Genomic DNA, 256,428 nt, shown 5'->3' with positions numbered 1-256,428 from the left:
AGAGAGAGGGGAGAGAGAGAGAGTGTGTCATGCAAGGGTCAGGGCAGAGGGAGAGAAAGAGAGAGAATATTCAGCAGACTCTCTGCTGAGTGTGGGGCCCCACTCAGGATTCGATCTCATGACCCTGAGATCATGACCTGAGGCGAAACCCAGAGTCGACGCTTAAACCAACTGAACCACCCAGATGCCCGTCAAGGACATAGTTATTCTTAAAGTCCTTTCAAATATGAATACCTTTGAGAATCTAAGGAAGGCTATTAACCTCCAGAGAAAATTGTGTATTCAAATAAAAATGTTCATATACCTGGGTATTTATAGGATCAGTGATTAAAAGCTCCTTGGTAATATCTTTTTATTTTTTTAAGATTTTTTAAAAATTTATTTGACAGAGAGAGACACAGCGAGAGAGGGAACACAAGCAGGGGGAGTGGGAGAGGGAGAAGCAAGCTTCCTGCAGAGCAGGGAGCCCGATGCGGGGCTCGATCCCAGGACCCCGGGATCATGACCTGAGCCGAAGGCAGATGCCTAATGACTGAGCCACCCAGGTGCCCCTCTTTGGTAATATCTTTAAACCACCTGCAAAACGACTGTCCCTTTATGGGGACACAACCTATAGTAATAATTACTAGTATCCATGGAAAGTAGGGGTAGAAGGATCATGAAATGTATATGTAGAAAGTGGTCTTCAAGATGGACTAAAAAATGAGCAGGATTTCAACAGGCTGAAGGAAGAGCAAGAGCTACAGAAACAGCAAAATGTGAAGTGGGAAAACCAGTGGTAGAGGGATTCTACACAACAAGTAAGGAAAGGATACTGACCATTTGTTGAGCTTGCGCTATGTGCCGGGCATTACATGCATTCTCTTATTTGATCTTCACAAGTTAGTTATTGTTAGCCCCATTTTAGAGATGAGGAAACAGAAAATTAGGGTGGTAAATAGTGAGGCAACAGTAGAGGTAGGGACTTACCTTTAAAGTCTCTATTTCCATTCTTTATGTGGTTCTCTTTGATTTGGGGTATTCATGACAATTTTCCTAATAAAACATTTGTAAAGTCTCTTGCTCCTTGCAATTTCTCTACTTAGAAATGGCTTAATGGGAAGAGCATTATCACCGAATACCAGTTATCTGTGCAACTTTGGACATGTTTCTCTCTCCTTCTGAGTTTCAGTATTTGTTCTCATCTGCAAAAGCAGATGAGATTCACCTCATCTGGATGGGATTCATCTAGAATGATCTCCAAGCACTCTTCCAACCTTAGAATTTATGATTTTTTTAGAGTCTATGATTTTTTATTCATTGTTCAATAAATAATTGTCTTTCACATGTTCGTACTCCTATTTTCTCAGTAGCTTTTTTTTTTTTTAAAGAGAGAGAGAGAGGTGAGAGAGGGGTAGAGGGAGAGGGATAGAATCCCAAGTGGACTCTGTGCTGAGCGCAGAGCCTGATGCAGGGCTCAATCTCACCACCCTGAGATTATGACCTGAGCCGAAATCATGAGTCAGACACTTAACCGACTGAGCCACCCAGGTGCCCCAGGTTATTTTATTTTTAAGACAGCTTTATTGAGGTATAATTGACATCCAATAAACTACACAAATTTAATGTGTACAGTCTGATAGGCTTTGACATATGTATGCGCCTCTGAAACCATCACTATAATCAAGATAATGAACATTTCCATCACCCCCAAAAGTTCCTTGTGTCCCTTTGTAATCTCTCCTTGCCCCTCCACTTTGCCCCTGCTCCCTAAGGAAAAACTGAGCTGCTTTCTGTCAGTACATAGGAGTTTGCATTTTCCACAATTTTATGCAAATGAAATTGTACATGATGTACTCATACTTGCCTGGCTTCTTTCACTCAGTGTAATTTTGAGATTCACCCATGTTGCATGTATCATTAGTTGATAAGCCATAATTTGTTTATCCATTCATTCATTAATGGACATATGGTTTGTTTCCAGGTTTTAGCTATTAAAAATAAACATGCTGTGAGCATTCACATACATGTGTTTGTTTAGAAACATGCTTTCATTTCTCTTGGGTACATTTCTAGGAGTGGAATGGCTGGGTCATATGGAAGGTATAAGTCTAATGTTTTAAGACCTTGACAGTTTTCCAAAGTGAACATTCTAGTTGTGCCACATACTTGCCACAACTTGGTAAGGTCGGCCTTTTTAATTTTAACCATTTTCATATATTTTTAGAGGTATCTCACTGGGTTTTAATTTGCATTTCCGTAATAATGATTTTGAGCATCTTTATTTGTTTGTTATCTATATACCTATCTACTTTGGTAAGGTGTCTGTTCAAAACTTTTGCCTGTTTTTTTCAATCATATTATTTGTTTTCTGATTATTGAGTTCTTTATATGTACTGAGCCCATTATATACATAAGTCCATTATCAGATACATGATTTGTAAATATTTTCCCCTAGTCTGTGCCTTGTCTTTTCAATATCTTAATGTCTTGCTGAAAAAAGCTTTTAATTTTGATAAAGTATAATTTATAAATCTTTTTCCCTCTGGATCATGCTTTTGGTATCATATCCAGGAAATCTTTGCTTAACCTAAGTGCTGGCACACTAAAGCCCATATACTGGGTGGCTTAAATAATACACATTTATTTTTCATAATTCCAGAAGCTGGTAAGTCCAAAATCAAGGTGGCAGCAGATTTGGTTCCTGGTGAGGGCCCTCCTCCTGGCTTGCTATGGCTTGTTACTACTTTCTTGCTATGTCCTTACATGGGGGGAAAGAGAAGGGAAGCAAGCTTTCTGGTGTCTTTTCTTATAAGGGCACTGATCCCATTATGAGGGTCCTACCCTCATGATCTCATCCAATCCTAATTACCTCCCAAAGGCCCCCTCTCCAAGTACCATCACATTAAGGGTTAGGGCTTCAATGTGAATTTGGGGGTGGGGCACAAACATTCAGTCCATCAGTCACAATGATTTTTCCCCTGTGTTTTCTCCTAGAGTTTTTAGGTCTATGACCCACATTCAACTGATTGTTATATGTGGCATGAGACATGAATTGAAGTTAAATTTTTTTTACATTTAGATATCCAATTGTTCTAGCATGTTTTGTTAAAAGGACTATTCTTTCTCCACTGATTTATCTTTGCATCTTTGTCAGTTGTCCTGTATGTGTGCATCTATTTCTGCTCTCAATTCTGTTCCATTCCTCTATTTGTTGATCTTCATGCCAATACCACATTGTCTTAATTACTGTAGCTTTAGAAAAAGACTTGAAATCATGTAGTATTAACTCTCTAACCTTGTTATTTTTCAAAGTTGTTTTATAAGGAGCTTGTCAATTTCTACCAGAAACCTTGCTGGGATTTTGACTGGGATTGTGTTGTATCTATAAATGAATTTGAGGAGAATTGATATCTTAAGAATATTGAGTGTTCTACAGCCGCAGCAACTTCTTCCTAGAAACATCGCCAAAGGCAAAGGAAGCAAGGGCAAAAATGAACTATTGGGACTTCATCAAGATAAAAAGCTTTTGCACAGCAAAAGAAACAGTCAACAAAACCAAAAGACAACCGACAGAATGGGAGAAGATATTTGCAAATGACATATCAGATAAAGGGCTAGTATCCAAAATCTATAAAGAACTTATCAAACTCAACACCCAAAGAACAAAGAATCCAATCAAGAAATGGGCAGAAGACATGAACAGACATTTTTCCAAAGAAGACATCCAAACGGCCAACAGACACATGAAAAAGTGCTCAACATCACTCAGCATCAGGGAAATCCAAATCAAAACCTCAATGAGATACCACCTCACACCAGTCAGAATGGCTAAAATTAACAAGTCAGGAAACGACAGATGTTGGCGGGGATGCAGAGAAAGGGGAACCCTCCTACACTGTTTGTGGGAATGCAAGTTGGTGCAACCACTCTGGAAAACAGTATGGAGGTTCCTCCAAAAGTTGAAAATAGAGCTACCATATGACCCAGCAATTGCACTACTGGGTATTTACCCCAAAGATACAAATGTAGTGATCCGAAGGGGTACGTGCACCCTGATGTTTATAGCAGCAATGTCCACAATAGCCAAACTGTGGAAAGAGCCAAGATGTCCATTGACAGATGAATGGATAAAGAAGATGTGGTATATATATACAATGGAATATTATGCAGCCATCAAAAGGAATGATATCTTGCCATTTGCAACAATGTGGATGGAACTGGAGGGTATTATGCTGAGCGAAATAAGTCAATCAGAGAAAGACATGTATCATATGACCTCACTGATATGAGGAATTCTTAATCTCAGGAAACAAACCGAGGGTTGCTGGAGTGGGGGGTGGGGTGGGAGGGATGGGGTGGCTGGGTGATAGACACTGGGGAGAGTATGTGCTATGGTGAGTGCTGTGAATTGTGCAAGACTGTTGAATCACAGATCTGTACCTCTGAAACAAATAATGCAATATATGTTAAGAAAATAAAAAAGAAGAAGATAGCAGGCGGGGAAGAATGAAGGGGGGGAGATCGGAGGGGGAGACGAACCATGAGAGACGATGGACTCTGAAAAACAAACTGAGAGTTCTAGAGGGGAAGGGGGTGGGGGGATGGGTTAGCCTGGTGATGGGTATTAAAGAGGGCACGTTCTGCATGGAGCACTGGGTGTTATGCACAAACAATGAATCATGGAACACTACATCAAAAACTAATGATGTAATGTATGGTGATTAACATAACAATAAAAAATTTTAAAAAAGAATATTGAGTGTTCTGATCTATGAACACAGTATATCTTCTCATTTATATAGTTCTTTGATTTTTCACAATAGTGATTTATTGTTTTCAGTGAATAGTTCTTATCTACCTATTCTCATATTTATGTCTCTGAGTATTTCATAAATTTTTATTTTATTGTAAATGACTTTATGATTGCTTATTCTGATTAATCTGATTATGATTATTCTGACTGCTTATTGCTAATATATAAGAATAAAATTCATTTTGTATATTGATCTTATGTCCTGCAACCTTGCTGAATTGACATTTTAATTCTAGTAGCTTTTTAAAATTAAGATTCCATCAGATTTTCTACACAGGTGATTGTATCATCAAGAGAATAGAGAGTTTTACTTCTTTTCTAATCTGGATGCCTTTTATTTCTTTTCCTTGCTTTGTTACACTGGCTGGAACCAAAAGTATAATACTGAGCAGAAGTGTGAACATAAATGTCTTGCTCTTGATCATAGGGAGGAAATACCCAGTCTTTCACCATAAAATAAGATGTTAACTGTAGGGTTTTTTTTACTTGCCCCTTTATCAGGCTGAGGAAGGTTTCTTCTATTGGTAGTGTGCTGTGAATTTCTATCAGGAATGGCAGTTGGACCTTATCAATTGTTTTTACTTTTCATTTATTAAGATGGTCATATGATTTTTCATTTTTCATTTATTAATATGGTAAATTTCATTGGTTTATTTTCTTGGCTTTTCCGGAAAGTCTGTTTTGCATTCCTGAGAGAAACCCCACTGGGTCATGATACATTATTCTTTTTTCATATTTTTTGATTCATTAGCTGAAATTTTATTAAAATTTTTTCTATCTATGGTTATGAGGGATATTACTCTGAAGATTTCTTGTAATGTTTTTGTCTGGTTTTCTTGCAACATCAGCAAAACATGGCCTCACAGTGAGTTGAAGAGTATTCCCTTTTCTTCAATTTTCTGGAAAAGTTTATGTGGAATTGATATTATTTCTTCGTTAAGTCTTTAGTAGAATTTACCAGTAAGGTGATCGAGGCCTGCCCCCCTCCTTCTCCTTTGTGAGAAGATTTTTAAATACAAATTCAATTTTGTTAATAGATATAGGGCTATTCAGATTATCTATTTCATCTTTAGTAAACTTTGGTAGTTTGTGCTTTTCAGGCATCTATTTTGTCTATGCTGTCAAACATTGGCATAACATTGTTCACAATATTCTCTTATTATGCTTTTAATTTGTAAAATCTCTGGTAATGTCACCTCTCTCATTCCTGAATTTGGTAATTTATATTTTTACTCTTTTTGTCCTAATCAGTCTATATTGAAATTTGTCAATTTTATTGCCTCCTCAAAGAAACTACTTTTGGTTTCATTGATTTTTTTTCCCCATCATATTTCTGTTTATATTTCTTTGATTTCTTCTCTGACCTTTAGTATTTCTTTTATTCTATTTTGAGATTAATTTTGGTTTATCATTAGTACTATAAATTTCCCCCTAAGTACTGCTTTAGTAGCATCCCACAAATATCTCTATGTTGTGTGTTTATTTTCATTCATTTAACATTTTATTTTTTGAATCCTGGTTACAGAGAAATGTGTTATTTAGTTTCAAAATATTTGATGATTTTCTAGAAATCATTCTGTTACCGATTTCAAATTTAATTCCATTTTGGTTAAATAATCTAGTTTGTATGGCTTGAATCATTTTAAATATATTGAGATTATTATAGGTTTTAAATATAGTTTATCTTGGAAAATATTCCATGTGCACTTGAAAGGAATATATATTCTGCTGTGGTTGGGTAGGGTTGTCTTTAAATGTCAGATTGCCTGATCATGTTATTTAAGTGTTCCATACCCTTACTGATTTCTTGTCTGCTTGTTCTTATTAACCGTTTAGGGAGGAGTATTGTAATCACTAACTACAATGGTCATTTTTTTCTACTTCTTCTTGTAGTTACATTAATTTTTGCCTCACATATTTTAAAGCTCTGTTATTAGGTATATAACACTAGGATTGTCATAACCTCTTTATCAATTAATTCTTTTATTTACCATTATGACTTTCTTTATTCCTGGTAATATTCTTGGCTCTGAAATCTACTTTGTCTCATATTAATATAGCCACTCCAGCTTTCTTTCATTTATTTATTTATTTATTTATTTATTTATTTATTTATTTATTTTATTTATTTATATTTTTAAAGTAAGCTCTACACCCAACATGGGACTTGAACTCATGACCCCGAGATCAAGAGTCACACATTCCATACACGGAGACAGCTAGGTACCCAAAATTAAAAGACTGAGATTGTCAGATAAATAAAAAAGCAAGACACAATGATATGCTGCTTATAAGAAACATAAAGATACAAGTAGGTTAAAAGTAAAAAGACAAAGATATAACACAGGAAAAGATATATATATATATATATATCTTTATATTTAGATCATTTACATTTAATGTGATTATTGACATGGTTGAGTTTGTGTGTATCATATCACTTTGGAATTCTATTTGTTCCATCTGTTCTTTGTTTTTTTTTCCTTTCTTTTAGATTTATCTATATTAGAATTAGTATATGGGCTCTAACTTAATTTTATCTCTTTCGTTATTAGCTTATTAGCTATAATTCTTTGTTTTGCTATTTTACTGTCTGCTTTAGGGTTTCACTTATCACAGTTTACCTTCAAGTAATGTACAAATTCATGTGTATTATAAGAAACTTACAATAATATACTTTCATTTTCCTCTTTATGTCACTAGACTGCTGTTGTCAGGAATGTTCCTTACACATATGTTATAAACATCTCAGTACATTAGTATTATTTTATTATTTTATTTTTTAAAAATAATTACATTTTAAATCGATTTAAATAATAGAAGAACCCACCCATATTTTTTTATGTACTTAACCATTTCCAGTGCTCCTCATTCCTTTGTGTAGATCCCTATTTCCATTTGGTATTATTTTCGTTCTGTATGATAGAGTTACTTTAATATTTCTTTTAGTGTGGATCTGCAGGGTGATGAATTCTTTCAAATTTTGTATATCTGGAAAAGTCTTCATTTTGCCCTTGTTTTTATTTATTTATTTAGAGTAGCTGGGGAGGGGCAGAGGGAGAGGGAGAGAGAGAATCCCAAGTAGACTCCCCACTGAGTGCAGAGCTTACCTGAAGTTCTATCCCATGACCCCAGGATCATGACCTGAGCCAAAACCAAGAGTTGGATGCCCTACTGACTCAGCCACCCAGGTGTCCCAATTTTGCCTTTGTTTTTAAAAGATATTTTCACTGGAAGTGGAAGAGCCTATATTCTTTTGTGGGTGAAAACAGGCACAATTAAAATGACAGTTCACATATATCAAGCACTTACTATATGTCACCCCTTAATTTAAGTATTATTATTATCATTAGACACATTTGGAGACTCAAGCTCTGAGAAATTAGGTAAGTTGTCCAATGTCATATGCCTGTCAAGTGACAAAGTGACATTATTCATGTGACTTTGGAATCTCTAATCTTAACCACAACATTCCATTGTCTATCAAGAAAAATAGAAGACCTGTGAATGAGCCAGGACCTACTCCTGGAAATGCCTCATGCTTATATTTCTGAGAAAAGATCAAGTCGTTTAAGAGTCATTCCAGATTCTTTCCAGGACAATGGTCTCAACAGGAAACTCCGGAGCCCTGTGAATCTGAACAACTCCCCAGAGACATGCTTATAGAGAATATGATCAACAAAGCTCCACAACCCAGCTGGTTGGTTAAGACCAGCCCAGAGTAATTCCCAGAGCCTGGGAAATGGTCTATAAAATCAGCTATTCAGGGTGTTGGGAGGGGACTTATGATGTATAAAGGAGCCTTTCCCACAAATTCTCAGAGACATAGCCAAACCAGTTAGTGGGTTTGGGAGCAGAAGATTGGGGTTTTAGTCCTGCCTTTATTACTTTTTCTGGTGGTGTGACTCTTGAGAAATAAACTTACTGTAACTCAGTCTCCCCTCTATAATATGATAATAATAGTAATATGATAATAATAATTTCAGTCCACTCCTTTGGGTTTTCCTGGAGAATCTGGGAGATACAGAGTGAATGTACATGAAAATCCTCTAAATCACTCTCTTATTTGTCATCTGTCCCAGGGAGCCTCCCTGACTGCCCCCGGCCTCACACTGTCTTCAGCTAGAAGTGTCTTCTTTGAACTTTCAGAGCCATTCTACATACCCTCTGAAGTCATGTAGCTCTGTCCATCTTGTGCTTCAGTCATTGATATGTGTATTTTATACTTCCTTTTTTTAAAGGTATATTTATTCATTTGAGAGAGAGAGAAAGCACAAATGGGGGGTGGGGCAGGAGAGGGAGAGACAATCCTAAGCAGATTCTCAGCTAAGCACGGAGCCTGACACAGGGCTCTATCTCATGACCCTGAGATTGTGACCTAAGCCAAAACCAAGAGCTGGACGCTAATTGACTGTGCCATCCAGGCATCCCTATACTTTCTACTATACAGCTAGCTCCTTGAAGAAAATACTTATAACTACATTATTGCTGTATCCCCCAAGGCAACTTGTGCAATGCTTCACATATTTAGGAGTGCTTCACACTCCATAAACATGTGTTTAATTATTAAAAGATTGCCAGAATGAATATTATTAGAAATAATATTGGACTGGACATTTCAGAAAGACCCCAGGAGACCCAGGTGAAGACGTCCACAAGAATGTCTCTGATGGGTTTATATTATTTTCATCCTCCTTGGTTTGAGGAATTAAAAAAAAATTGATCCACATTTATTGGTGTGTTTCACTGTGCCCTGGCTCAAAGCTCTATCTGAAATGTATGGCAAGTCCATTCTATGATGTTCAGGGAAAGGTCATGAATACCCTTAACCAACCTGGTCACAGCTGATAGCTCCTTCCGAGAACAAATACTGTGCACTATGGGAGTTTCCCTGTGGATGGTAGCATATCTTCATGTTAACATCCATGCAAAGTCTCACCAGAGGATAGGGCAGATGCTGAGATAGCTCTACCTCATCATTCCTCTTCCACTGTCCTAGTTCAAGCCCTCACTGTATCATTGGGAAATTTGTGAGCATCTTTGAACTGGCTTTCCTTTTTCCAGACTTTCAATTTCCAATTTACCCTCCACCATGCCCATCAGTGATTCTTCTCGAACACAGATTGAGAGGTAATTTGGGTTCCTGTACCCAATTCCAAAGTGTGGAGGGGGAGGGTCTTCCCCCATGCCACCAAGCAACTCAATTCAACTCAATTCTGAGACAATCTACCTCTAATCAGTCCTATAAGACTGCCCCTCTGTCCTCCAATTCAGATGCCAATCATAAGCCCGGGTTGTCACTTGTGCTCCTGTCTAACCAGCTGTAGATTGGAGGTTCCAACAACCCCCTCCAACTCAGGGTGCCAATTGTCTAGGTTGTTACTTATACTTCTGAACAATTGGCTATAAATCAAAAGTTTCCATGACCCCCTCCTTCAGTTTGATTAATTTTCTATAGGGGCTCACAGAACTCAGAGAAATGTTTTATTTACTAAGGTATCAGTTTATTATAAAACGATATAACTCAGGAACAACTGGGTAGAAGAGATACATAGAACAAGGTAGGGGGAAAGGGCTTGAAATTCTCATGCCCTCTCCAAGCACGCTATTTTCCCCAAATCTCCATGTATTCATCAACCTGAAAACTTTCTAAACCCTATCCTTTTGGATTCTTTATAAAGGTTTCAATACATAGACATGGTTGATTAAATTATTGATCATTGGCAATTGATCCAACCTTAAGACCTTCTCCCCTTCCTGAGGTCAGAGAGTGGGACTAAATGTTCCAACCCTCTCAGGTGCCTGGATGGCTCAGGTGGTTGAGCAACTGACTTGGTTTGGGCTCAGGGTGTGATCTCATGGGTCATGGCTCAATCTTATGGGATTGAGCCCCCCCCCACATTGGGCTCTGCACTCAGCAGGGAGTCTGCTTGAGGATTCTCTCCCTCTGCCCCTCCCCCCACTGTCTCTCTCTCTCAAGTAAATAAATAAATCTTTAAAAAGTTCCAACTCCCCTCCTACACTGTTGGTGGGAATGCAAGCTGGTGTAGCCACTCTGGAAAACAGTATGGAGTTTCCTCAAAAATTGAAAATAGAGCTACCCTATGACCCAGCAATTGCACTACTGGGTATTTACCTCAAAGGTACATATGTAGTGATCCAAAGGGGCATGTGAACCCCAATGTTTATAGCAGCAATGTCCACAATAGCCAAACTATGGAAAGAGCCTAGATATCCATCAACAGATGAATGGATAAAGAAGATGTGGTATATACATACATACACACACACACACACACACACACACACACACACACACACAATGGAATATTATGCAGCCATCAAAAAATGAAATCTTGCCATTTGCAATGACGTGGATGGAACTAGAGGGTATTATGCTAAGTGAAATAATTTAATCAGAGAAAGACAATTATCATATGATCTCACTGATATGAGGAATTTGAGAAATAAGACAGAGGATGATAGGGGAAGGGAGGGAAAAATGAAACAAGACAAAACCAGAGAGGGAGACAAACCATAAGAGACTCTTAATCTCAGGAAACAAACTGAGGGTTGCTGGAGGGGAGGAGGGTGGGAGGGATGGATGAGGTGGCTGGGTGATGGACACTGGGGAGGGTATGTGCTATGGTGAGCGCTGTGAATTGTGTAAGACTGATGAATCACAGACCTGTACCCTGAAACAAATAATGCTTTATATGTTAATAAATTAGAGGATAAATATACAGCAAATGGGAAAAATTAAAAAATTAAAAAAAAATAAAAGCCAAAAAAAAAGTTCCAACCCTCTAATCACCTAGTTGGTTCCCCTGGCAACCAGCCCCCATCCTTAGTTGGGATTCAAAAGTTATCTCATTAACATAACAAAAGACACTTTTATAGTTCATCACCTGGAAAATTCCAAAGGACTTGGGAGCTCTGTGCCAGAAATGGGGACAAAGACCAAATATGTATTTCTTATTATAAATCATAATATTATGAGAGGCAGCCTGACAGACCTCACTGTGAATCCAGACTCTGCCATTTCCTGGATGTTTGACCATGGAGAAGAACCATCCTCCCTTCCCCTTCATTCCTCATTTGTTGTAAGCATTATATGGTATGTTGCATGGACTTCTCTTAGCACTGTGCCTATTGTATAGTTTTAAATTTGAGTAGTTGTTACTAATTCCTATCTTTGTCACAATGAAATGTACGTGGCTTTGAACAAGTCACATTTGGTCTTTGAATTTCAGTACCCCCATTTGAAAAATAAATACATTATTTAGGATCTCATTCAGCTGCAACAGTTGATAATTCTATAAATGGACTATTAATTCAATGACATGTTTGAAAATTTAGTTTTGGGGCTCTCCAGAATAACTGTATAGGTTTTCACATTCTGATGTTCTAGAAGTCCCCTTGAGTGCTTGACAGCTGCCCACTGAGAAATCAGGGTTTGATGGGGATGAATGAGTGAATCCTGGCTCAGCACCCTCTCCTAGCAGGGGTTCTGGGGCTGACTGAAGGGGTAAACACCTCCTCTTCAGATCTCTGTGGACTGAGGGTGGTGGGGGAAGCTCCTAACCCCTTCTGTCAGTGTGACCTTAGGCTGTTCCGACTTCTCAGAACTTTTATTACCTTATGTTAATCCTTACACAATCACCAAGCTCCTTCTAACTCTGACTATGTTAGAAACCATCCACTGGGCATTTCCCAATGGATGGCTAATCCACACTTATATGGAAAAAGAGCTTGTTGTGTGGGCAGATGGGCTGTCGGTATTGGATGACGTGGCATGTTCTTTTCTCAAATATTCTGTGGAACTAGCATGGGACAAAATGAGGAGGTCTGGTCCATACCAACACTACTTGGATGCGTGGACACAGCTCTAAGAACTTGAGCATCCCATGTATTTTGCCTGAGCCTGTTTCCTTGTGGGACAGGAGTCATCATTCAGCCTACCATTTGGCACTGTTAAAAATGAGAAGGACTATTATGGCTGTTGTTATTTTTCTGAACATTCAGGGTTTTGCACAGAGATACAATGAAAACATTGTATACCTCACACTAAAAAATTGAAATATACACAAAAAGCTTTTATACCAAGTTAGAATTTGGAGCAGAAATTATTTATAAAACAGTCATTGCTACTGGGCATGTTTTGGTCGATTAAATTCTTTTTAAACTCTGGCTCCATGGTGTACTGGTTTTGGAATTAGTAATGATGAAACATTAGTTACACTGGTGAATAATGGTTTTACTTACAACAGGATGAAAATGTTAACCCAGTGGTGCCCAGAACCAAACATAAGACCTCCAAGTGGTTACCGTCCTGCATGTCAGAGGTCATGGTCATTAATATTAACCTTTAGTTGGGTGGTTGAGACACACACAACAGCTAACATTTCACTTTGCAGTTTTACCTGGCTGTTCTCTCTGTGCTTCAACCCTTTTGAGAGTACTTGCCATCAACTTTTTTTTTTTTTTTTTTACTGGCAGAGAAACTGGGTCTCAGAAAAATTGATTTGGCCAAATTCAAACAGATCGTAGGGACTGACAAAGCCCAGGAGGTCATGAGGCAGCAAAACAGTAGAGAGAGCAGGGTCTAAAGTCAGGCATCAGCTGGTGTGGGTACCTGAGGAACCTGGGAATAGTTACTATGTGTGAAGGGGGGTAATGACTATTTCATGGAGATAAAATGTGTACAGTGCTTAGCCTAGGGCTGGGCACTTACTTAAATCCTTAATAAAAGTTAGATGCTTCTGTTTCTTTTTCTTTTTTCTTTTTCTTCTTCCTCTCTTTCCTCTTCCTCCTCTTCTCCTTCTCCTTCATCATCCCCCTCACTTGCCACTAGAGCACATGGTTGTTGACAAACACAGCCACAGGCAACCTCCTACTTACACAGTTTCCCAAACCACCCAGGAATATTCCCCCTACAAACCGGTCTGGGGTTGACTAAATTTCCTCTTCCCTTTCTGCTCGTGTGTCCTGGGCTTTGGAGATTTTCCTCCCCTCTTGTCTTTCCCTCCCTCTGCTTTTGCAGTTAGCCCTTCAGCCTGAGGTTTGACCTTACCTGGCTCTGGAGTGAGGGATGCTGGGTGCAGTGCTTTATTTCGGGTGGAAATGGGGGGAGAAAAGGAAAAGCTGGAGCAACTCCTCTCTCTAGCCTTCCTCAGGAAAGATCCCTGCTCTGATCTCCCAGAGCCCATCCCAGCTGTCACCCTCCCCTAGACCTGCATTTCTTTCTCCCTGGCTTAACTCCCTTGCTCCATCCCTTAGGGCCAACCTCCTGGCAAATCTGCTTTTCCTCTGCACCATGGGGTGTGTAGCTATCCTCTGTGTTTGCAAAGAACTCGTGTTAGCGGCAGTATCACTTGAGAACTTGCTGGAGTCCCACAGTCTCTGAAGTCCTGTAGCAGACTTACTGACGGAGAACTCCAGAGAGGGAGCCCAGCCATCTGTATTTTAACAAGCTCCCCCAGGTCATTCGGATGCACCCAAAGTGTGAAAATCACCGTTCTAAGGCAGCTGAGAACCTGTGCGTTCCACCTTGCTTCTTGCTACGCGCAGTGAGAACAGCACAGGTGTTTGTTAAAGGCTGTGTGCTTGCCGCAGGGGCCAGGCATGGGGACTGGAGGCGGAGGGTGGAGGAACTCACGGTGAGTTCTGCTCTGGGGGAAAGGAAGGGGCAAAGGGGCAGGAATCAAATATTTCCTGAGTATTTACTACTTGTCAGGCACTTGGCATCTACTGCTTCCTTTTATCTTTAATTTAACAATTAAAAAAATAAATGTTATTTATCCCTACATTGCAGTTGGGGAATCTGAGCCGCTGGGGCGGGAAAAGGATGAAGAGAGGGGCGAGACTGACATAGACCTGGGCCCACAAACTGGACCACAGTTGGGGCAGGATGTTGTATAAGAAGAGCCCAGTATGGGGCACCTTCATGTTATCGGTGGGGAAACTGAGAGCCAGAGAGAAGAAAGGACCTGCCCAAGGTCACATAGAAAGACAATGTCTAGGGACGCCTGGGTGTCTCAGTCGATTGAGCGTCTGCCTTTGGCTCAGGTCATGATCCCAGGGTCCTGGGATCGAGTCCTGCATTGGGCTCCTTGCTCAGTGGGGAGCTCCTTTTCCTTCTGCCTACCGCTTTCTCTCTCTCTCTCTCTCTCTCTCTCTCTCTCTGACAAATAAAGTCTTAAAAAAAAAAAAGAAAGAAAGAAAGGCAATGTCTAGTAATTTCCCATCCGGTGCTCTGCCCCCCTCCCTATCAATAAACAGTTTCTTGCATTTTTACAAATTGTTTTTAAACTTTTTATTTTGAAGTAATTTCAGATTGACAGAAAAGCTGGAGAAGCAGTCTAGATTTCCATTACATCCCTCACTCTGCTTCCTCTAAAGGTAACACCTTACATATTCATAGCGTAGTTGTCAAGAACTTTTAGGTTTAATTAAACCTTTTATTTTGAGGTCATTGTAGATTTACATTCAGTTCAAAGAAATAATGCAGAGTTCCTGTGTCTCCATCACGCAGTTTTCCCCAATGGGAATATTTTACCCAGAACTTTTATGTTTGTTGATATGTTTTCGTTTTATTTTTCAAGTTCATCCTCACTCAGGAGAAAGTGTTCAGATTTCTTCTGAGGGGCCAAAGAAGACAGAAAATAAAAAGAAATAAGAATGATAGCGGTTTTCTCAGCAGGAAAGATGAGCATTCTGCTTTTTCTGGACCCACTGTTGCTTCTCCAGGGACCTCTCACGCCTTCCAACAAAAACCTCTGGGGCTAAGGTCCTGCAGGTGCCTTTGAAAGAGAATCGTGTGGGCAGGAGGCAGGAAGGAAGCAGGGGCAGTGTTCCAAGAGCTTCAAGCCTCAGGAAGATCGTTCGCCCTTGAGAGGGACCTTGGAGGTCAGCCACCCCATTCTTCATCTGCCCTTTGTGTCTCTATCAACCTCTGACCCAGCACGACCAATGCTGGGAACTCGCCCTTATTCAAAAGCTGTGATAACTTGGGGGTGCTGGAAAGTTCTTTCACTAGACATGGCAGCAGGACAGTGTTTTCTTGTTCCTTCTCATATTCCTACCACCCAGACACAGTGCTCAATAAACACTAGGTGCATGAATGGCTGAATGAATGAAGCAATGAGCAGACATTCTGCCCAGCTTGTGAGGTTGGAGGCACGGTCTTCCTCTGAAAGAGGAGGGTGAGGAGCTGCCTGGGATGCTGGGACCATGACAGAGCCCAGCCTGCCGGGGACAGAGCCAAGTGCCTGTGTCTTGTTGAGGGTAGGATCCCTGGAACTGGAGAGGGATGGAGAGCTCCAGGGTAAGACGTCTCTGGGGCGGAGACAGGACTCTTTCAAGTGTTCCGAGCGCCTGGCTGAGTGGCCGCCTTCCTCCACGGCCCTGACTTATTACATTCCTGGTAAGTTGAGGGAAATTCAATCCATATGTTCCCGGGGATATTTACACGATTCTCAGCAAGATGCTGCCATTGTGTAAGAGCCATTTGACGTCGATGGTGCTGCTGTCTTTTTTCCATTCTGGAAGAAAAGCCAACTCCCCAGTCCCTGGAAAAGGAGGGGCAAGAGGACAGGGAGCAGTCATCTGGGGCTCGACCCACCGGGCAATGCAGTGTCTAGGCAGAAAGCGTTCAGTGGACCTCCAGGGGGAGGCTGAAGAGAGAGGGGAAGACAGGGGCATTGGCAGGTCGCTGCTCCTGGGACTCCTGCCCAGCCTGCACCCATGGGGGCTCTGCCAGGAGGACCTCAGCAAGGTGGTAGAGGTGGGAGCCCCTCAATGACGCACAGAAGATCAGGAAAGAGAGCAGGAAGATGGGGACTTCCAGGAAAGGAACTTAGGTTTGCATAACTGTGGTTAAGTTGCTTCCTCCCCATGGGCCTCAGTTTCCCCTTCTGCAAAGTGTGCAGCTGCACTCTGTTCCACAATCTTTGTAGGTGCCAATAGCCTAGTCTAGAACACTTTTTTGGTCTTATTGTGAGTATTATCTGACACTGCTTAGATAAATAATTTTCAAGAAAATATTTTTACCACAATCCTCAGTAAGAAATACATTTTATACACTAACCCTAGTATATATAAATGAAACAATGTTTTCACAAATCAATGCTTATCCTTCCTACAAGGATGGACATGTAGATCAATGGAACAGAAGAGTCCAGAAATAAACATATATTTATGATCAATGAATTTCCAATAAGGATGCCAAAGCCATTCAATGGGGAAAGATTGCCAATTTATGTTTTTTTTAAGGTTTTATTTATTTGAGAGAGAGAGAGAGCACAAGCTGAGGGGAAGGGCAGAGGGAGAAGTAGATGCCTCGCTGAGCAGGGAGCCTGATGAGGGGCTCGATCCCAGGACCCTGGGATCAAGACCTGAGCCAAAGGCAGATGCTTAACCGACTAAACCACCCAGGAACCCCTAAAGATCACCACTTAAAATGGTGGTGGCAACAATTAGATATGCACATGCCAAAATACATAGACTTAGACTCCTCATGATACAAAAGTATGAATTAAAAAGTGGATCATAGACTGGAATGTAAGGAGCACACTGTGTGTACATGGAATACGAATGATCCTCACAAACGCTATGCTAAGTGAAAGAAGCCAAAACTAAACATTTTGTGTTTCCCTTTATATGAAGTTTCTAGAAAAGGCAAGACATTAGAGACGGAAAGCAGATCCGATGTGCACACAGGCTGTCGGGCTACTCACAGGCCTGAGGGAACTTTCTGGGTGGCAGCATTCTAAACCATGATGATGGTTGCAGAGCTGTGTAAATTTGCTGAAAATGGTCACACTGTACACTTATCAGGGATGAATTTTATGGTATACAAATTATAACTCAAAGAGAATGTCCGTTAATAAGAGTAAATGTAAATGATAAAGATGATAAAGGAGTCGTTCAGTTGTGTTCTTTGGGCGTGATGAGTTCATTCCAAACCACCTCTTACTACTTGACCATCCGTAGCATCATTACCCACGGATATACTGCTCATAAATGAGTAGCCATTTGAAAATATTAGAATAGATATGTAGTGATTTATAAAGAAAACTAAACTCTTTTAAGAAAAGGAGTTTAGGGGCACCTGGGTGGCTTGGTTGGTTAAGCATCTGACTCTTGATTTTGGCTCAGGTCATGATTTCATGGGTTGTGGGATCCAGCCCTGCATCTGGCTCTGTGCTCAGCGGGGAGTCTGTTTGAAGATTTTTCTCCCTCTTCCCCTACCCCCAAATAAGTAAATAAATCTTTAAAGAAAAAGAAAAGGAGTTTATTAATCTAAGTGTCTTCCAACACGTTTATATGTAATACCAACCCATGGCATTGGTATACCAGAATTAGCCATAGTTTCAAGCATGTAAGTTTGTCAAACTCACTAAAGGCACAATCTATTGGTTCTGAATACTTGTGAAACACAAGGAAGAATGTTCTGTGTCTCCTTAGTAGCTTAGGATAGGAACCAGATACCTCCAAAAGTTTCCTACCCAGTTTAGTGGCTTCCAAACCTCATTGTGTTTTATTGACAGCCCCCACCCTCAAGATCTACACAAACAGAATCTCTTCGAGGCCAGAAGCTCTTGGGGATCCTTGCAAAGCTCCCCAGATGGTCAGGGAGATTTGTGAGGTTTGTTTGATGAAATCAGCATCATCAATTTTGAGATAGATCACAAAGAACTGGCTTCCAATTATGGTTAAAATATCAAGGTTTGCAAATGAGCCACTTTATTTTTTTATTTTTTAAAGATTTTATTTATTTATTTGAGAGAGAGAGGGAGAGCGGGGGAGAGAGCACAAGTGGGGAGAGGCAGGGGGAAGGGCAGGGGAGGAACATGGGGAGGGGCAGGGGGAGAGGCAGACTCCACGCTGAGCAGGGCTCAATCCCAGGACCCTGGATCAGGACCTGAGCAGAAGGCAGACACTTAACTGTCTGAGCCACCCAAGCGCCCCAAGTGAGTTACTTTAAAAAACATTTATAAAGCAGAGTATAGACTGAGTTATCTCCACAGTCCTACCACCCACTCTTCCTCACCCTCACATCTTTAGAAAAGGGTGGAGTAACAGTTGGTAGGCTAGAATTTTGCTAAGTCCTGGGATCTCAAGTGGATAACCTCAGATCCTTAGCTTTTAAAAGCCTCATAATTCTTTTCAGTCAAATAGAGAATATCATCAATTAATTTTTTAAATTGTTGGCTGCTGTGAGGCCAAGTCACCTTCCTGTGCTTGCAGAAGCTTATTTTTAACCAAGTGCAGAGTTTATGTTTGCCAGATTAAAGCTGGGTTTTAGTTCTTCACTCTTAACATCTTTTTGAATCTTCATTAAGTTATTTAATGAACTTCACTATTTCTCTCAGATTTATATCAACTCAGATTTTGGCCAAGTGAGTTGATACATTTATGGTATTTCTTTTCTTTGTACCACACTTGAATCAACCTGTGAACCCGTTTTTGAGCATATACCTCCCCTCCCCTCCAAGAGAGGCTCTGGACCTCTCCCCTGCTCCAGCTCCTCTCCAGGACGCTCCCTTCTCCCGCCACCCTCCCTCCTGGACCCTCTGCTGTGATCTCCACCCACTCCACCTCCATAGCAGAGAGAGAGAGTCAAGTTTTCCCGCCTGAACACCCAAATCCTTCTCTGGCACCTACATCCTTCCCCATCCATTTTCTTTCCCAGCTAGGCTTCTGGAGGGAGGAAGAGCCCCTGAGTGTCAGTACATTTCTCCAGTTACTCCAGACCCTCTATTGTCTGGTGCTGTCCCCATTATTCCAACAAAACCACCCACTGGATAGTCATTCAGGACCTCCTCATTGCCCAAAGCCAATCAACACATTTTCTGTTCACACCTAATTTAACTTTCCTGGTGAGTTTGCTTTGGGGGACAATTCTCTCCTCCTTAAAACAATTTTCCTGTGGTCTTACAGGCACATTCCCTTATTCCCTGGTCCCTCCAATTGCTCCCCCCTCAGCAGTCACCACAAGGCATCTTTTTCACAGCCCATCCCTTACTGTGTCGCCTTCTGTCCTTGGTCCCTCGCCTCTTCTCATTCTTCTCCAGAGCTCCCTCCAGTGTGGCCCTTGTCCATTTGTACCAGAAGCACCCAAAGAGCTTAATTTTTGCTGAAAGTGCAAAGTCCTGGGACCGCCAAACCCAGACCTACCGAATCAGAATCTGGGGGGGGGCCTGGGACTCTGCATTGTAAGACCCCCATTTCACTGTTGTCCTTAAAATCCTTTGCAGGGATCTCAGTGCTGGAAATGGAGGCGAAGCTGCCAATGCCCTCACGGGCTGGCCCCTGTGCAGCTCCTGGGCTTGCCTTTGCCACCCACAACTCAGATGCATTCTGTACTCCAGGCATACCCTTAATGCACCTGCTTGTTCACACCTGTTTCTGTTGCCAGATGCCCTCCGCCAGAGCTCACCTGAGTTCACCTTCAAGTCTCAGAAACTACCTTGAGCTTCACAGCCTCACCTCAGTGTCCTCTCTTTGCCCTTAGGACGCCTGTGTTTAGGACTTCCCACATGGCATTGTGACGCATGATTGACCTGGCTGGGCCTCCCCCCGACTGGAGCACCACATGATAGGGACCATGTCTTGCTCTCTCCAGGACCCCGACCTCTACGGGGTCCACAGCACGGAACAGGAAGACAGTGGTCCTGGCGACATGTGCAGCATGCTGTACTGCTCGCCTGGGTGACGGGGGACTTCACTCACCTGTTCATCTGTTCCAGGCTCCAGGCTGGGTCCTGGGATGCAGAGCGTGAACAGTCTTTCCTCTCAAAGTTCTCTTGTTGAGGGAGGGATGCAGAAAAGTCAACAGGAGAACCTGGGTAGAGAAGGCTGTTGCACAGGGAAACTTAGGGAACTGTAGGAGCACAGAGGAGGACAGTCAGCCCAGACATTGGTCCCAGATGGAAAATTCCTGTCCCAGAAGAGCGAAGTGGTAGGAGAAGTTAACATTGCACAGGGAGGGAAAGTGCTCTGGAAGGAGAATGTGAAGGCCTAAGCTTCAAGGTCGGCTCTGCCACTGATAAGCCACCCACCGCATGGCCTATGCAATCCCTGAGCCTCAACTTACATGTAAGTAAAGGGGAGAGTTTGAACTGAGTTCCGTTTTGAAATCTGTGAAAAGATTAAGAAATACAAACAATGCAAGAATGTGTTGTAAAAGGTGCATTAATAAGTCATGACCACCAGATGGCACCAGAGGATCACTTTTAGCACACACTTGGGCTTTGCCTCCATAACTGAAACCTCATGGGGGAGAGCGGGGTCCAGGAGAATTTGAGGCTGATAGATACTACCAGCTGGAGGCTTGGCCTTTCTGTCAGGCTCTTCTGAGACAAATGAGCAGAAATTCTCATTTAAAACTCCTCACTTTGGGGGAACTAGGCATTTGTTACCTGTAAATACACAAAGCCTGTTCCGGCATTGCCCATGCTCCAGCTCTGGTTCTGACCCCACATGCTGGACACACCGAGGGAGAGGTGTTGCTCAGGTCCCAGTGGGACAACCTGCTCACCCCTCACTCTCGGGGAGGGGGCAGGCATTGACCACAGGAAACAGCATGCACTGCCTTGCAGAGGACACGTTCCATTCTTGGGGTTTTAAGCAAAGCTGAGCAGTTGGGAAGTTGACAAGTTTATTCTAGATCCTGATGTGGCTGGATTTGAATCAGAGACCCCTGTTAGGATCGCAATAAAGCCGCGGACCCTCTCCTTCAGAACGCTCACAATATGCATGTTATTTCTACTGCTTCCAGACCTTTGCCTAGGAGGCATTCAGGGTTCCCTTCGACCTTAAGAACTAATGTGTAGTCATTCTCGATGATCAGCTATGCACCTTCTTAGTTTCTTCTTAGAGCTTCTTAATTTCTAGTAAGACTATTTCCTCCTGAGATGGTTATTTCCCTCCAGCGAACAAGTAGTGGCAATGATGGATTCCGAGTCTTAGGATGGCTAATATCTAAACAGTGGACCATGCACAGATCAGTTAGTTCTAACTCTGATGTGTTTGCACCTGGGTTTTCATGTGAGCACTTCAGCTGCCCAGAGAGGCTTCATTCTGAAGCTCGGCTCCAGGGGAGGCTGAAGAGCTGCAAATGTTCCCAGCTGGGCTCTGCCTGCTGGGAACGTACCTTTGCTGTACAAGGAAAACTTGGAGCTTCTCGCCAGCTACTCATCCACATCTCTGTCTTGAGCTTTCTTTGTAAGGCTTTCTCTGTGCTAGAAAACTCCAAGGGTTCTGCCTGCTTTTCTGTGTACAGCTGCTCCACACACTCGTGTCTTTGGGATTCTTTGCTTCCTGAAGCTAACGACCTAGAAGCATCTTAGGACGAAATAACTAGCAATGACCTTGGGATGAGAGTCTCTGTCTGGTCCTAGCTCTGCCATTTATGAACGGCAAGACTCTAGACTTCAAATATAAAATGCGGATAATGGCTTGTCTTTCTTGCTTCATAGGGTTTATTTATTCAGCAAATATGCATGGAGCGCCTGTTACGTGCCACTCACTGCTCCAAGCACTGTGGATACAACGGATGAGACAGACTTGACTTCTCTGTGTCGATGAAGCCGACAGTGTAGGACAGTTTGAGAATCAAATCTGAAAATACATCTGAATACCTTCTGTTGACTCTGTAGTGCTCTGCTGCCCTACACACTTCCTACTCTTTTTGTTTGAATTGTTCTGTGGCCCATTGTGACAGGAAACACAGACTCAGGGTCACAAATGTCCCAAATATGGGAGAGTTACCTCCAAACAAAGTTGATGGCCCTCAACCCCGGTCCATGGGAAATTGCAAAGGGGCTGGCCACGCCTGTCTTCCGTCCTTCCTCATACTCTCTGTCCTGGCAGATAAATTAGTGGGACTGGGACCTCCATTATTTAAACAAGCCATAAAATCCCCCATGGAGATTTGGGCAGGGAAGGGAGATCTTGTGGAGAATGTAGGCGGGCCATCGCTGTCACCCCAGCACCCCAGGACACCCTGGGTTCTACGTCTCTTGAGGGTTTGTCTCTCCGCTCCCACTGCCCTCCCCGTCACTAATGCTGGGTGCCCCACTTCATACCCTCCCCTGCCCTGCACCCTCACCTTTTGCTTTATTTATTTATTTTTTTAGTGTCAATGATTTAGTATGGCATGGGGAAGGAATCCTGTTAAAAATTGAAAGGAACAGCACTGGGTGTTATACGCAAACAATGAATCATGGAACACTACATCAAAAACTAATGATGTGCGGAGCCTGGGTGGCTCAGTCGTTAAGCGTCTGCCTTCGGCTCAGGTCATGATCCCAGGGTCCTGGGATCGAGCCCCGCATCGGGCTCCCTGCTCCGCGGGAAGCCTGCTTCTCCCTCTCCCACTCCCCCTGCTTGTATTCCCTCTCTCACTGTGTCTCTCTCTCTCTGTCAAATAAATAAATAAAATCTTAACAAGAAAACCCAAAACTAATGATGTAATGTATGGTGATTAACATAACATAATAGAATAAAATTTTTAAAAATTGAAAGGAAAGAAAAAAGAAAATACTGAGCTGTACAAAATGAGATATGTTTATGGAGAGTTTTGAGCAAAAGAATCTGCGGCAGGGAGCTCTGAATTCCTGCTTCAGGAATCTCTACTCCCCAGCATCCACTTCACCTGTGCACCCCCAGCTGGCCTAGAACCTTCCACGTGAATGTCCTTACTGACTCTGCTCCATCTTGTTTCCTGGTCACTCAGGCGTGGGACCTATTCAAGGACAAACTCTAAATAACCTGAAACTAAGCCTTTTCTTCATTCTAACCCCGCCTTGCTAGTCCAAGTTTTTGAAATACATTGAGGTCACAGCTGATTTGAAGCCATCTTCCACTTTCTCCCCGGTATCTCTTGTCTCCCTCCTCTCTCCTTAGCCCACCTCTGCAGAGCATCAATTTTCATGCTTCCTTGTATCTGTGCCCTCTGGTGTGTCTCTCACATGGAATTTTGGCTCAGTCAGGACACTTACTTTGGAAAATGGAAGAGTAGCAAACTCAATGCAAGCAGAGGCTTTAAAAAAATGCCTGATTTCTCACTTGGACCTCTGACCCTGCCATGAGAGCATGCTTGGGCTGAGCTGCTGGACAGATGTGACAGACATGTGACAGAGAGCTGACCGGAGAGTCCCCAGCAAACCTGCCAGCTGAGCAACCACAGACATGTGCATTAGCCCAGTCAAGATTGGCCAGGTCAGGTCAAATCAGCGCAACCTCTAAGTGACCTGTAGATTTTGAAAAATAATAGATGGGAAGTTTTAGGATGACTTGTTACTCAGCAAATCCTAGCTGATAATAGCAGTTGCTCAGACCATTATCATGCCTTTCTTAACAGAGCTTATGAAAGGTATTGGTAATTTAATGGTAGCTCATCTCCTGGCCTCCAGACAACATTCTTCCAGTCCAGCCTCCACTCTGATGTCAGAGTGATCCCCTCATGATACATTGGACTGAACCGAATTATTACCTGAAGAGGATGTGAGGATCATCTTGTCCATTTCACAGATGAGGAAACTGAGGCCTAGAGATAGAAAATGAGTTTTTCATGTCACAAAGATGACAGCCCCATCATCCCCAAGACTGGAATCCGAATCTCTGGGCCCCTGATTGAGGCTCTGTCCCTGCCCTGGAAATCTGCTACTTGGTCAGAGTGGCCCATTGCCATCTCCCACTCTGCCGTGTCCATTCCCAGTAGCAAAGGTCTTTCTCTTTTCACTGAGGAGCATTTGGAAGGTCCACATGTCTCTCCTCAAGTGTCAAAGGTGACAGGTGTGTGATGGCCCAATTCCAGTGACACCCCTAGAAGACAACCCCTTCCCTCATCACATCCCACCTGTCCTCTGCTCAGAGGTAGGTCCGGGCCCAGCTCAGACCTTCTTAATGATTCTATACACATGATCTGTGATGTCCCCTTGCCAGATATGCATGGTTCTTCCCAGGGCTACAAACATGCCCAGCTCAAAACTTTAATTCTATTTCATTTTCTCCTTTAAGAAGGCAAATGGGACAGGATAAGGGTGACATTGATGGCACCTTGATTTGGAAAGCAGTGAATCACTGGAAAACTTTGTAACACAACACCTCTGAGCAAGGCCACTGCAGTGCCCTTGACACTGGGGCCGCGTGCAGGGTCCCTCCTGGCTGTAACTGAACCCATTCTCGGCGTCCTGGGCACTGGCAGGAGCCATGCTTTTACATTACATGCGTTCTTCCCCACAGTACCCCAAGCCTCCCAGGCAGGATGATTCCAAATACAACCAGTTCAAGGTTTCCATGTGATCTTACTGCTTTGCGTGGTTCTAAATTCCCACAAACATAGGTTACATATAAAAAGTATGCTAATAATAGTGGTGGGGAGCTGGGAGACCCTGGACTCCCACTTTCCTTTTTCATCTCCAGCAAGGCTTTCCTCTGGGCCCGGCTCGTCTCTGGGCAAGATGTCGGTGGACGGCTAGCACTGAGTAGCAGCAGAAACCCAACAGCCCAGACTCTGGACCAGAAAGCGGGGCACCTCCCTCCCAAGTGTTTAGGAATGTAACATATAATCCCTTCCCTCTCTCCAGGACTCTTTCAGTCATTTGAATACCCACTGCTCTTACTGGGTGGGCTTTCCATCCACACTGGGGCTTGCAGAGGGGACCCCCTAATGTAAAGGGTCTGAGTTCACTCAGGAAGGGGGCAAGGGGTGCCCATCACTAAAACCACATTTTTATTGAAGAATAAAAGACTGGGGCTATTCTGTTCTGTGGAGATTATTCAGGAAACTCATTTTCGTGGGCAGAGCCAAAAAGCAGGGAATGCAGGAAAGAATGATTAGGGGATTCTGAGGATGAACCCTTCTCTCCTGTTTCTGAGAAAGTTGAGGAACTTTTGTCTGTCCTGCTTTAAGGAAAACATATGTGTGTACAAAACAGTTGATTTAATGCAACCTTGTCTCTGCCCCTGTCCCAACTCACACACATATCTTCAGCACCCCGAGAGTGTCCCGTTGAGCATCTGCGAAGCCCCCCTCCTTCCAGGCGCCTGGTCCCCACACCGTACTTCAATCCTGACTCCTTACACTCTCTTTTCAAAATTATAGCCAGGGTGGTCCTGCAAAAACATAAGCCACGTTAAATCAATTCCCTCGCAAACACTTTCATCAAAACAAAACCAAATGAAAACCCATTTGTATTCTCTACTGATGGCTGGGATATCTTGACAGGCTATGCAGCATCTACCCGTGCTTTGTTCACCAGCATTAAGTACTGTCACCTCTTGGGCTTGGGTCTAATTCTCCTATTTCCTCTTAAAGACTGAAAAATCCTGAAAATGAGGGAAGAGCAGAAATAGGCTAGGAATTCTTTGAGGTTATTAATTTTTATTTCCCACTAGCTAAATTGGGCCCGAGGTTCTCCTGAGAAGCACAGAGCTGTGATTTCAGCAGGGCCCTGCCAGGGTAAGGCCAAGGGATCCATCCAAGGCTGGCACAAGAGAGCAATTGGAGGAAAACCAAAAAAGCCCGTGCAAGTCAACTGGAAATAAATGAGGCTTGGATAAGCTTCATTACCCGGTCCCCCCACCCCCCGGCCCAACATCTTCCCTTTAGGGGGCACTCTGCCAGCCAAGTTCCTAGATCTGCATGCTGTGAAATCTGATCGGAATAACAGGAGGTAATATTGATGATGGTTAATAATTATTAAGCACTTTCTTTGTGCCACACACTAGTCTTCTAAACCCTTTCTACTCATCCATTCATTTATTTACTCATTCAACAAATATTTATTGGGCATTTACTACATATATAAATAAACAAAACAGATGAATAAATCCCTGCCCTCCAGAGCTTACATTCTGGTACAGGGAGACAGAACATATACCATAACTATAACGAACGGGTAAATTGCATTGTATATTAGGAAGTGATGGACCTAGGGAAGGAAAAGAGAGTATTTGAAGGCAGGGATAAGTTTTATATAGTTGGTTCAGGCTCTGGAAGTGACATCCGAGTGGGGATGGATGTAGTAAGGAAGGGATCTATGTGGTTATCTGGAGGACCAATGTTCCAGGTAGAGGGAACAGCCAGTGCGAAGACTCTGCAGTGAGAACAACCTGGATGCTCTAGAACCAAGGAGCCCCATGGCTGGAGTGGAGGTGCCAGGGAGGATGGGAGGGATAAGGCCAGAGATGTAAGGGTTGGCAGAGGCCATGGAAGTCTTAGGGGGCCACTGTAAGGGTTTGGCTTTTTCTCTAACCAACTGGGAGGCATGGAGTATTTGACTTACTGTGACTTATGTTTTACAGAATGTCTCTGACTGCTGTGTTGAGAATAGACTGTAGGGTGCAACGAAGAAATAGGGAGACTGGTCAGGTGTCTACTGCAATAATCTTGGTGAGAGATGATGATAGATCAGCAGAGAGGGTGAGAAAGGCTTAGATATATTTTAAATATAGAGTCAATAGGACTTCTTGGATCTGTGGTCAGAAAGGGAGGAATTAAAAATGAATATCAGGTTTCAGCCTGAGCACCTGGAAGAACAGAGTTTCCCTTAGCCATAGAGAATGCTGGTGAGCAGGATTTTGGAGGAAGAACAGGAGGTTATTTTGGGACATGCGGTGTTTACTGGAGTGGGCAGTTGGGTATGTGAGCCTGGAGTTCAGGGGAGAAGGTCAGCTGGAGATATAAATTCAGGGGTTATTTGGCACATAGGTGGTAATTAAAACCTTGAGCTTGGATGAGCTCACCCAGGTAGGATGTGTAGATAGAGGGTGGATGGAGGACAGGGCCCTGGGGTCTCCCACATCCTGGGTCTGCAGGAAGATGAGGAACCCCCTAGAAGAATGAGAAGGAACAGTCAAACGGGAAAGACAAAGAGGGAGTATGTTGTCCCAGAAGCCAAGGGAAAGGAGAGTGTCAAGGAGGTAGCAAAGATCCCCTGTGTCAAATGTCACTGGTGGCTCAGAGGGGAGCAAGACCCAGAACTGGCCTTTGGGTTTAGCCATGTGGAAGTCATTGATGACCTTGACAAGAACCCCTTTCTGTGGAGTAAAGGGCAGGCAAGCCTCGTTTAAGTGTGTTTAAGAGAAAATAGGAGAGGAATTGGACACAATGAGTCCACCAACATGAGAATAAGCAGAGCAGGGGAAGATCAAGGCTATAGGAGAAAAAGGGGAGTACTGTTGGAACAATGCCATTGGGTAGTCTGAATGGGGTAAGAATCCAGTCACTTTAGGTCATGGAAGGGCTGGCTTTTGTCATAATTTCCTAGGGCTGCCATCACAAAGTACCACAAACTGGGTGGCTTAAACAATGGAAATTCACGGCCTCACAGTCTTGGAGGCTAGAAATCCAAGGTCAAGGTGTTGGCAGGGTTGGTTCCCTCTGAGGTCTGTGAAGGAGAATCTGTTCCCAACCTAGTGGTTTGCTGGAAATCTTTGTCATTTCTTGGCTTGCAGGCACATCACCCTGTCCATGCCTTCTTGTTCATATGGTGTTCTTCCTGTGTGCACGACTGTGAATGAATTTCCCCTTTTTAGGAGGACTCTAGTGGTATTGAATTAGGGACCCACCCTACTCCAGTATGACCTCATCTTAACTAATTACATTTACAACGACCCTATTTCTAAATCAGGGCACGTTCTGAGGTGCTGGGGGTTAAGATTTCAACATAGAAATTTTTAGAGGGCACAATGCAACACATAATAGCTTTAGATAGAGGAGGGACAATATATCTTTAGTAACAGGAGAGAAGGTAGAGTACTTGTTTGAAAATGCTGGCAGGTTTAGAGACACATTTGTGAAAGTCCGCGGACGTGCCCTTCTGATTGCGTCCATTTTTTCAGAGATGTGGAAAGCAAGGTCATTAGCTGAGAGTGCTGGCAAAGGCAGGTTGAGGAGAGGGGATGTTGTGACGTTGTTTCCAGCAGGATGAGAGTGAGGGGTCTAAGGAAATAGAGCATGAGAATTGGGCAACTTTATGGGCACACCTGTGGTCTGTGGTCCTCTTTCTAAAGCAGGGCAGTCAGTGTGGTGTTGAATTTTTCTCATGCTCCGCTCAGCAGCATGGGGGCAGCAAGGAGTGTGGGGAGGGTTGGGATTTCCTAGGGCTGTGGTTTTGCAAAGCAAGTTCTGAGTGGGGGAGGAGGAAAGGGAGAAGGGAGTTGACAGCAAACCCAAGGAAGTTGTCCTGATAGACTGTGGAAGCAAAACTGGGTAAGAGGGAAGAGAGGACCCTATGATTAATCCAATTTCACAGATGAGGAAAGTGAGGGATAGAGAAGTGAAGTACTTTTGGGGGTTCAATCAGTGGCAGAATCAGAATCCAAACTCAGCTGTGCAGCTCAGAGGACATGTACTCAGAGGCAGGACCAGAAAGGGGGGAGGACCGAGGCAGGACAGAGGAGGCATCTGATTAGTTTGGGGACTGTTCTTTCCACTGACTCAGCTCATAACCATCCGTAACCATAAGCAAGGCATTCCTGATCCCTGCAACACGACATTCCATGATTCCAGTGGTTTCCTCTCTTTGGAGAAGGATTTTTTCTCCTTTATTCTGACAGATATTCTCTTTTATTTAGAATAGATATCTGTTTCCCTACTAACCTCCCATCCTCACTTCCTTTCCTCTCTTAAATATATATAGTGTTTCATTGTTCCCAAAATACTTTTATATATTCATTTTCACACGTAGTCCATGGCGATCCTACTATGGCAGTTATTGTTATTCCTATTTTCAAGATAAGGAAATGAGGTTTAGAATAATAAAGAGAGAAGCCCAACAGCCAGTTAAGAGTAACCTGAGCTTCAAATCTAAACTTTTGATTTTTTAAATTTTTTATTTATTTATTTTTTTAAAGTAGGCTCCATGCCCAAGGTGGAGCCCAAACCAGGGCTTGAACTCATGACTCTGAGATCAAGACCTGAGCTGAGATCAAGAGTCAGATGCTTAATTGACTGAGCCACCCAGGTGCCCCTCTAAACCTTTAATTTTAAATTCAATTCCCTTTCTGTTTCCTAAGACACTTTCTTTAAAAATAGTGTTTTGCTGATTTTGAAGTAGGGTGAATAGGAGAGCAGGTGTATCGCTGACACGGGAGAAGTTCAGGAACCTAGATTAGCACTCTTCTGGGATTCTGTAGAATACATTCAAGCAATAATTGTGGTGTCAGAGTAAATGACCACTCACATGCCTTCCACCCTTGACTGTGGGGTAAGTCAGGGAATAGATGTCTATGTTACTAGAAGACAGATTGGTTAAATGATTTAGTTATGAAGCACACGATTGTTCACATCATATGTTGTATGGTGGGTGAGGTTGTCTTATTTGTTCTTGGGGCATTCTTTCTGTATCAACAAAAATGCTTCTGAAATATTTGGTAAAGATCCTCAATAAAGTTTATTCATTCAAATATTCAGTCATCCATTCATCAAATGTTTATAGAGTCCTTGCTACACGTCTGGAATTATGCTAGGTATTGGATCCTTGCCTTAGGAAGTTCATAATCCATCAGGTAATACAGACCTGCAAACAAACAAATACTCTATCAGTGAGGTGAAGGGTAAGGTACTGCTAAGGAGCAAAGAGCTGGGATTCACCATCTGGGCAGGGGAAGGAGGGCTTCAAGATGGAGGTGACCCTGCAGTTTCTAGAGGAGTTTTCTAGACTGTGCAGGGGAATAATTGCACAGCCCTCCCCGAGACTGGCTCCTAGCATGGCATCCACACACACCTGTAATGACAGAATACCTACACACTAATACTTTCAGACAAGTGAAGAGCAGAATGATTTTTTTGGCTCTGAGCAGCCATGGAATTCAAGAGGTGGACATTATTGTGACCAACATGATTATGGGCAGGAAGGAGGGCATAAGCAGGCAGAACTGAGGGCTCCTCTGAGCTTCTTGAATGTCACCGTAACTCCACCCAGGCTTGTGGTCAATCTTGAGTTCCTCTAACCAAGAGACAAACCCCAAAGTCTTCCTGTTTCAGAAGGAAGCACAGAGGACTGGTAGGGAGGAGGCTCAGTCCATGCCCTGCTGACCGATGGATGGTTGGCCTACCACTTCTCTTCCCTGAGGCCCACTTCATCAGTTATGGACCTGATATTGCTAATTATAAATTGGTTTATGAATGAATTCTTTTTTTTAATATGATTTTATGTTTTCTGTACTTTCCATATTTTCTACAATGAGAATGTGTTAACTAACTTTAAAATGTTCATGTATTCATTAACCTTAAAAAAAGTGAAAATGAAGGAATTGAAGTAAGTGGCTTCTGAGATCCATTCCAACTCAAAATATGATTTTCGAGTAATAGTAGAGACAGAAAATAAGCATAGAGTTATGGCTTTTGGTGACAGTAACACATTCTCTTAACAATGCTCTTTCATAGTGCATTTGTGTGAAACACTTCACATGCATCTTTTACTATGTATCCTAGATATTTGTTATATATAGACATAGCATATATCTATGTGAATGTCTATGTGGATGTCTCTGTATAGATGGTATAGATATAGAGAGATACATAGATAGATATTGATATATCCCCATAATAAGGAGAAACAATAGAGGGAAGTGCTTAAGGTCCTTCTGACTGTGAGTTAAGTTCTGTCTATATATTCCTCATCTGTCTCTGAGCCCAGTGCTAATAAAATTCAGAGAGGCATATTAACTCTTCATGTGAGCATCAGCAATGTAATTCCCCAGGTCTAGATAGTCTCAGACCCACTGCTAGTGTTGTCCATAGTCATCTTCTCCTTTCACTGAGCCAAGCAGCAAGCTGCATGGGTGAGTGCCCTTAGAACAGTCATGCCTCTGTGTGCTAGGGCCACAAGGCAGGGCAGTCCCTGTGACATCCAGGAGTAGCTGGAAGCCCCCACATCCAGAAGTCTGGCCACAGGCATGACTCATTGCCTAGAGCACATCCCACCCTCCCATCACAGGGCTCCAGTCAGATTTTGGTAAGGAAAAAGCACTCAGGTGTCCTTAAAAGCAATCTCTAATAGAAACTGGGCATGTTACCAAGAATTGCTGAAGATTTTTTTTTTAAGATTTTATTTATTTATTTGACAGCGAGAGAGAGAGAGTGCAAGCAGGGGAGCAGGAGAGGGAGAAGCAGGCCTCCCGCCTAGCAGTGAGCCAGATGCGGGGCTCGATCCCAGGACCCTGGGATCATGACCTGAGCTGAAGGCAGACACTTAATGACTGAGCCACCTAGGCATCCCAAGAATTGCTGAAGATTTAAGGAAAACAAACATTGTATAAGAAAGGAACAAAACTCAACAAACAGAAAAATTATCACCCTGGGAAAGAGAAAATAGAATAAATAAAAATGGGGAAAATGTAATTAATATTTACACTTTATGAAACAAGAATGGAATGTTCTGGAAAAGTACCAATGAGAGACCTTAGAAATGAAAAAAAAAAATGCTTGTTGAAGAAAAAGTCAATAAATGAGGTGGCAGAGCACATTTCTCTTCGTGTTAATGAAGAGAAAATGAGTGTGTTGTGAGCTGTCCCTGAGCAATCCTGCCAACTCTTAGAGCAGAAGGATCAAGAGAGAAAACATCTAGAGAAAGTTCTGATTACTTGGAGGAAATAGTCAGAAGTCCAATATCTCTGTGATAAAAGTTCGAGATGGAGAGACTAGACCAAATGAATGAGAGAAAATCAGAGATTTCATAGAAGAAAGTATCCCAGTGCTGGAGAAAGATACATGTTTAGATTGAAAGGACACTCAGGCTTCTGAGGAGAGTGAAAAAAAAAAAAAAATCAACCCTAGACACATCTTAGTGAAATTCTGGAAAATGAAAGGGAAATAAAAACCAAACACAATCTCAAAGATTCCAGAAAGAAAACAGATGATCTACAAAGAAAAAAGAATCAGATCAACAACAAGCTTGTGATTGTCGATAATGGCTAAGAAATAATGGAATAATAGGAAAGAAAATGATCTTGAGCCTGGAATTCTATACTAACCCAGATGATCATTAAAATGTAAGGTCAAAATAAAAGCATTTTAGACATACAAAGTCTGTACAGCAACTCTCACTATAAGAATTTCTTTTTTTTTTTTTTTTTAATTTTATTTATTTATTTGAGAGAGAGAGAATGAGAGAGAGCACATGAGAGGGGGAAGGGTCAGAGGGAGAAGCAGACTCCCCGCCGAGCAGGGAGCCCGATGCGGGACTCGATCCCGGGACTCCAGGATCATGACCTGAGCTGAAGGCAGACGCTTAACCAACTGAGCCACCCAGGCGCCCCTCACTATAAGAATTTCTGAGAGCTCCAGTCTAGCAAAAGGAAAAAACAACAAAAACAACACAGAAAATTATTGCAGAGAGAAACATTCTTGAGTAAAGAAACAAAGATAATTTAAAAATAAATCTTAATAATTGTTAACTATTAAAAAAAATCAAGATTATGCTAGATCTCAAATCCAAAATGATCCATATGTATAATGTGGGGAAGATGAGGTTAACATTTTTGTTACAAATGGGGGAAATACAGATACGGTTCAATTTTAGATGATAGAAAAACAGATTTATTGTATAGTTTGGACTGCAGCACTAGGGTGAATTGCTTTCAGAGTTTGAAAGGAAAGTCAGCAAGTTACATATAAAAGAAAAAAAAAGACTCTGCCATCAAAATGGAAATAGCAGTCTTAGCTAACACCTCAATCACTGAGTAACTCCTTAATTTCCCTCTAACACCTACTGGTTGACTGTTTAAGAGTAAGGATGGAGCTGTGACCCTCAAGCTTTGCTGCACATTAGGATCAGCTGGGTATTGTTTATGACTCTCAATAGTAGGCTCCCCTCCATATTAATAAGGTCAGAATCTCTGGGGCAGGACTCAGGAGTCAATAGTTTTTAAAACTCCCCAGGATGAGGCGCCTGGGTGGCTCAGTCGGTTAAGCGTCTGCCTTTGCCTCAGGTCATGATCCCAGGATTCTGGGATGGAGGCCTGCTTCGGGCTCCCTGCTCAAGTAGGGAGTCTGCTTTTCCTTCTCTCTCTGCCCCCCCCCCCCCACTCGTATACCCTCTCTCTTTCAAATAAATAAGTAAAATCTTTAAAAAAATAAAACTCCCCAGGTGATCCAGCGTGAGTTTGCTAAAAGGATTAGGTGACCGACTGACGGTGGGGAGGTTCTTGCACCCTCTGACATTCATCTTGTCCATCTCCATGCTGTAGGAGTTGATATGGACAAACACTATGGGTCCTGCCAGAGCTGAGAAACTCCAATTCTAAAGTCCAGTTCAGAAAGAAGAGAATGCATTTACTTCCTTCTGAACTGTACCACATGGGACCCATATGAGTACAGAGCTCATGTCTTCCTGGTCGTCTGAACTGGCACCCATGTTGTTGCTCTCTCTGCATTGTTGTAGACAAACCTGACCGCCTTCTCATTAGAAGCTTGTTATGTGGCTGTCTACAGCCACAGGGCAAAAAGCCTATCAAGACCTTCTTGACCTATAATAATGGTTAGCACCCTTGCTCGGCACTGCTGCTGGTCCCAATGCCAAGCCTAGCCAAGCCTGAAATACCTTCTCCCCTCCTCCCTGACTATTCAGGACATACTCAGCTTCTCTAGGAAGATACTGCTTCTCTCAGCTCACTGTCTTGGCTCCTAGGTAGATGTCAACTTCTTATTTGCCATTTCTTTTTAACATCTTCTAAACACTTGTTTGATTTTAAGTCCAGTATTATGAAGGGACATTTAAGCCTGCAGTCTTTGTTTTTTGTTTTTTTGGGGGTTTTTGTTTGTTTGTTTTTTAAGTAATCTCTGTGCCCAGCATGGGGCTTTAACTCATGACCCCAAGTTCAAGAGTTGCGTGCTCTATTGACTGAGCCAGCCAAGTGCCCCAAGCCTGCAGTCTGTGAATACATTCCCACCATAACCCACCAGTGTGTAGGTAAGTCTTCTGGACATCTTTTCCTCTTTGACATGGTGAAATCCAAATGCCTTTGCATGACATCCATACACTCCTCAATCTAGCACTCATCAACCTCATGACAAGTCACTTTCTCTGCCTTGTGATTAAATTCATTTTCCAGTCATGTCTCCAAGGCTCCATGCCTTCATGGCTGGGAGAGCATGCTACACACACAGGCTCTCCACTAACCTCTTCTGTGAAGCACTCTTGGACGCTGCAGTCAGAATTGAGTTCACCTGCCTTTGTGCTCCCATACTACTGTTTTCCTCTCTCCGTGATGCAAGTCATCACTGCGTATTATAATTGCATCTCTGTATGTCAGTTTCTCTTACTAGACCACAAGGAACTGGAAAACAGTACTGTTCTCTGTCTTCACCCATGACTACTACAGCGCCTAAGGTTTAATACTTACCAGATGAATGAATGAATCGATGAGTGAAATGATTCTAGACCCTAACTCACCTGGCAAAACAAAGATCTTGAGCTTGGTCAAATATCAGGATTAACATGAGAGTTGGTTGAAATGCTTATTCCCAGGCTTCAGTCCATAAAGATTTTGATTAGGACCAGGGTAAGACCTGGCAATCTGCATTTTCAAAAGCCTCCATGGATGAGTCGGATTTGTCAGTTCTGGGGACTTGCCATAGCCTTGGGGATTTTCCTTAGGAAATGATGTGCTTTTGCCATTTTCCCAGTGCCCACAGTCCAGAGCACCAGGGCTAGTGATGCGTCTGTTTGGCCTCTCCCTTCCCAGGAGGGCCCAAGAGGCCAGCTCCCCCTCCAGCATGCTCACCCCAAACAAAGAAGAGTCTTTACAGCTTAAAACTTCCTACGGGCTGTGCCCTGACTGAGGCAGACCTGTACTCACGCAGGTGCGCACGGTCACGGAGCCCACCCAGACAGCAGATTTGCATTTTGGCTAACTTCTAATCCAAGAGGATCTGAGGCAAATAGAGCAACACTTTGCTATCAGGGTCCTGTCATCCTCTTACTTTCTGATGTGATTGACAGTCCGGGTGTGAGCAGTCTGCTTTTCAGCCTCCATCCTCCTCTAAATGAATATTGATGCTGTGTTTACCTTTAATTAATATTCATTGCGATAAAGGAATTACACTCATTCACTTTTAATTATATCCTTCTTGCATAAACAGGCTTTTAATAACAGATTTTCCAGGGTGGAAAAAACAAGCTCTCTGCCCCCAGCGTTGTCTGGTGCCGGAAAAGCCACCTCTGCGATTGATAAAGGGGGTTTCAATTTGTTACTTGGTGCAGTGGGAGGAGCTGTGGGTGAAAAGTTAGCCCCTCGAAGTTCTAGCTCCAGTTCTGCCGTAGCTACTGTGGGTTCTTGGGCTAATTCCTTTCCCCTTGTGCTTCCCTGTCATATCTGAAATGTGGTTACACCAGATCAAGTATTCTTGCCTATGGCTGCATATTGGGATCACCTGGGGGAATTACTGAATGATGCCAAAGCCCAGATCATATTCCAGATGAGTTAAAACAAAGTCTCCATGGGCTGGCCCAGCTGGCCCCAGTATTTTGTTAGAAGATTCTCAGATGGGGCACCTGGGTGGCTCAGTCATTAATCGTCTGCCTTTGGCTCAGGTCATGATCCTGGGGTCCTGGGATCGAGCCCCGCATCGGGCTCCCTGCTCCTCAGGAAGCCTGCTTCTCCTTCTCCCACTCCCCCTGCTTGTGTTCCCTCTCTCGCTGTCTCTCTCTGTCAAATAAATAAATAAAATCTTAAAAAAAAAAAGATTCTCAGATGGAATCCTTTTGATGTTAAGGATTTCAGAACTGCTAACTGCTGCCGCGGGAATCATTCTCACCAGACTTCTAGGTGCTTGTGGCTTCTGCTCAGGGTCCAGAAGGAACCTCAGTGCTGCCCTGGTGCTCCCTTGCGCTGGGGGCTCCCATCTTGGGATTGGCTTCATGGTGGTCCCTAGGAGTGGAAAGGAGAGAATAACACTGACCAGGCACCTGCTCTAAACCAGGCACCTCCAACATCTCATCTGTTGGTCATCGGACATGGCTGGTGTTTACTCTGTGCTAGCACAGGGGATTTAATGTTGGTAAGCAGGGCAGTATCTGCCCTTATGGGCCAGTGATGCCAGGGGATTTTGATACGGTAAACCTGCTCTATGAAGGAAAGTCTAAGATCTAAGGCCTGAGGACAAGTAGGACTTGGTTCACTTAATAGGTGGGGAGAAGCACCTGAGTCAGAGATAATAATGTCCCTCCAAGGCAAATATCCGAATTCCTGACTTACAGATGAGCCAACCGAGGCCCAGTGCTCTTCCGGAAGTCAAAATCAACCACCCTGGTCCTCACTTTTTGGTTGGGAGGAGTATTAGAAACCACTGAAACCACATGGTAGGACAGAAGTGGTCAAAACGACCTTGGCTGCAGTTGGACAGACACACCGGCTTGGTTGTGCGGCAGTCCTGGAAAGGAAGCCACATCACAGTGTCCACACCAATCTCGGAGGGCCTAGCATTCTCTGTGAGGCAGGCAGACGTGTGGCATGACAAAAGGAGGAGTCCAACAGCAGGGGATATTTGGATGATGCAGCAGGTCTCCTCTCCTTAGCCTGGAGTCAGGGTTGGGATCCCAGACTCTAGGAAAAGCAAGACAAATGCCCTGCTCGTCTGGGCTGGACGAGCCCCGCGATGCAGCTTCCTCAGGGAACAAGGTAACAGCACATCTGGACAGCCGGCCAGGGCTCAGAGGTGAGAGTAAAACAGGAGGTCAAAGCCAGGGTGGCACCACAGGACTTGATGCTGAGGTCCAGAGCTTCAGCCTGAAGACAGGGTCGGCGTTGGAGGCTATGGGCAGGCTTACCTGAGGCTGGGACTCAGGTAGTTCCAGGTGTGGAGGGAGCAGGCATGCAGAAATGGGAGGCAGGTGGGGCTCGACTGTCCATTCAAATGGTTCTCAGTGGTTATGAGATTCTCATCTCCCCTAAGAATTTACTTCAATACCTCTGGGGTAGTATGTGGGCACCTGCATTTTTAAGAAGCTTCATAGGCAACTCTAGTGTACATTTCTGGTCAAGAATCACTGATTTAGACCAATCCCTTCAGTTTTTCAGATGAAGAAACTGAGGCCTAGCCAGAAGTGACTTGCCCAAGGTCATACAACGCACTAGCAGAAAGAGGACTTAAACCCCGCTTTCTTTATCCACGGTCCAACGTACCTAAGTGTTCAGGTCAGCCGTTGCCATCACCAGCAGTCACAACAGCTCCTTACATGCACACTCCTAAACCTCTGGTCTCGTCTGATCTGCACTGTCAGGGATTATTTATGCCCCAGGTAACAGATAAGCAAACAGAGGCTGTGAGACATGAAACAGTTCGCTTGCTCAAGGCCCTGTGCTGGGGCTGGGACAAAAAATATTCTTCTTTCCCAGTCCTGAGATCTTTCTCCTGCTTCAGATTCTAAAAGTCAGCTTTTCTCCCAAGAGGCAAGACCTGACCCTTCTCAACCTGGACAGTCTAATGGCCTCCAATCCATTTCCTGTACACGTCGCCAGCAAGCCCCTAATGGAGTGACGCAATAAGGCTAAAGGGGAGCCTGGTAATTAGCGGCCTCGAGGCATAAGTGACATTTGGACAACTGGACAGCTGGCTGCAGTGCATTTGGCACCCCAAGGGTTCCAGCTACCGGAGCGAAAGTGCCAAGTACATCAAACTCAAGTGTCACCAAGGTCTGAGCTCAGCTGCTCCCTTAGCATTTGCAAAATGTCCTGCCCACAGTCGGCCCCTTGCATCCTCCCTGGGCCATTTTCAGGCACAGATGAGCTGAGGTTACATGCAGCTGATCCCAGACCTGCTGGTTAATTATCTTGGCCTGTAATTAGTGTTTCTTATTCCTCGCTCCTTGCCAACTTCCGCAGTTAATGTATCATTTCTCTCTGCAGATTCCCCTTTGGGAGGGCTCCAAAGCCATGGAATGAACATTTCCGGTGGTGGCAGCCTTTAGGAGATATTCTGTCTGCTGACTCTGCCATCACTCCTGGCATCATCCCTGATCCCTTTCTCTTCCTCACAGTCTCTACCAGTCACCAGCTCTTCTGGTCCTTCCTGAACATTTCCCAGCCGCGTCTTCATCTGCCCATCTTCGTGCACTCTGATTTGCTTGGGCCTCATCATCTCTCATTTGGACTTCTGCAGTGTGCTCTTAATGGGCTTCCTGCCTGGTCCTACAAATCTCTCCTATACCATATAGGCAGAATAAGCTTTCTAAATTGTCCATCAGGCTGTGTTACTCTTCTATCTAGAGTGCGACCTTTTGAGTTTGGCATATAATGCCCTGTGCAATGTGGTCTGCCTATTTTTCAATCCTCTCTCACACATGGTTTTTACCCCTCACTAATTCAGAACTGCTGTAATTCTCTCTCCTCCCTCCCCTGCACATCCCAACACATATGTACATATGTGCACACGCACACACATGTGGGAACCACCCATCCACGCTGCTCCATGACCAGGAGGACAGAAGATGGGGCAGGAAAGGAGTCTGATGGTTGTGGGTGCACCCTAAGAACAATCACGAGGAAAGAGAGAAGAGATTCATTCTATATGGCTCTGGGAGATAGGACTAGAAGCTGAAAATTCATTTTAATGTACAAAATAATCATCCAACAGTTGGTATTGTTTGAACACAGGGGTGGGCTCCCTTGGGGAAATAGTAAGTGTGCGACCTGGAGGATACAGGCAGAAGCTGTCTGTCCGAGATGCTGTCGGTGCAGTTCCTGCTGTGGGCACGGTCTGGGAGTCTCTGGCCCTCAGATGGCATTCTAATCCCAAGATTCTGTTAACCTCCGATACAAAATCCCTATCAAGTTTTGCTGTTTCCACGGAAGACTTTCCTGTTTGGGAAAATCTCTCACCTCTCTGCACATTTGTGCCCGACTTCCTGCGTGCACATGCACATACACTTTGCACACATGCCCACATGGACAATCTCTATCTAGGGCTCATGGGAACTTTACCGCACCCTGCCTCAGATTGCTTCGAATATCTGGTGGAGGCACGTCCTACACTCATGCAACTGTGCAAGCTGAGGGGCAAGAAGAGCAGGAGAGTAATTTGAATAATGTGGGCATGCCACCTGGACTCCCACTTGATAGACAGGGGCCCCATGCCGGGCTGAGTGTGGTGGTTGGCGAGAGCCTCCACTCCCTCACTGCATCTCGTTCCCTGTGTGCTGCTAGGGGCGCAAGGCATCCTCAGTGATATGGCTGCTAGCACAAGCTACTTCCTCTGAGGCATCACCAGAAAGCAGACGTCGGTTCTGGCCCGGAAAGGCTGACCAGTGGTGGTGGACTCAATGAGAAACATTAAGCTGGGTCCCATTGTGGGGCTTCCTGAGGGAGTTTAGAGGGAAATTTGGGTGCGGTTTGATTTTCCCTCAGATGTTGACTTGGGAGGGTGTGCAGGTACAACTCCACTGTGTCAGGCCTATGACCACCTCCAGGGCAGACCACGGGATGGGAAGGCGCCAGGACTTCTACTCTTATCCTCCATAGAAGTCTGAGGAAGCATGGTGCTGGACTCCCAGCATCTCCGGAATTAGATACTGAGTAATTGTTTAGAAAAAAGCTACTTTTGGGGCGCCTGGGTGGCTCAGTCGGTTAGGCATCTGACTCTTGGTTTCCACTCAGGTCATGATCTCAGGGCCATGAGACTGAGCCCTGCACTGGGCTCTGTGCTCAGGACAGAGTCTGCTTGTCCCTCTCCCTCATCCTCTCCCCCTCCACTATATAAATAAATAAAATCTTAAAGAAAAAAAAAAAAAGAAAAGAAAACAAGCTACTTTAGTCTTTCAGGATCGGTGTGGTAGAAAGAACGTTAGTCCAGTGGTTAACAGCCCCAGTTATAGTCCCTTACCAGTTTTGTGATTTTAGGTAAATCTCTTTCTTCTGGGGGCTCAGTCTCTTTATCTGTGTGTTGGCGGTGGGGAGGGGAGAAGGGAATAAATGATCTCCATTCTTCCTTCCAAAGTGAATGTGCTAGAATGCTCTGATTTTTCTATTTCAGAGGTCAGCAAACTTTTTCTGTAAAGGGCCGCATATTTTCGGGTCTGCACACCTCACGGTCTCTGTAGCACCTAGTCAGCATTGGCATTATCACATGAGAGTAGCAATGAATTAATGAGATTGGCTTCATTTCAATAAAACATTATTTACTAAAATGGGTAGCAAGCTGAATTTGGTTTGCTGACCCCTGGTTTGTTGACTCTTGTTCTAGTCTATTCTATTTTCCACACAATAGGACTGTCTTCTTCAGTCTGAAGTGAGTGGTGGGATTCTATTCTGTTCTACTAAGTTGACTATTTCATGAAGGGACTTTCCCAAGTCTCCTTCCTCCACCTCTGCCTGAGTCAAGTGGTTCCAGCTTATGTAAGTCTTTCCTTAAATCACGTCGGAGTTCTCTTGAATTCAGAACCAAGAACCATATGGTAAAGAAAATAATGGGAGTTGGCCATTTTCACTCTTTCAAATAAGTCTAGGTTTTCAAGATTTCCCAAACCACTATGATGAGTGGAAAATTTAGTGAATAACAGAGTTATTGAATCTTTCCAATAACAAGATCTAGAGAGACTATCTCAAGAGCTAGACACATTGGTCTCCTCAACTTGGCATCCCATATCCTCTTGATCTAGCATCAGTGGCTTTTACACATCCTCCTATAACCATCACCAGCTATTGTATCAATTTTATCACTTCTAAGCTGTGTGATTTAAGAAATTAATCTCTTTGTGCCCCAGTTTTCTCAATTGAATGAAATAATCTGTTTAAAGAGCTTTGCACAGCACCTGGCATACAGTAAGCACTTGTACGCATCAGCTTCTTTCATGTGAATATTCTCCATACTTACCTGTCTCTGGGCCTTCCCTGCCTTCATCCTCACACATCTCTATTCTTCCCCATTCCTCAAGATTAAGCTCAAATACTGATTGACCAGGAAATGTTTCATAATCTTCCTGGTAAGAAGTAACCTTCTCATGTCCCACTAAACCCCCTCAACTGAAACTCCTACTTAAACCATGGTTATTCTCTACTCTGTCATAGTTTGTTGGCACTTGTTACCATAAACATCTTAGGGACAGAAGACATCACCAGTTCTTTTCTGGATTCTCTCCATGGTACTGAGCCCGGTGCCTCAGCACACAAAGGATTCTTTGTTAGTGTTGGTTGAATTAATGAATTAAGCAAATCGTGAAAAGCCTCACTGGCCAGATTTGACTTTCCCTTTCATTCTGCGTTCTGTATTTAGTTTCACAAGGATGGCGTCTCCTGTCAGTTTCCAGTGGAAACCTAACAAGGCTCATTAGTTTTCAGAGTATATTGGATATGATAACTGACAGAGATGTGATTCTTGCTCAGGATCGTTTGAGGATGGGTGGATGGTTTTTCTTGATAACTTGCAGATATGAATTCATCCATTTATACCACATCTCAGTATAGACTGGAGACTTGGAGTATGGGCCTCGGAGACAGCAGAAGCAGGTGTGCTTGAAGCCTAGAACTCAAGAGAAAATTTGTCAAATTTTCCTAATTAAGTCTGGGGTCCCTCTCTCCCTCAGCCTGTCAGGATGATGACAATGGGCTGCAGCTAGCTATTTTACTAGAGAATTCCCACTGTAATATTTTTTCCCTGTCATTAGTGAAAGAGAAGTCTGTGTGCATAAGCCACATATTGAGGGCATACTTTACCCCAATTTAGAATATAAATTTGCTCCTACTTGACTTCCAATTTATGGAGTTGAGTTTAACTTCAGGGAAATTTTGGTTCCCAGGCCTGTGACACTTCCAAGAGCTGGATGAATCACAGACTTTTAGAAAATTGAAAAGGGACTTGGAGATTAATGATTCTAATGTCCAATGCATCCATCTCTCCAAATATCTCTAAGAGAGGTACTTGCTCATGAATTCGCCTCACGAATGCGCCCAGTGACAAGGAGTTTCATTGCTGTGTGAGACAGTCCATTTCTTTTTTATTATAACTCCAGTTCTTATTGCTATTAATAGTAACATCAGCTTGCATTTTTGTAATGATTTACTTGTAAGAGAGTATGTTCACATTCTTAATATTTGCTTTTCACAGGGTTGCTGGGAAAAGGCGTGGGCCCATTCGGTCAGCAATCTTCACTGATGAGGAATGCAGGCCTGGCTCGCTGCAAGCCGTGAACCCTGACTTCACACGTGAGGTGACTGCCACCGTGCCATGAGTCCCCTTTTAGAAAACAACAGTTATTTTTACCTTCCAAGCTATAAAGAGCAGAGTATATTTTCTCAAATTGTAGAGGGGAAAGGAAAGACTCTAACTTTATGTTTGGAACTCAAATGTCTGTCTCAGTATTCCTTTGAGAAGGCTTCACCATGTGGCCAGAGTTGAGAGAAGAAAGGAAGCCTGGAAGAGGTCCCACCTGCCCAACTGGCCCCTCAGTTACCATGGAGATGACTCAGGCAACCACCTGGGACCTGCTTGCAGCTTGGATCTCAGACAGCCCAGAGCAAAGCCCAGGAGCCGCCAGCCTTGTAGTCAGGGTGGTGTTCTCGGCCCCAGAACAGGCTCGGCCCTGTGGCACCAGCTGTCCTGGGTGAGCCAGGCCTGCCTAGGTGCTCTCCTCTTTTCCAGTGTCCTCTTTTCCCTCTCATGAACCAGGATAAGTTCGTGAACCCAGTGGCCTTCCCCTACCTTAATTCAGGAATCCTAGCCTGTCTAACTATTGCTGAGGATCTACCTGGAGAGGGTCTAAGGCTTTCAAGGCCCCAACACCCAGCCTCATTAGTGTTGAGGGAACTTACACTGGCTGATGGTGCTGACAGGTCTAGGCTGTGTTCATAAGAACGAAAATACAGGGGCACGTGGTGGCTCAGTCAGTTAAGCGTCTGCCTTTGGCTCAGGTCATGATCCCTGGGTCCTGGGATTGAGCCCTGCGTCAGGCTTCCTGCTCAGTGGGGAGTCTGCTTCTCCCCCTCCCTCTGCCTCTCCCCTCCACTTGTGCTCTCTCTCTCAAATAAATAAATAAAATCTTAAAAAATATGAAAAAAAAGAATGAAAACACATCATCATCATCATCATCATCATCATGATGCTGGGAATTTGAGAGAATGAGAAGCCTAATGGGAAAGTTATAACATTGACACATAAAAATAAAACAGAGCCCATTTAAATAGAATGGAGGAGGGCACCTGGGTAGCTCAGTTGGTTAAGCAGCTGCCTTTGGCTCAGGGCATGATCCTGGGGTCCTGGATTGAGCCCCGCATCAGGCTCTCTGCTCAGCGGGAAGCCTGCTTCTCCCTCTCCCACTCCCCCTGCTTGTGTTCCCTCTCTCGCTGTGTCTCTCTCTGTCAAATAAATAAATTAAAAATTAAAAAAAATAGAATGGAGAAAAGAGAGAACAAGAAAGAGAACCCTTTGACACAAATTTTCAATGAGATTCAAGATGTTACAAGAGAAATAATAAGAAATAACAACAATAATAAAAAAAAGCCCTCAAAAATTAGGAGAAATAATTCTTTAAAAATTCCTAAAATTAAAATTCTATAGGAGGAGTGAAAATATATGGAGGACTGAAAACTGGATTATTAATCTAAGAAATAGACCTAAAAATATAGTCCAGAATATAGACTAAAAAAAAAAAAAAAGATAAATCAATGAAAAATTTTAATACAAATAAAAGAGAAATGGAGGATGGACTCAGGAAGTAAAATTGACAAAGACAAACAGCTCCAGAAGAGGAAAAGGAAAGAATGGAGAAACAATAAAATTTTAAAAATGTAATTTCTTGGAGCTGAATAAAGAGAAATACTTTTAGATTTAAAGTCACAGAATTATATACATAATTAATAAAAATAAAACAAACATTTTGTGGTAAAGTTTTAATTTCCAGAAATAGAAAGTACATTTTACAAGTTTTTAAAAAGAGAGAACAGGTTACTTACAAGGGGAAAGAATGATTTTGACATTCACGTTCATATCTGCAACAGTGGGAGCTGGTAGACTTGGGAAGTATTTGAAGAATATCAGTGGCCAAGCAAAATGGTGACTCCTTTGGTGTTCCAATCAAGGGCTGCAAGGGCTCAAAAGAGTATGCACCCATGAACATCTTATGAAGGACTTGAAGAAATATGCCTTCTAAATTAAAATTTAATCAGGAATAAGAGATCAGATTGGGGGAAATAAAATGTATAAGAAAAAATACTGATTTTCACTAAATCCAGTAAATCTCTTTCTCTGTCTCTCTCTTTTTTTTTAAAGATTTTATTTATTTATTTGAGACACAGAAAGAGAGCATGAGCAGGGGGAGGGGCAGAGGGAGGGAGAGAGGCAGATTTCCTGATGAGCAGGGAGCCTGATACTGGGCTCAATCCCAGGACCCTGCGATCATGACCTGAGCCAAAGGCAGATACTTAACTGACGGAGCCACCCAGGCACCCCCAGTAAATCTCGTTTTTAAATATAAATCAAGTTTCTCAAATTAGAAGAAATAAATATTTTCACAACTCAGAGGAAAACTTCCAATCGTGTTTACAATCAGAATGAAGATAGAGAGGGAAAACACACTAATTGTCTCTTCTTGAGGGAATATAAGCACAATTATTATCTAGCTTTTAAAAATTTGCCAATTGAATAGGTTAAAATAAGCAATCCCTGGGAATCTGGCTTTGAATAAATGGAGAAAATAAAAATATAAAGCATTAGGAATGAAAAAAAAACCTTAACTACATGAAAAATCTAAGTGAAATATGTAATTCTTCAGGAAAATTGAAATAACCACAATTGACTCAAGGCAGGGCTCTCTGGCCCTCCCCACCTTGTACGTATGGGCACAGGGGCATCAGTGGGAGAAGACTGTTCCAGTACCTTCCAGGGACTGGCAAGTTCAGTTCAGGAGGACACTGTTTTGACTGCAGAGCTCGCCATGTTCTTTGGGCCAGTTTTGCCAGTACTATAGGGTCTACTATATTTTCATTCCCGCTTAGGCCCAGTGTCTATTTTTCGATGTGTTCTGAATACGAGTGGAAAGAGGTGTGGGTAATTGGCTTTCTAACGTATTCCAGAGTATAAACAGAAAGAATATTTTCCCAAATCTTTTTATGAGGCTGGCACAGACCCGACACCAAGACTTGATAGAGCAAACACACACACACACACACACACAAATATGGACAATTCTAATTTATGAATGTTATATTCATTTCGTCAAATATATTTAAGGGAAAAAAATGGAGCTTACTTGTTCATGTCACTTACAGATATGAGAGTATGTCTTTTGGCATGCTGAAAATAAGCATGTCAAGTTTCCTTTGTGCCGCTTTCCTTCCCAAGCGTGCTTTCACCTGGCTGTGGCAAGGTACTCCCCAGCAGGTGCACGCCGACATTCTATCAGTTGGGAACTGCAACAAAGTAAGAGCATCTCTGTATGAGGATTCCAGTGCACGTCCTGAGAAGGGAACTCCCTGGTCCCATGTGGCTCCCATTCCCATTATTGAATAAGCATGCACTATGGCAGATCTGGCTCTGCAGCAGGCCCGGGGGTAGGGGGAGGCGGGTGGAGGTGGGGTGGGGGTGGGGGAGGTTGACATGCCCACTCCCAGAACAGCGGCAGAGGTGGCCTAACCTGAACCTCATGGGCTTAGAATGAGGAAGTGGTAATTGTCTAGATGAAAATAAGGCCTTTTATGAAGAGAAAGGAGGATGGATTCTGGGTAGACTAAACAAAGATAAGTCAGACATACCCAGACAGCAAACAAACAAACAAAAAACCCCCAAAACAGCAGCATCTAATGTAAGGTTGGTTATGAAAATCTTAGCAAATCAAATGCAGCTGTATGTTCAAGGAATTGTCATACAAAGCCATCCTTGCACACCTGGAATACTCTTCATATTAGTAGTATACTAAGTCCGTGAATGCAAATCAGAATGTAATTATTTAAAAAGAAAAATATATGTAGGGGAGAGGCATTGGACCTGATTCAGCATCTATTTCCAGTTGACTCATTCCTCCAACAAGTATTTCTTGAGCACCAACTATGTGCTAAGCACTTTTCTAGTCACTGGATATTGGGTGAACAAAATGGGCAACCCCCCCTGCCTCATGGTGGTTACATATGAGTGGTTAAAACTCTACACCAAATATTAAGAATGTGAACCATCCTAAATATGGTAAAAAAAAACTATCTTTCAGATGCTAACAGCAAACTTTATATTAAATATTGAAGCACTAAAGATCTTCACATCCTAGAGTTCTTATTTTATTTATCTTTTAGGGAACAATTTTAATAAGGTTCCTGAGAAGTGTAGATACATGTACTATCTGAGTTCTTGCTTGTTAAGAATATCTTTTTACCCCTTTGCAAGTGAAAATAACTTGACATATTTTTCCAGCCTTGAATATTTTCCCTTTAAACTCTCAAAATGTTGCTTCTTTTTCTTCTGGCATTTATTTTTTATTTATTTTTTTTTTTTTTAAGATTTTATTTATTTACTTAGAGAGAGAGAGAGACAGCGAGAGAGGGAACACAAGCAGGGGGAGTGGGAGAGGGAGAAGCAGGCTTCCTGCTGAGCAGGGAGCCCGATGCGGGGCTCGATCCCAGGACCCTGGGATCATGACCCGAGCTGAAGGCAGACGCTTAACGACTGAGCCACCCACGCGCCCCTCTTCTGGCATTTAATATTAATAAGAAATCCTCTGAAGCCAACCTGATTTCTGTTTCTTTGTAGGTAAGCCCTTTCTTCCCAGTCTTGCCTAAATACCTGTAGGTTTTGGGTTTTTTTTTTCTTCCTCTGATATGAAAAAAAAAGCCACCTTACCAGAATACGTGTATGTGTAGGACTCTTAATTAATGATGCTCTTTATGAAATCCTTTCAAACTGAAACATACATCTTTCTTTGACTCAAGCAATGTTTCTTCTTCTTCCTTTTCTTATTTCTCCTCAACTTGCAATTTTCTCTTTCCAGGCTTTATTTTATACCTACATGGGATCTTCTGGATGTGTTCCCTATATCTTTATTTTTCTTCAATTGCTCACCTCCTTCTGCCTTTCCTTTGATTGCGGGGGCACTTTCAAACATGCCCTCTCCTGCTTTGGTTTTCCTTGGTATCCAGCGCCCTCTGTTTGCTTGTACTTTACTGTTGGTTTTCTTTGTTGTCAAATAGTCCTTCCTTTATAAAACTGCATGACTTTGCTAGAAGAAATATCTATTTGAACATTCTCAGGATACAAATTAAATATCCCCTCTTTTCCCTAGCAACTTTATTTACTAGAAAGATGTTGCTCTGATTCTCCAAGTCTGTGTTTTTCCAATGTCAGATGTTGAGCCTGAATCTCTCAAGAATTATTTGTTGACCTTTTAGACATTTAGGTGTAGACAAAGAGAGACTGAAGAAGTTTGGTTTGGGGGAATTTTTATTTGCTAGTTCTGCATTCCTAAAGCCTGGAAAAGAGACACAGAGCCAGAGGCAGTGATGATGGTCTGGATCTCTGCATTCCTTGCCAGGGCTCTTTTCCCTGTGTTTGTGTGATCTGGAAGTTAGCTGGGATAGTGGCCTCATTTCGCCCACCTTCAGGGTTCCCTGGCACCAAGCTCATAATGTCCTTGGACTTGCTCCAATGTACCAGTATAGCCTTCATGTTGCAAGAACCAGGAAACTTAATTCAAACAGGTTCAGACAACAAAGGGGAACAACATGCTCAGTTAACTGAGATAAGGTGAACTCTTCAAGAGTGTTTTGCCACAGTCCAGTGATGTTGTCAAAAACCAAGTTTCTTTTGATCGCCTCTCTCTGCCTCTAAAGTGTCAACCTCACTCTGAGACTGAACTTCCTCAAGGAGACAGAGGAGCTGCAGTAGGACCCAGAGATCCTATCTGCACCCCACATGACCCTGCAAGAGAAGAAGCTCACTGACTCAGAATGGGCACCTGAAATTCTTGTAACTGTTGAAGGGAGGGAAATGCACTTTCACCGATAGGTTTAGACTGAGCCACCCAGGCGCCCCTCTCCTGGCCCTCCTCCTATCCCCAGGGCTGGGATGGGGTCCATTCACTACTATTCCATTCCCCACCATACCACAGCATTAAATGGGTGATGGGGCATCACCCATAATATATTCAGGTTTTTAATGTCCCTTTTATTGTGTCCTCAGAGTTGGAGACAAGTTCCAGAAGTGATCTAAACACTGCAAGGATACATTTACTTAGCCATGTGAGTCTATTATATTAATCACCCAGTTTATGAAAATTGCGAGTGGGAGCGAGAGTTTGGGGAAACCCCTTAGCCATTATTTTGGTTTTATTCCACTTGGATATTCCATGAACCCAAAAATTGATGAGAGGGGAGCAAAGAGACTAGACTAGAAGAATTTCATGGAATAATACTAAATTTTGATATTAAAATATGGAGGTTTGGGTTCATTCATTTATGTAACAATATTTTTTGAGCATCTGCTACTTCCCAAGTATTTCATTCCTAGGGGTGAGGGTACAATGTTGTGCCAGGCAGAAAATGCTCTTGCTCTCAAAGAGTTTAAGTCATAGAAGAGATTAGAACAAAGTCAATAGATTTCTAACTGTGAAAGTGCTATAAAAGGAGAAATAACAGCTGCTCTGGGAGTACATGGGGTGGGCACCAAGTCCAGGCTTGGGGAATTAGTAAATGCTTGTCTATTAGAGAAAAAAGACATCTGAGATAAGACTTCAGGGACAGGTAGTAGTTGGCCAGATGAAGCGATGATGAAGGAGTCTTGTAGCCAGGGGAGCAGCATGTGGAAAAACCTAGAAGTGAGAGGCAGCAGAGCAGGATGTTAGAGCCAGAGCACCTGGTTTCAAATCCTGGCTTGGCCACTTGGCAGCTCTGCGACGGTGAACGAACTAATTTCTTTGTGCTTCCCTCTGTGAAACAGGGATAAGAATGGGAGCTACCTCATGATGTTGTTATGAAGATTGAGCAAGTTAGAACAATGCTTTGTTTGTTACATAAGAAATAAAAGAAATCTTACATAAAAAATAAAACACATCTTTCCACACTGCATCAGCCAACAGTGAGTGAGAAACAATTTACTTTTTGGTGTCTCCCATACAAGATAGCCATGCTTATTCTCTAACCTCCAGAACAATGGGTCCAGTTGCCTCAACAAGACTGCCTGCTTGATCCTTCCCTGGACTAAATCAGCTCACTCAGGATATAGGCTAAAACACAAAACCAGAAGAGGAGTGAGTGGGAAGCACAGTTCAGTCAACTAGTCAATGTGAAGGGGGTTAACGAGGATCCTGGAGAGATGGTCATGTGACATCTAAGATAGAGGTAGGGGCAAGGCAGCAGCCAGCGAGCTATGCCAGTGATCAGAGAGACTGACGACAGATCTCTGTCAAAGCTTCTCTACCCTGTGCAAAGACCAGACTCCATCTCTGGGAAGCCTGACCAGGACCAAGTCAAGCCCCAATCCAAGGAAACCACAATACAAGGCAAGTTATCAAAGCAGTGACTGCTTCCTTTGATTCATTCATTCAAACAAAACATTTATTAAAATGCTTAACATGTGCCAGATATGTCAGGTGCTAGAAGTATTAACAATAATATGCTGTTTTTGTTTCTAGTTGTTTAGACTATTCAGAATAATGAGTAGGATAGATAATACAAAATACAGTGCTTTGATAAAAATAGGCACAGGGCAGTATGGTAACAAGTCCGAAGTTCTGATCTCACCAAGCCCAGTTGCAAGGATGAGGGGAGAGGCAAGGAACGGGCAGGATTAAGTAGTCTTCACTGAAGAGAAACCCTATTATTAATATAAGATCAAGGCCAGCTGGCTTCTAGAGTGGCCTTTTGAGACGACTCTATAACATGACTCTTTCTAGAACTTAGGTTAGAGACTGCAGGTTGCAGTGTGCAAGGACAGAATCATATAACAGAGGTAAGGAGAGTATCTGAATAAAAGAAAAATTGCAGAGTTTCCATAAAATATGAACAGACCTCAAAAATATCAGTGGCTAGAATACTATTCAACAATAAAAAAGAATGAGGTCAGGGATGCTGCTAAATAGCTTGCAATGCACAGGATAGCCCCCCCGCCCCCCCAACAACGAATTATTTGGCCCAAAATATCAATGACTGGGGTTGAGAAATCCTGGTCTGAAGAGGCAAGCAGAGCTCATGAAGGGTTATGGGGTTAAGACGAGGAATTTGGTTTTCCACTTAAGAATAGTAAGGAAACATGGGATTCAATGGGGGGATTGGCATGATGAGATTTGAATTTTAGAGAGATCGCTTTCAGTGTAGCACAGTGAAGGTCCTGTAGAAATCACAGTGGAGATGTTCAGGAGGCAACTGAAAATAAGGTTATGACACTCAGAAGACACTGGAACTATAGGCAGGCAGCAGGGTGCCTCAGGCAGTGTACATGGGAAGGCCTGGGTTATCCTAAGATGAGCAGAGCATCAGACGAGAAGGCAAAGCTCTGAGGGACACTAACAAACACAGGAAACAGAGCTTGCAAGGGAAGCTAAGACAGCGGCTAGAAAGTTGAGGAGAAAAACAAAACAGAACAGGACTCTGTGGTATTACAGAAGTCAAAGTAGATTGTTTCAAAGAGGCCAAAGTTCTGCCCAGAGATCAAGTAATATGAAGACTGGGAGTTACCCAGTGAATTCAGCAACAAGGAAGTTAAGGGAGACAATGGTAAGACCAGGTTCATTGGGGTGTGGGGACAGAAGTGAGAAGAAGTGGGAGGTAAGAAAGTGGAGGCTGAGAGTATAAAAGGACTCATTTGAGAAATGTGGCTGCCACAGGGAGGGAGGAGGTCAGTGATGGCTAGAAGGTGATGTGGGGTCAATGCATTTAAATGCTGAGTGGAAGCATCAGTAGACCAAGATTATCAGAAATATAAAATAGGGGAATGAAAATGTCAAGTTTATCGGGAAGGACTGAAGTCATCGCTCAACTTAGGTGGAAGGACATTTCTGCTAAGAAAGCAGGAGTAAAGGACAAAGGGATGGGTACAAAGGCATTTGTAGGTTTGGTGGCAGAACATTGAGGAGATCCCCAACCTGAAGCTTTCTGCTTTCCTGGTGAACGAGGTAAGCCCATCTCCTCAGAACGAGCTGGTAAAATGGCAGGGTTGGGATTTGGGGGAGAGTGCACACAGTTTGAAATAGCTATAATAGAGTGGAAAAGAAGGAAGCAGAACAATTTATGGACAAGGCAGAAGGCTCTATTGAGACGGGGGACATAAATATGCAATGGCATCAATGTGTGTGTGTTTTCCCATCAGCATCCAGCAGGCTACTTACGTATTTGACTGAAGTGATAAGTAGATTCATCTTCGGTTGAGATTTTTAGCAGTCAGATAGGACAAGTCTCAGTGTAAGGCCACATTGTCTAAACTGGAGAGAGACGGAAGTAAAGGCGACAGGGTGCCGATGGACAGAGAGAGTAGGGAGGTCAGGGGCTAGCAAGGTCTAGCAATAGCTTTGGTGGGAGTGGCTGAAGGAGGGAGCCAGTTGTGGTTGGACAGATGGATAATCTAGAACATGACAAGGTCAAGGATGAGGCTGCGGGACGGGGTAACTAAACAGAGTGGGGGTGAAAGTCATTGAAAATGAATAGAGTCAGGAGTATAAGATGGATTTTCTTCATCAAAGCTGACTTGTCTCAGCAGACTAGAAGCATAGCACACCTCTCAAAGTAAGCACAGATCCTAAGTAATGTTTTGTTTTCAGTTCTCAATTGCGTTTTATCCAGAAATCTAGATCCGCTAGTACTTGCTACACTCAAATCTATCTAGCAGTCGCACTTAAAGGGAATTGTGCAGAGAAGAACGGAAACATTTCTGAAGGCCACAAATGAATACGGACTGTTGTGTGCTCATTGACTTGAGGGTTAGAGCTATGGAGAATGTGGAAGCCGAGACTTTATAATAGTTTTTTGTAAACAAACACCCACTTGGCCCACTTACACCGATACTTTGACTTGCACCAAGCCAAGCAGGGCCATGCCAATTTCTCTATTTTATTTTCAATTCCAGGGAAGGAGGAGATACCCCCGGAGATTTTAATAAATCTGGGAAGAGGCCCGAAGGTCATCTCCTCCAGCTGACCTTTGGTGTGGAACTGTTCAATATCCTCTCTATGTGGTTGTCCTGTCCATTCCTGGAAGAGCTTAGGTTTCAATTCCAGTCTTTAATTCTTAATCTGGCCCTCTATGTGTTACTCCAAATTCCTGGGATGCTCCTAGAGAGAGGGGCTGTCCACCTCTGTCCAGCCTGGAATGACAGTCTTATTCTGCTGTCCCTTACGTTGAATGAAAACTCTCCTTGTAGTTCATCCCCCCACCTGCAGTTCAGCCCTTGGAGTTATCAGGGATAAGCTTGCATCCTTTTGTACACAAAAAAGGTCTTTGGTAATTCCAGAGAGCCCTCTGTCTAGTGCATCTTCCCTTTTTCAAGGCACATAGTCCCTTTTCCTTCACCACTCTTCCCTCTTCTTAGGCACTTGCCTCTGCACGCTGTCTTTCTTCTCTTCCAGCAGGTGCATCTAGATCTCCTCCTCAGCTTTACCTACTCCCCAGTTTTCTCAGAGGGAAAAGTAAGCTCTACCAGGAGATAGGCTTTCGACCTTTGGAGGACTGCCCTCAAGTTCACTACTCTACCACCCACTTGGGACGACCTGATACTGTCGACCACATTAATGTGCATCCCCTAATGTAGATCCAGAGCCCCATTGCCCCCACAGAATGCTAGAACTGGGATTGAACCCAACAGCATCTAAGCCAATGCCTTATTATGCAGAAAGGAATCTGAGGCAGAAGGGTACAGCACCTTGTCCAGATCATGGCAATCGGCTGTGGATTCAAATCTAGGTCCTCTTGCCAGAATCCGATCCTCTTTGTTTATCCAGTTCCCTGAGGGACAGGATCTCGTTTTCTTCTCCCTAAATATCTGTGCCAGAATAATTTTTCAGCTCAGTTCCATGTATTAGTGCTCTGAATATTCATTTTCCAAGCCACGGGAGCTTAACAAGAACAAAAAATGGATCCAAAAATTAATCTGTGGTTGGGTGACATGGATTTTAACAAATACAAACTGGGAGAAAACACACAAAAAGTAAAGCCTTGGAGAGTTTACAGCCTTATGACATTCATCAGGCTGTGACCAAAATTGGACACGACAGCGCATTATAAATCGTGGGGCTGGAAGGGGCGAGCGGGGAGAGAAAGCAGTGAGGCGGCTCTGACGCCTCCAGCCACATTCATCACCTGCAACCTCCCAGCCCGCCTGCCTTCCCAGCGGCTCTGGTGTCCAGCAGGGTGTGTTCGGAAGCAGTCGCTCCCACCGAACTCTCTGCAGATCTGACACATGCTACTGATACTTGGTAATTAAAGGTGCTCACAGGGCCAGCTAAGCCCCTCCTCGCTGAAACAAGGTTATCATGAATCTGGATTTTGAAAAATGAAATGGAAAAAAAATCCCTGAAGAGTTGGCGGGGAGAGAGACAGCATTGACCTCTTTTCCTCCAACAACAATGGGAAACCTAATCCTCAGTATCATGGCCAAGAATGATGAGTGCCCCCACAGAGAGGTACACGAAATAGGCTGTGAAAATGATCTGGGGAATGAACTGGGAAAAATCAATGACTTCATGGAAGATGCTAGGTCAGATTCCTGGACTGCTCCAGCACCAATCTCCTGAACTGTCCTTGGGGGGACAATATTGCAAAACATCAACCTAGAGGTCAAGATCAGGAATCCTTTCATATGCTTACCAAATCACCCCTGGGGGCCTGCTGCTTTGAGCCTGCTTGTCTCCTGCTGCTGGCCAGGGGTCTTGGCTGCTCTCTGCACTTGTTTAAAATTCTCAGTGATACCAGGAGAGTTTCCTGGATCTCCCTGAGGCCCAAGCTGCACTTTTAGGGCCAGCCTCAGGCTGCAGGGGTAAAAAGCCAACTCCCCGCTGACTGGTGTGACTGCCAGCAGGCTGTTCAGTGTCCATTAGCCCCCTCCGCCCCGCCCCCGCAGCTTCGCCTTGTGACGGCCCTAGCTGATCTGCCTCCATTGTCCTTAGCCCTCTTCCCTGGATGTGCACCATCTTTGATTCAATTTGCATGTTATGACTGTGGAGGTCTCCTGGACTCCACCCATCAGAAAGCAAGCTGCTTTCTGGTGCCAGGGCAACTCTGCCATAACGGTGGGACTAATTGAGGCTGACCTTGCCTTCCTGAATCACACAGTGGAGGGAAACACACAAGTGAGACTTAAAGCACCAGGCTTCACCTGCTGTCGCTGCCACTCGGAATGTGAGCTCTTGGCGAGTGGCTCAGACTGCCTGAGCCTCAGATTTTGAATGTATAGTGATTTTTATGCAAGAGTGTATTTCAGTATCATTCTTGGAAATTTTAAAAAATACATGCCCTTTCCACCGCTAGATCTGCAGATTCAGAATATCCAGAGGTAAGCCTGGGCATCTGTATTTTATAAAGCGCCAGTAAGTGTATCCAATCTGAAACATTTCTTATTAAGAGTCCCAAAGCCATTGGGTTACCAGAGAGACAACATAGTTCTGGGGATAAAGGTACATTCTAGCAGATGAAATGCTCTAAAATTTAATTATTCATTTTAATCTTCTGCTTTTCTTCTCCCCAACACACAGACACAGACACTTTCTAAGTTCTTGGTCTAAATATCTCTTTTCTTTTCATAAGTGGGTCCCTGTCTTTTCTTTACTCTTGAATTATTGAGTTCAAATGCTCTAGTCCATCCAAATGCAACTATTTCAAGCCTCTATATAGTCTTCTTTTTTGAAATAATACTATCTGATATTTTGTAGTTATAGTTCATATTTATATCATATTAATGCATACCTCATTAAATAAAGTGGGCTGAGTATTATTCCCATTTCACAGATGAGGACATTGAGGTTCAAGGAGCTTAAGCAACTCAGTAAGTCTTGGAGCGGGAATGTATACCCTTGTCTTCTTATTTGAAGCCTAAACTTCCCCCCCGAGTCAGTCTGAGAATTACATCTAAATTTTTACTTATAATTCAAATGATAACCATTACAAAGTGAGCCGGGAAAGAATGGGGCTTAGAGGACCTTTAAAATCTCTTCCACGGCTTGGTGGGTGAATGATTCTAGTGTATGTTTGGAAATATTGATGACTGACTGAATTCTTTATTTCTCCCCCAGATATTATGAGCTGAGAAGGGGATAAGTCTGCCCTGTGTGGGACCTGGCTCCTCTCCCAGAGAACAGCACAAGGGTAGCTTTGCCCCATTGAACTTATGCCCGGCTCTCCTCTCTCGTCACTGCAAGCTTGGGAGATCTTGTCCTTATACCAGGCAGAACAGAGGTCACACGTGGGAAGGAGTGGAGTCATTCCCATGTGCACAGTGGAGGCCAGCGGGGGTTGGCATTGGGTATTTCCCACCCCACCCCCAGGTCAGTTAGGCTGAAACCCAGGTATGTTATGCTCTGGTGAAATAGTTTTCCTTGGGGCAAGACCTTATTAAGAACAGAGTTCTGGGTATCTTTAAAAAACAGTTATTTTTCATGCAATATATGTTAAGAAAGAAAAAAAGAAGAAGAAGAATGTAGCAGGAGGAGAAGAATGAAGGGAGGGAAATCGGAGGGGGAGAAGAACCATGAGAGACAATGGACTCTGAAAAACAAACTGAGGGTTCTAGAGGGGAGGGGGTTGGGAGGATGGGTTAGCCTGGTGATGGGTATTGAGGAGGGCATGTTCTGCATGGAGCACTGGGTGTTATGCACAAACAATGAATCATGGAACACTATATCTAAAACTAATGATGTAATGTATGGGGATTAACATAACAATAAAAAAATTAAAAAAAAAAACACAGTTATTTTTCTTCTTCCCCTGCTGGAAGCAAAAGAATTTTCTCCACCTTTATAGTGAGACCCTGGTAGGGTTCCTGGAGGTCGAATTCACGGAAGTATGGGAATCTCCCCTAAGACTGGGCCTCCTGGATTTTCAAAGCTGAAGCTAGTCATCATTGAGCCTCCAGCACCTGGCCAGTGACAGTTTCGAGTATTCCTGCTGGTTCCAGCGGGGGCGGCTTCCGCTCCTGGGCTGTTGGCTCTGGTAAGCTGCGATTCTCTGTGTCCACCCATCTGTCTCTGCAGTTTTCAGGGCAGCAGTTTGCCCTGTAACCCATTTTCTCTGATGGATCTAAGAAGAGTTGTTAGTTTTCATCTTGTTCAGTTTTTTTCTTGTGAGGACGCAGTGATAACTTCTTGGCTCCTGGTGTGTCAGATCAGAAAATGCCTTTGTACACAGAGAAGGAAGTAAAGAAAAATTAATTAAGTTGCTCTTGTCTTGGCTGGGGTTCAGAAAGCACAGCCTGAGACAAGAACTTGGTACAGGTGGTTAATGTGAGAGGTGATCCCCGGGGGCGGGAACAGCTGGGTAGAGTGAGTCCGGGAGAGCAGAAAAGCCAGTGAACTGGCCTGCAGTAGGGGGCGGAGGGGTGAGGGACTTAAAGACCCTGCTTTAACACATCTTCACCACAGCCTTGCAACAGAGCCTGCGTGGTTGTGACCCTGGTTTTAAGGCTGCTCGTACTGAAAGAGAGAAAGTACTGTCAAGCGTTCTATTTGTAGGGGCTGCTGGGTGGCCTGGGCTTGGTCACCCTCCTCTCTGGGGCTCAGCCTCCTTCATGCGCACCGAGGGTCTTTCTACCCCAAATATCCAAATGGCTGCCCCCTGGGGCAAACCCCAGCATCCCACATGGACTGCGTGGGGCCTGAAGCCAAGCACGTTTTCACGGAAATTGTGAAACCAGCTGCGTCCTTTAAAACATGTGAGTTTTTGTTCCAAGTCTTCTGACTTTACCCAGTTCCTCTGGCTTATTTATTTATTTTTTGTCCTTTTGGCGTGATCTTTGCTCTCTGGAATGGAGTTCTCAATGGGCATAGCCCTGGGCCTGAGCCGCAGCTGGCTCTGGGCTTCCTACTGTTTCACTTCTGAGCTCACTTTTTACAGGTAGCTGACTCTTGAGATGGGGGCTGAATGTGAGTCCCGGGGGAGCCATGGGCTGGCCCGGGGAGGTGCACAGAGCGGGGCCGGGGGCTACGTAACAGTAGGATGATAGAAATGAGTGTATATCTGGAATATCTAAGAATGTATCTGTGTATCTGAGAATGTACAGTGATAGGAATGTATGTCTCTGCCCAGTCCGAATTCTTAAGTGACTGTTGTGCTCTCCGAGGCCTCATATGCACACTTATTTGTAGGTTTTTTTTACCCTGTACTACTACCTATATATACTTTTATTTTGTTGTATTCCCAACGTGTTTAAGAAAGGCTTTATGGACTATGGAAAGAGCCAAGATGTCCATCGACAGATGAATGGATAAAGATGTGGTATATACATACAATGGAATTTTATGCAGCCATCAAAAGGAATGAAAGCTTGCCATTCGCAACGATGTGGATGGAACTGGAGGGTATTATGCTAAGCGAAATAAGTCAATCAGAGAAAGACATGTATCATATGATCTCACTGATATGAGGAATTCTTAATCTCAGGAAACAAACTGAGTGTTGCTGGAGTGGTGGGGGGTGGGAGGAATGGGGTGGCTGGTGATGGACATTGGGGAGGGTATGTGCTATGGTGAGCGCTGTGAAGTGTGCAAGACTGTTGAATCACAGATCTGTACCTCTGAAACAAATAATGCAATATATGTTAAGAAAAAAAAAAAGATAGCAGGAGGGGAAGAATGAAGGGGGGAAATCAGAGGGGGAGACGAACCATGAGAGACGATGGACTCTGAAAAACAAACTGAGGGTTCTAGAGGGGAGGGGGGTGGGGGGATGAGTTAGCCTGGTGATGGGTATTAAGGAGGGCACATACTGCATGGAGCACTGGGTATAATACGAAAACAATGGATTGTGAATCACCACATCAAAAACTAATGATGTATAGTATGGTGACTAACATAACATAATAAAATTAAATTAAAAAAAGAAAAGAAAGGCTTTATGGTAACTTAACAAAGAAACGTGCAATGCAGCAACAACAACAGGTAGCCAACACTTCTATTTGCTTGCCAAGTGCTGATAACCATTTTTAAACTCATTCAATCCTCAGAACAGCCCTGGGGGGTAAGGTGGTATTATTATCGCCACATTTTAGATGGAGAAACCTAGGTACAGAGCAGTGAAAGGGCTTCCCTGGGCCGCCAAGGTAGAGAGCGGTGGGACTAGGACCCAACCTGGGCAGGCTGGCTCTGCTCTAGGTTCTGAGCTAAAAGGATACGCTGAGAAAAGTGAGACAGGGAAGGTAAAGGTAGATGCTTCTTCACAGATCTTTCTTGCTAGCCTGAGAATAAGGGCGAGCAGATTATAGGTATTTAATAGACGTGTTATTTGCCAATTTAAAGACAACTGTCTTATTCTGCTTTCTGTTGTGGGTAGTTGTGAGTATCCATAATGTGCAGTGTAGGGACAGCAGTGAGGAGAAACTGCCCCTCCCATTACATTCTGGGACAATGTGATTTTTTTTTTTTTTTAAGATTTTATTTATTTGAGAGAGAGAGACAGAGAGAGACAGAGACAGAGCATGAGCGTGGGCGGGGGGGGGGCGGGGGGATGGAGGCAGAGGGAGAGGGAGAAGCAGACTCCCTGATGAGCAGGGAGCCCGACATGGGGCTCCATCCCAGGCCCCCGGGATCATGACCTGAGCCAAAAGCAGATGCTTAACCAACTGAGCCACCCAGGCGCCCCTGGGACAATGTGATCTTAACCACTTTCCTCCCCTCCAGGCTGACCTTTTGCTGAGAAGTAGTCCTAAGTGGAGCAGTAATCCTTCCTGGAATATGCCCAGGAGCCCCAGCCCTGAGAGCACAATGGTTAGAGGAGTAGCATGAAGACCCCCACTCGGATTCCCCCGAATTGCTCCTTCTGCCTTCTGCCTGTTCTTCTACCATTAGCAACCCATTCCTTCTTTACATAAGCCCACGCTTTCATGGGATTTAGCGTGGCCTCAGAGAAGTTGAAGTCCTGGCTCTGCCACTTATTGGACAGGTCATCCTCGGGTCCGGGAGGCGAAGAGGTGTCTGGCATCACCAACCTACAGTGGGCACTCCAATCCTAGTATGCATTTCTCCTTATTGTGAATCCCCAAGGCAGGGAAATGGACTTAGGTTAGGGGTCATCCAGCCTCACTGTTCCCCAGACCAACCACCTTAAACATTTTCTGCATCTGTTCTGCATCTACTTATAGAGTTTCTGCTAGTCGAAGAGATGTTTAAAAGTATAAGTAAAATTATTGCTATGTTAGGGAGGCTACATTTCTTTTCCTCTCTTTCTTTCTTTCTTTTTTTTATTTTAAGTAGGCTCCATGCCCAGCATGGAGCCCAACATGGGGCTTGAACTCATGACCCCGAGCTCAAGACCTGAGCTGAGATCAAGAGTCGGAGGCTTAACCGACTGAGCCACACAGGCGCCCTGGGACTACATTTCTTGTTTCTTATTTCTCTCCTTTAACCAAACCAAATCCCTCCAGCCCCTTCCACCCCCCAAGCTACAGTAAATATGGAAATAAATTATCAAGTGGACGACTGCCATAAAGAGAAAAAGTTTATTCCTAAGGGCTTTCCAGGCTTTTCTTATATCCTGTGGGTTCAATTCCAAGTTCCTATAATTATCTAGATACACAAGAGTTTCCTACATTGTCTGTGTAGACGTAGGTGCCCTCGATGTGTAAAGTTATAAAAGCAGAGCATTTGTATAAAACAGAACATCCTGGGAGGGAGGGAAGAAGGGGAGCATGTGAAAGTCTAGGAAGTCTGAGAAGGCTTGGGCTGCTTCTGTCTGGGACACGGTAACCCTAGTGGGGCTTCCAAGGACATAAGGTCCTGCTTATCTTATCTCCCCCATTTGAGTTTAAACTCCAGAGGGACAGAACTCACCTTCTAGAATCTCAGACTCTAAGTTAGAAGTGACTTAAAGGTCATCTAGCTCCAGTCCCTCACCCCCAGAGTGGGAATTCTCTCTATCCTGTTCCCAAAAGATGGCTCCCACACCTGCTTGCTTCCCAGCCTGCAAGATAATTTACATGGCAAGTGGCCGAGTTAAATAATCCTTTCATTTAGCTTGGTGTCCTGTCCCAGGACCTAGGAGAGCTCACTAGACTAAAGCACCAGGTCAGGTTTCAAGATGCTTCCTTCCACCCTGGCTCCCGGGTGCCAGCCTAGAACCTGAAATACCATCCTCAGCGTCTTCTCAGGGACGGAGGTGGGTAGAGACATCATAGGTTTTGGAGCCCCCCAGGCCTGGGTTCAAGTCTCGCTGCCTACACTTCTCAGTGGCTGTGTGGCTTTGGGCAAGGTAACCCACCTGTCTGTGCTAGCCCCTGCAGAAGACCAGGAATAATCCCTCAGGGGATGTGGGGAGGGGTCAGTGGGTGCATGAGACCAGCATGGGACACAGGCTCCCCCAGCTACCTTCCTGTGTCTGCATGAGAGTGTGAGCATCGCTGGGGGGAGAAACGGCTTCTTAGTGGCATTTATCCCAGCGCCGAGCATAGGGCTTTGCCTGGTGTACCAATAAGAGAAAAATAAAATACCCAAGTCACTTATCGGTGCCTCCAGAATCTAGAACAGAGCTCTGTACTCAGATATCTCTCAGAGGCCTGTTCACAAACTGGCAAAACTCTGCTGCCCTCTGTCTTCAAAACAAAGACCTGTTCTGTGCACTCCACAGTCTGAAACGAAAGTTAAGATAGCTGACGCATTCCACACCGAGAAACTGAAACTGATGCGTTTTTTTACTTTTTTTTTTCTTCCCTTCCCTCTTGCTGGTTGCTGAGGAAGACTGAGTTACTCACTAGGCATGGTTTCCCAGCCTCAGGGGGGAAAAACGGTTTTAGACATCCGGACCTGGGAGCAGACATTTCAAGAGCTGATGCAGCAGGAGAAACCCCGGGCCAGATGGACCCTGAAGCTGGATGAGAAACTGGAGCCGGACTGCCTCGCCGAAGGCTGGAAACAGTACCAGCAGAAAGGATTTGGCAGGTGAGTGAGAGTTGGCCTCTCGGCGGACTTTCTCTGGCAAAGAGGGTCGCTTAGCAGCGACTGACTGATTCCTTTGAGAGCTTGTTAAAGGAACCAGTGTCCCCAGGATCTCCATTCTTTCATGGCCACAGTACTCTTTCCATTTTGCTTAGCCATAACACAAAAAGAAGTTTCTTTTTTTGCTAGGTTTCCTCCCTAAATATTTCTGGAGGTTCTCAAGGAATGCTTCCATATTCCATACATCTGCCCTCCCATTCTCTCACCACCTCCTGTTCCAGACTGCCTCTATCTAGAGACTTCTGCTATTTCTGCCCTCAGTCCTGACTTCCCCAGGCTGCAGCAGCCCTCCTGGCCCAAGCACCAGCCCAGGACCAGGGCCTTCCTTAAAGCCCCAAGAATAGAGGGAGGCCACATAATCACTTTGTTTTGTTTTTTTTTTTTAAAGATTTATTTATTTATTTGTCAGAGAGAGAGGGCAAGCACAAGCAGGAGGAGGAGGGGCAGAGGGAGAAGCAGGCTCCCCACTGAGCAGGGAGCCCGATGCGGGGCTCGATCCCAGGACCCTGGGATCATGACCTGGGCCGAAGGCAGACACCCAACTGACTGAGCCACCCAGGAGTCCCCACACAATCACTTTGAACATGACTTTGTTGAAGGCCTGGGGATAACAGAGGGAATGGTGCAGCAAGAAAGACATCTAAAACCTAGTTCCTGGAGTTGGTAAGTAATGCCCCTCCCCTATTGGCCATCTCCCCTTTTCACCCCTAGAGAGCCTGCACACTGCAGGGAGCAATTTCCTTGCCCGGGTCAGGGCAGGGTAAAGGGGGGCAGGGAGAAATGTTGACCTGGGCAGCCAGGTCTCCTTTTATGGGGCACACCTCACCTGTTGTCCTGCTTCCCTCTCTGCCCCACCCTGACTCCATCTGTCCTCTGCTCCAACCTTATGGATTATAAACCATGCCCGTGCATTTTCAGACTTCTGTTCCCTTATCATGATATTATGCCTGTTGGGCAGGCCCTTTCTTCCCTCCCCTGTACTCATCCTTCAAGGACCAACTCAAGTGCCACCCCGTCCTTAAAGCATTCCCTGATCTTCCTAGGTGGAGTAAGTGTTCCTTCTTCTACATTCCCATAAGATAATGGTTTTAAATATATATATTTAAAAACAAGCTGTGTATCCCTTTATGACTCAGTTTCCTTATCTTGACATTGGGCTCAATAATGCCTCCTTCAGAGGGGAGCTTTAAAGATAAAGTGGGATAATATTGCAGCCCCTATTACAGTGCCTGCCTCAAAGTAGTTGCTTTATACGTTTTCTGCGATCATGAGGAGGACCAAATTTTGCTGGCCGATGGCAGAACTACTTTTCCCTCTGAGACATCCAGAGATGTTTTAGTAGCAGAGAGGCATACTTGGGACCACGTAGGGTGGAAGCTCAGTGGATCACAGGAAAAGGCTTTATTAAAAAACACAATCCCTCTCATTCTTATTTGGCAATTTGTTAATATCATACGTACCTTCTCGTATTGGAAGAAATCTTAGAGACCGAGACCAGGCCCACCTCCTTCAGGTCAATGATCACCTGAAGGCACAACAGCCTTCCTCCTTCTGTCTGCAGGTTCCAGTGTTCCTCATGCCGGCGAAATTGGGCTTCTGCTCAAGTGCATATCCTCTGTCACATGCACCTGGAGCCCCAGAAGTCCCAGGGCCAGGTGATTATGCGGCTCTTTGCTCAGAGGTGCCAGAAGTGTTCCTGGTCTCGATTTGAGAATCCTGAGTTCTCCCCAGAGAGTGCCATGCGAATCCTGAAAAACGTGGTGCGGCGTATTCTGGAGAAATTCTACGGGAACGGCTTTAGGAAGTTTCCGGAGCTACCAATCATCCGGGAGGTGCCTTTGGATGGGTCCCATGACACAAAAAATTGTGAAGCATGCACTCTGGGCTGCTGTTCATGGAGGTCACGAAACAACGTGACAGAGCCATCAATATCCCCATCCTCCTCTATGGATATTAGGAGTTCCTCTTGTCACATTGGTGACATGTCTGGCCAAAACCAGGAGCGTGGGTCTAACTATAACTTTAAGGAGTCAGGGCCCAGCCATACCACTGCTGAGACCCAAGCTCCTGGAGCAGGCACTCAGCCCAAAGGGGAGACTAGTAGACAGCCCACCCCAATGGCAGATAGGCAGGCCACACAGGAAAATTCACAATCCACACAGGAGACAGCACCACAGACCCCCTGGAGGACATACTCTGAGGTTTTAAGGATGGCTCACCAACAGTCTACACAGCAGTCATTCTCACAAGCCACATGGACCATGTCAAGGATAATCTCGAGGTCTACAATAGAGTCATACCCTCAGACTAGAGGAAGAACAGCCCCCTCTACACTAGGGTCACACCTACAGCTTACACGGAGGACAGCTGGGGGGCTCGTGATCCTCAGTAGAACTCAAGCTACCAGGAGACGTTCACCCAGATACTCCGTTCCAAACACCCGTCGCATATACCCTCATTCAGTGCAACGAGATGTATTCTTTGACCTGGATATATTTTTCTACTTCTGGATCTGTATTATTTTGTTCTTTGTCTTTGTAGGCAAATATTCAGAAGCAGAAAAAGGGAAATAAGTTTATCTTCTTTTCTTCTGTCTTAATTCCATGGTAATCAATGAACTGGTTACCATTTATTTTTATTTTTATTTTTTAAAGATTTTATTTATTTATTTGACAGAGAGAGAGACAGTGAGAGAGGGAACACAAGCAGGAGGAGTGGGAGAGGGAGAAGCAGGCCTCCCGCAGAGCAGGGAGCCCAATACGGGGCTCAATCCCAGGACCCTGGGATCATGACCTGAGCCGAAGGCAGACACTTAATGACTGAGCCACCCAGGCACCCCAAGAGCTGGTTACCATTTTAATATGACACAGAATATGCTTTGAGATCAAGTAGGGTCAAGTTCTTAAGAATAAACACTAGTTTCCTAGATCTCCTTAGCAGATAATCTAAAACATAACCTAGAAGATAATGGACCAATAATAAATATTTGTTGAATCACTAAAAGCTCTTCATTCATTCATCCACTCATTCATTTCTCTCTCTCTCTCTTTATCTATATCTTGACATATCTTCACAAGAACTGAGGGTCATGAGTGTTATCAGAGAGTTATTGTGGTAGGCAGAATAATGGCCCCCCAAATATATGCATTCCCTATTTCCCAGAACCTGTGCATATGTTAATTTACATGGAAAAATACTTTACAGATGTGATTAATTTAAGGATCTTGAGATGAGGAGCTTATCCTACATTATCAGGATGGACCCAATGTAATTACAATGGTCCTCATAGGAGGGAGACAAGAATGTCAAAGGGGGAAAAAGGAAATTTAATGATGACAGCAGAGCTTGGAATGATGGGCTTGGAAGATGGAGGAAGTGGCCATGAGCCAAGGAATGCAGACACCTCTTAGAAGCTCATAAAGATAAAGAAACAGATTACCCCTCAGAGCCTCCAGGAGGAACCAGCTCTGCTGACACATGACCTCAGCCCAGTGAGACTGATTTTAGACTTTGGACCTCCAGAACTGTAAGATAATAAATTTGTGTTGTTTTAAGGCACTAAATTTGTGGTTATTTGTTAAACTAAAATAGGAAAGTAATACAGCTATCAATATCACCCCAAGGATCAGGCAATTATGTTTTAGGTATGCTTCAGTTTTAACCAAAAAAGAGAGATTAGAAATATTGATATGCCAGTCCCCTCTTATTCTTCCTTCTCCCCTACTTAGATCTACCCAAATGACCCCGTCCAGAAGAGACTCCTTTTGATTTGGTGACCCCTGGAGCTATCCTATTCTTTCACTTCTTCCAGCACTGGATGAGGAAACATGCAAGAGCTTGCCAATCCTGAAATAGTATGATGCATGGCTGCAATGTTCAGTCCTGCCGGACATTTCTACATGCCTCTCAAACCACAGTCACCATGTTTAAAACCAAGCTCATCAGCATCTCTGATTTCCCAGTCCTAATTTGACTCAGTCACCCAAGCTGATCACCTTAGAGCCATCTTTAATTTCTTCTCCCTGTCACCTACACTTACTGTCCCTTGTGTTGTCAAGTTATCCACTCTCTTCCTCTCAGCCCCTCTCCCCAACCAGTCTAAAAGCTTAAATTATTGAGATAACTAGAGAATTTGGTTTTTACCCCATAGGCAATGCGGAGTCATTGCTAGCATTTGAGATGGGCAATTTGAGTGGAATCATATGTTTAAAACATTATGTATTTCTAGGAAAGAATGGAGTAGAGAATAGAAATAGTAAGGAGTCTGACTTGGGATAGCATAGTGGTAAACACAGAGAGTGGTACTTACAGACGATAAAGGTCTTGAAGGAATTTGAAAACAGTGAAATGTCAGCAGAAAACCCAAGGATAAAAGTATCTCCTTTTCTCTGGCACTATCTTCTCTTTTCCTCTTAGGCCACCCTTACCAGCGTGCTCCTTTTATCAGTACCTCCTCCCCAAACCAACCCCTTGACTCTCTGTGTTCCTCCTGTTTTCACACCTTTTCGGTTCCTTCACAAAGAACATTGGCTTAGGGACTAGACACTTTATTTCTAGCCTGGTTATGCTGTAGGACCTGGGGCAAGTCCTTTTCTTTCCCTGGGTCTCAGTTTCTCTATCTCTAAAATAGGTTAATGTCTTCCAATTAAACATAGTGGATTGAACACATGCATTTCCCTCTGAGCTTCCTTGAAACCTTACTGAGTGACAGTGAAAGGGGGGAAAAAGGCATCAGTACACAAGGGTAAAGAGAATGTGCAGAAGCTAGAAAACTGCTCGACTAGGGTTAAATCACTGACTTAGCAGGGTAGAGAGATCTGGAATAGAAATTAGGCAAGGGAAAACTGAGGAGCAAAGCAATTCATATGGCACAGTTTCAGAAAGTTCAAAAACTGTAGGCAGCAGTGCTTCTGAAGGTGGGTGCTGAGGCTGCTGAAGTGGGAGGACTGGCTGAAAGCCTTTACAGCAAGTTTCTTTCCTCCATTACTCTGTAGCCTGGTGACCACTCTTAACGGGCTCCAGGGAGAAGAATGGAGGTTTATTCTCTGAAGACTTAGAGGGTTCTGGACTCAGGGACATAGGCGATGTGAAGGGAGAGAGGCTACTCAGCAATTAGAAAGATTGTTCAGGTCTACACACTGACCCCTGGGACTCCCTTACTCCACCACGAAACCTAAGAGTCATGCCAGCCTTCGATCTTACCCACCCACTCCTCAAATATCAGGAGAATGGATGGGTCCTCTTTGGGAACACTTATGAGCTCAAGAGAAAAAACAATATATATCTACTTAAAAGGGTAGGGGGGGAGCGTTTCATCCAATGGAATGACTAGCTGAGGTAGCTCCAGAGTGAATCCACCAGATACAAAAACCCTACAGAGCTTCTAGTCAACTCTTTGGTGTCAGACACCTAATTTGGACAGACTGCCAAGGGGTATCAGATATTTGATATATCTCCAAATGTGAAGGCAAAAAAAAGATTAAAAAAAGTGGAGAGTCAAAGAAAACAGAGATAATTCAAAGATAAGAAAATGAACCAAAACATATTTCAACAGTAAAACTATGATTTATGCCTCAGAGAGATAAGAGAAGGTATAGTATTCACCAAACAAATTGGATTCTCTGCAGCAACCTCAGGTGAGGCAGTTATCTTTGGCTGGGGGGGATCTCAGCTACAAGTCTGTAGCAGGCAATGCTCCCAAAAGCTGGGGGAATGAGTGCCCTGGTCCCGAAGGCAGGGATCTGGGCAATGGACCACAGCCTCCACTACGGTTCATATTTTGCACCACTTCAATCCACTTGCTTGGTATAAATGTTCGGCTGGCAAACTGAGCCCCATCACTGCATCTGTCTTGGGGTGGCAACTAGATGTTCACTATCTCCCTTTACTACCCAATCTCCATTGCCCTTACCCAGGCACCTCTGCCGTTCAGGTGGCTTACCTGGTGGGGTTATCCAGACCTTCATCCTTGAGGGGTATGGGCCTTTGGTCACAAGGTCTTTCTCAGTCTGTGGCATCTGCATTTGTCCACCCACTGTCAAAAGTGGACAGAAAAGTACCGAGAGGCCCCGGTGGATCATTTGGGTGCCAAATATATTCTTCCTGCCCCCACTGTGTAACAGGAGTCCTATTTCCCTCCAACGATCAGGAGAGTGACACTTTCTTGCCTGCTGTTTTCTTGGCAAAAAATCTGTGAAACGACCAGCCATAGCTGGTCATGGGGTTCTTGCTGTGTTCCTTAGTGGGAGCAGTCCCCACCCAGCATGGCCAGACCTGCAGAGCCTTGTGTTGTGGTTGGTGGGACACCTTGAAAATGGCACCTGATTTAATGTGGGTGATGGTAAACAGGGTCACCCCTACTTCCACCTCTTGATTTCCAGACCCATACACTCTACCTACTGGGACCACACACATAGTGGTCATTGATTCAGAACGTGTACTATACTCTGGTGGATGGTGACTCACCTTTGCAAAGCAGCATCTCCAAGAGGCACCCCAGCTGCCTCTTTAAGAGGCTATGCCATTGATCTGTCAGGCTGGCAGCTTCTGGGTGGTGCTGTATTTGATGAAACTAGGAAATTCCATGCCCTTATCACCTCTGCTGTAGCTCTTTTGCTACAGATTTGGTCATTGATCTAATGTGATATTATGTGATGTGTTAGTTTGCTAGGGCTGTGAGAAAGAATCTGTTCCAGCCTCTCACCTAGGATCTGGCGGTTTGCTGGCCATGTTTGGAGTTCCTTGGCTTGTAGAGGTGTCACCTTGACCTCTCCCTTCACTTTCATGTGGTGTTCTTCACATGTGCATTTCTGTATCCAAATTTCCCCCTTTTTTTATAAGGACTCCAGTATGACCTTATCTTAACTGATCACTGTCTATTTTCAGCTTTCACCACATAATTGAACTAAACCACTGGTGAACCAAGAGTGGCCTTTTCCCTCCTGTGTTGACCGGTGCTAAGTAACAGCCTCTCCTGAACACGTGATCAGCTGTGAGCTGAAGGAGAGGCACTAGTGCACCAGTGGAGGTCGACCTGGGGGCTGGGCCACCACTTCACCCAGTTCCTTTGTATTCTCTATCCCTGGCTTGTGCTCAATCCCAGGCTGCATCACTTCCATATTCTGATGGATTATACTGAACCTGCATATGACTAAATGGGCCTTTCAGAATCTAGGTCATGGTGGGCATCTCTGGTCCCATCATCTTTTGGTATCTCACCATCGGGAGTTTTACCTTTATGCAGCCAAGTGGCTTGTAGGAGTTGGCTTTTGAATGGCATGTAATTCTCTGATGCAGATGGCATGGCCTTGCTTCAGAACACAAGTGTTATAAATTGTATTTCTCCTTCTGGGGATTGATGTAAACACTGCATGGCATGAGAGCTAACTCTAGTACCAAAGGGTCTGCCAGATCATATGGGCCATGTGGTAGGGCATTGCATTGTGGCCCTGCTGCAGAGCCCTTTCTTATTCTGGGTCCCACTCAAAGTTGGCAGCTTTCTCTATTCCTTGGTAAATGAATCAGAGAAGTATGGACTACCAGGTATTGTGCTTCCTTTCAGTGGTGTGAGGGTCAAGATGCACTAATTTGCCCTTCACTTTGGAAGTGTTGTCCTGGCATGCTGCAAATTACTGTACCCCTAAAACCTTTACTGACTTGGCAGGGAATCTTTGTAGGAGTTTGTAGGTGGGACCTCTGGAGAGTGAGGTCTCCAATGCACTTGGCCACTTCTTACTCCTCTGGTCCAATTAAAATGACATCACTGATGGAGTAAACCAATGTGATGTTCTGCAGAAAGTCCAGATGGTTCAGACTCTGTAGATTATATTATGACAGAGGATGAGAGAATTAACATGGTCCTGGGACAAAAGTGTAAATGTAAGCTGCTATACACTCTATATGAAAAGTACTTCTGAGGGGCGCCTGAGTGTCTCAGTCATTAAGCGTCTGCCTTCGGCTCAGGTCATGATCCCAGGGTCCTGGAATCGAGCCCCACATCGGGCTCCCTGCTCAGCAGGATGCCTACTTCCCTCTCCCACCCGCCCTGCTTGTGTTCCTACTCTCACTATCTCTCTCTCTGACAAATCTTTAAAAAAAAGAAAAATACTTCTGAGAAAGAATGAATCTATCAGATCAATGTCCATATACCATGTCTCTGAAGCTATGTTAATTTGCTCTAGCAAAAATATCACTTCTGGCACAGTGGTTGTAATTGAGACCTCTACTTGGTTGTGTCTCAGATAGTGCAATGTCATCCTCCAGGATTTAATTGGTTTCTCTAGAAGCCAGGCTGGTGAATCAAATGAGGACTGGCTGGAGATCACTACCTCTGTGTCTTTTAGGTCTTAAGGGTGGCTCTAATCTCTGCCATTCCCCCTGAGGCATGATATTTTTGGTTTTTATGATACTGTATCGAGGTTTTGGGAAAGAGAAGTCCTCAGCTTTTTTCATTACAGTAGCTCTTACCCCACAGACTGAAGAACCAATGAAGTGTTCTGGCATCTACCACGTGTCCATTCCAATTATCTATTCAGGGACTGGCAAAATGACCACTGGCTGAGCTACGGATTCGGTGGATCCATCGTGAGCCTGACCTGAGCCAGGACTCAGCGCCCCCACATACTTCTACTCAAATAGCAGTCTGTGATTTATTTCAGATTCCTGAGGATCAATATCAGTTCAGACCCTGAATCTAAAAGCCCTCAAAATGTCTGGTTATTCCCCTTTCCCCAGCATACAGTTACCCAAATAAATATCCATACACCTCTTTGAGGAAGGATAGGGGATTTTTGCAGCATTCTTCCTCCTTGGGAACCACCATCTCTTTCAGCCAATGAATTATGGGTCTGAAAAGTGGCTCAGATCTTCCTGAATAAAGAATTCTGATTTTTTTTTTTAATTGGCTCAGCTGGTCTCAGTCTCCTGATTATCCATTCGTGGTTTCTTTTGATTGTATAAATTGAGAAATACTCTTACTGGTTGTCCACCTATTTGTCCTCTACATAGAGATTAGGAAATAGATAAAACTAGTGGATTGGTCCAGAAGGCCCAATATCCAAACAATAGGAGCTCCAGAAAGAAAAAAACAGAAAATGAAAAGAAAGAAATAATGAAAGGATTACTTTAAAAACCTTTCTTAGAATCAAAGGACATGATTTCCTGATTGAGAGGGTCCACCCCAGGGCCCCCTATACAATGAATGGACAAGGTTCACATCTAGACATATTATTATGAAATTTCTAACACCTGATATAAAAAAGACTCCAAAAGTTGTAGAGAGAAAAACAAGACAAAAACCAAACATATAAAGGACCTAGACTTAAAATGATATTGGTCTTCCAACCTCTCAATATCTCTCTGAGGCATTCATGCTTTTGTTTTTTTGCATGATGAGGGAGCAGAAGGCTAGCTGTAGACAGAACACAAGCTGACACCATGTGATCTCTCCCCCTGCTCCGTGGGATGCGCATGACATTCATCCAGGAAGCTCCCAACTGTCTTTTTTTTTTTTTTTGTAGTTTTATGGTTTTATTAACACAAATATGACATGCACAACAAGCTGTCTATTCATTTTCTTTGCTGCACAACCTGGTGTTGGGATTGGTGACTCTGATTGCCAGCTGGGCTGCTCTTTCCACAATAGCTTTGCGGTTCTTGGAGGAGACATTGTGAGCAATCTCTGCACAGCACTGTCTTAATGCCTTGCCAGAGGAGAAAACAACCTTGACCATGGCGAGGCCTCCAGTATCTTGTTGGTCCTCTTTAGCATATGAAAGTTCTTTTGAAAACCTCCCTTTTTCCTTACCTCCCCCAACTCCCAAGTATATAATCAGCCACCCCTCACAACCCTGTAGCAACAGCTCTCTCTGCCCATGGATCCTGTCCACCAGCTTTAATAAAACCAGCTTTTTCCACCAAAGATGTCTCAAAAATTCTTTCTTGGCCATTGGCTCCAGACCCCACTTCATCTATATTCCAAAACGACATCATATGGTGCCCAAACGTGGGGCTTTGAGTCTTATCTGGACTCTGAGATTCAGCGCAAACTTGGTAAATACTTTTCTCTTCCTTTACTTTCATTCCAGGGGCTTTTCAAGGAGTACGGTCTTACTGGAACACTTCCATGTTGACTGCTCAGGTTCCAATCCTCCAGCCCGTGGCTACTCTAAAGCTGTGATAACGCAGCTTTCAGGACTTCTAGAGCAGGGGGAGAGATCACATGGCGTGATAGTCTTTTGGCTGGAAGTTAGTACCCTGGCTGGAATGGTAATAAGACCCAGAAACTTGATGCCCTCTCTTTATTGCTGTTCTTATACAAAGTTGTCTGTCTTGGGCACAAGACAATTACCTAAATCACCAGGACGGCTGCCAATCTTAAGACTCCCATGTAAGGGTTCCTCTTCATCGGTCTAATGTGATCCCCTCCACATCTCTCCTCTAGCTGCTTCTGGCCACGGGACCTCCACCGGGAGCTGGCCAAAACCAGTACCCGAATGACCTAAAGTCCAACTCGGGACCATTTCCTAGGGAAGTTGGCTGTGATGAAGTTTTAGAATACAAGTGAGGTTTGGTGGTGTGAGGTCCAGAGCCGACGACCAAGAAAGAATTTTTAAGACGTCTCTGGTGCAAAAAGGTGATTTTATTAAAGCCCAGGGACAGGACCCATGGGCAGAAAGAGCTGCTCTGGGTTTGTGAGATGTGGTTGATTATATACTTGGGAGCTGGGGAGGTGAGGACAAAGGGGGTGTTCAGAAGGACTGTCATATGCTAAAGAAGACTCTCAGGATAATGGAGACCTGGTTATTGTGAAGCCAAGGCTGTTTTTCCATCTAATGAGGCACTAACATGAAGACAGTTGGGAGTTTCCTGCAGGAGGGTTACATTCCTCCTATCGCATGTCCTTGTCAATGGACTTTAGGTTTAAAGAAATTCAATTTTATTTACATTTCCTTCTACCTCAGCCTTCCTCAATTTTATGGAGGGGAGGGTGATGTTAGGGCTTCAGGAAACTGAGTTATGGGTCTCTGGAAGTTAGGCCATTGATAAGAAAGCTTCTTTCGTGTAAATCACTAGGACATTTGTAAACTGAGGGAGACTCCTGTCCTGCAGGACGGTGATCTCTATCAGTTAACCATTTGCTTTTCCTTTAGGGCAGCCAGGAGTGCCTGAGGAATGTCACACATATGGGGCGTGAGGAGGGGGGAAGGTGCCAGCTTCAGCTTTGTCCTCAGCTAGGCTTCTGCTCCCTCATCAGCTATAAAGACTACATGTGTTTGAATGTTGCTTAGAACCATGATGGATTTCTATCTTTACTGTTTTCCGTCAATGTCCTCTACTAACTACTTAAATTACAGAATTGGGTAATTTCCCTTTGTAAAACTTTTCTAGTATTCTCCATGGGTTAAAAATGGCAGGGCGATAACGCAGCTTTCAGAACATAGGACAGCTCAGTGCGGTGTTTCAGTCCATTCACCCGGCACCCATCTGTAGTCTAGGATGCACGGGGAAGGGGAGGGACGCCAGCATCCTTTCTGGGCCTTTTATGGCAGGAATGCCTTTGTGATGAGTCACGATGGTGATCAATAGCGATTTTTTGCTTGAGGGATGCTTCTGGTTGCTTTTGACACACGGAACCTCTGACATATCCTGCTTGGGACGCCACCTGGGAGCCAGGGGTGATTTTGGTAATGCACCTTCTCTACTTTTCCAGGAGCATGGCCTCCGTAGGCTTCTGCTTCACTTAACCCACTGGAAACAATTCAGATTGTAAAACTTAGGAAAGGACTGATCTCCTGTAACACTGCATGGCCTCAGTGGGATCTATCAGTTAGATCTCTTCTGCAGGAAACAGGGCAAATAGAGGTACCGTAGGTCCATCCAGGCTTTAGGGGTTCTAAATCAGGACTCAGACCTAAGGGCCTCTTGCAGAACCTGTTTGGCTAGTAAACTCCCCCCCCCCCCCCCCCCCCCCGCAACATATTGGATGATAATTATCTAAATAGGCCTCCTCCCAGTAAACCTAGGTTGCTGGAGGAAATACAGGCCATCCCAGACGAAGGGGACTCCTGACTTTCTCTCTCTCTCTTTCACTGTTTTCCTAATAGATGTGGGAGCTTCTCCCTCACTCATTTCCCAGGTTAATGGTTATAACTGGAGCCAACTGTGGTTAGTCTACCTCAGAATGGGGACTTTAAGGAATATTCCCAAGCAGCTGCCGAAACTCCCTTTGTTTTAGGGATATTCCCTGCCTTCTCCAGCCCGACACAGATTGCCTATTCCCCCTTGTTGGTGGGAAAACATGGCATTTGTGCCTCTTGAAGCAGGAGAGCTAGGTTCTTATCTCATGGAGTCGAAGAATGAATCTTGCGGACAAAGGAGGGTGAGTAAAGTGTCAGAAGTTTATTAGGCAAGGATACAGAAAAAAAGCTCTCTGGAGTGAGAGGGGTCCCAACAGGGTTGCCACTGAGGGCTTTTAGGGTTGGTCTTTTATAGAAAGCAAACCAGGGAACTTAAATCTTTTTGACTTCTCTACTGACAGCAACTTTGTGTAAGGAGGACTAGTGATAACATCTTTAATGGCTTACTTTTTTTTAAGGTCTGTTTATTTTCTGTTGACCACAGGAGACTGTCATAAATAAGATGCCCCCCCTCAGACACCTAGGGCAGGGTGATCTGGAGAGTTCCCTTATCTCTGGTTTCCTTACACCTTCACGTTGTTGGGATTTCTGTGAGCCTAATCATGGAGGCCCCTATCTATCTCTCCCTACCTAGCCCTGCCTGTCCATTTTTCACTCTGTTGGAGCTGATGAGCTCTAGAACCCGGAACCCTTTCTCTGCTTCTGGCAGCACTTCACTTCTGCCTTCCCTCCCCCTCCTCCTGTTTCTGCACCACCTTGGGTGGGCTTCTAGGCCTTCTAGACCATCCTCGGTGGCTCCTCCTCCTCCCCTTGCTGTCAAGGAGCAAAGAAGAGCACCCCCTGACTTAACACCACCCACTCCAGATTTCCCCACCAGTGTCTCAGGTAAAAATTGACAACGGGGAGCAAACTGACTTTTAAAAAAGGATCCAGGTGGAATATAATTCAGTATTTAAACTAATTTAAGTTTGTTGGTTTAATCAAGACAGACATGTCTTTAGAGTTATCAGCATTAAATGTGAAACTTTCATTCTACCGAGGTTTACTAAAGGTCAAATAAGCTCATGTTCTCTCTGTTGCAATTTGTTAGCAAAAAGATGACCTAAAATGATGGTTAATTTTGTCTGTCTCAAAGTTTTCATGGGTAATTGTAAAGATGGCTTTCAAAGTGTTTGGTAACCTGAAACTTTAAAGTTTTGCCTGGATGGGATTAAATTCATTGGACATCTGGGTCTTTTCCAAAATAGGATAAAGTGCTAAAGCATTGAGTACTGGATGTAGGCTTGTGCTTTTGACTACTTACTGCAAAGAACCTAAGGATATTTGAGCCTGTTGGTAAACATGCTTTGTGCTTAATTGATCCACAAATTTGCCGTCTAAAAAGTTTCAGTGCAACAGTTCACAGTTGGTTACTACTTCGTTTTCACTGGAGACTAAGGTTTCTAGGAGGGCAAAATTCTACTAAATGTAATTAAGACTGATGGAAATAAGGGAAGCAACTCTGTATATAGAAAAGCAGGAGGGGGTGCCTGGGTGGCACTGTTGGCACCGTTGGTTAAGCATCTGGTTCTTGATTTCACCTCAGGTCATGATCTCAGGGTCATGGTATAAAGCACCACATTGGGCTCTGCCCCGGGCATGGAGCCTGCTTAAGATTCTCTCTCTCTTTCTATCTCTTTCTATCTCTTCACGCTTGTGCTCTCTCTCTGTCTGAAAAAAAAAAAAAAGAGATATGTAAGAAAGATTTAAGGAATGGGAATACATTTTTATTGAAGGTAAAATAAGGTAATTTTGTCCTAAATAAGATGGTTGTTTGGAGAGAAATGGCTTAGGACAAAATCTGAGTACAAAAGAAAGTTGTAGGTTTGTGAAGGAAATCTTTGGAAAAGAATTTTAGGTGTGGTCAGAACGGACTAAGATTAAAATAAAGGGATTTTAAAAGTACAGCGGTATAAGAATGAAATTCTCTTTCTGTTCAAGAGACAAAATTTTCTTGAATTATTGGTCTGCTCTTGATAAGAAAAGGTAAACAAAGGTTTTTTCTCTTTTGTCTGCCCAGAAAACCAGTTTCTATGTTTTGTCTTTATCAGGTCTTCGATCACTTGGTTAAAACTTCTCAATATTAAAGGAGCTAAGTTGCTAACAACTACAACCCTACCTATTTGCCTTTGGAATCTCTTATTGTCACCTTGGTTAAATAAAAATAATTGAGTTTTGTAATGATCTGTAATCCTATTTAGACATGTGCTTAAAAAAAACTTTCTGATCTTTTTTTAACAAACTTCCCAAGATTTAAATTGTAAATGAAGTCTCCTTGACTCATTAGACCTTTTTATTTGGTATGTTAAGTTACTCCAGAAGTACTGTTAAACAAATGATAAGCCTTAGGTTATATTTGGGTAAAGGCCATAACTATTATAGAGATGATATGCAGTTCCTAAAGTTTATATGTTCTGGTATAAGACCATCACTTAATATTTTGATTATTGAAGTGTCATGTGTCACAGAAATAACATCTTTCCTTGCCAGCTATATCATACCCTCTCATCAGATTTTTAACCATGTCCATTTTTGAGTCTTGTCATTTATAGTTATTGTTCCATCTTTAAGGAGATTCATATAAGGGGCTTTTAGGACAAATAAGAGGTATTCGATATCTTTAAGATTAAAACTGAAATGCGTACGAATTTCCAGAACTAACTAAATCTGCATTCAAACCTAACAAGAATAGCAATACGGGACTAAGTGAATTGGGAAAAATAATTAAATAGCTTTCTTGCAACTTTTGGTTGAAACATTGCTGGTTCTCTAATACATGCTCTTCCAGACTAAGGAGACTTTCTTAAGACATCAGTGATACACAGAAATAATAATAAAACAAATTAAAGCATTTAACTTTTCTCTCTACCTGAACCCTCAAATTCAAAAGGTCTTGGTAAGTATTCTTTCTTCCATGACAATCATAGTCATTTGCATAAGTTCAATAAGAATCTGTTCTCCTGTTAACAGGACACCATTGGAAACATTGGTTATTTTACCAAGGCTTTGGCTGGAATGTCATATTTGAAAGACACGCATAGACTCAGATATGACCAGACAGCTTTAAGGAATTGAGGTCGACTTTATGAAACATAGAACCATAAAGCCCCTTTGAACTGTTGGCCTGATAACTTGCTTACAGAGTTCCCAGTAGCCTCCCCAGGTGAGTAAAGAAGGTCACTTCCTGGCAGGTTGCAGGAACCTCAGGATATATTGGGGACCTCATGAAGAGTGATCCGCCCAAAAATACAGATATTGCAGACATGTCTGATGGCAAGTACTTGACTTGGCTTCTGGCCTGGAGAGGCTACTAAGAGTTCAACCTAGAGATTCCTTATAAAAAGTTCCAGCAAAGCAGATTCTAAAAGATCTATATGATCAACCATTCTCGCTGAGCTTATGTAAATAATTAGGTCAAGTTTGTTAAAAATTGAACTTGTTTTGCAAACAAATTAGTCTGGATTTAGCCATCTCTGGAAATGAGAATTATTTTAGAGAGAAAAATTATGTTTCAATAACCCACCTTCGTGGATGTTAAATCCTAGTTTTGTTCTCAAATGTTGTTTGCTTAAGCTAGACAACTTGAGGTAAACTTAAGAGAAATAGCTTTTCTATTTCTACACAATAGCTCATGTATAGATAATCTTCATGCTTTTTATTCTGTGGGGATAATAACAGGACCCCATGGGCATATGTTTATTTAAACAACTGGAAAATAGGATTAATCCCCCAGTAACTGTATAACTCAACTATCACCTTGACCGACACTGTGTGGCTGGGATGATGAGATTCTTCCTTAAAAGCCAGAATGTACCCCACTCCATGGGGTTAACTATGGGCTTGTGGCGATATTGGATGGCTCCACTGTCTTTACTGTTGGATTGGATCATGCACCAGGGGATGCCCTTATCTCTTAAGACCAGTCTTCTCCCAATTGCCAGTGATTCCTTGTAATTAGAATATTGTTAAGGCTGGACCTCAAACAAAAAGGGCTTCTTGACGGTTTCACCCCTCATAGTTATATTTATCCTAGAAGCTCCCTCTATTGATGTACAATTGCAAACAAAAGTTTTAGCCAAAAGCTTTTTATCTTGATGAAGTCCCAAAAGTGCATTTTTGCTTTTGTTTCCCTTGCCTTTGGAGACGTGTCTTAAAGAAGTTGCTGTGGCCGATGTCAAAGAGGTTACTGCCTATGTTCTCCTCTAGGATTTTGATGGATTCCTGTCTCACATTGAGGTCTTTCATCCATTTAGAGTTTATCTTTTTGTATGGTGTAAGAGAACGGGAAACAGTCAACAAAACAAAGAGACAACCCATGGAATGGGAGAAGATATTTGCAAATGACACTACAGACAAAGCGCTGATTTCCGAGGTCTATAAAGAACTTCTCAAACTCAACACCCAAAAAACAAATAAGTCAAAAAATAGGCAGAAGACATGAACAGACACTTCTCAAAAGAAGACATTCAAATGGCTAACAGACACATGAGAAAATGTTCATCATCATTAGCCATCAGGGAAATTCAAATCAAAACCACCTTGAGATACCACCTTACACCAGTTAGAATGGCAAAAATGGACAAGGCAAGAAACAACAAATGTTGGAGACGTTGTGGAGAAAGGGGAACCCTCTTACACTGTTGGTGGGAATGCAAGTTGGTACAGCCACAGTGTGGAGGTTCCTCAAAAAGTTAAAAATAGAGCTACCCAATGACCCAGCAATTGCACAACTGGGTATTTACCCCAAAGACACAGATGTAGTGAAAAGAAGGGCCATATGCACCCCAATGTTCATAGCAGCAATGTTCACAGTAGCCAAACTGTGGAAAGAGCCCTGATACCCTTCAATGGACGAATGGATAAAGAAGATGTGGTCCATATATACAATGGAATATTACTCAGCCATCAGAAAGGATGAATACTCAACTTTTACATCAACATGGATGGGACTGGAGGAGATTATGCTAAGTGAAATAAGTCAAGCAGAGAAAGTCAATTATCATATGGTTTCACTTATTTGTGGAACAGAAGGAATAGCATGGAGAACATTAGGAGAAGGAAGGGAAATATGAAGGGGGGGATATCGGAGAGAGAGACGAATCATGAGAGACTATGGACCTGAGAAACAAACAGGGTTCTAGAGGGGAGGGGGGAGGGGGGATGGGTTAGCCCGGTGATGGGTATTAAGGAGGGCATGTATTGCATGGAGCACTGGGTGTTATACGCAAACAATGAATCATGGAACACTACACCAAAAACTAATGATGTACTGTATGGTGACTAACATAACATAATAAAAAAAATAAAAATTAAAAATTAAAAAAATTTAAAAAATAGAAGTTTTAGCCAAGCGTATAACAGCCGTCCTGGTAAAAGGAACCTCAAAGCTCACTATGGGACAATCCCTGACTGTAATGACTTCACATCAAGTCCAGAGTGTCTCAGAGACCAAAAGCCACCAATGGATGATGGGAAGCCGACTTATTAAACACCAGGCAATGCTTATAGATATGCGTGAAATAATACTTAAACCCTGTCAAACTTTAAACACAGCTACCCTTATGCCTGGACCTGACCATTGTGTTTCTATAGAACATAACTGTTCAGAGGATATTGATCTTGTTTATTTTAGTTGGTCAGATTTAAAAGATGCCCCTATTAAAAATGCAAATGACAGCTAGTTTACCGATGGCAGTAGTTTCATGCCAAAGAGGGTAAGAAAATCTGGGTATGCTATCGTCAGTCTTAACTCAAGAGTGTTGAGGCCAAAGCCCTGTCAGCAAATAAGTCTGCCCCAAAAGCAGAGTTAATCGCACCCACCTGTGCTTTGCGATTGGCAAAAGCCTTAAAAATTAATCTATATATTGACTCCAAATATGCCTTCCTAGTCCTATATGCCCATGGAGCAATTTAAAGAAAAGGGGATTATTATCAAGCCATAATTCCCCAATCAAATGGGCCTGAAATTATTATACAGATTCAAAGGGTGGCCCTCTAAAACCAAATAGCCCTTGATAATCCTGACTGCACTTCAAGGAGGCCCAGTATTAAATGGCTGGCTCCTGGCTGGGACCCAATGGCTATGTGGCTCTAACTTGTGGCCATGGCCCAGGCTGGATAGGCCGCTATACTCTGGGTTTTGCCTGGATGCACGGACGCATTATTAAAACCATTACCAACCTAACCAACCTTCCAAATTTAAAACAATGGTGGACATGTTTTGTGTCTCATTGGTATGACAACTTAGCATCCATCTTTGTTCCCTCTTTGAGACTGGAGGATGTTTGGCACATGGAAACTCTTAATAAGTACATGGCCAAAGCCCTAAATGACACTCAAAATAACATTTCTCTATTAAATACTAAAGAAATACAAATATGCAAAGCAGCTTTACAAAATAGAATGGCATTAGATGTTTTAACTGTTGCACAAAGTAGAACTTGCGCTAGCATAAAAACAGAATGCTGTGTATACATTCCAGATTGCCACAAAAATATTTCTGGGTTTCTACCCAACACAAATCCAATTGGCGCTTTAAACGATCTCTCTTTCCTTTAATGATTGGTCAAAACTGAACTGGAGGAAAATTATGGTCAACTATCAAAGGTCTTTTATTCAGCCTTCTCTTATAATAATATTAACCTTTCTTGTCATTTCTGGTGTATCCCTGCCTAATCTCCGGCCTCCCTGCAAGATCCCTTCACTACCATAACTTCCGGCTGACAGATGATCCTTTCTACTCAAGGAGGTTTATATATGTTGTCCACGTTGGACTTAGCTGCCTCCCCCCTTCATAACTCCCCTATATGTTCCCCAACTGACCAATATTGACCTATAGATAGGGACATCTCTATGCCCCTATTCAGCAGGAAGAAGTTACAGAAGATGAGAACCTTCTGCCTTCAACAACCTTAAAGATTTAAGGGTCAAGGGGCGCCTGGGTGGCTCAGTTGGTTAAGCGACTGCCTTCAGCTCAGGTCATGATCCTGGAGTCCCGGGATCGAGTCCCGCATCGGGCTCCCTGCTCAGCAGCGAGTCTGCTTCTCCCTCTGACCCTGCCCCTCTCATGCTCTCTCTCTCTCTCTATCTCATTCTCTCTCTCAAATAAATAAAATCTTTAAAAAAAAAAAAAGATTTAAGGGCAAAATTGTTCTAGGGGGAAATGATGAGGGAGCAGAAGGCTAGTGAGGACAAAGCACAAGCTGACCCCCTGCAACCTCCACCCCCACTCCTGGGTGGGATATGCATGACCTTCATCCAGAAGCTCCCAACTGTCTTAAGGCCTTGCCAGAGGGGAAAACAACCTTGACAATGGCAAGGCCTCCTGTAAGGTCCTCCTTAGCATATGAAAGTTCTTTTGAAAACCTCCTTTTCCTTACCTTCCCCAAACTCCCAAGTATACAATCAGCCACCCCTCACAACCCCCTCACAACAGCTCTCTCTGCCCATGGGTCCTGTCCCCAGAGCTTTAATAAACCACCTTTTTGCACCAAAGATGTCTCAAGAATTCTTTCTTGGCCCTTGGCTCCAGACCCCACCTCACCAAACCTCACCTATATTCCAAAACGACTATCATATGGCGCCCAAACGTGGGACTTTGAGTCTTATCTGGACTCTGAGCTTCGGCGCAAACTTGGTAAATACTTTTCACCTATATTCCAAAACCACATCATGCATATATCATTTTCTGATACTTGTACTGGCTATCTCCTCTAACTTATTTTTCTCATGCTTGTTTTGGTCTCTGCCTTTCATGTTAGAGGATTTCCTCAAAAATCTGGTAGCCCTTGGCTCTCTGTCCAATTTCAAATGCAAGACACTAAAAAGCTGAGGTGACTATAGCAAGCTGGAAGACAATGAAACGAAGCCTTCAAAATTCTGAGGGAAAATTATTTCCAACATAGAATCTTATATCCAGCCAAAATTTAGTCAAATGTAGGTACAGAATAAACTTCATTTTCAGTCACACATGAAGTCAAATTTTTACCTCCTTTCCTGTCCTGCATCCATTTTCAGGAAGCTACTAGAGGATATTACCCACCCCCCAAAATGAGGAAGTGAATCAAGTATGGTGAAGACCTGGAGTCCAGTTAGTAGAGGCTTCCACAGAGCAGAGGGACTGAGTGAGTTCTCAGAATGCTGGACAAGCCGGCTACCAGCTGGCCTAAGAAGAGAAATAAATCCACCACGGGAGCTGGCTGACGGAAGGCTCCAGGAGGGAATGCTTGCAAGGGGCAAAAAAAGGCAACAGAGAGGTTCCCTGAGCCATCTGAATGTAAAGGAGAAGACTTCACACTTCCAACAGCGCTTGGAGATGATTTAGACGGGAACACGGAAAAATATGCAGAGAAACAAAATGAAAACCAAGGTGATCATTAACTTCAGGCGTAACAAAACAGTTGTACAATAAAGGCAATGAGACTACTCAACATCGTTTAGCTATGAATACTATTCAAACAGTCATAATAAGTATCACGACTGAATAGTATTTTAACAAAAAAAAATTAGGACTTAACAGCTGAGGGGCTGAGAATGTAAGACAACTAAATCTTTATCTTGATGGGAGGAAATCCGTGGATGGTTTTGGAAATCAAGAAGCAGAAACATGGAGTTTAAATACTAGAGGACAAAACTGAGACAAAGGTTGATTGATTCTGCGGATGAAAACGGAAGTAGAGGGGGCGGGCAGATTTTTGTAATAAACGTTATAGCATACTTTTTTGGAGCTCTGTACACATATGGCTTTCACAAAAATCAAAATGAAACGCCACTTTTAAGGCGTCTGATCAGATTTCCAAGGTTCTCCCAGATCCTCCCGTTTCCCCATCCTGAGCTCCTTACTCTAACAGGCCTCTTCCCTTGGCTCTTTGGCTCTTCTCACGTCCGGGCCCTCCTTTTCTTTTCCCCGGACTCCCCCTGCAGCCACAATGCTCAGACTGTAGGAATGCAGTCGGTAGGGATGATTGCACTGTGCAAGCCAGGAACTAGCACTGCCTCCCCGGTCAGTGGCGGGCGAGGAGGAGGGCGGGGCGGCGGGGGGCTCAGTGCGGACAAATCCGTGATAAAACCGATGAAACGTCTGCTTTTTAACATCCCTTGTTCCGCCAATTCTGAACGAAAATAGTCTTTTGGTGGTCTACATTTTAAACACAATGTTGCGGTTACGGTTTGAGTCTTACTACTATGTATGTGAGCATTGCTGCAGCCCATAAATCACTGCTGACAGACTCCCAGCCTGGAAAGGCCTGCAAGAAATTCCAAAGGTGGGGGGGGCGGCCCTGCTCCGGCCGCGAGCGAGTCTCCTGCGCGTGGGGGCCGAGCATCGGAACTCCGGGGGACCAAGCGGGCGCCAGACCCAATCGGGGCCGCCCGGGTCCCGGCGCCCGCCCGCCAGCTCCCGAGGGACGGCCACGCACCGGGGTGCAGGCCCGCCCCACTCCGCTGTCCCTGACTCGTGCTCGACCCGCGGCGGCCACCGAGACCCAAAGCAGCTCGGGACCAAAGCGCCCGTTGGCGGTGCTGGGGTTGGCTTTGGAGAGAACCGTCCGCGGCGCAGGGGGCACCTGGGCACCCCCGGCCTCAGGGTGGTGTTGGGCTCCGGTGGGTGGAGGCCTGCGGGTGCGGCGATGACTCAGCCGGAGAAAGAGCAATGGGCGGGGGTGGGAGGGTGGCGGGGTGGGATGGCTGCCCCTTCCATCCTGCTTCTCCTTCTGCACTTCTCTCTCCCTGCTTGTGGTTGGGGCGAAATTGGAGTGTCCACCCCGGCCCTTCCTTTGCCTGTTTATTTTCTTGCTCAGGATGTGTTCCTGGAGACAACTGTGTTTCTGAGATTCAAAGCTTCTGTGAAGGGATGTGCGATTGACTTGGAGTTGGTTTTGCTTCTTAGAGAGACTAATTTTCCTTCACCCAAAGTTCTTGGGGAAACTTCTTTTTACACTGGAGCAGAGGATCCTGAAGTTCTTTGTCTTATAAAGGAGGAAGGTGTTTGTTTTTGGTTTTGTTTTTTAAGTAGGCTCCAATCTCAGTGTGGAGCCCAGTAGGGGGGCTTGAACTCAGAATCCTGAGATCAGGACCTGAGCTGAAATCAAGAGTCAGGCTTAACCAACTGAGCCACCCAGGCGCCCAAGGAGGAAGGTGTTTTTACAAAAAAAGACCCATTCAGGGTGTTAAATAGGTACATTGCTTTCAAATTAGATTTCCAGGATAACTATACCCGAGCGCTTGATGATTTTGTTTCTACGGCACCTTGTGTAACCACTCAATATCCAATAAATATTATATGATTTGTTGGCCTTTCCTTCCACCCAAACTTCAGCTACCCCAGCCTTGAACTGTTTTGTCCAGCAATGGTGAGGGTCCAGGGCGTGGCTGTCCTGGACAGAAGCATGACTCTATCCTCATGCTGAGGAATTAACTGGAAGCTTGAAATAATGCATCAGGATGTCACTGGAGGGAAGAAAGGTGTGCAGAGAAATTCAGCAACCCCTCACCCAGCCATGAGCAAGGATTATCAGTCAGGCCAGTCAGCCAAGCTGGGATCAGAAACAAAAATATTTGTTTTATGAATACGATGAGCACTGAGCTGATTCTGAGGCAAACAGAGATCTGACCTGAGGAGGCTCAGCAAAAAAAATCTCCTGTTAACCAAATCAGGCGTTCCCTGAAATGGAAAAGTTTTCCTTTGTGTTGGTTGTTAACTATAGCCCAGGGCCAAAAGCTGTGGATTTCAAGGAATACTAAATGCATCCAGTAGTCTTTTCTTCACCCACCTTTTGTGTTCTCTGCCCCATCTACCCTTCACATCTTCACCCCCATGAAGTCAGGGAGTATGATGGCTAAACATCCTCAGACCAAGAAGGTGGAGGGAGAGAAGGCTCAGGAGGCTTGAAGGGACAGATTCATCAGACGTCAGAGCCGGAAACAGGTTTAGAGAGCGATCCTGATGTGCCCCTTTGCAGCAGTGGGAATGAGGGGTGTAGTGGTTTGACCTCCGTTGCTTCAGTGGCAGCCCAAAGGCACGGATTTCCACTTGAGGCTGCCAAATAGGTGAACACTCAGGGGAAGCTGCCTTGCCATCCTAATTAAACTAAAAGCTTGGGGATGTGGAACCAGGAATTTCTGAGGCTTAGAGTGGCAAGCAGGGACTGGTTGGGGGAGGGAGAAGCAGGGGAATGGGAGTAAATTGGAGAAAACAATGTGGTCTGGTTCCTGGGAACTTCTCAACAACCGCTGAATTGCTGCAGTATGCAGAACAGTGTTCTAGTGTGTCCTGACCACTCTCTGGGAGCTGGGTGGCAGGGAACGTCCTGGCAGGCACTCATGCTCTGCTCTAAGGAGTGAGGGTAGCTCTTTCCCTGGAGACCCTGGGAAGCTGGGAAAGAGGGTTCCAGGTGGGTTAGTGGCTCAGAGACCTTAGACTGGGTCCTTAGACACCTTCTGGTCCTAAAGCATCTTTTAACAGATAAGGAGACCAAATCTTTGGAGGCAGAAGTGAGTTACCTGTTAAACTACAATTTTCAAAAAGATAAAACCATGCCTTTCATTCATATATCAAATGAATACGTTTCACAGATTTTATTGAGCTCCTTAATTAATGTGGAAAGCAGTAAGATTTAAAACTGGCCCAAAGAGTATTTGAGATCCCAGATATGTGTAGGCAATCTAATGGCTTGCAGGTTTACAAACTGTACAAAAACTGGTTTATGTTTAGCAGGATCCATAAACTGTGAACTTTGAGGCTCTTAGTTCCGCTGGGAGAAAATTATTTGCATTTCTATGGAACAAAATTTTCCAAATGAGCTTTTGCCTTATAGTGAAGAAAAATAATCCAGTAAATAGAGAGCAACTCTGGCATTGAAAGAGTACCCGATAGTCTCTTTCACCTATTTCCAAGTTTTAGGTAATTTTTTTAACTTGTCAAAATTACACTGGTAATTGCTAGTAGATGTAGGATAATCGATGAAATCTCATTCTGCTCAAACCAGTCTTTCTGTCCTTGCAACATAGTAGAGAAAGACCATGATGTACAAGCGCCAAATCGTCAATTGGAGAAAGGACTGCTTACGGAAGTGGTGCGCTCCCTACTTCCTGTCTGCCCGGCCCATTTACCCCCATAAGGTGCTGCTCATGCCAACACTGACCTTTGAGGAAGCCTAAACTGGGTTCTTGTTCCCACATTTCCCAAACCCAAGGTGTGGTCTTAATATTCCCTGTCTTCCCTCTAGCAGGATTCCTTAATCATTCCATCACCCACCCTTCCACACTCAATCCTCATATTTCACTATCTCCAGGCTCCTTTTCCACATATTCTCTATTGGAAACTTCATTAGATGTTTTCAAGTGAAGCGAGAAGACACCTACTGGAGATTTAAAAAAGGGATTTAAGTACTGAATGTACTCCATTGGCATCTGTTAAAGACCCTTCTAGTTCTTAAATTCAAACACTTTGTAATAATTTGTTTTCCCATATGGGAGTGAGAACCTGCCTATAAAACCTAGAAAGCCTCAGGTAGGTTTGCAAAGCTAGCGTTGACTTTTTGGCTTTAGAAAAACTCTTAATTTCCTGGCTCTTCATCAGAGTGAATATGGATGCCCTTCCTTCCGGGAGGTCTCCGAGGATAAGTGAGTTACTTATATGTCAAGAAATTTGGTAGCCTGAGGCAAGTGACACTGAGCTGTGACAAGGCATCTGCACAAACACCCATCCTTTTGTTCTTGCCAGGTCTCTGTGGGCGGCAGAGTTTGTAATAACTTCATTGCCAGAGTCCATCAGACTCGCTAGTGTCTAAGGTTGCCTTTGCCATTATCGTTTTATTTGTCTGCAGTGGAATTCAGGTAGATAAGGAATGGGGGTAGTGCAGGGGGAGCTATTAACTACATTCAAAAGATAACATGATGGGAATGAATCATCTACCCCCACGCCCTGATTCTGAGGCTTGTTTTTGCAATCATTTTCTCCTCTAAATAAAAAGAAGAGGAAAATTCTAAGAAAGATAAGTTCTTTATGGCTAAGTGAAGTTCAGAGCCATCATCATGTTTAGATCACAGTTTAGGATGAAATGGGAACGTTTCCGAAGTGCTGCGCCCAAATTTTAATCTTGTTCTCCGACTCACAGTATAATAGGGCCAAGGGCATATGAGAGATGATGAGAGATCAGCATTTTATAGGTTGAGAAATGAAGACCCAGAGAAAGAACTTACGTGCTCAAGTTCACCCCCTTTTTGGGGGCCTGTTTTTGAGATTTATAGGGGATGAGGCAGGGGGAGCAAAGCTCTAAGATGTTGGAGCTAGTCCTTGTCTACGGAACTGTCCCACTGATGAGGGATATTTCTCGGAGGCTGCACTATAAAACATAACAGAGACAGGAAGGAGTGGTTTCAGCCCATTTCCCCTCTCCTCAAATCAAACCTTTCTTCAGATTTTGCCCACAGGGACTACAGGACCAGCTGTTGTCTCTGCCAACCTCACCCCCAACATTTTCCCCATCGACTGTCCTCACTTCTTAGAAATCGTAATAAAATAGCAGTTTTTTTTATCAAATATCCATTAGAAGTTTCAAGCTCAAAGCAGTCCACTTCTAGTATCTCAATTAATCTTCACAACGACACCGAGGTCAGTACTGTTAGCCTCATTTAATCAAAGGGGAAACCAAGGCTCATTTGGGTACTAAGACTGAGTATGCAAGATCCAGCAGCTGGTGACAACAGAGCTGGAAATCTTACTCCTCAACTCTGCTCTTAAGTTCTGTGCTTTGCAGTCTTCCACACTCGACACCATCTCCTCAACACCCTGCTTCTTTCATCTTGCTTCCCTCCTCGGTGAGTAAATTCTACTTCTAGTCAGGTGTGGGCCACGTCATTGGACACCGAAAATCTGAGACAGGTAAGGGCTGAAGCAGTTGAGTGCAGAACCAAAACACCTCCAAATATGAGTTCATGAATACTGTGGGTTGCCTGCCCAGTGCCCATTTTCCACTCTTTCCTTACAAAGCATGAGTTTTTTTTTCTTTTTTTTCCCAGGTATCCATCTTTCTCTCACGCAGCTCACATGCTTCACCCCCCAGCTCCAAGGAAAGTGATTGGTTCATAAACCGGCATCTGACACAAAGGTGGTCACTGAGATGCAAGGAGAAATTTGCAGAGGGTTTCTGGCAAAGTCTTTCCATCCCCTTTGCCTGCTTCTGCACACATTCTTTTCTACTCATGTGGGATTGTGAAGTACCAATTCTGAGAACCAGTTTGATGCCTCCAGGGTTTCCAGCCCACTTTCTCGTCACAGTGGCAGGACTCCTGGCTTTTCATAAGCCAGCTCTAAGACTAGATTTTGGATCTAGACACCCCCTCCTTGTCTTTAGTTGACTGTGGAGCCTTTTTTATGAGGTGGCCCAGAAAATCCTGCCCAGTGTCTTCAAATATTAATAACTTCATTTGTTTCCAAAACTTAGAGAAGGTGTCATGAAAATTAATGAATGTGCTGGTGGAAATCAATTGTCTTCTGCAAAATGTTCTCTGGAGTCATTGTGTAGGAAATTACGTAGATCTTTCTTGCTTGCTTTTTTTGCATCTGGGACAACATGTTTCTAGCCAAAGGGTATGTTTTGATTATACTTAATGCTGCAGCAAGGGGAGACTTGGTAAAAATCTTTTGGGTCTTTGTTTTGAAGAAAGATGAAATTTGGAGAAAAATAATCCCAAAGAATGAAAACCCAAAGGAATCGTTTGAATCAAATGTTTCTCATGACTCTGGGTTGGGTATCTGGACTCCTCTTCAGTCCCTGTGTTTTGACACTCATAGCCAGGCTAAAGTGGATTCTGAGTTGGGGACACAGAGATAGGCTTGGAGAGGAAAAGATTTGCCACGAGTCTCCCAGTGTGGTTAGCAGAAGAGGTCGCTGATCCCCTGCTCACATATTTGCTGTGCTATATATTGCCCACTTTCCTGCTCTCTCTTAAAAAGAAAAAAGCCCCAAAATCAAAACTGGGCATGGGGATAGAAGTTAGCAGTGTATTTGTTTGTTCTTGTAAATTTTCCAAGGTAAAGTATTTTTTAAAATTCTTTATTTAATTTCAATTTAGTTAACATATACTGTATTATTAGTTCAGGGGTAGAATTTAGTGATTCATTAGTTGCATCTAACACCCAGTGCTCATTACTTCAAGTGCCCTCCTTAATGCCCATCCCCCAGTTATCCCTTCCCCCCACCCACTTTCCTTCAAGCAACCCTCAGTTTTTTTCCCAGAGTCCAGTGTCTCTTATGGTTTGCCTCCCTGTTTATTTTCATTTTATTTTATTTTTCCTTCCCTTCCCCTATTTTAATCTGTTTTGTTTCTTAGATTCCACATATGAGTGAAATCATATGGTATTCGTCTTTCTCTGACTGATTTATTTTGCTTAGCATAATACCGTCTAGTTCCATCCACGTTGTTGCAAATGGCAAGATTTTGATGGCTGAGTAATATTGCATTGTGTATAGATAGATAGATAGATAAACCGCATCTTCTTTACCCATTCAACTGTCGATGGACAGATGGGCTCTTTCCATATTTTGGCTATTGTGGACATTACTGCTATAAACATTGGGGTGCGTGTGCCCCTTCAAATCACCATGCTTTTATCCTTTGGACAAATATCTAGTAGTGCAATTGCTGGATGTAGGATAGGCCTATTTTTAACTTTTTGAGGAACCTCCATACTGTTTTCTAGGTTAATGACTTTGAGTTAAAAATCACAATTTTTCCCACTCTGAATCTGCCTTTATCTCAGATTTGCTAGCGTCAAGTAGCATAAGATAGATTGTAGGGTTTTTTGGGGGCAAGGGGGCTCTAGCTATGAGGAAGTTGGAGATATATTTGGTCTGATTTGAGTGGGACACATTTATGTATTTCACATATCTGAACATAAATAAGATGCACAATTTTATGCAGAAAGTTGGTAATGTTCAAATAAACCATTTTAGCTGCCATTTGAAAAGACATCAGAACATTTCAAGTGAGAATTTGTTGCTTTCTGATTTGAACATACATGAAGGATACCTTGTTTTAGCCTTTAAAAATTTATTTTTTGAAGAATTGAAAGACAATTCAGATGAAAATTAGTGGATATTTATTGTACCATTTAACAATTATTTTGCATGTTTAAAACCTTTCATAATAAAAATTCAGGGAGTTTTTAAAAAACTAATGGAACACAGGACAATGGGGATCAACACAAGCGAGGGAATGGATAGAAACTTTCTGATCTTGAGAGGCAAATTGTAACAAAACCAAAAATCACCGAAGACAATAATTCATTAAGAGAAAGAGACAACTTTCTAATAAAATTAGTAAATAACTCTTGGATTGTTTGATAATCCAATCAACAAAGTGATGTGAATCATGTAAACACATTAGAAATTTTTAAAATATTCTGTAGAACTGACCTGGAACGATAATATCAATGAAGGATAATAAAAAACTAATAATATACACCATACCAAGGACATCAACAGCAAGCTCATTAATGAGTGGCTTGATTCAGAGTACTTAAGATGAGTCACTATACAAAGAAACCTGAAATGCCCTGAAAACTCCTGCTCCCACAAGAAAAAAACTTGATAGAAGTTCCCTTGTTTGACAAGAATCCTGAAACTTTGGATGGCATTATTAATAAAGAGTTGTAAGGCATAAAGGAACTTTCCTAACTTGCTTTAAACTATCAATAATGTCTTTAAAAAATTGATTAACCATGGTAGAAGAAAACTGTATTATCTTTCTAGTCCCTCTATAATGAATGATATTACAAAATCAAATAAAAACTTGATCAGATTTTAGGGAAAAGTATGACAGATGTCAGTGTATGTCATTTTTCTGGATTTTGTGGATTTTTCAGCATTTTAAAATGTATTTATTGTGATATTTTTTTCATTCTAGATAAAGATTCACTTGTGCTTCAATTCTGTATTCTCCTTCTTAAAGAGAGCCTGACCATATTGTATAAGCCCAGGCCCCAGCATGGCTCCAGCAGTGAGAGGGAGGGCTGATGTTAAGGTGGGGTGTGTGTGTGGGGGTCGTGTTTACTGGAACCTGAAGTGTAGGTGCCAGTTATGGAGGAAAGTGAAAAGAGGGAGCGTCTAGGTGGACAGAGAGACCAAACTATGAGTGTTGGCTAAGTCAGGTTACATTATAAATAGAAGGAGAGGTAAAGAGTGGATTAGGGGCCTTCTAAAGTCTCTTAATAACAAGGACAATAATAATTTCTACTATTACTGACCACTTATTATATGTTATGAATTGCATCAGAGGTCACAAACTATAGCCCATGGACCAATCTGGCCTCCCCTGTTTTGTAAATAAAACTTTATTAGAAAACAGCTACAACTCTTCATTTAGAATTTGTCTATGACATATTGTCTATGACTACCTTTGTGCTACAAGACCAGAGTTAAGTAATCATGACAGAGACCACATGGCTTATAGAGTCTAATGTATTTACTATCTGGTCCTTACAGTAAAGGCTTGTCAAACCCTGCACTATGTGGTCATTAACTCTGTGGTAGATTGTATTTTCAGTATGTCTATATAGTATCTCCCAATCCATGCACTCAGGTGAAAATGTAACTTTCTGGGGTGTCTGGGTGGCTCAGTCGTTAAGTGTCTGCCTTCGGCTCAGGTCATGATCCCAGCATCCTGGGATTGAGCCCCGCATGGGGCTCCCTGCTCCGCGGGAAACCTACTTCTCCCTCTCCCACTCTCCTGCTTGTGTTCCGGCTCTCACTGTCTCTCTCTTTCTGTCAAATAAATAAATAAATAAATAATAAATCTTTAAAAAAATAAATGTAACTTTCTAACCCACCCCCACCTACCTGTGTCGGGGTGGATGGGTCCTGGGGCTGCTTTGACCAATAACATTCAGTGAAAGTGATGCTCTGCCATTCCAGGTAGTGCCCCAACTTGCCTGGCAGCTTCTGCTTCCTGACTATTGAGAAGTCAGCCATTGTGTAAGCACAACTACCTAAGACCACCATGTTGTGAGAAGCTCAAATCTCATGGAAAGGCCCTAACAGATTAGATGACACATGATCAGGGAGGCACCAAGCATGTGAGTGAAGAAAACATCTTGGCAGTAGATTCCCCCAGCCCAGGTGCCCCCACTAATACCATGTGGATCAGATACAGACCACCCAAACAAACCCTTCCAGAATTTCTGACCCACAGAATCACTAGATGTAATCAAATGATTGTTTTTACCCATTGAGTTTTGGGTAGTTTGTTATGCACCAATTCATATTATCTTCACAACTACCTCATGAGATATGAATTATTAGTCCCAATTTATATGTGAGGGTAATCAAAGATTGGAGAAGCCAAATTATATGCCCAATGTCACACAGCTGATACATGACAGAACCAGAGTTCAAACTCATGTCTGTCCGACTCCAAAGCCCAGGTACCTGCCATGCCTACCAGCGTTGACATTCTGCGTGCTAAAAGCCAGCAAAGGTAAGAACAATGGATCAAGCAGAAGGCTCCTGATAAGGTCAGACTCCAGTCATAGTGGGATTATATTCAAGGAGTGCATTTTGAGTATCCAGCTTCCATAGAGTGGAGCAACTAATGTTACAGCAAACATTGGGTCCTTGGCAATTCTCCTGACAATATTTCCTTTCATCAACACTATATATTTATTCTCTTCTGAGGCACATTGTTTTTCAAAATGCTTTCTTTTTAAACAGATTTATTGAGGTATAAAACACATACCATAAAATTCACCTATTATAAATTCATAGTTAAGTGGTTTCTAGTAAATGTACATAGTTGTGCAACCATCACAGCAATCCATTTTAGAACGTTTCCACATGTTCTAAATGAGGGAGTATTTCCTAAAAAGGTCCTTCATGCCAGATTGTGGTCAATTCCCACTCCCACAGCTAGTCCCTAGCAACCACTGATCTGCTTTTTGTCTCTAGAAGCTTGCCTTTTCTAAAAGTGTCATATAAGTGGAAGCATGTGATATGCGGTTTGTTGTGTCTTGCTTTTTTTGTTTAGTGTGTAATTGCTGAAAAGTATTCCATTGTATGGATGTACCACATTTTCTTACTTATTCAGCAGTTGACAGACATATGGGTTGGTTCCAATTTTGTGTTTATTCAGTGTTTGATTGTTTAAGAGGACTCATAGGACCCAAAATGCCAATGCTTAAAACCTATGGCTTATTGCAGGAAAAGGATACAAGAATAAAACAACACTATTAAAATAAAGACTTCAAGCACTTCCTAGAGTCAAGAAGGTTGCCCAATGTTGGAGAAAAATTGGGACATCTAAAGTGAATATTTTGGGCCCAGTCTCCATCCCCCTGACCTCCCTGGCAGGGTCTAAAAAGTCTCCTGTTTGGTCTCTAGGTGGCAGGATGTGTAAATAACTAAAGACCATTCCAATGAGGAAAAGCAAAGGCTGTTATTTAGAGCTTGCTTTAGCAAAGGAGTCAGCTACCACCACACTTTTGGCAGAGACTCAAAGGCAGGCAACAGAGTCTGAAAGCTTTAGAGTGAGCGAACGGGAGGCTTCAAGTATGCCCCAAATTGGAGATTTTTTGCATGGGGAGCTGAAGGAAGACTAACTAGAACAGGGGCATCCTATGTGATTATTTAGGGGAGCATATTTGGCTTTCTCTGATTAGTTCCAAAGCAGAAGTAGGAGGATTAGGGTGGCTAGCAGTTATTGGGCAGGTCCTGACTGTTTGGGGTCAATTTTGCAGAAGTTGTGGTTTGGCTTCCTGGACTGGTTTTGCAGAGGTTGTGGGTCAGAGTTCTGTTTTCATTTATATGGTCTGGCCTCTGACCGTTGACAGTATTCAGTCTCTCAAGGGTCATTTCTTCTTCTAGAATCCCCTCCATCTAACTTCAGCACATGGGTTCCTAGGCAAATCTTCTGTGGTGCAATAGAAGTGAATGGCATTCGGTGTCAAAAGACCCAGCTCTACTCCATGGAAAAAATCACTTCACTTCTCTGAGATTCAGGTTCTTTGCACATAGAATGAGCATAATGATAGTAATGCTTGCCCTTAAACCACATTGTGTTTATAATAGATTTCACTAAGTTTCCTAATTTTTTTATCTGCTCCCATAACCATGCCTTTTGCCATGTGACCTCCCGCAAAAGGGAAGAGGCTATTTCCCTACACCATGACTCTGAGTGCAGCCATATAATATGCTTGGGCCAATAAAATAAAATAGAAATGACAGCACAACAGTTCTGAGCTTAGCTCTCAAGAGGCCCTTGTGCTTGTACTTGCTTTCTGGTGGGCTTCCTCCATTACCACCAGTAGATCATGCTTAGGCTAGCTCACTGGTCCCAGAAGGTGGAGCAGAGCCAACTTGTCCCAGATGAGTCATCCTACATCACTTGACATCCTACATCGGTTAACTCCTATACCCATGAGCAAACCCAGCTAAGATGAGCAAAACCACCCAAATGAGTCCCACTCTGTGAGAATAATTGATTGTGTTTTTTAAGCCACTAAGATTTGGAGTGGTTTCTTAGGTAGCAAAAGCTAATATAATATAGAGTTGTTATGTCAATCAAATAAAACAATGAGTGTGGAAGTTTTTTAGAAACTGCAACCTACTCTCCAAAATGAATTATCCTTATTTTTTGTTCCCATATGACCTTATTTTCAGCTATTTGTGAATTAATTTCAAGAAAGTATTAGCTGGCAAAGGTTTAAGGTGTGCTCTTCTACGAAGGATTCATCTGTATATTTATTTCTTAAATACTTTTGAACACCAGCTATGTGTTCTGTAGAATACAGAAAGGCTTTTGAAATTCAAAGAAATATCTCTCTAGCAGAGAACTTTCAGGCATGGAATAGATTTGGGGTGAGTAGGGAAAGATATGGACTTCAAAGTAGTAGGTCAGACACTAGCCTGCTGCATTCTATGGACACCTTGTCTATATCTTGGTCTCCTTCAGAAACAAAGAAAGAGCCAAAGCCCTCTCCCTGGGTGATGGGAAGCAGAGAGTTCCTTGGAGAGCAAAACAGGAGTAGAACTTCTTCCATCTGGGAAGGACTAGGGAGGAGGGCCTCACTGCACTTATAGCTCTGGGTCCAGAGAAATTACTGGAGAACCTTCACTCCTTGTCATTTGCATCATCTGAAATCAAAACATTTCTTCAAAGCCCATCTCCAATTCTACCTCCGCCAAGCAGCTTTCTCTCCTGATGCCCTATGGGTAATATCCTTTTCCTTTACTTTGTTATCTCTATTGTAGTCTGTGTATGCCCCACTGCTTTCACAAAGACAGGAACCTAGTCAATTAGCAGGATTTGACCTGGGAATGACTTGTGGCAGCTGAATGTGGCTTGAGGCAGGAAAGCACAGCAAATGGCAAACGTTGGGATGAAGGAAGTAGAACATGGAGCAGCACTTTGGGCTGCATCAGGGTCTTAGAAATAATTTATCTCTGGCTGGGAATTTGAGGGTCACACCTGTTTGGAGGCACTTACCTTCTGCCCTGAGTCTCAGGTTCAGTAAGTGGCCAGGGCCCAGCCAGGCAGAACCCTCAATGACATGTTCCTTAGATGCTCAAATCAGATCTGGATTTTCTTGGAACTAACGCTCCTTTTATTTTATTTTTATTTTATTTTTTATAAAGATTTTATTTATTTATTTAAGAGAGAAAGAGCAAGAGTACAAGCAGGGAGAGGGGCAGAGGGACAAGCAGACTCCCCGCTGAGTGGGGAGTCTGACACGGGGCCCAATCCCAGGACTCCAAGATCATGACCTGAGCCAAAGTCAGACGCTCAACTGACTGAGCATTCCAGGGACCTCCGACTCTCCTTTTAGATGACTAGTGCTTAAGCAATGACACAATTGAGAACATTGGCTTTACTTGACAATTCATTTTAATTACTGAATTTTTAAATAGGGATATCTACAGATCCTCAGAGTCTCGGAAGGCATTATAAATACAGTGGTTTGTGGTTGTGATCATGATTATTAAAGAATTAACTCATGTAGGACGCTTTTGATAGAGAAAAAATATTCAGATATATCCACTTTCACTTAATTATGCACATGATCTTTATCAAGAGTAAAAGAGGAGCTGACAGATCTTTAAAATGCCTGAAAGAAATATTTTGAAATGAGTTGGTTTCTCTTATGGTAAAACAGTAGTTTACCTTCTGCTCCCGAATAGTTATGTATGTGTGTCTCTCATCCAGAGCCTCTTTTTCCCTGAAGGGCAGGCACTATCTCATTTCTACCTGCATCTCTTCTATGGCTAGTACAGTGCCTGGTGCATGATCAGAACTCAGAATGTATATTTGCGGTCTTGAAGTGTTATCACCAGCTGCTTTTACATATGCGATTCATTTACTCCTTGCAACAATTTTGCAAAACATTACCACCCTCGTTTCCACAGAGGTAGGGATTAAGCCTGAGAGAGGATGATTTGCTCAAGATGGTACCATTAGTAAATGGCAAGATTAGGATTAAATTCTGGCCTACTTTCTATGGAGTCCTTCTCTTTAGATAGAGAAACAAGACACAAAAAATGATCAAACACATGAATTTCATTGCTATCCTGCTTTTGTGGATTTCACTCTTCTCTCTCCTTTTCACTCCATTGACTTATCATATTATGCTCTTCAATTACAGCTGTCAGCTTCCTCCTACAATTGCTCTGTATTCTGGGCTGTAATTGCTCCTCACAGAACCTGAGCCCACTTGCCTACAATTTCCCTATCAGCTAAGCAGCCCCCACTATTTCCAAGGGACCATGGCTAATGCAGCCCACAGAGGTATATGTACTTGTGATTACTGCCATTTTCCACTTTAGTTATCCCAGGAGAAGCACTATTTTAGAGTGCCTTTTAAGTAATGTGTAGTGACAATATTCTGATGTGGGTAGGTGGCCAAGTATCATTATCCCCCATATTATTATTTGAGAAATGGTACCTTCAAAGTAGGAGCTGACGTGTTCGCTCGCATGGTTGAGGGAGACACAAAGGTGAGTCCTTCTGGTATTGAGGTTCATTCTGTGTCCTTAACGCTGAGGGCACAGGGCTCTTTCCTAGATAATAAATTAAACCTCCATTTAAGAAAGGTCAAAAGCTTTAGCTAATAAACTATTGACTTGCATTGTCCAAGAAAGATGTAGTTCAGAAAAAGAATTCCTCCAATTTCTTCTGTATAGAAATCCCCAAAATGCATTTCAAAAAAACTCGAACAGGTCACAGAACCTGTGAATTAACAGGCCCTTGCACAGCTGAAAGAACTGGGGTCTAAAGAGCAAATAGCATTTGGTCAAGTCACTCAGCAAGTGGTAGATAGGAGCCAGATTTTAAGACTTCTAGACAAGGGCCTTCTTCACTTTGGTTAAGCTGATGGTTGAAAGGGAGGACTGGTGCCACAGTCTCCTGGGAGCTTCTGACAGGGGAAGCTATAGAAACACCATGTCCCATGTATAGCAGCTCCTGCCATCAGTAACATCTTACTTCCAGGATACTCTAGTCCAGAACTCGGTCAAGAAACTCTGGCCAAGGGGCGCCTGGGTGGCTCAGTCATTAAGCGTCTACCTTCGGCTCAGGTCATGGTCCCAGGGTCCTGGGATCAAGCCCCCATCAGGCTCCCTGCTCGGTGGGAAACCTGCTTCTCCCTCCCCCACTCCCCCTGCTTGTGTTCCCTCTCTCACTGTGTCTTTCTCTGTCAAATAAATAAATAAAATCTTAAAAAAAAAAAAAAAAAAGGAAACCCTGGCCAAGCAAGACAAACATTGCTGAAGAAATAAAAAAAAATAAGAATAATATAAACAAACAAATAAACAAATAAATAAAACACTAAAAGGGCTACTGAATGGACTTGAGATCCAGCCCCTTTTCCACCTCAGGAATGAGAAAGGCTGGTCAAGAAGCTGGTTTTAGGGACCTGAGAAACTTCCTGGAGAGATGAAGAGATCAAGTATAAGGATTTTCCCAACCAACTTGAAGCCCAGGGAACCTAGTCCCTGTCACAAAAGAAGGGATCCCCTTTTCTGGGCATTAACTAAAAGCAGAGAACTGAGGAAAAACTGAGACAGGGTTCTAAGGGGCCGCCATGAGGCAGGGACATTACAGGGTGAGCAGCTCCCTGAGTCACCTGCCTAGCATCGAGCAGAGACAAGGCCCAACTGACAAGCAGCAGCTAAACAACACCAATGGAACAGCAACACGACTAAACTTTGCTGAGCACTTATCATATGCCAGACACTTCTAATTATTCTACATACATTATCTCATTTGATCCTCACAGCAGCTTTATAACAAGAATTAGGAAATGTGGTGGGGCCACTTTCAAAAGCCCTGAGAAAGGACTATTATAAATTAAAAACATTTCATAAGAGTCAGGGCTATTTTAAGATCCCTACAACCTTCTATATATGCATAAATATTGTTTTTAGGGGCGCCTGGGTGGCTCAGTTGGTTGGGCATCTGCCTTTGGATCGGGCCATGATCTTGGGGTCCTGGGATTGGGCTCTGCGTCGGGCTCCCTGCTCAGCGGGGAGCCTACTTCTCCCTCTCCTGCGTGCTATTTCTGTCGCTATCTCTGTCTCTCTCTCTCAAATAAATAAATAAATAAAAATCTTTTAAAAAATACTGTTTTTTATACATTTTAGTTTGAACCAGGGGAAACTGTTAGTTTTGCAGATAAAAAAAAAAGATCAAATAGCAGAAATTTCATATGGTTCAATCTTATATATAAAATACATATTCTTTATGAGAAGTAAGTAAAAATGTAACAGGAAAATACAATAGAATGGGATACATAAAAATAGGAGAAAGTTTGTGCATGCTGAAAAACATACACAAAAGAGAGTTCTAACCAAGTTTCCAGGGGAGGAGGGCAGTCAGGGGAGACTTCTCAGGGGGAATGTTGAGACTTTTGGGATAGTGAGCAGTAAAGGAAGTTAATCATTGTGAGCCAGATTCAGTAAGTCAGGGAGGCTTTGGGTCATCACAAAGTAACAGATGCAGGATGTGTACTGCCACTAGAAATGAGTAGAAAACTGGGAAAAATATATGAAACAAAAAGCACTTTCAGACATTGGACAATAAACATCACAGGATCGTCATCCTTGGGAGCAGGAAAATAAACAAGGTGAATCCTTCAGTTGATTAAAATCAGTAAGTCTTAAGAGACTGAAATCATAGAGTATGTTCTCTATATAGAATTAAATTAGAATTTAAAACAGAAAAGTGTTTAAAAAATAAACAACATAGTTTTAAGTAACTCTTGGGAATAAAAAAAGAAAAGAAATCTTGAAAATATCTTGAACTGAATGAAAATAAAATGACAACATATCAAAATCTGTGGGATGCAGGTAATGCAGTACCTAAAAGAAGTTGTGTAACTTTAAATGATTATGGTAGAAAATATTAAAAATCAAACGAGTGATTTCAGCTTCTGTATTAAAAAGATACAAAAAGAGGTGACAAACCTAAAGTAAGTGAAATAACAAAATAATAGAAATAAGGGCAAAAATTAGTCAAATAGAGAATGCACAAATAATGGAGAAAATCAATGAAAGTAAAAGCTAACTCTGTAAACATTAGGTCCTGAGCTGCAAGCAGACATCTTCGTCTAGAAGCCCGGAGATGAGAGCAACTCACAAAGGAGGTCTGCCCAGGGGAATGTATACCGGCTGTAGAGGCCCGCAGCAATGACCTGCCACTCAGTGTGTCACCATCTTGATTGGCTTCTGTGACCAACATTTCAATAAAACTAGTAACTTCTATCTAACTTCATCAAGAAAAACAAGGGAGAAGACCAAATGATCCATGTGAAGAAGGAAAGAGGGGACATTATTCCAGATTCTACAGTTACTAAAAGGATAATAAGAGTTATTATGAACAACTTTATTCCAAAAAATCCAATGTCTGATATGAAATAAAAGAAGGTTTTGAAAAAAATGTCAAAACTGACTTGAGGAAATAAAAATTCTAAACAGTCCTAAATCTACTTAAAAAAAAAAAATTAGATTTCTTATTAAAAACATTCAACAAAGAAAAATCCCAGCCCAGATAGCTTCTCTGGTGAATTCTTTCAAACATCTAAGGAAGAAATAGTAACAATCCTACACAATGTCTTTCAGAAAATAAAGAAAGCAATAATATATTATTCTGCCACTAGACAACAAAATTAAAAGAACTACTAGCATCACTGTTTGGATCCTGCCTTCCTACAAAAGTCCTACAACATCTACAAATCCAAGAGAAATGAAAACATGTTCTCATAAAAATGCTTGTATGCAAATCTTTATAGAATCTTTATTTATACTAGATACAAACTGGTAACAATCTAGATATACACCAGTCAAAGAAGGGATAAACAAATTGTGATACATACATATGGTAAAATACTACTCAAATGAAAAGGAAAAATTGCAGAGAGATGTAACAACACAGATAAATGTAAAAAACATGACACTGAGTAAAAGGAGCCAGACACAAAAGAGTATAGATGTATGACGTTCCATTCCCGGAAAAGTTTGGAATAGGTAAAACTAATCTATGAGCAGATCAGTGGTTACCTGACGTCAGTTGTGGGGATAATTGGCTATGAAGAAGGATGAAGGAACGGATTTGCTTGTGGAAATAGTCTATATCTTGGGCACCTGGGTGGCTCAGTCGGTTAAGCGTCTGCCTTTGGCTCTGGTCGTGATCCTGGGACCCTCGGCAGGGAGCCTGCTTCTCCCTCTCCCTCTGCAGCTCCCCCCTGCTTGTGTTCTCTCACTCTCTCTCTGTCAAATAAACAAATACAATCTTTAAAAAAAATTTAAAAAAAAGAAATAGTCTCTATTTTGATAGAGATGATGTTTCATATGTATACACAATTGTCAAAAACTCATCAAACTATATAGTTAAAATGGCCACATTTCAGTACATGTAAATTATATCTCAATAGAAATGGATTAAAAAAATAAGTCAGAGAAATGGGTGGAAAAGAAATTAGGGAGAATGATATCCAAGTTGTCCCTAAAGTTTCAACTGAAGAAACTCGGTGGATGGTGGTTTCCCTCACTATTCTGGGAGGAAATGCTGGAACAGAACCAGGTTTGAGATGAGGGAAGAATACTGGTAGAGCAGGACTGAAATGCTAAATTAAAGGTGCCTATGGCAGTGGTGCATGGTAAAACATTTCTCAGGAGGAAAGGAAATGGATGGGGATTTGTAGCATTTCCTGACTTTCATGCTATAGGTGCTTCCATCATATCTGATTTCAAGCTACCAATGGTTTAACAAGCAGCTCCAAAAAATTCTGGAAACTTAGCAACAGGCTCTGGCGATCCAGAAGGAGCTTGCTCTAGCATACCACTCCCTGTGAATCATCACAACAAATATGTGGAGCAAGAAGCTGTATAAATGGAGGGGTTTGCTGGGGGAGGGGGAATGTAGTCATTAATGAATAGAGGGTAATAAAATCCAGGTATGTGGATGCAATTAGGGAAAGAATATTGAGGGAAAGATGCCTAGAACTGTACCTTAGGCATGTTGGTTTTAAAGCTCAACTAGAAGAGAATGAGCAAGTAGAAAAAGGTGAGAAGGAGCAGAGACTCAGGATGACAAACAGGGCAGCATGGTGTCAAAGGAGCTAAAGGACAGAGCCAAGAGGTGGTTAGGAGTGTCAAATTCACCTAAGTTACTTAAAACAAAGACTAACATTTTATGGTATGGAGTTGATGGTGACCTTTAAGAACACAGTTTCAGTGGAGCTTGGAAGTAGAATGGACTGCAGACAGATGCTTTCCTCTAGAAGCCCAGAGGTGGAATAGCTCATCAAGGAGGTCCGCTTAATGGAACATATACAGGTCTTTCTCAACTTACAGTGGGATTACATCCTGACAAACTCATCATTTAGTTGAAAATATTGTAAGTTGAAAATGCATTTAATATATCTAACTTAGCAAACATCATAGCTTAGCCTTGCCTACCTTAAATGTGCTCAGAACACAGCTGGGCAGAATCATCTAACACAAAGAATATTTTATAATAAAATAGTGAATATCTCATGTAATTTATTGAATACAGTACTGAAAGACAGAATGTCTGTATGGGTACAGAATGGTTGTCAGCATATCAGCTGTTTACCATCATGATCCTGTGGCTGACTGGGAGCTGTGGGTTCTTTACCCCTGTCCAGTATTAGAAGAGAGTATCATGCATATCACTAGACTGGGAGAAGATCAAAATTCAAAGTTTGAAGTAGAGTTCCTATTGAACGTGTACAGCTTTTGCACCATTGTAAAGTGGAACCATTCTATGTCCAGGACTGTGTGTACTGGCTACAGAAGCCCATAGCTATGAACTGCCATGTTGGTGTATCACCACTCTGATCGACTGCTGTGACCAACATTAACTACCCTAACCAGAAACAGAAAGTGTCCTGAAACTGAAGCTAACATACCCAGGCCTAAAGTTTTATAGTCAAGCATGTCCCTAGAATCTGGAAGATCTCTGCACCTACTCATGGAAGAACTCCACCATGGACTTGGTTTCTCTGCTCCAAATCCCAACTATCTGCACCACCACCCTATCCTGAAGGAATCTTCCCTTCTCCTGCATGATCCATCAGCTCTAACCCTGGCCCATGTAGTCCTTTTTAAAAGAGGCAGTTCTGAATTTTCCACACTAGCTCTCATCAGTACCTAGCATTTCTAAACAGGGATTCAGTAAATACTTACTGGGTGAATTGATGAACCAGCCCTCTCTTCATCCATACTGACTTCCACATAGACAGGATCACCTGGGTCCTAAAATCGAAGGTCTATTCCTACACAAGTGCCACTGCAGATTTGTCCTGCCAAACCATGTTATCCTCCTCAGAACATCTCCCCAAAGCATGGATTCTTTTCCTGCTAAGACCCTATTCCCAAAGCACTATGATTACCCCAATACCTTGAAGAGCCACAGGTCACTGGAAAGGACCTAAGTTGTCCTAAGTGAGATGTTTGTACCCACTCATGGTGACTTGAAACTATAGGAGAAATATGACATTTATTCTTGGAGTTCTAGTTTTGCTCAAAGCTGCTTTAGTGGGAAAGATTACACACACACACACACACACACACACACACACACACACCCCTAAATAAGTATAAAAAATAAACACTATGATATACTATGAAATATAACAATAATAAATAAAGCATAAAGATAAAGCATGAGATTTCAAAGAAATTATGTTTGCACCATGTTCCTTTACTCTAAATTTTTAGGCCTCTTTCAACTCCTCCCTTCTACTCTACTCATATATCCACTCCTTTGTGCGGTATCCATATTCATTCTCCTTCGCCATCAGGGAGACTTGGATGAATAAGTTTGACAGAATGCTGGCGGCATATGCTGACAGGTGCCAAGGGCGGCATATGCTCACAGGTGCCAAGAACCAGGACATGACTTCCAGTACCAGATGCTCTGGCTTTTCTAAGTACCACCTGTCCCTAAGGAACCTGGAGGACTGTTGCTGGGCTTTTCCCAGAGGAGGAAGTTGTCAACACTGTGGTTTTACACTTTCATTTGCCATTCTTCATCCTTCATATCATCCTATCCATCTTCCACTTCTTCTGACTGCTCCCAGCCTACAAACAGCCCACAGTCCACTGCATACCCAAGAACCCAGACCCGGAAGCCAGAAAGGGAGCACAAGCAAAGAGACAAGGAACTTCCAGGTTTTTGCTGACTCCAGTACCAGCCTCACTCACTGCCTGAGTAACCAGGAGAGAATGGATATATGAGGAACCTTGACAGTATGCTCATGCTTCCATGCAACTCAGACCTTAACAAGGGCTTCTCAGAGCAGTTGGTGGAACACCAGACTGATTTATATAGTCTTATATATATAGACTCTAGGCTATATATAGTTCTTTGGTTTTGTTTGTTGTTTGTTTTTTAAAATATTTTATTTATTTATTTGAGAGAGAGAGAGAGCACGTGCATGCATGCGCGAAAGAGCATGAGTTGGAGGTAACAGCAGAAGGAGAGGGAGAAGCAGGCTCCCCACTGAGCAGAGAGCCCAACACGGGGCTCGATCCCAGGACCCTGAGATCATGACCTGAGCCAAAGGCAGACGCTTAACTGACTGAGAGACCCAGGCGCGCCCATACTTCTTTGTTTTAAGCATCACATGTTACGTCTATGAAAAGATGTAAGTAATAGACCCAGGAATTGAACAGTGCAAAACCTCTGTAGCTATAGGTGCTGGTTCTGGCTCCAACTTTCTAAAACCCTTGCTAGCCAGACCAACGCCCAGGTCTCTTACCAGGTGAAAGGAATTTGGACTGAAAGGACCATGAAAGTTTAGGAGAAAGGTCTTCCCTGCATTCTAGGAAGTTGACTCTGGTGGCCAAGTGGAGGGTAGATGAGAGAGATTAGAAGTTGGAGGAACAACTAGGATTTTATTATAATGAGTCAGTGGTTCTCAGTGGGCGTAATACTGCTTTTAATGCATGTTTTGAAATTTCGAGGGATCTTATAGTTTGCTACTGGTGTTCAGTGAACAAAAAGCTAAGAATGATAGACATCTTGCATTGTACAGGACAGCTACAAACAACCAAGAATTGTCCTGAATTCCACATAAAAATTGAATATCCCTTTTTATAATAGTCAGAACCTGACATTTAACTCTGTTTTATGTATATACACACTAATGATATTTGAATCCTAATCCAATACACCTATACTGGTATGCATTTGTAATTATGGCACTCAAAGTATGCAAACATTTTACTACTTGATTATGTACTCTAGTTTACTGAAATATATTATCATTTTGTTGTAAATTACCTTCCTTTACCTCTCCATGTATTAAATGCAGGACATTATGTTGCTGTTTGTGAAATGATATGTGTTGATAGATTATATTATGCATGATTTTCATTTCCAAATACTAGACAGGGCATAAAAATATTTTATTTTATTTACTTTTTAGAAAAAGAAGCTTTAGATCTAATGGTTTTGAAAATGACTGATTTAGGTGATAAATATCGAGAGCCTCAGCAGAGGACCGTGGAGTAGAAAAGGAAGTCACTGTGGATGTAGAATCAACAGAATTTGGAAAGTGATTAGATTCAGTGGGTTAAAATTAAGCTCTGTTTCAACTTGCCCTTCTGCAGGCTACATAAACCCAGAGCCATCATCTTTCTTGGCTTGCTTCACAAACCTTTCATTATCTTGGTTGGTGTCTCCAGAAGTATTTCTTTGAGTTTCCAAATGGTGTTCAGTAATAGATTCTCACATGGAGCTTAACTGTATTGAAATGAGGAGCCAGGACTCCCAATCACAAACAAATATTCATGCACTAGTCCACAGATCTGACATCTACATGGATACACAGATGTAACAGACATTATCAGTAGCTTGAAAATATCCCCTTACTTTCTATAGATGCTGAGCAACTTGTACCTGCCAACACTTGCATTTCTTACACAGCCTGCTTTGGCCACTGAAAGAAGATGGAAAGGCTGGAGTTAATGAATCTCTCCATCTGCCAAACAGGCCTCAACCAATAATTGACTGGGGTTGGTGTATAAATACCCTTCTCTTACAGTAGGTGGATATAGTCAAAGAGCACAGGCCTGGGAGACAGACCTGGGTTCCAAGCCCAACCTGTACCAACTCACCATCTGACTTTAGGCATGTTTCTCTCTCTCTCTCTCTCTGTCAGCTTCAATTTTCTTACCCTTAAAATAAAGGATTTTGACTATATTAGCATTTTCCAGAATGTGTTCATTGGAAGAACGCTGAAATTTGGGGAATGTTAATAGTTGTCATGGGGAAAAGATGAGAGAAGAAAGTAAGTTCCCGGTCTGTAAACTGTGGTCATGTCTAACTACTTCTCAGGACTGTGATGAAGTAGAAGTGGAGGGCCTCTCCCAGTGCCTGACATCCAGTAGGCTTGCAGTAAATGGTGACTGATTTTTAAATCCAAAGAAGTTAGCTCATACTCCATGCTGAATACATCATCATTAGGCAAGGGTTCTTAACCTGAAGTCCATGCACTCTCTGAAATTGTAATAAAAGTTGGATACGCTGTGCTCCTGTGCCTTTTTCTGGGGTAGATTTCCTAGATTTAATTAGGTTCTTAGACTCCCTAAAAGATTAGCCTTGTCTTAAGCCATTTGTTCTTATCAGTTGTTTTAAAACGTAACAGCAAACCATTATTTTCTGGTTTTAATGATCAATCAACAAACACTTAGTAAGCATCTCATCTCCCTTTTCAGAGACTACTCCAAGTCTTTGTGCAGTGGTCAATTGGGGGAATTCACTGAGAATTTCTGAGACATGAATGCAAAATGTGTAAGTGACATGCAAATGTAAGAATTCAGTTGATATAAGAATAAAAATTGATGGATTAAAAAAATTCTGGGTTTCACAAGGAACTGTATTTTTATTTGGACAGAAATAAAGCTTTTTTTTGTATTATTTATTTATTTATAATGCTGGCAGGTTTGATGGACACATGCTATATGTTAGAATGGGGTGGGATATTCCCTAAATGGATCAGAACAACTGGGCTATCATTGAATATGTTCCCTTTACCCTTCTCTCCCAGAGCAGTAGACAGACTATGGGTCTTGGGTTCAAATGCTTTGCCCCACTGTCAGAACATTAATTGGATCAATGTGTCCTGGTGTTTATTTGGAGAAGATGTTCACTGTATCTGCCTGTGATATCTCAACAGTCTACACAATCCTTTCCCATTTGCAAGGCCTCAACAACAATTCTCCAGGATGTTGGGAGACCTACTGTTATCTCAAACCAGGTGTAACAGAGCTCTCTCCACATGAGTCAACTTCAAGGAGAAGGGAACAACCACTGGGGATGTTTCCAGCTCTGGTTTTCTCAGTCTTTCTCTCTTTGGGAAGCCTAATCTTTGGTTGTTATTGCCAATTGTTGTGACCACATTTGAGAGTGTGTGCAAGGCTCTGTGCGGGGGAAGTATAGGGAGGTAGGAAGGAAAGGGGACAAATTGGCAGAAATGTTTTCAAAAGATGCCTGTTTTCCTAATTACTTAAGCTCACCTGGTTTTGTCAACATCAAGAGAGGCATAATTTTCTTGTTTTTAAAAAGCAAATTATGCCTGGGTAGAAAATAAGTGCATTATCATGAGTAAAAGGAAAATATATTGTCAAGATAATTGCTATGGGGGGCGCCTGGGTGGCTCAGTCGTTAAGCGTCTGCCTTCGGCTCAGGTCATGATCCCAGAGTCCTGGGATCGAGCCCCGCATCGGGCTCCCTGCTCAGCCGAGAGCCTGCTTCTCCCTCTCCCACTCCCCTGCTTGCGTTCCCTCTCTAGCTGTGTCTCTCCGTCAAATAAATAAATAAAATCTTAAAAAAAAAAAAAAAAAAAAAAAAAAAAAGATAATTGCTATGGGAGGTAGAATCCAGTTTCAGGAAACTCTTTTGCACTTCTTACAGGTAGAGAATAGTCTTTTATCAGAACAAACTAACAAATATCATTGGTACAATGGCCTCTGCTATACTTTACCAGTTAAAATTCCTAGTTCAGTAAGTTTTCATATTTTTTTGTGAATATTGGACTCCTTTTAATACCTTTTTAAAAATTGAGGACCTTAAAATGCTAGTCATTTTTTAGTAACCATGAAAGGGAGAAAATATAAAATAGTATTCCAGTTATCTATTGCTGCTTACCAAGCAATCTGGCAGTTTAAATCTTCAAATTTGGTGGTTCAAAACAACACCCTTGGTTTTTCAGGGGTTGGCAAGGACAGTTCATCCCTGCTCCACATAGTGGAGCACAGGTAGCTTGAAAACGGGGAGGCCAGAATCGTTAGTGCTCTCAGACATGCCCATGTCCAGATGTTGGTACCCACTGCAGGACCGCAGCTGGGGCTGTCACCCATTACATCTATACATGGCCTCTCTGTGTGGGCTCTTTGTTTTCTCATGGCATTGCAATTGAGTTATAAGAGAAAATGTCCCAAGAGGACCAGGTATCACCTGTGTTGCCTTTTAAATGTGGCTCAGAAGTCACAGAGCTCCATTTCTGCTCCAGTGACAAGCCCACCCAGAATTAATGGGTACAGTGTCAATGTTGCATAGTAAGAAGAACGTGTGGGATCAGAGTTATTGTTGTGGCCATTTTGAAAAATATGATCTTCCACAAATAGCAAAAAAGCTCACATTAGGTAATGCTTTTAAGTGACTGTATGAATGAGCCTATCATCCCTGGTAATGATACCTCCATGTCTAGGGATTACTAAATGTCAATGAGCATCTCTGCTCTAGAATAAATGCAGGTAAAACACACTCCAACAGAGTCAAAGCAATTGGTCATGGCTTGAGGCCCTGACCATGCCATGCTTCTGCCCCCAGGAGATAGACCTTCTTGGCTTCTATTGAGAGTAACTTCCAGACCACTCCATATTCTGATCTTCTCCAATCCTTCTCCTACATGTAGTTTATCCCTCATTTAGCCAACAGCACTTCTTTTTTTCTGAAAATACATGCCTCTTCACAAAGCACACCACCTCACAAACCAACTCTAGCTCCATATGCCTGTAGAAATAACAAAACATAAGCAGCTATCATGTTTAAGCAATAAATGCCAAACACCGAGCTGAGTGCTTTACAGGCATTAACTACATTAACCATCACCGGGATAATAAGACGGTTTGTGACATTATCCTATTTTAAAAACTAAAAGAACAAAAACCCCTGAGGTTTACAATAAACTTATCCAAAATCTCAGCTAGTAAGTTATGGACAGGGTCTCACGGAGACCTTGCTTTTAATCATTATGATCTATGGGTTCCTGTATAGGATAAACCAATCTATTTAATGTGACATTCATGAGTTAGACCCTATTTTTTAGTTTCACATTGTTAGAGTTTTCCTTCACCCTCATAGAACATATATAACAGTCATCTAGTGTTTCTTATTATACACACACACTTTATTCTTTGTTTGTTTGATTAATGTATCTTTCTACTTTCCAACTAGCAAAATAGAAATTCCCTGCTTAAATGCCATCTCCTCTAGTTAACCTTTCCCGACTTCCTCAGATAGTTAAATATTCCTTCCTCTTATTTTCTATGACACTCAGTACATTCCTCTATGAAAGCTCCTCTGACATCATTGAACTTATTTGTGTAACTGTCTGTTCCACCAGATAATAAGGCCGGGGATGTGCTATTTGTAAAGCCTCGAAGAGTAACACAGTGCTTGGTACCAAATAGTCATATATTCTGTTTGGTGGAATGTCTGTTTCCTGCCATGATGGAGTAACAGATACCACCCTAGCTCTTTTGTAATAAATAACTATAAACCTAGACAAATTATATAAAATAACTCATTTCTGATGTGAACAAAAGGCAGTACAGGACTGTGATCTCTGAGAGATGAGAAACGAACAAGGTCATCCTCATGATTAGTGTTGCTCTCTTTCAGAGGCATGTTTCAGACAGTAGTGCAGAGAAGGGGGGCCCCCCTGCCCCCGACCACAGCTGCCTCACAGAGCTGAAAAGCCAGGGATCAGAACTCAGAGCCACTAAGGCAGCTAGAATTTCTGGGACAGGGTAAGTGGGAGAAAGGAGCTAAGTACAAAAAGAGCTCTAAAAATCTGCTTGGGGACCCCCTTGAGCTTTTAGCTGAATACTAACCTGTGTATGTGCAGAGAAAAATGGCATGAAACTGGACTGAAAACATCTACCAGAGGAAACAACTATGGGGAGCTGGGATCTAAACAAATACCAAAGTTTTCACAGGGCCGGGGGACAGCATTTTAGCCAGCAGAATAGAGAGTCTTTGCATGAACATTCCAGAAATTAAATAAAACCCACAGGAAGGCAGCACCTTAGGAACAGAATTAGTCTAACCTTAAGGTAATAGTCATTCTAGACTGGCCCATTAAAAATTTCTAAACAAACCTTGAAAAAACTATGTTGATAGTTGAGCAATTTAAATGTCTGCTGGAATAAAACACTAAACTCTCTTATGAAAGAAGATAAAATCCTTAAAACTGTAGTATCCTAATGCCAAACATACAATCAAATTTGCTAGACTTGTAAATGAGCATAAATACATGATCTATAATCAAAAGAAAAAAAATCAGAAATAGAGAAACAAGAAATGAGAAAGATGAAATTTGCAAACAAGAACTTTAAGACTGCTATTATAATTCTAATAAATAATTTAAAGGAAAACATTAACGTAATGAATAGGGAATCTTAAGAAAGAAAGAAAAACTTAACATAGAAATGAAAATTCTAGAAATAAAAAATACAATATTTGAAATGAAAAGATCATGGGATTTAACATCAGATTAAATAATGTGTAAGAAAGATTGATGAACTTGAAGGCAGAACAACAGAGAGTATGTAAATGGCAGCACAGAGAGATAAAATGTTGGAAGAAAATGAACAGAATCTCAGAGACAATAGTCTTGTGGTACAATATCAAGGAGTCTAGTGTATGCATAACTTGAGTACCAGGGGGAGACAACAGAGAGACAATATTTACAGAAATAATGATTGAAAAAAATTTAATGACATGGAAAAGATAAGCTCACAGATGGAAGAAGCTCAGTATACTTCAAGCAGGATAAACACATATACAAACACCCCACTCCATACTGTATTCTAATCACATTGTTGTAGGCCAAGATGTGTTAAACAAATGATTAAAAAGAATCTTAAAAACAGCTGAGGTGGGGGAGGCGTGAAGAGAGGAAGACATATTACAGGAAAACAAAAGAATAACTATAAAAATGACCACTGGTTTCTCAATTCACAACAGAGAAAATTGGAACAACATCCTTAATGCACTGAGGAAAAACCTATTCACCTAGAAATCCATATCCAAAGCAAATATTTTAAAAAGGAAGGCAAAATGAAAACCAGTGAAAGCTGAGAGAATGCGTCACTAGCACTCTTGTGCTAGGAGAACTGTTAAGGAAAGCTCTCCAGGCCGGAGGAAAACGATACTAGATAAAATGTGTCTGTACACCAATTAGCTGTGTATATAAATTATACCTTATTACGAAACAAGTCTTGCTTCTCAGGCTGCTCTTCAGATTTCAGTACTTAGTCAACCCTCCTTAAAGAGAACCGTATTTTTCAACAAGAGGGTCCTTAGCTGGCTGGCAAGACCAAGGCCCTATCTGCCTTCTCTACAGGTCTTCCTCAAACTCTATTCCTTTCCAAAAGATAAGACAATAACAAATGCTGGTGAAGATGTGGAGAAAAGGGAGCCCTTGTGCACTGTTGCTGGGAATGTAAACTGATACAGCCACTATGAAAAACAATATGGAGGAGCTTCCTCAAGAAATTAAAAGTAGAGCTACCATATGATCCAGTAATCCCACTTCTGGGTATATTTCCAAAGGAGGCAAAATCATTATCTTGAAGAGATATCTGCACCCATGCTCGATGCATTATTCGTAATAGTGAAGGTATGGAAACTACCTAAGTGTCTGTCAACAGATGAATGAGTGAAGAAAATGTGACATCCACACAATGGAATGTTATTCAGCCTTAAAAAAGAAGGATATTTGGGATAACATGGATGAAAGTGGAGGGCATTATGCTAAGTGGAAAAAGCCAGAGAGAACAAGTTAACTCAATGATAGGGGAACTCTTTCCCAGTGTATATGTATATTGAATCATGACATCGTACACTTTAAATATCTTACAATTGTATTTGTCAATTACACTTCAAAAAAGCTGAAATAAATTCTGCTCCTTTCTCCCTACAAAAACCTCTCACCCCAGGAGAATTAACAGGGTACACGCTCAAAGGCTGGTGGTGAATTCAGCAGTTTGAGGAATTTTTATTTAAAACAAAAGTGTTTTCTTTTGGGTCTCAGGATTGGGTCTGCTGAAGATCTAGAAAGCTATGGCCCAAATCTGCCCTTTAGCTGGGAGTTTCTCAGTAAATCAGTTCCTTTCCCACCCTCCTCACAAAAGATTAGAGGTTTGAAAGCCAGAGCAAATGTGTCTCTGCCAGGCTTTTCAACGTTTCACTTAGTCTGTGCCTTGCCGAGGGCAGTACGCCATTGCCTGAACTTTCTACCCCACCAGCCCAAACGCACCATGTAGGGTAAAGGGTTTTAAATTATTGTTGATAAGGGACGCCTGGGTGGCTCAGTCAGTTAAGTGTCTGCCTTTAGCTCAGTTCATGATCTCAGGGTCCTGGGATCGAGTCCTGCGTCAGGCTCTCTACTCAGCAGGGAGTCTGCTTCTCCCTCTCACTCTCCCTCTATGCTTTCCCTCTCTCTCAAGTAAATAAATAAAATCTTAAAAAAAAATTATTGTTGATAAAGTAATTCCAACAAGAGCCTTTTATCTTTATAGTGAAGATTCTACTTTTGGAGAATGGGGGTTACTGTGTTTGGTGTGTGTGGATTAAGGAGGGAGGCACTCAGAATGAGATTTATTTTGCAAATGGTATTATCAATGTTTGAAATATCATTAGAGGAGTGAACCTAGGAAGGAATCCACCTTGCCTTTTCTTCACAAGTCTTTATGGTCTTGTCAGAAATATTATTTCATATTTTTTAGTTGACCAGGAACTTTCCTACTCATGTTTGCATGTAAGCTTTACAACATTACCCCATGAGAAAAACAAGATTAGGATTATTTTTCTCATTTTACAGGTGTGGAAACTAAGCTCAAAATTTTGTCCAACAGAGCTAGAACTAAACCCTGGGGCTTCGAGGCACCCAGTTCATTATTGTTGCCATGACACTGGTTGGCACACGTCACTTGGGTTGAGCTCTGGCCTGCCTCTCTCTGTGAACTGACACCCTGGGCTTGCCTCCGGACTGGAACAGCCCTTTCCTTCCCAAGCCCCAACTACCAGCTTCCTTCCAGTTCTACGTCACAGCGCTGGACTCTGGAGGAGCCTGATGATCCCATATAGCTTTTCCCAGGTAAGGAACACAAATGTGGAATCACGATGTCTTTTTTTTTAAATTTTTATTTCTTGTTTTTTTAAATTTCAGTATAGTTAACACACAGTGTTATATTAGTGTCAGGTGTACAGTTGAAATCATTATTTCTTAATCATAGCTCAGCTGCCTTCTTGGGTGCTTGATTCTGGGCCACCCTAAGTTATATGTTGCACCTAAATTTGGTGCCTTCTCACTGGGCCATCGTAACGCAACCCTCCTCTCCTGACCCCTAAAGCTTGACCACCCTCTCATTGGTTTCTCATGTCTCTGAATAGCACAGAATAGGAGAGTTCCTTTAAAAGAGTGACAGTCAAGGTACAAACAGCAGATCAGAGTTCAATTCCACACATGTTTTCTGTGTGTTTTCAGCCTCCCTCGTCTGCCCCATCCTCTAAATAGCCCATCTCTAATCTCAAAATGCGATTCATTCACGATGTGTTCCTTTGGATGCTTTGCAAACAGAGTGAAGTTGAGAGGCTGCAGTGCCCAGATTCTACCAATTCATAAATCTGGAAAGATATGAAATGATCCCAGGTTCTGGGAAGGCAAATGGCTTACTGAAGATCACTCAGCAAGCTAGTGGCAGGATTAAGGCCAAGATTCTTTCCATTGCTCCCATAGTGTCTCTTCTTTCCCCGGTAAGTTTCGGAGTCAAGGAGCAATGATTCTGTTGGGAGATTGTCAGTTAAGGTTCAAATTGAAAGAGGAAAGAATGACCTGCCCTCTGGTTGAACAGGCTCTATTTCTCAAGGGAAGACCCTACATGTAGGTATTCCTGAAGTTTCATTCTTTTGAGGATGTTTAAGTACATGTTACTCATCAACCACCCTTTGTTTTCCCTTGGAAATATTTTTGCTGAGTTCCTTTTTCTTTGCTTTGAAATATGGTTCCTGTATGCAGTTAAACCCTAAAGAGTTTGTTGATGGAATTTCTAAATATTGTTTTCCAAGTATTTTCTACTTCTGAGCTCTCCTCCTCCAGTGAGGGTGGAGATGTGGAGTTCAAAACGAGAAAACTCAGTCTTGGGAGCCTCACTGGATTTCTTTAAAAGAGAAAATCAGCACAACCTTTGATGAGCATGTTGCAAGGTTTAATTGCCCCCTTAGAATGTTGGTGAAAGGCACTGTAATGAGTACACATCAATCCTGCAGGCTTTCTTATAAGGAAATTTCAAGAGGGTCCACCTGCTTCTGTAAGGAAGTGGCACTTTCCTATGGGGCCAAACACACCTCTTAGCATTTCATGAACCTTTTCTGAAGGGAAGAGAGAGACAGTTCATCTCAGCAGCAGATCTGTTGCAGGCAGTAAGAGGCCAGTGGGGACTTGAGTGTTGCCCATTACAGTTATTATTATTACTGTTGTCATTATTATGATTATGTTTCAGGTTCACTTAATGGTAACAACAGGGCCAGGCCCCAAAAAGAGACTCAAAAAAGATCTAATCTCTGCCCAGAGGCCTCATTTTTTTTTTTCTTTTTTTTAAAGATTTTATTTATTTATTTGAGAGAGAGAGAGAGTGAGAGAGAGAGAGCGCAAGAGGGGGTAGGGTTAGAGGGAGAAGCAGACTCCCCGCCGAGCAGGGAGCCCGATGTGGGACTCGATCCCGGGACTCCGGGATCATGACCTGAGCCGAAGGCGGTCGCTTAACCAACTGAGCCACCCAGGCGCCCCAGAGGCCTCATTTTGGAGCCAGATGTTTTTCTAGTAACCCATTCTCACTGGTGCCTCTTTTGGGTATGTGTCTGTGTGCTCTGACCAGCCTGGCCACACACACGTCCATAAGCTGCACACACAGAGGAAGTGTCTCACTCACATACACTTTACTGCCGCTCTTGATAAACCAGAGCCTCTTTTCAAGATAACATGACAGATTTATTGACATAACTCTGAATACTCAAGCAGGATTTAGAGAACCTAAGAAATGCCTGGTGTTGGAAGTGACCTCGGAGAGCCAACAACATAGTGCTCCAATCTGCCCTTCAATCACTCCTCTTGCCTGTTCCTGAATACTCCTGATGTTAGAGAACTCAGCACCTAATAAAACAGTCCATTCCGTTCTTAAACAGTTCTGCCAGAAAGTTCTTTCTTTCGTTAGTGCCTTAGGTGTCTGCTCAGTCACTCTCTTTCTCCTTCCAGAGAGCAAGCAGTATTCTCTAATCCATGCAGATGTCTTCTTCTCTTTGCTCATGGCTCTTCCCTTTCTGGAGTGCTCCCTAGCATTGGGGGGCTCTCTTATTGTCTCTGGCTTTTCTGTGGTTGGCCTTCATGTCCCTGAAGTTCTTGCTCCAGTAAATGGGCTGATGCTTAGTAAGTCTCCCCAAAACTTAGTGGCTTAAAACAAAAACAAATCATTATTTGTTATGATTCTGAGTATTGGTTGGGAAGTTGTTCTGCTGGTTTCTCTTGGGCCCCAATGTGCATTTAGCTGGAAAGTTGGGCTGGTAGAAAAGGACAAGGTGACCTTACTCTCATGTCCAGCAATGAATGGTGACAGTTGCCTGGGATTCCTTGGCTTTCCTTCACATGCCCATCCTTTCTTCACTGGGCTAAACTGGTAATGTTCCATGGTGGCCGCCAGGCAGTTTTCCAAGGGGGTGTAAAGGGAGCTTCCAGGGTCTCTTAAGGCCTAACTTTGAAAATAGCTCATTGTTTCTGCCTCATTTCTATTGGCCACAACAAATCACAAAGCCAACCAGCTTCAGGTTGGGGAAATAGACTCCATCTCTTGATGGGGTGTAGCTGGTTCTTCTTTCTAGCAACACCCTGTCTGCCTGATTGCAGAGGAGGTGCATAGAGACAGTAGAAGGTACAGATGGGCACAAGGGAGTCCCCTCCTCTCTTGCCACTGTTTCTGCATTTTCTCAAGACCAGTATCTCTGGATGTATGGTTACACATAACCTTCTTTTTCTAGAGACTTTTGATGATTTTGGTAGAGAATTATACATAGAGAGGAAGAAAGTATAATTATAGCAAATGGGAATATTGCATTAACTCCAAAAAAAAAATAATAATAAAGGGACTTAAAGATGTGAAGATCCTCTGGGCCACTTTTGAGCTTTCAGCCTAGATCCTCTATCTTCAGATTTGACCATTTCCTCCTCTCTCATATCAGGTGTCTCATTGTTCAAAGGTCTTCATCCAAATTTCCACCTCAACCCCACTTCCTTCTAGGAAAAGTTACCTCTTCATGAAGGAAGATTTTTTTCCCCAAGAGCCTTTGCCCTTTCCTGATATAAAATGACTTAAGTCTTAATTACGTGGTCCTAGCACTCCAAGCCCTCATAATGTTGGTCATCAATCAAATTTCATAGACAGGCAGGCACAGGATGGGTGCTGGATCCCCAGGGGAAGCTGAATGTGGAGTTGCCTTTTGAGGGTTCCCTTTCTCTATTCCCTTGTGAATGCTGAGGCTGAAAGTTCCTCTTAACAGGCGCCTATTAAGATAGGATAAGCTCCCAAGGACAAACATCAGTTGTGTGTGTGAGTGTGCATGTGTGTATCTGTGCAGGCATGTGTGAGTTTGTTTGTGAGGGTCCTGGGGATGGTTCAGATAAAATGGGTTTTACCCAACTAAAAATAGAATCAATTACTCATTTTAAAATGGAGTCAATGATCTCACTGATATGAGGAGTTTGAGAAACAAGACAGAGGATCATAGGGGAAGGGAGGAAAAAATGAAACAAGATGAAACCAGAGAGGGAGACAAACCATAAGAGACTCTTAATCTCAGGAAACAAACTGAGGGTTGCTGGAGTGGTGGGGGGTGGGAGGGATGGGGGGCCTGGGTGATGGACATTGGGGAGGGTGTGTGCTATGGTGAGCACTGTGAATTGTGTAAGATAGATGAATCACAGACCTGTATCTCTGAAACAAATAATACATTTTATGTTAAAAAAAAAAAAAGAAGAAGATAGTAGGAAGGGAAAAATGAAGAGGGGGAAATCGGAGGGGGAGATGAACCATGAGAGACTATGGACTCTGAGAAACAAACTGAGGGTTTCAGAGGGGAGGAGGGTGGGGGGATGGGTTAGCCCGGTGATGGGTATTAGGAGGGCACGTATTGCATGGAGCACTGGGTGTTATACGCAATGAGTCATGGAACACTACATCAAAAACTAATAATGTAATGTATGGTGACTAACATAACATAATAAAATAAAATTAATAATAAAAAAATGGAGTCAATGGAACCCCATTATTAAATGAGAAGTATTTTATTTCTCTTCTGCTCAGTCTTGATCCCTGCCAGAATCATGTCAGTCTTGTGCCCCAGACTGTCAATTCAGTGGTTTCCACCCCCAACCCCAACCAAACGAACACACACATAACTCTGAAAGAATATCCACTTGTCAGCAGTGATTTGCCCCTGAGGACACACAGACAAGGTCTAATTCATCTTTTATGAGAGGCTTTTCTCTATTTCAAGATAATTACCATGTCTTTCACAAACCTATTCTCTTAGATAAACATTCAAGCTGGCTTAATAAAATGTTACCTGGGGCTGCCTGGGTGGCTGAGTTGGTTAAGCATCTGACTCTTGGTTTGGCCTCAAGTTGTGATCTCAGGGTTGTGAGATCGAGCCCGGAGTTGGGCTCTGAGCTCAGCCCAGAGTCTGCTTGAGATTCTCTCTCCCTCTCCCTCTGCCCCTCCTGCTTGTGCACACACTCTCTCTCTGAAATAAATAAATAAATCTTAAAAAAAAAAAAATTACCTAACAAATGTCACTTGACCAATGCAAAAAAGATAGAAAAAACATTCATACTCACACCTATTATTTTTATTCTAGATATTTCAGTTTGCACCCAACAGAAATCCAAATGGTTGGACAAAGAATATGGATAACTATGGGATATTGAACATAAAGTGTTTAGTCATTAATCTGCTTCTATTTCTTTTTTTTTTTTTAAGATTTTATTTATTTATTTGACAGAGAGATAGAGAGAGAACACAAGCAGGCAGAGAAGCAGGCAGAGGGAGAGGGAGAAGCAGGCACCCCGCAGAGCAGGGAGCCCGATGCGGGACTCGATCCCAGGACCTTGGGATCATGACCTGAGCCGAAGGCAGCCGCTTAACCAACGGAGCCACCCAGGCGCCCTTCTATTTCTTTTCTTTTGTGTCCAGTACATAGTCAAAAAGGACAAGGAGTAAAGAAGACTGTGGAAACAGGTCCTATTTTAATCTAATAATTATTTTCCTAGCTAGACAAGTCCTACAAAACCACATGATAAATATTTATTAACACCCACTAACATTTAGTAATCATCTACTGTATGTCAGTCACCGTTTATCAGACATCTAGAAAACCCTTGGTAAAAGCCTATTGGGTGAATACTAAGTATTACTTATTACTCTGGAGGTGATTCCTGCACTGAGTAGGAACTGGACTTAAATTTCTAAAATACCTTCCCAACATGGAAATATAAAAACCTGTTTATAAGTATGGGCATCTGAGCATGGGATGGGGCCTTTTACTGGGATTAGACTCAAAAGGAGTAAAAAATGGAAGCGGGGATATATTTTTCTTCCTTCCTCTGGAGGAAAACCAATGTAGGGTGGAGCAAATAGGCCAAGTCCTCTCGGGAGAGCTGAGGAATGTAAAGAATTATCAGAGTTCTTTCACAAAAAAATCACCCTCCAGGTTTAGCCTGATTCCGAAGTCAAGAAAGCATGAGATCGGTTTCCTTTCGCCCCAGGCTTGGCACTTGAACTGACTCAGGCAAGGAGAAAAGTTAGATCAGTTCTTAATCTTAAGAAGTTTGCCATCAGCAGGTTGGTACAAAGATGGATTTGAGGTAATCAGCTTATTTCTTGGCTTAGGCTTGTACTGGCAACATGCAGGTGCACCAGTCCCTCCTCAAAATCTCATGAGATTATTTATGTCAACTCTCTGAGTCTCAGTTTCCCCGTCTGTTTCATGATAATGATGATATTGTTTGCGGGGCACCATAAGGACTAAGTGATACCACTTAGGTAATTTGCCAAATACAGTGCCCGTCACCTGGCTAGAACCCAATACTTGCCTCATACCATCACATCGAGGAGAATTGAGATACATTTTATTATTTAAAGATTTTATGTATTTATTTGAGAGAGAGCAAGAGGAGAGAGAGCACGAGTGGGGTTAGGGGCAGGGGGAGAAGCAGGCTCTCCGCTGGGCAGGGAGCCTGATGCGGGGCTCAATCCTAGGACCCCAGGATCATGACTGAGCCGAAGGGAGACACTTAACAGACTGAGCCACCCAGGCGCCCCTGAAATATTTTTTTAAAAATTACACATTTTGTGAGAGAAGTTTGACAAGAAAGATAGGAAACTATTAGTTATTAACATTTTCTCCAATCAGTTTCTAAGTTCCTTAAGGTATTCATCCCAAAATTGGTGGGAAGAAGCTCAAAGGAGACAGCACATAAGAAAGCCTTTGCAAACTCTTAAGTACCCCCCACATATGAAGGACCATCTTAGGCCTGCTCACTGGCTCTGCAGCAAGGGTGCTGGTCTCCTGAGGCCAGCATCACTGTGTGGAAAAGGCCTTCATTTTCAGCCCTACGTGCCTGTTAATGATGACCACAAGTGAAGCGGAAGTGAGGAGGTTTTCCACCATCGTGCCTTTTTCTAACACCGGTTTGTGAAACCTATGGCTGTTCTGCTTCTGGGAGTTTGGGTCCCAGAGGCTCGTCATAGACAAGGTCACTCCAGTGAACCTCCGCTCATCTCCAGCCGGCGTGACTCTGACTTCCCAAGAGGAGATAAGTGACTGATAAGCCCACAGAGAGGGCAGGGAGACATTTCTCATTGACAACGTGGGGCTGACGACAGAGCACTGGTCAGAAGGGCAGGATGCAAGCGGCCTTGTTGCCCCTTTAGCTGCTGCCATTCTAATTGCTCCCTGGTACTGTCATGGGGCAGGGTGATGATGATCCATCTCACCAAAGACCATTCTGAAGCTTTTTCTAGGGGTGCTTCTGGGAGGAGCAGAGGCAAATCCTGCCAGAGCTTTCTGATACCACCAACTCTATCAAGTGTGCCTTCTTGACCAGAGCCCTCAAGCTGCAGCTCAGCCTCCACTTAAAGGTAAACCTGCAAGAGAAACTGCTTCTAAATGGACTCATTTCAGCTTTTCCTTTCAATAAATAAGTAAATAAATACATAAATAAATACATACATAAATACATAAATAAAATAAAATAAAATAAAAATAAAAAATAAAAAGACACCCCCCCCATATATATATATTTATTTATTTCTAACTATTATGCTTCCAGGGCACTAAGTAATTCTCAAACTTCAACATACATCAAAATCACCTGAAAAATCTATAACTGTGCAGGAACCCCCTCCCTCCACCATCACCACCATCGCACCTCACAGACCCAATGGGCTCAGGGACCTGTGTTTTAACCAGTTTCTCAGGTGATTCCTATGTAGATGATTCTTGCATCACACTTTGAGATACCCTATTCTGGGGGTTAAAAATTCAATACAGGAACTATTTCATAGAGTGTTAAGACCTAAAGAGACTTTAAGGATATCTAGAACAACCTTTCATTTTACAAACAAGACAGTATCATATAGTGGGTAAAAGCACAGACTCTAGCAAACAGTCAGAGTTCAAATCCTCGCTTGGCCTCTTACAAGCTGATTTTGGGCAAGTTACTTAAATTCTCTATGCTTCAGTTTTTCCATCTATGAAATGGAGATAATATGAAATGGGATGATATCTACATCACAAAAAGTTTTGCAAGGCTTAAATAAATTAGTAGGGAAACCATTGAGAAAGTGCCTAGCATGTAATAAGCATTTGAAAAATATTATTTGCATCATTCAGGATTCCAAAAAGCAGAACTGCTTCATGTGGTATAGAAGAAGAAATATATTACAAGGATTGAACTGTACACAATTGTGTGAGCTGATTATGTTGGCTATTTAAGTCTATAATTTCTACATTTGGCGTTGGCCCTGAAGTCAGCAGGATTAGAAATATAGAAGGAAATAGACATAAAGTAGAGATACCAAGAACAGAGTAGAACCTGTAATAATTACCTGGAATAGTCTCTGTCCCTCACCTCCTTCAATCTCAATGATGCTGCTGATGTACAAGATGAGCTGGCTCTTCACACCACAAAGTGCACTTGGCCCACTTAGCCCAAGACTCAGAGAAGTTGAAGAAGGAGATCTTGCAGAAGCTGGAGGATATGAAGGCCCAACTGTAACCCATAACAATCAAGTAAGCTTTTAGACTGGTGACAACAGTGCCTGCCCTCACCGACTTTCAGAGTGCAAAAATATAAAATGATTCTCCTTCATGTCCCTCTTCCAAAGCTCACATGACCCTAATTTGCAACACTGACTTGTGACCAACTCTAACTTGAAACCATATAGAGAAGAGAATTCTAGGATTTGCAGTTCCAGTTTAGCGGAACTGATACAGTACAAGACCACCACATTATCAGTTTCTCTTACTACTCATCACAAAACTGCTACAGAGATGGAAAGTAATTTATTCAAAGTCACACAGCAAATTTGAAGGAGAAGATTTACAAGGGCCTGGACATATTCTTTTCTATATGTGCTATTCAAGCCTCTTGGTTATCACAATGATCTTAAGAAGCTGTCCATTTGAATGGCCTCTGGACCTACAGACAGAAGACCTGAGGGGTGATGGATCTATTTCAATAATACATTAACTGTAGGTCTGCTAGGTGTCAGGTATGCCCCCCTTGGGAGAGGAGTCCTTGCCCTCAAACCGCTCACAGAGAAGACAAGTGCATCAGTTAGTACAATAAAAGCTAGAGAGACACAGCCTTCCAGAGAGAGACAATGGCAATGTTTGGCTACAGCTTGATGAAAAATGGGTTATCAAGATAATGTGGGGACCTTTGGCCTAAGAGGCAAAATTCATCACATCTAATTCTTACCTCTCCATTCTTATCCCTTGGTACTCTGCCCTGGTGAAGCAGGATATACGGTTTTTCTGAAACTGAGGGGTTTCCCAGGCTGCAGGACTTCCAGAGCTGAAACTGGAAAGGGTGTGGCAAACTGGGATAAGTTGTTCACCTCAAGGCCCAACAAAATAGAGGGACTTAATGAAGAGAAACCGCAAGTCAGTAAGCAGAACCAGCTAAATACAGTATAATATTCTTTTGGCTATTATGGTGGACTTAAAAAAAAGGTACCAACCCTGCAGCTCTCAGCCTAACAAGTCCAAGCACCACTCATAAGCAATAAACAAACCAATTAAAGAAGGCATGTGGACTCTCTAGTCACCCTCAACCTTCCTCAAAAGTTTCTGAACTTCTTTTCCACTCAGATTCCCAAATTCTTTTACCTCTTGTTTGTTCTCCTCAGAGGTATCAAAGACCGTTGGACCTGGTTTCTGTTGGGTCTCTGTGGCTTTTACTTTGGGTCTTTCACTGACTTTGGCTTCACTGTTGCCTTCGTGATTCTTTCCAATTAAGAACTATGAGAGGACACTCACACTCAAAGCACCCAGCACCACCAAGATGGAAAGACCTTGAGTAGAAAAGAAAGTACTGGAGTTCATGTTTGGTTGCCAGTGCTGAGATGAGATGGTCACTTAAGAAATTCTCCAGCTCTTTGGATGGAAAGTTTAAAATAAGCAGGAGTGCCTATCAAGACCTTTAGTTTTCACCATACAAACATCATATCAGATGAATCACCTTCCGGATCTACCAACCAGGGTCTTTGTTTGGCTTGCACAACTAAAATTAGCAGCCCATTCATAATCCATAATGGCTGGAGAATTATCTCATACACATAGGACAAAGGAGAGGGATCCGAAGAGGGGCCTCTTCCCTAAGTCTCATCCATGAGATTCTTCTCGTTAAAGGCACTCTCAAGCGTCCAATTTACTGCAATTATAGCAATCAAAAAAGCATTCATCCTCCTTCCGCACCTGACAAGCCAGCTCATGCATTCTCCCCAACAGTGGAGGGGAGGATGTTAATGCAGCTCCCATCCCCCTGGTTCCAGCTATAGCCATCAGTACCACTCCTACTCCCACCCTTACAGCAGGAGTTGGTTCACAGGCCAAGGGGCTCAGTCATGTTGACACCACCTGGTAGACCTGTAGCTGCCCAGACCCACATGGGCTCACTGGCTCTCCAGGGAAAGAGGGCAATTAACTTTTGATACTGGCTTATATATCTGTACCCCCCAAAGGCTGGATGGAAGAGAAGTGATTATAGATAACCTCTTCCATTTTGTAAGTTTCTAAGGCTGATTAAGGAGTTCCTGCTGTGAAAACAGGTGCAGGTGTAGCACCATGGAGAAGCTAGGGCTTGTCTGATTGCTTCATTGTGCTAGCCTTCATGGCATTTGAATGGGCGCTTTGTGAGTACACAGTCTCCCCAGATTGCAGGGAACGGCTGCTGCTGGTGGTGGGTGGGGGTCTGTTGATTAAAGGCCCATTAACAAAGCACAAATAACTTTCAACTTCCTCTTCTCACCTGCTTCTTTGTTTTCCTCTAAAGGCTCTTGGGAGATCTGAAAATGTTATTTAATTATTCCAACCCCCATGCTGCTGCTACTACGACTCTTTCCAGAGCATGCCTTCTCCAGCAGGGCATCTTTTTTTTTTTTTTTTTTAAGATTTTTATTTATTTGCCAGAGAAAGACACAGCGAGAGAAGGGAACACAAGCAGGGGGAATGGGAGAGGGAGAAGCAGGCTTCCTGCCGAGCAGGGAGCCCAAAGCAGGGCTCGATCCCAGGACCCTGGGATCATGACCCGAGCCCAAGGCAGATGCTTAACGTCTGAGCTACCTAGCCGCCCCCGCCCCAGCAAGGCATCTTTAACATTCTTGTGAACTGCTCCAGGCTTACCAATGGATGTAAGAAGTCTGTAGCCGCTCCAGTCAAGCTGGTATTGACTCATCTATAGGCACTACCTCTGTGTTCCTCCCCTGAAGCCTTGACTGCCCCACCTGTGACATGCTTCTGACCGCCTTCAAGGCCACTGACCACAGTCCTTAGGTTATTTATTACTCACCATGTTTCCCTCAGTTCCTGCCAAGGGTATTTGGAAAACAATATGCAGATCTTTGTTTGTTGTTTTAAGGATGATCACTGAGCCCAATGGAACATTCTCGTAACCTTTTCTCAGCCTCCGCATCTTTAAATGGGGATAATGGGGATAATGAGACTTCTAAAGCATTATTATGAGTTCCCAATGAGATAGCATTTGCAGAATACCAAGTGTTCAGTTGAGTGTGTGCTCAATTAAGGTGTATTATTATTTCATGATTGTTTCTGTCATGTCAATTGTCGAGTTATTTTTAATAACTTCCATTATTATTATTTCATGATTGTTTCTGTCATGTAAATTATCGAGTTATTTTTAATAACATTCCAGAGAACATCTTGCTATCTCCCAATCTGACAATATGTTCTCCTAGAGCTGGACACTTCTGGATTTTCTATTTGTCCACACAATTTACCAGGCATCTAGAATCCAGAAAGAGCTGGGAGCATCAGACTGGAGTCTTGACATTGCCAATTATACCACATTCCTCTCTCTGGTTGTCTTTCAATTGTCCTTTTGTCTCCTCTGTGCCATTACTCTTCCTCTCCTCCTTAAATACCTGCCCTCTTACCTTGGCCCCACCTATTGCAATTCCCCTCCTCCTCCAGGCTCAAATCAAATGCCCACCTTCCGTGAATCCCTCCACCGGTTGTCCCAGCCTATACCAGCCTCTTCTCCCAGATTGCTAATCCCTTCATGGTAGCACCACAAAGCCTAGTAAGCTATTGCTTTTTAAAAGCCTCACATTAATATAGAAAACAATGCAACCTTCCTTATCTTTTTGCAACCCTCTTTCCCCTACTGTGCTTCCTACATTTATGTAGCCCTTGAGGGCAGAGGTTGGCAATCAATGGTCCCGTGGCCAAATCTGCCCTGCTTTCTCTTTCTGTCTGGCCTAGAGCTAAGACATTTTTTTTTAAATGGTTGAAAACATCAAAAGAAGAATAATATTTCATGACATATGAAAATTACATGAGGTTTAAATTCCAGCATCTATAAACAAAGCTTTATGAGAACACAGCCATACCCATTTTTTTTTTTTTTAATGTATTGTCTACAATTGCTTTCACACTACAATGGTGGGCTTGAGTGGCTGCAAGAGACTATATGACACACAAAGTTTGAATTATTTACTATCTGACCCTTTACAGAAAGAGGTTGCTGACCCTTGCTTTAAAGCGCAAAAAACCTTCACTTGTGCACGTTCATTTGGTTCCCAGATTATGCCTATGGTAACAACTCCATTTTCAGAAGCTCAGAAAAGTGGAGGCATGCATCCAAGCCTGCACACCTTAGAGGTGGCAGAGCTGGTGGTGTCCAGCCCACTGTCCTGACCATGCCTACACCTGCACTGCTCTTCAAGATAGACATCATGGAGGTACCTCCTTTGCCTGTAATCTATTCTCTATCACATTTCTCACTTAGCATCTCTGAGGAGCTTCCTTAGGAAATCTGGGTGTGTGGAAATGTGAGCTTGCATCAGTGGCTCCCCAGACTCCTTGAAATGGGGTGCAATTATTAGCAAATGAAACTCATCGGTAACCAGTAAATGGCCTCTGTTCTTGGGTGGTGTTGGAGCTGGGTAAGCTGTATCCTACCAACCATAACTCCTTCCTTGGCTGACTCTGGTAAGGTTTAATTAGAGGGAGGCAACATGTTGCTGGTGACCCCTGATTGCCAGCCAAATGTACAAATGAGCAGCAGCTTTGGGGGGGACAGTTGGAGATCCTGGCCCCCATCCAAGCCATTCTCAGGCAGCTGACTGCCTGCCCAACCCCCTTCCCAAATCTCCTGCTGTCCTCTCTCTTCTCTTGAACTCCTGTGGTGGGTGCTCACTGGCTGTCTTTAGTGTCTCCCTCACTGGTCCTTGGTTTGGGGCCACACTCTTTCTTTAGGGATCTGTCTTATGCTTTCCCAGGAGTTGGGTGATTTAAGGTGAGTTACTTGCCCTCACCAAACTCATCTGTTAAATGGGGATAATACCTTTATATTCAGCATCATTGATATGATCACACGTGATAATTTATATAAAGTACACTTAGCACAGTTGCCTGGTTTACTGGCCAGACTCGGTAAGTGATAGCACAATAGTGTTACTGTGTCTTTATTTGGAGTCTCAACAAAGGTGGGCACAAGCCTTTTCTTAGGAGTCTGTTTCTTCTCCCAGGAGCTTTCTGATGTGGGTATAACCCTCCCTCTATCCTTGCCCTCCAGTTCTCAAGTTCCCCCAAATTTTCTCATAGCTCACTTGTCAGGAACGCCAGGAATGTCTGTTGATATGACTCCTGCCCTGGAGAGGGGGTGGTGGTTCTGAATCAGAGCTGAAACCTCCCATTGGGAATGCCAGGTTCCACAGGATGCCCTCCCTGGCCACAGGGGCCACTGACCAGGTCTTGCTCCCTCCCACAGACCAGGATTCCCAGGTTCTCATTGGGAAGTTCTTTCCTGAGGCTTTATGGAGTGCCCATGAGTGGAGTCAAAATGACCCACTACCTCTGTGGAGACTCCCATTTGGGTAATGGGTAATGTGTTAGTCAGAATTCTCCCCCCAAAAAACCCAATAGGACAATATATATATCTATATCTATCTATCTATCTATCTATCTATCTATCTATCTATCTATCATCTATCTATCTATCTATCTATCTATCTATACAGAGAGAGAGAGAGAGAGAGAGAAAGAAAGAAATAGATTTATTACAAGGAGTTGGCTCGCACAGTTATGGAGGCTGGTGAGTCCAAATTCTACAGTGTGGATCAGCAGGTTCAAGACCCAGGAGAGCTGATAGTGCAGATGAACTCTGAAGGTAGTTTGATAGAAAATTCCCTCTTGCTGTAGGAGACTGGTCTTTCTGTGCTACACAGACTTTCAAGTGATTGGGTGAGACCCACCCACATTATGGAGAGCAATCTGCTTACTCAAAGTTCACTGATTAATTGTTCAACTCATCCAAAAACACCTGCCAAGTTGACATAAAATTAACCACCTCAGATAGCGTGCATAAATACTCTTTCCATTGTCTTTCTTGGACAATTCCTATTTTGTTTTTCTTTCTAAACAAGTGTATTTTAGGAGGTAAAGCAGTTGGAGAGCCACATGATGTTATTTCTCTGTTCAGAGTGGTCGGATAAAAGTAATACTCCCTCTTGGGGGGTAAAACTGTCTCAACTGCAGAAAGCATTTTTCCGTCCACACTCTCATTGGCATGGGCCAAAAGTCAACTGGTCTAATGCACTCATTTTTCAGAGAGGGAAACTGAGGCTTGGATAAAAGAGGAAGTTTGGCCAAGGTTATCTCACACAGTACATTTGTTGGCGATCCAGGACAGCTGAGATAGGTATACTGGAGCCCAGCCCAGGGTTTTCCCCCTGCTTATCTAAGGTTTGTACAGTCGGCATGGAATGAAGCCAAAATTTGAGCAGCTACTTTGAGTGGGTTTGGGATTCTTTCAGTCAAGGGTCTCTAAGAAAAAATTGGGAAAGCCTTTAATATTTAATGGTTAGCTCACCCACCTAGGTTATCTCTGACTCTCCTTGTATTTGACCAGGCTATTTGACAGCTCTGTACAGATAGAAATGAAGTTGTAGAATGTGGATAGTAATGCAAATAATTCCTGTCCACAGAAATGCAAATTTAGTCTAATGGGATGCAATTGATTATTGTGAGCACTTTTGCATCTTTTTATAAATTCATTTCAGCTTTCCATGTTTGACTAAAACTATGTGACCCTGTGAGTTTGTTTTTGGATTCACTGCAACATCTACTGGTTTCCTCATTAATTAATGAATTAAATAAAATCTTTGGCATATATTCATTTTCTATCTGTATGAGAATCATGATTACATCCTCTTTTAAGATGTATCCTTTAATAACTCAGTGTAAACCATGCATACACCTTGTTTTCTCACACTGCACGGTGTTCCCACACCTCACTTAAAGAATAAATTGAAGTTCCTGTGAGCTTCAGAGCATTCTGGGGAATAATAACTCACTTTGCAAAATACTTTAGGGTTTACAAAACACCTTCATTTTTATCATCTCCTTTAATTCCTACAGTCTGCCTGGGAAAGCAGATATCATTCCTATTTCACAAATAGGGAAAATGAAGGCCAGAGAAAATAACATGCTTTATAAAACCAAGATCTTACAGCTATTAGAGGCAGAGCCAGGATGTCAGTATAAATTTTCTTAGTCCTACTCTCATCCTCTTCATTAGGCCACATCTTCTTTCTTAATAAAAAATACCATGGACCCCACCTGGCAGCAGGATCCCCGCATGGGAGAGCTGCCGTTTCAGAAAAAAAGGGCCAAGAATTTGGATATAATGAAGTTCTGAGAAGACACATGTCCATCTCCAGGGATGTTATTCAGTTCCCTTTTTCATTTTTCCCCTTGAGAACAAAAGCTAGTTTTACATTTTAATGGATTTAATTACTGCATAGAGATCTGAACAGATAGAAAAGGAACAAGCAGTGAGGACACAGTGATGGTCTATTGAGCGCATTTGAATTAATTTGAAGTTTTCATCCCTGTGATTAGTGTAGTTATTAGTGTTAATACTTGAAGTTCATGTTAACAGGGTGTTATTGTGAATTTGAAGGATCAAAACAGGCCTGATTTCCTAGTATTTGTTTACTTGTTAATCAGTCCATTCATAATGGCTATGGTGCTGACATATAAAACACCCCCTGCATTCAACTTCTCAGCTTGACTTAATAAAGGGTAATATTGGGTCTCATTTGGCCAGTGTTTAATGCTAATAGATTGTCCTTGTCTATTTTGGTGACTTCTCCACTGTGGGCATTCTCTCCTTTGTCCTTAGACCACCGTGGAGAGGCAGATAAAGCCTCAGAGCTTCTGGAAACAGCTGAGTTAGAGTTTGGGATACCAGATTTCTGTTGGCTTGAGCTTCTGGAGTGATCCTGGGAAAGCCATGCCACCTCTCTGGGCCTGTTTCCCCTTAATAAAATAAAAGGTTTAGGTGAGATGATCCCAGATTCCTTTCACCTCTATGATTCAGGGAGCAAATCAAAATGGAGAGAGATGACTGCAGAGTTATGGAAATTTTAAACTTCTTATAATCTCCCTTTAGATGGCTTTATCCTAAATTCTTGATGTGCAAATCCTCCTGTGTTGTGTATGTGTACTCTACTTTTTTTTTTCTTGTGAATTTTGTGATTTTTGAGTGCAAGCACATTTTCAATGACAATATGGGAGTGGCTGGGAATTCAGTGCGCTATGGGCTGGGAATTCAGTGCGATATGGGATGTGGAAATATTGCTCTAGAGAAAGTTTTGCATTTGCTTTTGCTGAGTGCCCCAGAGACATCATGATCCCAGAAACATTTTAATGTAAATCTTGAGGCTTAAGGATTCCTGCAACACATAGATGGCATATTCTTTTACTCTAAATCTCCCCAGGCTGGTGTGGTAGGCTGAATGATGACTGACAAAGATATCCAGGTCCTAATCCCTGCAAATTGTGAATGTTACCTTATGCCAAAAAAGACTCTGTGGATGTGTTTAAATCAGGATCTTGAGATGGGGGAGATTATCCTGGATTATCCAACTGGACCCTGAGTGTGATCACAAGTGTTATTATAAGAGGAGGCAGAAGTAGTTTTGACTACAGAGAGGAGAAGCCCATGTGGCAATGGAAGCAGACATTGGAGTAATGTGCTTTGAAAATAAAGGAAGGGGACAGACAGAGGAAAGCAAGAGATGCAGAACTGGAAGCTAGAAAAAGCAAGGAGACAGATCATTCCCTAGAGCCTCCCGAGGGAGTGCAGTCTTGCCAACACCTTGAATTGAAACTGACTCCAGAAGTGCAAGAGAAAAAATGTGTGTTATTTTAAAGCCACTAAGTTGTGGTAATTTATTATAGCAGTAATGGGAAACATAGCTGGTTAGCAGAGTTTTTCTATTCCTCTTTGACTGAGGGCAGTACTTCAAAGGTTTTTCCAAGAAAACGACTGGATTTTCCACGAAGGCAATGAAGATGTTGTCAATTCCACCAACAGGCCGGGAAGACATGGGATGACAAGATTCCACAACTCTTATGACTGTAAATCAGCCTTCAGAGGGGGTATAAAAAGACATGGGGTTCTTGATTTTTGAGTCTTTTTTACTAGCCAAATCAATGTCTCCAAATGATATAATATAGTTGTCAGGGGAATTGGGATAGACCTTGGTGTTTTGTATTCCATGTATCTTATAATTTGCCATATGGACAGAAAAAACATCTTGGGCAAAATTTTAAGTTCTACACCTCAATTTTCTCAACTGTAAATGAAACTAGTAATAGTGTTTCTCTTACATTGTCATGGTGAGCCTCCCAATTAGATAGGGCATGTCAAATACCTGGGTGTGTATACACCTTAGCCTTGTGTATAGACTCAGGGTCTCTGGAGGAGCTTGGCCCATGATTCTTGTCCAAGAACTATGCAAAGTGAATTGAATGACTCAAAAAGATTCATAAGAAGTTTTGAAAACTCAAAAAGAAATTCAAAATGAAGTTTTGTCATCTCTAAAGCTCTAGAAAACAGAAGATTCTGTTAATTTTGGAAGGAGAAGGGGCTGGTTTAAAATAGAAGATGCTAATGTGATTGCTATGTTATTCATCCAAGAAACATGTGTCTGCAGGGTGGTACCCTAGGTAAAGCTAGATGCCAAGAGCTATGAGGGAGACAGACATCAACAGCAGCCACAATCCTCCCATTTCTAGAACTGCACTGCTGTAACACTTCACAACATTGCAAGAGGATTCTAGAGGCGTCCTCTGAGGTGGAGCATCCAGGAACTACTTACCAGCATTTTACAGATGGGGAAACTGACCTTCAGGTTTAATAAAGTCAAACAAAGTTGGCTCTCAACCCCATGTGCTAATTCAAGGCCACTGATACTTTATCACAGCTAAGATGAGATCCCTGATCTCAAAGGGCTTAGAGACGAGAGGGCAAGAGGAGAGAGCACTACAAGGTAAATGTGACCACCACCAGGTATAAAGGGAGAAACAAATAAGATCTTTGGGAGGTTAGGAAGGCTGTGATATGGAGTAGGGTGGGGGTACCTGATAATCAAAACACAGGAAGACACAGTGGAGGAACATTAAAACATACACATTTCAAAATTCTTCACCTTGAAAAATAAAAACCAATAACCCAACAACAATACAAATGGTTTCTGACCAGGTCAACATGATGCACTACACTTTTCCATTGCACAAGCAATTCTTTTTTTTTTTTTTTAAAGATTTTATTTATTTATTTGACAGAGAGAGACACAGCGAGAGAGGGAACACAAGCAGGGGGAGTGGAAGAGGGAGAAGCAGACTCCCCGCTGAGCAGGGAGCCCGATGCGGGGCTGGATCCCAAGACGCTGGGATCATGACCTGAGCCAAAGACAGATGCTTAACGACTGAGCCACCCAGGCGCCCCTCCACAAGCCATTCTTATGTGCCTACCATATGTGTGGGATTGATCACAGTGAACAGGAAGTGATGACATACCACAGAACCAGCCTGACTTAGGGGAAGGAGACCTGCACTCCAGCCCTCACAACGACTGTGGCCGCCGGTGGTCTGTTTCCTCTTTGGCTTGAGTTTTTTCCTGCATACATCGGGAATCTAAACTTCACTTACTATTCTGACATTCTAAATTTGAATAAGGAGGATGTTTATGTACTCTGTTGTCTTTACTTTCACTAGTCATTCTCTCTTTCGTCTTAAATCATTTGCCTTCTCTCTTTTCCTCATTTCTTTCTCCTCCTTCTTTTGGGATGGCTCCTTCCCTGCCCTCCCTCATGGTTATTCTCCTTCTCACGTTCAGTGTCTGCATATTTTCTTCCTCATTACCTAAGTACATGTAAATTGGCCACATTGCTGATGCGGAAGCAATTTTTAAAATTGGTTAAAATGTGCCAACGTCAAACATGACGAATTCTTCCACTTTTGGACTCCTCATGATTTTAATCATCCCAAATCAGCCATTTAAGAAATGACAGCATAAGGACCAAATTCCCTTAGCATCATTTTTGTTGTTGTGTTTTGTCCTTTGATTGTGTGTGTGTGTGTGTGTGTGTTGTGTTCACCGAAGTTGTTAGTGGGTTTGGACATTATTTAAGTATAACATTGAGCACTTGCTGTGTACAGCACTGGCTCGGTATGTGGATAAGGGGGAGATAAAAAAAGGAACAACATCTAGTCTGCAGTCAAAATGAAACTTAGGGACGTGGTGAACGAGAGCATGGAGGCATATTAGAAGTAAAGAGGGAAGCCTTGGCTCTATTATGCTGGTATTTTGGCCCAAGACCCAGGAATGCCTGACTCTTGTCTTCAGCACAGGGTTCTTGGGTGTTGTTGAGCACACAGTAAACTGCAGCCGCATGGCCACAAAACTGCCACCTTGTTTACCACTGAGGCTATGGCCTGATAATCCCTGATAAGGAGTTTTCTGTTAAACGCTGATTTGGAGGACATCAGTTAGGCCTATTAACTGCCTTTCTAAGCACCAAATCTTTATCCTGGGTCTCATACATTCAGGAACAGCTTTGTTAACAGAAAGAGAGAGAATTGGGCCCAAGAGGGACCTTAAAGACCAACAAAACTGGCCAATCTGGCCTGGGGCCAAAGCTTTACCTGCATTTCAGGCAAAAAAGCAAGAGAGAACACAGCACAAGGTGCTGCTTGTTTAAGGTACAGTAAGCCAGGCCACAAGTAAACTGGACTCATTAAATGTCCTGACTCTGATAATCAGGGTCTCCTGTCTTTGGGAAGGGGAGTAACTAGAGAGGGGGTTTTTCCCACTCCCAAGAGCAGGTAGCATTCCATCAGTGCCGGAGTCACTGATCTGATATAGCCTCAGTAAGGCTAGAGGAGGAAAAAGAATATCCCCCCGCTACAACAGGACCTTGGCTAAGAGACATTGCTAATGAAGTGGACTGATTCAAGAGGAGGAGTGGGCTCAACCCCACTTCAGGCTATATGAGCAAGTTTAGAGAAGTGGGGCAAAGTTGTATCTGGAGAACACGGTGAGTTACATTTTGATTTCTGAGTAAATGCTCCAATGAGCAAAGTGCCTTACCTAAACTATGCTGCAGCACCAAGGTACGAATGGTCTTCTGACTCCAGGTCTGGGTTTCCTCTCATTTCACCACTGCGACAGGGTAATAGGCACCCATCTAGGCAATTGGTAGCAGCAGGAATGAAGCAGGTAGGCAGAGTACCTGGGAACAGTCTGACCATGAAAGATAGAATCCCTGCCCTTGGGGAGAGGGCAAGGCAGAGGAAAATGGAAAAAAGCATAGCAAGGGCTTTGGAGTAAAATGATGGCTTGAAGACTGGGTTTGTCCCCTCACTAGCTCCGTTCTTCTGGGCAAGTTATTTAACTTCCCTGATCCTCAGTTTCCTCATCTGTAAAGCCAAGATAGCAATACCTACTTTAAAGTGTCCGTCTAAGGACAAGATGGAATAATCTACGTAAACAGCATTTGAACACAGTATGTGCTAGTGAAAAGTGCCATTACTCTTGGTGTCATTCGTTAACTGCTACAATATAAAATATACCAATTACCTGCTATACAACAGTGATTTCTAAACCCTCATGTGCATAAAAATCACCTATAGAGTTTACTAAAAAATGCAGATTCTCAGTTCCATCTCCCTTCAAGAGATTCTGACATGGAGCTCTGAAATATGCATTTTTAGCAGGTACCCCCGGTGACTCTGGTGATGTGGTTCAATAGTCACACTTTGAAAAATGTCACATTGGATTGTATTTTAAGTTGAAAATCTGACTTCTCCTGGTTCATGGCTCTCAAAAAAGTCCAGATTATCCTTACACTCTGAAGATTTCCATTTCCTCTTCCTTACCCTCACCTCCAAGCACAGTGGAGGAAGCAGTAAGCTGCTTCTGTTATTAGCACCACCTTTGGGTAATATTCCCTAGAGCAGAGGCTCTTGACTTTGGCAGCATATTTCAATTACATGGAGAGCCCTCAACCATCCTGATGTCCAGGCCACACCCCAGACCAACTAAGTCAGATGTCTGGGTGGTCTTTGGCATGGGGTTTTTGGAAGCTTGCCAGGGGATTTCAGTGTATAGCTAAGTTGAGAACCACTTCTCTAGATCCTCTGTCCCATCTTCCCTTCAAATCTTTTTCACCTAGTTTCCATCCCATGCCTTCTATTTGGATATTTCCCTTCTTTCAAAATTTTTGGCTGGATTCATCAGCAGATTTTCTGGTTTTCTGGTCATTCTTCCTGATCCACTGATGTCTCTTACTTGGCTCTATTTGGCATTAATGTCCAACCCACCACTCTGTCCAAACTTGCAGGACATAACACTGTAGCCCTCAGATAACATTACTTTGTCTTGAGACTGGGGGAAGTAGATAGAATCATGCCACTGACTTTCAAACTTTGCCATTTTCTCCCACTAGAGTGTTTTCCCAACCCCTGCCTATTTATTCTGCCAGAGCTCATGCAAAACCCTCCTCCTCTGGAAGGCCACCTCTGACCTTCCCAGGTCGAGGTAGAAAGATTCCTTATTCTTCACTCCTCTAATAGCATTGATATCATGTATTATAATGTCCTATATATATAAGGAGAGAGGAGGATGTTATAGTGATGATAGTCATCAGAACTTCTTCTGGGAAGGAAACCACTTATTTGGAAAAATTGTGAGTGCTTAGGGCAGAAGTTTATACAGAGAGGGATGTAAAACAGGTCAGAACTACCTTGCTCAAATGTAAGAGCAACTGTTTAATATCCCAGAGAGAAAAGAGGAGGTCATCAACTCTGTGATATGACCCACACCATGATTTCCTTAAAATCCTGAGTAGAATCTATAAGTCATTATGAAATATTTGGTAAGAGTAGATTTCTCAGGGTACTGCTAAAGGGCCTACGTCCAGGGGATTGAGGAAAAGACAGGCTACATACATACATGGCCCTGGCATAGAGACAAGAAATAAGCAGAAGATTCTAATGGAAATTTTAGGAAGAGTTTTGGAATATCACAGGTCATGGAAAATGGGTGGAGGCCAGGTTTGACCAGACTCCAACGGGCACAGTAATCTTATCTGCTATCTGGATTCTATCTGAGCATCCTCTCTGCCCACTAAACTGGGAGTTTTCTCTGATGGCAGGGCCTATCTTCATTGCAGCTGAGTTTCCCTAGTGCCTGGCACAATTCTTGGCCTGTGGGATGCTCTAAATAAGTGTCTGGAGAATGAACAATATGGAAAGCACATTAATATAGACTTTTTCTTAAGGTCAAAGGGAGCACCAAAGAATTTGTCCTATCTGTGGCTATTTTGTGGTTCAGACAGAATTCTCTTTCATTCACCACTTAGATGCTACTGAACTTGTTTCTCCAAATTCGGTTGCTCAAAATTTGATTAATTTGAGCTCAAAATGACATTTCAAAATCCCCTATTCCCAAGCACATAGCTCATCAAAAATGCCTCCCACTATTTACAGTTTTGCTTCATTGAAATATGATGATGCCAGGCAGACAGCGATGTGTATTCAGTGGAATTTAATTTTCCTGATCACTGGCTCCATCGATCAGTCTGTTTACAAAGGGCTGATGCAAGCATCAATTCATCTCTTATGGACGATGGGTAAGCTGCTCCTATTATTTCTTGCATGTGAAAGGGGTTGTTAGACTCTAATGCTGGGATTCTGGAGGATCACTTTATTATTGCTGTTTTAGGCTTTATTGAGTTCCTATCATGGGCCAGGAGTTTTTACTGTTTTCATGTTTAATTTTTACAATTGACATTTTGTGGGTGCAGAATCTGAGACCTGGAGAAGTTGGGAGGAATTGTCTCTGCTTACAGAGCTAGTGATATATAGAGCCAGGATTCAAACACAGTTCTTTTGATTCCAAAAGTGAGTAACATCTGTTTTGTTAGATTTTCTTCTTAAGGGTTGTCTTGGGGCTTAAGCAGGAGAGGTAGAGAGAGGTGATTGAGAAAGGAATCCAAAACAAGCTGAAGGGGATGAAGAGTGACTGTGGTTTATTATTCAACATACTCACTGTTAGTCCCTCCTGTGATCCCAATTGTGCCTGTATAGACATTTGTCACTGCAGCCGGAAGGTCATACTTGGCTATGGATATGTCTCTCCCAGGTGATGTGAGCTCCTGGCAGGTGCATGCCTAGCAAGTATACTTAGTGTGGCACCCAGAACCAGAGGAGCAAGAAGCAAATGCAGTGCTAGAGAGGAAGTCTCTCTCTCTTTTTAAAAAAAGATTTTATTTACTTATTTATTATAGAGAGAGAGAGAATTTGAGCAAGCAAGTGTGTGTGTGGGGAAGTAGCAGAGGAGGAGGCAGAGGGAAGGGGAAAGAATCTCAATCAAACTCCTCTCTGAGTGTGGAGGCCTATGCGGGACTTGATCCCACAACCCTGAGATCATGAACTGAGCTGAAACCAAGAGTCCGACCCTCAACTGGCTGAGCCACCCAGGTGCCCCTAGAGAGAAAGTCTCTTGAGGGTGGTGCTATACGACTGGAAACCCAGGAAAGGAAGCTTTGTGGATCCTGCAGGAAAGTCACTTTTTTTTTTTTTAAGATTTTATTTATTTATTTGACAGAGAGAGAGCACAAGTAGGAAAGGTGTCAGGCAGAGGGAGGGGGAGAAGCAGGCTCTCTGCCCAGCAGGGATCCCAATGCGGGGCTCGATCCCAGGACCCTGGGATCATGACCTGAGCCAAAGGCAGACGCTTAACTGACTGAGCCACCCAGGTGCCCCAGACAGCCACTTTCTTACTGGGTTTTCCAGAGGGAATGAATGACCTGGACATCTGACTCAAAGGGCAGAAAACCACCTGCCACAGCTCTGTCAAAGTCTGGGACAAGGGCTACTATATCTTTCAAGCTTCAGGAAACTTTCCTTGTTGCTCATAATTGTGTCCCCAGAAATCTGTGACCTTGTAGTTATACTCAATGCATGAAATACATGAAAAATTTCAAAGGGAACTATAGTTTTGATTCTCAGGCAAAGTTTGAGAAAAGGTGAAAACATGCTTCTCTTTTCAGGCAATAATTCTATTTGATATCAAGGACCAAACTGATCAATAATTGCCCTCGGAGCGCCTGGGTGGCTCAGTCATTAAGCGTCTGCCTTAGGTTCAGGTTATGATCCTAAGGTCCTGGGATCGAGCCCCACATCTGGCTCCCTGCTCAGCGGGAGGCCTGTTTCTCCCTCTCCCACTCCCCATGCTTGTGTTCCCTCTCTCGCTGTGTCTCTCCTTGTCAAATAAATAAATAAAATCTTAAAAAAATAATTGCCCTCAAATTCTCTGAAAACTGAATTTTACATTATGAATATTCCCCCCACAGGTGATAAAGCCATCACTTTCTTTATTAGAAAGTCCAGGTGTTTTCATAGACCTTTGGGTTTGTCTGCAGGGCCTGGTTAACAAAGGACAGGATCACATATGAGATGCAGAGCAAACCTGAAGTAGGTGGTGCTGATGCTATTTTTTCCATTTCACAGATGAAGGAACTGAAGTTCAGAGAGGCCATGTGACTTCTCCAAGTTCATGCAGCTATGTAGCGGCAGCACCGGGATCGGGCCGGTGTTCCATTGTCCAGTTCAATGTCATGCTGTGTGTTGAAGCTTGACTAGTGTCAACAGCGTGTGATGGCGGTCATACTTTTTTCATCCAACCTTGAATCACATTCATTCCTCCTAGAAAAAGCAACCATGATAGGGGCAAACTGCTGTTCCAAGTACAGTCCGACTCTACTCTAAATAGAGAAACTTGAGGAAGCCATTCTGCTGGGCAGAAGAAGGTCACAGTAGGTTCAGTGTCTGAAAAACCAATACAGACTTCAACATGCAGGTTGTGAAGCAAAGTCTTAGATAATCTTTCTAATCCTGTTAAGGGCTAACTTCTATTCCCAACTCAGCTGATCAAGTCCAGTAACATTGCAGGTCAGAATAAACACTCCTGGTCAGATATTTCAGTGCTCAGACTAAATGTTTGATTCCTTTTGGATGGCAAGTATCAGAGCTTTAAAATGTGTGTGTGTGTGTGTGTGTGTGCACATCTCTACTATTTTCAAACCCTAGTAATTATAAGTTACATTTTAAAGCAAATATTAAAAGGTTGTTTAGAAATTGATTAATCACCCTGATTGATATTTTATGTTCCAACTGCAAGAGGGAGAGAGGGAGAGAGAGAGGAAGGGATAGAAATATTTGAAAAGAAATGAACAGGCGGAACAGCATATCAACATTGACACACACCATGAATAATTTCTAAAATATGTCAAGTATACTACAGTTTATAAAGCACACACACCAACTACCATCTCTACTGTGATTCTCAACACTACCCTATGTATGAAGTAGGCAGGATAAACATAAATATCAGCATTTAAATAATGAGGAAACAGAAATATAAAGCCAGATCTAGAGTCCTGTGTAGGAGCCACAGAACTTTCCAGATAACATTCTGTGTGGTCCAGAACTCTCCCCTATGCTGTCATTTCTACACACCTATCAGCCTTTATTACATAATGCTTACCAGTATAAGAAACCTTTAGAAGTGCTTTGTAAAGCTGACTCAGTTAATATCTAGATGTACGTACCCTGATTCAAAAAGCAACTGAACTTTGTCAGTTTTATACAAACCCTCCAAAAGATATTTCATGGTCTGTGTTGGGCAGGGGTATTAATTCCAAAAATAAAATAAAATAAAATAAAAAAGTAAAATAAAACCAACTATTGGCTACATAAATGGTACAGTTTTAAATAATTTGTGCTGCACTTGTACATTAAACACTCTTCAAAATACTTTCTCCCCCACACTGTCTTTTTATCCTCACTAGAGCCCCATGAAGTGGGAGTTATGATCCCCATCTGAAATAGAGGGGCAGCTGAGGCTCTGTCTCTTGGAACTAAGTCACATTCGGACAAGAAGCCATGCTGTTGATGTTGGTAGGTGGCATATGTTGGCGGGAAGCAGGAAGGGGAAAAGTTGGGGGTGGGGAGTGGGTAAGGGAAAACCCAAGGGATACCTTAGAGAACAAAGTCCTGGAAGGAAGGTGAAGGCTTGCTTTCAGCAGCCCTGGGATCAGCTTTCTTTTGCTCTGTGCCTCAGCTTTTACTGGTGTCTATCCTCCTCACTTTCCAGATTTGTACTCCTTCATTGTGAATCCTTTCTGCGCTCAAGAGCCTGTGCCTGCAGACAGTCTCCTCCCAGGGCCCTCGTCATTCTATCTGCACCTGCACCTCGAGCCTGATAAGGAAAGAAGGTGGGTGGGGTAGGAGCTGGGGGACCGGCAGCCATTGTCTCCTGAGGCAGCCTGATGGGATGGAATAATTCACAGGGTTATTATTATTATTAATTCACAGGCTTAAACATTCATGTGTCTTCTTAATCCATGGTGACCACTCTGCTGCATCCATGGCTGGGTACTGGGGCCATCTCATCCAATCAGCATGCCATGGTGCTCGTGTCTTGGGTCAAGGTGAGGTCACAGATCATAGGCCAGGACTTTAGAGTTCCAACCACCACTTGGCAAAATGCCTAGCCTTGTCATTTAATTTTTCACTTCAACCATCATTTACCAAACACTGAAAATGAGCACCATACCAAGAGCTGGGGATGGAAGTAAACTTTTATTTATTTACTTACATTACATTCACTATATGTTAGACACTGTGTAACTGCTTTGTTAACTAATGTAATTGTCAATGCATCAGTAAGAGGGATCACAGATGAGAACACTGAGACATAGAAAGGGTAAGAAACTTGCCTGACATCACACAGTTAGTGACTGGTAGGGCTGGAATGGGAGTCCATGCTGTAGAGCTCCAGAGTGTATGTTCTTAACTGCTGTCTTTCAGAATCTCTGCCTTAAGTATTTTGTCATCTAGAGAACCAGGCAGATATATAGTCATCGTAGATTATAATGGTTGTTGTAACAGAGATATGTGCGAGATATGTGGGGAGTTTCAACAAGTTGTACTGCTCACCACTTCTCTAGTCTTTGCAGCTGCTATCCTTGACCTTCTTGCACCCTATTCTCACTAGCCCCCTACTGACCTAGTCTCATATCTGAGCCCAAAGGCCAAAATCCTATCACTGAAGGGGGGTGGGAATTTAAGGCTTCCTATGCCAGGAGTGCAGAGCACTTGGCATCAAGACTGCCTGCTTAGGTCCATGCTCCCTAAATGGTCTTTCTGCCTTAATCTTCTGACCAAGCCCCATGCCATATCATTGGTCTGTAAATTTTGCCCCAGGCTTGGCCCCACTTGGCCTCTCTGGAAAGCACACTGAATCTCTCTACTTCAGATGAACAAGTATAGAATCTGGCTATAATGTTTGAGTCCTTATCTAAGACCAAGATTCAATGCACTTTTCTAGCTACTCAAGTAAGTGGTCTTTTTCCCCCTCACTGCTTCAAGGATATTTCTCCAATGCTTGTACATGGAGGATGACCTTCTCTGTGGAAGAGGGCCACTTCTCTGTCAACGGTCATCAGACACTTCCCCACTGGAACTTTTAAACCAACCCTTGAGGTCTTGAACACCTTTAAGACTGAAACTCTGCCTTCTTGCTCTAGTGCCCTCTCCACTTCTGTATCCAAGGTCCAGAGACTGCTGACCGATGTCACCACCATTGCCTGCCTGTGCCAGACACCTCCCTCAGCACTCCCGTTCCCCAATCACATGCCAGGACCACCATCTGTCTCCATATCCTGCACATCCTATGCTTCATTTATCACAGTCCTCTTCTGTCCTCTGTAACTATTCTGCAAGATTATCCTGATGTCTCTTCCAGCAACCTCTGCAATTATCAATAATTTGTCAGCAATCTTCACGCTCAGACTATTTATATTAAAGTCTAGCCATTGGTCTCACCTTCTTTTTTGTTTTTAGATGTTTTGTCTCAAGAAAAACAACATTCTTGACACTTAAGACACTAACATTTTTCACCTAGCTTTTCTCTAGATCCATAAAACAAAATTCCAGTTGTATAATCAAAGGGAGCAGGAGATGGGGGTTTGGTCCCAAAGCACTGTGATCAATATATTTGACATTTATTGAGTGTTTAAGATAGGCTAGGGGCTCCACTACATGCTTATTTTCATTTAATCATCCACCCTTACAAAGCTCTATGAAAATGGTAAAATTATAACCACTTTATAAATGAGGAAATCGAAGCATAAAAAATTGAATAATTTGATTGAGTTGCACAATGAACAAATGGCAGAGCCAGTTCTCGAACCCAAGTATATGTGCGTGCCTCAGTTCTAATCACCAATGTTCTAACTACTTCACTTCTCCTTTCTGAGTCTTGGTTTCCTTACCGTAAAATAAAGGGGTGGAATGGATCATAGTGATGTGGGAAACAAAGGCAGAAGGAGATGTAGGTAAATAAATGTCCTTATAACCTGCAGCGCATTGACAAATACTTGAGGTAGGCAGAGTATAATGTTCCTCCAGGAAGCTCCTATCTTAATGCCTAGCTAGAGGGAAAAACAAGCTTAGTTTGACAATAGCAAGGACTTGGGTATCCTGTGAGTCTTCTTTAACAAATGAGAATCCTTTTGAAACCTCCCTTTTCCTTACCTCCCCCAACTCCCAAGTATATAATCAGCCACCCCTCACAACCCCAACTCCGGTGCAGCAGCTCTTGCCTATGGGTCCTGTCCCTGGGCTTTAATAAAACCACCATTTTGCACCAAAGAGATCTCAAGAATTCTTTCTTGGTTGTCGGCTCTGGACCCCACCCCACCAAACCTCACCTATATTCCAAAACTACATCAATAGGACTTCAAAAGTCTCTTTCATATCAAGAAGAATGTAAACCTATCCGTGCAGATCAGAGTTTAAGATGGAGCTTGTCTCCCTTGCCTTCTGCTTCTTGTGAATCTCCCTGGAGGAGCAATAGCATTGTCTTCAGGTCTGAAGGCTTATTCTGTGAAGGAGGGAGCTGGCTCAATCTCAGGGGGCCCAAAGCAACAGATACTGAAGATAATTATATGGGGCACCTGGGTGGCTCAGTCAGTTAAGCGTCTGCCTTCAGCTCAGGTCATGATCCCAGGGTCCTGGGATCAAGCCCTGCATCAGGCTCCCTGTTCTACCTCTCCCCCTGCTCGTGCTCTCCCTCTCTCTCTCACTCACCCTTTCTATCAAATAAAATCTTTAAAAAAAAAAAGATAATTATATTTAATTCCACAGTAACTTTCTAACAACTGCAACAAATTCAGTGTTATATATATTTGGAGTCGAATAACTTTTATGAAATGAATAAAGAGTTTGGAATTTGAAAGTTTGTCACTGAGAGTAATCTGAAGACATGTCTTTGTTTAACTCAGAGACAACCTGCTTTGGAGTTAAATTGAAATTTAGAAGATGCTCAGTAAGGAAGCCAATAGACTCCCTCAAAAAACTAGAGTGGGAATGACTTAAGAGATATTACCCAATACCTCCATTTTATGTATGAGGGAATTGAGGCTAGGAGAGGGTAATGGTGACTCAATAATGGGACGGTACTCTGAGCTGTTATTATCGTCCCTTGTTATAGTTAGAAAAACTTAATGGCACTAAGCTGAATCATTGATGGGTTTACCTGAAGTATTGCATTTCACACAAAAGAAGGAAGGGCTGAAATCTGAATTGCCACATCACCTGCTCTCCATGAAGATTAAACGCCCACAGGGCACATCATCCACTTGAGCCTCTGCAGGAAAGCCCTTCATCGCAAAGGTATTCATTCAGATGGCACTATGGATCTTTGCAATCACAGCGTAGGCCTTTGTTATCATCAGTACTTTGAAGGACATATTTAAGTGTTAAACTCACTGAAGTTGCTCAGCTCCATCCAATAAAAGGATTGGCCAAGATCAAATTAGCATTCCATTAACTAGTTTAAATATAATGCAAGCTCATTGAACCCTGACAACAGGATGTCTCAGAATTGATAATGTATTGAATTGCCCTTCAAATTCAAATTCTCCCATGCTTATGAGTGAAGTGTAAGACAGATGTGGGTTGACAATACCAAGACACTTCATCTTCATCATAGAAGAGGTGGATATTTAAAGCAGTGAGAATGAGGTGCTTGTGTGTCAAAGTAAGTCAGAGTAAGTTCAAGAAAAAGTTACAGAGAGTCAGAATGATCCCAAAGCCAGATTTTGTGTAAGATCTTTCGAGATCTCACCTCAGGGCCCCCGTGAGAAGCTAGTGGTGGAGAACACACAGCAGGACCAGGACTGTGGGAGCTTCTCTGGCTTGCGAGCTGACTGACCAAGGTGGCTTGGGCTCAAACTGCATCATCTGCAGGAACGTCGAAACTCAGTTCAGGTGAGCGGGTGGATCCAGAACAGAGATCCAGTCTGACAGGCAGGGTGTGAAGCAGGAGCATGGTGGTGAGGCAGTCTCAGGTAAGTGCAGCAGCATGGCGGCGTAGTCCAGGTGAGCTGCTTGTTTTGAGCAGGACCCCAGGATTAGCTGGGGGGAAGGGAGGAGAGACAGGATCTGGTGTCCCAAGAAGAGGGGAATGGCAAGACACAGAGTGTCTAGGCCTAGTTAAAATGGCTATAAGCCTGCAGTTTCAGATGGAAATTGGGGCAGAAAAGTCTATTCATATTGACCGAGCAAGGATAGCAGGAAGCTGGTGGGGACTGTAACTTAGGCTGGGGAGAATGCCAGGCCAGAGCCTACCTCAGCAAGGTACCTCCTAAGCCCAAGGAGGAGAAGTTACCCTTAGCTTCTCCTGGTGGATATGCTTAGTGTACTCCTGGTCTCCAAGCTTGACTCAAGGAACAGAGGTAGGGGCCTCAATGCCCACCATTGCACAAGGGCAAGAAGGCAGGGACTGGAACTTATGCTTTGAAAGTCACTGCTAGCCTACAGGACAGCTGTAGTGTCATAGAAGAGCAAATGACTAACCTCTGGTGGAGAGAGAGAATGCAGATGCCATTCTCCTGACTTGATAGCAGCCTGGGTCTCTTTTTTATCACCTTCTGTTGGGTGACCTGTCAGGTACGCACAAACTCACCTCTGCCAGAGCAGAAGTGGCTGCAATCAAGTCAATGTGTTGTCCCTACCGAGTAATGTATTTGTACTTAATGAAGATATATCCAAAAATAGAGTCACAAAAATGTAGTTCCTAAACCCAAGATCGGTATATTTTCCAGGATGGTATAAATCTTGGGCTTTAATGTTTGACTTATAAGGAAAAAGAGAGAAGGAAATAAATTGGGGGCTGGGCACAAGGATGTTCTGTGTCATGGGCTAGTTATGAGTCAGCAGTACATCCTTCTCAAAGATTGCCCTGATCTAAAATATATCCATTATAAAATCCTCTCACATTTTCTAGCATTCGAGTGTAAGCATTCTTGTTATAAAGCATTATGCAGTTTTATGATCACAACTACTTAGATATATGAGTATATTTTGGTGTCCTCATTTTGCACTTACAAAGTTAAAGCTACAGGCAATGGAGTCCTTTGCCTACAGTTATGTCAGTAGAAGAGTTTGAGGGATGCCTGGGTGGCTCAGTTGTTAAGTGTCTGCCTTTGGCTCAGGTCATGATCCCAGGGTCCTGGGATTGAGTCCTGCGTTGGGCTCCTTGCTCAACAGGGAGCCTGCTTCTCCCTCTACCTCAGCTCTCCCTGCTTGTGCTCTCTCTCCTTTCTCTCTCTCTGACAAATAAATAAATAAATCTTTAAAAAAAAAATAAAATACAAGAGTTTGAGTCCAGACTTTCTCCTGTGTCTTCCAAGTCCCAGAACCCGGGCTTGTGGAAAAGAAAAATTTCACACCAGATACTTGTTAAAAACAGCAAGGCAGATTTTATTGGAGCTAACTGTAGGGGAGAGACTTCAGTGTGTAAATTGAGCTCAACTCCACTGAACAAGAAGCAGGAGGCTTTTAAAATGCTGGGGTGTGCTGCTAGGGAAGTACTGAAGGACACTAGGGCCGGGTGGCCAATGTGCTTAGGCCTCTGTGGCATTTATCAAAGTTAGATTCCTACTCTCCCACAGAGACTGGGAGACCCTGGCTCTATCTTCTTGTTGATCATATTCAAAGGGATGGCACCCAGGTCCTTGGGACAGACATTTCTGGGTTGCAGAAGATACATCTCAAAGGGATAGAGAAAGGACTTAACAATCGCAAGTTTTCTAAAGTAAATGTTCTAAGAAAAGTGAGGTCAGGGGCTTATTAAAGTCAGGTTTTGGATGGAACAAACAGTAAATTCCTTTGTCAGCATTGAGCTTTCTCAGGTGGTCATTTAAAGGGGGTTGGAATTGTCATCCCAGGGATATGGCCTTGAGTTTATAGAAGCCATGCTAAGTTTGTTCAAGTCTCTTAATTGGGGGCGGGGTGAAGGGTTTGGGGGAGATGGTGGATAAAGTCGTATGTGCTGAGAGTTTTGCAGTTTTCACTTGTCATCATTCCCTGTGGTCTCTTCATTTCAGTGCTGGATGGAATGGGTTTAAGGTTTATGGGGATGTCTTCCTTACGCATGAGTGCTAAAGAAACTCAAATCTTAGTTTAGATTCCTGAAAACAGCAAGCCTCATAGAAGATCCACGCTTGCTCTCAATTTCTTACTTTCCTGCTAGGGTCCAAGATGAGGGGTTACTTTCTTTTAGGCTAAAAGACTATATCTACCTGCCTTTCTGCCTCGTGTCTCAGGAGTACCATTTGTCCAGTAGCTGTTAGACAACTGTGACCTACACCCTAAAGGGGGCCAAACTTTCCAGTAAATCTATTCACCATAGGGTTCTGGAAACCTTGCTGAAAGGCTCAGGGGGAAGCAAATATATTATTATTATTTTCCACTGTTTGATTCTCGTAGCATTCATTAGATGATTATAGCTTTGGGATTTGATGGATGGAGCATTCTCTCTTTTCACTGTATTTCTGAGCTGGTCTGTAGCTACTCAATAATTACCATGTAGCAGAGTGGGGTATGCTCAAGAATGCTAATGAATTATCAGTTCTCCTCAAGCCTCATTAGATTTCTTGATAGCAAAACCTCCCATTGACAAGATCTCCTCCAAAATGAATTTCTAACGACCCTTGTTGCTTGTCAGGCACGAGACTATCTCTGCATGCATGAGGTAGTTTGGAAACCACCCTGGTTTCCTGCTCTGCCATTGTCTCACACATTTGTTTTTGTTATAGCTTTGCATGGGCTCATCTGTGATATATGTGTGCTGTGGAGGTGGGAGAGGTGGACTGACCTCTCTGGAGAAAATAAAAGAAAGGCAATACTAAATCCCACTGTAGAATTGAATTTTCTAGTTAGGAATTATTTTAAACTCATCTTGAACTATTGCCTTTCACCCCCAAATCTATTTTTCTTCCATAAGTCAATGGCAAAATGATCCCCTCAGTTCTTCTGGCCAAAAGCCCGGGCATTATCCTTGCTCACCTTTTCTCTCTTAGCCCTCACATTCAATCCACCAGCAAATCTAGTTGGCTCTACCTCCAAAAGATATCCCAAAACTCAGGGTACCTGGGTGGCTCAGTCGGTTAAGATCTGCCTTTGGCTCAGGTCATGATCACAGAGTCCTGGGATCGAGCACCACATTGGGCTCCCTGCTCAGTGGGGAGTCTGCTTCTCCCTCTCCCTCTGCCCCCACCCCCTGCTCATGCTCTCTCTCTCTTTCAAATAAATTTTAAAAATATCTTTAAAAGATATCCCAAAAGATATCCTCTTCTCTGTATCTGTATTACCATATCTCTAGACTAAGCCATCACCTTCTCTCTCCTGATCTACTGAAATCACTTCATCCCTTGGTTTCCTGCTTCCATTCTTACCCCCTTAGGATCAATTATCCCCAAAGTAGCCAGAATGATCTTTATGAAAATAAATCAGATTATATCACTCTCCTGCTTCAAACCTCCCAATAGCATTCTGTAGCAAGTAGAATAAAATTCAGACTCCTTTACCTGGTCTACACCATCCTATAGGAACTGACCCTTGTCTACCCCTCAGACCCCTCCTAGCATTCTCCCCACTCTTCACCACCCTCTAGGAAGGCCTAGCTCACAGCTTTTGCACTTCCTGTCCTCTCTGCCTGGAGCATTCTTTCCTCTGAGCTTCACGTGGATGACTGTCAGAACTTAGGTTTCAGCTCAAATGCCATGGGAGAATAATTTCTCAGAGAACAGCCTCCTATTTTCAGACACTTTCGATAAGATTGCTCTGTTTTATTTGCTTTGAAGAACTTGTCATTGCTTAGGATTTTATTATATTTTTTATGCCTATTTGTTTCTTGCCTGCCTCCCATGACTTGAATGTAAGCAACATGAGGGCAGGGACCTTGTTTTTCTTGGTCACTGCTGTATCCACAGCACCTAGAAGAATTCCTGGCACATAGCAGGGGCTTACGGAAGACTTACTGATTGAATGAAGGAACGAATAAACGAGTGGATGAATGAATGTATTACAGTCCCTTTCTTTTTAAAATGAGGAAACCAAAGTCCCAAATTGAAAGTGACTTGTACAAAACCACAGAGGAGACTTATTCTTCTGATCCTGATTTTTATGATCTTTCCAACATATTAACCTGCATCTTGACGTGGTTCTCAGCCAGGGTGATTTTGCCTACCAGGAGACATTTGACGACGTCTGGAGAGATTTTCAATGGTCTTAACTCTAGTGAGATCGCTACCGGCATCTAGTGAGTACAGGCCAGGGATGCTGCTATACATCCTATAATTCACAGGACAGCATTCCACAACAAAGAATTAGGTGGCCAAAAAGATCAGGAGGGCTGAGGTGGAGCACCCCTAGTAGAGCTTGGGAAGGCAGGATACACCTCCTCCCTTCTTCACTTTTCCTCTGAGCCACGGGAAACCTGCCTCTGTTGCTTTACCTAAATTGAGCAACAGCCCTCATTCAGGAAGGATGTTGTCTTTGACCACTAGATGAATCTTTTCCCTCTCTCAAGTAAATCCTTCAACATCTAATTAGCATAGGACATGCCACCTTCAGTTAATATTGGTTATGAAATTTGTTAAGGAAATTAGTTGCCCAAACTGTCCTTTCTGCTCATTTGTATTCTTCTACCTATCCTTCAGTCATAAATTCTACCACTTTCAGGAAGCCTTTCCTGAGTCCACAGTTCGTATCTCCCTACACCATGTTCTCTTAGCACTCAGTGTATATGAATTAAAATACTAACTTAAGCCCAAGAACTGCTCATTTTCCCACCATCCCTGGTTTATGCATTCCTTGAAGCAGGGACAGAGTCTCAGCAGCGCACTGGGCACAGAGTAGGTGCTCAGTAAGTACCTTCTGGAAGGAAGACACATGTCTCTTGACAGGCTACATATCCATTTAAAGTGACAACAAAGAAAACCTTGCAAAATGAACACAAGAGAAAAGGAAAACCTTCCCTCTTTAACTGCAGCTAAAGGAAGTTGGGAGGCAGGAGCATTAATTGATATATCTTTTCAGAATATTGCTTCTCTTTTGTGCATGAATGTAGCCATTCATGAAGCAGGCAAGCAGAGTCAGCCCCCGACCAACTTGGGAACAGCCTGAATGAGTAATTATCTCTAAGGTAGTGGTGAGGGTCCCTGGCGCTGGAGGAACAGTGTGGTCTCTGCAAATCCCTAAGCCGATGACAGGGACAGGGTAGGCGGCAGGCTGTGTTATCAGTACCCCAAGGGAGATAAGAAAAACAAAGTAGCCATCTTCATACTGCTTTCCCAGGAAGCTGGCTGGCTTGCCTTAAGCCTACGGTGCTATTTAACTCAACACAGCTGCAAACAAACAAGATTAGAAATGAATGTTAGGGGCGCCTGGGTGGCTCAGTCGTTAAGCGTCTGCCTTCGGCTCAGGTCGTGATCCCAGGGCCCTGGGATCGAGCCCCGCATCGGGCTCCCCGCTCAGCGGGAAGCCTGCTTCTCCCTCTCCCACTCCCCCTGCTTGTGTTCCCTCTCTCGCTGTGTCTCTCTCTGTCAAATAAATATAAAATCTTAAAAAAAAAAAAAGGAAATGAATGTTAGATTTCCTTTTAAAATAGAACATGAAACAAAAGCATTTTTTTTTTTTTTTGGTCACCATGGGCAAAGCAAAGGAAGTGCCTGTTTGAGGAAAACAATTCCACATTAGCTTAAATTACCTGTTTAAAACACAAAACTGAACCCTAGAAAGGCCTTTAGAAATATGGCCATGTTCATGGGACACCTGAGTGGCAGTCAGTTAAGCAACTGCTTTTGGCTCAGGTCATGATCCCAGGGTCCTGGGATTGAGTCCTGCATCAGGCTCATTGCTCAGTGGGAAGACTGCCTCTCTCTCTCTCTCTCTCTCTCTGACAAATAAATAAATAAATAAAATCTTTAAACAAAAAATGAAATATGGCCATGTTCCTATTTCATAGATGAGGAAACTGAGATCTAGAGAGCAGAAAGGACTAGCCTGAAATCACACAGCACACCAATGGAAACCAGAATCTTCAACTGAGCTTCCTGTCCCCAGTTCCCATTGTGTATGTGTGATTTGGGGCAGGGGATGGGGTGGGGAAAATCAGTGGACCAGAGAGCCTAAATATCTGGGCTCTAGATTTTATCAAACGACAAACTGTGTGATTTAGGGCAAGCCACTTCTCCTTGCTTCACCTTGCCTATCCATTAAGTAACAGGGTTTGGCCTGAATGACCTATAAGGTGCCTCCCAGTTCCAAAGTTGTATACTATGATTTCAGCACATGCTAATAATAAATAAACAAACAAATAAAAATATATGGAGTATATACTTTATGCCAGACACTGTGCTAAATATTTTTTTTCCACACAATATCTCATTTAGTCTTTATAACCCTGTAAAATAGGCATGTTTATTACTGCCATCTACATAGGAGAAAGCTGGGAGTCAGGTTAAGTACCTGACTCAGAGTCACACAATTGGTGTGTGGTGACAGTAGCATTTGAACATCTACCTATCTGACTACAGGGATGGAAATGACAAGTTCAGAGAATATTCAAATATTAGTTCTGTTCAGTCCAGGGACTGAGACCTCACACCCATCTGCACAGAAATCACCCCCGCTTGGGACACTGGGGGTGTCTGACAAAAACTATCTCTGTAAATTGTACCCATTGATCCAATGATGCTTCTTCAAGACCACCAAGAAGTCTAACACTTATTTTATAAAACAGTTCTTTAGATAAGAGAGAATTGTATTTATGACCCTTATTTTGAGCATCTTCTCTTTTGTAAATTAAGATTTCTAATCACTTCACTGGTTTTTTGTTTGGACCTACTTTCAGCTCCCTTACTACCCCAGCAGAATGCCTCTGTCCACACTCAACATATCTCACACTTTCAACTTAGAGTATTATTACTGATTAAATCCCTAGTGTTTGCAAAAAGGGTGGTAGCAGACATGATGAGTTCAGAGCAAATTTGAATAGAGGATCTTTGGAGCCATGACGGAGTCACAGGACTTAGTCACCCTCCCATCTTAAACAACATTTTTTTTTAAAGGGCAAAATGAGCCAAAGAAAAGAAATAATAAAGATCAAAGTGAAAGCATATGAAATAGAAGACAGAATAATAATAGAGATAATCAATGATTTGAGAAAGTGCTAAAATTGGTAAACCTCTAGCCATACTGATCTGGAAAAAGAAGGAAGGATTGGATGAAAGAAGGAAGGAAGGAAAGAGGGAAGGAAGGAAGGAAGGAAGGAAGGAAGACCATAGTATAGATTTTATTGATATTAAAAGGATACAAAGTAAATATTATAAACAACCATATGCCAGTAAATTCTACACATTATTTGAAATGGACAAATGCCTTAAAAAACACAAACTACCAAAGTTCACTAAAAAAAAAAGATAACCCAAATATGCTCATGTTCATTAAAGAAATTTAGTAAATAATTAATAACCATACAAAAAAAATCACCATGCCCAGATGGTTTCACTGGTGGACTCTACCAAGCATTAAAAGAAAAAATGATGATAATTCTCCATAGTATCTTCCAGAAAATAAAAGTGGAGAGAACACTTCCTAACTCATTCCATGAAGTTGGCATTGTCCTTGATACCCAAACTAGACAAAGATATTACATTAAAAAAAAAAAAAAAAAAACTACAAACCAACATCCTTCCTGACACAGAAATTCTTAACAAAATCTTAGCAAATTCAATTTAGCAGTATAGAAAGAGATTAACACATCATGATTAAGTGAGGTTTATCACAGAAATACAGGTTTCCTTTAACATTTGAAAATCAATCAGTGGAATTTACCATATTAAGAGACTGAAAAAGAAAACCCACATGATTATCTCAATAGACACAGAAAAAGCATTCAATGGAATTCAATGTCTTTTCATGACTAAAAACTCCTAGCAACCTAGAAATAGAAGAAACTTGTTCAAACTGATAAAGAGCCTTTATAAAAAGCTTTTGACTAATATCATATTTATTTATTTATCTATAATTTTTTAAAAAATATTTTATTTATTTATTTGACAGAGAGAGACACACACAGAGAGAGGGGGAACACAAGCAGGGAGAATGGGAGAGGGAGAAGCAGGCTTCCTGCTGAGCGGGGAGCCCAATGCAGGGCTCGATCCCAGACCCTGGGATCATGACCTGAGCTGAAGGCAGATGCTTAACAGCTGAGCCACCCAGGAGCCCTGACTAATATCATATTTAACAGTGAAGATTGAATCTTAAGATTGGAGAAAAAAAGGCAAGAACACCTGTTCTCAATGCTTTTCTTCAGTATTGTACTAGAAGTCCCAGCCAGTGCAATAAAGCAAGAAAAATTTCCATACAAAATGGAAAAGAAGAATAAAATTATCATTATTAGAAGATGGTATACTGTATTTGTAGAAGATCTTAAGGAATCTCTAAAACAGCTATAAGAACTAGGAAGTGAATTTATCAAGTTTGCAGAATACATGTTGAATAAATGAAAATTAATTGCTTAGAAGCAATAAAAATTAATTGTATATAAACAATAAACAATCATAAAATAGAATTAAAAACAACAACTTATAATATCATCAAAATATGAAGTAATTAGGGGTGCCTGGGTGGCTTAGTCGGTTAAGCATCTGCCTTTAGCTCCGGTCATGATCCCAGAGTCCCAGGATGGAGCCCCGCATCAGGCTTCCTGCTCAGTGGGGAGTCTGTTTCTCCCTCTGCCCCTCACTCCACTCATGCTCTCTCTCTCAAATAAATAAATAAAATCTTTAAAAAATATATGAAGTAATTAGTGATAAATTTGACAAAAGATGTGCAAAGCTTATACACTGAAAACTACAAAACATTAATGAGACATATGAAAGAATACCTAAAGAAATGAGATATGCCACACACATGGACTGGTAGGCTCAATGTTTTTAAGAAGTTAATTCTTTCTAAACTAATCTGTAGATTCAATGAAATTCCAGCTAAAAATCCAACAGGCATTTTTTAACACAAATACAAATTTTCAAGATATTTCAAAATTTATATGACAATTCAAAGGACTTACTATGGCCAAAACAACTTTGAAAAACAAGAACAAAATTGCAGTCCTCATACTACCTGATTTCAAAACTTATAAATCTATAATAATCAAGACAGTACAGATTTGGCATAAAGTTAGAGAAACCCTTTAATTCAACAGAATAGAGTATAGAATTAGACCCACATGTACATATTTGGTCAATTTATTTTTCACAAAGATGTAAAGGGAATTAAATAAGGGAAAGGATACATTTTCAACACACTGTGCTGGTACAATTTGATAGCCATTTGTAAAACGAATCAACCTCAACTCTTCTCACAATATTAAAAAGAAGTAACTCACATGAAACACAGACTTAATTGTGAGATAAAACTATACAACAGTTGGAAGGGAAAAGTCTTAGTGACCTTAAGTTGGCAATGACTTCTTAAGTAAGACCCTGAAAGCCTAAGGTATGAAAGAGAAACATAGGTATATTGAATTTCATCAAAATTGCTCTTCAAAGGATATTGTTAAGAAAATAAAAGTGAAGTCACAGATCAAGAGATAACATTTGCATAATATATAACCAACAAAAGGCTTTTATCCAGGAAATAGAAAGCACTGTTACAATTCAAGAATGAGAAGACAACCTAATTTTTTAAAAAATGGGCAAGTAATTTCAACTGGCACTTCACAAAAGAAGATATATAGATGGCATATAAGCCTATGGAAAAAATGCCTAACTTCATTAGTGATTTATGTTTTTAAATTTTTAAAAAAGATTTTACTTATTTATTTGTGAGAGAGAAATAGAGAGTGCACGTATGCATAAGCGGGGAGGGGGAGGCTCAGAGGCAGAGGGAGAAGCAGGCTCCCCACTGAGCAGGGAGCCCAACACGAGGCTCAGTCCTCACCTAAGTTGAAGGCAGACACTTAACTGACTGAGACACCAAAGTGCCCCACTAGTGATTTATTAAATGCAAAATAACACAATGAGTTACAATTACAGGTTGACTAGAATGGCTAAAAATTTAGAAAATAATACAAAAGAAGATAATTCCAAATATTGATATAGATGTGGGGCAACTAGAACTCTCATATACTGCTGGTGGGAATATAAAATGGTAACCACTATGCAAAACAGTTACAATTTCTTAAAAAGTTAAATGTACACCTACCATAAACCCAATCATTCCACTCTTAAGTATTTACTCAAGAGAAATGAAAGTATATGTTCAAAATAAGAGTTGTACATGAATATTCATAACAGTGCTATTCGTATTAGCCAAAAATTGGGCTCCACCTGAATGTCTATTGTCAAGGTAATGCAAACAATTTGTGGCAAATCCAAACAATGGGACAGTATTCAGCAATAAAAGGGAACAGACTATTGATACATGTCACACCATGGATAAGTTTCAAAATAATTATACTGAGTACAAGAAGCCAGACAAAAGAGGAGTACATAGTGCATGATTCCATTTGTATAAAAAAAAAATTTTGAGAGGGAGGGGGAGAGGGGGAGGGGGTGAGGGAGAGAGAGAATCTTAAGCAGGCACCACATGCAGCGTGGAGCCTGACACAGGGCTTGATCCCACAACCCCGAGATCATGACCGGAGCTGAAATTAAGAGTTGACCACTTAACCAATTGAGCCACCCAGGCACCACCATTTGTAAAAAATTCTTAAAAAATGCAAACTAATCTACAGAAAACAAATTAGAGCCTTCCTGCAAATAAGAATAGAGAGAAGGATATGGCATGAGGAAAATTGTTGGAATAATGGAAATATTTGTAATCTTAATTTTGGTATGGTTATAGGATATATACATATGTCAAACCTGTCCAATTGTACACACTAAATGTGTACAATACACATTAAATGTGTACAATTTATTGTACATCTATTATACCTCAATAAAGTGACAATTTTTTAAAGAAGAGAGGCAAGGAAGGAAGACTTAAAATTTTGTAACCGTGACCTTGACAGAATCCTCAATGAGAAAAGCATATAAGAGGGAAAGACATTGAGAAATTGGTGGGAAGAAAATTCAAGACAAAGTCATGATATATTAAGCACAGAGCTTTGAATCCACAGCATTCTATCAACCATATTTTCAGTCTCAGGTTGGTTCAGATTGGTTTGATGGAAGAGATCATTTGAGAAGAAGCTGAAGCAGTGGTTTTAGAGTGCAGGCTGCAATATGATGCATGACACTTGAGCAGAGTATAAGAAAGAATATGAAATCATAGGCTTAAAAGTGTCACTATCACACACTCCACCTCCAAGCAGAGTTTATGCCAGAGATATCTGGAGAAGAAAGCTGTACCCCAACCATTTCTCTAAACTGTGATCATAATATTAGGGAATGTTTAGCCACCCATCAAGGAGGTTTGGATTCATTGACTCCCCTCTCCTTTCACCTCTTGTGGTAGCCATGGAAGAGACCCTTCTAAATCTCCCCTAAGAGACAGCCTACTACAAAGAGTATGGTTCCTGACAGCATCCATCTGCAGTGCCTTTAGATCCGTCTGAGCATTTGAACTGAGCCCCTTTTCTGGCAGTCTGTGGTCAATGAATGAGCGTCACCATTTCTGCCCAAGTGGGATTCCTCAGAGGACAATCCTGGGATCAGAGCTATCCGATGGGTTGGTCAAAATGTTCTTAGAGCCTCACCAAAATCTGAGGTTCTTCCTATGTAATCATCCTTCCTTCCTCCTCTCCTTTCACAGATGTCAGTCCTGCAGTCTGGTCAGAGGCTTTCCCTACCCGCTTTTTCTCCCTCTCTTCCTTGTGTTTCACAGAAATTACCGTCATTGTATCTCTCGCACTTCTAACTCTGTCTTGACATCTGCTTCCTGGAGGACCTGAACTGACACACACAACCTGTCACTCCTTTCCATCAGCTAAGTCCCCAAGTTCACCAACTTTACTGTCATTGCCTTTGGTCAGGCTGCCTTGGTTCTCCTGCCCAGGAACTTATCCTGAAATGGTCAGCCATTGGACTTGAATTCCAATGCTGATGTTATTCTGGGAACAGAGTGGTTGCTGGCATGGTCTGAATATCTGAAGAAGAAGCCTACCCTTCCCTGAGAACAAGATATGATTTAGAATGGGGCTATGAAGCCTGACTGCAAAGCCCTGCTCTGATAATTAATTGGCATCTAATGTTCCATGTTCCAAAGTTACCTTACTTCTTTTCCATCTAAAACAAGAACAGTGTAACCACAGTCTCTGCTTTTCTTTGCAAAGAAGCAGGGAGGCTGGTGAAAATCTTTTTTTTTTTTTTTTTTTAAGATTTTATTTATTCATTTGAGACACAGAGATACAGAGAGAGAGCATGAGCAGGGAGAGAGGCAGAGGCAGAAGGAGAAGCAGGCTCCCCGCTGAGCCAGGAGCCCGATGTGGCGCTCGATCCCAGGACTCTGGGATCATGACCTGAGCCGAAGGCAGATGCTTAACCATCTGAGCTACCTAGGCGCCCCGAGGCTGGTGAAAATCTTGTTGGTAAAGTGCTGTGAACTCCTTAGAAGCTCTGATAATCTTCTATCTATGGATGAAAGTGCTGACCTGCCACTATTCCCATATATGCCTTTCATTTTGGCTCCAAATAAGGCCTGGCTGCCTTTGTCTGGGGCTTATAATTCTTTAATCTTGTCTTTCAGTACCTTTCTCCTCCTACGTATGTTCCAGCCAAATGGAGCCACTCGCTTATCCCCAAGCGCAGTAGGCACTCTCTTGCTTCACTAACCTCACTCATTCTCTCTCCTCTGTCTGCAATCTCCTCGCCTCTCACTCCCAAAGCTGCCTGTCCAAATTCCAGCCATCATTTAAAGTCTATCTGAAACATGATATCCCCTAAGAATCCTGAGTTACCCTCTCCCGCTGCTACAATTCCACAGTAATTTTTTTGTATATTTCTCATAACATTCATTGCTTTCCATCTTGTCTTGTGTTTATCAGGCACATGTCTTAGGCCCCCTACTAGGATATAAGCTCCTTGCCCATCTCTCTGATGCCCATACTTCCTCAGCACCTGACACCTAAGGGGCTGCTCAGTCCCTTGGCTCTAAATGGGTGCATTGTTTTCAAAAGTGGTGATGGCTTCCCTTGTACATTTCCGGAAAGTGCCTCTTTGAGACCCAAGGTCAACACCTAGCAGGGCTGCTAGAGAGGGTTAGGCAGATTTGCCAGGAAATCAAGTGTTTTCCTGGGCAAGGCCTATTGTGCAAGTATGAGTCCTGCATCATTAGCACATTTCTCTGGTCAAACTGGCTAAGAGCGTAAAAAAGCAGAAGGTCTCCAAGCTTCACATGATATGAATGACCATCACTGTTAAAACAGATCACCTTACCCCCAGGGTCTGAGGAAAGGGTTTCAGGAGTTGTTGCAGGTTGCGGGGTAGGGGGGGATGGGGACATCAATAATAGTAATGTCCATCCCATCCCTGAGACCCACTTCATTCTGTGTTTTCTCATTCTATTCTCCAGTCACCATCAGGCCTGACCTCCAGGTATCTACTACTTACTCTATAAAGTCACAGTCAAAACATAGGTGGAGTTCCAATGCATTTTTCTAAGAGCCTTGCAGTGCTCCTGGTCTTGCCAAGGGGTTCTCTCTCTCTGCTATTTTATCCAAAACCAGCTTCCATGAACATGTTTCCAGCTCAGTAAACATTCAACAGGCAACATATGTCGAGGCCTATTGTGCGTCAGTAACAGGTTTGGGCATACACAGATAAACAGGACCCAGATCTTGCAGGCCAGAAACACTCAGTGAGCTAGAACAACCACTGATCTTATGAAATGTATTTTTTTTCTGGTTCAGATTTTTATGACCTCCTTGGATGTTCCTACTCTGTCAATTCTCATTTTAAGGTTCAGTTCTAGAATAGTTTTTAACAGAGCAAAAATAACCTCCTTGATTCAGGCGATCAACTCAGCCAACCACATCTATCTAGTGCAGTGAGGCTCCAAACCATTACCCAAAGAAGTAATTTTATAAAAGCTCTGGGGTAGGTCATCAGCATACTACAGTACAATAATCCTGATGTGTGAGTTAACACACACACAAAAAGAGGAAAGCTGTTCTCTTACATCTTAGTCTTCCATGCAGTGTAGATGTTTTTTGAGTTTTTGAGGTAATAAAGACAGCTAAGAATAAAAAGTTCTGGAAGGCACTTCACAGAGACCTCGGGTAGATCATACTCTTGGAGGGCAATTTTCTCAGGTGTGGATAATTAGCTCTAGCTTAAAAGGCAAGAGTATTTCCCCCAGCAGAGCAGGAACAAACCTGGTGTTTGTCTTAATTTGCAAAAGGTTTCTAACAGTAGTGTTTTTTTTAAGTGGTGTTTTTCTTTTTTTTAAAATTTATTTGACAGAGAGAGACACAGCAAGAGAGGGAACACAAGCAGGGGGAGTGGGAGACAGACAAGCAGGCTTCCCGTGGAGCAGGGAGCCTGATGTGGGGCTTGATCCCAGGACACTGGGATCATGACCTGAGCTGAAGGCAGATGCTTAATGACTGAGCCACCCAGGCATCCCTCTAACAGTAGCATTTTTACTCGACAGACCAAATATCCAACAGCTGCTACTAGCCCAGGTCCTGAGGATGGAATGCAGCCTATTAATTTCCTGAAAGCCCAGCAAAACAAAGTTGGATGCCAGATTCTCAAGAAAAGTCTCCTCTTGGAATAACATCTTCCTCCAGCTTTTTAAACTCTTCCCAAGGTCTCAGCCAAGATAAAAGAAACATAAAAGTGTCACCTTGGATCCTATCTCACCACTGCTGAACCACCTGAGAAACCTATCATGCTTGCCAGCAGAGATCGGGCTTCATCTTGTCAACAGCTTGGCTGCCCTGGGATTTTCTGTTCTTCACATCTGTCATTATAAAGACATGCAGACATCTGTCAGTGCGCTGCGCCTGTTAAAGAGTTGCTCCTGAGACATGCTTCAAAACTTGGAAGCCTGGCTGTGTGGAATGAGCTCTGGGCCAGCATGGTGGACTTTTACCTCCCTGTATCCTTGAGAAAGCTATTCTTTTTGAAACTGCGTATACTTACCCGAAGTCCAGGGAAATAGCACCCATCTTGCCTAGAGGATGTCTGTAATGCTCAAATGAGGTAATGTATATGAATATGAGAGCAGAAGACCCCAATGATTAGACAGTAACCACTGACAGACAAGATGGGCGCCCTATGTCAAGGGAGAGTAACTGAAATTTTTAATCAGGCCAAATGACCAAGAGGAACAAAAAAGGTCAGCAAAGCCTGAGATGATGAGCTTGCACAAAATTCAGCAAAATTTGCAAAAAGAACCCTGCAACACATTCTGTTATGCTCTCCAGCGGTTGTTACATCCTGAAACTGCTACTGGAAATAGTGAGCTGTATCCTGCTTGCCACTCTGCTCCTGAAACTTGCAGTTTGGGACTTGTGCTGACGAGTCTCCGTAAAGGGCATAGAATTTGTGTTTTTGGCTTATTTAACTCTGAGCTTAATCCTTCCCCTTCAGAGCATACTTCTGGTTTGCTATGGGAAGCTTTGTCTCTATTATTTGCAAACTGCTTGGCAATAAAGCTTTTCCTTGCCTCTGACCAAATCTTTGCATTCCAGGAATTTTAATTGACAAATACATTTGATAAAAGGAAAAAAAAATCACTGTATAAGTCTAAAGAAATGATAGAGTTGATGGTAATCTGTTTTTTTCTAAAGATTTTATTTATTTATTTGAGAGAGAGAGCAGAAGTCAGAGAGAGAGAGAGAGAGAGAATACAAGCTGTGGGAGGTGGGGGGCAGAGGGAGAGAGAGAAGCAGACTCCCACTGAGCAGAGAGCTCAACAAGGGGCTACATCCCAGGACCCAGGGATTACAACCTGAGCTGAAGGCAGACACCCCACCGATTGAGCCACCCAGGCGCCCCATGGTTAATCTGTTTAACTTGTATTTGTTTATATAGACCACATGGACATAAATAGTTAGAGATATGGTCTTTGTTAAATAACGAAAGAAAAAAATTATGTTAGGGTTAAGAATTAACATACCTGCAGCCTGGACCATATTTGAGTTTTAGCACGCCGTTAGGTACATGGTAAAATAAATTTGCATTGAATAAAACCTGTGTGCATGAGTGATGGGATGCAATCCAGCTATCAGCTCAAACTCCATCTGTGCTTTAGCCTGTAGCAGGCATCTGTCTCAGGCACCTCCATGCTCCTGGGGGCTGTTGCTAACCCTGGGCATTACTATTAAGGAGGCTTGTGCCAGGACATGGAGCTCAACAGGTCCAGACATGTTTAAGAAGTTTAGTTGTGTATCATTCTGCTTAAAAGTGTTGAGAAAATATAATTAAAAACAAAATCTCTTCCCAGCCCAGAAAACCTCTCCACAAAGGAGGTAGAGAAAGAAGACACTTTAACCATTGAATAACCATTAAGCCACGTGATGAGCATCACAGGGACTCTGGCTAAGTGATTGCAAAGACAGAAAAGACTCTCTCAGCCCCTTATATAGCCAAGTAGGTACATTAGACACGTGTTCTCAAGATAAACAATGACTGGTCCTTAAGTAAGAGGGCTTGAGAGCACCTTTTGTCACACATAGTTCATCTTAACTTTACCTTGGGAACTGGGGAGACCACCTGGGTTAAGCCAGTTGGCTTTATCTGGAAGAGAAACAAATTTTTCATATCTTTATGACAAGAGGTAGCTTTGCAAATTGGAGCAAGGTACTCATTCAAATTAGCCTCTTACCCTCCTATGGGAACCGGGAAATAGAGAGCTATCTCCCTTGATGTTTGCATTTCAAAAAGATAGTTCCCAGGCTCAAGAGAAAGACACTCCTGGGTCATAAAACTGACAATAGATCTATCTAGTCTTCAATGGGGTGCATGTCAAAGAGATGAAAAAGTACTTACAACTACAAGTTTTCTAAGGTAAATGCTCTAAGCAAAAGGAAGGGAGGGAAATCTTTTATTTTCAACAGGGAAAATAGCCTCTTATTTTTAATTTGTATTTGCCCTTACAACAGCCCATAGCTTTTTAAGGAGAGAAATTACATGTGAGAGAACAGAGGGAAGGTATGAATGGTGAATTTTCTGGTGATAGAAAATCTGGATAACTATCTTTCATGGTTGGTTTTGGAGCCCAAAAGAAGCCCCAAATTCCTACTTTTCCTGTGGCAGGTCTCAGACCTTCTCTGATCATAGGATATTTTAGTAACTTAAGGGGGGATGTCAACTCTCACATATTAGTCCTCTGCTAGGGGCCTGCCTGCTGTTCCTCTGGATATTCCTGCTCTGAATGCTGCCCTCTACATGATCTCGGCTATCATCTGTCTGGTGGGCCGGCCTCCTTGCTCAGCACCTCTGCAACTCTGACCTCTCTGGGTCACGAAGCGTTCCTGCTGGTCTGCAGACCAGGGGCTGGAGAGCCGTACCCCTGTCGGTCGCCTGTTGTGGAGCTCAACAGGTCCAGACATGTTTAAGAAGTTTAGTTGTGTATCATTCTGCTTAAAAGTGTTGAGAAAATATAATTAAAAACAAAATCTCAGGACTGTATCAAGTCCTGATGCTGCTCAGGCTTCCCAAAATATTGCCACAGATCATCCCTTAGTGACAAATAATGCTTGAGGAAGCCGCTCCCTTCATCACCACCACCTGCTTATCTTCTTACCTTCCCTGCTTACCTTCCACATCCCAAACTCTCTTCTACAAATAGGGGTACACTTTCTCCTTCCTGTGTCCCACTTGGACCCCCAGCAATAGAATTCTTGATGTTTTCACATGTAGTCTTCTCTCATCTAGTGCATAGGTGCCCTGAAGAAACTAGTTGGGACAGTTGAACATAGTGCCTCTAGGTCAATCAGACTCTCTGCTTCCCAAGACAGTCTGATTTTAGCACTGAAATTCCCCCAAATCAGTCCAGAGCAAATTAGGACAGTTGGTTACCCTATGACAGCATCTCGAACTTTAATGAACATGCAGAGTCCCTGGGGATTTTGTATACATGAAGACCCTTATACAGTAGGTCTGGGGTGTGGCCATATTTTGAGTAGCAAGGGTTTAAAGTGGTTTTTCGTTTGTTTGTTTTCTGTTTTTTGTTTTTTTGAGATATCTAATTCCTTCCCCTTCAAGCTTGCTACTGAAGGTGAGCACCCATATTAGCCTCTATTTAGCAGTGATTTTTCTGTGCTCCATGATCCCATTGTTCTCATTGCAATCTGGCTTTTGCCGGAGGCTCCTCTGATCTACCTGATAGGCTAGTTGCAATCCTGGTAGTAAACATTATTGATCTCCTACTCAACAACCATCCCTCATATTTTCCTTCCTATAGGAACTGAGAAATGAGTAAAAATGGATCTAACAGGATTTAGCAATCATGTTTTCTAGCTCTTATGCCTGTAAATTACTTAAAAGCAGAGACTATTGATTACTCATTCCTGGTCCTTTAAACACAAAGCTTGATTCCTTGCTAAGAGTAGCTTTCCATAAATGCTTGTTGGTTCCCTCTCTAGGCCTGTATCTCATTCTCCAGGACCTAATCAACATTCAGAATCTTCTAGCAAATAGAAAAATGGTAGTAGCAGAGGCATCTTGAGTTGTAAGGACATAGAATTTAGAACTGGATTTAAGAATGGCTGTGGGGGGGCACCTGGGTGGCTCAGTTGGTTAAGCGACTGCCTTCGGCTCAGGTCATGATCCCAGGGTCCTGGGATCGAGCCCCACATCGGGCTCCCTGCTTGGCTGGAAGCCTGCTTCTCCCTCTCCCACTCCCCCTACTTGTGTTCCCTCTCTCGCTGTCTCTCTCTCTGTCAATTAATAAAATAAAATCTTTAAAAAAAAAAAAAAGAATGGCTGTGGGGGCGCCTGGGTGGCTCAGTCGTTGGGCGTCTGCCTTTGGCTCAGGTCGTGATCCCAGGGTCCTGGGATCGAGCCCCGCATCGGGCTCCCTGCTCGGCCAGGAGCCTGCTTCTCCCTCTCCCACTCCACCTGCTTGTGTTCCCTCTCTAGCTGTCTCTCTCTCTCTCTGTCAAATAAATAAAAAAATAAAATCTTTAAAAAAAAAAAAAAGAATGGCTGTGTATATCTCCAGGCTTCACATTTACCATAAAATGCTCTTGTTTTTCTTTAACAGTGATGGGGCTCAGGGAAGGCCACCCCAAAATAGGCCAAAGTGGCATATACATTATTTTGAATTAAAGTTAAGAGATAGCAGGTATAAGAAGACACTCTGATTCTCCTCCCTATTTCCTTGAAAGTGGAAATAAATGTCCCATGTGAAAGCTATTCTCCCTATACCAGGATGTAGAGAGACATTCTTACTGCCAGAGATCGAGAAATTAGGGCCAAGAAAGCTATGTAAGCAAACTCTGATTAGTTACTTCACTAATTAGTACCCAAGCCTAAATTTCTTTGTCAGCTCTTCATAAATTTATTGTTTCTTTGTCTAAAAGGTACATAAACAGCCTACTTTGGTCAATTGTTAGGTCCCATATATATGACACCTCTATACATATGAAATTAAATTTGTGGCGTTTTTTTCTCTTGTTAATCTGTCTTGTGTCAATTTAACTATTGGACCAGCCGAAAGAACCACGAGGGATAAGTGGAAAATTTCCCCTTCCTGACAATAGCCAATGCCTTTTAGGTAAATGGCATTACACTATGAACTCACTTACTGAGGTTAAGCAAAGAAAATAGTTTGCAGGGTAAACACATGTGGACCCTCAAAAAATAGTGTTAGCCTAGGATGGGACATCAACTTAAAAACATCTATAAAGTAGATAATTTCTGTCCAACAAATGGCAAACAAAATAATAGTGTTCTAATAAACACAATTTATTTAATATTTTGTTTTTCCTTTACAGTGGCTTTGTTTGCAGAGAGACAAAAGGAGAAGGCTTTAAGGAAAAGTTTGAGCAGAAAGATGATAAAAGAGAGGCTTAGATAAACCTCTCATTATATAACCAATCTAAAATATAAAAATCATATATTTTGTCAATGCATAGATGAGCTGTGGGGAAAGTTAAGAAACCAGGCAGAAAAGAAAGTATGGCTCCCTGGGGATAGTTTGCTCTTGCAGGAGCTCTGATCTGGGGTGGCCTAATGTCTGGCTTCTAACTGGAGACAAAGTCTGAGCTTGGGTAGAGTGGGGATGCATTACAGACTACCACACAGAACTGGATTCCCCTAAGAAGAAAGTCCCACAACTCACAGAGGAAGAAAATGGACAAATATTTTATTTTACTTTGACTCTGGGTGGAGGAGAAAAAGGAAAGGAAAGGAAAGGAGGAAGGAAGGAAGGGAGAAGGGAGATTGAAAGAACAGAAGAAAGAGGGAAGGAGGGAGGAAGGAAGGGAAAAAAATGAAAGTTTCCTCTGAGAATTCCTAAACCTGTATAGTGTTTATGAATTTTAATCCAAAATTTGCCCTACTTCTATGTCATCAAAAAAACCCAAGCTAAAAATTAAGTTCAAAGTGGTCTTGGGGTGCAATGTCTCTTGATGACTGGAAGGAGCAAATACCATTCTTCTCGGGAGAAAGACACTGTAAAACTCAGACCTCAAAGGATTTCTGCACAGAACATTCAAGGAATAGTAACTCATATACAAAAACCTCTATTCACCAGAGTTAACCTGTGTATGAGAGTCAGCAAAAACCTCGAACTACTGAGTCTCACCCATGAGGATGGCTGATATTGGAATTGCTAGAAATGGAATAGAAAATAAATATAAGTAAAATACCTGAAGTAATAAAAGGGAGCATGGAAATAAGACAAATGAAGATTTTAAAATTTGACCGGGCAGAGTTCAAGGAGAACCCAACTATAGAATTTTTATATATTAAAAGTATAAGTTGGCATTAGAAGATTGTTGGATGGCTTAAACAGTATATTAGGCACAGCAGAAGAGTTATTGAGCTCTAAGATAAATGTGAAGAAATTATATAGAAAATAGAATAGAGAGACAAAAAATGGACATAATAGAAGTTTAGATACAGAGATAATAGAGTATAAGTCTCTAATGTACTCATCAGAATTTCCGAAGGAACGAGAGAAAATACTTGAGGAGGTAATGGCTGAGATTTTCTAGAATTTATGGAAGACACCAGCTCTCAGATTCAGAATGGCTGGTGAACCCCAAGCAGAATAAATGAAAAGAAATTCACACTGAGACACATTGTGGAAACATTACAGCAGTCTGAACACCGAAAAAAAGCCTAGAAGTATCAAGAAAAAAGATTACCTACACAACTGATAATTTACTTCTCAACTGCAATACTCGAAACTAGAAGACATTCTTAAAGTGCTAAAAGAAAATAATTGTCAAAGTAGCACTGTATATGCTGTGCGGTCATCTGTCAAAACAATAGAGAAATAGAGACATTTTCAGACCAACCAAAACTGAGTTTACTTCTGAAAACTCTCACTAAAAAAAAGTGTCAGGGTGAGGTTCTTCAGAAAAGGGAAAGGATTCCAGAAGAACGATCCAAGAAATGAAAGGCTACCAAACAAAGAACAGTGTAGACTTGGGGGTAAAACCAAACTGATAGTGATTGTAAAAGAAATTAACAATATAGTTCAACTTGTGGTGTTGTAAAATTCGAGACAAAATTCATATCCTGAATTAGAAAGATTATTTGACTATTCACAATCTCCCCTTCACAGAGGAAGCAGACGACCAAAATTTCTCTCAGGCCCTCTTACAAATTATCAGTGGAAGGCCAATGTTCGGAGCCTAATAGAAGCCAAGGTTGAACTGTGTAACCAGAAAGAAGGCTTTTGTTAAAATATTTTATACAGTTATATAAGAAGGGGTTCAGGACAGGACCCCTCAGAATGTGCCACTTTGGCATGTGGATTATTTTGAGCTAAAGGTACTTGAGACCCTGTGGGATCATATATCCCTCCTTTAACCACACAGAAAAATTGGGACACCTGGGTGGCTCTGTCGGTTAAGCGTCTGTCTTCAGCTCAGGTCCTGATCTCAGAGTCCCAGGGTCAAACCCTGGATCTGGCTCCTTGCTCATCAGGGAGCCTGCTTCTCCCTCTGCCCCTCCCCCTGCTCATGCTCTCTGTCTCTCTCTCTCTCTCAAATAAATAAATAAATAAAATCTTTAAAAAAAAATTTCATATCCTGGATAACAATGGCACGTAGGATGAAGAAACTGATTACCTCAAGTCATTTGAATTTCCTTCTGTTGTTCAGGAGGGAGATAAATACTTTGGACTTTAGATTTACTTTGGACTTTGAGTTAAATGAGCATGTTAACATTATTAGGGTAGCCAGAAAAGTGGGATGTAAAACTTCTAAACTGGTGGAGGAAAAGAAGATGAATGAGGTAGGAGTAGGGGGCAGAGTCAATCCAATGGATGGAAAAAATGGAATTAAAAAGAAACATTTAAAAAGCAGAACAATGGAAAGTATGAAATAAGATGAAAGAAAAGAATTCAAATATGCCATTTATCTCAGTCAACATGGGTGAGCTGAACTCCAGTTGGAAGACAGGGATTTTTAGATGGAATTTAAAACAAAATCAGCTATGTGGTACATACAAAAGAAACAATGAAACCATAAAGGCATAGGGATTTTTAAATAAGCAGATGGAAAAAGAAATTCTAGGCAAAAGTCAAACATGGTAGACTCTATGTTAAAAATATTACTAGCTGTAAAGAGGTTTATTAAATATTAATAAAATCTTCAATTCTCTATGAAGATAATTCTAAACTTGTAATCACCTGAAACATATATACAGTATCCAGCAATGGGAGAGTGTGCATCATTTTTAAGCCCACACAGAATCTTTGCAGAAATACAGCTTCATGTTAGACCAGAGAAGTCCCAATATAATTTAAGGAGTTTGAGACTACATTGTCTGATCACAGCACCAATAAGTTAGAAATCAATTTTTTTTTTAAAAAAAGATGAAAATAGATCACTGGAAGCAGGAATACTTTCAATGACAATTTTATCTCAGATCTTTCACTTAGGCTTTGCTGATTGACAATTTTGATAAATCCATACCTTGTCATTTTCTAGAAACCACTGTTTTACTTTTTCTTTAATGTACAAAATATTGGGTTGAAGTATGACCAGTTTGTAAGTTGGTTCTCTGGTCACGCAGCACACACACAAGCATGTAAATGTACATGCTCACTCTTTGGTTGGTTGACCTAATTTAATTTTAAAAACAAGCTGAATTTCAAAAATTCAGTTTTCCATGTTAGCGCAGCCATTCAATACTCTATCAGTAATTGAAATTTATTTATTTATTTTTTTAAAAAAACCTCTTTGGTATAATTAAGTTTTAAAGATCAGTGGTGCAAATATTGATTATAGTTGCACTATAAATTAAAAAAAATTCAGTTGTCAATCTTTATGACAGAGTTCTTTTTCATCTGGGCTTGAGATACCCCAAGAGGTTTCAAATGGTTCCAAGTGCATAAATTTCATTTAATTTTATTTTTTATTTAATTTTATTTTTTTATTTTTTTTAAGATTTTATTAATTTATTTGATATAGAGAGAAAGATAGCGAGAGCAGGAACACAAGCAGGGGGAGTGGGAAAGGGAGAAGCAGGCTTCCCGCCGAGCAGGGAGCCCAATGCGGGGCTCGATCCCAGGACCCTGGGATCATGACTTGAGCCGAAGGCAGACACTTAAAGACTGAGCCACCCAGGCGCCCCAAATTTCATTTAATTTTAAAGAATGTTAATACAAATAACAATATATAGAATTAGTTTGGTAAAGATAGTATCCATGAAGCTGATTATGATAAAAATGTATTCAATTATAAACTCCATAAAAGCAAGAACCAAGTCATTTTTCCTCACCATTTTATCTTTAGTGCTTAACATCATATCCAACACATAGTAGATATTCACAATTTTTTTAATAGAAAAAAAGATATTGTAAATGTAGGGTGGTAAGTGGTTGAAGGCCAGAAATAAAAGGACCACATCTAATATGAAGGGAAAAGCAATTATAGTCATTAATTATTTTATTTCTTTCAGCCAATCTCTACTGAGTGGCTTCTCTGTACCAGGATCCACTCTAGGTGTTGTTATGTGATGTGTTGATGAATGATAGGCATGGTTCCTTAGCCAGGGTAGAACTTACAGTCTGGGGAGATACAATTTTTGGAAATATATAGGGTGGTCACAAGAATCAAGTTCTGAGCTTTTGAACAGTGTGGTTAAAGAGTGGGAGAACTCAATTCATCACCTGCTATGCGCATCTTACAATGGAATTTTTATTTTACCCAGAATTTGGCCATTTATGATAATTCTTTAATATTCACAGTTGACACAATACTTTAATATTCATTATCTCATTTGAAGCAGAAAGAGTATTATGACTAATTTACAGATGAGGAAAATAAAGTGGAAATGCAGGTAAATCTCAAGGTTGGAATCCAGATTTCCAGGATCCAAATTATTGGAGATAAAGGCAATGCCACATTTTAAAGATTGGGTTTTGGTTTTGGTGTTTGTTTGCTTTTAGCAAATATTTGAATAAAAAACATAGTCTCCTTTTTGCACTTTTCAAAATATCAAGCTATTTGGCTTTGGCAAATTTCGTTTCTGGATGATTGCCAGAACTTTTCACTTTCTGTCTGAGGATGAGTTATTAGCTATAGAGACACAGTCAGAAAGTCCTCGGTTAGGGCGCCTGGGTGGCTCAGTTGGTTAAGCGACTGCCTTCGGCTCAGGTCATGATCCTGGAGTCCCGGGATCGAGTCCCGCATCGGGCTCCCTGCTCGGCAGGGAGTCTGCTTCTCCCTCTGACCCTCCCCCCTCTCATGTTCTCTCTCTATCTCATTCTCTCTCTCAAATAAATAAATAAAATCTTTAAAAAAAAAAAAAAAAAAAGAAAGTCCTCGGTTATATGAGCAGGAGTCCCTGGAAGCAAGGTTGGTTGGATCAGGCATTAGTCTACTGTGAATTTCTTGAGATGAGACAACTGGATCATGCATCTCTGTGTTCCCAGTGTACCCTATTTGTATGGCTGGCCAAATGAAGATGGGTCAGCAGTGAAGCATGTCACTCCTCCATGCCATTCTGGTGGCCACTGCCAGACCCAGGCCCTTGTGACACTGCAGCTCAAATTATCTTCCCAAATAGCTCTGTTGCACCTTTGCTCAGAAGCCTTAGGTGGCTCTCTCTTGCCTGCTAAATATGTCAGTTTGTCATCCAAAGTTCTCCGTAGTCTTTTTGAGGTTTATTGTGTTCCACTCATTCAACACCTCCTCTCCTTGCACCATTGACATCCTGGTCTCCAGCCACATGGATGTACTCACTGTTGCCACAGAACATCTGATTTTGTACAAGTCTGTGTCTTGGCTCAAGCTGTTTCTTCTGTCTAGAGCATTCTCTGCACACACACGTATATATGAAAGTCTAACACATCCTTAACAATCTCTCCTTCTCCTTGGATCCTTGACTCGTAAGGAATCGCCTTTCCCCATGCTCCCACCATGAGCCCTGAGTTTCTTTGCCTCCATGACCCTTATCCCATTCTACCTTGCATCAGTTACTGAGCTACATGGCAGGAGTTTAGGAGTTAGGTTTGTGTGTAGCACCAATGTTTCATTCACGCTGACTCTGGCTCAGGTTCTGTCACATATTTGATGTTTTAGAAATGTTTCCTGAATTCCCAAAATTAGTCAATTATACCACATAAGGCAACCAGAAATGCCAAACTCACCTCTATAGAGTCAACTTGACCCTGACAGTTTCCTCCTCTCAAAAATGAACCCAGTCACACAGAGGAGGGGCAACATGGTCACACTCGTAAAGAAAGTGACAAATATAACATGTTATCTGACATCTATTTTTAAAAAATGAAGAATACTTAGAAACTCAAGATGGGCACTGGAAATTAAGACTGTCTGTTCAGTATTGCCAGAATGTTACTAATGCAGATTGTCTAGTGATCTCAGAAATTGACACAGCCAAGGAGAAGTTTTCTCACTTCTATGCTTGTTTTCCACATATTACAAAGTTAATTTGTATATAGCTCTTCTAAACTTTTATCTTGCTGACTTTCAGTCTCCCAAATTCAAAAAAATATTGAATTGCTCCTGACATCTAGCTGGCTTGATCTGGAGTGCATGCATAATTTAAGCTGATTGAATATTTTGCCACATTAGAGTGGAAAATATCTGAATCCCCCAAACAGTAAAAGAAAATGACAGGCTCAAATGCCACTTGGCATCACCTTCCGTGACTTCCGCCAGGTAATTAGGGCAGTCTAGGCGGCTGAAATGGAAATTTGCCTTTAGCTACACGATTCACTCATGAGCACTCAAGGCCTAGAAACAGATGACTCTTGTCTTTAGCTGATGCAAAGTCTTCTTTCCTTCCTTGGAAGCAAGATAAAATAAAAACATTCCTTAGATTATGGGCTTTATTTTTCTTTTTTAAAGATGTCTTTTTTGAATTGACTTTCTTTTTAACCAAACAAAATGGGGTTTGGAAGATGCTTTCATTAGTAGAATTTACTTGACTTTGAAATATACAAAAAAAAAAAAAAAAAAAGACATTCCTAAAGCCCTCCAGGTTTGTCAGAAAAAACAACTAACGAAGCACTGAATCACTCAGGGTTATAGCTACTCTTGGTTTCCCCTCCTCACCTGGGCCTCTGCCTCCTCTAACCCTGTGTCACTCTCCTATCCACATGGCACAAAAGTGCTTGTTCTTCTTTTGATCCTCTCCTGAGAGTATGAAGATGCAGAGCCCCCCACAGTCCCAGTCCCAGCTGTGACTGTAGAGTTGACAGCGCCAAGGAGAAAATCCCCCAGGAGAAGGGATGTGGCATTCTGAAGACTTTGGGTGGAGAGGCTGATGAGCCTCCTGTGTAGCTGTTGCTGGGGGAGAGGGGGGCAGTAGCGGGGGTGTGAGGGGCGGGGAGAGAAGCCCAGGATCTGGGAGCGGACAAGTGCTCTTTGTTGTAGAGCAGGGGCATCTCATCAGGCCTCACCCAGCTAGGGTTTACCTTAGGGCTCTCCATTTCTTTTTGTTTTCTTTCCATGCTCATCAATAACAATTCTGATCTTACTTCTGAGAGACCTTGACACTGAGAATGGGTGGAGGACATGAGTATTCTGGTCCCTGGGAAAAGATGGCTCCAGTCAAAAACATGCACTTACTGGTGTGCTTTATTCAGCAAATTTGTGGAACATTTACCAAGTGCCCTGTACTGGCTGAGTTCTGGGGATTGAGTGAGAGACTAAGAAAGGCCATGCCCTCATGGAGTTTATATTCTAGAAGAGGAAGATGGGCAATAAACATATGAACAAGCAAAATAAACCAGATCAATATATATAATAATGATTGTTATAGAGAAAAGTTTACAGGGTGGAAACACAGTGAATATAGGAGTAAACAGTAAAAGGTGGGGTAGGACAAGTTCAAACCTGATTGCCTCTACAGACACTAAGAAAACAGAGTTTGGGAATCTAGAAATGAGGAACCAACCAGACCTCTGACCAAAGATGTTTCCTCTAAGAATTTTTTGCACCAGCCAGTCCTAGACAACAATTCCTCATTCATTATCTTTCTTTTAAAGATGTGAGAACACTCCAGTTCTCTGAACTTCCAAGGCAATTCTCCTAACACATCCTGTTAGTTTATGCCTAGAGTATCTTTCCTCCAGTCTCTGCCTAAAGAAATCTCAAGCCCATCCTTCCAAATTCAACTAAAATATCCTCTCTCCTGTACCTATCCCAAACAAAGGTGAATACTTCCACAGAAGTTTGTATAACTCTATTATAACATATTTCCAATTGTGTTTTGTTGTCTCCCTATTACTGGGCAATTAGGGAAGGGAGAAGAAGGTGACAAACATTCTTTCCTTGACCAAACTCTGATCAGACTTCCCTGAATTCTCCTTTCTACTAGGCTTCTGTGCTCATATTTACATGGTCCAATTTTATCAAGAATCCCATTAAGTTGGTTTAGCCAGAATCCCCTATCCCCCATATCTGACTGCCCTTCATATTTGATTAGCTACTTCCCCCTTCCGCATCCACAGGGTGATCCCCTGGCCTGCCATCAGAGTCCCTCCTACCCCTGATGTTTTCTCTAAGTAATTTTCCATTACTCACCCCAACCTTGCTTCTTGGCTATAAATTCCCACTTTTCCTTGTATTCAGAGTTGAGCCCCATTGCAGTGGTCCCTACAACTATTGTGATAGTTTCCCCTCTTGAATAAAGTCTGCCTTATTGTCTTTAACAAGTGTCATGAAGGGACACGTGGGTGGCTCAGTCGTTAAGCGCCTGCCTTCGGCTCAGGTCATGATCCCAGGGTCCTGGGGTCGAGCCCCGCTCGATCGAGGAGGGCTCCCTGCTTGGCGGGAAACCTGCTTCTCCCTCTCCCACTCCCTCTACTTGTGTTCCTTCTCTTGCTGTCTCTCTCTGTCAAATAAATAAATAAATAAATAAATAAATAAATAAATAAATAAAATCTTTTAAAAAAAGTGTCATGAATAATTTTTTCTTTAACAGAGGAAGGAAGGAGGAAGGGGAGAGGAAGGGAGAAACAGGGAAAGGAGGGAGCTCAAGTACAAGAGATGGAAGGAAGGATGGAAGAATTTAAACTTCAAAATAAAGTAAGTAGTTCATTTCTGGAATATATGTAGCAAAAAAAAAAAAAGGAATCTAAATGCACCACAAAAGATATATATATATTTTTAAGATTTTATTTATTTATTTGACAGAGAGAGACACAGCGAGAGAGGGAATACAAGCAGGGGGAATGGGAGAGGGAGAAGCAGGCTTCCCGCGGAGCAGGGAGCCCGATGTGGGGCTCGATCCCAGGACCCTGGGATCATGACCTGAGCCGAAGGCAGACGCTTAACGACTGAGCCACCCAGGCGCCCCAAAGATATTTTTGTAATAAAATAAAAGTTATACTTTATCTGGGAAATTCTTCTTCTGCCCTGCTAAGACCACCAAGGAATATAAAATCCCTCCCACACTTCTTTTCAAAGGTATTTGCGTATGAGTCATAATTCCTGCCAATCCCAAATTACATAGATCTGCATGCAAGCAATTAGGTGTTTGAAGAGCTAGAGGGGAAGAACAGCAGCTGCTAAACTGCAGTGGAAACAGAAAACCTCTGGTTAGTAATGAAGGGATTGGGAACCTACTAAGCTCTTTCCGGAAGCAATCTTTCCAGTGTGGATCATTAGGGACAAAGAAAAGGACAATGCAGAAATGAGATGATTAAATAAAGGTGAAGCACCCCAGGCTTAGAATGGAGGATACTCCTAACTCTGAGGTTTCTTTGGTGCTGAGAGAGGTAGCAGAAGTGGGAAAGGGGCCAAGACAGGGGACATCTGGTCCAGAGGGTTCCACGAGTTCAAACAGCCCCTGAGCGATGGCATTGTTGTCTATCACAGCGATTCTCAACCTTGGCAGCCCATTAACAATTATATGGGATCTTATAAAAACTACAACGCCTGGACCCCAGACCATTTGAATAGGGATTTCTGCAGATGGGGCCATAGCATCAGGACTTTTAGAAAGCTCTCCAAGCAATTCCGTCGGACACAGATGGTTAAAATTCCTTTCCCCTGCATCATTTGCAAAGCTCTTTCAATGCCTTGGCTTATTGAATCTGGTTTATACAGAGAAGTAAAACCAAAGCTCAGAGACAGAAGGGAACTTGCCCCAGGTCATACAACTAGTGGCAAGGGCCTTCAGACTTCAAGTTCAATATGCACACGGTAGGTCAGGCTGGTTTAGGGAGCAGCTTCTGGGGAATGTCTTGAGGGAGACAAATAGGGCTTGAGTGATTCTTCTCTCCCTTTGACACCCCTTCTTGATTAACATTTCTTTTTTTCTCCCAAGCATTTCCTCCTCCGCCCCTCTCATCCGCAGGTGCCCATTCCTCCTCTCTAGCCTGCTGGGATGCCCTGAGCAGTGACTAACCACTCAGCAGGAATAAGGCTTGGGGGCAGTCTCCCTGCAGGAAAATGTTCTCTTTAAAAGAACATTGGCAAATGAGGTAAAATGCAAACAGTCGATGCATTGGGGTGAACAGTATATGAGAATTTCTTGTACTATTCTTGAAACTTTCCCATAAGTTGAAAATATCAAGATAAAAAGTTACTAGAAGATGAGAAGAGGAGGAGGAGGAAGGAGGGGGGAGAAAGGAGAGGAAGACACTGAGAGCATTTAGTATAGATTCAATGGCCTTGAAGAACCATGGCCTGGAGGTCTGAAGGGCTATCTTTTCTGCTCTGAGACCTTGGCCAAGCCACCCTCTGTCCTAGGATTTTATTTTCCTATTGAGATAATGAGGGGGTTGGAGTAGACTTTCCCTGTTCTGCTTATTCATTGCTATGTAACAAACCACGCCAAATCTTAGTGGCTTAAAACAAAAATTTATTATTACATTTCATGGTTCTTTGGACTGACTAGGCTCATTTGGGTGATTCTCAATGGGGGGACTTTCACAGGGTTACAGATAGAAGTTAGGTTTGGCATTACCTGGCTTGAATGGGCTGGTATCCCAGGTGGTTCACTCACATGGCTTGCTGTTGATCTTGGCTGTTGGCTAGGAACCCAGAGGGGGCTGTTGACCCCAAAAGCCTATATTTTAGCTGTCTTGTTAAATAGAAGCAATGATGTTCCTCTCAATTATGGCAGACATTTTTTTTCTAAGGATGTGAGTTTTTCATAAACTAGAAGTTCTACACTCATGTGAATAGTTGTCATTGCTGTTATTTACATTCTGCTGACTACTGGTTGTCCCAGCCTTGCTAACTGCCATCTGGTTGCATGTCTGGATGCTTCTCCTGAGTAGTCCCTGTCTATGGGTAATCTTTGGTTCCCATCCATTCACCAGAGATGCAGCTATCTAGGAATCCCAGCATAAACAGTAAGGAAAAAATACTCAGAAAAATTGTGTGGGGTTTGCATTTGTAAAAACTGTGATTATTCTTGAACACTGGTCGCTGTAACAGGTTGGTGAGGCAATTTCATTCCCAAACACATTGTCTCTCACATTGTCCCCATGGTGGGTGAGGAAAATACACTGTGTCTTAGCGTGCCCAGAAATCTTTTAGAATCAGAGAAATCCACAGGCAGAGAGCTCATGGCTTATTTGAGAAGCTTTGCTTCTGCTTTTTAGTATGCTTGTGCACTTGTTTTAATCAAAATTACACATTTACATTTAGAGGCGATGATCTCACAAGATTTGTTTCAGAGAGGAATAGTCCCCTTGTTGCCTGCCCTCTAGAGTCTCCTCCCCAGAGGCAACCACTTTCAACTATTTCAGCTAGGTTTGTTTTTTGTTTTGTTTTATTTTATTCCAGATATTTCTACTTCTTGATTTTTCAGTTCCCCCCAATCTTCCATAATTACATATACACATCCACCCAGCCCACTCAAGTCTTCTCATGGCAGTTACATCTGATTTGGGCCAGGCCAGTGTTCTGGGTTTGTTATTACAACTACACACGGTTCCCAGCTGAATCCTGCAGTATTCACCGATCACTTTTCCTTTCTAAATAACGGTTTTCCTTTTTTGCATTTTTCCTTTTTAAGATTTAGTTATTTATCTGAGAGAGAAAGAGAGAGAGGCAGAGGAAGAGGGAGAGAGAATTTCAAGCAGACTCCACACTGAGCAAGGAGCCCAATGCAGAGCTCAAACTCATGACCTTGAGGTTATGACCTGAGCAGAAACCAAGAGTTGGACACTCAACCAACTGAGCCTCCCAGATGCCCCCACTTTTTATTTTCTTTAGAGCTAATAATGGTCTTGTATTTTTTTTAAATTTGCTTATTCTTCTATGTAGGTAACACCAATTCATCCAAATCTCTGCCAAGCATTCCACTCTCATCTCAAAATGTTTAGAAACATCAGTTATTCCATCAATTATATCTTTTTGAAGAATTCCTTCTTAGGCCTTCTGTTGTGCTCCAATCTGCTAATTTTGACCTTTTGACTGAAGGCATAGTAGCACCTTAGGATCTGCCTTTTCAGTCATCATTAAGACTCCTTTCCCACCTTTTGCATGTTGGATCTTCTGTTTCTGTATCCGGATCTTCTATTTTGTTTGTTTTCTTCCTTATTTAAAGGAAGTGCATCCTTATGGTGAGCACTGTGAATTGTGTAAGACTGATGAATCACAGACCTGTACCTCTGAAACAAATAATACATTATATGTTAGAAAAAAAAAAAAAAGAAGAAGAAGATAGTAGGAAGGGAAAAATGAACGGGGGGAATCGGAGGGGGAGACGAACCATGAAAGATTATGGACTCTGAGAAACAAACTGAGGGTTTTAGAGGGGAGGGGGTGGGGGGATGTGTTAGCCCGGTGGTGGGTATTAAGGAGGGCACGTATTGAATGGAGCATTCCATTATACTTTGTACATTATTGCAATTTTTCCTCCCTCTCCTCTCCTCCCCTCCCTTCTCTTCCTTTTCTTCCTTCCTCTTCTTCCTTTCTCTCTATCTCCTTCCCTCCTTTCCTCCCTCTCCCTCTCTTATAATATTTTTATCCGTTGCACTGGGTATTTGGCAGGTCCTCACAATCTAGAAGCTGATGTCATTCAGTTCTGGGAATTTTTCTTGACCTATTTAGTTGGTATTTTTTTCCTCCCATTTCCTCTCTTCTCTTCCTTTGGAAACCCTATTGTTTAGACATTGGACCTCAAGGACTGATCCTTTTATTTTTCACCTTTCCTTCCTATTTTTCTATTTGTCATTTTCTTCTATTTTATAGTACACATCTTCATCCTTAACTTTTGTTTCTTCTATTAAATTTTTATATATCTGTTGTCATATTTTTAATTTCCAAGTTCTCCTTTGTCTCTTAGTATGCTTTCTTTTTTAAGATTTTATTTATTTATTCGAGAGAGACCAAAAGAGGACTAGCAGGGGGAGGGGCAGAGGGAGAGGGAGAAGCAGACTCCCTGCTGAGCAAGGAGCCTGATGCAGGACTCAATCCCAGGACCCCAGGATTATGACCTGAGCCAAAGGCAGATGCTTAACTGACTGAGTCACTCAGGCGTCCCTATTGTGTGTGTTTTATTCTTTGTATTTCAAGTTAGAGATGGATGGTCATTCTTTGGGCACCATACAAATGAACTAGTCTAGGTCACAAGAAAATTTTTTTAGACGCCTTGGACTCATGGGTGTGACTTGTTGCCTGAAGGCTTTAATAGTAAGTTTGAGCCATTTTGTATCAGTATCTGTAAGTTTTTCCTCTTAGGCTGATCATGTTTTGGGGGAAGAATCTTCAGTTTTACACAGAAGGACACAGTGTTTTCTTGGAGCTGGCATTCTTAGAGCTCTGCTGGCAGAGCGGGCTGGAGATGTCACCATCTAGGATATATATATTTTCTTACTATCCCTGATTTCAGAATGGTACCTATTCTCAACTGTGCATAGTATTCTCTAGTCTAGGGTGCATCTGTTGTATCCTATCCAGAGAATACATTTCCAGGTTTCTACCAAAATGGGGGTGGGTATTTGCCTGGCTATAAGGTCTATAAGAGATCTATCTGAGTCATAAACAGACTTTTTAAGCAAGACTGTTCACTCCCGAGTCCTGAGGTACTTGATGTGAATTCATACATTTTTGAGAGGTTCTTCATATAAACAGATTATTTTTCAACTTTTACTAGTGTTGGTTTAAGGCTTAGCTTTTCCTGGGCTACTAAATTAGTACCCATTCATTTGCATTTCACTTTCTAAAATTTTGCTGCTTGCAACTTTGTCTCTTTTCACTTTTTCCACTCTTTGAATGTTTGCCTTTTAAAACATACCACTTTACTGTTGTTTAAATGGGTTTTGAGAATAGAGCAAAACAACACATACATTTCCAACCCACCATTTTTACCCAAGGTCCTTTGAGGAAGGTATCTTGAATCGGGAAGATCAGGGGCAAGAACAGAAAGATTCAGATCATAGTATTTTGAGATCAAATCCACATTTCAGTTTGCTTTCCCAGTTTGTAAACCTTGCAAAAATATCAAGGACACCACATTATTATCACCGCTGCCCCTGTCAAGATGACAATAACTACTATTCACTGAGTGATCACTCCATGCTACTGCCGAGCCAAGCACTTTATAAATCTCATTTAATCCTCATACCAACTGCATACGGAAGGTAAGTTTTATTATTTGCATTTTAAAGGTGTGGAAAATAATGTTTGGAGAAATTAAATAACTTGCCCAAAGTCATAAAGACATAAATTGAAGGCAACAGAATTCAAACACAGGTCTGGCCAGTGTATAGTTGTTGTATTACGCTGCTTCTGCTGGTCACAGGCTTCTGCTGCCCTGGTTGATACAGCCTCCTGCTACCACGTGACACTCCCCCCACCCCCCGCCCTAGCGTTGTTGCTGCATGCCCCCCACAACATCAATTTCACAGAAAGCATTTAATAAGTGTATGAGTATATAAATTTCAGAATGTTGATGCATGGAGATCATTACGTTTAAGACAGCTTTCTAAAATTTTAAGAGGTATACAATGGCAGGGGAGATACCTTCGTGGGGAACATAGTCTATTTTTCTATCTCTACTGGAGTAGAATTTCATAAATCATAATTTCTAGAAAACTATTTCATCAGAGTTTTCAAATGTTTCTGCATAGATTTATGAATTAACAGCTTAAAAATATCTTGTTTTTTAAAATTATTTTTAAGGGGCACCTGGGTAGCTCAGTCGTTAAGTGTCTGCCTTTGGCTCAGGTCATGATCCCAGGGTCTTGGGATCGAGCCCCGCATCGGGCTCCCTGCTCCGCGGGAAGCCTGCTTCTCCCTCTCCCCCACCCCTTACTTGTGTTCCTGTTCTCGCTCTCTCTCTCTCTCTGTCAAATAAATAAAATCTTCTTTAAAAAAATTATTTTTAAATCAATTCTAATTTTATATATTTATAATTTACTCTTTTATGAAACATTGGCTTAGCTAGTGGTTTAAACATCTTGTTGATTTTTTTTTCACAGAGCCAGATTTTACCTTTATTTATTACTTTTACTGGTTTTCCATTTACTGTCAGTGATTTCCGCTTTGACCCGTATTACTTTTTCTTTTGGCTTACTTTCTTATTCTTTTTCTAAACTCTTATTTAATTCATTTCTTTCATTAGTTTCTTTTTTTTAAAGATTTTATTTATTTATTTAACAGAGAGAGAGACGCAGCGAGACAGGGAACACAAGCCCGGGGAGTGGGAGAGGGAGAAGCAGGCTTCCCGCTGAGCAGGGAGCCGGATGTGGGGCTCGATCCCAGGACCCTGGACCATGAGCCTAAGGCAGACGCTTAACCACTGAGCCACCCAGGCGCCCCTGTTTCTTTCATTAGTTTTTATTTAAATGGGCACTTAACATTATAAAATTTCCCTTGCTAGCTGCTTCACCTGTTTTTCATAGATTCTGATTTGTGATGTGGTCATTTCAGTTCTTTCTCAAGGAATTCTGCAATTTTGTTTTGTATCTTTTCTTTGAACCAGTAATTATTTAATAGCATATTTTTAAAATTCTAGGTAGAAGAGTCTTTTTTTTTATTTAATTTTTATTTTTAATGTACTGTGGCTAGAGAATATTGTTTATATTTTTTTCTCGCCTTTGAAATTTACTGAGGATTTCTTTGTAACCTAAGATAGAATCAACGCTCCTGATTTTCCTCCATGCCCTTTATTTACTATATTTACAGACTAAAGACTTGGTACGTTTTCTTCTTTTCTTGTAGCTGATTTTGATTATTAGGTTACCATTTTCCTTTGTTTTGTGAATGTGTCTTTTTGACATAACTTCATTGCCTAAAGCAGGGGTTGGTAAAGTATGGCCAGTAGGCCAAATCCAGCCCCCACCTGTTTTTGTAAAAGTTTTAGTAAAACAGCCACGCCTCTCTTTTGACTTACTGTCTGTGGCTGATTTTGTTCTATACTGGCAGCATTGAATACTTGTATCAGAGATTAGATGGCACATGAAACCAAAATTTTTAAGATCTATGTAAAATATTTATTATCTGTTTTAGGTGGCTATCTTTAGGCAATAAGTTTCTCAATCCTTTTTTTTCTGTAAGTATATTATTTTGCTTATTCTCTTTTTTCTTATAGTAACTTTGAGTGGGATTTGACTACATTCATTCTGGTGACTTATGCTACATCTTAGATGGCCAGCACTGTCCAAGATAATTTTGCAGTGATGGAAATGTCCTGCACTGTGTAATATAGTAACCACAAGTGACTAGTAAGAACTTGGAATATGGCCAGCATGACAGAGAGTTAAATTTTAATTTTATTTAATTTTCATTAGTTAAAAATAAAATAGCCAGATGCAGTTAATGGCTACTGAATTGGAAATCATAGTACCATACTGTTAGAAAGAAAAAGAGGTCAGGAGGGTCTTCTTAGCTTCCTAGCTCCAGAGCACCTTTTTCTTTTGTTTTTAAGAAATGGGAAGTTTGGGTAGAAAATTGCTTCATATTTTCTAAGATCTGCTGACTTCCCGCCCCCTTTCCATTCTATCCAAGGTTCTCATTTCTTTGTCCTCATTGTTCCTGTCCTGCTGGATGTGGATTCTACCCTCAGCAGTTTCTTCTCTATTCTGGGCTTTTTCCTAGAAGGAGTATTTGGTTGGTTAGTTTCAGTAGCTTATAGGTCCCACACTACTCTGGTATATTTGAGCTTCCCGTGAGCTCCCTGTTTTTACTCGTAAATCTGAGCCCACAAAACACCCTCCCAGTTTCAACCACTGTTCTCAAACAACAAGTCAAGCTTTCAGTGAGTGGTTATTGGCTATCTGGAACTCCTCTGGCTCTCCAGGTGTTTACAAGTTCCTTTCTTTTCCCTTCCTGTTGTCCCACAGTTTTTAATATATTCTGCCTGTATATGGGGCTTGTGGGGATTGTATGTGATTTCTGTGAGATTTCAGTTTTGTAGTATTAGTCATTTGCTTTATCTCCCTTATGAGGGGTTTTAACAAAACTGTAAAACTGTACCATCTTCCTCAAATTCCCTTTTATGATTCTTATATGTGATATATTTTATCTACCTCTCCAGCTGAGTCACTGACCTAGTCCCACCCTCTTAATTGATAAGAGGGAGAAATTGTAGCTTAGAGAGGAAATGTGGCTTGCCTCAGGTCACAGAGCCAGCAAATATTAAAGCCAAAGCCAAAACACATATTACAGCTTTTCAGTCTAGTATTTTTTTCTTATATCCTACAAGTAGAAGTTTTTGTGGGCAAAATCATCAGACAGCCTATCTCTGAATATGGCCCAATATTTAGTTCTCTGTTCTGATAACTGCACCCTCTCCATTCTCTCCCTGGCTTGGTACTGCCTCTCATTTGGGAAATATTTGTTTCTAAGAGTTTCAAGGTTGCTAATGGAGATGAGGGAGAGGCAGGCAGAGAGATGACTAACTAGGGCCAGTTCTGCACTTGGGGATCATGGAAAAGAGATGACTTTAAGAGCTTATGGGAATATTCTGGTCTTTTCCCCCTACTGGCCACTTAACTGTTGGAAGAATGATTCCTTCTAGTACTTGGCAAGGAAGATGGATATGAAAGTGCCTAGGATAGTGCTTGGCTCATAGGTATTGTCCGATGACCATTACCTCCTCTTCTTTTTGATTTCCCCAGCTCCTCCAGTGTGAACACAAGACAGGGTGTTTGCAAAGCTGCTCTACTCCATAATAAAGATTGGACAAAAAGCTTGAATTTACCTCATGGCGTATCTGCTGGAATTTTGAGATTGGCAAACTGGAGATGTCAGGACAATCAGAAGGGTGAGGAAACCCAATATCCCCTTTTCCCCAGTTTTCAATTCCAACATTTGGGTCAGGGGCTCTAGCTGGGTCTTTCTTACTTGTACAAGAAATAAAAGCCCCGGTGGCCCCCAGGCTTGGTTACCTAGACAACATTCCCCTTAGTGGCCTCCGTGCCTTCAAGGCCTCCTGGATATGAGGAGGCAGCATCACCACTAGTCCCTGGAATATGGTCAAGTCCTTAAAAGTAATATTCTTGGAAAAGGAAATGGAAATCAGGAAAAATCATGGTTGTACAGAGAAGATGCAATATGGCATAAGCACAGGAAACTCTGTCCATATCGAATTTTTTCTCCCTGAAGTACACTCTCAATTATTTCTATAGTGTACACAACAAATTGATATTTGGCTCTGTGCAGACAGATGCTTCAACTGGGGGTATGCATCCTACTTGGGAAGTCAGCTATTACTATGACAACAAGCTTCTTTTTTTTCTGAATGAATGTTATAATTAACTGTCACATGAAATCAGACACAGCAACTGACATCTTTGTCAGACACTCTAACCCCAGCCATTTAAGATTTCTTGGTGGCAGGAAGCTCCAATGGGAGCTTTGGCAAAGCGGGTTTCTTCAAATCAGGGCAGGCAACTCAAGGATGAGAGTTTTAATGAGAAGCAACTTCTCATTAAGGCAACCTGTTTCTAATTAGATGCTGCCTCACTTCCACACATGTAAGAGAAATCAGGCTCTGCTTACTGAGAGGTGGCTGACTCAGGAAAATATAGTTGGTTTATTTCTCTAGGCATGAGGAACCATCAAAAGTCAGGCACTACACATTTATATACGACAAGTTTGGTATAAGGATGGGTATGTTGTTTCAGAGGTACAGGTCTGTGATTCAACAGTCTTGCACAATTCACAGCACTCACCATAGCGCATACCTCCCCCCGATATCTATCACCCAGCCACCCCATCCCTCCCACCCCCCACCACTCCAGCAACTCTCAGTTTGTTTCCTGAGATTAAGAATTCCTCATATCAGTGAAATCATATGGTACCTCTGAAACAAATAATACATTATATGTTAAAAAAAAAAGAAGAAGATAGCAGGAAGGGAAAAATGAAGGGGGAGGAAATCGGAGGGGGAGACGAACCATGAGAGACTATGGACTCTGAGAAACAAACAGGGTTCTAGAGGGGAGGGGGGTGGGGGGATGGGTTAGCCTGGTGATGGGATTAAAGAGGGCATGTACTGAAGGGAGCACTGGGTGTTATACACAAACAATGAATCATGGAACACTACATCAAAAACTAATGATGTAATGTATGGTGATTAACATAACATAATAAAAAAGAAAAAAAAAAATAAAGGATGGGTATGTTGGTTTTTACTTGATCTGCAACTCACTCCAGAAGAGCAAAAGTAAGGTTGGGAAAGTAACTTCCTACACTCTCTATATTGTGCCAGGCATTCAGTTCAACACTGTTGCAAATGCACTGCCCATTGAAACCTCACCTATAATTTTTTTTTTTGGTTTTTTATTGTTATGTTAATCACCGTACATTACATCATTAGTTTTTGATGTAGTGTTCCATGATTCATTGTTTGTGCATAACACCCAGTGCTCCATGCAGAACGTGCCCTCCTTAATACCCATCACCGGGCTAACCCATCCTCCCACCCCCCTCCCCTCTAGAACTCTCAGTTTGTTTTTCTTTTTTTCTTTTTTGTAGTTTTTAATTTTATTATATTATGTTAGTCACCATACAATACATCATTAGTTTTTGATGTAGTGATCCACGATCCATTGTTTTCGTATAACACCCAGTGCTCCATGCAGTACGTGCCCTCCTTAATACCCATCACCGGGCTAACCAATCCCCCCTCCCCCCTCCCCTCTAGAACCCTGTTTGTTTCTCAGGTCCATAGTCTCTCATGGTTCATCTCTCAGTTTGTTTTTCAGAGTCCATCGTCTCTCATGGTTCGTCTCCCCCTCCGATTTCCCCCCCTTCACTCTTCCCCTCCTGCTATCTTCTTCTTTTTTTTTTCTTAACATATATTGCATTGTTGAATCACAGATCTGTACCTCTGAAACCTCACCTATAATTTAAGGTGAGGCAAAAGAAGCCTGCAATGAAGACTGAGAAGTACATACTATGAATCCCATTTCAAAGGTGGTGAAACTGTGGTTCACTAAAGAACAGGATTGCTCTTCAGCTAGCAACATACTCTCAATATCCATAACAATACCAAAAGGAGTGGAGAGAAATAAATAAGAATAATTAGGATTTTCCTGATTTATATAATTTCCACAAATCTACTACCATCTCCTGGTCATCCAGTGGTCTACACAGCAGTGGTGATAGTGGGAGAAATTTGGAAATCCAGGAGAGAAGGAACCAGAGACAGGTCAGTCTAATGCAATGATAAGATCACTGATCACCCTGAGATCCACAGCAATAGTAATGCTGATGAAACATAGAGGTCAGGTGCTCCCACTCTTCATTTTCTAGAGGAAAAAAGAACACTGCTGGTTGTGTTGCAATAGTCATAGAACAAGTTATCAGCAGAGGGAGAAAGCAGACCTCAAAAGCTGGAATGCTTTTCCTCACAACCTTCTGGGGCCGTTATATTAGGATTTCCCATGTAAACTCTGCTCAAAAGAATGTTTGACTGGATTCCCTCATAGTGAATTTCAAACAATGTTTTAGGTATTTATGAGAAGTATTTATTTGGAGATGCCTTCACTGTCCCTTTCCAACAATATGAGATAAACAGCCACTTAATCCATCTAAACAAAATAATCTGTCTAACTTGACTGTGAAAACATAAACATTCTATATCTTAATCAGGAGACAAAGTCACGATCATCATCCATTTCATCCTTTTTCCAGTCTGTGCACTGATTATAGATCCTGTGATAGTATATCAATTTTCCTTGTCAACTCTCAGGCCCATCAAATGCCTGCAGATAAACATTTGATCATACAAGAACTGTAATTTGCCTCTTCTCAAAATTCACTTCACTTTGATAAACTTCACAGATATTCACTGGAAATGAATGTTCTTTTGTTTCCATAGTGTTAGGCTCCTTTGCTCCTTTCCTTTTCTTTTACTTTTTACTGGGAAAATGTATAACAAAGACATTAAATTATTTTTCTTTAAATAAATCTGATAAAGGGAAGCCTGAACAGAGAGTAAGGAAGTTGCATATTATTCTTTCCCTATTCTTAGACTTTTGTATATTCTTCAACTGGAAATAGAAGCTGAACTGGGAAATCATTATTGACATTAATTTGACCCTGAGAAAGCCATTTAACATTATGGAGTCTTACTTTTCTAATCTTTTAGTTGAGGATAATGAAACATACTTCATGGTGGGAAGGTTGATAGGATTAAATTAAATCACATTTACAAAAGGGCATTGCAATATGTCAGATACATAGTAAATATAAATGTCTGCTTAATGTAGTGAAATGTGCTGAGTAACTAATATGTGTCAGGCACTATGACAGGTGTAGTGGGGTTAGAAGAATTAATAATGACATTAAATCAATAATTAATAGCTACCATTTAGCCAACAAATCTCTTGGAGCACCCAACAATGCATCAGGTACTGCACCAGGCAACGGACAGTTCCTGCCCTCAAGTTGCTCACAATCTCATTTGAGGAGGCAGAAGTAAGCAAGCAATTATAACTTAGTGTGATTAGTACTACCAACGGCTTAGGAACGGGGGGTAGTACCTAATCCAGGCTTGAGATGTTGGAAGGGCTTCATTAAGGAGGTGATGACAGATGACGTGGAAGAAGAGGGACAGCATTTGAGGAAGACAGAACAATCTCAACAAAGTCCTGAAAGCAAAAGAGAACATGGAGCATTCAAGGACTGTCAGTTGTTTAATGGGTGAAATAAAAGTTGCAAGCAGCAAATGATGAAAGATGGTGCTACAGCAATAGGCAAAACTGGATTATTAAAGATCATAGGAAGCGTAAGAGGCTTAGACTTTAAAAGAATGAAAAGACATTAAGCAGGGGAGTGGCATTATCAGATTTGAGCTTCAGATATTCACTCTGGCTTCAGTGTGAACAATGGATTGAGAGAACCCGGAAAAGGGAACCATATGAGGACAGAGGAGTAACCTGTCTATGAGAAAGAGCTAAACAAGTTGACATTGAGGATGGCCTCTGGAGGGTTACATGTATCTGCAGGACTTTAAAGGCAAAACTACCCAGATGCAAGTTATTAATCTTTATTATATTTATTTATATTTATAAACTTTACTTGTTTTTAACCAACCTGACCTTAGGTTAAGTGGCTAGGTCTACAATATATCCTATATTTCATGGCAGAAATAAAATGGAACCATTAAAATAAGACATAGATCAGTGGATCCAGTAGAGGAAACTACAAAATCATACAAACGGAGAAGTGATCCAGGTTGAAGGAGTCATTTTTCGTTTACCTTAATGATTTCTTTAACATTTCTTGTGGTGTGGTCCTGCTGGTGACACAACTTCTCAGCTTCCATTATTCTGAAAATGTTTTTATTTTGTTTTCATTTCTGGGTATAGAAGTCTAGGTTGACCATTTCCCTCCATTCCATTGATTCCTGGCTTGCGTCATTCCCAAAAAGAAGTCTGTCATTCTTATCCTCGTTCTTCTCAGTATAATGTGTCTTTATTCTCTAATTACTAAGATTTTTTTTCTTTTTCTCTAGTATTTACCAATTTGATAATGGTTTGCTGTTGTGTGTGTGTGCATGTGCATGTGTGTGTGTGTTCATGCATGTGTATGTTCAATATTTATTCTGCTTGGAGTTTATCAAATCTCTTGGATCTGTGGGTTTATAGTTTTCATCATATTTGGAAAAATTCTTTTGCTATTCTTTCTTCAAATCTTTTTATTTGTCTTCATCTTTCTCTTCTCTCTCTGAAAGTCCAATTTATGTATGTTAGACGATTTGATATTGTCCCACACTCACTAAGGCACTGTTCACTTGTTTCGGTCTTTTTTTCTATGTGCTATTCATTTTGGATAACATCTATTGCTATGTTTTCAAGTTCACCATTTGTTTTCTTCTGCACTCTCTGATCTTCATAAATCTCATTTAGTATATTTTTAATTTTTGATATATTTTTCATCTCCACAAGTTCCATTTAGGTATTTTTTAATGCCTTCCATTTTTTTCCTTATCATATTTGTGTTTCACTTTACATCTTTGTGAATATTTATAATACCCATTTCAAGTTCCTTATCTATCTCTTTCATAGCTGTCATTTCTGAGTATGTTTCTAGTAGTTTATTTTTTTCCTTATTATGGATCTTATTTTCATATTTCTTTGCATGCCTGGAAAATTTTCATAGGATACCCGATGTTATGTATTGATTCGTTGTTGTATTTAGTTGAATTCATTTAAAGAGTGTTGTGGCATATAGTTAAGTTACTTGCAGATTGATTTATTTTGAGGCTTACTTTTAAGCTTTGTTATAATTAGTCCAGCACAGCCTTTACTGTGGGGCTAATTTAGCCCTGCTACTAGGGCATGACTTTTTTGAAGGTCCTATGAATACTCAATATATTTCAGAGTATCTCCAATGGTTGATGGCAATGCAAAAAAAAAAAAAAAAAATCCCAGCTCTATGTGAACCTTTATAGTTTATGGAAGCTCTTTCTCAAACTTTAAGTGAGTTTTCCTTACATGTTAATAAAAATAATAATGAAAATAGGGAAATGTAAGTCCTGAAAAAGTTAGGGGCAGTACTGTAAAAGTCTTGATTTGGCAGAATGAGAAGTTTATACTTGATCCATAGGAAATAGAGAAATTTTAAAGGATTTCAGGTGAGTATCATTGTTCTCAATGAAATCAACTTCCCCTAATGGGAAAGGAAAATAGGAAAGATCATCTTTATTTTATTTATTTATTTATTTATTTATTTATTTATTTATTTATTTGAGAGAGACAGAGAGTGCACAAGTAGGCAGAGCAGCAGGCAGAGGGAGAAGCAGACTCTCCCCACTGAGTAGGGAGCTTGATGTGGGGCTCGATCCCAGGAGCCTGGGAGCATGACCTGAGTTGAAGGCAGATGCTGAAAAGGATGCCAAAAGATTATCTGAACAAACTTTTTCTTTTTCTTTCTTTCTTTTCCTTTCCTGTCCTTTTCTTTCTTTCTTTTTTTTTTTTAAAGATTTCATTTATTTATTTGACAGAGAGAGACAGCGAGAGAGGGAACACAAGCAGGGGGAGTGGGAGAGGGAGAATCAGGGTTCCTGCCAAGCAGGGAGTCTGATGCGGGGTTTGATCCCAGGACCCCAGGATCAAGATCCGAGCCGAAGGCAGACGCTTAATGACTGAGCCACCCAGCTGCCCGTCTTTTTTTCTTTTAAACTTTTTTTATATTAAAGAGCTTAATATAGTATTTTGAGGATTTCAAATAAAATTTTAAAACTTGGATTTGAAGTTAAGAGCATGGTAAAAATTGAAAACAATATAATTAATGAACCTATTCTGTATCTATTGATGACATAATTGTAGAGACAGACATTATTTCAAATTACTGTAAAACATAAATTTGACTGTACATCCCCAGTGAGGATATAATCTAAGGATAAAAGTAACTGTATAAAATGTTTCAAACTCCTTTCAATAATCATATTATTGGTAGTACTACTGGTATTGTGATTCTAATAGTGCTTTCTTTGTAATGTGGGATAAGGCAAATGAGTCATTATTTGATATTTTAATACTATCATCTTTGGTATCCTTGAGCAGTAAAATTCTCCTTGTGGAGTAAAGAAGATATAGATGTAAGCTTGAAAAAGTTAAGTAAGCTATCCTGTAGGGCAGAATCTGAATTAGAACTATTATTCTGGATCTTTGAGGTGTTTTATCTTTTTTGAAAAAACATATTTCTGTCCACTTAAAAGGCCTACAAACCATGACCAAACCAGTAACAACAAACATCTCTGGGTCCTGGGGTGCTATCTCCAGGTTTGAGACAAGAAATATAAAGATGAGTCTGGAACAACATGCCATAACAGCAAAAAAGATATCAACCTACGAAGGTTGTTTTAAAGGACTCATGTACCAATGTACCTGATCATGCTTCCCTTGGTCAAAAGTGGGACAATTTGACATCAATGAGAATAATAACTGAAATGGGTTGAAACATATCAAATATGCTTAAATCCATACATTCATAGTACTACCAAAAAGGAAAATTCGTTTTTTGTTTTGTTTTTTGTTTTTTTACCATTGGAGGATGCTAGGGAACAAATTCATTATTTTGAAAACTAGTAATGGGAAAATGCAAACATTTGCCTTGTCTTTTCTAAATAACCGTTTCCGCTAGGTAACCAAAGACTAGTTTCTCTTTATAGCAGCATTGCAGATAATAAATAAAGAAGGAATAATAGAGTATTATCATTTTGTAACTGCTAACAAGTTAACTGATTGTCAGCATTGTTAACATCACAGAGAGATAATCAGCATTATATGTCTCCAGATGGAACACAATTCCACCTATGAAATGGTCTTGCTAAGAAAGAAGGAGGAGGAGAGGAAGAAGAAAGAAGAGAAGGAGAGGAGGAGGAAGAGGAAGAAGGGGAGAATTCAAATCTGTTAAAGGATTGAGAGTCCAGCCACCAATTTACAGGAAACAAAGAGACCAGAGGAACATGGTTAACTATACCACAGGAATATGACCAGCAAAATCTAGACAATGCAAACTTTGTAGTAGAAGCAACTTGATTTTTTCAACAAATAAATGGCAAAGATACAAAAAGAGAAATAAAGAATAAATCTACAAAGTAAAAAAGACTTAAAAGAACTATAAATCTGCATACTGTGTAGGCTGAGAAAACATTTATGAAATTTATGAGACAATTGGATAATTGAACTCTGGGCATATGATGACATTAGGAATTATTATTAATATGTTAGGTATGATAATGATACTGTGATAATGTTAAGACACAAAATTCACCTAGTACTCAAGTCTTGATTTCTAAACACTATTTACCAACACTACAAGGAACCAGGGATGCTGGGAGAATTATTTGAAACTAGGATTAGAGCAAGAAAAGTACAAGCTGATCCTGGAACATCTTATTCCAGAGAATCATAAAGTGCCCAGGAATTAGAAAGACACATATATCAGTATGACACAGGAAACTGTTTGATGCAATTTCTGCCGGCCAAACCCAGGACAATATGATCATCCAAACGAATAATGACAAGAATGGATTGTAACACTTTCAGTGAAAAGGAAGTCCATAGAAATAGTCTACAAGTCCATAGAAACACACAAATCACAAAACAAAGAAAGTAACAAATAAATAAAAAGAGGGAGAAGGAAAACATTTTCAAAGTAGGATGCCAATAAATATAGAAGGAATGGAAGAATTGTAAAATCATTGTTTTGTAATCATGATACTAATCATTGGCTCAAGCAGGAATCATCCTTTTACTCATTTCACCAATAAGTAAAATTTTAGTCAGGATAAGAATATATATGCCATTTCAAAGCATCTACTTACACACTACTTGGTAATTACAAAGGAAATAGGTGAGCCTTTACAGTGGGGAAATTTGGCAGATACTGCCATTACCAAGTGACCAAAGTCAACATCACCAATACTAGGATAAACTGACATCAGTTGTCTTCTAAGATGATGCCCTCAGAAGGGCAAAACATCATTTATGTATTATTCTTTCTAAAAAAATCTAATAAAATCAAATCATGAGGTAATAATCAGACAAGCATAAATTGAAGGACATTATACAACAAGCCTGTGTGTTTCAAAATGTTAATGCCATGAACAATAAAGTATAAGAAAGGAACTTCCAAATAAAGGCAACTAAAAAGACATAACTACTGAACGGCATCAGGGAAATACAAATCAAAACCTCAATGAGATACCACCTCACACCAGTCAGAATGGCTAAAATTAACAAGTCAGGAAATGACAGATATTGGCGAGGATGCGGAGAAAAGGGAACCCTCCTACACTGTTGGTAAGAATGCAAGCTGGTGCAGCCACTCTGGAGAATAGTATGGAGGTTCCTCAAAAAGTTGAAAATAGAGCTACCCTATGATCCAGCAATTGCACTACTGGGTATTTACCCCAAAGATATAAATCTGATTGAAGTTTATATGAGAACCTATTATAAAAATTCTTACAACTTTTATGTAGGCCTAAAATTTCTTTGAATTCAGGTATTTTTTAACTAAAAATAGCATTTTTCCAACTTAATCTATAGATTCAATACAATCCAAATCAAAATCCTAGCAAGTTATTCTGTGGATATAAACAAACTGATTATAAAGTTTATGTGGAGAGGCAAAAGACCCAAGATAGCCAACACAGCTTTGAAAGAGAATAAAGTTGGAAGACTGTTGTTACCCAACTTCAAGACTATCAAGCTACAGTGAGGAAGACAGTAAATATTACCAGTACTGGTAAAAGAATAGACAAATGGATCAATGGAACAGAATAGAGAGCCCAGAGATAGATCCATATAAAGATAGTCAACTATTTTTGACTACAATGGAGCAACTTAAGTCTCTTCCAGAGATGGTGCAAAAAACTGAATTTAGACTCAGAACTTACACCCCTCCCAAATTAACTCAAAATGGATCATAGACTTTAAAATAGAAAACTAAGAAACTCCTAGAAGATAATATAGCAGAAAACCTAAAATGATTTCAAGCATAATGACTTTTTAGATGCAACACCAAAGTCATGATCCATAAAAGAAATAATAAGCTGTACTTCATTAAAACTAAAAACTTCTATTTTGTGAAAGACAATGTCAAGAGAATGAGAAGACAAGTCACAGTCTGGGGCAAATATTTGCAAAAAGCATATCTGATAAAAGACTTTTATCCAGAATATACAAGGACATTAACAGATACCTCACTAAAGATGATATACAGATGGAAAATAAGCATATGAAAAGATACTTCACCTCATAAGTTATCAGATGCAAATTATAGGGAAATTCCACTATATACCTATTAGGATGGCCAACATGTGGAACACTAACAGTACCAAATACTGATGAGGATGTGGAGCAACAGGAACTCATTCACTGTTGGTGGGATTGTTCCTTTGTATTTACTCAAAAGAAACTGAAAGCTTAGTCCACAAAAAGAACTGCACATGGATGTTTATAGCAGCTTTATTCATAATTACCAAAACTTGGAAGCAACCAAGATGTCCTATAGAAGAATAAACAGGGGCGCCTGGGTGGCTCAGTCATTAAGGGTCTGCCTTCGGCTCAGGTCGTGATCCCAGGGTCCTGGGATCGAGCCCCACATCAGGCTCCCTGCTGAGGGAAGCCTGTTTCTCCCTCTCCCACTCCCCCTGCTTGTGTTCCCTCTCTCGCTGTGTCTCTCTCTGTCAAATAAATAAATAAAATCTTTAAAAAAAGAAAAAAAAGAAGATGAATGGACAAATAAAGTGCGGTACATCCAGAGGATGGAATATTATTCAGCACTAAAAAATGAGCTATGAAATTATAAAAAGACATAGAGGAAAGTTAAATGTGTATTATTAAGTGAAAGAAGCTAATATGAAAATGCTATGCATACTGTATGATTCCATCTATATGACACTCTGGAAAAGGCATAACTATGGAGACAGTAAAAAGATCAGTGTTTTCAGGGTTTGGGGTGAAAATGGGGGAATGAATAGGCCAAACACAAAAGATTTTTAATGCAATGGAAATACTCTGTGTGATACCATAATAATACCATTGCATATTTGTACAAACCCATAGAAGGTACAACAGCAAGAGCAAACCCTAATGTAAACTATGGACTTTGGGTAAAAACAATGTGTCAATGTAGGTTCATCAATTGTAACAAATGCACCATTCTGGTGGGAGGTGTTGATGATGAAGGAGGCAGTGATCATGTAGGGGTAGGGAGTATATGGAAAATCTCTGTACTTTCTTTCAGTGTTCTTGTGAACCTAAAATTGCTCTTAAAAATAAAATCTTTAAAAAGTACACAAAACAGAAGGGTATGAGGAAAGTTTGGGGTAATGGAAATGTCCTATATCTTGAGAGTAATGATGGTTTCACTAGAGAGCACAGCTGTCAAAACTCATACAATTTATACTTTAAGTGGGTTTCATTTATTGTGGATTTTTTAAAATTTATTCATTTGGTAGAGCACAAGCACGGGGGAGGGAAAGGTCAGAGAGAGAGGGAGAAGCAGACTCCCCACGGAGCAGAGAGCCCAACGTGGGGCTCAATCCCAGGATCAACCTGGAACCATGACCTGAGCCAAAGGCAGATGCTTAACCAGCTGAGCCACCCAGGCTCCCTATATTGTGCTTTAGTTAGACTTCAGTAAAGTTGTTTTTCAAAGTGCACATAAATCCAGAGCAATAAAACAATTCTCTTCTGAACATAATTATGAAGACAGAACAAATTTTGTTGACTCTATATTAATTTATATAATTTCCATTTTAAAAATTCCCATTTTAGCCCAGTTCTTTCCAAACTAAAAGTGCATTGAAAATGCTAAATAATGAAGCCCTTCAGCATATATCATTGTGGTCAGTTCACCACAAATTTAATTTATGAAAAATTATTTTGCAACTCTTTTCTCTGTATGAATATAGTTTAATTATTAACAGGAACTTTGAAAAAAAGTTAAAATATAACATAAGCTACTTCACTTAAATAGCAGATACTTCTTGTAAAGTGTTAAGAATTAAAAATAATGGAATTAATTGTCTATAGTATGAATAAGGAAAGCTTTCCAAATAAATAAGCACAAAATAAGTACAGCACACTGGGTGTTATACACAAACAATGAATTGTGGAACACTACATCAAAAACTAATGATGTAATGTATGGTGACTAACATAACGTAAAAAAAAAAAAAAGAAGAATGAGTACAGCAGTAAAATACTTCAAGCTCAGAGCCTGGAAGGAACATGGAATGCCAAGAAACATGACAGAGTAAAAATCAAGTTTGAGAAATTTAGGAAACAAACAAAATACCCAATGGTAGAGAATGCATTCTATGTATTTACATGTGTGTGTATATAATTATATTGTTAAAAGAAAAAACAAGTTACAATGAACAATGATAAATATAAACTCATTTTAATTTATATACAAGAAAAATGCCTGAAAATTTATACAATGAAATGAAAACAGTAATTGTCTCTTAGTGGTGGGGATATGGGTGATTGTTAGATTCTTATTATTTTTGTTCATCTGATTATTCTGATATGTCTACAGTAAGTATGTGTTTCTTATAAATTCAAAATAGAAATAAAAAAGGAATTTAAATTGCTTTCATACAAATTAAACTATAAAAAATATTGATTTAAGAAAAGAATCCTTATCTCTTAAAGATGTATGCTGAAATATTAATGGGCAAAATATTCTGATGTCTGGAATTCATTTAAAATCACATGGAAGGGCCTCTTACACTGTTGGTGGGGGGATGCAAGCTGGTACTGCCACTGTATAAAAGAGTCTGGAGGTTCCTCAAGAAGTTAAGTATAGAGCTACCCTACAACCCAATAATTGCACTAATGGGTATTTACCCCAAAGATACAGACATAGTGAAAAGAAGGAGCACCTGCACCCCAATGTTCATAGCACCAATGTCCACAATAGCCAAACTGTGGAAGGAGCCAAGATGCCCTTCAACAAAAGAATGGATGAAGAAGATGTGGTCCATATATACAATGGAATATTACTCAGCCATCAGAAAGGATGAATACCCAACTTTTACATCAACATGGATGGGACTGGAGGAGATTATGCTAAGTGAAATAAGTCGAACAGAGAAAGACAATTATCATATGGTTTCACTCATATGTGGAATATAAGAAATAGTGCAGAGGACCATAAGGGAAGGGAGGGAAAACTGAATGGGAAGAAATCAGAGAGGGAGACAATCCATTAGAGACTCTTAACTATGGGAAACAAACGGAGGGTTGCTGAAGGGGAGAGGGGTGGGCGAGAATGGGTAGCTGGGTGATGGGCATTAAGGCGGGCACGTGATGTGATGAGCACTGGGTGTTATACACAACTAATGAATCATTGAACACTACATCAAAAACTAATGATGTACTATATGTTGGCTAATTGAATTTAAATTAAAAAAAAAAAAGACGGCTGTAAAAAAAAAAATCACATGCAAGGGGAAGAAGTGGAACAGTGGTAACAAACACAATTGGCCGTGGGGTGGTAATTGTCCAAGCTGGATGACAGGTACATGAAGGTTCACTGTACTCTTCTGTCTTCTTTTGTATATGTTTAACATTCTCCACAATGAAAGGTTTTAAAAGATAAGCCAACTGAATAAAAAATTTTGTTAAAGCAGTCAGTGTTTACAACACTAAAAGAAGCTAATGCAGACACGTGACATCTCACTGACATCGCTGCTCAGGGCCTTTCCCAGAAGGACCCTCAGGCTATGTCAGGCAGTGTGCAGCACCCTCTCCTGAACCACCTGGGCATCATGCACTCTGGGCCGTGCACTCCAGGCCATGCCCTAGCACCTTCTTCAAGATCCAAGTGTCACTTCCTCTGTGAAGATTTCCTGACTACACCACAGCCCCCAGCTGAAACTAACCATTCCTCCCACTGTGTCTTGACAACAGCATGTAGATCCAGGTTGTGTGGGTTGGTTTATAACACCTGACTTCTCATCCCAGCCATAAACCCTTCACATGGATTACTCATCTCTGTATCCCTAGGACAGAAACTTACAGTTACATAAGCATTTGTGGAATGAACTTTTTCTCTGAGTTTCTTCCTCATTTGTGTGAATGAGTCAAATTTCTCAAGATAAGAAATTTGTTTCAGACCTCTGAAAGACAATCACTTCAGGTTTATCTTGGTTCCCAGCAAAGGGGTGGGTACCCGTCTCATATACCAAACCTCCTGTATAGGCAAACAATAGGAATCTTTGGTCTCGTATAAGAGAGTGGAGCCAAGGAAATTTATCAGACATCCAAGAATAGGGACTGGAGAGTGAATATAAACAGGTAGAAAAATGTAGAACTGTAACCAACTACACAGAAAAAATCCTAACAATTTTAATTTAAGCAGAAAACAAGCCTTCAGAATAAGACTCTTCTGAGTTCTTTTCCACTAAACTTATCTGGAAAGTGAAATTGTCATTTTCCATCAATAAAGTGGTATAACATGCAAGTCTTCGGAGTCTGCTCTATCCACTAGTCCCCAAGCATATTCTCTTCCCCACTACTTTATCTTTATAATGTGCTACTTCGCCTGGTGGGGTTATGGCTTTCTGTCCAAATTCCATGAACCTGAAGGCTCATCAAGTGCCACCTGATGCCTTTAGCCCTAAACAATCTCCATTTTCCAAAACTCTTATTACTTTCTCATTTTATCACTTCTTTTTCTGTGTCATAGTTATTCATGTGTTTCCTATCCTGAAATGCCTCAAAACCTCTCTGAGAGCAGGTGTCATATCTGAGTCCAGGTGAAATATGTCACCATTTCTGTATGTTGTCTTGCACCTAACAGGTGCTCAGAAAATAAATGAATGGAAGGAAGAATCAATAAATAAGTTTGACTAATTAAAATTTTTCATCAAATTACATGTTGATTTTGGTATTGGATAGGCATCTCCCAGGTTGCTTTTAGTTCCTTTATTTCCCCAAATATTTGCTAGTCAAGTTTGTGAGTAGGGTGAAAGTAAGACAGTTTTCCCCAATAGGCCATTAAAATCCAAGCAAAAGCAGAAAAGCTCTTTTAAGAGAGTATCTAGGAAGTCAAATATATGGTAACAACACCCAAAGTGAAGCCATTCTTTTTTTTTTTTTTTTAGGATTTATTTATTTTGAGAGAGAGAAAGGAAGCACACAAACAGGGGGAGGGCAAAGGGAGAGAGAGAAAGAATCCTCAAGCAGACTCCCTGCTGAATGTGGAGCGGGACATGGGGCTCGATCTCAGGACCCCAAGATCATGACTTGAGCCAAAACCAAGAGCTGGCCACTCAACTGACTGGGCCACCCAGGTGCCCCAAAGTGAAGCCGTTCTTGAGAACTGAATGGCAAACAATTCCATAGCTTGTTAAGGTTTAATCGTGGGGCTTTTGAGGTCATGGCAATGGTTTTGCTTCTGTTGGGCATCTGGTGGGACTGTATCTATTAACTGGAAATGATTAGTGTGGTCTGATATATTTTAAAGGTTTGTTTATTTATTTGGGAGAGAGAGAGAGTGTGCAAGCAGAGGGAGGGGCAGAGGGACAAGGAGACTCCCCACTGAGTGTGGAACCCAATGCAGGGCTTGATCTCACGACCCTGAGATCATGACCTGAGCTGAAATCCAGAGTTGGACACTTAAGTGACTGAGCCACACAGGTGTTTTTATATTTTTAATTTTACTTTAAAAAAAGAAGGCATGGGTGCATTATCTTTCTCTCTCTCTTCTCTCCCAATTTTCTCCCCTCTTCTCCCTCACTTTCTCTCATTCTTGTGCCATCACCCCCAATTGCCTCCCCTTCTGCTTCTCTCCACTCGTTCATTTCCTTCTTCTTTATCTCTTCCTTCCTTTCCCACTGTCTCCTCTTCCTTTCCTCTTCCTATACCTTCTCCCTCCCATGTCACTTATTTAAAAATGTGGAACATCAAAGAGTTACCTACCTTGGTCTGAAACCTGAATGTAGATTTATCTACTGGGTGGGACAGACACCAGAAAAGTGGGGAGGAGAGCTCTAGATAATGGAGTTCCATTCAAAAGGTGTGGTACAGAAAGTCTAGTGACAAGTGACAAGTGAGCATCCAGGCAAAAACTGCCATCAAAGACATCTAACATGAGATGGTGGGTTACCCCAAAGGTTGGCTGGGGCATGATGACAAGAGACCAACCTGGGAGCAGGCAATGATCTCCTTCCAGCAGGAGATCTGGAAGGGTAGTAGACTCAGGGAGGCACTTGTAAGGAGGCCTAGCAGAGCCTGAGCCATTTGTCTAGGGTCTGTCATACATGGTGGGATTGACAACAGCAAGCAGACCTCTGAGCATTGCAGGCCTGGTTCCTGGGGAAATAACCCAGGTCCAGCCTCTTACAGGCAGAAAGGAACAGAACATGAGAAGAGAAAGTTCCCCAGGAGGAAATCAATAAAAGTGCTCAGTTATAGGAGCAAGGGAAGTGTCTCATTCCTAAAACAGGCCATCCGTGGGCAAAGCAGGACAAGCCTGGGCTGTTGACCTAGTTCCTCCTTATGTAACTCAAAAAGGAACAAGTCTGGTTCTAGAAACTGGAGAAGGGATTAGCTTCCAAATATGCGTTCAGTAGCTGTGGGTCATTCCAAGAAGAGGCAGTGTTCTTAATGGTTGTGATTGCAGACTACTATTAGATCTGCCCTGGCTGGAATACCAGATAATCTCCTTAGGAGGTGGGACACCTTGGGAAAGTAACTTACCCTCTCTTTGCCTCAGTTTTCTCATCTGTAGAGTGGGGGAAAATAGTATTAATGTCATGAGGCTGTTATGTGGATTAAATGAATCCTTATTCATAAAAGAATTAGAATAGGGCCTACCATATAGTTTTGTTATGAATGAATGAATAAGCAAGATAATTTCTCTCCAGACTTACATATTTTCAACCAAAAGACTTTCTTAAAATCCTTCTGTTTACCCAAATCAACTGCATTACAAGTAATAGAATCATTAGTTTTTCAGGGCAACTGATCCATTTTTCATTCACTAAGCTTAGACCACCTGAGCTTGGTCCCCAATTAACCCAATGCAATAAAAACTGAGTGTGGGGGGCTGCTCCACCTGTGCTTCACATCTTGGGAAGTATACCAAAATTGTTTTCATCCCTTTTCCTTGAAATGTCAGCCTCATCTTCATTCTCCTTCTTCTCACCCCCACATCCCAGGAGGTAGCACAGCATCGCGGTGAAGAGGACGGGCTATAGAATTAGCCATAACTGGATTTCAACGTAAATTCTTTGCTTTTTTTCAGCTTGGCAAAGCTGCCTATGCTTTCTAAGCTTTAATTTTACCATTTTAAGTGAGGATAATAATACCCATATCATAGACTTGTCATGAAGATAAGAGGAGATTTTGCATGCAAAGGGCTTAGCGCCGTGCCTACCCACAGCCGATGTTTAATACATTTTTAGCCTAAAACCGTGGATCATAATCCAGTTCTGTCTATCTTTTCAAATGTCTCCTAACTCTGTCCCCTCTGCCCCATCCTTCCACACTACCCTAAATCTCTGTCAGGAGTATTTGTGTTTATCTCCCTGCTGGACTGTAAGCTCCTCGTGTAGAAACAGGTTCGGTTTATCGTCACTTCTCATCCTACCTTATCTTGGATGCACATAACAGACATTCAGCAAATGTTTGTTGAATAGGCTCTACAGAACTTTATTTTCTCCTTATTCTTGGTGTAATATGTAGAAGACAGAAGGCAAAAACCCTCCAGATTCTCAAGTGTTGTGATCATGCCTAATGGGCATTTGAGTCAAGTCAAGACATCCATGTGAGGACCCCAAGACTATGATCAAGGGTCTGAAAACCCTTCCCACGGGAAAGTCTGACTAGCAATTCTGTTTGGAGGCTGCATGACATGCTCCTTAGATGATAGATGGCAATATTTATCTGCAAGGAATAGAAGAGGTTAAGGGGTTGAGAACTGGAGAACAAAAATGAAGCCACAAGAGGAAACTCCTAGCTTCACATTTATTAGTGTATGTATTTGTGTCATTACTTCTCAGAAATATGTATTTTTAAACACCGCAGCAATTAAGTCTGACAGTTTAATTGACAACCAATGAAAAGCACCATACCGTGGCTCAGTTAAGTCTTATTGATCTTGTTATTTGCTCCCTTTTTCTCCAGTGTTGCCAGTAATTTGCCAGCTTCATTATTGACTATGTAAACTGCTCAAACTTCTATGAGAGACATTCAGGTAGGGAAAGATACGACATTGTGGTCCAAACTGACATGGTTCAAAAAAGACAACAGTTCTTAATTGATAACCAGGAATAGTGCAGTCCATAAAACAAGTCATCACTGTTTATGAAGCAAGGCTTGACCCAGAAATGGTGGCGTTCAAAAGAGGGAATTGCTATATCTTTGATTGTTCTAAGCAAACCCATCTACTTAATTGAATTCATTGGTCCATCCAGTTTGTTGATAGCACTAGAAATCAAGAAGACATCTCATATAGGTGGCCTTATTCGTGAAAACATAAATGTTCTGCTCAAAATTAATGTACTTTTCAGGGCACCTGGGTGGCTCAGTCAGTTAAGCAGCCTACTCTAGGTTTCAGCTCAGGTCATGATCTCATAGTCGGGAGATCGAGCCTCACACTGGGCTCTGCTTTGGGCATGGAGCCTGCTCTCTCCCCCTCTCCCTCTGTCACCACCCCCATGCGTGTGCACACCTTCTCTCTCTCTCTCTCAAATAAATAAATAAAATCGTCAAAATTAATGTACTTTTCAGCTTTTCTGGTGCTTGAAATCCCACCATTACTTTAGGGTTTACTCTTGGTGCTGTATGTAGTATGGGTTTGCACAAATGTATGATGAACATGTATCCTTCATGATAACACCATGTAATGTATTTTCACTGCCCTAAAAATCCTCTGTGCTCCACCTGTTCTTCTGTCTCCTCCCCCAACCCCTGGCAACCACTCGTCTCGTTAAATGTCTCCATAGTTTTGTCTTTTCCAAAATATCATATAGTTGAAATAATACAGTATGTAGTCTTTTCAGATTGGCTTCTTTACTCTTCATAGCTTTTTACCCACACTTTTTCTACTCTCCTCAAAACCTCACTGCTTATGTCCAAAATTAATCCTTCTCCCATGTCCTTGATCCCTCCTTCCAATAATTATTGTTCTCTCATTTCTTTCAGAAGCTCACAGAGGTCAAAAACTGTCTTATGTATCTTTTGTCCTACCTCTTTTATCATCGTGCCCCAATGCAGCCTACATTCCAGACTTACAAAAACGCTTGGCTCCCCAAATACAGCTCATATTGTTTTACATGATGTCATCTTTTTCTAAAAATGCCCATTCCCCACCTTCCCAACCTGGGAAACTCCTTCCTATCTTTCAAGAAGCAGATCAAATAACTTCCCCTTTATGAAGTCTACTCTGATATTCCCAAGTGGACATAGCTCCCTTCTCTGTGCTCCCCCAGCACCCCAAGTATCATTGTGTCATATCTTATTGCATTATTATTATCTCTTTGCAGACCTGTCAGCTCCCTAGACTTTCAGCCTTTGTGAGGGCAAGACCATGTCTGATGGTTTTCTTTCTTTTTAACACTAGGAAAATGCCTCACACAAGCAGTTTGTTAAGTAAGGAAAGCAGGCAATTGAATCTCTTCCTTGGAGAGATGGCTCAAGCATCTTAAGCATTAACAGCTTAGGACTCAGAGTAAATGGAATGGCAGTAGAGACAAAGGAGTCAATCCTGGCATGGGACAGTAAGCTTAGCTCTATTCTGTGATAACAAACTGTAAGCTTAACCTGGCTGAGTGTTCTGTAAACTTAACCTGATGGTCAGTCAGATGTGGTCCACAAGAGACACAAGAGAAACACAGGAAAACAAAGTTACACTTACAGGTCCTAGAGAGACAGAGTTACCATAAACCATGAAGGGCCACACAAGAGGAGTACTAAGAGAGCCAGCTCAATCAGGCAGGTAGGGAGCCAAGAGAGAGTGAGGTCCCTTGGGAAAGTGTCTTCATTGGCATCAAGGTAGAGTACTCAAGAAAAGGTGCAAAGGGGTTTCAATGGTGCATTTGAATGTTACTAGGTCAGAGCTGGGGAGGGCAAGAAGGAGAATTTGTGGAAGGGGCCAACCTTATTACACTGATATACCTGGTCACCTGGATAGAGTGCTCATAGCCTGTTTGCAGGGATGCTGAGGCAGCAGAAAAGAAAGGGGGGGGGGAGTATGAAGCTTTAGAAATTTACAATACACTGTATCTTAGCTATGTCCTAAATGGCCTCAGTAAGCAGAACTATGATGAATAGACGAAAGTCACAAGCAGAGAGATGACCATTTAAGATAAAGAAGGCCTTTCTAACCATCAGAGATGTGCAAAATGGAGGAGGCTACCTTGAAAGGCAGCGAGCCTCATTATTGACAGTATTTAACCAGAGGCCAGGTGGTCACCTGTGGGAAAGTTGCTACACAGATTCATGCAGCATATAAGATTCACATAGTACTGTATGTAATATTCATCAGTGCAGAGGAAGCCAAGGCCCAGCTTGTACAGAGCAATCACATATAAGGTGAACAAGCAAAGGTCAAGCTAAATGGATTTCATATGATCATCCTTTCCAAAGGCTTTTCTTTATGTTTCCAATCGAACAAGATATCCTGGATGTAAAAACATTTCTGGAGTCAGATAAGTTTGATGGAAACTACTTCATCTAGTATTACCCCTACTGCTGATACAAAGCCATTTGCACAAAGACTCTTAGAATTCCTAAAATAAAGGGAATCATGGCACTTGGCTTATCTCAGCATTTCCCAAAAGTTTTGCTCACAAAACTTTTTATTGTGTAATATGTCTGTGAATATTTCATGGAAGAATTCTAATTCTGCTTTCACTTGGGTAAAGGCGTCTCCCTCTGAAAAAAGGCAAATGCAGAATTTTCTTCTTTGCTAATTTCAAATCACAACAGGTCTAAGATATATAGGAAAGCTGTAGGTATAGTGAGGGATTCTTACCCCCAGGGGAAGAAAGGTATTTACCAAACTCATATGTCTTTTTTTTTGTTTAATAATGATCCAACCCTATAAGAAAGATGTTAATAGTCTTCTTTTTACCTATGGAGAACCAGATGCAGCTGGTAAAAAATGATGCAGGATCTTCCCATTTCTCGACTCAGCTAGCCTTGAACTGAGAGCCCAAAGATGGAAGAATTCAAATAAAGACTGTCAAGACTACTCCCAGCTTAACAGTCAATGATTCTTAATTTCATAATTTGAGAATTGACAGTCTCCAGAAGCATAAATGTCACCTTGATAATAACTATTGGAACCCATTAAATCCAGAAATTTACTTTTTCATAGTTGCCACAAGAATGAGGATGCAGGCAAATATGATCATTACTCAATGGCAATATGAAAATCAATAACCCATTACCTCTGTCAGCTGTATCCCCAGACTGGGCCACCTTCTGAAGGAGAAGCTGATGAGTTACGTTGTGAGTGTGAGTCAGAACCTATGTAAGTAGGCTGGAAGTAAATGATTTAGATACTCCCATAGTAACTAAGCCAGACCACAAATGATGATAAATTCTGGATCCTTTCACCTTCAACAATACCTTTTATTGTTCTCACAGGGGCTCATATTTTGTTGCCAAACTATTCATTAAGTAAAAATTAGGTTTTCCCATTTGTGTTCATCAATAGCATGCAGAACTGCCAATCAGAACTTGGGATCCCCATCTGTGTAGATGGTATATCTGTGTTAATTTGATGTAATTCTAGTCAAAAGCAAGGAAATTTGGTATTTCAGACACCTTTTGCATCCTCATTATAGGTAAATGCACAGCTTCTCTGAGGTTATTTAAAAATATGGAAAATAGTTTGAGATTATGGTGAGAATGGGTTGAAAAACATTTTAACCCCTTTCTTCATATATTTTGCATTGTCTCATTGGTATAATTATCTTGTATTGTTTTTGTAATTGAAAGAATTATTAAAGCAGATAATAATCAAAGAGGACAAAAGCCTAAGAATCCTATTATTGCCTTCACAGTCTTGTAAGGGTCCAAAACCATGTAGAAAACTAGCCTAGATATATCTCCATGGACCCTTCTGACTCAAAAATGCCAAGGAAAAAATCCTATGGCTTTATGTTTTGTTTTGTTTTCAGGGAGAAATAATTACCCGCCTTCCAGTATGATCTCCATTAGCTATTGTAACAATTCTGCAGGGCTCTTTAATACTCCTGGTAATGAGGCATCCTTGCATTAGGTTCATTCAGTGTCTTGCTGGGAAGGCAGAGTGGTGTAAAAAATATTAATAAAATAAAAAGCCTTCTTGTTTCCACAACACAAATCATAGCCAGAAGCACAAAAGGGGGGGAAAAATCCCTAAAACGCCACATCCTGCTATGCAAGCATTTAAATAATTAGTTTCCTGAAGATTGGCCACCAGGCTTGTAAACAGCTACAAAGGTCTTAATATTTATTTTACAACATATCCGCAAATTCAACGCAAACAGCCTACAGGTTGGTCATTAGTTGGGTATCATTTATCTGTTTATTTTCTTTGCTTGAAGGAGGGGGTACTGGGGAAAAGAAAAACAGAAAGTCTAACTTTACCATTATTCTTCCACTAAGTTCTCCTTAATGTTCTGTACGGGGAGAGGAAAAATCTCTGGGACTGGGTGTCTCTCCACCAGCCTCTTCCTTGCAAAACTCTTGTTTAAGATGCTACTTTTCACTGCTTCTTTTAATGACTGTATTATTTTGATTTTATTAGTTTGGCTTCATTCTAACTTCCACTAATGGATAAGTTAACACATGACTCACATTTATAGTTATTTATTTTGATGTTTGGGGATTCAGGAATGCTTTTTAAAAATTCCATCTATGTAAGTGTTTGGACTACTTTGCATTGAAGGCCATATTTTATTACCCATAAGAGAAAGCTCTGCACTGAGGAGACCAGTAATATTGGTAAATTGATAGTACTTTTGCCGTCCTACAAGGCTAGAGGACACTGAGTGGATGCGTTGTATCCTCTGCTTAAATTCTTCCCAGGTAGAAGGTGGGGTGCCTGAGAGGCTGCATTTGGGCACTTGGGCCACGGTTTGTTTTAGCCAGAGCAGTATGATAGAACAAATAATTTCCTAAAGATATGGTATTAAGAATAAATGAAAACATATATTCATTAAGGACAAAGGCAGGAAAATTGGAAAGAAATTCAATTTGAACTTTTTAAAGCACATATTATGTGCCAAACTTAGTGCTAGGGTATAGGGATAAACAAATAAGTACTCAGCCACATAAATTCAGAATTTAGCACATAGTACATATATGTAAATAATGGCTGATATAGGAATAAAGGTAATCTTGAAGAAATGAGTTCCAGTTTTGCATAAGATGAAGTAAGCACACATCTCCCTGTCTTTCCCATTGAACATAACTAACGATACTAGACAGTATGCAGGCAACATCTACTGGTGGACTCTGAGAAGTTAATAATAGCAGGCAGTTTGGGAAGCTGGAATTACTACTGATCTGACAATGCCTTTATAGATCCAAAGCCAGAAGTGCATGCCAGGTGAAAGGAGAAAGAGCTCTTAGTGAAACCCTTTCTTTTTGGCCCAAGGAGCAGGAGATTGGGCCCCTAAAGGACAGAGGGAGTTTGTAAATTCCCTTTAGTGGTGGTGGTGGTGGTGGGGGTGCTGGTTTTGTTGTTTTTCTTCCTCTCTTTCCCCAGCCCAAAAGCAAACCCATGGTGGCCACAGTGGCAGTGATAGGGTGCCAGTAACAGAAATGATGGCAGTGCCAATAGCACAGAGGCCTAAAACCCTGAGCCAAGAGCACAGGAGGAATCCTCATTGCTTTTCTTTCCCCTCCCAATCCTCTCACCGCTTGACCGGGGAGTACATAGCAAGGTAAGTAATTCATGTTTTGCTAACCAGAAGACAAGGAGTAGGGATTCTCAGAGCTAGAAACCTCCCGGGACATTGTATAGCAGAGGAAGTTAGGGGAAAATAATCCTATAAAGGTGAGTCTCAACTCCTAGGCTGACCCTTACACTTCATGTGCATACAGACTTTGCGAACTGATGGACAGAAGAGAGCACTGCTCAGACCCCCTACTGGGCACCAGGAGGCACACAGGAGAAATAAAAACAGCACTGCAGTGGTTTAACAACTGAATTGATATTTGAACCGCAGATCCCAGAACACCAGCTGAAACATCTGGCATGAACCCAACTCAATCAATTGCCTGTTTAAAAAAAAAAATCAGCATTCAACAGTTTCCAGAGGACTTAAGACCAAGAGTCTCACAACACGATACTCAATATCTCCAGGACACAATCCAGAATTCCTTAACATAGGAAGGACCAGGAAAATTTCAATGACTTGTAAGGAAAAAGACATTCAACAGATATTAACTTGAATGTTGGAATTTTATCAGACTTTAAAGAGGTTATTTTAACCATGCCCCAAGTAGTGAGGGCCATCACTCTTGAAATAAATGGAAAGAAAAGAAAAAAAAACTGAAGCAGAGAAATAAAAGATATTAAAAAGAACCAAATGGAAATTTGAGAACTAAAAAATACAATAACCAAAATATAAAAATATACTGGATGCGTTCAATAGCAGAATAGATATGACAGAGGAAAAAGTTCATTGAACTTTAAGACAGATCAATAGAAATTGTCCAATCTGAACAACAAAGGAAAAAAGACAGAAAAATAATAAACAGAGCCTCTGGGACCTCTGGGACCTCTGGGACAATACCAAAAAATTTAATAATCATATTGTCAGGGTCCCAAAAGGAGAGAAGAGTGATGCAGACAAAATTTTTGAAGAAATAATGATTGAAAATTTTACAATATTGACAAAAAAAATACACATTCAGTGAGGACCAAGAAGCATACTAGAGCCCAACTAGATAAACTCAAAGATATTCCATGCCCAGATATATCATAATAAAGTTGCTGAAAGCAGCCAGAGGAAGAGACAACACACTATAAATAGAGGACTAATGATTTGAATGACAACAAATTTCTCATCAGAAACAATGGAGGACAGAATGCAGTGAAATGATATTTTTTAAATCCCGAAAGAAATTTACTGTGAACCCACTTTTTTCATACCATAGTATGAACAATTTCCCAATCATTCAATACTATTTAAATACTATAATTTGTAATAAAAAATGTTTGTTTTTAATACTTCATTATTTAATCATTTTCTTATTATGACCATTTGTGTTGTTTCCAAATTTTGCTCATAAATAGTGCTGAGATAAACATCATTGTACATAAATTATTATGCATCCCTCTATTTCTAGTCCCATTACAAATTCCTAGTAATATAGCCATTGGATCAAAGGCTACAGTTAACCTTTAAGTACTTGATATGTATTGTCAAATTGCCCTCCAGAAAGGATTTTATTAAATTATCACCAGCACTATATGAGACTGTATTAGCAGTTTTCAAAATCTTTATCGATACAAAAACTAAAATTGGCATGCTATGGTTTCATTTGGAGTTTTAAAATTATGTGTAATATTAAATATTTTTCAAATGTTTTTCAGCAATTTAAACTTCTTTTCTTATGGATTGATTCATGACATTTGCCTTTTATTGATAAATTTTCTTACTGACTTTATGAACTCATACTCTGAATCAATAGTGTGAATAAAAGCCAAAACAACCAACCCAACAATTCCCTATTGTACACTGTTTTAACTAGCTTAATTTTTCCTTTCTACTTACCACTCTTTCTCTGTGATATATATACTTCTAAAGATTGCATCAGCCACCACCAATTGCCCAAATCCACCTCTGCTGTCTTGCTCCCCTGTCCCACTTGCTTATGCCATGTGCTTAAAAATCATTCCCCAGCTCCATTGCTTTTTAAATTTCTGTCTGTAAATTCATACAGAAAAATACTTACTCTGTGTGTGTGTGATGTGAGAGGCTCTGTCCAGTTCATAAATACATTAAATGATACTTACAAGGTTGTATTAGCAAAATCCAGTGGTGATGGTACATTATGTCTTCCCTTTTTTTTTTTTTTTAAAAGATTTTATTTACTTATTTGACAGAGAGAGCACAGTGAGAGCAGGATCACAAGCAGGGGGAGAGGGAGAGGGAGAAGCAGGCTTCCCGCGGAGCAGGGAGCCCAATGCGGGGCTCGATCCCAGGACGCTGGGATCATGACCTGAGCCGAAGGCAGACCCTTAACGACTGAGCCACCCAGGCGCCCCTTCCCATTTTTTTTATTCCTTTCTTTTTGTTTCAAGTTTTTATTTAAATTCTAGTTAGTTAACATATAGTGTAATATTTGTTTCAGGAGTAGAATTTAGTGATTCATCACTTACATATAACACCCTCTTCCCATTTTTTTTTTTTTTTTAGGAAGAATTTCCCTCATGAGGATGTAACCCAGGTAACTGAGTATACAGCTAAAAGAATCCTAGAAAGATAATAGCACCTCACTTTTCAGTTTTGTGTTTGCCTTTTTCTGTGCATTAGAAGGATTTTTAATGGGAAAATAGAGATGATCTCTCCAGGGGTGCTACCAGATTTTATACTAGAATTGCAGGAGCGGTTTTCTGTGGTAACTTCTCTCCCTCCCTCCCTCCCTACCGCCTCCCTTCTTCCTTCCTTCCTTCCTTCCTTCTTACAGTGGATTTTGAAGCATAAATTGGAGTTTTTCCACATTAACACAGGGAAAATCAATCCAAACAACAACATCCACATATGCAAAGGCATAGAAGCATGATGTCTAGTGTCCTTGGAAAAATATAAGCTGTTCATTATGACTGGAGTATGAGGTTCAAGGTGGACAGACCTTGGGACAGGGCTGAATGGGAACCGCTCATCTCTGAATCCCTTATCTCCTTTTATCAAATCAGGCATACACCTTGGACATTTTTCCCACGGGAATCCTTCTTCAGCCTTTAGTGTGTGCCCCTTGCACTATGAGATAGCCAGAGCATCTGCCCTCATGCACCGCCCAATGGTTACAAGTGCTGTTTCCAGCTGATTCACGACACACCTACCCATGTAGGTCCATCTTTAATCCACATCACCTTCTCCCTTGTTTCTCCAACTTCTTGCCTGCTTCAATCTTTCAAATTTAGCATCCACTTCTGATCTCTCTATCTCATGAATCTCCCACTTCATTCCTCCATAGTTGGCCCCTTTACATGTTGTAGAGCCTATATAACAGTCTACTGGGAGCATGCTTCATGATTCATTTGACTGCTCCCTATGAATGGACTTCTGGGAACAAGGATAATAGCCTCTTTGGCTTGTCCTCCATACCAGCTCAGGAATTATTCTCCTACAGCAGCCTTCTGGGGTAGAATCATCACCCTAGACTCTAAGTACTCCAGATTTAGGGGAATACCAGGACATAGCTTCCTAGTCATTTTCCAACTGCACAGGATATTTGCTTCCCAAATCACTTCAGTCTTCCTCTTACCTCCATTCCTACTAACCTGACTGCCAGACCTGTCATTGAATTGGCCTCTCTACCTCCATCTGCTTCCAGCCCTCTGTCTAATCTGTCCTACAGAGTTCTTTTTCTAAAACCCAACTCTCCTGATGCCACCCCTTAGTCCCTGCACTCCGAAAAGCTCCACCTAACACTAGAACACAGAGTAAACAGAGAAAGGAGTTCAAGATCCTCCACTACCTGGCCTCAGTCTACCTTTCTAGCCTTATATTCTATTATATGTACCACAAACTCGTCAGTCCATGCACTACCTGCTATTCCTCTAATACCCCAGGCACTTTTGTCTCAATGCCTTTGCTTAAGCTGTTCTGTCTGCGGGAGGACCTTACTTGTCCCCTAAACAAGATTTTACCTGTCAAAATCTTTTTTTATGAGTCAAAGCCGAGCTCAAATGATATTTTCATAAAACCTTCCCAAAATTTATTTCTTCTCTCTATTGGATCTCACATGCACATATGCATTTCTTCAGGACCAGATTTTCAAAATATATCGAGTTATAACATGTACTAGCTTTTTGTGTATCTGCTTGAATTCCTCCGTAAATCTCTGACTAGCCTCAGGACCTCATCACTAGAAAATCCGCTTTATAGGAGTAAAGCTGTCTCGGCATGAATACTGCTCTATTTTATTGGCTTAAAAACTCGTTTATAAGGTTTTGGAAAACACAGAGATGAATGAGACAGTCTCACTCTGTCTTGTTCCAATTATAAGACTGGGAAGCCAGACAGGTACACACATAGTCTCAGAATTGTGATAAATGTTTCAAATATGCTCAGAGGGCTAAGGAAACATACAGAGAAACATGCCTGGCTATCTGGGAGGAGAAGGAGATCTGGTCAGGGAAGGCTCCATAGGATGGAGAGTGCCTGGGGTGGCAAAGAGAAACGAGTATTGGAGGCAGAGGAAATAGGATTTGTCCATCAGAGCCCTTCTATTTGGTTACAAATGCAAATAGCAGACAAAGGGTGACTTTTATAATGAGCAATAGAATTTTCGGATGCAAGGATAAACTAGGTCACACAAATAAGCCAGAACCAAGGCATTGAAGGCCACATAGAATCTTCTAACATCTACTTCCCCTTCTCTCTCACTGCAGACTGGCTGTGTCTGTTTCCCAAACCACACAGTAAATAAAACAGGGTCATCTGGAGCTCCTCGGCTTACATGTTTCTGGTCGAAGGTTTTGTTAGTTATTTACTGTGATGTAACAGATTACCTCAACACTTTGTGACTTAAAACAATAAGTTGTTGTTGTTATTATTATTATTATTACTATTATTATTATTAGTTCACAGCTCCTATGTGCCAGGAATCCTGGCATAGCCTAACTGGGTATTTCTGGCTCAAGGTCTCTAATGAGACTACAGCTCAGTTGTTGGCTAAGTACGTGGTCTCATCTGAAGATACAATTGGCTGGGGAGGGAGCACAGAATCTGTTTCAAGTTCACTCACAGGGCTGCTAGTAGGCTTTGGAAAATCCAATTCCATACTCACTCATGTGATTGTCGGCAGGCTTCATTTCTTCATGGGCTGTTGGACTGAGAGTTTCAGTTCCTTGCTAAGCCACACAAACCTCTTTATGGGGCTGCTCACAACATGGTAACTTCTTCCTTCAGCATGAGTGATCAGAGAGAGAAAGAACAAGAATGAGGCCCAGAGCGAGCTCTTATAGTGGAAACCACATTCTTTTTGCAACCTAACCTAGATAGTTACATCCCATAACTTCAGCCATATTCTATCTATTAGAAGTGCCTCCCTAAATCCAGCTCACACTGAAGGTTGGGAGTTACAGAAAGACATGAATAATAGAGGTGGGATCATTAAGGCCCATCTTGGGGGCTGCCTATCCTAACTGGAATCTAAGGCTCAGGGGAAGGTTCTAATGGGCTCTTCTGATGTTAAGTGTCTATCTCTATACCAATCAACTGTGTCCATAGGGTCAGAGCTGCATCACAAGATATACCTGCTGAAAACCTAATCCTGAGGAAAAGGGGAAGTTTTCAGAGAAAAGGTGCTGAACTGCCCATTTTAATCAGGTGGATGTACTCACTGGCCCTTGTGCGTGTGCACACACGTACATAAATGCTCATAGAGAAGCACACACATAAATACACATTCACCTACCTGACCACCCTGCCTTGTATTTGTTGCACATATTAGGATTCTGAAAACATATGTGTCTGAACAAAGTTTTAATTTTGAAAACATATTTGAAGAGACAGGTCCAGAAAGAGCAGGATAGGAGAGCGGATTGGTGCCGGAGCAGAGCAGAAGCTGTGGGCTGGGAGAAGGTTGGTGTTTCATGCTGGGGGCTACACATGATGCCCTGGAGCCTTTGGAGTGGCTTTCAAGGAGGAGAACAATTGAGGACTTACCAGTGATTGGGGTCTACAAGGAAGAATAGTGAGAGAGAACTGATTTGGGTAGAGTAAAATACGGCACCACAGTGCCTCGAATGGGTGGCTGGGTCAAAGGGAAGGTCTGTCTGAAATGGGTGAGACCTGCCATGTTTTTTGGTTGAGGGGGTGGAGTTGGAAGAGATTTGGCATCTGAGGGGGCAGACAATCAAGAGTGGGTGAAGCTGGGGCACCTGGGTCGCTCAGTTAGTTAAGCGTCTGCCTTCGGCTCAGGTCATGATCCCAGGGTCCTGGGACTGAGTCCTGCATCTGGCTCCCTGCTCAGCAGGGAGTTTGCTTCTCCCTCTGCCTGCCGCTCCCCCTGCTTGTACTCTCTCTCTCTCTGTCAAATACATAAATAAAATCTTTTTTTTTTTTTAAGATTTTATTTATGTATTTGACAGAGAGAGAGCACAAGTAGGCAGAGTGACAGGCAGATGGAGAGGGAGAAACAGACTCTCCGCTGAGCAGGGAGCCGGATGTGGGGCTCGATCCCAAGACCCCAGGATCATGACCTGAGCCGAAAGCAGCCGCTTAACGGACTGAGCCACCCAGGCGCCCCATAAATAAAATCTTTAAAAAAGAAAAAAGAGCGGGTGAAGCCAAGGGGGCCAGCGTGGGCCAGGACTATATGGGAAGAGAGATAGGCACTTCTCCATCACAAGGATAAAGTAAAGGAAAAGAACAAGAGGAGAGAATGAGGAAGAGTTCTGAGAGATGTTCCTGAGGGGGAAGGTGAGGAGCCTCAGAACAGAGAGGGGCCACTCCTCAGGTTGAGAGATGAGCATTGTCCTGGGGAGACTGAGGGAAACAGGGCAGACTCTGGAGTTTGGGGGTGGGGGGAGAATTTGCACAGCTGTTATAGGGAATCAGTGGGGCTCAGGACTATAAGACTGGTGATGTGTGGTGAGGTCTCAGCTGAGGCTGGACGATGGGACTTCTCAATGAGTTTACCCATGTCCCTTTACCCAGACTTCTCTAACTTTCCAGAAAGCAGCATCCCTGCCCAGCCCTGTGGGATCCCAGGACACCACAAACTTTACTGCTGCTTTTCCTTAGACCCAGGGAAGCTGAAAAACGTGTCAATGGTGGCCAAATGGAAAATATTATAAAGATGGGGGTCAGTGTTTCTTCCTATGGCCTTCGTTATATGCAGGGACCGAGAAGAAATGGAATTCAGTAAAGCAGAAAAATATTGCCCAGGTAGATTCAGGAAAACTATGATAACTTTGCTCTAGAGGACAACAATTAGATTACAGGATGACATTTAATTCCTCAGTTGGATGTTTCAGTTATATGCTTAAGACTAAATGAGCTTAAGCTTTAGCCTGAGCTATTCAAGCAAATGTCAAGGAACACATTTGTGGGGCTGCTAAAAAGCAGGATGGCATAACGGTTATTATTGTGGGCTGTGGAGCCGTGCTGTCTGGGCTTGAATCTTTGCCTGTGCCACCTCATCATTGCATGACCCTGGGTGAGTTCCCACCTTTTTATATGTCATTTTCTTCATCTCTCAAGAAGTGATGACAACAGTACCTACCTCATGGGATTGTTGTACAAAGCCCTTGGCACAAAGCCTGGTAAACAGCATTCGATAAATAGCGATTAGCAGTTACCATTTTTTAAAAATCAGATTGCTTAGTGAACTTCATAGAAACATTGGTTCTCAGAGTGGAGAACATCCGAGACCAGTTGGTCCTAGGGTTTCAGACTATACTATTTGGAGCACAAGAGTGAAAGAGAGAAAGAGACGTGCTTCTGGGATGCTTTTGTGGGAAAAAGCGGGGGAAAGCAGAGCCACCCTAACCCTGGCCCTTGTTGGTAGGTGTCTGCCTACATCAGGAAAGAAGTTTTCAGTGTCAACAAAAGAAAACTGAACTAACTTTACAAATAAGGAACCTGAGGTTCAGAAAGGGAAATGACTTTTCAAAGTCAAGTGCTGAGATTTCAGTTGAGCGAGATCTACAAGCCAGGCCTCCAGCCTCTAGTCCAGGGCTGTCTCTACTACAGCTTCCTATGTGTCCAGCCTCCATCACAAGAAAGCATATGATTTTCTTTCCCATTAGAACCTAGCTTATTCACCACTTCCTCTGAAGAACCTTTCGTAAATAGCCAGGAAATTGGGTCCGCCCCTCCTAGAGCTTCCCACAGTGCTCCTTCCTGCATCATGTTTTAAACATCCATTGTTCGTGATCCTACTTTCAATTTTGATTTTTGAAATTTATTTGAAATTTAAATCATATCTTAGCCATGTTGGACTCCCCGATGCCAAACTCCATGACTGGCATATAGTAGGTGCTGGGCAAACAATGGATGTGAACGCACGCTTTAAATCATAAGCTGGTGTACCAACATGATGGGTAATCAATGCTGCTCTTATTATTACAGTGAAGGAGCACCAGAATAACTATGTCCCAAATGAGCTCATTACTGAGTTGGCTAAAAACTTTTGCAAAATTTGTTTCTGTTTGAGAATAAAATGTGAGTCCAAAATGCCACATAAGGTTTCATTCTTGTCACATAAAAACGCCTCTGGGGTAGGCGGAGGGGTGCAGGGAGAGTGGGAGGGACTGGTGAAGGACAGGCAGGATCTGTAAGAAGATTTCAAGAAGACCCACTGACCCTGCACACATAGCACGAGGCTTCCCCCTTTCTCACATATGAGCCTGTCTGAGGGTTCAAAGAACCTTCTTTCTGAAAGCACATTCCACAGCTTACTGATTAGGGGAGACCTTTAAAAGAAAGCACTAATAAAAGAAGCCCCAGTGGCAGAGGGGGCTGTACTAATTAGGAAAGTGTCAGTCAGGAGAACGCCCACACAGACAGCTCCCAGTCGTCTCTCCAAAGCGGGATGCCAGGAGCTGCCAGGTGTTGCTGCCCCCCGTGCCCTCTTCCCACACCTGGGGCCCTGTTTGGTCCAATCTGCTGCCTACACAGTCAGCCCCCCTGAGAATGTGTGTGCCCGCCCCGCCAGGGCCAGGACCTGGGGAGGTGGCACCGTCAAACCACCTGGGACACCTTTCTCCTTGCAGAAAGCACTGCAGCTATGCTCATTACTGAGGCAGTTGGAGAGATGGGGTACTGGGCCTTCCCACCCCCAACCCCTCAGCCTTCCTCCGTTCCTTTTCTGTCCTTTATCTTATAATGTTCCAAACTAATCAACTCTCCCATCTATATCACTTAGTGTTTTCCAAAGGAAAAAAAATGTATACATTTACACACATATATATTCTCTAGAAAATAGACTGATAATATATGTATTTATGATCATATATATGATTATTTCAAGGAGATGGCTAATGCAATCGTGGGGACCAGCAAGTCTAAAATTTATCAGGTGGGCCAGCAGGCTGGAAACTCAAGCTGCAATCTTGAGACAGAATTTCTTCTTCTACAGGAAACTTTTGTTTTTGCTTCTAAAGACTTTCAACTGACTTGGTGAGGCCCACCCACGTTATTAAGAGTAATCTTCTCTACTAAATATCAACTGATTGTCGATGTTAGCCCCGTGTACATATTACCTTCACAGCAACATCTAGTTTAGTGTTTGATGAATAACTGAGTATGATAGCCTGCCCGAGTTGGCACACGAAACTAACCACCCCACCATCTTTACCTGTTTGGACCTTTCAGTATTTCTCTCAGCTAAGCAATAAAGTTAGCATGCTGTCTATTCTACAGATTCAAAAACTGAGGCTTCTCTAAGTTGTACCTTACTGCCTTTCACACAGCCAGGAAATGTCATTGCTGGATGTTAAAATTAAAATGCAGCTTTCAGGTGATCAGTCTTCTATTTTATTTATTTATTTATGCATTTATTTATTTATTTATTTTAGAGAGAGAGAGAGAACCAAGAGGAGGGCCAGAGCAAGAGGGAGAGAGAGAATCTTAAGCAAGCTCCATGCCCAGCACAGAACCTGATGCAAGGCTGGATCTCACAGCCCTGAGATCATGACCTGAGCCAAAATCAGGAGTTGGACACTTAACTGAATGAGCCACCCAAGCACCCCCATTGGTCTTCAATTTTTAATATGAGATCATACTGCCTTTCTCACACAACATTCATTCACTCATTCCATAAACACATATTCAGTCCCCACTGTGTGCCATGTGCTGGCTGGAATAGGACAGACGTGGGGTCCTGACATCACGAAGCTGACTCTCTGCTGGGCACAAGTGCTCACAAGGTTGAAAAGGCTTCCCTGAAATGACGACCTCTGGAAGAAACAGGATTGTCATCCATAACAAAGAAGCATGAGACTGAGAAGGCAGTTCAGAAAATGCAGCAATTTTTTTCAGAGACGGAGATAAGCTAAGTAAACCACAGTGTCAACTTGCTCTAGAAGAGTCTGAGCCCCACATCTCTGATGGAAGGGGGCTGAGTCAGGAGCCAGAAAAGAGTGTCTTGATTTTTCCTTTGGCATGGGAGAGGCTATAGGGGTGGGACGTGGGTGGCAAGGAGCCTGAGGCAGAAGTGGACTGGGCTCCACACCACCCCCCAGGCTGGCTGGCCTGGCAGGCCTCCCCTGGCTCCTACCCCTGGGCTCCATGCGCCAACCACGTGCCAAATCTCATGACGGGGAATGAATGAAGGCTCACTTCTCTGGCTGATGAAGACATCTTATTTACTTCATGGAATCACTCAAGTACTTATTTGGTTTCCCAAAAACATAGAATGCAAATCTTAATCCTATATCCAGGCATCCCTTCCCTCTCACCATTACCAAATCGAAAATGAACCCTCCCTCCTCAAAATAATAGTTGTATAACATTTTACGATTTGCAAAACACTTTCAAATATATTATCCCATTCAATCCCTGAGGGGGGAAAATGCAACATAAACACTATGAAATTCCCATTTCACAAAAGAAACTGAGGCCCAGAGAGATTAAATGATTTGCCCCAGGTCTTGAGGCCAGTATTTGTTGAGGGCCTTAGATCTCCCATAGTTCACCGGGTTCTTAACGCCCAGTCCCCCAAACCAAACATCATCAGTCTACTAGCTTGTTCCCCAGCGCTGCCATAACAAAGCCCTACAAACTGGACAACTTCAACTACAGAAATGTATTGTCTCGTGGTTCTGGAGACTAGAAGGCTAAGGTCAAGTGTTGACAGGGTTACTTCCTTCTGGAAGCTATGAGGAAGAGTCCATTCCAGGCCTCTCCTGAAGCTTCTCGTACTTGCTGGTCATCTCGGGCGTCCTTTGGCACATTCTGATCTTGCCTTCTATGATGTTCTCCCTGTGTGCATGTCTGTGTCCAAATGTCCCCTTTTCATAAAAACACCAGTTACATTGGATCAGGGGCTCACCCTACTCCAGTATGACCCCATCTTAATTCATTATATCTGCAACAACCCTGTTTCTAAGTAAGGTCTCGTTCTGAGGCCAGGACTTCAACATAGGAATTTGATGGGTGACACAATTCAATCCATAACAACTAGTGTCCCTTCAATCCATCATCTTACCAACTTAAGAAATGGGGGAAGCTGAGATTATTATTCTCATTTCATGGAAGAGTGTTGGAATCATCAAAGTAAGGTGAGCGACGAGTAACAAATGTGTGCCTGATCTCACACTGTCCCCTCACTGAGCATTACAAGCTGGGCCTTCAAGCTGCATTAGGGCCTTTAAGCTGCATTAGGGACCCCACTGCTATCCAAGGTGGAGGTTCAGTGAGGATAGAACAACAGACCGCAAGCTTCCTGAGAAACTACTGGCTGACAGGAAATAATTGAATTAATGAAATTCTCAGACTGTGAAGCACCATTAGAAGGGATTTTAACCTGCAAAGGGAAGAAAAATATTGCTGGGTCTGTGTGTTGTCGGTCTCCAAATACTGAGGAAACGGCAGCAATAGAGGTCGTAGGAGGTTAACTAGATAATGGAAAGGTTAGCTGTGCTCCTTGGGCGCATTAACATTCCTTTGTTGCCATAACTACATAGAATTATCAGCAAAGTTTTTGTAATCCAAAATAGGATTACAATATTTGAATGAGATTATCTCAGACCAGAAAGCTTCCCAAAATTACCTAGACTTTTCTAAAGGGAACAGAGAATCTTCAGCCTCATTACAAACGCACAAATTATGGCATGCCTGGTAGAGAACTGGTTTGAGTCATGACTTAAGAGTAGGCCTTTCAGATGAGTTCGAGCATGAAGCAGTGTCCGGCCACCCACAGTGCAGTAGGGAAGCTTAGGGTTGCTGGTGGGAAGCATGAATCCCCACCCTGCCTTGCTCTGTCACCGTCTGGTTAGCTGGGAGGCAACATGGGACCCGTTGGGCCTTTTAGACCAGACAGACTTGGGTTTGTGTTGTATGTGTTACTCACTAGCTAGGTCACCTTGGTCCAAAATTTAAGCTTTTTGAGTCTTGGTTTCTTCATTTGTAAAATGGATATAAAAACACCTACCTCAAAAGTTGTTAGGATGAAGTGAGATCATGCTTATAAAATGCCTGTCATGTAAGTGCTCTCCATGTGAGTTCATCTGTTTTTCCTCTTTTTCTCTCCCCCTTACCCACCTAGTTTTTGTGATGATAATGGAGGAAAATAGAAATGACTAGCTCTTGGAGACACCTTAAAGGAGAAACATTTTTTTATGTAAAACAAATGACACCCTCTTCCTGAAACTCTTTTGTTGTTGTTGACTTGCCGAAATTTTTGTGGCTGTTGCATAATTTCAGTAGATGTGGGGTTGGACCAGGCCCCTGGTTGGGGTTGATGGGGTTGCCAAACTGATGTTGGCAAGTGCGAGAAAATGGCATTTCCAGAAAGGGTTTCTAGCGGGTATGTCCTGGTAATCTGACAAAAGATGCTCATAGTAACCATCTGGATCACCATCCCCACACTGACATGCATTGTTTAGGCCACAAAGATTCTGGTAGGGCTTTTTCTCCTTGACCCCACTTCAGTCCTGCCTGTGCCTTGGGGAGTTATTACCAGCCTGGAGTGTCACGAATACACTGAGTCACAAAACAGCTAATGAGTATTGGAGACAGGACCTGGGCTTTTGGCCTCCTAGTCCACCACACCACATTACCCTCTGGCCTGAATTATCAGTCCAAATTCCATCCCAGAACTTTGTGCCAGAGGTGGAGCTAATCCCCAAGTCTAGTTAGTGCCCATATCTGTGAACCTGGGTACCCTGGGAGGAGGGGAACTTAACCTGGATTCTCACCTAACCAGCAGCCAGGTTTTTGTTTTTGTTTTTGTTTTTTATTTGACAGACAGTGAGAGAGTGAACACAAGCAGGGGGAGTGGGAGAGAGAGAAGCAGGCTCCCCGCTGAGCAGGGAGCCCGACGTGGCGCTCGATCCCAGGACCCTGGGATCATGATCTGAGCTGAAGGCAGACGCCTAACAACTGAGCCACCCAGGCGCCCCAACCAACAGCCAGTTTTACCTTTTTTTCCTTTACCAAAAAACAAACAAACCAAATTTTTATCACTGTATTGAATATAGCTATTTTTAAAAAATAATACTGAATGGATAAAGAACATAATTTTATTTAGTCATACATTCACTGAGGCCTATCATGTGTCAGGTCGATTCTGTGGGAACAGAACACTGGTCAGATACAGGACTGCTTCCAAGGAGCCATGGTCTAGCAGGGAGGAAAAGACACACCTGGGGATGGCGGGAAGCAGGGGTGTCCTAAAGGTTGGCACCAGCCAGCCTCATCCAGAACCTGAGGGGCATTGGCATGAGCTGACCTCTTTTTGATCTTCCTCAGCTGAAATGTTCCTTCTGTAGACAAAGGTATCTTACCCAAGTGTCTGGAGTTGCACTGTCCACTAGAATCTTCAGCAATGTTAGGACTGTTCTTTTTTGTTTTTTAAGATTTTATTTATTTACTAAAGAGAGAGAGAAGGCAAGGGGGAGGAGCAGAGGGACAAGCGCACTCTGCCCTGAGTGTGGAGCCCAACGCAGGGCTCAATGCCGGGATCATGACCTGAGCTGAAACCAACAGTCAGATGCTCAACTGACTGAGCGCCCCAGGTGCCCCTAGAATTGTCTATATAGGTACTGTCCAGTACAGTAGCCACCAGCTATGTGTCTAACTAGTGGCTACTGTATCGGACAATGCAGTTCTATAGACAGAGTGGACAGCTCTTTATGACCATGTCATTTTTGGGAGGTAGCTGGAGGTGGTTATGGAAAAAAGCTCTCCCACTGCCCCTCCAGGACATCTGTCATCACTTGGTTCTCCTGGAGTATGTGCCAGGAGGCTGAGCTATGCAGGCCTGGGTCCCCTGAAGTGTTGCTAAGCCAGGCCCTCCCCACACCTACGTGTGTCTACCACCAGCGATGCTACTTCCTCCACTGACTGATAAAATTAATAGAGTCTGGCAAGGCACAGCTTTGGAAAGATGCCAGCCCTCCGTGAAAAAGAGGCAATGAATTGTCCAAAAAGCTCCAGGCCTAGCTATCAGGGACATGTGATGCCCTGGAAATGTGGGCAGGGGACAGGAGGAGATTGGTGATCCAGTCCCAGCCTGCTCTGAACTTACTCTGTGACCCTGAGTAGCTGCTCCCTCTCATTGGGCCTCAGTTTACTTTTCCGTAAACAGTGGTGGCGGTGGGGTGGGGGTTCATTTCCTAATTTGTCAGCCAGCTCAAAGCTTCTGAGAATACTTATTTCCAGAGACAGCAATTTAGATAGTGAAGGAGCATCCAGGGATTTATTTTCCAATGTGAAGTACAAGGCAAAACCAATTTAGCAGTAAATTAAAGAAATGGGAAGAGTTGAAAGTACATGGTGTTGCTGGTAAGCAAGTGCTACCAGTGAACTTAGTAAGGTGAACTTCAAAACAGTAAGGAAAAAGGCCCTGAAGATTACAGAGGAGGAGGGGGAAGCTGACATGGAAACAACAAGAGGAAAAAGCAGAGTGTAAAGATCGCGGGAGCCACGAAGCGTCGGATAAACAAGAGACTGCCCAAGTGCAAGGCAGTGAAGCGTGAAGAAGGCAAGCAATCAGACCTCCATGAACTGGAGAGAGCAATTCGATCCAGGTTGACGAACAGCACATTTTGCCCTTGATGCAGAAAATCCGGATTTCTTCAGTCAGTATCTAAAAGCACAGAGGAGAAAAATGCTTGTGGGAACAGCTTCGTGTCTCTCAGTCAGTCAGCAAATATTTATTGAGCTCTCTACAACAGTGGCTCTCAATCCTAGCTGAAAATCAGAATCACCCAGGGAGCCTACAAAATACAGACCAAAAAACCTGACGTCCAGGCCCTGATTTCCGGAAACCCTCCTTTAATTGGTGTGGACCGTGCTCTGTGCTGGTGGGTAGTTAAAGCTCCCCTCGTGATTCCAGTTTCTGGCCACAGCCAAGAACCTCTTGTTACTTGTCTGCCAAGTTTCGTGCTAACGCCAGGACCTGGGATGGGAACAAGATGGACATGCATGGCCCCTGTCCTCACCAGTGTAGGTATTTTCCAAGGTAGTAAAGACCCAGTGAGGTTTCTGGGGCGAGAATGATCTCTATACTGTGCATGAAGGAAGTGATACTCAGAGAGGTGGTTTATTCCCCAGGTCACACAACTTGGGACTCAAATCCATTAGGTCAAGTTTAAAACCCAGTGCTCCTTCCCTTACACCACATAACCTCAAGCAACAGGACGCTGGGGTGACTTTCCAGTGGTCCCTTCTCTTTAATTTTCAGACACCTGAAATATTCACCAGGCTTTAACCATAACGATAGTTGTCAAACCTCTAAGTGCCTAGGAGCTGCAGGAAGTGGCTAAAGGCAAGGGACCCCTAATGTAGATTATAGTAGGGACACACCTTACTCGAAATACCTGGAAAGGGGGAAAACATTAATTTATGGATACCTAATATTTGCCAAGCAATGTGCTAGGTGCTTACTAAAGGCACAAATACGAAGAGAGTGAGTCTCAATCCTCAAGGATTATATTGCCTGGTGGGAGGAAGTAAGTGCAGTATGACATGATCATGAATGTTTTAGAGCAGGGGTCTGCAAACTTTTTCTGGAAAGGGCCAGATAACAAGTGTTTTCAAATTTACTAGCCATGTGGTCTTTGTCACAGTTTCTCAGTTCTGCCATTGTAATTCGGAAGCAGCAACAGACAGTTCACAGATGAATGAACATGGCAGTGTTCAAATAAAACATGATTTATGGGGGCGCCTGGGTGGCTCAGTCAGTTAAGCGTCTGACTCTTGATTTCAGTTCGGGTCATGATCTCAGGGTCCTGAGATCAAGCCCTGTGTCGGGCTCTGTGCTGGGTGTGGAGCCTGCTTAAGATTCTCTCTCTCCCTCTCCCTCTGCCCACTCCCCACTCCCCCTGTGTTCTCTCTCTCTCTCTCTAATAAATTAAAAAAAACATGATTTATGGACACAGAAATTTGACTTACATATGATTTTCACATGTCACAAAATCTTATTCTTCATTTGATTTGTTCTAATCATTTAAAAATGTAAAAAATCATTCTCAGCTTGCAGGCTGTACACAACAGGTGTTGGGCTGGATTTGGCTCACGGGCCATGGTTTGCCAGCCCCTATTCTAGAAGTATCATGGTGGGGGGTGCCTGGGTGGCTCAGTCGTTAAGCGTCTGCCTTCAGCTCAGGTCATGATCCCAGGGTCCCAGGATCGAGCCCCACATTGGGCTCCCTGCTCAGCGGGAAGCCTGCTTCTCCCTCTCCCACTCCCCCTGCTTGTGTTCCTGCTCTCACTATCTCTCTCTGTCAAATAAATAAAATCTTTAAAAAAAAAAAAAAGAAGTATCATGGTGGGGCATGTGGGAAGGCACAGCCGTGTCATCCAGGTTTGGAAAATCAAGGGAAGCTTCTCAGAGGAGGTGGCGCTTTAACTTCCCCTAATTCACCTGGCTGTCCTTTAGCCAATAATTGTTTTCCTACCTGGAACATAGATTCAAATCACTTATAAACTGATTCCAGTGCTAGCTTGAATTATCAACAAAATCAGACTTAAGAAAAATATTCTCAATATTTTCATGGGATGCCCTCCTTGTGTTGGAATATAGGGCTTCGAGGTTCTTTCAGGGTGAGGGCAAATGATTCCTGTTTTGATAGAAGCTAGGAGAGGATGAGACAAAATATTGACCAAGCATCTTCTATGTGCCAGAGACTGTTGTGAGCATTTTTCTTAAGTTTCCTCACTTAATCCTCACAAGTCCCCTACATGGTATTATTGTCTCCATTTCACAGAAGAGGGAGCTGACCTTCTCAAAGGTGTTGACCTTCTCAAAGTCACAAAATTAGTACGAGGCAGAGCTGAAGTCTGGATCAGATTATCTGATTTTGAGGTACGGTATCCCTCATTTCCTTATAAAATGATCATATCTCTTGAACAAAGACGTTTGCTAACAGAATTGAAATAGCACAAAAATTTCTAGAAAAATTCTAAACTAAGCAAATACCTTGGAAAACTATGTTTGAATTAAAATGCATCTGTAAAATATCTGTCGTCCTCACTTGCTCACCTGCCTGCACCAAAATTTTATCCAATTAATTGATTTAAGACAGGGGTTGGCAGGAAGAGCAATGGCTTTTAGAAAGCCAGTCTTTATGAGGGCTCTGAATATTACTGGAGCCTGAAAGATTTATACCTCCAAGCATAAATCTTGGGGGGGGGCAGTTTAGGGATCCAAACCTTTATATAAAAGAGTTCCATCCAGTAATGAAATTCACTATTACCTTGCTAATACTCTCCTTGCCCTTCTTATGCAGGGAGGGGGCAAGTAATACTGCTTCCTGTTTTGAGGCCAGTTTATTTTTCGTAATTTTTAGAACCAGTCTCTTAATGTTTCTTTCCCAGGAAATCAGGGCCTCTTGATACTCACTAGAAAACTCAGGGGAGAGAAATAAACCCTGAAACAGCACCGGCCCGGCCCCAGACAGGAGCTCTGTACGGACAGGATGTCCAGTTAGCAATCCTTGTTTCCCAGTTACACATGACGACTCACGCTGTTGTGGCTCCTCAGACTCCAGTAAGGAATATTTGTTATGATCCCCAGTCTGCATTTCCAAGTCTTCTGTCAACAGGCTACTCTTCCTCAGGGACCCAGCCCTACCCTACCTCCAGCCCCTGCAACTTCAAATGAGACGCATGACCCAGGCATCCGCCAATCACGGGTGTGTCCCCTGCACGTGGGTGAGAACATGCCCCAGGAGATCCTATACAGAGTGAATCTTGGAAATTTTGCTGGTAATGCCAGTGTGTGTGTAGATAACTTCTTTTCCACTTGATGATTACCTGATGGCCTTATTGAGACTTTGTAGGGAAAATCTACTTGGGAACAGATTTGAAACAAGGAAGGAAAACAGAAATGGAGAAGAAGAAGCCAATATTCATGACATCAGTGAGCCTTGGATCAAGTCACTTTGGTGCATCTATTAGATGAGCCAGAACATTCTATTTTTTGCTTAAATTTGAATTTTTTTCCTCTCACTTAACAACCAAACGAATCCTAGCTAAACTTGAACCTCCCATTTTCTAATCCAATCCCAGTAACAGAGTCCCTGTCTTGATCTCTGTCCCATGTTTCTGGCCTCATCACCCAGGGAGTGTCCTGATCCTTCTGCTGCTGGGACCTACCTCGTTCTGGCTGGTTCCACCTTGTGCCTGCCTCCCCTGGAGACCCAACATTCACCAATGCCTGCTCCAGACTCAGCGCTGAAAAGGCCACCTTTATTCTCTTTTAGTTTTCCATTTATTACATAAGGAAAACATATTAATAATAGAACATTGATTTAATATATGGCTGACCGGAGAGAAATATTTGTTATTTATAACGTCTCTTTACATAAGAAGTGTGGACCCAGGTAGCTAGAGGATCTTTTGTTTGCTAAGGGTAGACAAAAACCTTCATCCTCAGTATACTGGCCATAGACATATTTAAAGATGACAGTAAAGAGTGGGAAAGTATACACAAGCAGGGGATTGCTCTGCCGAAGAAGAGGCCCTGGGAGCTATGGTTCAATGGAAACAGTACAAAGCCAAGGTGTGGATGGAGGAAGAGGCAGGGCTCATGGCAAGTTTCAAGGTGCACTCCTGTGCACTGTGAAATGTCAGTCTTCTCCCTGCCTCCCCCCGTGAATGTGACCATGTTCCGCATTGCTCATTATGCCAGATGAGTGAAGTTAATTTGAAAGGAGCTTGAAAAAAGAGAACAGGGGGCTGGGAGCAACCAGCAAGCATAGCAGACATTTGGGCTGAAAGGAATGGGGACACAGATTCTGTCGGGTAGAGGACTAGACAATCCCCTTTACAATAATTTCGTTTATCTCCCAGCTGAACTGAAGCTCCAGTCTTGATAGAAGTTGGAGTCTGGCAACGCCAAGCTTTGAAACTTTACATCTGCATTAGAGCCTGGAGCTTTCTGGAAGGGAATTGGTCTTTGTCCTTGTGCCTAATTTGCCTAGTGAAAATTTTTTATTGTCATTAAATATACTTCTGCCATATAATTTTTAATAGCTTCATAATATCCACTCTATAGCTGCACAAAAATTTATTTAGCCAATATTTTTGCTTGGCATTTAGACTGTTTATACGATTTATTTAAATAAACCACACTGAGATGTTGTAGATATGCTCTTGTAAATTTTCCTCAGGAGAAATTCCTAGGAGTGGAGTTCATGGGTCAGAAAAAATTAGTATTTTCAGGGATGTTTAAGATATGTTAAGGCAGTGGAAATATTATATTTTATATATATGTATGTTTTATATATATATATATATAATATTTCCCTAGAAGCAAAACCTTGATAGTTGCTTACAAAGTTAACAGCAAGCAGCTCGAACTCACAACCCTGAGATCAAGACCCGGGGTGAGATCAAGAGTTGGACACTTAACCGACTGAGCCACCCATAGGTCCATATTCTTGGGAAAGACTTACAGCCAGGGTGCTAGGGCCCTCATTTCTTCCACAGAAGGTCTCACCTGATTGGAATGAAAATGCAGACTCAAGTAGCTGTCTCCATAGGGAGCTTAAGAGGTGAACAAGTAATATTGGAACTCTGGAATCTTGGGACAAATTCCATAAAAGGCCTATAGCCTCTCCCTGTTCTCCAAATATTTTTGTGCAAAATCTCATTGCTTCTACTTCACTAAAAAGAACTCAACTCCTTGAATCATATCCAAAATCCCCAAACCAACAAATGTAGAAGAGATGATGGAAAATAGAAAATCACCCTTTCTAAAGCTCCCATATAATAATTGATTTAGGCAAGGATCATCAAAGGAAGCTAAAACAGGTGAAAAGTTACAAGGAACAGGATGTTCACACAGTGCCAAAATATCACCATGCAAATTACTAATTTAAATGGGAAAATATATCATTGCAATAAAAAGGTCTGATGGTCAACATGTTGCACCAGTGAGTGAACTCATCCTCACTGATAGTGGGATAACTTAGCATTAGGTTCCTCTCTATGTACTTCAGTGCAGAATTCAAACATCCCCTATGATGTATTTTTGACCCAAAAGGGTTTAATCTGAATGCAATTAAGCCCCTCCAGACCTAACTTCCCGTTTCTAGAAAATATGAGGGGCAGGAGAACAAGATAAATGATACCATGAAAAAGTAATCAGAAAAATCCTGAATGTAGGATGTGGCATAGGACAACCATCGAAACTCTTCAAAGAGTCAGTCACATTTAAAAACAATGTGGGAGAACTGCTTCAGAGTCTAAGCTGAAGGACATAACAACTGTGATGGTTAATTGTATAATTGTATGTGCAACTTGACTAGGCCATGGGGTATCCTGATATTTGGTCAGACATGGTTCTGGATGTTTCTGGAGGAGCTTCACATTTGAATTAGCAGACGGAGAGATTCAGATTGCTCTTCATAATGTAGGTGGGCCTCATCCAGTCAGGTGAAGGACTGGATAGAAAAAAAAGCTGAGTAAGAGGAACTTCCTTCTACCGGACTACCTCCAGTCTGAGACATCATTTTTTTCTTGCCTTCAGACTTGAGCTGAAACTATACCTTTGGCTCTCCTGGGAAGTTTCTACTTGCCAACTGCAGATCTTGAGAATTGTCAGTCTTTAGAATCACATGAGCCCATTTTTTATAATAAATTTATGTATATATCCTATTGGTTTTGTTTCTCTGGAGAACCCTAACTAACAACAGCTAAATCCAACATATGAGCCTAGCTTCAGATCTGCTTGGGAAAAAAATAAAATCAAAATAGCTATATAAAAGACATCCTTGGGGCAATTAGGAACATTTGAATATCAATTCCATATTGGATGATATTGTGAATGATTATTAATTTGGGGGGAAGTGATAATGGCATCGTGGTTAAGTGAAAGATGATTTTCATTCTTAGGAGATGAATGCTGAGATATTTAAAGTAATGTGATTTCGTGTCAAAACCTACCCTGAAATGCTACAGAAAAAACATATATACAGGGATGTCTGGGTGGCTCAGTAGGTTAAGAGTCTGACTCTTGGTTTTGGTCCAAGTCATGATCTCAGGGTCCTGAGATTGAGCCCCATGTGGGGCTCCTAGCTCAGCGGGGAGTCTGCCTGAGATTCTCTCTCTCCTTCCGCCCTCCCCCCAACCCACGCACATGTTCTCTTTCTCTCTCTCAGTCTCTCAAATAAGTAAAATCTTGAAAAAGCATAAACATAGATACAGAGAGAGAAAAGGAAAAGAGACAATATATAACATTAAAATTGTTATCTCAGTGAAGGGTAGTTAAGTAACATTATGTTATTCTTTTGACTTTTTTGGTATGAAAGGAATGTCCTAACCTTGCCTTCTGCAATGTATCTAATGCTGGTCACACTGCATGCACATGCCTGGGCTTCAGGGAGCTCCAGGTGCACATGGCCTTTGTCCTTCCTTCCATGAACCATGCTGACCCGGCGTCCTCCCCTGCTTCTTTGGTTTTCTTTTCTTCTTTAATTTCTTAAGAAATAAGCTTAGTGCATTGAATTTAAGACTTTCTTCTTTTGTGATATTTGTAAGTTCTTTTAAAATTTATAAAAAATTATTCGCCTTCTAAGTTTTAAGGCAAAAATTTCCTTTCTAAATTCTGTTTTAGCTGCATCTCAAAAGTTTTGACACATTTTTGTTCAGTCCATTCTAAGTATTTTCTAAGTGCAACTTTATTTGATCCATGAATTATTTATGTGTGTTCTTTCATTTTTAAATGTATGTGGGTTTTTAATTATCTTTGATAATTAATTTCTAATATATGAACTGTGGTCGGGGAACATGGTCTGGTTTTTATATTTGTTGAAACCCGGTTTGTGGAGGAGTGTGAGGTCAATCTTCATAAATATTTTATGTATGCTTGAAAAGGTGGGTTTTCTCTCATCTGGAGAGGTAGGCCTCTATGTATTTGCTATGTATTTGCACGAGGTCAAGGTTGATAATTATGATATTCAGATGTTTGGTAGCTTACCAAGCTTTTGCCTATTTGATCTGTTAAATCTGAGGGAGGAAGATTAAAATCTTCCATCATAACTGTGGCTTTGCCAGGTTCTTTTTATAATTTGGATGATTTTTCTTGATATATTTTGAGGACATACTTTTAAGTTCATGGGAGGTACAGGGTCAAGATCATCAAACATAAGAAAAGTCTGGGAAACTGTGACAGTCTAGGAGAGCCAAAGAAGATCTGAAGACTGACTGAATGCCATGGGGTATTCTGGTTGGGATCCTGGAACAGAAAGAAGACATTAGTTCAAAACTAAGGTAATCCTGGGGCGTGTGGGTGGCTCAGATGGTTAAACATCTAACTTCAGCTCGGGTCATGATCCCAGGGTCCTGGGATTGAGCCCTGCATCTGGCTCCCTGCTCAGTGGGGAGCCTGCTTTTCCCTCTCCCTCTGCCATTTCCTCTGCTTGTGCTCTCTGGCTCTCTCACTCTCTCTGTCAAATAAATAAATAAAATCTTAAAAAAAAAAAACTAAGGTAATCCTTAGTTAATAACAATGTATCAGTTCATTCCTTATAACAAATGGGTCATACTAATGAAGATGTTCATAATAGGAGAAACTGGGAACAGCATATGGGGACCCTCTGTACAGTATATGGCAACAGCATATGGGAACCCTCATAACAACTTGTCTGTAAATCTAAAACTATGCTCAAATTAAAAATTTATTTTAAATGAAAGTTGCTCAAGTTCATGATGCCTCTCAGAAGAAATGTAAACCCAAATATTTCCACAGATAAAGCCCCACAGACATTGATTGCAAAACCTAAAATTACAAAAACAAAAATAATTAACACTGAGAGAGAGAGGCAGAGACAGAGACTGAGAGACAGAGAATACATAAGAAACAGCAGATTAAGGACTCCCCCAAACTCAAGATAATAGGATTATCTGCTATAGAGTATAAAAATTATTTTAAATAATTAGAGATATCAAAGAAGGAATTAAAAACATGGAGAAATAATTAGATAGTGGTTGCACTATACATTTTGTTCATTTATAGAAAGAGTTGTGAAACCAAAAAGGCAGAAATGACTTTCTTTTAACAGAGAAATAATCAGAATTTTCTTGCTCAGTGGTATAAACAGCTCTAATATGAGTGGTCATTATCAGACACATACAGTCTCAAATACCAGCTTTAGAAACACCTGTTAGCAAAATACTTGGTAGCAAAATTCAGAGCAACCTTAATGAAAAATATGAGAGCATTCCTACTGAATGATCATACCAAAATTTGGGAAAAAGAGGTCATAGAAGATAAGGTTTTCCAACAACATGCAAAACTTCTGTTTTCTCTGTTTCCCTCTTCCTCCCAAACAGGAATGGACTTTCTAAAAAAACAAAATTGCAACTGAGTCATTTAATAAAGAGTTTGAGCAAAAATCACTAAAATTTGTCTGCAATCTTGAGTAAATGATTTCGCAGACTCAAAACCCTTAGAAACAAAAGGGTGACCTGCATGTAATTCTATTTTGCTTTCTAGTGTACCTGAAGTTTTAATTCCACCATCTCTGGAGCCTAAAAGTATCTGCTCACTTGTAGAAAAAGCAGCTGATATCCTCACATGCACTTTTAAGCTTCTTGTCTGCAGCATGAGTCACATCAGAAGACAACAAAGACCCTTTTTAAAGAAAGAAGCGAGAAAACAAAGGGACAGAAGCATCCTTTTGATGTAAAAAATTCTCCTTCGAGTTCTCTGCACGTTCAGTTGTGGTCTACGCAGCTATGACTCCATTAAATGATATTAACTGTCCCAAGCCAAGAATTATTTTATTTTTCCTCCTTTGTCTAAAACGTAACTCACTCACATGGGAGCCAGTTAGTCATCATCATTTTAAAAGGGCAAAGAAATATGCTACAGTCTGATTACATTCAAATGCTCAGGACATATCACTCAGCCAGAAGAGCATCTTGTGTTCCTATTAGAATTTTGTTACAGAGAATATTATCAATTTATCACCCTTCACCAGGTTTCTTAGGTAAGAGTTGGAGGCTATTTTCATTTTCTCACAAAAATTAAAGAGCAAGAAGGATTTTGTCCAGGCAAATGAAATAGCAAACAAGAAAAGAGGAGCCAGTACCCTAAAAAGCTTTCTTCTGGGGATACCTGGGATTGAATAAGAGGATGTATCACATGTAAGAGGCAATTGTAATTCCTCACTTTCTCATTCTTTCCAGAACAAATCCTTTAGCAAGTCTAGACTATAGAACTTCCAAAATACTCACCAGTTCCAGGCTTTATTCATCTCTACTTCTTCCTCCATATTCCAAGCTTACTATCATCTTATCTTGGACCATGACAAAGACCTCCTAAGCATCACCCTTGCCTCTCCTGCCTCCTTCCATCCATTTTGCTCATAACAGCCTGAGGGTACTTAAAAAAACAAAAGGAAGCACGAGTCATTCTCCTGCATCAAGCCCTCTAATTGCTTCCCATTGCTCTTGGAATAAAATTAAAACTCCTTAGCACAGCCTCCAAGATGCTGTGTGATCTGGTTCTGTGCCAACAAGTCTGACCTCAGCTCCTATCATGCCCTCCACTTACCCACAACTTCCCAACCACACTTGCCTTGTTTCTGTCTCATAGTCATGCCCATTGCCATCTCAGGGCACTTGCATTGGCCATTCTTAGAGCCTGAAAGTTTTTAAGATCTCAAAATGCCTACCTCCTTCCAGTCATTCAGGTCTTGGTTCAAATGCCACCTCCTCAAAGAGGACATGTCAAACCCCTGTCCAATTTGCTAACAAGCATTCTTTTTTTTACTACTTGTTATACTTTACTTTTAGTATTAGTGAGTACTCGATATATTTTTAGTCTATTGATTATCTATTCTTTCCTGTCTTCCATTAGAATCTGAGGTTCATGAAAGCAGGAGACTTGTCTGTCTTGCTCATTGATGTATCTCCAACATCTGGTGGAATGGTTAACATTTAAGTGAGTCATAAGTAACTTTTTTTTTTTTTATGTTATGTTAGTCACCATACAATACATCATTGGTTTTTGATGTGGTGATCCATGATCCATTGTTTTCGTATAACACCCAGTGCTCCATGCAGTACGTGCCCTCCTTAATACCCATCACCGGGCTAACCAATCCCCCGTCCCCACTCCCCTCTAAAATCCTCAGAGTCCATAGTCTCTCATGTTTCTCAGAGTCCATAGTCTCTCATGGTTCATCTCTCCCTCCAATTCCCCCCCTTCATTTTTCCCTTCCTTCTCCTAGTGTCCTCCATGCTATTCCTTATGTTCCACAAATAAGTGAAACCATATGATAATTGACTTTCTCTGCTTGACTTATTTCACTTAGCATAATCTCCTCCAGTCCCATCCATGTTGATGTAAAAGTTGGGTATTCATCCTTTCTGATGGCTGAGTAATATTCCATTGTATATATGGACCACATCTTCTTTATCCATTCATCTGTTGAAGGGCATCTCGGCTCTTTCCACAGTTTGGCTATTGCGGACATTGCTGCTATGAACATTGGGGTGCATATGGCCCTTCTTTTCACTACATCTGTGTCTTTGGGGTAAATACCCAGGAGTGCAATTGCTGGGTCATAGGGTAGCTCTATTTTTAATTTTTTGAGGAACCTCCACACTGTTTTCCAAAGTGGCTGTACCAACTTGCATTCTCACCAACAGTGTAAGAGGGTTCCCCTTTCTCCACAACCTCTGCAACATTTGTTGTTTCTTTCCCTGTCCATTTTTGCCATTCTAACTGGTGTAAGGTGGTATCTCAAGGTGGTTTTGATTTGAATTTCCCTGATGGCTAATGATGATGAACATTTTCTCAGGTGTCTGTTAGCCATTTGTATGTCTTCTTCAGAGAAGTGTCTTTTCATATCTTCTGCCCACTTTTTGACTTGATTGTTTGTTTTTTGGGTGTTGAGTTTGAGAAGTTCTTTATAGATCTTGGATACCAGCCCTTTATCTGTAGTGTCATTTGCAAATATCTTCTCCTATTCTGTGGGTTGCCTCTTTGTTTTGTTGACTGTTTCCTTTGAGAAGTTGCTGTGGCCGATGTCAAAGAGGTTACTGCCTATGTTCTCCTCTAGGATTTTGATGGATTCCTGTCTCACATTGAGGTCTTTCATCCACTTTGAGTTTATCTTTGTGAATGGTGTTAGAGAATGGTCGAGTTTCATTCTTCTGCATGTGGCTGTCCAATTTTCCCAGCACCATTTATTGAAGAGACTGTCTTTTTTCCATTGCATGTTTTTTCCTGCTTTGTCAAAGATTATTTGACCATAGAGTTGAGGGTCCATATCTGGGTTCTCTATTCTGTTCCTTTGGTCTATATGTCTGTTTTTGTGCCAGTACCATGCTGTCTTGGTGATCACAGCTTTGTAATATAGCTTGAAATCAAGCAACGTGATGCCCCCAGCTTTGTTTTTCTTTTTCAACATTTCCTTGGCAATTCGGGGTCTTTTCTGATTCCATACAAATTTTATGATTCTTTGTTCCAGCACTTTGAAAAATGTCATTGGAATTTTGATCAGGATGGCATTGAAGGTATAGATTGCTCTGGGTAGCATAGACATTTTAACAATGTTTATTCTTCTGATCCATGAGCATGGAATATTTTTCCATCTTTTTATGTCTTCTTCAATTTCTTTCATGGGTGTTTTGTAGTTCCTAGAGTATAGATCCTTTACGTCTTTGGTTAGGTTTATTCCGAGGTATCTTATGGTTTTTGGTGCTATTGTAAATGGAATCATTTCTCTAATTTCTCTTTCTACAGTTGCGTTGTTAGTGTATAAGAAAGCAACTGATTTCTGTATATTGCTTTTGTATCCTGCTACATTACTGAATTGCTGTATGAGTTCTAGTAATTTAGGGTGGAGTCTTTTGGGTTTTCCACATAAAGTATCATGTCATCTGCGAAAAGAGAGAGTTTGACTTCTTTGCCAATTTGAATACCTTTTATTTCTTTTTGTTGTCTGATTGCTGTTGCTAGGACTTCTAGTACTATGTTGAACAATAGTGGCGAGAGTGGGCATCCTTGACGTGTTCCTGATCTTAAGGGAAAGGCTCTCAGCTTTTCCCCATTGAGGATGATATTCGCTGTGGGTTTTTCATAGATGGATTTTATGAACTTGAGGACTGTTCCCTCTATCCCTATACCCTGAAGAATTTTAATCAGGAAAGGGTGTTGTATTTTGTCAAATGCTTTTTCTGCATCAATTGAGAGGACCATATGGTTCTTCTCCCTCCTCTTATTAATGTGTTCTATCACATTGATTGATTTGCGAATGTTGAACCACCCTTGCATCCCAGAGATAAATCCCACTTGGTCGTGGTGGATGATCCTTTTAATGTATTGTTGGATCCTATTAGCTAGGATTTTGTTGAGGATTTTGGAATCCATATTCATCAGGGATATCGGTCTGAAATTCTCCTTTTTGATGGGGTCTTTGCCTGGTTTGGGGATTAAGGTAATGCTGGCCTCATAGAATGAGTTTGGAAGTTTTCCTTCTGTTTCTATTTTTTGAAACAGCTTCAGTAGAATAGGTATTATTTCTTCTTTGAATGTTTGGTAGAATTCCTCAGGGAATCCATCAGGCCCTGGACTCTGGTTTTTGGGAGGTTTTTGATCACTGCTTCAATCTCGTTACTGGTTATTGGCTTATTCAGGTTGTCAATTTCTTCTTGTTTCAGTCTTGGCAGCTTATAGGTTTCCAGGAAGGCCTCCATTCCATCCAGGTTGCTCAGTTTATTGGCATATAGTTGTTGATAATAATTTCTAATAATTGTTTCTATTTCCTTGGTGTTAGTCGTGATCTCTCCCCTTTCATTCATAATTTTATTAATTTGGGTCCTTTCTCTTTTCTTTTGGATAAGTCTGGCCAGTGGTTTATCGATCTTATTAATTCTTTCAAAGAACCAACTTCTAGTTTCGTTGATCTGATCTACTGTGTTTCTGGTTTCTAATTCATTGATCTCTGCTTTAATTTTAATTATTTCTCTTCTGATGCGTGGCTTAGGCATCATTTTTTGCTTTTTCTCTAGTTCTTTAAGGTGTAGAGTTCGTTGGTGAATTCGGAATTTTTCTATTTTTTTGAGTGAGGCTTGGATGGCTATGTGTTTCCCCCTTAGGACCGCCTTTCTAGTATCCCATAGGTTTTGGACTGATGTGTTTTTGTTCTCATTGATTTCCATGAATTGTTTAAGTTCTTCTTTGATTTCCTGGTTGACCCAAACATTCTTGAGCAGAGTGGTCTTTAGCTTCCAAGTGTTTGAATTTCTGCCAAATTTTTTCTTGTGATTTAGTTCCAATTTTAGAGCATTGTGGTCTGAGAATATGCAGGGAGTAATCTTAATCTTTTGGTGTCGGTTGAGACCTGATTTGTGACCCAGTATGTGGTCTATTCTGGAGAAAGTTCCATGTGCGCTTGAGAAGAATGAGTATTCTGTTGTTTTAGGGTGGAATGTTCTGTAAATAACTATGAGGTCCATCTGGTCCAATGTATCATTCAAAGCTCTTGTTTCCTTGTTGATTTTCTGCTTAGATGATCTGTCCATTTCTGAGAGTGGAGTATTGAGGTCTCTTACAATTAACGTATTGTTATCAATATGACTCTTTATTTTGGTTAACAGTTGGTTTATGTAGATGGCTGCTCCCATGTTGGGGGCATAGATATTTACAATTGTTAGATCTTCTTGTGGGATAGACCCTTTAAGAATGATATAGTGTCCTTCTGTGTCTCTAATTACAGACTTTAGTTTAAAATCTGATTTGTCTGATATAAGAATTGCTACCCCAGCTTTCTTTTGAGGTCCACTGGCATGGAAGATGGATCTCCATCCTTCACTTTCAGTCTGGATGTATCTTTAGGTTCAAAATGAGTCTCTTGTAGACAGCATATGGATGGGTCCTGTCTTTTTATCCAATCTGCAACCCTGTGCCGTTTTATGGGAGCATTTAGGCCATTCATGTTGAGACTGATTATTGAAAGATATGAATTAATTGTTATCATGTTGCCTGTGAAGACACTGCTTTTATAGATTGTCACTGTAAATTTTTGTTGTATATCACTCTTGGGGTCCTTCTCCTTTTTATAGAACTCCCCTTAATATTTCTTGCAGGGCCGGCTTAGTGGTCACATATTCTTTCAGTTTCTGCCGGTCGTGGAAGCTCTGCATCTCTCCATCCATTCTAAATGAAAGCCTTGCCGGATAAAGTATTCTTGGCTGCATGTTCTTCTCATTTAGTACACTGAATATGTCTTGCCAGGCCTTTCTGGCTTGCCAGGTCTCTGTGGATGGGTCTGACATTATTCTGATGTTCCTCCCTCTGTACGTAAGGAATCTCTTCCCCCTAACTGCCCTTAAGATGGTTTCCTTGGTTCTAAGATTTGCAAGGTTTACTATTACATGCCAGGGTGTTGGCCTATTTTCCTTGATCTTGGGAGGGGTCCTCTCTGCCTCTAGGATGTGAATGTTTGTTTCATTCCTCAGATTAGGGAAGTTCTCAGCTATGGTTTGATCAAATACATCTTGTAGTCCTCTCTCTCTCTCCACTCCCTCCGGGATTCCAATTATTCTGACATTGGAATGCTTCATGGTGTCACTTATTTCTCTGATTCTATTTTCATGGATTCTGAGTTGTTTTTCCTTGGCCTCCTCTTTTCCCTTTTTATCTATTATATTGTCTTCCAGGTCGCTTATTCGTTCTTCTGCCTCAGTTACCCTAGCTGTTAGATGATCTAGATTGGATTGGATCTCATTGATAGCATTTGTAAGTTCTGCCAATTCACCTTTCATTTCTGCCCTTAGAGACTCTATGTTGCCCTTAATTGATTTCTCCATTCTAGCCATTGTCTTCACAATTGCTAGCCTGAATTCCATATCTTGGTTATATCTGCATCCATTTGTAAATCTGCAGCGTAAGTCATAATCTCTGAGTCTTTTCTATTTTGGGGGCTCCTCCTCCTAGTCATTCTGTTGATGGGTGTTTGAAGGAATGTATAGAGTCCAAATTATTGACCAGAACCCAAGCAAGATGCACCTGTTTTCTTGGGACCTTAGGGTTGCTGGCCTCTTGTTTTCCCAGCCTGTCTTCTGCAGGAGGGGCGTGCTGTGCTGTTACTCAGGCAACCCTGTTTGGGCAGAGTTGCCCTGCCCCCCTGTGGCGGGGGATGGGCTCAGCGGGAATCAGTTTTTGGGGCTTTTGTTCTCTAGCGGCTTTCCCTGGCGGCTTTCCACGTCTCTTCCGCGAGTCAGAGCAGAAAAGACCGTTTCCAACCCTCTGCCTCAGAGCAGAGAGATCACAGTCTGTTCTTCAGTGAGCTCTCCAGGCCACACCGTCTCCGTTTCTGTCCGTGCTGCTGTAAACTGCAGCGTCCTGGGTTGTGCGCCCCTCCGCAGCGCTCCCAGTCCTGCCTCCAGGTCGGGGCATGTCTCTGCCCTTTGTGCTTCTAAAACCACCAGCCGCTCCCAGTTCACCCGTGCGACCCCGCTGCTCCGGGTTTCCACCCCGGGGGCTGCCCTAAAGTCCTTTCCCCGCCGCTACCGGTCTGTAAGTCTGTGTCCCGTCCCCAGCGCGCGAGGCTGTCACTCACCAGCGGTGTAGGATCCCCACGTCCAGGCACCCTCCCGCTGCCGTTTATCCTCCGATATCTGCCCGCGGAATCACGGCTCCCCGCTTCCTACCTCAAAACCAACCGCCTGCGATATTCTGTTTGTAGAGATCCAGATCTTCTTACATCTCAGACTGGTTTCGTGGGTGCTCAGAGTGGTCTGGTAGATACCCAGCTCAATTCCGGGGACCAGTTGAAATAGGGTCCCCTACTCCTCCGCCATCTTTTCCTCTCCAAGTAACTGGTTTTTTAAATAAGTTAATGACTGAAAAAAATAGTGGATGCAATTATTTTCAAGACAGAAGCCACATAAAAGTTGACCAAATATATAGTATTGTAGCTATTTGCTTATAAGAATAGAATGAACTAAAATTGTTTAAGTAAAATGACACAACAATTGAGACATTGTATTTTACTTTGATTCATGTCCAAAGATATTGACAAAATACCCATTTGACAATGAAGGTTGGCTGTCCACCCAACCTTATGACACCCCCCCTTCCTTTTTGTAGAATTAATGCTGGAAATTGACTGCCCAACCAGGGGCTATGTTTTCCAATCTCTTCCCACCCACCACTCTCAAGCCTGCAGTTCAGTATGGTTATTTTGATGAGTTCCAGCCTGTAAAGTGTTAAGGGAAATGATGTGTGTCTGTTCCAGGCCTGGCCCCTAGAGCCCTTCCATGCAGTCCCCCTCCACACTTTTGTCCACATCTGACTGACAGGAATGGAGGTGAGGCTCAGGACAGGAAGCACTGTGTTAAAGATGGCAGACCTTCTTGAGTCTGAGAATGGCTGCATGGAGAAAGCCATCCTGCTAAAGTTTTCGCCTACGGGTACTGCTTCCTGAGTAAGAAATAATTTTATATTGCTTTTGAGCAATTACACATTGTAGGGTTTATATATTACTGCAGCTGGCCTAGTGACTAATATTCTCTAGGTTTGGGGTAAATCGAAAATATCACAAGAGCATGTTTGGCCCATTAAAATTCTTCTGCTTGGCTCTTGGAAAATTTAAAGTGAATATTTTTACACTAAAATTAGGAGGTTAAAAAAGAAGGAAGGATTGCAGAGCATGAGGATACATGCTACACATGAGAAGGTGAAGGGTTCAGAGTCACATAATAACAAATGATTTCCAGCTGGCCACCCCCCTGCACAAAGACAATGAAAAGACTTCCATTTCCAGGAGGGAGAAAAGTATATAGAAAGAAGTTCTTCCATGGAGATGGCAGTATTTCCATGGTCAGTGTGAGCTCATAGTTAAGTTATAAAGGAGGAAAATTGTATCTGTGGTTTTCTTCTTGGTTCCTCACCCTCTGGCCAATGCACATGCCTTCTTCTTTCACCTATCCCCTCAAAAGGGTACTGTCCTGGCAATCAGGAAGTCTAGCTTCTAGCTTGGTTTGTCCATCACTTTCCTTGAGCTAGTTACCTCGCCTCACTGGATCTAAACACCTTCTTTTCTAGAAGGAGGTAGGGTCACGATGGCTAGCTGTTAGGTTGAGAATTGTTTCCTGTTCTGATAAACATTGAGCAGAATGGATTAGTTATTGACGATTCAGTGTCTTGGGCCTTACTACCCTAGCGAAACAAATCTCCAAGAGCACACTGAGGCCTTTGGGAGAGTGTTGGGCTAGGATTGAGGGTAAGAAAAGCTCATCCCTTGGTGTTCTCTGAAAAAGAAGAATAGATTTTTGGCCATATGAATGATATTAATTCTGCCTGAAGGAGGAGAGTCACAGCCAGGATCACTGAGGCCCTCCTGCCAGTCTGTGAGAGTTGTTTTTCTGTTACCCCCTGCTAGCCAAAGCTCATTCTCAATTTCCGTCTGAATGACCTCTCTTTGAAGATAATAGAGCAGCCTTGGTTCTTCTTTATTGTGAGACTCTCATAATGTGGGAATTCTGTGCAGCAGCAAGCACAAAGACCATGTAATCTCATACGTTAACTTCCTCTGCCCCCACCATAGCAGCATCAGGTGGCTCCAGCTGATACCAGTGTGGCCACATTGACTGCATGGACCTTTAAGAGCACTTGGGGTACAACTTTACATCTTCCTCCGATGAAGTTCAGAGATATTTTAAAGGTGTGTCACAGCACTTTGAGAGACATCTTGACCAGCTCACAGAGTGGTGAAGAGATTCAACCAGCGTGACTCATGGCTCTCATCAAGGAAATTTTTGGGATATTCTGAGGAAGAGGGACTGAGCTTGGTCTGGTGGCCACAGTGAATTGATAGATCAGGGATGGGTGGATGGAAGCCACAGGGAGACTGATTTCACTCCAGAGGAAGAATGGCTGTCCTTGGGAGGAAATGAGCACCCTGTCCTTAGGGTGCTCATGCAGACCTAAAGAACCTCTCAGAGGACATGAGGCAGAGAGAAGGCCAAGGTGGACATGGAAGAGAGGGAATTTTGGCTCAGTATCAAAAATGACTCTGAGAAAAGTATTTAAAGAGATCTGAAGTTCCTGAGGTATTCAGAAAAAAATTCCTCAGTTTGATCAAATATTGGACGATATGACTTCTAAGTTTCATTTTACTCAAAAAGCCTTTAATTCCTTTAATTCTTTTTAAGTGGGATTACTTTTTCAATTATCTTTAAATTTTAAAATCAACACATGCTTCTGATTGAAGTCAAATATCACCCAGAAGCTATAAAGATAGAAATGTCTTACTCTACCTCTTCCAACCTGCCATGCCCACACTCTTATCTCTTATATGTGGTTACCTAGCATTTACAACCCTGAAGGGATTGGAAGGAAGGTGGGGCAGCTTTGCAGCAGCAAAAGCAGTAGTTTTGCTTGTCTCCTGGTTGAGGATAGAAGTCATAGTTGAAAATCATTTTCCTTCAGAATTTTTAAAGCATTAACTTTTTTTTTGCCTTTACACTTCTGGTGTCCTACTTGGGAAGACCACTGCCATGTTGACTCCTAGTCCAGTTTCTTCATTTATCAGTTTTTACTTTTCCTTGGCATTTTAAAATTCCTGATAATGTGTATTGGCAAGGATCTTGTTTGATTCACTGAGTTGAACACTTCGTGATACCTTTCAATCTGAAAAGTTGTAGCTTTCAGTTGTGAATTCTATCCATCATTTCCTTCCCTCATTTTTTCTGTTCATTTTCTGGAACCCCCAATAGTCATTCGAGACTATACTTTTCTCTAATTTCCTTATCTATTATTTCCTATTTTTCACGTCTCTGGGTGGTTTTTTTTTTTTTTTTTTTTTGGTTGCTATTCTATTTTTGATAAATTCTTTTGATTTCTCCTTCAGATTCTTTTACTGAGTTTTTATTTCAGATATGACTTTTTTTTTCATTTCCAAGAGTTCTTTCTGGTCTTAAGAGTATTCCTTTTTATTCTTCCTCTTCTTGTTTCAGCCCTTGGGAGATGTTAATTATAAGCTATTCTATTTTGATCTTTTACTCTTTATTGCCTCTGTGCCCTCCAAATTAGTTTTATTATTATTATTATTTTAACAGCAAAGTTTTTTTTTTTAATTTATTTATTTGACAGAGAGAGACACAGTGAGAGAGGGAACACACGCAGGGGGAGCAGGAGAGGGAGAAGCAGGCTCCCCGCCGAGCAGGGAGCCTGGTGCAGGGAACCTGAAGTGGGGCTCAATCCCAGGACCCTGGGACCATGACCCGAGCTGAAGGCAGACGCCGAAGGACTGAGCCACCCAGGTGCCCCTATTATTATTATTATTACTTGTTTGTTGCAATCTCTCTCTTACTCATGTTTGAAGCCTTTTTAGATGTCTGGTGTCTTCAGTTACACATTCATAATTTTCTGCAAGTGTGGATGAGTAAGATGTCGACTCTGTCTTTCCTGGGGAGTTCCCAAGCATCAAGCCAGCCTTGCATCCAGAGAGCCCAGATATCAAAATCCATAAGTCTTTCCTCTAAATCCCTTCAGTTTCCTCATAAAAGAAGATGTTCTGCCTCAAGGCTGGGACCCAGCATGAGCTCTGGGAGTGGGGTTTAGAAAGGTGGATGGGAATTCTTGGGTTCAGTTTTCAGATTTTACCCTTAACCGTCTTTGGGGCCACACTTCTCACAATAGCCCTGCACTGAGCCTAGTGTCTCCAGCTCAGGAATTAAATGATTCTGGTTTTCAAGGGAACAAATCTCAGGTCTCCTGTATTGTGGAACACAGATAATTTTCTGGTGGTCTGGAGTAAAGAAGGGAATTGGAGCTCCAGCTATTCTCTTTCTGACTTCCAACCAATCTTTCTTTCACCCCCAGCAATTCTGTTCCTGCTTTCTGGCCCAGGGCTGACTCTTGAGCGGGTTTGTAGGTAGGTTGGCTGGCTTCCTATAGCAACCCATTCCACAGGCCCTGAAGTTATAACTGTCCTTACCCTCCTTTCAGACCTCCCCAAACAAGCTAACATCTCTTATTTTCTGTGGACTTCTTCTCCATGCTCCTTGTCCTCAAGACAAGGCATGTCTGTGCCCAGTCTATTATTTTTAAGGGAAGTCCAGTTTTTTTTTTAAGGCATCCTTTGAAACTGTAATTGCCTTCCAGGACTTTGTTTTGGAAAGTTTTGGAAATGTCTGCATTTCTTAGTAGAGGCTATTTCCACAATGCCCCCGAGTCTTTGTGGAATCACAAGCCACTAGAAGAATCCTATACAGAAAAGTTGCCTCAGTAGAGAAGTAGAAACAATTAGAAGCTTCTCTTGAAATGCAAACTGCCAATTGTTTGAAAAATCCAAAGAGTGAAGAATCATCTTAAGGTAGCTGTAAACATCAAGCTGATAGAAGGGCCTCTTGAACTTCCCACCTCACCCAGGGAATTATTCCACGTGTTGTTTTTCTTATTGTCTGGAGGAGTTGTAGGAGTGCTTCTCTGTTTTCTGGTTTCATCTTTTAAAGTCTAATCAGACTTTGAAGCACTGCCATCCGTCTCTTCCTCAAGGAGGTGCTGAAGAGCCTCAGATGACCAGAAAATCTTCCACGTGTGCTGCACACACTTGTGCCCTCATACACACTTCTAATTATCTAAACTTCCAAGGGCTCTGAAATTAAACAAGTTCTTCCTGGAGAAAATTGGCTTTGCCCTCTCTTACCTACCCTCTCTTCCAACCTCAGCACCTGTACAGGAATGTTAAGGGCACTTCCATAAACTGGGCTGACATCAAAAACTTCCTCCACCTAAAACTGACAGAGAACCACTAATGCTGGGAAGCTTTTCTCCTGTGCGGCTGTGAATCTCTGCTTCTTTCTCATTAATAAGAGAATTTTACTTCCTTGGGCAAAATGGAACACAGCTGTCAGTTATCCATGACAGAAAAATCATAATATTATTCTAGTTTATCTTCAGCACCCCTCTAACTTTTACTGAGTTATTTTGGGTGCAAAGCAAGTTATTTTTGGCTCTTCAAATGTATTAATCTTCATGAAGAGGAAGCAGAATAGCAGAGTGCTTAGGATCTCAGTGTCAGGCACAACTGGATTGAAATCCTGGCTCCTCCATTAACTAGCTACGGCATTTTGAGCATATTACTTAACCTATAATATTTATGCATTATCTATGAAATACATAACAATGGTGCTTTTTCAATAGAACACTGAGGAGGATTAAATGAAAATATGCTTATAAATATCTGAGCATATAGTTTAGCATGTAGTAAATGCTCAATAAACTTAAGTGATTATTGGTATTGGAAAGTTAAAGGAAGTGCATGCACACGTGTGTGTGTGTAACTATGTTGGGTGTATGATACTGAACTGCAGAGGTCTTTTTTTGTTTTGTTTTGTTTTGTTTTTAAGATTTTATTTATTTATTTGGGGGGGAAGCACAGACGGAGAGTGACAGGGAGAAGCAGACTCCCCACTGAGCAGAGAGGCTGGCATGTGGCTCGATCCCAGGACCCTGAGATCATGACCTGAGCCAAAGGCAGATGCTTAACCAACTGAACCACCCAGGTGCCCCAAATCGCAGAGGTTTAAGAGATTTAAACCAAGGAATAGTGCAGCTGTGCTGGAATAGACTTCCTGATGATTCCACTCCAACATCCATCAGAATTCCTTCACAACTCCCTGCTAAGGAGTGGTCACATGGCCTTCCAGAACAGAACTCACTATGTCCAGAGGTTTCCCATGTCATCTTCAGAAAGCTCAGCTGTTCGTAAACTATTTTGATCATAAGCCAAAAATATGGTTCCCTATCATTTTCAACTGTTGGCTTCTCATTTTCATCTGAGCAGCCCTTTGAAGGCACGTGATACAACTCTAATCTGATCTCCACTTCATGGTCCTTCAGGAATTTGAACACAGCTATCAAGTACCTGTATGAGCTTTTTCTTGGCTGAGGCCCTGAGCAAAACATGTTTATTTCTTTCCGGGATTTGTCTCATGCCTTGGTCTCAGGCCCCCCTCCATCCTGGACACTTTTCTCTGTTATCATGAGGGGTACCCAGTACTGAATCTACAGTTGCAGAAATGTTTTCACCAAGGCAAAGCTCATCTCTTTCTTAAAGATTTTTAAATCTCCCAAACTCCATGAATATTCTAAAAAGGCCATGTGAAAGGAATCTGTATGCCAGACAAAATTTTTTTAAAAAATCAGAAATCTAGGATCCAGTAAATTTGAGCTCATTAAAACTTCTTTAAATTATTCTAAGAACTGACTAATTTAACAGTGGGTCCTGTGCCTTTGTTTATCGTGGTGTCTGTTGAGAAACTGTGAGGCAGTCTGGAGTCTTGAGGAAACTGGGGTTCCTAGATTCTCTTTTTAACTCTACTTTGAGAAACAACCCTATGATTCAAGTTCAAGTTCAGATTCAAGTTCAAGTTCAGTCTCTACCCTTCATCAAAAGCAAATGTTGTAAGTTGTGTGAACTTATTTACCTCCCTGAATTTTAGTTCCTCACATCTTTGAGATGGAGCCAAAATCCCTACCTTCCATGACAACAGTGAGAAGCTCAGGGGATCAGTGCTATAACACACTCCATACAGGGTCTGTAACGGGAAGTCTTCTGAGGTACTGCCCCCTAACCACTTCTATTCAATATAGCCTCAAGATTACCCATGTTGCAAGGACTCTTTCTGCTTTCCATTTTTAAAGCAGTCTGTTAGAAAGTTAAAGACTATTAGGAGACCTGACTCTTTGAGTAAAATAACTGTGGAATGGAGTTAGGAGTCTTGGAATCTATTTCCACTCAGCTCATGTGACCATGGGCAAGTCCCTGCCTTAGCCAGGATCTCAGTTTCCTTATTTGTAAATGAGGATCCTGGTTATGATTGGAAGTGTGTGTGTAGCTATGTTGGGTGTGTGATATTGATATCTCAAATCTGATATTCTGTGATTCTAATTTACTCTTTCCCTTTCCAATTTACATCATTGTTTGATACTTCCTAGAAGTATACTTCAGAAAGCTAAATTTTGTTTTGACTCTAGAAACGTGTTGAATCAGAGAGAATAGAATTCCTGGAAGCATTCAAGCTAATGCCCTAAACAGTAATTTAAATGATTTCTTCTTACTCCATTTTATGACCAGAAGAACTTCAGAGCTACACAGTATGTCAGGATGTGCATCATTTCTACTTCCCAGTGAGGAGTTATTTTAAGAAGGATAAAGGGACAGGTCATTTATCAGTTGACAGTTGCTGAGAAAGAGAGGTACCCTATACAGCTGCATGGCAGGTATCAGGGGGCCAGCTCCCCTAACTAGCAAGCTTACCTTGCAAGTTTGCTTGAGTGATGATGAACCCCACAGTAATATCCACATATCCAGACAAAATGACACATGATAAGCACAGGAAAAAAAACAAGAACCCAACATTTCTATAACGCCATATACTTTTCATTGTGTTTACATCTATTGTAACAATATTCCCTAATAGCTCTGTGGTGTGCAAAACAATTTTACTTCCAGTAGTTCACAGTAACAATAATTCTGCAAAATAATGGGGCATGGCAGGAAAGAGCAGGGCTGAGACTAGTATCAATTTGTCTTGGTAGAAAAAAAATGAACTTGAGTGAAGATATAGTATTTTGCAAGGTTTTGTATACAGGTAAAGGTGGAAAAAAGAGGCAAAATCAAGACTTGAATTTAGGTCAATTGACTCCAATCCCTTGTTCAATTCAGTAGAACACTTGCCTCTCACTATCTGCATCTTGGCTTTCACAGAGGTGTTGAATGCAGAGGACTAGTGGAAAAGGATATCACCATGAAAAGGACATCATGGCGAGAACTGGTAATTCCAATAACAAAGGGGAAATCTGGATGTCAGAACAATGGGGCAGTGGTCACTTACAAAGGAGTAAGACTTAGAGTAATAGCAGACTTCCTATCAACACTTCTTGGGTATTAGGAGACAATGAAAATTCTTCAAATTTCAGATAAAAAAGGATTTCAACATAGACCTCTGTACCAAAACCATCAAGCAAATATAAAAACAAAGACACTTAAGACACGTCAGGATGTGCAAAAACTTAAGAAGTTCACTGTCTTTATACTATGATTGAAAAACAATACTTGAGCTATGGTTCTCCACCAAAATAGAACAGAAATGTGATAAAGAGGACCAAATAGGACACTGAATTAGTGGCAGCAGAGAATTAAGGGCAAAGGAGACTAGAATCAAGTAAGGGAAGCTGCATTAGATGGGACATTTGGAGGATTCTCCTTTACCCTGAAATATGTTCATGGCTATGTGACTTAATCCCTGGTTCTATATTGAATCCCTTACTCTCTGGTTCTATAGTGCATAATATTTACGTAATTATAATATTGTACGTTCTGTTCATTCATTTTCTTTTTTATAATCCATCTATTATATAATCACATAAGATGTATTTACAATTATGGAAGAGAATGTAAATGTAATGTAAACTCTAGCTAATGTAAATGTAATGTAAACTCTAGATAGTATAAAAATACAGAGGAGAGATAAATTAGGAGATGAAGGGGAATGCTATTGTCATTTTCTTTATGGTGGAGTTTATAGCTGTCTAAAGTTAAGTGATAAGATAGCATTAAGTTATTCATGAAGACAACATATAGAATGCCCCAAAATAATAATCAAGCTAACAAAAATTAGAAAGTGGACAGGGAAGAAAAAGTGGAGAATAATGTCAGTGAATAAACTCTTCACACATTATATGTAGGAAATAATAGCTCTATCTAGAGTTAAGACATCAAAAAGTAGGTCTCTGTGTATGTTATATAAAGTTATAATAATAATTACTGGTAAAACTAAAAAGAAGGAATACTGACAGTGACTGTCTCTGGGGAGAGGGGTTGGTGATAAAGTGGAGGATGATTTTACTTTATATTTTTGTTCTTCCTCACTGTTTGAATATCTTAAAACTCTGTGCATGTATTAATTCTATATTTAAACAAAGGAAAACTCAGCTATTTGAATATCTCATAACAGGTGGATGAAAATCTAGATGTTGGCTTGACTTGGTGCTGGCACATACTTAAATCCAGACAAAGAAAATAAAGTGAAGACTGAAAAATCTGGTTTATCTCCTTTATTTTAAAAATGAAGTATTGTGAGCCAAGAGAAAGAAAGTGATACTTTACAGCGCTGACCATAAAAGTCAGATAAATATTCTGTTCAAGAATTAAGTTAAAGAATTATTCTCTTTTTTTTTTAAGATTTTATTTATTTATTTGTCAGAGAGAGAAAGAGAGAGAGAGCGCAAGCAGGGCAGCAGCAGAGGGAGAGGGAGAAGCAGGCCTCCACTGAGCAGGGAGCCCGATGTGGGACTCAAACCCAGGACCCTGGGATCATGACCTGAGCCAAAGGCAGACACTTAATGACTGAGCCACCCAGGCGCCCCAAGAATTATTCTTAAGTAGCCAACATTGTACGAATTTTGAAGTACTGTGATTATCAAAATTTGGTAACTTTTGACATAATTAACTACTTGGTCTCAAAAGGAGACCAGAGCTTGACTTCCTTCTCCACCTGTTTCATTTCCTTGGTTATTTAGTTATAAAATGGATGATATCAATACCTGCTTTACTAAGCAATAGATCTCCAGGAACTGTAAACCACCAAGTCTTAGATTAATGCTATTAACACCATTTTTATGCTTTGCTCATCTGTCATAGTATAGGGAAAAGTCAACACAGACTTTGGACAGATTTACGCATGAACAAATATATTTTGTCTCTCATGAAGCCTGCCAAAGTGACTTGGGCAGAAATTCCAGGACTTTGTGACCCACTAGGCCTTTGAATCAGATTGTTTCTGTGACAGGTTCTAATCCTCTTAAAGGACATTTTCCCCTTTGCTTATTGACTGACCATGCTGACCGTCATGAACAGGGACATAATCATGCCCCAAACTATTTAGCTTTTCTTCTTCCTTTTTTTCTTCTCTTTCTCCTCTAACAACTCTCCCTGCTACCCTCCTCCTGTTCTTCCTCTTTCCCTCCCCCTCTTTCCCTCCTCCTTCTCTTCCCCTCTTCTCCCCCTCCCTCTTCTCCTTCTTCTTCTTGTTCCCCTCTAGATAACCTCAACAGATAACTTAGCTTTTTAAACCCTTCTTTCTATTAAGTTCAATACCTGCTTAACCCCAGATTTCTCTACCTGCTCTACTACCCATCTATACCACTGCATGTGCCAGGTTAACAGACACTTCACTTGTCAGGCTCCACAGAACCAAGTGCTTCACCACCTCAGTGGGCTTGATCACATGGTTCACTCTGCCAATACCCCCTTCCCCATCCACCATGTCCAAATCCTATCCCCTGTTTAAATTCTAGCTCATCAATCAACCCTTTCCATTAAACCTTCCTTGATCTCCCTGAACCTAAGCAACTTCTCCCTCCTCTGCTTGCTAGATCTTTTTATCTAGTCCTGTCTTTCAGCACAGGTCTTGTGTACCTCACCCTGGAGTTGTTAATGCATGTGCCTCAAAACCTGACCATTCTGTGGGATCTGTGTCTATGTTCTCTCTCTGCTCGCCTGTTACACAAGGCCTGGCACATAGTAGGTGCACAATAAATATCTGTTGATTTCTACTCATTTGTCAAGGTTTGCATCGCTAGTAAGTGTAAAGTTAGGATGGGAACCCAGGTTTTTGCCTGCCGGACTTAGTGTACTTTCCATCACACCACATGGCCTCACACATTATGCCACACATTTAAGAAGCTGATCTGAGCATTTTGAACTATGATAGGGAATCAGGGGGCAGCCACGACCTGTCCCAGCTTGATAGCAATTCAGGCTGACAAGGTAAAGCATAAGGTATGAAAGTGTCCTTGGATGAAGCAAATGTTAGGATTTGCCATTTTGATATTTCAAACATAGCGAAAACATGTCAGATTCCATTAGGCACCTTCAACATCTCTTAAAGGGAGGACAGAAGATGTTTGGTGAAGTCTCATGGCTGCTACCTATTTTTTAATCTATTGTCCTCAGGTGAAGAAAATAAACTGTCTTCCAGAAGTAACTTGCACTAGAGAAAACCTTCAGAAAGCATTAGGCTTGACATGTGTACTTTGTGATTTAAGAAGTGATTTAGGGAGTTAAAAACTGAGAGGCTAACAATTAATAAATTTGTTTTCCTGGACCAGATTAGAAAAGAGAAGCAAAATTTTGTTTTATTATAAGTAATCATTATTTAACCAAGAAATTCTGGCATCATTTTCATCCTTTAAAAACATTGAAACCATAATCCCTATTCTAAGTTGTTGTTGGGCTTTTTTTGTTTCATCCTAAGTAAGTAATAAACAACAATCCAGAAACCTACATACAATGTGAACCACTAAAGACAGTTTAGCTGAATTTAATTTTGTCTTCTATATTCCGAGTCAAGGAAAACATCTATAGCAACTGTACAATAACATGAAATGCTCCCAATCAAACCTGGATTGTCTGAATCTCTCTACTCTTTCCCAGCACCCAAACAAGCTCATACCCTCATCACTTGTCTTCCTCATTATGCACAACCCACTCACATGAGATCTCTATTATCCAATATAATTCAAGTGCCCCTGTTCTATTTGGAAAATTGAGGCTTGAAGGAACACACTGCCTGAAGTACATAGTGATTTGCACAAAGAAATTTTTTTATCTAACACTTAAGTGAAATAAGTCCAGGTACTTGATATGAGAAGAAACCTGAGTTTTTGCATCATAGGTAATATTTAGACACTTGTAATCACACCACTCTTCTAGGGGTGCAGAGCACTTTATACCCAAGGGAAGGACCCACAGGAGAATCCTTTCTACCGTTCATCACTCTCCTTATTTATTCAACTAAGACAATTTTCTCTTCATTTATTTGGAGTCTCATCCTCTTTGAAATGAGTGTCACTGCTACAAGCAATACAAACATTCATTGGAAAGCAAGGATGAAGGAGCAAGGTCTCATTTAGACACTGTAGTGGATGGAATAATGTTACCAGCCCTAACCCCTGTACATGTGGATGTGACCTTATTTGGAAATAGGGTCCTTGTAGATGTAATTGAGTAAAGGATCTCAGGATGAGATCATCCTGGATTTAGAATGAACCATAAATCCAATGATGGGTGTCCTTAGAAGAGGAAGGAGAGGAATATTTAAGACACCAGACACAGAGGGGAAGGCAGTGTGAAGAAGGACAGAGATTGGAGTGGGGCAACCACAAACCAAGGAAGGCTAAGGACTGCTGGCAACCACCAGAGCTCCAAGAGCTGCAGGGAACTGATTCTTTCTTAGGCTTCCAGAAGGAACCGACCCTGCCAATATACCTGGATTTCAGACTTCTTGCCTCCAGAACTATGAAAGAGTAAGTTTGTGGTACTTTGCTATGGCAGCCCCAGGAAACTAATACAGACACAGTGCCGGGTAATTAAACAGAAATTACTGGCTTGGCTGGAGTAGAAAAGTATGTGTGTGCGTGTGCAGATGTGTATACACACACACACCTATATAAATTGGAATCGACACAATGATCACAAACCTCCTACTCCATCATGATAGTGGTGACTAAGAGGCATGTCCAGCAAATACTTGTTCCTTGAGTGAATAAAGCACTTCATCAGAAAATTAGTAGGAAAAAAAAAGAAAATTAATAGTGCATGTGTTGTATAGATATGGATCAGCTACATATCTTCCTGAGGTTGGAAGAAGAGAACACTCATTTTTTTTCCCAATCTCTACTGGGGATATCAAGAAGAAAAAGCCAACAAGCTCTCCTCCCCAAAGACTCACCTGATCCTTCCCCTTAGCCAGTGGAAAGAGATCTCCTTTACCTCTGAACCCCCCACCGTTCCCTCTAACTGCCTTGTGTTACAGTCAGTTATATATATAAGGTCTCTCTCATAGTAAGCCTGGGAAGTAAAAGGCAAATCTATACAGTGGAAAGTGGCTGGCTTAAAAATCAGGGGACATAAACCTTGTTCCCGCTATGACCTAGAACAAACTACATTCTCTCTGTGCCTCAGGCTTTTTTTTTTTTTTTTGTAAAACAGGAGCAAAAATCCCTGTCAGACATCCCTTATAGTCTTTCTGGGAGTTGTGAATATAATAATTGGAATAAAATTATAACCAGAAAGAACATGCCAGAAAGTATAGCCAAAAAGAGTCTAAACAAGAAAAACCAGTCCACATTAAAAACAAACAGGAAAGATCCCTCATAACATAGCTTACCACAGAGCACAGCACATGGGGGGCTGAGTATATGTTTGTGGCCTGAACAAGGAGTGTCCAGGAGCGTTATCCTCAGATTGGAACCATGAAGCCTCAGAGCACAGTTTGTTGAAAGCCTTTGGAAACAGACAAATGAGACAACCACACAACTGTACTCTTCCTAACTCCACCAAGGTCACCTTGGGGAATAACATAACCCAGCACTTTATTTGCAAAGGGGATTGAGCAGCTCCCAGCAGCTTTATCCTTGTGCAAATGGAGTCCCATTGGTCAAGGTCAGCCTGACCAGAAGGCCAAGAGACACTCCTTCTCTGAGTTTCAAACTCTAAAAACGATTAGCATGTCACATTTGGCATTTTCTCATTTTGTAGAATCATAATGAGGCACTTTATTTATTTTTGAATAACTGCTAACTGGATTCTGAGTTAATGTAGAATTTGAGACTTATTATTTCTCCCATCAAAGTTCCTAGTCCTACTCTATTTCAGGCCCCTGCCAGAGAGTCTTTTTCTTGCAACAGTATGATTCAGTTCATTTATGGAACGTCTAGATTGTGCTTCTCTAGTTGTCAGGCAAGCTTAGGAAATTTTACTGAATCACTATTAAAACAGGAAGGAGACTTATAGAGATATTCTTCAGGGGTTTTTATTCAGGAATCTATGGATCCCCTAAGGTCCATGTATAAGTTTCAGGAATGTTATAAGCCCCTCAAACTGTTTACACATTTGTCTGTGTACGTGTTTTTGGGTTGGGCAGTCACTTCCAGCAGATCTAGACAGGTTAGGAACCAGTGAGCTACTCCAACTTCTCATTTAAAGTATTTTTACTAATATGCTACTATTATGATCACTGTATGGAATACTTACCATGGACCAGGCTTGTGTAGGTGTTTTACCTACATAATCTAATTCAATCCTCAAAGCAACCTTCCAACCTCTGTCTTTGTATTATTACTGTTAGCGAAACAATTGAGATTAACCTGACTTAATTTGGCTTAACTTCACTAGGCCAAGGTCACTCAGCTAGTAAGATAGAATAGGATTCCAATTTACCACAGTCTAAAGAGTATTTAAAACAGGATTTTTTCCTCTTAACTCAGTGAATGTTTCTCACAGTGAACACCCCCTCTTAGAGTCACTGATTTCTGCCAGGAATTAAAGGTCACCACTCGGTTTTAGTTTGTCTCCCATAAGCGGGGTGAGTGTTCTGCCCCCTTGTATTGCCCATGGCCATAGGTGTTGGATGCTAGAATGGTGGTCTGATAGGGAGAGGAGAAAAGCTCTGCTCCTCTGAGGAGCATGGCACACACATGGGATTTGTCTGACTATGGCTCTGTGAAGAAAAGCCACAGCAGGCTGCTGGTCCAGTCCCCCTTGCAAATGAGAATTAAAACCCAGTGAGTGGAAGTGACTTGCCTAAGACACTAATTAGACTAGAGCATAAAGTAACAGAAGTTGTAAAGACTGGGGGGCAGAACGCCCAGGTTCTAGTCCAGGTTTTGCCTTGTTGCCTCGTTGGCCAGTTCAGTACAGACCCCCTGCTTCTCTGTTCCTCCATTTCCTCATCTGAAAAGTAAGGAGATTGAATTGTAGGATTTCAAATTCACTTCCACCTCACCAGGCGAGGGACGAACTAAGCTCCACTTTTTAATGTGTTTTAAACATGTGCAGCCAAAGTGTGAAGTACTAGAATAATAAATCAAATCTCACATAGCTTTCAAGGTCACAAACAGAGTCTGGGAGGATATTTTTATTTATAAATCACTTCTTTTTAAAAAGGCACATAGAAAGTTAATAGAAGTCATTATTGGTAAAATCGTCAGGAAAAAAAACAGAAAAGCTTGATCAAAGGTAGGCAATTTAAGATGATGGATTATCAACACTGGCTTGTCTCCTGTCAATGCAAAAAGCTTTCTGACAGCTCGCTTTCCATTTCCAAAGCTCCAAACTTAAATAGCTCTTCACAAAAATGATTGAACCAGACAAATTAATATAACTGTTTTTATGAGGCCTAGTGCCCACTAACCATCCCCTGCCTGATCTCCCAACTTGATCTAACATGTCTATGAACAAAGGGAACAGCCATTTGTTGAGGCACTTGCAAAGTGCCAAGTACTACATAGGGTACTTAACATATGCCATCTTATTTAATATTCTCAACAACCTTATAAGAAAGTCTTTAATATGCCCATCTTACTCAGGAGAAAAAGAGCACTCAGAAAAGTTAAGCAAATCAAGAGTTACAAAGTGCTGAAGCCGGAATGAGAAAAGGAGACTATAGCCAAATTCACCAGGAACTAAATGGAGGTGAAACTCTGCTTCGGACCCCAGGTAATATACTTACTCATTTATGGACTTTTTACTATCCCCCAGAATTATAGGTTGAATTGTGTCCCCTGCAAAATCCATAGGTTTAAGTCCCTGTAACTCAGAATGTAATCTTATTTGGAGATAGGAGTCTTTACAGAGGCAGTTAAAGTCATTGGGGTGGGCCCTAACCCAGCATGAGTGCTATCTTTATACAAAGGGGCCATTTAGACACAGAAACAGACATGCATCCAAGGAGAACACAGTGTGCTGCTGCAAGCCAAAGAACACCAAATGTTGCCAGCAAACCATGAGAAGCTAGGCAAGAGGCATAGACTACATTCCCCTTCAGAGCTCTCAGAAGGAACCAACCCTGCCAGTACCCTGATTTCAGACTTCTAGCTTCCAGAACCAGGAGGCAATGCATTTCTGTTGCTTAGGCTACTCAGTTTGGGGCACTTTGTTATGGCAGCCCTAGCAAGACAATAGACCCAATTAGTTGACTATCAAAGGACAGTGCTGGTTTGATGAGAACATAAATGGTCACAGCCATGGTAGACCCCTCACTTCAGTGCAAAGCTCCTCCCACCCATTTGTTCATGCTCACCACAACCCCAAGAGGGAGTGGGAAATCGCAAGTATTATTTCCTCCATTTGACAGATAAGTAATTAGAGGCCACTGGCTTAGACTTGGTCTCCACTGGTAGCCTAGTAGTCAAGTGGCAGAGCCAAAACTTGGACCCACTGTACAATGTTCACTCCCTAGAGCAATGTGAGGGGACACTGAGCAGGGTCATATTCCCTAAAATATTAATATCACTACCCATCTTTTCACTTTTTTAGCTTCCATCATTTTAACTTATAAGCTCTTCAAAGATTTGAGCATTCCCTGAGAGAGTGAAGCATAAATAAACCTTGACTGTTTCATTTTTCGAGGACTTCCCCCCAAAAAGCCTGCTACCATGAGGGCTTTGTGTTTTGGCTTGGCCAAGGAAGATATTAAAAGGAGTCAGCCAAGAACAGCTACTCCCAATGCAATACACATTTACTGACTCCCTATCATGCCCCTAGTACTGTGATGGGCCCTTGGAAGATGAAGGTGACTAACATACAGCCCTTATCCTCAAGGGCTTATAACCAGGGAGAGCAGACATGTAAAGAGAGTTTTCCAGAGAGGCACTTAACCCAGCCTGATGGCTCAGAGAAAAGTCTTTTAGGAAGGGCTGATGGCAAGCAGAGTCCCACCTTAGCTCTCTCAAGTTCCCTAAAGTCTCAAGTCCTCCATGTCGCCTGGAGAACAAAAGCTTCCAGACACCTCTGAAAGTTCATCACCCAACACACTCAACATGCTGACTTAAAAAGGAAGCCAAATATCTCACTTCCAAATTTATAACTTCTTTCCTTCTCCCCAAAATAGTTCTCACCTCCACCCCAGTGATAGTGGGGAATTTTTATATACTATCAATCTTTTCAATACTGTTCTATATTGTGAATGTTCTTTATTCTTGCACACGTACTTTGTGCCAGCTACTTTTCTAAGTACTTTCCACACTTGACCTCATACTATTTCCATTTTATAGTTGAATATACTCCAAGAGATTAATTAATTTTCCCATAATCACAAAAGTGGCAGGGCATGAAAGTTCTTTACCCAATATCCACTCTACCCTCTTACCCCCTAAGCGACCCAATTTTGTTCAGGGCAGCAAAACACTCAAAACTACATTCCCAAGTATCCCTTACAACTAGGGTGGTTATATGACATAGTCACTTGGAGGGGGTTGGTCTTAGGAAGCTCTTTAAGGGAGTCTGAATTAGCTGGCACATGCTATTGTGTCCCTTTCCCTTTTCCATCTATCTGATTAGAACAAGATTGTGATGGCTGGTGCTCCTGCAACTATCCCGAGACCAGGAAGAGTCACACACACACACACACACACACACACACACACACAGGATGGCTGAGCAGCACAAGAGGACCTAGAGTCATCACTGACATTTACAAATGACTTGCCAGTAATGCACCACCCACCTCTGGATTTTTCATTATTTGAAAGAAAAATAGATCTCTGTATGTTATTTATGCCACTTTCATTTGTTTTTCTCTCACTTGCAACTGAATTCATTCCTTAAGTGAAACACATGAAACTGGTAGTGGTAATATATTCCTCGAGGGCAACTACTGTCTCCAAAATTTATAGCCATCAAGGTTTCTCCTTGAGTAGCTGGGAGTAAAGAGAGGGGAGGGCAGTGTATGTTCATAACGCAGGATTAAACAAGGAGTAAATGGGACACAGGTGAGAGAAGTGTTAGGTATGGGCATGAGGAAAAAGAGCTTGCTGGGAGACCAGTGATCAGGACTGGTCTGTGCCACTGAATGATGGTGCTCTTGAGCAAGTCACACCCTGGACCTCAGTTTCTTCATTTTTACAGTGAGAAATTAGGCTAAGACATGGTTCCAACACAAAGGGTCAAGTTGGCTCTAAGCCTCCCAAACCAAGGAGCCCCACATCCCCAGTAATTAGAAATGAGGATACTGTGAAGAGCTGCCCTGGGGCATTTCATATTCAATTAGAGACTCTCTGAGGCTGTTGGAACTCTTCCACTTATCCCCACACTCCCACATTACTCAGGAAACACCCACGAATGTGCACAAAGAATGTGCAGCCTACTCAGAAGACACCTCCCCATGAGTATGAAATCTTCTCTGTATACATTAAGTCCTCCCTGAGTGCATGAAATGCCCCCCATGTGCACAAAGTCTTCCCTGAGTGCATTAAGTCCTCCCTTCTCCCATTCTGTCTTCACCATTTGTCTCCCACATACTTACCTGAATCTGGTTAATCTAGTAGATAAGACAATTCCACTCACATAGGACTATAAAATCACATTTTTTATCTGAGAAGTCCAAAGAACTGCACAAAATTATATTTTCTCAAGTGTTCCAAGAAATTTACAGCTATTCCTCTTTCATATGTAGAAATTTATATCAGCAATCACATTGAGATTTTTGAGCTCTGAATTCCCTTTACAGAATGAGACAGAGCATTCAAAAAATACAAAAGTATAAAACAATTGTTGAGCAGACTTTAGGAATGGAACAAAAAACAAAAACAAAAGCAAGAAATCCTCAGATCAGCACTGTTAATGAATACCACGTAATCTTACACTGTTGCCAGAAGAAGCCACAAATCTGGTTCTGAACTTCCTAGCTCAGGCAAAAATTCAATCAGTTTCAGAGCTACTAACTTCTTAAAAGTTATTTAGTCACATAGCACATTGTAACCAAGCCAACCAGGAAATGCAGGGCCAGAGTCTGGACCCTTGGATTCCTTCCCAGCACTAAACTCTGCCCCAGTGAGCCCACTGCCAATCCCTTACAGGCAGGGTAAACAGAAAGCCAAGGGACAAGACCTCCCTAAAGTCTGCAAAGCAGAGTTGTTCATCCAATAAGCATTGAGTAGGTCAAGCCATCAGAGATTGAGGTCATTTTTAGAACTTAGTGTTCATTCAGCATGGGCAACCACTGTAGTAACAGGGCTACATTAAGAATAAGAGCAGGGAAGGTGCCTGAGTGGCTCAGTCAGTTAAGAATAAGAGCAGGGGGATGGCTAGTTAGAAATGCATCAATAAAAAAGCATCACAGAGAGAATGTGTTGGTACACATTCAAGCAGTACCTTGGAAAGAGAAAGCCATTGGAACCTAGACCTGGAACTTGTGTTCTGTGAGATGGGGAGCCTGATGCTATTACAATTTGATGTGTGAGATTCCTCTTACTATGAATCTAATCTATGATTTTAGGGGCACCTGGGTGGCTCAGTCAGTTGAGCATCTGACTCTTAATTTCAGCTCAGGTCATGATCTCAGGGTTGTGAGATGGAGCCCCATGTTGGGCTCTGCTCTGAGCATGGATTCTGCTTAGGATTTTTTCTCTCCCTCTTCCTCTGCCCCTCTGCCCCTAAAAAAAAAAAAAAAAAAAAGGAATCTATGATTTTATACATCAACCTCATGATCTTGGCTAGTCCAGGTCTGCCTTAGGAGAAGAATACACCTCTGGGTGCTTGTAAAATCAAGTTTAAGCCTACAGAATTGAGGGTCAGACACTAGATCATAGCCAATTCTCTGAGAGAAGGAGTACCTCCTTTTAGGACTCTTGGAAGGTAAGTGGTTACCCTAGAGGCCCTCTCTCCCTTGGCCTTGTGCTCAAACTTCCACAGGGGTAAACATTGAGGATATTCAACTTCCATATCAGTGCTTGGCTTTCTTGCCTCACCTCTTCCCTTACTTATTTGGGTAACCTTGGGTCTGGCCACCAGTGATACATGTTTCTTCTGGAAACTTGTGCATGCCTCAGACCCTGCATATTGGTGTAAAAAAAATTGTCACATCTCAAACAACCAAATTGCTAGTACTTTATATTTACTACACACATTACCCACAGACAAATTTGAAAATTATAGCTCTTCTCGGGTGTTTTATACCAGATTTCAAACAGCCCAGCCCAGCATGAAACCACAGGGAACTGAAATGAGGATGGAGGCGGAAGGTGGAGCAGAATAGACTTTATCTTCTGATTAGTTGAGATGAAAAATGACTTGAGAGACACAAATAGAATGACAATAACATGGTTCATTGGCTTGATTTCCTGTTGTTCATAAACAGATAATGGACTCCCTGGAAGCCTGTGTGGCTTAAGTCTGTTTGGGATGACCACTCGACTGGCAGAGCTGTTCCCA

The 256,428-nt window shown here is 41.9% G+C and overlaps 1 protein-coding gene and 2 long non-coding RNA genes across 4 annotated transcripts; 2 read left to right on the top strand and 1 right to left on the bottom strand.

Moving 5' to 3' along the window:
• Window positions 1–61,491: 61,491 nt before the first annotated feature.
• Window positions 61,492–65,408, top strand: RTP4 (receptor transporter protein 4). Of its 2 annotated transcripts, XM_078068127.1 has the most exons (3): window positions 61,722–61,788; window positions 62,255–62,508; window positions 63,407–65,408. In XM_078068127.1, the coding sequence occupies exons 2-3, from the start codon at window positions 62,465–62,467 to the stop codon at window positions 64,416–64,418; spliced, it is 1,056 nt and encodes a 351-aa protein (XP_077924253.1). In that variant the 5' UTR covers window positions 61,722–61,788; window positions 62,255–62,464; the 3' UTR covers window positions 64,419–65,408. The 2 variants fall into 2 exon arrangements, with proteins under 2 accessions (XP_035922623.1, XP_077924253.1); XM_036066730.2 differs by lacking the exon at window positions 62,255–62,508 and having other exon boundaries at window positions 61,492–61,788.
• Window positions 65,409–67,571: 2,163 nt separating this feature from the next.
• On the bottom strand, window positions 67,572–209,978 carry LOC144381202 (uncharacterized). Its single transcript, XR_013446077.1, has 4 exons — window positions 209,853–209,978; window positions 100,565–100,774; window positions 96,955–97,069; window positions 67,572–67,879 (listed from the first exon to the last, which is right to left on the bottom strand). It is a non-coding gene; the product is annotated as an uncharacterized LOC144381202 (long non-coding RNA).
• On the top strand, window positions 138,634–159,016 carry LOC144381201 (uncharacterized). Its single transcript, XR_013446076.1, has 4 exons — window positions 138,634–138,935; window positions 139,132–139,252; window positions 139,353–139,468; window positions 157,992–159,016. It is a non-coding gene; the product is annotated as an uncharacterized LOC144381201 (long non-coding RNA).
• Window positions 209,979–256,428: the final 46,450 nt, after the last annotated feature.

This window comes from Halichoerus grypus, chromosome 1 (assembly GCF_964656455.1).
Source record: "Halichoerus grypus chromosome 1, mHalGry1.hap1.1, whole genome shotgun sequence".
Classification (NCBI taxonomy): domain Eukaryota; kingdom Metazoa; phylum Chordata; class Mammalia; order Carnivora; family Phocidae; genus Halichoerus; species Halichoerus grypus.
This window is presented reverse-complemented; position numbering and strand designations above follow the sequence as displayed.

Bases quoted from the DNA above. Each gene is read 5' to 3' on its own strand.
- RTP4 (XM_036066730.2), top strand. From the start codon at position 61,607: ATGGTTTCCCAGCCTCAGGGGGGAAAAACGGTTTTAGACATCCGGACC. The intron at 61,789-63,406 runs GTGAGTGAGAGT...TTCTGTCTGCAG, and splicing joins CAGCAGAAAGGATTTGGCAG to GTTCCAGTGTTCCTCATGCC.